Source organism: Prinia subflava, chromosome 8 (genome assembly GCF_021018805.1).
Source record: "Prinia subflava isolate CZ2003 ecotype Zambia chromosome 8, Cam_Psub_1.2, whole genome shotgun sequence".
Lineage (NCBI taxonomy): Eukaryota > Metazoa > Chordata > Aves > Passeriformes > Cisticolidae > Prinia > Prinia subflava.
Genome location: NC_086254.1, coordinates 32,588,769 through 32,869,015, shown reverse-complemented (window position 1 = coordinate 32,869,015; position 280,247 = coordinate 32,588,769). Strand labels below are relative to the sequence as shown.

At 48.2% G+C, this 280,247-nt stretch overlaps 11 protein-coding genes across 18 annotated transcripts; 6 read left to right on the top strand and 5 right to left on the bottom strand.

Annotated features, from left to right (window-relative positions):
• Positions 1–4,479: 4,479 nt before the first annotated feature.
• MYBL2 (MYB proto-oncogene like 2) lies at positions 4,480–17,244 on the bottom strand. Its single transcript, XM_063402254.1, has 13 exons — positions 17,120–17,244; positions 15,957–16,028; positions 15,492–15,584; positions 13,685–13,905; positions 13,353–13,509; positions 12,354–12,623; positions 10,790–11,176; positions 9,210–9,349; positions 8,833–8,932; positions 8,134–8,247; positions 7,506–7,622; positions 7,203–7,355; positions 4,480–5,202 (listed from the first exon to the last, which is right to left on the bottom strand). Exons 2-13 carry the CDS (start codon positions 16,011–16,013, stop codon positions 5,074–5,076), a joined length of 1,938 nt encoding a protein of 645 aa, XP_063258324.1. The 5' UTR covers positions 16,014–16,028; positions 17,120–17,244; the 3' UTR covers positions 4,480–5,073.
• A 1,180-nt stretch (positions 17,245–18,424) lies between these two features.
• Positions 18,425–21,029, top strand: LOC134553029 (uncharacterized). Its single transcript, XM_063402253.1, has one exon. It carries the CDS (start codon positions 20,174–20,176, stop codon positions 20,912–20,914), a length of 741 nt encoding a protein of 246 aa, XP_063258323.1. The 5' UTR covers positions 18,425–20,173; the 3' UTR covers positions 20,915–21,029.
• Positions 21,030–23,847: 2,818 nt separating this feature from the next.
• Positions 23,848–32,557, bottom strand: IFT52 (intraflagellar transport 52). Its single transcript, XM_063404657.1, has 13 exons — positions 32,299–32,557; positions 31,344–31,431; positions 30,946–31,075; positions 30,177–30,252; positions 30,018–30,089; positions 29,560–29,686; positions 28,896–28,982; positions 28,545–28,613; positions 27,670–27,824; positions 26,574–26,661; positions 25,334–25,442; positions 24,711–24,856; positions 23,848–24,162 (listed from the first exon to the last, which is right to left on the bottom strand). The coding sequence occupies exons 1-13, from the start codon at positions 32,415–32,417 to the stop codon at positions 24,115–24,117; spliced, it is 1,314 nt and encodes a 437-aa protein (XP_063260727.1). The 5' UTR covers positions 32,418–32,557; the 3' UTR covers positions 23,848–24,114.
• Positions 32,558–32,686: 129 nt separating this feature from the next.
• On the bottom strand, positions 32,687–52,111 carry SGK2 (serum/glucocorticoid regulated kinase 2). Its single transcript, XM_063404658.1, has 15 exons — positions 51,820–52,111; positions 47,899–48,050; positions 42,617–42,686; positions 41,365–41,422; positions 40,848–40,897; positions 40,212–40,269; positions 39,523–39,606; positions 39,084–39,215; positions 38,149–38,261; positions 37,625–37,661; positions 36,966–37,052; positions 35,589–35,684; positions 35,158–35,313; positions 34,699–34,788; positions 32,687–34,493 (listed from the first exon to the last, which is right to left on the bottom strand). Exons 2-15 carry the CDS (start codon positions 47,948–47,950, stop codon positions 34,338–34,340), a joined length of 1,239 nt encoding a protein of 412 aa, XP_063260728.1. The 5' UTR covers positions 47,951–48,050; positions 51,820–52,111; the 3' UTR covers positions 32,687–34,337.
• A 4,818-nt stretch (positions 52,112–56,929) lies between these two features.
• SLC32A1 (solute carrier family 32 member 1) lies at positions 56,930–59,462 on the bottom strand. Its single transcript, XM_063402251.1, has 2 exons — positions 59,073–59,462; positions 56,930–58,117 (listed from the first exon to the last, which is right to left on the bottom strand). Exons 1-2 carry the CDS (start codon positions 59,442–59,444, stop codon positions 56,930–56,932), a joined length of 1,560 nt encoding a protein of 519 aa, XP_063258321.1. The 5' UTR covers positions 59,445–59,462.
• A 39,226-nt stretch (positions 59,463–98,688) lies between these two features.
• Positions 98,689–136,450, bottom strand: ARHGAP40 (Rho GTPase activating protein 40). 7 transcript variants are annotated; one of them, XM_063404649.1, is made up of 15 exons: positions 136,206–136,450; positions 114,545–114,747; positions 108,856–109,076; positions 108,271–108,346; positions 107,348–107,499; positions 106,583–106,748; positions 106,189–106,280; positions 106,001–106,078; positions 105,615–105,774; positions 104,874–104,956; positions 103,936–104,142; positions 103,534–103,674; positions 102,467–102,627; positions 101,627–101,682; positions 98,689–101,254 (listed from the first exon to the last, which is right to left on the bottom strand). In XM_063404649.1, exons 1-15 carry the CDS (start codon positions 136,433–136,435, stop codon positions 101,148–101,150), a joined length of 2,133 nt encoding a protein of 710 aa, XP_063260719.1. In that variant the 5' UTR covers positions 136,436–136,450; the 3' UTR covers positions 98,689–101,147. The 7 variants fall into 7 exon arrangements, with proteins under 7 accessions (XP_063260719.1, XP_063260720.1, XP_063260724.1 ...); XM_063404650.1 differs by having other exon boundaries at positions 107,348–107,496; XM_063404654.1 differs by having other exon boundaries at positions 136,186–136,323.
• A 6,171-nt stretch (positions 136,451–142,621) lies between these two features.
• On the top strand, positions 142,622–152,282 carry ACTR5 (actin related protein 5). Its single transcript, XM_063404648.1, has 9 exons — positions 142,622–143,048; positions 143,806–144,035; positions 144,860–145,029; positions 146,447–146,664; positions 146,994–147,176; positions 149,110–149,232; positions 149,783–149,922; positions 150,766–150,898; positions 151,370–152,282. Exons 1-9 carry the CDS (start codon positions 142,665–142,667, stop codon positions 151,613–151,615), a joined length of 1,827 nt encoding a protein of 608 aa, XP_063260718.1. The 5' UTR covers positions 142,622–142,664; the 3' UTR covers positions 151,616–152,282.
• A 22,403-nt stretch (positions 152,283–174,685) lies between these two features.
• Positions 174,686–232,471, top strand: PPP1R16B (protein phosphatase 1 regulatory subunit 16B). Its single transcript, XM_063404647.1, has 11 exons — positions 174,686–174,822; positions 191,662–192,052; positions 220,087–220,157; positions 222,069–222,214; positions 223,378–223,481; positions 223,756–223,880; positions 225,576–225,701; positions 226,057–226,132; positions 226,514–226,643; positions 227,342–227,510; positions 228,080–232,471. Exons 2-11 carry the CDS (start codon positions 191,806–191,808, stop codon positions 228,599–228,601), a joined length of 1,716 nt encoding a protein of 571 aa, XP_063260717.1. The 5' UTR covers positions 174,686–174,822; positions 191,662–191,805; the 3' UTR covers positions 228,602–232,471.
• A 2,134-nt stretch (positions 232,472–234,605) lies between these two features.
• Positions 234,606–240,836, top strand: LOC134553027 (protein FAM83D-A-like). The gene is made up of 4 exons (XM_063402250.1): positions 234,606–235,122; positions 237,394–237,561; positions 238,272–238,396; positions 238,740–240,836. The coding sequence occupies exons 1-4, from the start codon at positions 234,676–234,678 to the stop codon at positions 239,692–239,694; spliced, it is 1,695 nt and encodes a 564-aa protein (XP_063258320.1). The 5' UTR covers positions 234,606–234,675; the 3' UTR covers positions 239,695–240,836.
• A 158-nt stretch (positions 240,837–240,994) lies between these two features.
• On the top strand, positions 240,995–246,098 carry LOC134554194 (protein FAM83D-B-like). Its single transcript, XM_063404645.1, has 4 exons — positions 240,995–242,182; positions 243,046–243,213; positions 243,803–243,927; positions 244,175–246,098. Exons 1-4 carry the CDS (start codon positions 241,736–241,738, stop codon positions 244,563–244,565), a joined length of 1,131 nt encoding a protein of 376 aa, XP_063260715.1. The 5' UTR covers positions 240,995–241,735; the 3' UTR covers positions 244,566–246,098.
• Positions 246,099–247,215: 1,117 nt separating this feature from the next.
• DHX35 (DEAH-box helicase 35) lies at positions 247,216–274,776 on the top strand. Of its 2 annotated transcripts, none has more exons than XM_063404644.1 (22): positions 247,216–247,310; positions 248,666–248,799; positions 249,177–249,269; positions 249,427–249,504; positions 251,119–251,223; positions 252,083–252,144; positions 252,794–252,863; positions 253,486–253,545; positions 255,441–255,553; positions 255,692–255,788; positions 256,852–257,010; positions 259,164–259,374; positions 261,558–261,682; positions 262,151–262,205; positions 267,105–267,200; positions 267,543–267,637; positions 268,209–268,286; positions 269,406–269,535; positions 270,224–270,305; positions 270,851–270,922; positions 272,500–272,611; positions 273,008–274,776. In XM_063404644.1, exons 1-22 carry the CDS (start codon positions 247,271–247,273, stop codon positions 273,050–273,052), a joined length of 2,112 nt encoding a protein of 703 aa, XP_063260714.1. In that variant the 5' UTR covers positions 247,216–247,270; the 3' UTR covers positions 273,053–274,776. The 2 variants fall into 2 exon arrangements, with proteins under 2 accessions (XP_063260714.1, XP_063260713.1); XM_063404643.1 differs by having other exon boundaries at positions 272,500–272,638.
• The last annotated feature ends 5,471 nt before the right edge of the window (positions 274,777–280,247 follow it).

The window sequence follows — 280,247 nt, the reverse complement described above, 5'->3', positions numbered from 1 at the left end:
CTTCCCCAGTTTCCATCCTCCATCCCTCATGGATTAACCAGTGCCTCAGCCCACACCAAAGCCACGCGGCTGCAGAGGATGAGTTTGCACCCCTTGTCGGAGATGGGTGTGAAATGGGTGTCACTGCCCTGTGCCACCCAACAGGAGGGTGTTTGCCCTGCCCTGGCCATCCCTGCCTGCCTCTCCCAGCGCTCCGGGAGGGAAAAGCAGCTGCGAGGAGGGAGGGATGCTCTGCTTCAGGCTCACGCAGCCGCTCCACGGCGGGGCAACACTCCCCCTTAGCGGCAGGAGCGGAGAATAATCCTTCAAACCAGAAATAAACTGAATAAAGGACAAAACCATCTCCTGGCTCAGCACGGGGCTGCCGGGCACAGCTGGGTGTTAATCCAGCTGCATTTCCACGGCGCGGCACTTTGAAAAAAAAGATGCCTGACATCTGGAGAGAGGGAAAAAGGTTTTATTCCTTGCAATGGAAGGATGCTGGGTGCTCCCCCGAAGGCAGAGCAGGGTGGGATTTGCAGGAGGGGGCAGGCAGTGTCCTCACACATCCCCTCGGATCACGGGCAGGACAGGAGTCGTGGCAGGAGGGGCTCCAGAGAGCTGCAACAGCAAGGATTATTAGGCAGAAATTAATCTGTAAAGAAAACTTAGCAACAGTTCGAGCAAATATTGATTTTATGTTTGTCTGCTTCTGCAGGGCCTGAGAAATGGCAGATTTAGACATTAACTGGGCTGTTTTGGCTTAATTCAAACCTCGATTTACACTGACCCTGGGAATAGAGCAGTACATCAGCAAAATTGAATCTAAAGTTATTATTTTTTTTTCCTCTTATCTGGTCCTTTTCTGCAGATCTGACAGCAATTTTGGCACCTGTTACCTCCTGTACAATTACAGATAACTCACTTTATTTTCACAGCCAGGCACCGGGCTCTCCCTTCCCCAATGGACTGAATTAAGCACTTTCAGCAGCCCAGTGCCCCTGGATGAATTCAGAATTGGGCACAGCACATTGGCACCAAAACCCCACAAAAAACCCCAGATCCCATCTTTAAAGACATCACTGTTGTACAAGGCGTCCCATTCCCTGGCCTGGCTGCCTTGCTCCAATTGAGTGAGCTTCCCAAAACTGAACAAAATTTGAAAAATTCTAAGGGGGATTAGGAACACATCTATTTATTTTCCTACAGCATCTAGTTAGTATCTTGGGAGAACAAAACCAAACATAATGCATTTACAAACACAAACCTGCTATAAAGTATTAGATTTGCCTTTTGCACACACAGCCCAGGTGATGATTTTGGCCACTGCCAGCCACACTTGTACAGGCCAGAGGCTGCCCATGGCCAGGGGAGGTGAGGCTGTGCTTGTCCCCTGGGTAGTTCTGCTGAGTCTTTTCACAGCAGGGGTTTTAACTACCTGAAATTTCTGATTCCTAACATCTTCCCAGTGGAAACATGCATTTCCTCACCCTGAACCCTTTGGTTTCCACAGCAAAATGTTTGCCTCTGACCTAGTACCATATTTTAATATTTGATTATTCTGTTTAGGCAGAGATGAAGAACTGCAGTTTTCTCACTCCAGAAACAGGAATAGGCAGGATTTTAAATTTCCAAAGCACAGTTATTTTCCTGTCCAACTGCAGCCAGCTCTTAGCACAAGTGGTCTCCACCTCTTGCAAAGCCCAGGAGTTGCTCAGCTAATCCTCAGCATGTGCCTGCCCAGATAAAATCATCCTTTTAATTTCCCAGACCTCTAAACCCACAGGTTAGAGCGTCAAAAAACCCACATGGGAGACTTTACAAGGTTATTGTTGAGCAACTACTCAACAAAAGCCATAAGCAGAGGCAGGAGAAGAAGCACTTTGCTGCTGTCAGTAATCCCCAGGATCAAAGCATTTTTTTTTTGGCAAAGCAGAAACCCTGGACTCCCCACCCCAACCTCAGCATCCCCTGGCACTCATCACAGGGTCCTTCCCTGCACTGAGCAGTGATAAAGCCCGTGGAACATCACTGAGGTGTGACCAGCTAGTGTTGAGCCACTAATGATCCTGTAATGAGAATTTCCTCTACTCTGGGCCATCATATCTGCTGCTGAGGAACTCTCAAAGCTCAGCAGGGCAAGGCTGGGTTGCAGCAGGAATTGCAGCCAGGCCAGCAGCATCTCCTGCCACAGCTGCCACCACTGGGGGAACTCCAAGGTTCTGGAACACAACCATGAATCCTGTGCCCACAAAGCCCTTATACCTCATTCCCTAGCTGAGCCCCAGCATTTGTCTTTTTTTTTGTATTTCCTTCAGATGCAAGAAATGTCCAAAATATGAGGAATTTCTCTGTTCACCACTTGTATTCCTCCACAGTCAGATGTCTCTCCCCCTGGGTGTTAAACCAAAGAGTCCCCTGTGAGCAACCTGCTGTTTGCACAGGCTTCAGCAGAATTAGCTGTGAAAATGAGATAAAAAGGCTGTGAAATCCCTCCAAGCAGCAGGAAGGAGCCCAGCAGCTGAGAGCCCTTGCAGAGACACACAGCAGCTCCCCCACTGCTGACCTTGGAGCTGTGCGAGTTCAGTGCTCCTCAGCCCCATCAGGCTCCATCCAAAGTAAGATAGCCAATAAAAAACATGGATGTCCTTTTTAAATCTCTTTACTCCATTGTTTTTATTCTTCCCAGCTTCTTTAAGGCTTGTCCCAGCTGGAAACCACCTCCTGTTAGCAGTCAGGGTACTGCCACAACCCAGGAGCTCCAGCTATGACATTCCCTTCCCACTCCTGGTAAAAATCAGTCTTTTTTCCATGTCTGGACTCCAGCAGGGAGTCACCTGACCTGTTGTGGAATGCAAACTACCAAAAAACAAACTTTAAAATCAAGCAGCAACATGGAGTTTGTGCAACAAGCTGGGCCATGGGAGGGGATTACTCCCACACAAGGCCGATGCTCCTGGAACACTTTCATCCTGGTCTTTCATTTAAAGCTAAATTAAACATCCAGATTTCCCTTTGTAAATGAAGCTTGTGCTGCCCTGTGTTACTGCAGAAGCCTCCAAGGGAGGGACAGCAGCCAGGGACATAGAGCCTCAGGCTGGGAGGGGTCTCCAGCTCCAGTCCAGTAACTCCACAGCCAGCATGAAGTTCAGCCTCTGAGATTGTTACTGGAAAGAAAGCAGAGCATCCAAACTCACCAGAAAAACAAAGCAAGGGCAACCTTTACCCCACCTGCAGAGCAATGTCTGTTCCTGGGCCCCAGCACAATCCAGCCAGGCTGGCAACCTCCACACTAGAAGCAGCTCCCTTTTCCAATTAAAAGCTAATTCTCTTTTATACTCATCAACTATGCTAGACCTTGGTATTTTTCTGTCCCTTTCCAAAAATGTTCTGCAGTGCAGGACAGCCTGCAGTGTGTGGATTTACAGCCTCAGAGAAGCAGTTAATAGTCTGTCTCATCCTCCTCTAATTTGGGGGCAGCTCTCAAACAGAGGTGCCAGGCTCACACCCTGATTTATCCCTCCAGCTCCCAGCTCATGTCAGCTCCAGGAAGGAATTGCAATTCCAGGCTTGGGTTTGTACAGTCACCCACAGCAGGAACAGCAGAGCCCACCAAAGCCCAAGCAGAGAGGGATGGGTTTTTGACAATTTCTCTTAAAATAACACCAGAATGGGAACAGCTAAAGCCAGGCTTTCAGACAAGTGGTCCCAGCTGTCTTTCCAAAGCAAACACTGCAACACTGAGAAACAGAAATAAAAATTACTTCATGGATTTGCTCTGGCCCTGAGCTTGTAAAAATGAAAAATGAACTGGGTTTCTAAACCTCCCTCATTTCCCAGGATCCAAAGTTTTATTAACAAGTTTGTCAGTAAGGATTTTTTGACTATTTCCAGCGTAAGCCACAACCTGAAATGAGATTTGTACAGCCCAGCTCTGATTTTCCACCGTGGGGTGAATAGATCCTTGCTGTGTGCACACCCCCAGCCAGAGGCAGATGTGCCAGGATGGCTTTGGCCGAGGAAAGCACATCACAGCTCACCCAAAAAGCTCTTCCTGTTCTGCTGAGTCGCTCTTCAGTTTTTCCAACACCTTTCCAATTGCAAAGTTAATATGTTGCTAAGATTACATTCCATCCTTGGCTACCTCAAACCAGGGCAGTGCTACTGTTCCCATACTGCAATAGCTACATGGGTGCAACTTTAGCCTCCGAATGAAGAGCAACAAAAAAGGCTCTGCTACATCCTGCTGCTCTTCCTCCAGCCTCCATCCACCGCTGCAGGGATCCCAACCACCCCGACTCAAACACACTGTGGCCAAACCTTCTGAACAGCTGATGAAAACACTAAGAGTGCGTGGGGGGAACATCCCTTCTCCACCATGCTGAGAAGCCAACAGGAATTCTACAACTTGCCAGGAGAGCAAAGAGCCCACACAAACCCAGCACTTTGCTGCCTTCCCCGAGTGCTGAGAGGCAGAGTCAGAGCCCAAGGGATGTGAGCACCATTATTTATTGGAAGAGGGAGCACAGTCGTGGGGAGAGGCCCCTGCTGGAGCCATGGCAGGACAAGGCAGCCCCACGGGAGCAAGGGGCTGCAGGCACAGGCCACCCCACAGCACCACGACCTTCCTCCTCCTCCAGCCCAGGGAGACGCTCCATCCCCTGGGGAAAGCCTGGAGGGAGACTCAAGGCATGCAGGAAAGTTCACAAAGCCATTCCTGAGGTACCAGAGCAGCAGCAGGAATCCAGGGATGCTGTGAGGACAGTCTCCAGCGCCTGCTGCATGTGCTGCTCCAAGGTGGAACACTGCTGCTGCTTCCACTTTTCCAGAACTCAGTCCTTGCAGAGAGAGGTCTTGCTGTCAGCTCTCCAAGCCTCCCTCGTCTGCCTTTCCATAATGATCCCAAAGCTTGCATTCCACACACTAGCCAGCAGTTAGCCCAATTAATTACATTGTACATCTACCTGGGAACTGAAGGGAAAAGAAAATCCACTCCCACATACTAAGGCATGGCAGAAGATATTTTTTCCTGTGGTTCCCCTTCCACTCATTAAAAAAAGTTTAAAAAATAAAATTAGAAAGCAGAACAATCCTTCATGATAAGATTAAGGTCCTTGATGTGTGACTCTGTTTCAACGTGCCCAAAAACTGTCGAGCTTTCTCCTGCATGAAGAGTTGATCTCGAGTTCCACCACAGGCCACTGCTTTCCAAGCCCTGGTCATCTGCAGAAGGAAAAGAAAGGATTTGTACAACACAGTCAAGGGAGAGGACAAGCATCTCATCGACATCCTGTTCTAAAAGACTGCAAAAATAAACAAAACTAACACAGGAAATAAAACTTCAAAACCCATCTTGCAACCAGGAGGAACCTGGCCCGCCACCAGTTACTCCTCACAGCTGAGGTGGTAATTTCTGGAGTTTAGGTTCAGCAGTTTCCCAGGTGAGTGCTTCATTTCAAGACAATCCACGTGCACTTTCAGGGCTTTTCCTCACTCGCCTCAAGAGAAAAACCCCAAAGCACAAACCTATTAAAACTCACTGCCCTGAAGAATCCTAGAACAATAGAAAGAATTCAAGTACAGCTTTGGAGTTTATTGCCAACCAGTTCAATTCCTACAGGAGCTGCTGGGCCCCAGGTCTGTTTTAATCAAATGCCATCCTTAACAGCAATCTGGTGCTTTCAGTTTCAACAGGGTCCCACAGCACAAAGGAGGAGCCAGAACCCAGGATTTCTTCAGTCTCTGTATGCAAAAAGGGCACCCACGAGGTGTTTCTGCACTCCAGAAAAGCCCCTGAGAACCCTTTGGTAAATGCAGCCAGGAGACAGGCAGTGCCCTGAACTGCAAACCCTGTTCACATGCACTGCAGGGAGCCAGGGCTCCAGAGCTGGCTGCAGCAGGAACGTGCCATGCAGCACCAGAGTGGCTTTGGGCCCACTGAGGCTCAACCCAGAGCTGGATGAGCTTCCTCAAGAAAGAGCTGCCTCTTGAGCTACCAGCAGCACCAGAGCAGCACAATAAATCCCCAGAGCCCAGCAATAGCACAGACAGCCCTGCTGGCTGTGGGCAATGGGATCTCACTGCACACCTGTACTCTGTCACCACAGCAGCTGCCTCCCTGTCACCCCCGGGTCACTCTCCAAGTTTATTTATTCAGAGCTATTAGCTCTCAGAGCAATGTGGCCCTGGCGAGGACAGGAGGAGAAATGGAAGTGTTTAAGAAGGGTTTATTTTGGGAAGGGGAAGGAATTACTCTGGCTGAGGGGTGTCTATTTGTCAGAAGAAAGAGGTTTCACAAGACAGCTCTAATGCAGTGACAAATCCCCCCTCACTGCAGTTTTCTGAGGACAGCACTGCACCATTCTGGGATGGGAAAACTCCATCACAGGAGCCCCCAGCTGCAGTTTAACCCCCCAACAAGGACAGCACATGTTTCCATCCCCACTGACACTACCAGAGACCTCAAGTGACTCTACCCAAGCAAACACCTACAAAATTATGGTGCAAATCCTCCTGTCTAAGCTACCCTGCCCAGCAAATAAGGGATACCCTCCATGAATGCATCCTGCCTGCAACTGAAGATTGTAGAGAGATCTGTTTATGCCCCAGAGGGCATCTGTAGGCTGCTGTGACTCCAGCACAACCCAGTTCCAACTGTGCAGAGCTGAGGAGCAGAGCTGCTCTAACAGCACCAACCTCAGCACCAGGTACAAGGTGCCACCCTGCCAGCTGGAGCTCTGTGCTGCCAAGGGGCAGGACAAAGCCAGCCTGTGCTGCCTAAGGCACACAGCCTTCCCCACAACCCAGAAACATCCTAAAAAACACAGGGGTGGGAAATACCTTCTTGTTTAACCTTTAAGCACAGAGTTGCTCTGCCCTGAAAAGCAAAAAAGATGAGCTTGCTGCTGTCCACTCAAGGAGTGCCCACTGGAAAAAGGAAAGTTTGCTTTACAGCCAGAGCAGTCATCCAAATTCCTTGAGGTAAGAATTCCCATGAGGAAATCCAGGGCCAAACACACCAAGCAGGCCACAGCTGTGGCTTTGAGGAACATAAAATGGCACCCCTGGCTCAGCATCTGCCAGCCTTGGTGTAAAGATAACCCTGACAGTGCAAGGATGCCTGTGCAGCAGCTCAGAGCTCCGTCCCTCACTCCTCAAGGGCCAAGGGCTGCACTGCCAGAGGAACTCCTGCCTGGGAGAGCAGTGTGTGCTGCAGGGCTTACCGGTGCTGGTGGCCTGAAATGGCTTGGCATTTTCCTGTAGGACATTTTCTCTGGCTGCACTTGCACAAAGGCTCTGTTTAGCAAACCGCTGTCATTCTTCCTGCTTGAGGAGGAGAGGTTCAGAGACCTTGACAGGAAATTCACAGGCTGCACCTGGAGAAAAAGTGTAAGGAAAGAAGAAATCCAGCCCTTCATCCACATTCACAAGGACTGTTCAAAGGCAGCTCCAGGCTGCTACTGCTGCTTTGCAGTTTTTTCAGAGCAGAGGCAGCTCTGCCCCTCTCTGAGCACACAACCCCTCACCTGGGCTCTTTTGAAACACACAGTCTTGGGGAGGGCAGGCAGGTTTTGTGTCATGTCTTCATCCACGATATCCAGGGCCAGAGACTTCCGCACCTTCTTGATGGGACTCCTGCGCAACTGGGGGACGCAGGAACAGCAGTGTCAGCATGACCCACCCAGCACAGTGCCATCCTGAGGGTGCACACCAAGGCCCTGTCACCCTAGCTGTGCATGGCATCAGCACCTCAGGAAGAAGATGTGTGCAGCCTTCCCCCACCACAGGGCACAGCAGCTTCCAGTGCCCCCTCCTCACACCTCGAGCCACCAGTTTAGAGGAAGAGCTTTCAGTAGGAAGGGAAGGCCACCAGAAAATTGAGACTTTTCATGCAAGCCCACAGTTTTCTGGGAGCCCAGCTTGCCCCAGGTGCTCCAAGTGTGCCAACAAGCCCTGAGCTCAGCATAAACCAGGACACTCCTGGCAGTATTTTAAGCAGGCCTTAACCTCAGGCACCTCTTGCTGATTAAAAGAGAGCAGCCACAGGGCTAAAAACATTTTGGCATTAATAGGAGGATGAATAAAATCAGCCAAAACACTCCTTAAGAGCACAGGGCAGCTTAGCAGCTGGTCCTGGATGCACAGCCAGCTCACCCCTTGTTTCCTTTTCTGTTTCTCAGGCTTCACATCATCCTCTATGATGAGCTCGATGCCAGCTTCACTTCGGAGCACCTCCTTCAAGTCTTCTTCCAGGTGAGGAGTCTGGGGCTGGGTGAAAAGAAAGAGAGCACAAGGCAGTCAAAATCTGTATGCTGGGCAGGCTCACAAGTGTTTCCCTCAAGGGACAACGGGGTCAGGAGAGCCCACAGTGGGAGGACAAACACAAAAACCTGTTTGCTTCCCAGCTGGAAAAGATATGACAAGTTTTCTGCTGGGCTGATGGATTTACAGGATCTCCAGGCATGAGGGACTTATCAGCTGAACCCCAGTGTGCCATCAAGAGACCAGTGTGCACACACAGGCTGGGAGATCCAGTTCCTCAGGGAGGCCTAGGCCTATAAAGATCATTTCCCTGCTCCTCAAGGTCATCAGCAGCCAAGCACTGCAGCCTGATTCAAGGGCAGCTTTTGGCATTTTTAGCTGGTTTACAGAGGAGCTAAGATTTCCACAATTCCTTACAATAGAATTAGCACTATGACAATGTTCCCTTCACCCCTCCCCTCTCAGCCTGGCACTACCAAACTGCCCTTTGTTCTGGCAGAGATAAGAGCTCCTCTCAGCCCTGCCCCAGCTCCCTCCACCCCGTGTCTCATTTGCATCCATCAGTACCACAAGCCACTGCCCAATAATTACCAGAGGTCTAATTGGTCCGTATTTCTCCAGGGCATTTTTGAAAGGCGTGGGAGTGTGAGGTGTGTTGTCCACCACATATGTCTGGTCTGGTGTGACAAACCTGGAAGGAAAGTGAGAAAGACAAGGGATCAGGCAGGCTGTAATCCACAAAAGGCCACAACACACCCAGCAGCTGAGCACAACAGAGGTCACTTAGCTGTGCTCCCAGTCAGCCTGGACACTGGCTCCCTGCAGCTCAAAGAGCTGTTTTGGGGGGCAAAACACTGATTTAAGGAAATCCCCAGCCTGCCTTGCCTCTCTCTCAGTAATACCATGACAAGTACTGAGAGCTATGTCTGAATTTGACCTGTGTGGAGAAGGGAGGAGGCAGGACTTACGCTAAGTTCTTCTGGAGCAGAGGGGTCTTGTCCCTGTGCAGTGGGGTGGTGACAATCACCTTCTGGCTGCACACAGGCGTGGAGGTCAGCGAGGGGTTCTCCAGTTCTAGTGTATCCTGTTTGGTCCAAAAGTTCAAGAACTGCACAGCACAGGAAAGAAAAATTGAAGACACTCAGGCTCAAGCAGCCCAACATTGCATCACAAGCCATTAGTTTTTCCTAAATATGAGGGAAACCCTGAAGTAGAAACAACCCTCCCAAACCAGGGTGGGTTACAGACTCACAGTTCTGTACACAGACACACACATCAAAGTTGCCAGCAGGTGCCTCACACCTATAAAGATTATTCATTTCCCATAAGGGATGAGTTGATACAACTATCACAGCTACCAACTACAGAGTGGAAGAGAAACCTCTCCTTGCACTGGTAATCCCAGCTCCCCCAGTCTGTTCCAGCCTCAGGCTGGCAAACGTGAGGGAAGCCCATGTAACACAAAGTGTACAAGTCAACAGGTCTTGCAGTGAGCAGTCTTCAGCTTAAATTATGAGAAAACAACAAGCTGTGTTAGCTCTTCTAGGGTTTCACTTCCCAATGGCCAGTAAGTGACAGCTCTGCTCCCATACACTGTTTGCACCCAAGAGCCTTTTGGAAGAGAAAAACTGTGTTTGTGACATTCACTGATGGCTGAAGCTCAGCTTGAGGCAGGGCCTCAAGGCACTTTGCCGTCTCAGACTCACTGCAGACATTCCTGCCTTTTGCACTCTGCAGAGCTGTACATTATGGGTCTTGCTCTGACTTCTTCATGCTGGCCTTTCATTCAAGGTCCACCTGGATCTATGTTTTGGACTCTCTTGTGGTGCCTCTCTCCTATGTTTTCTGCTGCAGAAGTAAAGGCCTGGCAGGCACAGCTGGGGAGGGTCTGGACAAGAGAGCTGCAGTGGGAACTGTGCTGGAGAATGCAGCAGCATTTTTCTGGTTTATAGACACAATTCCACCACTTCCACATGAGACGCTCGTGGGTCTGACCACCACAGCGCTCTAAGGTGACACGTGTTGGAGACCACTTGTGTGGACACTGTGGGAGTCACAGCAAAGGCTGAAAGATCCTGAGTCCCCTTTGCAACACAGATAAGGCCAGGAGCATTTTCATAGGCACAGCAAGATAGATCTGCACAAGATGTTTGCTGCCCAGCCTATCTTTGTGACTGAACTGCAAACAGGGAAAGCAAGTTTTCACTGGTGCCACTCTGCTGCCCACAGCTGGGGCAGCAATGCCCTGGGGACAGCAGCAGTGTGCTCTCCATCACACCCTGCTGTGCAGATGGGGCTCCTTCCTCATGCTGGCCCCTCACACAGGGTAGCTGGGCTTTCTTAAAACTGTGACACTCCCAGATGGAGACACAGGCTGCTGTTCCCACAGGAAGGGCAGTGCTGAAGAGCAGCAGTTCAAAAAACCAGCTCTGAGCCTTCTTTTAGGGCAGCTACACGCTCTGCACACTGGCACAGCCTCATGCAAGGCAGGAGGAGCACAAAACTGGCAGAGCTGATGGGAACACGTGACATTAGGGAGAGAAGATACCTGAGATGGAGAGAAGGGCAGTGTCTTTACAGGGGTGCCCTTGGGTGTCATGCTGTTGCAGGAGTCCAGGAAGGACATGCTGGTGCTGGTGACGTTCTCCGTGACGGGCGAGAGAGAGATCTTCCTCTTCTTCTGCCTCTTGAGCACCGAGGGCGGGGTGCCAAACCTGCCCTCAGCGTGCGGGGAGATGGGGATGAGCTCCCCCTTGCTGCTCCTGCTCAGGTCAGAGATGGTGTGGCCGTCCAGGCGGTACTCGGTGACGCTGGGCAGGGCCGGTGCCGCCTCGCCGGGCGCTGGCCTGGCCGGGCTGGAGCTGCCGCTGCTGCTGCCGGCCGAGGGCTCCTCGGGCAGGTCAAACTGGCTCAGGTCACACCACCCATCCGGGTCCTGCACACAAGGGAAGGCGTCAGCAGCAGCCCAGGGTGGCAGCTGAGCACACAGACTGCTGAACTGAGAGGGGAAATAAGTGGGGGTGTGAGACAACACCGAGCTTTGGAAGGAGCCTGGCCAGGGGCAGCTCAAGCTCTGCTCTCCTCTGCCATAGGCACAGCTGGAGCCAGAGCAGGGATCTGACCCAGCTGAAAGCTGCTGCTTGTGCATGGGGAAGGTTTTTCTATTTATGCAAGGCTGGTTTCCCGATTTGGTTCACAGCACAGCTGCACAAACAGCTGCATCCCCTCAGGGAGGGGACAAGAAAACCAGCTGGGCAGAGGGCTTGGGACAGGGACTGAAGGAAGCAACTTCACCCAAGAGCAACCCACAGTGTTGGGCACACCTGTAAAGTTTGGCATGGGGCTCTGGTGTAACCTGCACAGCTGAAGGCAGATTAAAAGTAACCAGAGCCATTCAGAAATGAGCTGCTTCACAGCTCCACCCCACAGGCAGGCCCCGAGGGCCCACAGGCTGCTGCTCAGCCTCAGGCACGCTGTCTTCCTGTACAGAGGCAAAGTGCCTCAGGCAGGCTGGGGGCTGCAGAGGCAACTTTCCTCTGATGGCAGCAAAGTGCCCTGTCGATTTTAGCCAGCCTCCCACCCTGCTGTGCCTCTGTCACCCAGAGAACCCTCAGCACTGCTTGACTGGCTGAAAATAACTAATTTCAGCGAAGCTACCTCCACTGAAAGCAAATGGTGACAATTATGCCAGTGTGAAGGGCTCTGTCCTGCACAGCACAATGGGCTTGGTTTATTCCCAGTCTGTCCTGCTCTATCCCACCCCATGACAGGGCAGCCTATGGGCCTGAACCATTACAAAAAGGAGAGCCAGGGACACTCTGGCTGCCAAAGAAGGGCTTGAAATCAAGTTTGCCAGCACTTACAGCCTCCCACACAGGCAGAGCCCATGCACAAGGACAACCAGCTAGGATAACCTAAGAGCCCACAGCAACACTGGCACAGCTGGAAAGGTCTAATCCAGCCCTGGAAGAGACAGGGGGAAGCTGCAAGGCAATGACAGACCCAGTCCTCCTCAGGATGATGATCAAGGGGATCCAATAAGTTCACTCAAACAAAAAGGGTGAGGATCAGTTTCCTGACAGTAACTGGAAGAACAAGAGTCTGTTACTTACAGATTCAATCATGTCCAGAGCTTCACTGAAGGCTGGGGCACAACCTGGGTACAAATAATTGGCAGCTTCAACAACCCATTTGTACGGTGACTCGACGAATGAAGTGCCATCCTCGGGCACTGCATCATCTGGGGTCCCCTCCACGTTCTGCTCTGCCACTCCTGCAGCTGGCAGCTCCAGGGGCAACTCCTGCACACCCGTCACTTCCTCATCACTGACATCTTCTTCCTTTATTTCAGAGATATCCACTGGCCAGTTTGGCGGCACGTTCTTGGCACATAAAACAAAGGAAGTCCAGATATCAGCAGAAAGCAAGGGAACAGCGTCAGGTGCTGGGGACAGAGAGCACCTGGACACATTCAGCTTTGCCCACTCTCCTGCCACTGGGTTTTTTTTCACATCCCCATTCTCCCTCACTGCTCTGTCCCATACATTACCTAAGAAGGAGCCCATGCAACATAAAGAGCACACAACTGTTTAATTCAAGGTTTCACTTAAGTGTCCCAAGAGAAAGTTGTATATGCTGAGCATGTAGCACTAGTTCTGTTTCCAATTTACCAGGAGCCTGCCTTCAAAAACTACATGCTTTCTTCATGAAAACAATCACTGTGTGTACTTCCTTTTCTAGAAAAAAGGAACACAGTATCTCTTCACCCTGCTCCCACACACACACTGGCTGGAGCAGCCTCCTTCTTCCACCAGCAACAGCGCAATGAAGCCAAAAGAATATTCAGTGTCCAAGACAGACTTGATACTAGGATTGGCAAAGTAACAGCACTAGCAGACTGCTGTCCTCTGCCTGGATAACACACTCAGGCTCCCATAACACCTCTAGCTCCTGGAAGGAGAGATCTGGGAGGCTGGGGAAGGCACAGGCTCTCTATGCAGACACCAGGCTGTGGAAAAGGCAATGAGAGGCAGGAGAAGGACGGATGAAGAGCTCCAGAATGCATTAGCAGGGCAGGGGACTGACACAGCTGCCTGCTGCAAGGGCAGTACCTGGCTCTCAGCTGTCATCTGACTTGGCCTCTCCTTGTTATCCACCTCCACGAGGAGGTACAGGGACTTGGACTCCTTGGTTTCATTGAGGAAACCTCCCGTGTCCACTTTCCGCTTGATGGTGGAGTTCCAGTGATTCTTCACAGCATTGTCAGTCCTGCAGAGAAAGCAGAAGGGAACAAACCACCACTTACAGCAGCTTTAAAGCACAGCTAGCAGCTCCAACACACTCCCAGCCCCATCCTGAGAGCCTTTTTTCTAGAAAAGGAAGTACACACAGATCTCCACAGGCCACCCAGCAGGGAAGGCAGCAGCGAGCATAGGGGTCCTACCTCCCAGGCAGCAGCTTGGCAATCTCTGCCCATCGATTCCCCAGGACCTTGTGGGCCTCAAATATGATGCGATCCTCCTCCTCTGTCCACGAGGACTTCTTCACCTCAGGGTTCAGGTGGTTATGCCAGCGCTCCCGGCACTGCTTCCCTAACCGCCCCTTCAGGTGCTTGGCTATCAGGGTCCACTGCTTGGTGCCATATTTTTTAACCAGTTCAATTACCTTTGGAGAGAGTGGGAGGGAAACAAGGAAATGGAATAAAGGAGGGGAAGGTCAGTAGTCTTCTTCAGGCTTTGCTCTTCGCCTCTGCTGGGACCTGGTAAAGGCAGACAAAGGAGGGCCCCTTTGGAGGAAAAGCTGAAGGTACCCAGCAGGGCTATCAGGTGTTCCAACCCTCATGAGAGCAATGATTCAGCCAAATTTCGGTAAGAGGCTGTTTCCATGCAGACATTTTGCCACAGGGCACCTGTGAATGCAGATGACCCTCACAGAACACGGGGTGGAGACTGACAGGTGCCCAGATGTAGAAACACATTCCTATTTCTGAGCAAGGACCAAGTCCCACCTGCTACAAGGCTCTTCTGCCCTCCCTGCTTCCAAGGACCTGGCTGTGTGACAGCTGTCTCCATCAGCTCTGCACTGGCCTGCTGCTCCCTTTAACAGTGATACACCCAGACAGGGCTGCAGCTCCATGCCCTGACAGCACCACGACACACAGGGAGAGATCCAAATTCACTTCAGAAGCATCCACTTTGCCTCTTAGTCTCCACCCAGGGCTTTGTCACTTCTTCCAGAGCCCAAATACAAATGCTTCTGGGCACTGAACCCATTCTAGGCTCCTACAATGTCCAGAGCACAGTCAGGATGAAACAATCCTGCAATGTCCAGTCCACCAAAATCGTGGCTGAAGAGTTCTCAAAGAACATTTCTACCCTGGCGAGCTGTGCTGAGCTGAAAGGTGAAGGTAGAAGTGATGCTCACATAACAATTGTCCCTGCTGCAGACTCTTGGCTTTCCAGCACAGTAAAATGGACCAAAGATGCCAGACTGAGGCCAAGGAGCTGGGCCAAAGCAATGAGAAGAGAGCTGCAGCCTAGCCTGGCCAGCATAGCTAGGCTGGCAGAGTCAGAACAACGCAAAGGGAAGAGGAAAGCAGGCAACAACTGTCCTGCTGTAAGAATGGGGAACAACATCAGAAGCTTCCTTAGGGCTATGACAAAACATAATGGGATCAAAAAGGAAAGAAGTTGGGGAGCAGGAGTGTTACAGAGAATCTGCCAAACTAGGATGCCAGAAAACCTTGGTGAAATTTGGATTTCACTCCAACTTTTTTTAAGTACATCAAGATGATGAGTCTGTGTGAGCCAACCCCTCTCAGCTGACTCGGAAACCAGCAGAGAAACAGGCTCACAGAAGTCATGATTCACCCAGCCAGCCTCAGACATCCACTCCAGCCTGCCTACTGTGGCACAGGAAATGTCAGTTTTATTTTCTCTCAGATACAACCTGGCCAGGCCAGGTGGAGACCTGCCAGCAGGCAGATGAATTAATTCCCTTTTCAGCTCTCTCCCTTGGCAGCCTGCTGTGGCAGCACTGTATGAAAGGGAGAAGGTGTTTACCTGGAGAGGCCTAGATCACATCACATCCCGACCGTGGCTGCCTGGGCTGCTCAGAGCAGGGCAGACAGAGCTGCTCTCACAGGGCAACAATTACACACAGTTTACAACACCAGAGGATAGGTCTGACATCTCCATCCTCTCTGCAGACAGAAACAGTCCAACACTCTGATCCTCTCAGCCCTGACTCACCTTTTGATCCTCCTCTTTGGTCCACGGACCCTTCACCAGGTCTGGATTCAGCACTCTCAGCCAGCGGTACTGACACTGCTGGTCACTGCGGTTCTGGAACAGGAATGGGAACAGCCTTGAGTTACACCAGAGGCTCCAGAGGCCCAGAAAGCTCCAAAAGTGATAGCAGTCCCCATATACACAGCCTGTCCCACAGAAAACCTGCAGAAGCACATAGGGAATACAAATGGAGGTTCTGGGCCCAGGGCACTGGACACAGGGACAGGAACTGCAATTTCTCACCCCAGTTCCAAAAGACTCAGCCTGGAAAGTCCTTTGTGCAAGAAGGTCTTCCTGCCCTGAAGCAGCCCCATTTCACAGCTTGGAGCTCTGTCAGAACAGAGTCCCACTGCACAGGGAACCAACCCAAGGAGAAGCAGCACCATGCAAACACTGGGACACCCAGCTGGGCATGGGCTCACTTACAGGAAAGTGGCTGGCCAGGAACTTCCAGTCATTCTGCCCATAATGGCTCACTAACATCTTCAGCTGCTCATCCTGCAAAGGACAAAAACATCCACTTCCAGATACACTGAGGCAACACACACCACAAGGTTGATGACACTAAAAGAACAAGTTAGATATTTTGAACTGTCAAGGTTTTGTTGACACTGTATGTTCAGGGGAGGAGGGCAGCTCACAACAGTGTTTAGCAGCCCTCCAGTACGTGGAGCCCAACTGGAACGGACTGGGTCTGAGCTCTGTGCTAGGACAAGCTCATATATTATAAAACAAGAGCTCAGCTCTGTAACTCTACAGTCTGATTCAAACACTGTGGCCAAGGGCCTGCTTATCCAGCCCCAGAACACTCCTGATTTCCAGACAGTCCATCTCCCAGCTCAGCCACTGTTTTGTGTGGCCAGGAAAGCTGACTGATGTGTATCTGCCTGGTGCTCTTCTGTCCTTCAGTGCTACAGGGCTCTACAGCATCTCTTCTGTGATCCCTGCTATAGCCTGGGCCTGGAAACTCCTATACTTCACAGAAAGCCTGTAAGAGACATCCTTGTCTGTGAGCTCTGGGTAGCTGAAAAATGAAACTATTTCCTGCCCAACATGAGCCCTAGGCTTTGATCCCTTCACAAAGACCACTTAACTTTGTATTCTGACTCCACCTGTAGTTTTTACAACACACAAAACTGATAGTGAAACTGGGAAGAAGGAAGAGAATATCCCAGTTAATTTTAGGCTCCTGGCCACGATGACTAAGCCATGATCCCAAGAGTCAATACTCCCTGCTTTTGCTCCAGAAAAAGCAGTACATTTCCAGTGCACATTTCAGTGCATTGGGGCCTCAGCCATCATCTGGACCCCTCTGTGCTCACCAGAGTGCTGCAGGCAGTGGTGTTTGCTCAGTACTCACAGGTTTAAGCTAAAAATGTTGGAGCTCTTGATCTTCAGGCTATGCTTCAAACTCCCCTGAACCTCTGAGCCTCTTTCAGGCCTGAGCCCAGTACAAAAGACACATAGTAGCGAGACAGGAGGAGATCGTGGGTGGCAGGTGAAGGCTGGAGTGGAGTCACCCCAGCCTGGGTTGCCACGTCAGACACCCCCCCAAGGCACATCTCAGCAAATTCTAGGCTCCCACTCACCTCTTCTGGTGTCCACTTGACTTTGCACCTGCCATCCCGCTGCTCCGGCACATCCAAATCAGTATCCTGGTAATGCTGCTCATCCTGGTCCTCGCTAGAAGTGAATAAAGAAAGATTATAATTTCTACCTCATAAAAATGCAGGAGACAGAGCAACCTCCACCCTACAGAGCAGAGCTCCAGATCTCTCCCTTCCAGCACCGAGCCCCAACCTCACCAACATCCACCCACACACCCAGCCTGAAAGGAGATCCTCAGCTTTAGGCTCCAGCGCCTGCCCGCAAGTTTTATTCCGCCCAGAGCAGGAGAAAGAGCGTTTCTTTCCACTTCTAGCCCTTCTCTCCTTCGGGCTGGACTTTGCATCTGGGCACCGGCACCATTTCCCCGGTACAGCTCAGCAGCTCCCGGATCGCCGGCGCAGAGGGGCGCGGGGAGCGGCCCCCGCTCCGACCCCGCTCCCGAGCGGGCAGAGCCGGGGGATGCCGGAGCGCGGGCACCGCGGGGCCGCCGCCCTGCGTCCCGCACCGCGCTGTCCGGCCGGCGAGCGGGAACGGGGCAGCCGGGAGGAGCCTCCCGCGGCTGGGAGCGGGCACGGGGAGCCCCGGCACGGCGGGGCCGGCACTCACCCGCGGGCGCGGCGAGCCATGGCGGGCCGGGCGGGCTGCGGGCCGGGCGGGCTGAGGGCCGGGCGCGGGTCCGGAGCGGCGGCGCTGGCGGCGCTTTCCTATCTCGCGCCAACGGCGCCCCCCCGCGCGGGGCCGGGCCGCGCATGCGCGCAGCGCCTCCCGCCCGCACAAAGGCGCGCGCGGGAGGGCGCCCGCCCGCCCCGCCCCCGGCACCCTCAGGGAGCCCGGCACCCACTCGGGACACGCACCCGGGACATCCACCCGGGACACCCGCATCCACCCGGGACACCCGCCCGGGACACCCGCATCCACCCGGGACACCCACCCGGGACACCCACCCGGGACACCCACCCGGGACACCCACCCGGGACACCTGCATCCAGCCCTGCACCCACCCGGGACACCCACCTGGGACACCCACCCGGGACACCTGCATCCAGCCCTGCACCCACCCGGGACACCCATCTGGGACACCCATCCTGGACACCCACCCGGGACACCTACATCCACCCGGGACACCCGCATTCAGCTGGGATCACTCACCCTGGGACACCCGCATCCAGCCCTGCACCCACCCTAGGACACCCGTGACACCCACATCCAGACAGGACAACTGTATCCACCCCTGCATCCACCCGGGACACCTGCATCCATCCCTACACCCACCCCAGACTCCTGCATCCATCCCTGCACACCCACATTCAGCCTTACATCCACCTTAGGACACCCACACCCATCGCTACACCCCCCCAGGACACCCGTATCCACCCTGGGACACTGCATCCAGCCCTGCATCAACCCAGGACTGCCGAGACTCCCCACATCCAACACAGCACCTTATTCGAGACCCCCCCACATCCATCCCCACAGTGATCCAAGACCCACCGCCTCCAGCCCTGCATTGATCCGAGTCCCTGCCTTGAACCTCCTCATCCACCCCTACACCGACCTGGGGCCCCTGGTACCCTCCTCATCCAGCCCTGCACTGACCCCGGGATCTCCCAGACCACTGGGATCCACCCCACTGACCCAGAACACTGCTTCACCCACCTGCACTGACCCATAGCTACTCATTCCCATCCTCAGCACCTCTGCATCCACCTCCACATGGACCTGGGACTCTCAGGACCCTCACACCCACCTGAAACTATTCATCCCCTTGACCCAGGACCCCCCATTTCCACCCTCAGGGCTCCCTACATTCACCCCTACACTGGCCTGGGACCCCCCCTAGCTGCAGCAGCCCCTACACAGGGTAGTAACATCACACATGTTACACAATCACAGAATATTCCAGGCTGGAAGGGACCCCCAAAGATCATCAAAGCCCAACTCCTGGCCTTGCCCAGGACAGCCACAACAATGCAGCCCTGTGCCTGAGAGCGCTGCCTAAATATTCCAACATACATCTCTTTATCATCAATGGATGATCTGTACATGTGAATATTCCTAACCAACAGCTCACAAAAAACAAGGCAAGATTTAAAATAAAGTGTCACCTTACTAAGGACTGACACTTCTACACTGACAGGAGAAACAACCCAGACCTTACAGACCAGAGAGTACATCTATCAGTCAACCATGGCCTACTTACTGTGCCCCTGTGCTTAAAAAGAGGCAAGCAGAAGCCCCTCCCTCTCCCAAACTACCTTAATTAGGAAATCAGCCTGTTAATTGATTACCAGAACTATAAAACTGCTGTAAGTAACACTAACAGTAAAGAGTCAAGAATATCAAGGGGTCTTTACAGGAAGGAGCTGAAGGTGAGTAGAAGTATTTATTTTCTTATTCCTTTATTTTTTAATATGCTAAGAGAAGAGGGCTGTAGTCTTTTTAAGGAACACTTCCTTTTTACAGTAATTGTAAATCCAGGAGATATTTATTATTGTTTAACATGCATTTAGAGCAAAGATGGGTTTGGCCCTTCCCTAGCCTACCCTAGTCCCTCAGGAAGGAGTTAATAGTGAGGGTTATCCAATATATGAGGCTAAAAGTAAGGAGAGGTGCCCTTCAACCTCTCCCATCTTAGCTAGAGCCTGGTTTTTGTGCCTCCTTTGCAAAGGAACTCAATTCTAGCTGAGGTTAGAGGCCCTCTGACTTTAGGAGTGAGGATAAAATGCCCTTATCCCCTGTACAAAGCTAAGAGTAGTGATATACAGGCTGAGGTAAAATAAATACAACTTCAGGGAGACTCCATGATGGCCTCTGAGCAACTAACAGGTTGTGGTGGAACTGTTCTACTGTAAAAGACAGGCTGGGTTCCCTCCTATGTGTCCTGGATCCTGCTCAGCCCCTTGCAAGGCTGAGACAGGATTTTCCCAAGAGTGGTCACACTACTGTAAGTCTGTAATCCATTGGTGAACAGGTTTATCCTGACAGGGTTATCCTGGTCTCTCTTTATAAGCCAGGGAGCTGTTGGATTCTGCACCATGATGTCCACCCAGAGGCACAGCACCAGCATTCTGACCAGAAAGGAAATCCTAGAAAAGGGGTTCTTGGCCAGCTCCTCCAGCCATAGCCATTCTTCTCCTGTTGTGAGTTATTACATGGATGCTAGCAGTGCTTCCAGACCTGACACTTGGGAGCTTCCCGTGGACTTGGACAGCACAGCAAGCGGCAGCTCTCTGTGTGTTGTCAAGCAGGCAGAGTCTCTGAGCAGCTGTGTGAAGACTGAGCTGCACAGCCTGACCCAGGGCGTCTCTGACCTCAGTCTTGTCTGCTTCTGCAAGGCCCACCGTGGCCAGGCCACCCTTGAGCTCTCTGGTTTGCCCTGTGAGCACCCTAGCAGAGATGGCTGCCTGGGGAATGTGGCATCACAGAACACCTCGACACCTTGCAAGAAAGACAAGCACTTCAAACTGCTGGAGACCCTGCCCTTCAAGAGCTCTGAGCTCCTAGGAGACAGCTCCGTGTCAGCACCCAGGTGGGACATCTCAGCAATAAAATCCTTTATGGATACCAGCATGTCCCTTGATGTGAGCACTGAGGAGTTCTGCTTACTGGGATGCTCCAAACCAGACACATCATCCCTGGAGACCCCTGTGGTGGTTCCTCTGGCTTGGCCTGGTGCCTTCAAGAAGCACCCCATGCTGATCCACAGGTCTGCCACCCAGGAGGCCCAGCCGAGTGACCCTGATGCTGTCCCTGTGTTTCTGCACCAGGCTCTGTGATGCTGTCCCTGTGTTTCTGCACCAGGCTCTGTGATGCTGTCCCTGTGTTTCTGCACCAGGCTCTGTGATGCTGCTGCCCCAGCTCAGGCTGGAGCTGCTGCGTTCCTGCCCCTCCTGCGAGGAGCAGGGATCCACACTGCAGCACAGAAGATGGAGCCAGTGGCTTGAGTGGTGACGGCAGCAGCTGGTGACAAGTTAATCTGCCCACCTGGGGTGACCCAGGCACTGGTGGGGGGGCTGATGATGGTACCCCCGAGAGCCGCATCTTTGCTGCCTCCTCTCCTATCCTTCTCTTTTGTATTAGCACAATAAAGATATGTCTCTCTGGTGGTGGTCTCTGACTCTCGCTGCCCTCCCGGCCTGATGCTGAGCCCCCTGAACACCCAGGGCCGGCCTCCGGTACCACCTCACAGGGCGCAGCCGCCTCCGGCACGGCCCGCGGCAGGGTCCTCCGAGGTGGCGGTGCCCCGGCGCCCCCCGCCCGCCCCCGTTACCTGGCAGCGGGGCCGGGGCGGGTCCCGGCGTGGAAGGGGTACCGGGACGCGGCTGCAGCCGCGGGGCCATGGCTGCGGGGCCGGCGCTGCCCGCCGGGAGCGCGGGTGGAGGCGCGCCCGGGGCCGCGGATCCCTCTCCTGGCGCAGCGGGAAAGCACAGCCTGGCAGCGGGGAGCGGCACCCGGGCTGGCCCCGTGCGGGGTGTCCCAGCACAGCCTGGCCCCGTGCGGGGTGTCCCGGCACAGCCTGGCCCCGTGCGGGGTGTCCCGGCACAGCCTGGCCCCGTGCGGGGTGTCCCGGCACAGCCTGGCCCCGTGCGGGGTGTCCCGGCACAGCCTGGCAGCAGGGAGCAGCACCCCGGCCTGGCACCGTGCGGGTGTCACTGCTCGGCCCCGCCGCGGGAATCCAGCGCCTGCCACTGCGCAGGGAAGATCTCCTCTGTCACGGCCAGCCCCTGCTCCGAGGGAAGGAAAAGAGCCCAGACCATCGCACCCACCCATTTGATTTTCATGCTCTTCTCTAAGATCTCACCCCACTCACACAATCCTGATTTTCCTCTCCTGTCTGTCTTTACAGCAAAGAAAGGGAGGAGGACATGTTAAAAACACTTTTCAGGACTTTTATGGTTTGCTGAATGACCAATGTACTGTCCCCTTCTTCTTTTAGGGGCAGATTAATGGCTCAGGTTGTGTGAGAGGACACAGACAAAAAGGGAAAGCAGCAAGAGCTGCTTGTAACCAAGTTTTGTGAACCACAGCAGTAATTCATTAATGTATAAACTCCCTCGCTAGCTGTGTGCCTAACCTGGCCCTGGCCTCGACTCCTGAAAGCACTCACCTACTTGTACTCCTTGGAAATTCTGCCAGTCAGCCATACATTTCACATGTATCACACTCCCATGACTAAAGCGTTCCTGGTTACAAAGTAAGTTTAATACTTCCAGAGGGCAAAGGGACAGCTTTGAGAGAGAGATGAGAGCTACATGTATTCTACACTAGTTAAAAAAAAAAAAAAAAAAAAATCCAGTGAAAAAATCTGTTCTTCAGCTGTCAGAGAGGCCTCAGAGACACCCAGAAAACCAGGGAGCTGCTTCTCTCCCCTGGCTTTTTTCTAAACCGTGTTACAACATCAGAACAGGTGACAAAACAACTCCAAAACAGGGCTGGGAAACAGAAAGTTATTTACAGTTTGAAGTATAAACACCCCAGAAGAGTACGAACCACAGCTATAATTAGCAAGAGGATCACTCAGGGGGTTGGTTCAGCTGCAGCCTGTGCTGGCTGACTGATCAGTATTGATACTGCACAGGAGAAGAGATTAAGCTTGTTGTGTAAATCTGTACTGGAATGTACAAAGTGCTCTGGGTGACAAACACAACCATGGCCTTAAAAGAAAAACAGAGGAAGAAATGAAAAATTTCCAACATGCTGCTGTGAAAATGGAAAGGCTGCAGTGGAGGAAGAGATACAACCACTTCTGCTAATGTTATATTGGCACATCTCAACTTGGCAGGATCTTTGCAGGGGCTCTGGGGCATCTCCTTTAGAAAAACTTGTGCCAAGGTGTTATGTTATGCATGAAGAAATGTAAAATAAAAAGATATTGGGGGGGGATAAAAAGATGAACAGATTTTTTACAAAAAGCAGCTTCTGATTTTAAAAACTCCAGCAGAACAAAGTAAAGCACAGAAGTCATGGAAGGCTAGAGTGGAGGAAGAATTTAACAATTTGAGGGTCAGACTGACAGCTGAAAAAGGCTTCATAATGCAATCTCAGCATGTTAATATAAAAACTCAGTCCTTGCAATAGGGGTGTGGTGTTGCTGATGTTGACAGATCTTTTCTTCTCATCACTGATCTCCTTGGCTCTATTTTTGCTGTGCATTGAGCTTCAACATTTCAGAGTCAATGAATTTAACCTGAATTTCCACTTCTGTGCATTACTGAAGTCACTACCTCAGGGAGTGGGCTAGATATCAAATAACTGGAAGTAAAAATATTCCTGAATTTCTGTGTGGTATCACAGTTTCTTATTAATGAACCATTAAATCTTAAGGTTTCATCCATGTGCTGTCCTCTCTTTTTAAAATTTGGTAGTTCCAGCCTGATATGAGGCAGCAATCTGCAACAATGTCTTTACTGCTTAATTTCAAATCCTCCCATCCCTTGGAAGAAATATTTTCTTTCTACAGTAGCAAACTCACCTCTCCTTAGTTCTCTTTGGCAGAGAGACAAAAGGAGGCAGCCTCAGGGTGATAAATTTATTTTCAGCAGCTCCCGTTAAAATTATGGCTCTATTTTTTTGTCCTTAGTTCACAAACCAAAATAACAACGCTTCTCACAGTGCAATTAAGGATTTCATGTACACCAGGAGAACCAACACTAAGACTCAGCTACAAGGAAATAAATGGTGGAGCCAGAAAGAAAGACCCAAAACACATTTTCTTGGTATATTATTTTTTTAATATATTAAAAAAATTACAGTTTCAATAAAGAAGTAGAAAAATAAGAAATTCTTTGGAAAGTGCTTGTGAAATACAAGCAGTTCCCCAGAAGGCATTAATTATCAGATCTACCATACATAAATGAGCCAAGCATCCAGTGAACTACTGAGACAGTCCCAACCAATACACTGAAAAGAGAGGCTTTAAAAATGGAAAAATGTATTTTCCCTACAAGGTCTATCTCAAACCAGGAAAAGCCAGGTCTCAGGTACCATTCTGGAATCCAGCTTCGCTTGGGTCAGTATCGTGTTCCTTAAGTGAGGGAAGAGGAAGAAAAGAAAAGAAAAATGAAGTTTTAACTGTAGTATTTTTGGCTTAACTAGTTCACATGTGAAACAGGCAATTCTTGTTAGCACAAACTGCTGCTCTGCCAACAGGCTCCAAACACACTTTGAAGCATGAAATCTGCTATGAAGAACTCTTTCAGCACAGCTGTACTTCAGTGCAGCTCCTGAGGAACAATGCTGGTGCCACCTCTGCGCTGCAGCACTGGCCAGAGCCATGAACACTCCTGAGGACTCCCTGCTCTCACTCTGCCATCAGTAATGAACTGGATTTAGCTGCAATTACAAACTTGTATGTACTAATCCCCCAATTAAAATAAATGAGAGACTTCATAAATTGAGCACTACATGTTTTATGGAGATTAACAGTCATAAATACTCTTCACTGGTCTCACTTATTGCACAGCTAATGTCTTACCTCACCTCTTGCCTGTGATAAATCCAGCAGCTACAATGACACACCACCCTCACTGCTGCTACTACCAACTACTCACTTGTAATTGTTATTAAAAATACCTGATTCAGTTTCTTAAACTCAACCACTTGGAAGAAGATGTGCTCCAGGATATATTTGGCATCTTGCTTGTCCTTTGGGAGCCCGCTGGTCACCCCCAGGATATCGCCGCATTTCCGCACGTAGAACTCCAGGTCATCGTCAGTGCCTGCAGCAGCAGCCAGGGGAGAAGGCAGGTGAGTCCCACACACACCTGGAGCAGCTGCCCAAAAACCTGCCCTGAATCTCCACTGCCATCCTGGGGGGTTCAGCCCCATAACCAAGCTCAGTGGACTGGCCATGATGTATCCCTGCAGCCAGCACCTGCTCATCTTTAGGTGTTTGGAATAATCTTAACATTCTAACTTCAAAGCATAAAAAAGGTGGGAAATTCACCAGCAAGGCTGCACAAAGATATTTATGCACAATATAGGAAACAGCAGGAAGCATGATAAAATGTCATGTAACAGACAAAATATAATGTCTTGGTACATAAACTCATGCTATCAATTGTCAAAGTTTCTTAGATCAGGGTAAGAGCAGTAGATTTTCCAAATAAGATCCATAATTTAAAATGAAATATAACTATTTTCCTCTAAAAAATTGGACTTTTTATATAAATGTGTAAGCAGTCTGCTCTACTTACATTTGTTTGTGATCTCTGCGAGACGTGCTTTCTCAGAGGAAAAGATTTCATCCAAGTCAAACAGTTCCAGAGCAGGAGGAGGCAATTCTCTGAAAGCAGGTGGAAAAACCTTGAAGAGAAAAAGCAGCATGGTTGATTGCCAAATATTTTTGTCACACTTTACAGATCACTAAGACAACAGTTTTGAACTTATACTGGACTTAAGACAACCTTTAAAAAGTCAAAAGCAATTCCAAAGCCACCAAACAAAGGGGTACCATTTGAAAATTCCATTTTTATGTTGTAAAAATAACTGAATATTCAAAAAGAGTTTAGACACATGTATGCCAGAATTATCACCCACCATCACAACTAGACATTTGTATTTGCAGTTTCAGCTTTGCTCCATGAGACCCAGGTGATGGCTGAGAGCTGAGGAACTAAATTTGCCCTAACAGCTCACCCTGAAAATATACTGAAATCAGTTCTGGTCACAGTAATTTCTGTCTCATGCAGGCATCGTTTATGTCACAAGTTGGCTTGGGTTTGTAAAAGGCAGTGAATGAGACACCACTTTCAGTTGCACTCCTGCAGCTCTAAAGGATCCCAGTAATGCTTTCTCAGGGGCCAGGGTAAAGAAGGATGGAACAATGATGATGAAATTCAGATACTCAGAGATTCCTGCCCTCTGAAATGAGTTTGACACCCCACAGCTTGTGTTGCTGCTGTCAGCCCAAACACAGCTGGTAGAAGTTTGATCAGCTCCTGCTGTAAAAGACCAATGCTCCACTTTCTGCTTCCCCTGAGGATGTGGGAGGTGGAGGCAGAGCAGGACAGACTGGCCCCTCCCTGGCAGCAGCACTTACACCACCACTGCTTTCTGGAACACCACATCCTGCCTCCACAGGGAAAGTGGATCCAGCACCTCGCAGGACTGGGAGCAGCTACTCAATCAAGGCTTATATTTCAAGGATTCTGTTCTGGTACCACAGACTACATTTTGAAGCTCTTTTAATAAATTAGAAGTGTAATCAAGTGCTCTTTCCTAAAAGATGGCCCCCACAGTGTAGTCAACTCCCAAGTGATTAATTATTACTACAGCATTTTTCACTACTTCTTTTACAGAACTATGGAAATGACACACAGAGGTTTGAATTAAATAAGAGACTCATTAAGGTTGGAACAGACATCCAAGATTATCAAGCCCAGCCTTCATGGAGAAGGGTTCTCCCTGTACTGAACAAGCAAGAAAATTACTCACAGCTGGCTGGAGGACAGGTAGTGGAGTCTCAAATTCAGGCTGAATGAGTTGGAGGGGTTCATGTTGCACATTCAGTTCTTCATAAGCTCTGCAGCACAGGAAAATGCAAAGTATGAGGGAAAAAATTATATCACATCTATTTCTACTGGCAGGCTATAGAGACGGATTTTTTGTGAACACACCAGCATCAAAATTTTGCACTGTAATAGAACAAACAAAAAGGGATGTCCATTTTATAAGGACCTCATTGAACTACAGATCAGTAATAAATAACTTCTACAGTGAGAAAATTAAAGTTGTGACAGAGGAAGATAATGATAGGTGGACATACAAGATGATAAAAAAACCCACAGCTTAATTCTACTATCTACTTTTAGCAGGATGAATGTGGATGGAGAAAAAGTGATCCAGCACATCACTAGCAGAACTGGGATTTCAGAGAAGTTTGTAAGGAAGTCAATAACCAAAAGTTATTTTTTAAAAAAACATTTGTTATGGGGTCAGAAGGAAGATCCTCCTGTGAATTCACAACTAGTGAAAATATAAGAAATACAGAGTGAGAAGAAAGAGTGTCCCCAGCAGAGTGGAGTTTCACGGAATCTCCGTAAAGCTGCCACTGTGCAATGTGTTCAGACATGCTCTGGGTAACAGGGGAGGTAGGATGGACAAAGCTGAGAGTGACACAAACTGGTAAAAGTGAGCAGCTGATAAACCTCAAAACACAATCACTGGGAGATGCCAAGGTGACTGAAATGCAGCTTTCAGTAAATGCTAGGTAATTAAAAAATGAGCAGCCCTTAGTTATGACTCCAGAAAGTGCCCAACTTCACTGCAGACAGTTCTCAAAATATCAGATCAATGAATTTCATGTAGTCAGAAAAAAAAAAGAGAAAAGGTAGCCAGAAACTACATCTAAGACAAGCAAGAGAAAACATAATAGCCACACTGTACAAATCTATCTTCTGGTACATCCACTTTCAAAATGCTGCCTACAGTTCAGTCCTTCCTGCTCATAAGGAGACACAGTTAAGAACAAACAGAAAATGCAGAACACCGAATGGAATAAATAAATAATAAGAAAATTACAGCTGCTGACTTGATAACTGAAGGGAGGCCAGATGTGTCCAGCTGATAAAGGGATGTATCAAACAGCTTTGTGAAGTCTCTTGGGTTCTCATCTCCTTCCTGCAGGCAGACTCGCAGCTGCTCGGAGAGCGCGGCCGTGTCTGGGAGCACGGTGTAGTCTGAAATCTGGACACACAGATACACACCCCTGTCACTTGAAATAGCCAACCCATTCCCACAGCCTCTTTCTATTTTATATCTCACCTAAAATCTCACTTAGAAGTAATTATTTCACTCTTTACCAGGTATGGCCCTTTGCAGTGCCTCTCACTAGTCCAGTAACTGTGTCAACTCAGCTGTAAAGCTCCCCAACACACAGATGTTTTGTTTTGATTTCTGTTAATTCTTTAAAATGAAAACAGCCAGCTTACTAATCAACTGTGCAAACTGTTGTTCTTTTATGCACACAGAGTATACAACTTAATCACATAAAGATATTTGCAAATAAAAACAGCATTTATATACAACTAAAACTGACATACAGGTTGATCCCCGCTCACATACAGAAAATCTGCCTTTCCCTCCTGCACATTCCCCTTGTCTGAGGGCTCAGAGTGAAGTGCAAACTCATTACACTGGAGCAGTCCATCTCAGAAACACAGGCAAACTGGAAAGAGACTTTCACCAATTTTATCTGATAATGAATAGCAACCTGAGGCAGAGTGGTACCATTAATTTTTACACCTGAGCCATCTGTCTGCTCAATCCTAGGCCATGAATAAAGGTTCTGCAACAACAGCAGCACACATCTTGCTGTTAAACCCTCTGTGCCAAACACAAGGTGTGCCAAGACCAGTGCTGCCACACCCCACTGCTCTGTACCTCCTTGTGATGGAGCTCTCTTACCTCGGGGTCCTCCATATGCTTCAGGTTTAAGTGGATGTCTGATGTTGTGAGCCACTGGAAAAGCACATCCTGGGGAAGGACAAAGCTCAATTATTTTCAGAAGGATCCAAGTAATCTCATACTATGCTGAAATATTCGTATTAAATAACATAACATGGAAAAGATTAAAAATAAGTTAATAAATCAAAGAATATCTCTTAGTATTGGCTTAGAAGCCTCATACTGAATCAATTTCATAGTTGTCTTGCTCTAAAATGAAGCTGAGCCTGGAGTGCTTTGCAAATGTTGTGAAGATCTAACAGGATGTTTTTAAAGAAAAACAAGGACAACTCACAAAATACTCCAACTTACCATGATCTTACCATTTTCTTCTTTATCTAAATATTGGTCATTGAACATGTGGGAAGATCCCAGTGCTGCCATCTTTCCACCTTTACTCTACCAACAAAGAATACAATATAGCAAAAAATCCTTCCAAATCACAGTTTTAGAGGAAATTGTTATTGCATTGCATTACTTGTCTACATAGTAAAAAACTGTGTTAACTTGTTCACATTCATTTAGAATATCAATCCTGTGCTTGTAACTCTTTACTACTACATTTCTGAATTTATTTTTATAAATTAACAAGGCTGGGTGAGTAAGACAACATATGAACAATCTACTGGTTCCAAGGTGAGAGGTTCATTTTAATTCAATATGCTGTACTTGCAGAGCTAAGGATAATCTTATTTAATAAATTATTACTAAAACAGTGGAAAAACCCCCAAAACTTTAAAGAACTGAAGACATCCACAAGTCAACCAAAAAATATGTAATCTTTGCTGACCATATCATTAATTCTCCTCTGAACTCCATGGAATGAAGTTGACCACAAAGTCAGGAGTCACTGGGCTCATCTGGAGTTTGCAGATGCATCAAAAACTGAGGTGGGTTTGTAAGTATCCCTAAAAGATGCACTCCCAATTCCTGTGTGGGGCAGGGGGAATGCAGGGAGGGCCCAGGCAGCTCATACCTCATGCTGATAGAAAGCCAGGACAGGCCTGTTGAGCGGGAAGCAGACAGAGCCCGTGGACAGAATTGCCACTGCTGGCCTCATCACGTTCAGCGTGGCTCCAAAAGGATAAACAAAGGTGAGAGCTCTGCAGGAAATACAGAAATTCCATAAGCAACTGCGTGCACCAGGCAGGCTGCACAGATTCACAGAACTCAAACTGAAACCCACAGACTAGAGGCAAAAAAGATCTGGTCATGAAAACTCCCTTCCAAACCTATCCCTCCTGCTCCTTCAGCAGTTATCAAGCTTTACTAAACAGATTCTCCTTTGCACATATAACCTAAGAAGCATAAGAACATAAGAAATGCATTAGAAAAGCTCACCATAAGCACAGTGTACTGCTGCTAATCAAAAACCTGCCAATTCTGAGGTGTTCTGCATATTTTCACACCAGCTTCCTCAGAGAAAACACTTACTGAGAGTCATTGCCCCTTCCATCTTCATCTGTTGTCTCAAGCACTGTTTTCTTTGCAGCTTCACTGAATACCCTAGGAGATATTGAAAAACAAACCTTACTGAAAACAATCCAGATTGTGAGAGTTTACTGTGAAGATTCCCATACTCCAAATATTTACCTGTTCAAAACTCCATCAGAGATTAGTGCTTCCTTTGGGTGGTGGTACTTGTAATACACATTTCGTACCACAGCATCTTGAAAAAAGAAAAAAAGCAAAGAAATTTACATCTTAGCTGATCAGTGTGTTAGCTTTAGCAAAGAAAAATTACTTTAGCTCTTGGATTCCCTGGGTGTTTGCTTCTATCACCACAAAGCTGGCATTTGGCTACCACAAGAATTGGAATCAGCCTTCATTATTGTTTCCTTTTGGACAGAATAGATTTAGGATAGGAATATGTTTGCAAATTCAAATAAAAATACAAAAATTTAAGCACATCACCATCTTCTGCAAAGCAAAAGAGACAAAAAGGTGATCCTGTTAAAACAGCCTGTATCAACTTTTACAACTCTATTTTTTAATACATCTTCCAAACATTTGATGAATTGAATCCTATTGATGTAAAAAAAAAGGCATAGGCTAGGAAAGCCACCAAAGACCCCAAATATTTTATATACAATGAGACACACTTGCCTTGGGTTGCAGGGTTTTTTTCCCACATTGGCAGCACAAAACTAATGAAGGATATTTTATTGATCTTCTAAAGAAAAGTGCCACTTCTTATTCAGGGTGTGCATTAAGTGAGTCAATCCTTTAAAATGTGTGGAAAATGTTTTAAATTAAGGGCTTTTTAATCAAGAAATTTCCCTAGAATTTTTTAAGTAAATTCAAACTAACAGCTACAGCAAAGGAATGGAAATGGCTAAGTTGTAGCCGTGAGTCCCATTACCATTATTGAAAATGATCCCATATTCTTCTAACAAAAAGTTAATATTTGTGCCATTCCGGGACTCTCCACCTTCTCTCAGCATCACCAGGATGGCCCCACCATCCTCCAGGAATTTCTTCAGAGCAGAAAACTAGAAATCAACAAAGATCCAGGAAAAAAACAAAACAAAACATACATGAGAAGCTAAACACAAAACTGCATGAAGTTATATTGACATGAGGGGAGAGAAATTATTTTGACTGCTTGCATTTAACTTGATCCTATAAGAAAAAAGTTCAAATTCCAATTTATATGAATTCATTTAAAGCAGCATTACAGCAAAGTCTTCTGTCTTATTCTTTTCTACTTAAGCAAATTTTAAAACATAATTAACTTGAAAACAATTATTGACTTCTTACCTCATCAGCACTGAACTTCTCTCTTGGTCCTGCTGTAATCCACAATTTCACCCCGAAAAGTCTCTCAGATGTGATCTCATCTTTTAAGCTATGAATAGATTAATAAAGACATGCATAATTCTTGGATATAATCCTGAACCACAACTTTTTCCTTTTATTTTTTTTATAAAGGACTGCCAAATGAACACAAAGCAAATCACTTCAGTCACTTCGCATCCTTTTATCTGGGTTTAAAGTTGACAACTTGAGCAAAAATAATCCTTACAAATGTCAACCAGCTAAATAGCAGCACTCCTCTGACAAGGCGCTGTGGCAGACCCAGAACTGCTGCAAGCTGTCACAGCTGCTATTAAACTTTGCACCTGAGGAGCTTCTTATAATTTGTCTTTTCCTTCTTTTTGGTCTGGCCACATTTCATAGAACAAGATGAGTTGGAAGGCACTCACTGGGATCACGGAGCCCAGCACAGACACCCCAAAATCCCACCCTGTTCATCCCTGGCAGCGCTGTCCAAAGGCTCCTGGAGCTCTGGCAGCCTCGGGGCCGTGCCCATTCCCTGGGGAGCCTGGGCAGTGCCAGCACCCTCTGGGGAAGAACCTTGCCCTGATATTCTCTCCCAAACAGCTCCATGCTGTGCCATTTTGCAGCAGTCAGATAAACAGCACCACCTACGAAATCCTTGTTCTTTTTCTGTCCCAAACTCCAAATCGAGACAGACACAAATCTGCACGAGGAGTTTCGTCCTTACACCTCGCACTCCATCCCCTCCACAGGTGAGCTGCAGCTCCGAAGAACCACGCACAGCATCCCACAGCGGCAGCAGATGCAACAGGGCGCAACCAAGGCGAGAGAGCGCCCTCAGCTCATCAGACACATCCCCGAAGGCCTCTCGGGTACCAACGCGGACCACGCAGCCCCGCCGGGGCCTCCCCGCGCCCCGAGAGCCGCCCCTCACCTCTGCACCTTCCAGCTGCCGCGCAGCCTCCTCCGCAGGGCCTTGTAGCCGCCGGCCGGCGTGAAGCTCTCGCCCTTGGAGGCGTTGAACACTATGGCATTGCGCGGGCCGCTCTCCATAGGCTCCCCCGGGGCAGCCGGAGGGCTCTGGGGAGCAGCGGGCAGGGGCCAGCGCCCCGGCCGCCCGCGGGTCCCCGCCGTGTCCCCGCCGTGCCGCCGTCACCACGCGCGCCCTAGCAACGCTCCCACGGACGCATGCGCGGGTGGTGTTCCCCCCCCCCCCCGAGGGCAGAGGTCGCCGCAGTGGTTCGCTCCACGCCCCGCCAAGGAAAGGGGCGGGGCGGTACCACTGCGGAGGGCGGGGGGGGGCGGGGCGAGGCTGCGCGCTGGCGCCCTCACTGAGCCCGGGATCTCGGCCTCCGCCCAGTCCCGCTGTCCTGGAGCCGCTCTTGAGCTTCTGGGCCTTTGAGTTAGTTCGTGTCTAAATTCTCAATCCTGACAGCTGCAGCTTCTTCCCTCTGAGGGTGGGCAGGCCCTGGCACAGGGTGCCCAGAGAAGCTGTGGCTGCCCCTGGATCCCTGGAAGTGTCCAAGGCCAGGTTGGGCAGGGGTTGGAGCAGCCTGGGACAGTGGAAGGTGTCCCTGCCTTTACGATCCTCAACCCTTCCTTGATTCTGTGATCAGCTTATATTGAGGAATTCCTCTTTAAACGCAGCAGTGTTAGTGACTTTCTGTGTTCAGCTCCGTAGTCTCAGGCCCAACACAAAGCAAACACCCTCCTTCCCCTCTTATCCAGGACAACAAGAGAAACACATCAGTGTTTGCAACTTTAATATAAACCACGTCATATTTCCAATAGCTTCAGCATATACAAGATAGAACCTGATTAAAAAAAAAAAAAAAAACCACAAAAATAAAACCAAACAAAAAACCACCAAAACACCCAGTTGTACCAGCACAAGGTTCCCCACAGCATGAGCATCACACAACTTTTAGAAAGCCCCTTCCACATCCCCATGTTGCTCTGAGCCCCCTCTCCTCCCCCCAGCAACAGCACAGAATAGCTTAAAAAAAATGTGGGAAGTGACATTCAATGAATACACCAGCATTTAAATTAAGGCAGAATAAATAACTGTTCCACATCAGGATGGGCATTTTCAGGTGAGTGCTGGAGCCTGGCCCCCACTCACTTTTCACTGCCCTATGCTCATCACAGTAGTGTTGGTGTACCTTGGGTAAGTCAAGCAAATGCTGTGAAAGCACCCCCCAACCCCAACCAGACTTCAGCTATAAAGTTATTTTTATTTTTCCAAGCAAGTCAGCTTCTTTCCCCACTCCCTCTTTGATCTGGGATTTTCCTCCTACACATTTGCTCCTCCATCACAGCCTTGGTGTTGCTTCAGCAGCATCCCAATCCTGGACCAGAAAGGTGATCCACTCACTTTAAGGGGGATCAGACTGCCGTGAAAATCCACAGTGCAGTTCAGCATTTACAGATCTGCAGCTGCCTTTGGAGCAATAACTGATGAAAGTTTTTCACTTGGCCCAGGAGGAGCAGCTTGAGTGACAGAGTTCACTTAAAGGAAGAAAGTCACTGTTCATGGTGATGTGAAGAGTTTCCTTTTCTGTTGAGGGCTTGGGAAAAGACATTAGACATAACTGATCATATCGCCACAGAAGAAAAAAAGAAAAGTGTCCAGTTACTGGGACATGGCTGTTGATGTGAATGATGGCACATACCTCAACCATAAATACAACCACAGAGTGAATACAATTCTGCCAAGTAGCACAAGACACTCAGGGAATATCATAGTCAGCATCCCACTTTCCCTGGCAAGGAAACATTTGTTTAGGGAGAAAATCCACCAAACAGCAAAAATTAAGAGCTCTGTTCCATCCCAGCCAGTTAGTGTGTTAGTGCCAATTTCCTTAAACCATGAGCAAAGGACAGTCCCAATCCTCTCAAAAGGAAAAAAAAAAAAGGAAAATAAACATAAAACCCATTCATTTAAAATATGGCTTCACAAAGCCTTTATAAAACTTAAATGTTCTCTTCAGTTGGTGCATATGAAAATCCTAAAAATGCATCTGAGGCACTGGAGCTGCTGGCTGCTAGGTCAGGCGTGCGGGTGATGGAGGCAGAGATGGCTTCTTGGGTGAACTCAGGGTCAAAGTGCCGCAGATCAGCTGGGCCAGCCTAAGCCAAGGAGCAGAGACACAATCACTGAGTGAGCAGACCCCAACCACACCCTTGTGTTCAGACAGTCCAGTGCAGCTGCTCTTCCAAAAGAAGAATCACCACTGCATCTGCAGGTCCCAACCCACACCTCAGAACCCTCAGTGTCAGCATGAGACACCTGGAGAGGATCCCTGCTGTAAAATAGCCAGAATTACCCACTTACCACATTGGGGTTGAATGGAGGAGTAATCCTCTTGTGATATAAATCATCCCAGTTTATTGGGCTGAAGAATACGTGGTTCTTTATCTCGAGCTGTACAGAAAGCAACAAGGAAAAGTCAGTTTTCTGCCAACCTTCCTTTTCCAGCACCTGGTCTCACAGCTTTAAGTGGTTCAAGGAAACCTTGAAGTTACCACATACTCATATGCATAAATCCTTAATACATAAGGGTCCTGGTCCAGGAATCCCCTGAAGGGAAATGACCTGGCACACACTGATGTCCTTACTTGGTTTGCCACCACCCCTCTCCCTTTGGAAATCCAAGTCACCCCCATGTGTCCCTTGTAGGAGGCTGAAGGGACAGACTGTGTGGGAAGGTTTTTCCAAGGCAGTGCTCTTATGAAAGAAATGCTCAGAATAGAAATCCCATCCATCCTCCCACTCATAGTGAAGGCCACCTACAAAGTCTGTTTTGGCACCCAGCCTCCTCTTCTGGTCCTTGTGGAGAAGTCCCTGAATGATGTCACAAGCTGCCACAGTCTTGGTTCCTTGGATCTGTAGTGGCTTGTGCAGAATGTTGTCATACATCTGAGACACATCCCGGCTGTAAAAAGGAGGCTAATTTGAAAGAGAGGAGAAGCAGCCAGGTAAAACATGAGCTACCAGGAGGAGCCACACATTGCAGGTCAAAATGAGTCCTGCAGTGAGTAGGTGAGGGAGATGTGCCACATCTCTGCTCACAAGGACAGCGGTAGGATTGAACCAGATCATTAATTCAGGATCTAGTTGTCTATCAAGTAAACACCTTGTAAACACCAGACCAACCTCACACCACAGCTTCTGCAAATAAAATTTCCACTGTGTAAAATACACCAGCCCATTTCCAAACTTACCAGTCCAAAGAGCATTTCATAGAGGACAGCTCCTAGGCACCACCAGTCTACTGTCCTGTCGTAGGGCTGCTTCTTTAGCACCTCGGGAGCCAGGTACTGGGAAGGCAGAAGGAAATATTGGAGTCAAATTACAAAGGAAGGGCTTTGCCCTTCTTAGTCCCAAACCTGGCTGCAGCTCAAATTGAGCAAATGCATTTGGAATAGCACAGATACATCCCCTAATATTATCTAATAAACTCTCTACTTGCTTTGGAGCAATGGGATTGAGAGACACCTACCAAAGCCCCCGGTGTGTCCTTGTAGGCTACACAGGTTCTCTTCCTTGAGGGGACTTCTACAAGCCTTTGCCACCTGCCACAATTCAGCCAGCAATCCCGTCCCACTATGACACATCACACCTCTAAAAAGCAACTGCATTTTTGAAAAAGCTGCAATTTTCCACCCCAGTAAGTCTGTCCAAAGCAGCAAAACTACCAACAGCCACCAGTGAGGAGCAACAGGCAAGAATTTGAGCAGTCTGCAGGACAGTTTCCCACAGAATTACCTCTGTGTACTATCAGGCTCTGTCTAGAATAGGAAAACACCAACACACACCAAAACTAGAAAAAGCTCAGACATTCCTGCTTGGTTCGTGCTGTGCTATTGCATAAGTGACACCTCACTGAAAAACGAGGGAAAGCCCTGCTCACTTTTGCTAAGCTTGAACATTGGAAGGTGTTGTGTTTACAGACCCTTTGTCAAGCTGCCTGGGGAAAGCAGCAGGACAGGTATATTACCCAGGCCGAAGCATTACCAGAGTCCCCAGGCTCAGCAAGAAGCAGGCAAAGAAGTCTCCAAGAAGCCAGATTGGAAATAGGTTTTTGCAAAACCCAGTTGCAGTGTATTGGAGGAAAGGCATTTCCTCCCCTTGGAGCAGTGTTCACATTCCAGGGAGGAGCCTGGTCCTCTCCTCTGCTCGGGCATTCTGCAGCTCCTGCGTGCACCAAGGACACACAGGGGAGAGCAGCCAGGTCCTGTGCATGCCAGTACCAGCAGGCTCCTTGTTCTGCCCCTCTGGGGTCTCCAGGCAGGTAAACATCCTGCTCTCCCAGGGACAAGGTTGTCTCCACCTCCACAGCTATTTCCACAAGCCTGGCCATTTCCGAGTGCAGGAACTCCTGCCCCAACAGCTCATTAACACTCCAAAATTGCTGAGTTGTTATGGATAGAGCTGTCTCTGCTGGATAGGGAAGGCCTTATCTGAAGCCCAGCTTCAGGCTGACAACCTCAGAGAACCTATATTTTTTTGAGATGTCACATAAGCCCAAGACCTAAAGCACCAAGTGTCTGAGGGCTTCCAGCACCCAGGTCACAGCAAAACCCCAGCACATGCAGTACCTCGGGAGTGCCACAAAAGGTAGAAGTTGTCTCCTCTTGCTCCATTCCTTCTTTGCAGAGTCCGAAGTCTGTCAATACTATATGTCCCTAAAAAAATGAGAAATTTTAGCCTTTTTTTCCCCTCTCCTCTGGAGAGAAGACAGGATCTCCAAAGATTTGCCTAAGCATTAATTCTCATGTGGGTTTTAGTTCTCCACTGCTCATCTGCCTCCCCTCCCTCCCCTTATGTTCATCCTATAGTACAGGTACTGGAGCCTGTAGAAAAAATAAACTCTAGATTTCTTCTTGTTTTTTATTTGTCTACAGTTAGATAGCCATGAAGAGATCCAACACTGCTGTGATTTTCTGCTGCTTTATCCCAGAGCCAATTTATGTAACAGTCACCACCAGAGTTACAGCAGTGAGGTCACTGCTCTTCACCCCCCTGATCCCTGCCTACAGGTCAGGTCCCAGCTTCTGAGAATGAGCCAAGAGCCCCAAAACCACACAGTTCTTCAAAGACAAGCCCCCTCATCCCTCTAGGATCTGCACAGAAGCACAGAGGGGCAGACAGACAAAATCCATGCCATCATGTCAGCTATAGTCCATCTTGCAGCCCTCTGCTCATGGTCCCAATGTTTTTAAAGCCAGCAGGAAGACAGCCCAGGCTGTGAATGTACCTGGCAATCCAGGAGGATGTTCTCAGGCTTTAAGTCCCTGCAAGACAAAGCGCTGCTTGAGCAGATTTGGCCAGATATTCAGAAAACACGGATCTGAAACTGCATCAGCTAAGAACAGGAGCTAACAAAGCCTAATCCAGATCACCAAGACCTTCCCAAATTGCAGCCTCCCACCAGTATACACACATGCAAATATAAGTAGGCTGCTTTCATACAGGATCAAGTATTAGCTTGCGTTTCCATACATAAATTGTTACTGAGAGATTATTTCTTACTTATTGAGCCAAGTTTATTTAATGTCTTTAAACTTAACACCCTCAGACTGGTACTGGAAGGGGAAAGAATGGTTTATTGCCAGTCAGGTCCTGTGCAGACCCTCTTGCAGGATAAATGCCAGCAGCACAGACTTGTCTGGGGTAGGGCATTCTTCAGCTACTCCAGTGCTGCATTTCACTTCCCCAGTGAATCCCTTTCCCTCCCAACACTGCAGCCCTGCCTGGGCAGGCTCAGTGCCCCTGCCTTACCTGTAGATGATGTTTAGGGAGTGCAGGTACCCAATGGCACTGGCGACTTCTGCAGCGTAGAACCGGGCCCGGGGCTCGCGGAAACAGCGCTCCCTTTGCAAGTGGAAGAAGAGCTATGGGAAGGTGAGAGGGTTGAGCATGTTTCTAAATAAATGAGGGCTAATCTGAAGCAGGGCTGAAAGCCACCTGCATAAGTGAAAAGTGATTTGCAGCAGGTAGCACATGAACAGCATGAAATAAGCCCAAGCCAAGAAAATTTAAGCAATCCAAACACCTTTTTAGAAATTGTTTTATTTCTTCTCATCATCATTCACAAAAATTAATAATTAATTCTTAAACCCTCTATCATCTGCTGACCTGGTTGAGCTCCTGGCTTACTACAACCCTGGCTGATTACAGTGGTAGTATGGCCATGAGAAGTGGTACATGCAGAGAGCTGAACATACAAGTGTCCCCAACATGAACATGATTTGGGCAAGATATCCACCTTAACAATATCTCCCAGCCAGTTTCAGACAGCATAGAAAAACAGCTGAGAAAGGTAAACTTCTACAGGACAGAAGAAGTCTAGAAAACTGCAATGGCATCACTCCTAAGTGCTAGACATGGATCCAGAGCTGGCTCACAGGGCGGTTTCCCTAAAGCTCACCAACACATATATTTACCATATTCTCTATAGGATATTAAAATGCCCCAATACTGCTTCTTTTTTTGTCAATCATCTGACTCAGGTCACAGCCAGCAAGATTTTCACTCAATTTACATGTGAGGATATCTGGTATCCTGCCAGATATTCCTGGCTGCTCGTTGCCAGCAGTCAAAACAACATTATCATCTCAATATCATTATCTTCTGACAAGAAATAGTTTAAAAATAAAGCAGCATGTTTGTGAAGGACCAAAAAGGATTAAAACAAAGCCTGTAAGTGCACTCACCTCTCCTCCATTTACATAGTCAAGCACAAAGTAAAGCTTCTCTGAGGTCTGGAAGGAGTAGTGGAGTCCCACAAGGAAGGGGTGCTTGACATTTTTCAGGAGCACGTTGCGTTCTGCCATGATGTGGTTTTGCTATCAAAAAGCAGATAAGGCATTCAGGTTCCAGGCAAGGATCCAGCCCAGCCTGCCCTAAGGGCTCACTGCTGCTTTCAAAACATGGGGAAGCTGGGAGCCCACAAGGGTAACTTCCAGCGCCCAAAAGAGAAACTCTCCCTCCTATCTGACTTAATCAATCTCTGTTCTTTTGGTCTCATGACACAGGCAAATCCATATTTCACATGTGAACTGCCTACCTGACTGCCAGGTGCCCCAATTGCATTACCCACAGAGCCCATACACCAACCACAATTTCCAGAATAGCCCAGGAGAGCAGACACACCTCCTTTTTCTTGAGGATGGTTTTCTTGTGCAAGACTTTCACTGCATAAAAAGTCCCGTCACACTTGCGTTTGGCCAGGAGAACCTGCAACAGAGAACCTGGTCACAGGTGTCTGTCTCACCTTGGTCAGTGTTTCCCCATGAGCTCAGCATTCTTGTGAGTGATTATACACAGAAAACTACTTCAGAGGGTCAGTACGGAGTTTTAAGGACCAAGCTTCAGCCCTCTCAATTCCCAGCACTTTTTCATTGCCAGAAGAAAAGCACTCAATATCTTCACATATATCAGCTAAACACCCAACAGAAAATAGTTTTTCAGCACTTGGGGTCAGTCCCATTTAATGTGAATCCTGGCTGTCTCTGAGGTTTCTCTGGAGATCTTTTACTGAACAGTTTGAAACTTAAGTTTAAATAAGTTTGAAACTTATTTAAAATCAAGCACTGCTCTTTACCATCACCACCCTGTGCATAAAACCGCCCCCCTCTTCAGTCCTTAGAGAGCTTGAAGGACCTTGAAGTTAGAATGGACTCTGAACAGTATCTTGGGTCTTGTTTAATCTCAGTCCCACTCAGGCCAAACACCTCAGGAGAGGTGCAATCAAAGGACACAGCCAGAAAGTCCTTCAGCAATATGTTTTCCTTCCAAGCTGCCTCCACACAGCTGCAGCCCACCTGCACAAGCCCACTTACTTTTCCAAAGCTTCCTTTGCCAATAACCTTCAGGAAGTCAAAGTCTGTTGGCTTGGCACTGTTGGGCAAGAATGAAACAAGTTAATGTTTCTGGGAGAGAAACACGCAACAGTAACACCACCATCAAAGCAGAGTTCCTGCTTGGAAAAAACGAGTGTTTGTGAAAGGGATTAAAGGGCACTGGCGGTGACCCTGGCTCCAGGCAGCTCAGGATTCACACCGAGTGTGTCAGTGCACCCTGCAGAGCGTGAGCAACCCCTCAGCAACCCACAGGCTGGAGACAGCAGCAGGGACAGCACCTGTAAGGACAAAGTGGTGCCTTTACAGGGGACACAGCTTATCCCTGTTTCTAAGGAAAGGTAGCCAAGAAGCCAGCAGTGATGAGGAAGACCTTCCCTTACTACCTCTCAAAAGAAAAGGGACAAAGAGTGACAGACATGGCCAGGAGAGGATGGTTATAACAAGTACCAGCTACAGCTTAGTTTTGGAAGCTGATGCATTGGTGGTGTTAAAGGCCAAGAAATGTAATTGTCCAGACTCCTGCAGACAGCACCCTGTGACACACAGGGACCATCTGCATCCCCCTGCCAGACCTGTTTGTGCTCCTCATCCTACCTGGCTTTGCAGGGAGCTTACTTGGGGTTAGCAGAAGGTCCGAGGTTGATGTTGTCAGTTGCTGTTGCAGGCTAGAGAAGATAATAAGAGTTTTAGTCACAAGGACTATGCTGTGGATTGGATTTTCCCTTCCTCAATACAGCATCCATCACACAGAGCCATTGATAAATACCCATCAGCAAGAGACACAGTGGATACTTCAACAAACATTTAAGGTCTCTTTAGATGGCCTTATGCACACCCAGCACCACAGAGCTGCAGCCTCCCTCTTCCCAAAGACAGAGGATACATACACACACACACAAGCTCTTCCTCCTCTTCCAGTTCCCTAGGAATCTTACCCTCCCCAGACCCTGGGCACATCATGCCTTGTCCAAAAGGGCCTCTCTGCTGTTTTTCTCCACCCAACATCACTCGCAAGGCAGCAATAAGACTCCCACCAGGCTAACACAGGCTCTCTCCTTGTCTTTCATCTAAAGGCATCAGCTCCTGTTTGTCCCAAAGATGAGGATTTGCTTGTTCAGAGCCACAATCTCACCTGGGCACTTTTGTCTGGGCTCCGAGAACGATCCATTAAAAAAACAACTCGCTCAGCACTTGGGAAAAGAAGAGAAGTCAGTGTTGAATACAAAATCTGAGAAAGAAACAGCTTCACACCATTAACCTGCCAGGGAGTAGTGCAAACCCCAGTGTGTGCACCCCTTCCAGCATAGGAGGGCTCAGTCAAGCTCCCCAGCACTGCAATCCCCAAAGGATGGGGTGTCTGCACTCTGGGGGAGGCAGGGAACAGCATGTGCTGACAGGAATTGAGGAAACAGGAGTCCTGGGTGAACAAGCTTGTCTAATATTAGCCCCCGACTGACAATAGCAGAAACTGCATGAGCATGTGAGGATCAGCACAGCCCCAGCAGCAACACAGCTCTCCAGGCCAGGTGAAGTCACAGCTCTCCGGGCCATGGCCAGACCCCTCTCGAGGCAGATGCAGCCCCCTCCCCACTGCACAGGGACGCTGCAGCCCAGTGAGCATCCCCCCAGGGCAGCCAGGAGAGTCCAGCTGGGTCCAGCCACCACGGTCCATGGGGCTGGCAGCAGCCAGAGGCCACTCCCCAGGCCAGGCCAGCTCAGAGATGCTGACATTGCAGGGAAGAGGAGCTGCCATGGCAGGCTCGGTGAGCAGAGGTGTTAAAGACCTCTTGTCTGCCTGGTACAGCTTTTGCTGGGGCTGAAGAAGCCAGACTTGAACACTTATTGGTTCAGATCCACCCTGCCCGAGCATCACTGGAGATGGGTGAGCCTTACCTCAGGGATTTCTCCCTGTGGTTTTAAGGGTTCCCCTATGCTCTTTGCAAAAGCCAGAATTAAGAAAATACCATTAACAAAACAGCTCTGCTCCTTCTCCCCTGCCCCAGAGAGCTCAGACTCCCCCTCAGCCCCACCGCACTGTCATGCACTGCATCAAGGCTCTGAATCCCCACAGCCACCCTCTGCCCCACCCCTCCCAAAAAGGGGACCCAAAGCCCCCACCAGCCTCCCCACATCTCACCTGTGGGTGCTCCCACCCTCTGCCCCCACACACCACCGGGCACAGACCCCCACCCATCCCTTAGATGGACAGATCCCCTCTGGTGCAGGCTGAGCACGGCTGGAGCCACGGGGCAGCAGCGGATGCTGGCAGCTGTACCAGGGACTGCCCACATGTGCCCGGTGCCAGCCAGCTCCATCCACAGCCCAGCCAGCACAGGGCTGAGCTGTTAAAGGGCTCTCGTCCTGCTGGGAGGGTTGGTACTCACTACGAGCAGAGCCTGGAGCCGGAGGCCTTGATGGTTTGTTCTATCCTCTCCCGCCCGTGCCTGATGAGTTCTGTGAGGAAAGTTGGAGCACCAACGCCGATTAGCTGGCAGCGTGATCACAAGCGCACAGAGGCACATTTGTTCTTCACTGACCTTGCTCTTCTCTCCACAGCCGCCCTCCTCCCCCTTCCACTCATACCAAAATAACCAGGAAATTATAGGAACCAGGACATCTTCCCTCCCAGCCTCACCAGGAGCCCTCAATAGCTCACAGGACAGGGATGAGTGCCACAAAACAGACACCCTCTCTGGTGGCCGAGGGGACTCAGGCTAAAGCACCCCTGTCAATCCTTCCCAGGCCACCCCTGTATCCCCAGGGGGGACAAGGAGAGTGCTTACAAGGACGAGGTTGTACTGGGATACGTCACACTCTTGGCACATCCACTGTCCCTTTCATTCAGGACTCTGTGAGTAATTAGGGACGTGAATGAAACCTTTCAGGCCCTGCAGGAGGTAAGCCAGCACAAACACATCACAGGAGTAACTTGCCCAAGGACACATAGCCAGTGCCAGAAGCTGGGATTCCCACTGTGGAGCATCCCTGCTGCTCAGCTGTGCAGGCAGTTGCCACCACTCACCATCTATCACCTCTCCCTCCACAGAGAGGAAGCCCTGAGCCTGCTCCTGCTGCACAGGCTGAGCCACAGGGAAGCCCAAGCAGTGCAGCCTGTACAGAGGAGCTCCTTCTTCTGCTTAGGTGCAGATAGCAAAATTATTTCAAGACTCAGTTTTACTCCTCGGTTCTGCCTCTGAAGGGAAAGCAAGAATCAAAACATTCAACATGTGTTTCCCTCTCCAGCTAAAAAGAAGGGGCTTTAGAGACTCAAGCAAGCTGTCATCCTGGAATAGCTCTTCTACAGACCAAGGAATGGGCAGCACCAGCTGCCAGAGCCCATCTCCCTGGGCAAGGATTTTGAAGAACAATGAGATTTGAGGCAAACAAGCCTGTAACAGAGCCTTTCCTGCGTGGATCTTTGGATCTGCCAGGCAGAGGGTCCTGTGAGCTCCTGAGAGCCCCTAAATTTCCCCTACCAGCAGATTTGGGGCCAGCTCTGATGAGCAGCCAAAAAGTTAAGCTGGGGGTTTAGAGTTTCTGAATGAATAAGAAAGGCCAAGCAGGAATTTAAAGCAAAGCCCACAAACCATGCAGAGGCAGAACTTCCAACATCAGGCTGGTCTGAGCCCTTGACCTTGTCCATACTTTGCCCTGCAGCAAGTCCAAGATCCTGTCCCAGCTGGCACCCACCAGCAGGGACAGCACACAGGCAGCACCCAGACAGACCAAGCCCCATCTCCTCCCACTGGGCAGAGTCCTTTCCCTGACAGCCTGGCTCTCCCAGGGCTGCTGAAGGTCGTCCAACACCTGCCTCAGGGCTGCATTTGTCTCACAGGCTGCAGGACAGGCATGGCCACGGCAGAAAACATCACTGCTGCTGTCTCTGAGCAGAGAACACTCACTGAAGGACCCAGGCCTGGGAGGAGATGGGCACAGAGGTGTGTGTGGATGAGCCCCAAGCTGCACAAGACAACAGTAGGTAGAGGAGTGAGAGTTCCCACCCCTGCTCAGGAGCCTCTTGCCAGAGCAGCCCAGCCCAACCCCTCACCCCTGCTCACTGCCTGCAGCTCCATCAGGTGATACAGGCCATTTCCTGCAAATCTGAAGCCCCACAAGCTTGGGTCTGACCTCAGGGCCAGCTTGCTGCCACTGTCCTAATCCCAGACCTGGGGGAAATAATTACTCAGGCACAGATGGAGATATCACAGCTTGGGCATCTCAGAGAACACAGGGGCAAGCCCTGGAAACATATCCACGTGCCTTAGAGGTATTAACTAGCAGCAAAGAATGCAGAACAAGTTCCTGACTCACTCCAAGGGGCTTGGACAAGCCTGTTTTAGCAACCTGCAGCTAGGCAGGAGCCCCTTCCAGCCTGGCAGCCCATTTGTGCCTCCCTCCACCAGCCCTGTTCTGCTCCACTGCCTCTTTGCTGGAAGTGAAGCCACTCAACAAGTCCCTGCTGACCAAGGGCAGCCTTTTCATTAAAGGGACTTGCTCTGAGGTTAAAGTCTCCAGCACTGAATACCATACCCATTTTTAGGATGTGTATATCCCCATCCCACATTACTTTCTCTATTCAGGTTCAGAGCCACCTTCCCCAGCCCAAGTCCACCTTCAGAACCAGGTTAGTTTGCGCTTTAAATCTCACAAGCAGTCAAGCAGGCTTTTCCTTATCACTAACAAACCCTACTCCCCCTAAAGCACAAAGATTTCCTGAGCACACACACTGAACAACAGAACCAGAAATAGGTCATGAAGATACGCTGGAATCCTTGGTTATCCATGCCCGGCTGCATCCCTCCTCGTGCTGCTGGTGCAGCACGGATGCTCCAGGCACAGCCAGGGCCACAGAAAGCATTGGCAAGCCAGTCTAGGAGTTCCCCAGCACAACGTGACTATCATGCATCAGGAACACAAACCCCTGCACCCCACTCCCCCCTCCTCAAAGACCATTTCACCCCAACTCCCAGCCACAGGCACTCCCCAGGCGGGAAGTACTCGCTCACAGAACAGAAAGCTGCTCCTTACTAGTTGGAGCAGTCACCACAGCTCAGTCTCCCCCCAGCACACATCCCTCAGTAACATACGTTTGCTTCCCAGCACGGCACGAGCAGCTCCGTGTTCCTCGCACAGTTCTGGCAGTGGTGACCCACATTCCCATGCCAGCCCAGCGTTATTTGCTACAAACACATTACTAATGCAAGGCGTACCTTGCACGGAGACACAACCTCACAGACTCGTCATCTGCGGGCTGCTCCCACCTCCTCCCTGATGTCACCGCTCTCGGCAGCCTCCCCTGCCTAACCTACATCGGAAACCCCCCGGAGCGAGTCCCTCGTCCCCTCCTGCTCTGGGAGGGGCTGGCTGCCAGCAGGGAGAGGCCTGGCAGGGCTCTCACTGGGACACTGGTGATGCTTTGGAGGAAGAACAGAGTTTGGAGGGGCAGGGATGGGAGAGGGGCACCAAGGCAGCCCACGGCTTTCACCCAGCTCAGGGGCTGCTGGCAGATTGAGGGGGGATGCCCCAGTTTCAGCTCAGAGAAGGGGAGGGAGGTGGGAAGGAGGATTCCTGCAAACACGTGCTTTTACTGGGGAGAGGAAAAAAGGCTCAAGTTTTCCCCTGCTACAGATCTAAGAGATAGCTGCAAGCTAGTACTGAACTCCACTTTCATTCCCGTTGAGACACTACAGCAAGTCCAGGAAGAGGTTAGGAAAGACTTTAAAGCACTTCTGTATTTCAGGAAGCTTTCTTAATCACCCTCTGGACAGCTCCTGGCTTGTCCAATTTTCTCCTGCAGATCCTGTTCCCTCCACCCCAGGGATACTGCAAAACAGAGCAGGAACCCAGCCAAGCAGCCCTGGCTCAGGGCAAGGTGGAAACAACTAATCCTCAAAATTTTAGAGAAAAGCTACATGCAGAACTTAAAGAAAACAGCAGGTGGCTAAAGCTTGAAGCACTTGGCAAAAAAATAATTCCATGAAAACAAGTCATCAAACATACCTGGGAGCACATCTCCCAGAGGCTGAACCCTGAAGCACGGGAAGCAGTCCACAACCCCCGAGCACAGAGACCTCTCATTCCTCATGCTTCCCCTCCTTGCACAAGCCCAAAAGGCTTTCCTAAACCCCAGAGGGGAAGAGCTTTGTCTCCTGCAGCAGTTCATTTAGCCCCTAAACACAACCACCCTCAACTCCTCAGAGTGCTCAGGCCACTGCTGGTGCCTCACTGCAGCACTTTAAAGTGAGCAGGAAAAGCTGACCAGCTGCAGAAGATGAAGAAACACCTGCAAGCTGTACCCAAGGGGTGAGAATTTAGGTGGGAGGGCCAGCTTTGGGTGGGGAGGAAGAGGTGCAGGTGGTGGGTCGGAGCAAATTACAGCCTGGCAGGCAGCTCAGATGTTCGGAATAATTTTTTACAAGTCAGCTGGAAATTTGTCCGCTGTGCAGAGGTTTGGAGGAAGGTCAAAACTGGCATTTGGTTCAGGTCAGACCCTGAAGAAGCTGCTTTTTACAGTGTCCATGGGGACCCTGGAGGGTTGCAGGCAGGGCAGCCAGGCTGGTGCTTTGCAGCACTATCAACTGCAAACATAAACTTATGGAGAGCCTGGTGATTTGAGAGACCAGAGACTGAGCTCTGAAGGAGACCTGGGAGAAGGGCTGTCTTCTCTCTCTTTATTTAAAAATAAAGCAGTCAATTTTTGCTTTCACCGTAGTTTCCCATAAAATCTCCCTGGGTGCAGCTGCAGCAGCAGGAAAGCAGCTTCTAGGACAATTTCAGTGGTGGGTGCAAGGGGGTAAAAGCCAGGCTGTGGGCAGCATTCCCTGGGGGCAGCATTCCCTGGGGGCAGCAGAAGGGCTGGCCACTGTGGAATGGGTCCCTCACCCCAGACCACAGCTTCCAGGAGGAGATAATTGGGAACTTTTAATCACCCTCTGATGTGCTTGGTGCCATGTGTAATGAGGGAGGGGGAGCAGCATTTTGCTTGGAATATTACCTTCCCTCAGGTCCAAACCTGATGTTTTTCTCAGCCAATATTCTCAAGCTTTCAGCATTGACATCTTTTAAGAACATCACTTGTTTTTTCTTTTCTCCAGCTTTGCCTCTGCTTGCATTGCAATGGTCAAATTTCAGAATAATTTCATCAGTTAACTTACATTTTCTAGTCAGTGCCTTCTGCTTTTGTTTCTTTAATGAAAATCTCAGTGTTATCAACAAAATCTGCTTGATTTTAATTTCCATGGAAAAATGCATCTTTAATTAAAAACCCACTTTCTGTCTAAAAAAGAGAAAGCAGGAGGATCCTATAAGGAAACTTCTAACAGCTAAAATGCATACAACACCTAATTTGATGACAGATAATGATGAGCAAAGTGATGCTGGGCCAGTTTTGTCCATCCTACCCCCTCTCTGATCACTGGCCCTGCAGGGCTGGGTGTCACTCAGGGCCAGGTAAGGAGGCAAAGCTGTCACCTCCCCTCACACACATGCCCTGTGTGTGTCCCATGGGAACCAGGCTCCCTGCAGCCCTCGCTGGGCAGGCTGAGCCCAGCTGGAGCCCACCAGAAATGCTCAGAAGCTCAGCACTAAAGGGAGGCCTCCACAGGGTCCTTCTCCGTGGCCTCACACCCCCAGGGCTCGGTGACACCGTGCCATCCAGCAGCATTACCCTTTGTCTTGCCCAGGGCAGTGGAGGAGGGCTCCATCCAGGCCACGAACATAAGCCAGCCAAAATAATCTCCTCTGCTTGCAGCTGGGGCAGGAATTCAGCTGCTGGCTGCGGGTGTCCTCGGGAAGCAGAGCACGCAGATGTTCCTCCGTCTGCAAAGGTGAAGGGCACAGGAGTGAGCAGAAGCCATTCCTTGGGGGCAGCACGGGCTGCCTGCCAGCCAGGCACAGCTCTGGGACACAGGGACAGCTCCTGAGCCTTGTTTGGGCAGCACCCACCCAGCATTCAGTCTGGTGGGGATTACTGGGGGGCTCTGCCATCACCCCAGGGACAAAGCACTTTGGGACTGGCAGGCAGAGGGAATGGAAGAGACTTGAGAGGTTTGGCTCCTGTAATACAGAAGAAATTTACCCCAAACCTGTTAAATTCATGTATTTCTGCTGTCAGGAAAGGGTTTGGGATTTGGATGCTTTTGAGGAGCTGAAATCCAGTTCACCCTACCTGTACCCAGGGTGGCTGCCCTGACACCGGTGGCTCCCTGGCACAGGAGAAAACATTCCCTGGAAGCACAGGGACACATGGCCCACCAGTAAACCCCCAGTGTAGGGCAGGTCCTCACTGGAAATTCAACATCAGACACCAGCAGACGTGGGTCAGCTGCCTGTGGAGCCCTGTGACTGTCACTGAGAGGTGACCAAGGGGAGCAGCTGTCACCCTGCTGACATGAGGGGGACAGGCTGGTGTGAGCAGGGTTAGCCCCTGCCCTCCCCATGTGTGAGGTGAGGCTTTGCCCTTGCTCTGCTGTGTGCCACAGGCAGCCACCCCCTGCAGCAGCTCTTGCCCCTCAGCCATTGTGCCCCGTGCCCACGGCAGGACACGTTAGTGCCACGCTGAAGGGACCTCTGAGTGTGGCAGCACACACATCCCACAGGCACGTGTCCCTGCTGGTGCCACCAGGGTGACCATGCCCCCTTGCACCGGCACTGACCTTGGCCCATTCCCCTGCCCAGAACTCACACACTCCTAAGCAAAATTAAACAATTCTGGTGAAGCTGGAGAGCTGCTGATGTCAGGGCTGGGTTTTGCCAGCATTGCTGCTCTTCTGTGCCTGGCTGCTGTTTCCCTGCTCTCCAGAGAACACATCTGTGCCAGAAAAACCTCTGGCTGGACCTGAGCTCAAAGGTGAGGAGCAGCTCTTGGGCAATTTAACCCCTTCTGTGCACGTGTCCTGCCTGGACCCAGCCAGGCCATGGGAGGAACAAGCTCTGGCCACAGAGAGAAATTTTTTTTCAGCTGGACTGGCACAACTCAGAGCCTCCAGACGTTGCCTATACTTGGAAACATCTTCTTTTCCCCAAGGGTGGAGCTGCCTTTCTCTTCCCCAAGCCCTAAAAGGGGTCAAGGGCTGTGTGGCCCCTCTGTGGCTGACTGGGATCCCTCCAGGAGGGACCATCCCAGCAAAGCCACGTTCACAGCTTCACCAGGACAGGACACATCCAGTGGGGACAACAGGTCCAGCCCATTGTCTCTACACACAGAGAAGTACCCTCTCTCTCTCTCTTACAATGTTTTATATGCTATTTTACAGGGAAAGATAATCCTAATCTCCCTGTCTAGCAATATCCATAACCATAATCGTAAAAGTATCACTGAAGTGAAACCACACAGTCCTGAGCAATTGGAATTGCAGGGAAGGTCCAGATAAGGCTAAAACAAATAACTTCTCTAGAGAGCACAAAGGAAGAGGATTTGCAGTGAAAGTTGACCTAAAATATTTGGCTATTCTGTTATCTCTGCTGGGTAAGAGCTAAGATTAGGATAGGATAGGATAGGATAGGATAGGATAGGATAGGATAGGATAGGATAGGATAGGATAGGATAGGATAGGATAGGATAGGATAGGATAGGATAGGATAGGATAGGATAGGATAGGATAGGATAGGATAGGATAGGATAGGATAGGATAGGATAGGATAGGATAGGATAGGATAGGATAGGATAGGATAGGATGTTCTTTAAAAGTTCAGAGGCTATTTTAGGGTTCCTTTTAGGAGGATTCATGAAAGACTAAATAGTTTATTTGTGACCATTGCAGCTCTTTAAAATATTACCTTTTTTTTTTTTTTCCCCTCCTACATTTTTCTTTCAGCTTCCAAAAACCAGGGCTCTGCCTGAGGCTTTGCCTTTGATTTTGCCAAGGAAACCCACATAAATGCTGGGATATTCCCCCGTGTTTTTGAAAAAGGAGACAAGAGGAGACCACTGGGGATCAGGTTTTTATTCCAAAGGACAGCTAAGATGGGTTTGAGCAACTCTTGCAGCTCAACTTTTTGTGCCTCTGTTTCTGTAAATATGAATGTGGCAGAATATTACTGGTCTCTTGTAAAGCCTTTACATTTCTGTGGAATAAATTCCTGAGGTTATTACTGCCATTAAATTAAGTGACTGGGATATTTTTTGCTCCCAAGTGCTTTTGAAATGTAGGCACAGTCTCAGTGAATAAATAACACTCTGTTGGAAGCAGCCTGACTGTACGTGGCCCCTCTTGGCCAGCCTTGTCCTTGTGGAAGGCTCAGCTGTCCTGCTTGCTGTCCCCTCTTCTCCTTGCCAGCAGCACTTCAGGACACATTACAGCCTGTGCTTGAGGGCCTTAAAAAAACAAACAAAACAAAAAACAACCACAAACCCCAAAACCATAAACTTCAAAACCTGTTTTTTGGGGCGAGTACCTCTTTTCCCCTGCAGCACAGGTCAGTGTGACAGGGCCACCACCAGCCCCAGATGTGCCCAGCCCAGGACAAGGGCAGAGAAGCACTTTCCTGGCTGGACTGAGCAGGGCTTAGCAGCTCAGAAGTGGCTCTGAGAGCTGCACTGCCCAGCCCCAGGCCCTTTGCTGCTGGCACAGCACTGACTCAGCAGGAGAAGCTGTGGGTGCAGTATCCCTGGGAATGCCTCCCCTCTGCCTGCTCCATCCCTGAGAGCTGCCAGCTCCAGATCCTCTGCATGGGATTCATGTTTTCCACCCTTTTTATCCATGTGCAAATCCTGGGAAGCAGCTGGCACAGCCAGAGATTGTCTCCAGCACAGTTACTCATACTGGGACCAGTGAGCAGCCCAGTCCGAGCTGGGCTCAAGGCAGTGCCAGGACCTGTGAGCCCCTGTGCAAGAGCAGCAGAGCCATCCTGAAATCCAGAGCCAGTCCAGCTCTGTTCCCCTGCTCTGGAACTGAGCAGGAGCAGCCCTCCCTGTCCTGCCAGAGACAGGTTTGGGAATGCTCTGTTAGGCTGCTGGACACCCCTGAGCTTCACCAGGCCTGGCCTCAGAGACTCTCACTGCCCAAGACACCACAGCCAACACAACCTGAAATTTCTGGTGTAAACTTCACCCTTCTGGGGCTGGCTGCAAATCCCAGTGGAGCCCAAGACTCCTTTCCTTGTGCAGGTGGCCCAGGAACATGGGGACACACAGCTGGTCTCTGCTGACCTGCCAGCTCCTGGAATTATCCAGACCAGGGACACCTATGGGTGCTCCCCACAGAGCTCACCCAGGTGAGCTGATGGGGGCTGCAGGGACAAGCAGGGAAATGGAAGTTCCTTTGATGGAAGTTCCTTTGATGGAAGTTTCTGGGAGAAGCAGAGCAAACACCAGAAATTTTCCCAACTAGTTTGCAGGGACAGCAAGGAGGCTGCTCCTCTCCTCTCTGGACTTCCCCACAGCTGGGAAACAACCCCACTGCAGGAACTCAACCCCCTCCACTTCCAGCTGCTGGCCCTGGGGAGCAGCTCTTCCACAGGCCAGCCAGCTTCCTGACAGCAAGGGACAAGTCCTTCACAAAACCCTCTGCTGCTCCCAAAGGGCTTCAGGAACTCATTCAAAGAAGGGAAAGTCTCAGTCATCCCAGGGAAAGCAAAATGCCATTACCTGCAGACAGGGCTCCTGGGATCCAGCAGTGGGGCTGGAGGGCACTGCCACACTCTCGCTGTGGGAAGCAGCTTGTACTGCTCTCCCTCCCGTTGTTTTTATTTTGGCAATGCAGTCTGAAGGTCGAAGAAAAAGTCCGAAGGAGTGGCTTGTGGCAGGCAGTAAATTATTACCCTGGCCCGAGCTCTGAGGGGACCAAGGCACAGGGAGCTGGGGTGGGAGAGGAAAATCCCTCCTTGGGGGGATTAGAGGGCAGCTCGCTGGCAGGGAAGTGCAAAGGGTCAGAACAAAGTGCTCTGTTTGCCGGAGGCTGCACTGGGTCACATGCTAGGTCCCAGCAGAGGTAATGAGGCATGGGTCACCTCCCAAACTCCAGCCAGACCTCCTGGCTGTGGACATGACCTGTTGCCAATCCCACAGCAACCCACAGACCTTGCCAGACAGGAAGGAGCTGGGTGAGAGAGAGCCTTGCCCTCTGGCAGCATTGAGGGGAAAGAAATCCAGGGACTTTTACATGCTAGATCTGTGCAGGTGTGACAGTCCTACAGTCTCCCTTCTGCCTCCTGTGTGCCCCCCACTCTGTGGATCCTGGGCCACTCATACAGAGAAAGAACCACCTGGGAATCCCAGGAGGACCCAGGCCCATGAGCACGTCAGAACTGAGCTCAGAGGAGCACTCTTAGAGCCAAAATCTACTGCCCCCCATGCCCTCCCCAATTTGCTCTGCTCCTCTCCCTTCCTCTCTGCGGGAGCCCAGGACCAGGGGTCACACATCCCTGTGTGGGGGCCCAAACAAGAGGCTGACAGGTGAGTGTGTTGGTGGAGTCACTGGTGGAGCCTCCAGCTCCTCACCTGAAGCACGAACTCTAAAGATGTACAAAATCAGTTGATGGAGAACATTGGTGCCACCATCAAAATGAGCATTTTCTGAAATAGCCTGGAATGTGTGATATGGAGTATCCAAACTTTGTGAGACTGAGATATCCAGCTGGCAGCACGGGCAAGGTCTGGCTCCATGTGTGAGGAGGAGGCAGAGCCATACCTGCCCTCTGCACAGCGGGCTCAGCCCCGAGCTCACTGCAGCTGCCACCGATGGTCGTGATGGGTGGCACAACTGTGTGCGTGCATGAGGGCAACAGAGATTTGGTATTACCCTCATGTCTCAGGAAACGAGCCCAAATAGAAGTCCCTATTGTGTTTGAGGAACTGTAAAGACACAGAGGGAAATAAATCCGTTCCCTGGTAGTGCAGAGAGGGCCTTTGTTTGTCTGGTTTTCAGAGTGAGAAGGTTTAGAGGATTGTTGCAGCACATGACCAGAAGCTACGAAGCACAGACAAAAGCCATTTGGAACACAGATCAGACTTTGCCATCGAGCTGGCTTTTCAGAAGATTTCTGAGTTCGAGTTAAACCTGCTGCTATTTTGGGGGTTATTTTCCTCACTCAGCTGCATCCCTTGCCGTCAGGGCTGCACATGTCCCACAGCACAGGGCACGCCGAGGCTTCACTGGCACCAGCACAGCACCAAAATATCTGCTGCGACAGGGGCGACAGGGCCGACAGGGCTGCAGGTGCAAGCCCAAGGCACAAGTGTTGCACCAGCAGCCTCGTCCGCTCCGGCCACGGCCAAGTTTAGAGGACAAAGCCTGTGCTTATCGCTCGGCGTGCAGAGCCGGCTGCTTTCGCAAGCTGGTCGCACGTCAGCCGCCAGCGAGCGCCGGCTCCCGGCAGGAGCACGGAGGGGAGCGCCTGAGCAGAGCTGACAGCGACACAAAGCCCGGTGGGCTCGCTGGGAACTCGCTGGAACAGCGGAGAGCCGCGGAGGAGCCCTGCCCGCCATCCCCGGGAGCTGCCGGCTGCTGCCCCACGGGGCACCGGGGCCTGGCACAGCTCCTGCAGTAGGGGCTGCCTCCCTGCAAGCCGGGGGAGATCCGGGAGTGCCCCTGCAGGGGCTCGGGACACTCTCTGGTCAAGCTTCCCTGTTCTTCGCCCTAAGGGAGAGGAGTGAGGATCCCTGACCTTCCCCTCACTGTCACAAAAAGGGCACAGATCTTCTGACAGCCCCAAGTACAGCAGGGGCCACTTCTGTTTACAAGGGGAAGGGGGAAAAATGCTGAATTAGATTTAAAACCTCTGCAAAATTAAAGCTGCATAAAACGGTTTCCATCATCATGTACCCTGAAACAGAGCTTTTGGCCCCTGTAAAGCACAAAGACCAGGACACGTTAGTCTGTGAGCATCCTGTGTCCAGACTCAAGCAGCTGCCCGCAGGAGAGGAGAGCCTGGTGCCATGCTGCTGTGACATGGCATGGCATGGCATGGCATGGCATGGCATGGCATGGCATGGCATGGCATGGCATGGCATGGCATGGCATGGCATGGCATGGCATGGCATGGCATGGCATGGCATGGCATGGCATGGCATGGCATGGGTCCCTCTGCTTCCCTGGTGGGGAGCACAGAGGCAGAAACACCCTGACAGCCCCGTGTGCAGAGCAGTGTATTATTAACCTGCCAGGCCCTCCACTTGTTCCCAGGATCCGAGGGGATATCTCAGCCCTGCTCAGGGCAGGGACATGGGCTGGATCTCCTCCCACGCTGGCCCCTTATCATTGCCCTGGGGAGAAAGCAGAGCTGGAACAGAGAGTTCAGGGCAGAAGCGAGAGCAGCGAGCACCCCTGAAGAGAAGCCCCTCCTCCGGGCTGGCTCCCCTCATCGCGGGCGGGTCCATCCCTTCTCCGGGCTGTGGATGGATGCCGTGGCCCCGGGCCAGGCTCATCCCTTCTCCGGGCTGTGGGTGGATGCCGTGGCCCCGGGTCCATCCCTTCTCCGGGCTGTGGGTGGATGCCGTGGCCCCGGGTCCATCCCTTCTCCGGGCTGTGGGTGGATGCCGTGGCCCCGGGTCCATCCCTTCTCCGGGCTGTGGGTGGATGCCGTGGCCCGGGCCGGGCTCGGGTCGGGCGGGGAGCGCACGGGGCTGGGGCGGGTCGGGCTGTGGTGCCTGCGGCAATCACGGGTCACCCGCACCGGGGCGGGAGCGGGGGTGGTGAGGATGAAAGTGGTGAGCATGGAGGTGGGGGTGAGCATGAAGATGATGGGGATGAGCTTGAGAATGGGGTAGGACGCTGCTGGATATCCCCAGGCAAAGACGCCAGCATGGAGGGAAATGTGGCTAATCCGGGGGCAGGCGCCCCACCGGGATGCCCCCCACACTCACCCACCCCTGTCCCCACACGGCACAGACCGCACAGCTCCTCTGTTCTTTTCTTTCGCAGGCTGCCCAGAAAATCGCCCGAAGTGCGTTTTTCGGCGGGCACGGGCATCCCCCGCTCCCGCCCGCAGCCCCGTTCGCAGCTTGTGCCAACACCCCCGTCCCGCCCCCGGTACCGCATTGCGGAGCTGCCCGCCGGCACCGCACCGGACCGGACCGCACCGGGGAGATGGGGAGACATCCCAGCCCCACCGGAGCTCGACGTGTTTTGGGGGCAACAACAAGAGCCCCACGGGGACCTCAGCCGTGCCTGTGCCTCGGGAGCGCTGCCGGTGGGTTCCCTCATCCTCATCCTCGCTGTATAGCTGCAGCGGATGGACAATTAGTTGTCGTGGCTTTAAAGTGGAGTAGATCGAGGTGTTTTCGGTCACAGGATTGGAGTGTGGGGCTGAGCTCCCCCGCGGTGGCGGCTTTGCTCGCAGCGGGGATCAGCCCGACGCTCCACACCCGTGGGCAGTGTTTGGTGAGTTTGGATCAAGCCAGAGGTACACCCAGCCCTTTATTTCGTTTATCTCTCTCTCTTTGTTTGCGAGGAGATTTTTCCCCCCTCTTTCACAAGAACAAAAACCTCGGGGTGCATCAGCAGACTCCCGTCCCTGGAGTCTGAGCACTACGGGGGAAAGCAAAACTGTGAGGAGGGGGTGAAAGCAGCCCCGTCACCCCCAGCTGTAAGACGACTTTTTCCCAAAAAACGTGTCCTACCCTTTGCAAACAGCTGAATGCCGCCTTCTTTGGAAACCCCGCGCTGCCTCCCCTTAGCCCGAGGATGTGTCGTAGCCCCGACACGGGGAGGATGAACACCCCTCTGCCCCTGCCCTGCTTCTCCGAGCCCCCCACGAACGAGGCCAGCCTCATCATCTATGTTTTCTCTTTATTGTTCGATATATTTATGTACCACATTATATGTTAAAGATAGATTTTTTTTCTGATATACATTTTTCATCTTATTTACCACAATGACACCACACGTACATTGGAAACAGCTCCACGGATCTGGTAGATTGCACAGAATGAATTGTGTCGTAGTTTTGTTCCTGTAATCCTGAACGACATCAAATCCAACCATATATTATTATTTTTTTAAGCTTTTCATAATTTAGAAATAACAATTGTTAAAACGAAACGAAACATAAGTCACCGAGAAGTGGACTCCAGGGCTGCGATTTCAACCAGAGAACCCGAGGAAACACATTTGCATTTGATGGGAAGAGCCATTCCTCGGTGCGGATTCGGATGGAAGAATCGAGCAGTCCTGACATCTACGTGACCACGGTGTAAACATTGCAGCTAAGCGGCATCGCCGGTCGTCAGACGCTGCTGGGGCTCGCTGGGCTGGCCGTACAATCTGGGTCTCATCTACATCCATCTCTCAAAGTGTTAAAACAAAGGTCCCTGCTCCCGGTGCTCAAGGCGGGTTTGCTTCCGTCTGTGAGCGCAGCCACCCAATCCCATGGGCTCCTGTGTTTCAGCTCCTGAAACACCGAATTGCATATCTGTGAGGGGTGCTGGAAACTGCGGCTGTTTCCCAACAGGCCGTTTGTGGGGGGCCAAGCTTCAGGCAACGAGTGAGGAGATAGGGGTGGGGAACCAGATAATTTCCTTCAAAAAAATCTAAATAACAAAAAAAAAAAATAGATTTAAATTTGAGCTTATTTAAAAAGACATCAGGGTGAGCACTTTCATCTCTTCTTATTTTCCTTAGTTTGCAGATTCTATGACATAGAATTTGTTGGATGCACGTAACGAAAATAACAATTCTTTCCATTGAAGGGATGCAGAATTATTTGTCTATGCGGATGTTCGATGCGATTCTCTTCCTGCACCTGACTCTGGCCCCTCCTTAATCTTCAGCATTGGTTCTGAAAGCCTCTATGAGGCCTTCTAAAGAGTGGATGAACCCAGAGATGCTGCAGATACCACCTATAACGAAAATGGCAACATCAAAGAAGACATGATGCCACAAAAGCTTCCTCCACAAGAGTTTGAGGTGGAAGAGACTGGGGAGCAGGAAGCAGAGCCCTGCGCCTGTGAGGCTCCCAGTAAGACCCATCAAGAGGGCAAAATGGGGGACATAAATAGCCATGAGCAGGGTGAAAACTACCAGGGCACATCTGAGGGTGAGTCCCCAGGATTTGAGCCGCCCGTCACCCCCATAGCAGTTGGGGAAGAAAGCCCTGTTTCCATCTTGGAAAAGGGACCGCTCCAGGACCTCTACAGCTGCAAAGAACGGCAAGGGGTACGAGAGCAAGGCTTTGGCCACCAAGAAAATGTTGACTACTGCCCTAATGGTGGATGGCAAGTTGTCTGTAATGACCTCCTTGGTCTCATCAGCCCAGGTCAGGTAGGCGACCAAGGCAAAGAGTCCCTTAAGGATGCAAGCTGCAATGTGAGTCCAGTTCATCATGCAATGAAACTCCTTGGGGTTCTGCATGTTCCCCTCCAAGGAAGGCAGAAAGATCTGGGAGGTGTAGCTGAACACAATGATGCCAATGGAGATGGGAAACTTCTTGACATCAATGTAAAACTTGACTTTGTCCCAGGCCCAGTCGCGCGCCCTGGAGAGGCAGTAGGCGATCACCAGGATGTTGATGACAAAGTGGGCTAATGTGCAGAGCAAGCTGAACTTGGAGACTGCCTTGAGGTTCTTCAGGAACGCACAAGGCAGGAGCACTGCCGTGGCAATGATGGACCACGACTTCTGGGAGACGGGCAGGTTGGGGAAGCTGTTGTACATCAGGTTCCCACTGACCACCACGTAGAGGATGCAGGTCATGACCAGTTCAATGATCTGGGCCACGTTCACGATTCTGCCCCCCAGCGTGGGGAAGCGGGGAGCACAGCACGCGTTCGCGATGTCCACGTAGGAGTCCCTCACCCTGACTATCTCCCCGTCCTCATTCTCTTCGTAAAGACAGGCAATAAGGATTTTCCCAGTGTAGCAACAAACCACTGCAGCGAAAATTATTAAAAAGAGTCCTAGGTATCCACCGTGAAGGATGGCATAGGGCAGGCCCAGAACAAACATCCCCTAGAAAGAGACAAAATGGAAACCGTGTGGTTGGATCTCTGGAGGGGCCCGGGCCCACGCCTGAGCAGACACAGCCGCACCACGCAGGAGACCACGTGTGTGCTCCCTGTCTGCTCACGCCATCACACCCACAACATCATGTCCATGCCATCATGCCCACGCCATCACACCCACGCTGTCACACCCACGCTGTCACACCCACGCTGTCACACCCACGCTGTCACACCCATGCCATCACGCCCATGCCATCACACCCACGCCATCACGCCCACGCCATCACGCCCGCGCGGGCGGTCCCGCAGTCACGCCACGCCGTCGCGTGGTGACGCAGCCCAGGCCCGTGTGACGTGCCACCCCCACAGCCACAGCGCACTGTCACACCTGCACCCCGAGCACCCACAACAGCCCAGCAAGGTGCTGGGGCCCGGGCTTTGCCCCAGTCCCTACCCTCTGTGTCCCCAGCCTGGCTCAGTGCAGCCAGACCTGCACAGCCGGGACATCCAGAGGGGCTGGGCTGGGCCCACTCCAGTGCAGCCCCAGCACCAGCCCAGTCACCCCCAGGGCCCCTGTCCCTCCTTGCAGGCTGTGACCCCTGCTGGGGCAGCCTGATGGGGTCACAAGCTGCACGGTGACAGGGCTGGGGCCTGGGTCCCTCCCTGGCACTGTGCCCTGTTCAGAGGTGGGGGGTGGGGGCAAAGCAGAAAGCAGGTTGGAGGGATTTTAGTTTCCATTTTTTTAAATCGTTTTTTCCTTTTCTTTCCTTTCTCCCTTCCTATTATTCTCCTCTCTCTTTCACCTATTTTTATCTCTTTTCTTCCCCCCTTTTATTCCCTTTCCCCCCTTTTCCCCGAAGCCGGTTTGCAACCAGCCCACGGCTGCTGGCCGAGATGCAGAGCACGTAGCAGGACCGGGATCAGGGAGCGCTGCCCGGTGCCCGCGGCGGCGGCGGCCGTACCTGGATGGCGTTGGTGACGTTCCATCCCGCCTCCCATGCCGTGATCTTGGGCTTGCCCTGCCCGGAGAGCTCGGAGCAGGCCTCCTTGGAGGCGGAGGGCGGCAGGGGCCCTGTGCCGTCCCGCTGGTAGTGGATGTCCCCCTCCAGGGGCGGCTCCCCGCCCTCCTCGCTGCCCTCGGACTTGAGGATGTCCATCTGCAGCCCTTGCCGATGCTCCATGTCCAGGTCGTCGCAGTGGGCGAAGCCCACCGCCTCCTCGTCGGTGGCCGCCTGGAAGCCCATCCTGGCGAACATGCCGCTCATCTTCGCCTGCGATTTGTGCGACACCGAGGTGGCCACGTTGGAGAGCTTGCTGCGGAGCAGGGTGGCCATGGCGGCGGCTCTGGTGGCTCCGCGGCTCGCGGACCCTCAGGGATGCGGAGACCCGACGGGGCGGGCTGGCGGCGCGGCGGCGAACGGGGCTCGGTCGCCCGGCGAGGGGCGGCTGCGGGGAGCTGCTCCGAGCCGCTACCTCCGCGTCCCGGCGCAGTGCGGGCGGCTCCCGGCCGGGATGCCCAGGGGCATGACACCGCTGCGGGGGGAGCGGGCCCGCACGCCCCCCGCCCGCTCCGCGCTGCTCCGCGCCGCTCCGCCGAGCCCCGCGGCGCGATCGGGGGCGAGTCGGGCGGGATGGGGGCTGTCAGCAGCCGGCGGATGTCACCAGACGGGCAGCGCAAGCCCCTGGCAGAGCTCTCCGCGTCTCCATCGCAGTGCGCCCACCTCGCGGAGAGAAGAGGAGAGGGGAGAGAATTGCTGCATTTCTGGGGGAGGTACCAGCCTCCCCGGCCAAGCCCAGCCCCCCGCACTCCCCCCCCCGCCCCCCCCCACGCCCGCCGGGCCCCGCCAGCAGCGCCGCAGCCCGGGACCACCCCCCCGCCCGGCTGCGCATCCCTTGCGCTGCCCGCCCTGCCCCTCACCTGCCCCTCACCTGCCCGCAGGCCCCCGGCCGCCAGCCCCTTCCCCACGGAGAAACAAAGGGCCTCGCTGAAGAGGCGGACAGGCGGCTTTCGACAGGTTCTTAACGGGATTTTCCTCCTCGCACCCCTTTTCTTTTCTTTTCTCTGTCCCCCAAAACGCGCGGCCCTTTCGGAGGCGGGGGCGGCCCCTGCCCGGGGGACACAGCGCTGCGCGGGCACCCGCGCACGGGCAGCGAGGGCTCCGCTCTCTGTAACGAGTCCTGGGCTCTGTGAGCTCCAAACAGGGCGGGACGAGGGGCGCGGGTCTCGTTTGGGGCCCGCAGCCGGCTGGCACCGCACGGGCACCGCGGCGGTACCGCCCGGCCGCGGGGGGCACCGGCACCCGGGGGATGCTCCGTGCGGAGCGCTCGGCCCCGCCGGCTAAAACTGAGGTTCTCCTATCTTTAAACAAAATACCGATGTTTTCGATTTGCTTCCAAGCGCGTATGTTCGTTTGTAAGTTAAAAGCCTTGGGATTTTTAATTTATTTTAATTTTTTCCGAGGTGAGCGGCCAACATCGCCGTCAACGGGAAATCCCGGTCCTGTGCTGTGGCACAGACAAGTGCAGAGTGGCAGGGGGAGCGATGGCATTCGGGGGCGGTGTGTGGGAAAGCACGTCCCCTCTGCGGCGGGAGAGCCTTTGAATCGTTGTTAAAAAAATGTATATATATGTATATGTTCTTTGAAAGGTGGGGGGAGGGAGGAATTTCTGTTTCGTCTGCTGCTTTGGAAGGCAAAAAAGGAACATTATTTTACTGCAATTGGGGGGAAAGCCACCGCTAAATTATTTCCTCGTATCGTTGTTGAGGGAGCAGGGAGGGAGCACCCAGGCTGCGGTTGCAGGTGGGATGCGGTACCAAGCAGCGATGGGGGGTAAAAAACCCTGTTCCTTAGAAAAAAAAATAAATGACCTCTAACCTCCTTAAATAGCATTTTTTTTTCCTTTTTTCCCAGCCACAATCCAGAAGCGTATTTGGCGCAAAGAGGCTGAAGGGCGCAAAAAACCAGAAAAAACCCCTAAAATATGGGCGGTGAGGGCTGGACCCCTAAGGGGTCTCTCGGCCGCTGCTCCCGGTGCGGGGATGGGCGCGCTGCTGCTCCAGCCGGCACCCCAAAAATGGGGATTTTTTGATGGCAGCGGAGGAGGAGGGCGGCTGAGCGCGGCGCATCCTTGGCTTTGCGTGGGAATTATTACATGTCAGTGCACAGCTAGGTCGAGGAAGCCGAGCGGGGCACGGCTGCGCCCCGGGTTTAGCAGCGTCGGGCCGGGCTGGGATTTAACGGGAGAAATTGCGAAGCTCGAGCCGTCCCCGCTGCCCTCGGCTGCCGCAGCCGCCCTTTCGCCTCTTCACTGCCCGGGAAAACCTGTGCTGCGACCGACACCGTGAGCGATTCATTTTCTTTTTATTAAAATTATATATTTTTTTATTCATCCTAAGACGAATTCGTTATGAAAGAACACGTGAAGCAGCTCTGCTTCTGGAGGCTGCAGGGGGCATCAGGGAAGAAGGAACGAAAATGAATCCAAACCTCTGTCTGGTGCGTGATTATTTCCTCAAATAGCCCCGATGCATCCCTGTCCCGGCACCCCCGAACGGCGGGAGACCCGCGATGGTCCCACCGGGCATCAGCCGCGCCCCCGGCCAGCAGCCCTCGGGCCAGGGAGTGGAGGGAGCTCCACCGGGGCCACCCCGCTGACCTTTAAGGTCCCTTCCAACCCGAGCCCTTCTGTGATCACGACAAGTGTGGAGGAAATGGGCTTTTGGCTCTTCGTTGAGCATCCAGATTGTCATGGATGTATCGGGTTCGAGAGACTTCTCTTAGAGAGGGAAAAAAATCCCTAATCACAATAAATGATAATATTTTTAAAAAATCCCCAAAAACCAACAAACAAAAACTGAACAAAAAAAATCTAAACCGACAGAAAACCAACCAAACAAGAAAAAAAAAAAAAAACAAACAAAAAACCCCCACAAACAAACCAACACAAAACAAAACAAACAAAACCAAGAAAAATCCTCCCCAAAACAACCAATCAGACAAAAACAAGGAAAGAAAGAAAGAAAGAAAGAAAGAAAGAAAGAAAGAAAGAAAGAAAGAAAGAAAGAAAGAAAGAAAGAAAGAAAGAAAGAAAGAAAGAAAGAAAGAAAGAAAGAAAGAAAGAAAGAAAGAAAGAAAGAAAGAAAGAAAGAAAGAAAGAAAGAAAGAAAGAAAGAAAGAAAGAAAGAAAGAAAGAAAGAAAGAAAGAAAGAAAGAAAGAAAGAAAGAAAGAAAGAAAGAAAGAAAGAAAGAAAGAAAAAGAGAAAAAAGAAAGAAAGAAAGAAGCCACAGGGAGCTTGAAAAGAAGTCCGGGATCTCGGGGGCGGTGCGGGAGGATGCCCCGGGGCCCGTGGGACTCTCCGCTCTCGGGGGCTCGGGCCGTCCCTCCGGCCGGGTGCCCTGGGCTCGGGGCTCTCCTGTCCCCTGCTGCACGGGGCTGTGCCCCCTCCTCGCCCGCAGAGCACCGGGGGCTGCTGAGCCTCGTCGACCCCCGAGGTCAGACAGAAACTGCGGGGGATGCTGAGGGTGCTGAGGATGCTGGGGATGCTGGCGAGGTCGGGGCTGGGCGCTCCGAGGGCTGCAGGAGGGGGGAGCCCCTGTGCCCCCCGCTTTTAACGCCGGGAGCTGAGCCCGCACCCCCCTCCCCTCTCCCCCTCTCGGCTCGGAGCCGCCCCCGCCACCCCCTGCCCGGCTGGGAACACCCACCGGGGTCCCGCTGCCTCCGGGACGCCCGCTCGCTCCAGCCCCGCTTCCAGGAGAGGGAGAAAAAGATTTTCTGCAGCAGAGGCTGGAAAATTCAAAGACTTTCTCCCCTCTCCCCCCGAACTACTGCCGGCTGCTGAAATGGGGCAGAAAGCACAAAAATAGGAGCGGGGAGGGGGAGGGAAGGACTACGGGACACAGAAAGAGGGAGGCGAAGAGAGGAGAACCCGGAGAGATGGAGAGGAAGGTCGGGGTATTTACCTCTGCTCCTCTCCCCATCGCTGCCCGCAGCGCGCCGGGGAAGGCTGGAGGGGGGGACGGAGGGACGGACGGAGGGACGGATGGACGGATGGAGGCAGCCGCGTCACTCCTGGGCTCTCCCTAACTCCCAATTAACCCAGGCAGGATAATGGTGCCAAACCTTATCCAAAGGTTAGCGGCTCTCGGGGGGGCGTTTGAGCCGCAAATCGTCTCAGCCGAAGCTAAAGGCGAGAGCCAGCCCGCGATCCAGCCGCAGCCTCCCCTCCGGCGGAGCTGAACCAGGGGGCTCCGGCACTCTCTGCTGTCTCTGCAGCCGCTCCCCGGGCGGGCTGAGGGGCTCCTGCAGCCCCCCGAGCAGCCCTAGGGGGAGCAGCTCCTCCAGACCCCACCACCCTCCCCAGACACATCCGAGCCGGGAGAGCAACTCTGCCTTATCTCTGCAGACCAGGCTTGCGAGGGTTGTGGCTGGGTCTTCTGATTATTAAACGGAGGGCAAAGAGCTATTTGTGCTCAAAAATCATTTAAAGCAAGCCAAGAAGGCCAATCCTGGGTGTGTTGTCTTTCTGAATCCCTCACCACCAGCCCAGTCCGGGCTGCTGGGCAGCACAGAGCGGTGCCAGTTGCAGGAAGGTGCAGATATTTGGGCATCACTCCTAGTTCACTGCTCAGTCAGGCTCCCACCCTGCAAAGGATTTGATTCTCGTGGGCTTTGGGGGGCTGTGAGCTGCTGTGAACACACTAGACTGCAAATGGTGACCATATGAAAAAGGGGGTGTGCAAATCCTGAATGTTCACCTTCATCCTGCCCTGTGACACTCAGGAAAAGAAGGGGTGTCCAAATGCAGGTGTGCAACCCCCTGATGCCTCAGACTCCTGGCCTGTGCCACGAAATTTCCCCACACCCCTCTAACCTGCTGCAGGGCACCTCCAGCACAGCTGCCAGCTGCAGAGACAGGAAGGCTGAGGGGCACCTTCTGCCCAAACAGCCTGGAAAATTCCACAGTCACCCCTGCCCGGAGAGCAGAACTCATACAGGCCAGCCCAGGCGCTCCTGCAGCAGCAGCCAGCCCTCTGGACAGGTACCTGTGCACCTGGGGAGGGCATCCCAGGCCATGGGAGCTGTTCCTTCAGCCTTTCTGCCACTCCAAAACACTGAGAGAGGTCCTCTGGAAGGAAGATACACAAACCTGTGCCTGCTGCCTTGCCTTGCTGGCCTTGGCTGAGCTGTCAGGAATATCTCAAAGCAGGATTTGGGGTTTCCCAAATGGCTGCTTTTTTTCCTTCAGCCCTGCCAAAAGCAGCTCCTGGGTTTATGATCAGGGTGATGCCACCCCTGCAGCACCAGCACTGCACGAGCACGAGGGGCTGCACAGCAGTGCCCTTCATCCCAGCCCTGCCTCCTCATCCTCATCGCCCTCGGCCACGGGCAGCTCTGACAGGATAATGAAGAGTTGCAGGATACACTATAAAAAGGCAATTAGATAAACTGCTGGAGTGGGAGCAGCTCCCGTGACCTAGTTAATAGCTCTGGGAATTTCGGGACGGTGGGGAAGGAAAAGGCATCGGTGACAGGACGTGGTGCACGGTGAGTGGGCTTGGGAGGGAGGGGGCTGTGGGCTCTGGAATGTCCCAGGCCTTGGGTTCTCCCTCTTGAGTGTGTTCAGAGCTCACCAGCAGCAAAAAGCACAAAGTGAAAACTCTGGGTGTGGAATCACACCCGCTGCTGCTGGGCTTGTGCTCTGGCTGTTGTGGCTGAATTCACAGCCCAGTGCTCAAGACAAAGACAGCAGCAGCCACACTGACAGATACTCTGCAGTGAAATAACCATAACAGAGTGAAATCCAAAAGCGGAGTCCCCAGGAGAAAGCCTGCAGTGGATGTCCCCTCTTTATTTCATTTTTTTTTTTTATTGAACACAAAATGGCTGCCTAAATGACAGACTCACAAAAAAAAAAGACCACACATATTACGGATTGGGAATATCATAATTTTAGATTAATGTGTATTATGATAATTTTACCATATGTAAAAAAAAAAAAAAAGAAAAAAAAAGAAAAAAAAAGAGATTTCTCAATTTAACCTCATTATTTGAAAAATAAATAACTTCGGATCAGTAATTTGGGTTAAAGTTTGTACATGAATTACTGTGATTTCCATTTCCCAAAGGGAAGAGCCTTGATAAACCATTATCACCTATAAACTAAAAATTAATTTGCAATTTGAGCACAACACATTCCCAAAACCACTTTCAATAGGTCAGAATTAAATTTAACTCATTGTTTGTCTTTATGCTTTACATCAAAATTAAGCAGTAGCCACTGGGTACCAAATTCCCAACTCACTACTCTGTAGTAGTGTTCCCACGAGCCTAGCAGCATTTTCATTGACTTAATACATACAGCTTCATCACTGTCAAATGAAATATTCACATATGTATGTTGTATTTCACAGGAAATGACAAAGGACTAGGAAAGGAGGATGCACACTTCATAGATGCCAAGCTTTTTAATATCAACTTCCAAATAAAAAGCTCTTCTGCTCAAAATGTAGAGGCTGTAACAAACAGTCTGTAAAGGGAATTTCTCCCGTGGTCAGATGATGCCCTAGTCCTGGAGAGTTTTTATGTAATCTGTATTTTTTCTTATTTTTTAATGCTGTTTTTTCTTAATTGTGTTTAATCTGTGCCTGCTGTGGGAGGGGCCTCTCAGGGCAGAGGGCCAGCAGCCAGCTTGCCTTGGGGTGTTTCTTGTCAGGAAGGCTCCATCTCAGCCAGCTCCATCCCCCATCTGTCCATTTGCCTTCTCTTTTTGTGTCCATTTCTGATAAAAGCAGGTCAGCAACACACAGTCACTCACATCTCCTGCAGACATCTCCCAGCTCTGCCCAAAAGCCAAGAGGAGCCATTTGGGAAACCCCAAATCCTTCTTTGAGATATTCCTGACAGCTCAGCCAAGGCCAGCAAGGCAAGGCAGGCACAGGTTTGTGTATCTTCCTTTCACAGGACCTCTCTCAGTGTTTGGAGTGGCAGAAACCAGATTCACCTAAACCAGGGACTGGAGCTACTGGCAAAATTGCAGTTGGGTCTGAACCCCCGCACCAGTTTGTGGATCCTCAGAGGTGGAAGGTGCTGTTTCTAGCAGCAGGATTTGGATGTGCAGCCTCTGTGTGCAGATATCATCAATTAGTCTGGGTTTTTTTTTTTTTCTAGAGACCAAAAATAAACTCCGTGCAAAGGATACAGTCAAAACCTGAGGCCAGAAAAGCACCAGGTGAAGCTGCTGCTGCGTCCTAAGGAAAGCCAAAGGGCAAAGTGAGATCCATCACAGCTTGATCCAAGGGGAAGGAGAGATCAGCTACAGCAACACTTCCCGTGCTGCTGGAGAGGAGGAGACACAAAACCTCCCCTGGTGCTGCTGAGTCCCCTCCATACCCCCTGCCAGTGAGGGGATGCTGGTGCTTGTGGGCCAGGACTGGCTGCTGCACTCACCTTGGCTCCCTCTGCTCTGCAGTGCAGGCAGAGCCCTGCTTTGAGCAAAGAAAGCCCAAAAAAGAAAAAGAAAAAGAATAAATAAATAAAAATAATTTTATATAAATCCCTCTTTTTGCAGGAAGGCTCCACACACCCCATTCCCTTTCATCCCACAGTGCCAGTGTGAGCAGTGCAATGCACAGTGCTGGGAAAAGTCTCTGTAGCCTGAAATATCCACCCTGCAGTCCCCCAAAGTTTCTATGCTAGCTCAGATTCTAGAGGGCTTTGGAGGAATATTTCAGGGACAAGGCAAAAGATTCCAAAGGAGGCTCTAAGCCCCAGATGTTGTCCAAGACCTTTATTCTCACTGGTTTCCAGGGGGCAAAGAGAATGAAGGAGGAAGAACAGGGCCTTATCTAGACTCCTGCTAAGGAGAGATAGCTGGACTCAGGCAATAGGGTCAGAAAGGGGAGGAAGGGTTAAACTACATGGTTACAGACTCCAGGGGTCTCTGGGGAGGGACAAACCATTCCCCAGAGAAATACAGCAGTAGCCCAGGGAGGGTGAGTGCCCAGCCCTCTGCAGCCAGAGGGGGACTTGGCACAGGGCAGAGCCCTCCTGGTCCTGCACTCACAGGGTGCAAGGAAAAGGAACTACCTGTGCCCAACACAAGCAAGAGAGAACCTGCCTGTTTCCTACAGGGCTCAGGGACATCAGCTCATCCCAGTGTCTTTGTCTGCTAATAAAGTGCCCATAATAACCCTGGATACCTCACAGTGCTGACCCCAGAGCCAGTCAGGGGACAGCACCCAGGAACTGCAGCCTAAATAAAGCGTTTCTATAGAGTTTCCCAAATACTCAGACCTGAAAAGCTTTCCTGTCAGCACTTCAGGTTAGCAGAGCTGGGACAGGGTAATGTTTATTGTCCTCATGAGCAAGCAAGCAGCAAGTGTCTTGTCCAGGAGCACCAGGGGTGTCCAGCCAGCCCTGAGGGTCTCAGCATCAACCCTACAGGCAGAAAACCAGACAGGTCTTTCCTCCTTCATCTAGGATGATGTACAGAAAGAGAACAGCTACTAGGGCAGGACTGAAATTATCCCTGGCCAGGAGACAATAAGGAGGGAACAGACCATGAGCTGGAAATCACAGCTGCAGCAGAGGATGCATTTTTGGTGATGCAGCAGCACAGTGCACAGCTGTCACACTGACACACAGCAAAGATTTCAGCAAAATAGGAATTTCACCTGTTACCACTGCAGCAAACCTCCCGTGGGGGTTTTGGTCACTTCCTGGTGGGATGCTCTGCTCCAAAAGAGGCAGGAATGGGCCCAGGACTAGGCAAGGTGCAGGCAGGGTGGTTCTTACCCAGGGTCTGCTCTGCAGCTGCCAGGACCCCGAGGGTCTCTGCTTCAGGGGTATTACAGGGACAGCTTCTCTGCCTTCCCATGAATTCAGCTTAAGCCTCTGAATTAAAAGAGGAAGGAAAAACAAGATTAAGAAATATTTGCAAATAAATATTCTGGGTACTAAAGCAGCATTCCTGCCCACTGCCTCCATCCCTGCAGTGAGCTGAGGGCAGCAGCACAGAGTGGCTGCAGCAGCAGCACCCCTGCCCTGAGCACTGCAGGGGCCCAGCCCCGTGTGGAGCATCCCTCTGGGACACTGCAGGTGGTGGAGCAGCTTCACCCTCCCCTCTGCTGCTGCTTTTCCAGCAGGAAGGAAACTCAAACCCTGGGGAGCCCTGCAGTGCTGGTTGGCTGTTCCCCCACACCACTCTCCTACTGGGACAGATCCTAACAAAAGGGACAAGCTGTTGATGAAGTGCAGCACTGCATGCCATGAAAGGGTCCATGAATGCACCAGCTGGGCTCACTCCTTGTGCCTCAGGAGCTTCCCAAAGCCACCAGGACCACCAAGACTTCAGGCACCTCTACAGCTTTGTGTGGGGATCCAAGGATCTTCAGCAAATAAAATAACCAACATTTTAACCACATTTATGCCTTTTCATCCATTTGTACCACGTTGTAGGCCCCTGTAAATGAATACCACAATGTTTATTTCACAGAGGAGTGTTAAGCAGTCTTTAAACTTTGAAACTCTGAACTTACCAGCCTGCAATCCCAAAGCATTACTATTAAGAACACGGTTCTCATAATAAACTTTTGGCATTACAACACTATTTGCTTTTAATAGAACAGTACTTCTTAAGCAATTTAGTTAATTTGATTTATGACAAAAAGAAATTTGAAGAGTATAAAACCTCAGGAAGAGAACAGCAGGGAAGGCAGCTCTGTGATTACCTCCCCCTGCACACATGTAAACTGCAGATGAGGTAAATCAAGAATGAGACTCAAAGTTACTGCTTCTCCACTTTGGAAAGCTGAGTGAGAGGAGACTGCAAGGCTGGGAAAGGAGAGGGCTGTGCTGTCCCACAGCAGGGCTGTGACTCAGGGACTGAAACACCTCACCTTAGGACTAGCCATTAAATAAACATTTGGTGGTTGCATCAGGTAGAAGATCCTCCAGATTTGTTTCCTAAGTCTTGCAAATGTTATTGAACTCACCAAACTGGGCACAGCAGCCCCTCAGTGTTCCCAGGAGGAGCTGACATCCTTCCTGCCACATCAAAGGCCTTTGGCTGTTGAAGCTGGACACTTGGTTTTGCCAAAACCTTCTTTACTCAGTACAAACCCCTGATGGGGAAAGGGCAGCCTGGGATTCCAAATGTCCAACTTGTGCAGCAAAGCAGAGTTTAAACTTCCTTGTTCCATTTCAGTCACTGTAGCTCTGTCACTGTAGATAAATCACTGGAGCCTGGTTCAGCTCACATCCCAGCTGATAACAGGACAGAAGTGCCCAGAGGGAAAGTTAACTGGAGGGTCTCACATTCCTTGGTCTCTCAAGGTTTGATCTGTTCTACAAACCAGGATTCCTTTCTGGCACCTGATGCCAAATTTCTCCCTGACATTCCCTCTATCACCTCGCTGGCTGTCACTGCAGCAGAGCCCTGCACAGGGACCCCTCCTCACCCCATGGCTCAACCACGAGCCATGCTGGAGGCTCCTGCACAACCCAATTCGTGCTCCTCCCTCCCACTGCCCCCTCTTCCCTGCCCCAGGAAGTGTCAGTCCTGCTGTCCCCTCTCCCACCCCTGCCAGGTGACCTGGGTGACACAGCTCAACTGGAGGGGCCAGAGGTAACATTGATTTACTCTCATTAACAGACAATTACCGAGGGCTCTGAAGCTGTCAGATCTGATAAAAGGACATTAAAATAGTCCTTATCTTCCTTCACTTTTGCAGTTTCCCTCAGAACAGAGCACTGGGCACTGAGTCCTGTCTGGGAGGACTGAGGGTGACCTTACAAGGCCCTGTCTCCAGAGAAGCTGCTAAAAGCAGCACATCCTCCTGCTGAGTCAAACCCTCTATCTGTTCACATCACCACCCATGGCTTCTCAGTTTGTTTGTACCCATCAGTCAAATCTTTCCAAGGAATTTCAACCTTTAGAATGATTTTCCCATTAACCTTCACCACAGAAAGCCACCAGAAAGAGAAAGTCACTCTCAAAACCAGCTCACAGCAACCAAACAGCTGCTGGCTGGAAACTCTCTGGGGCAATCTGACATGCTACACCAGCCCAAACAGGACCATTAACCAAAGAAACAGCAGCCAAAAAGGCACTATTACCCAAATAAACTTCTTGAAAGCTCAGTTCTGAAGTAGAAGGGGGTCAGAGCAGATAATCCCATGTCTCCAGGGGCTCAGGTGGTGCCCAGGGTGTCTGCAGAACCATCCTCGGAGCTGAAAGCAGGGAAATAAGTCAATAATTGTGTAATCAGTAGCATCTTACTTTTTTTAATGAACCTGTGGGATGAGGGTTTTTCCCCAGCACCTTCCCTCTCCTCTTTTTCCCAGAGCTCATCTTTCACTTTGTCATGCAATTCCCAGCTGGCCAGCTGCAGCCTGCCTCCATCCCTTTTCCATTACACACTCGGCTGAGCCGAGGATGAAAGGGCCCCCGGATTCCAGCGAGAAGGTAATTAATTGACTTTCTGCTCTCGTTGCTATGCGGCAAAGGTGGAAGGCGCAGCAGCCACAGTTCATTTTTAATCCTGGAAGATTCCTCACAAACGGCATCATTACCGAGGTGATCACCGGCTCAGGGAAGGGGTGTTCCCGGGAAGAGGAGGGCTGTGAGGAGGAGACCTGAGACACCCACCCCACTCCCTGTTAACCCATCAGCCAGGGGTTAATTTTGGAGTTTATTTCCTGAGTAGTCTTTTCCTTTCTCTCTGGAACCTGCCCTAACTCCAGGCTGGGCAGAGAGCAGAGCCACCACTGCTGTGCTGGCTGGTGTCAGCCCCCCAGGCACAGGCTCCAGGTAGGAGCAAAAAAATCACAGTTTGAAGCTGAAAATAAGTGCCTGGTTGGATATGCTGTCCTTGGCAGTGTCCAAGGCTGGGTTTGATGGGGCTTGGAGCAGCTTGGGATAGTGGAAGGTCCAGTGGAATGAGATGGACCCCAAGGTCCTTCCCAACCTAAACCACTCTGTGATTCTGTGACTGAGCCTTGTGCCCAGCTCAGGTGAGCACCTTTCCCTGGTGTGACAGCAGTGCTGTGCCCTTGAAGGCACAGGCATCACCAAAATTATCTTCTTAGTATGATGGAATGGAAAATTCTACCAAAATTTTTTAGAAGATCATTTTTCAGTTCAAAATATTAAAAACTGTTCTCTAGCTGAGGTGACAGAACCAATTACATGCAGAAAATTGTAGATAAGCTGAAAATATATTTGAATTTCAACTTCAGACAAACACTGGAAATTAATTCTTCTTTCCTCAGCAGCAAAAAGTAATGACAAAAATATATCTCTTATTTGGGCACATTCATCAATATATCTGTTATTTGGGCACATTCATCCAGGTAAGGGCTTCTCACTCCTCTGGAATTTGACTCCCCTGAGTAATCAGCTGGTTCTCCACTGCCCACTCTGGCTTTTGGTGATTTCTCACTTCCCAGCAGCACGATGCCTCCAGCCCCACAGGGCCTCGTGTGCTATTTGCCTGAGAAGGTCAGCAGCAGAACAAATATTTGCCCTGCCTGTGTCTCATTTAGGGCTTTATAAGAATTAAAGTTTTATTTTATGATCAGACTCTGTATCTCTCTCTGGTTTTTTTCCAGGTTTCTTGTCACTCTGGGATTGTTTCCTTTGATTTTCAGCTAGCACCAATGCCGTTTTGCCAGGACACACAGAGAACCTTGCCAGGATCTGAGTCTTGGTGATAGCACAGAAAATATGGTTTTCATAAAATCACAGAATGGTTTGAGTGTGAAGGAACCTGAAAATATCTCATTCTAAACCCTGACATGGGACACCTTTCACTATCCCAGGGTGCTCCAAGCCCCATCCAGCCTGGCCTTGGCCACTTCTGGGAGTGGAAGTTCTGCAGGAATGCCCTGAAGTGGGGCCAGACTAAACACACCTATAACCACAGAAGGGATTTTTCTGCTTGTGTGCCTTGTCCTCCACTCAGCAGTGGAAGTTCAGCCTTTTCCACCCCCTTGTGGCCCAGGACAGGCTCACCCGGGGCCTGGGGCTTGGTTTTGGTGGAGGCACTGCATGAGGAGCACACAGGGACGAGCTGAGGATGGGAGGAGGTTACTGCCCACCAAGGGAAACCTGGCACTGGTAACAAGGCAGGGATCCTCTCCCCGCTTCTGGCCAGGGCCATCATCAAATTTATAACACCTGTAAAAGCACAAGGCTCCCTCCCCTGCCTGCAATCCCAGCAGAGCTGTCTCACTTTGCTGTTCTCCCTCATGGACCTGAGTGCAGACATCACCCACAGGGAGGGGTGCAGGGCCTCAGCTGCAGCAGCACCAGGAGCAAAAGCACATTGTTAAAGGTGTCACTTTATAGCACAGGGCTGGGGCGAGGCAGAGATTCATTTTCACCTATCTGAAACTGTTGCAAAGCCTGAAAGTGGTTTTCTTTCACGATTCTCTGAGTTGTGAACTGCCCCCTTCACCCGTGCGAGGTGTGTGCTCTGAAACGCGATGGAGGTGCCCCGTGTTCCTGTGTTGCCTGCAAACAGTGTCCTCCTGTGATCCTCACAGCCCCTGTGGCTGGGCGAGCCGTGCACAGCAGCAGCAGCATCCCAAGGAGCTGATTCCAGAGGTTCCCATCCCTCCTTCCCATCGCTGCATCCCGGGGATTTCTGCTGCCGTCACCGGTGGCATTCCAGCCCTCACCTGCACGGGAGCCGCGCTTCCCCCTCCTGCCCAGCCTCTGCTCTCAGGAGCTGGGACACACCTCTGAGCTGCTTTTCCGAAGAAAACAAAGAGCTAAAATGTGTTTTACTGTTTGAACACTTAACACGTCACGCAGATTCCGTCAGCTCGGCGTTTACAGCCCGCTGTGCTTCCCCCGTGCCTCTGAGCTGTGCTTTGAGCAGAGAGCATTTCCCTGTGCCCACGGTGGGGCTGCAGAGCTGCTGCACGACGCCTCTGACGTGGGATTTGCATCAGCAAAAAAACAACGCCTGGGCTTGTAAAGAGGAATTTCTGAATGGGCACACCGCCTCAGCAGAGTGCTGCCTTTGAAAGAAGCAAGGTTATTTCCTGAGACGTAATGAAATTGATTGTTTTCAAACGTGGAGGTGGAGAAATGTACGCATATGCCCTGTATGTAAAATCAAGAATCTCCTGAGCTAAAAGGGGCCCACGAGGATGGAATCCAAGTCCTGACCCTGCACAGGGCACTCCCAATGTCCCACTCTGTGCCTGAGAGCAGTGTCCAAGCACTGCCTGAACCCTGGCAGCCTTGGCCCTGACACAGATTCATTATATATAGAATACTGTGGCTACAGGAGATAATTTTTTCCCCCATGGAGTTACAGCAAAGTGTGATTTGGGTCAGGATTTATGTGCTCAGATTCTCTCTAGGGCAGTCTCTGTAGGTTTCTGGGCAGATACTGGAGGTACAGCTGCTCACCAACACCCATCCATCCATTCATCCCTCCCTCCCCCCCTCCATCCATCCATCCATCCATCCATCCATCCATCCATCCATCCATCCATCCATCCATCCATCCATCCATCCATCCATCCTTCCTGATTCCAGCTGCCCCCTTGCTCAGGGAATCCCTTTGCTCTTTGGGGCCCCTCACAGAGGAGCAGGCAGCACTGCCTCCCACCTCTCAGCAGGGTGGAGCCAGGTGTGAAGGCAGCACACAAAACCATAACACGAGGCAGGAGGGCTGCAGTGCAGAGCTGCTCCCCCAAAAGAGGACGAGCCTGTTTATTTCTTTCATTTTTACACATTTGTGGGTCTGGTTGTGGATTGGCTCCTGGGGTTACTACCCCTTCACCCCACTGGCCAGAGCAGCTGTCAACCAAAATTATTTTCAGGCTAGAAATATGTAAACAAAGACAGTGAACAAAAACAAGAAAGTTTGTTTTTGTTCCAAAGCGTCAGAACCTAAAAAAAATGCTCCTAATATTGTGCAGAATCTAAAGACTGAATCCATCTTATGAACAAGTAGAAGGCTTTAGAAAAACTCAGAAAAGCCAGGGTGACAGCCAGGCAGATGCAGAGCTCAGAATGCTGGACATTTTGCTGTGCTGCTGATATGCTGGGTGGGCGTTGTTGGACCGAGCTCCAAATGCTCACTACACAGAGCGAGGGGCTGTGATTGTGTAGATAGGAGGCCTGAAACTGTCTGAGGCAACAGGGATTTATTCCTTGCCTTATCTCCCCTGCTCAGTGCACGTCATCACCCCTGATCTCACGGGTCCCAGAGGACGTGGCTGCCAGTGCTGCTCACTTGATAAGGGAAGCTCCATCACGTGTGTTTGTACAGTTCCTTTCCTTATATATTTTGCATAGCCACAACTCTTGTTCTGCATTTCTTATACAAGAAGATATGTGGAAGACAGCACATGCAATGAACTCTGATTAAAATGCATGTACAGGCTGCTGCTGTCACAGTATTCATAGAGGGGACCAGGCCTGGAGGCCTGATATAACAGCAGAAGATGCAAATTGGTATTTGATGGGAAGCAGTATGATAATTGCTCCAGCAAAAAATTGTCTGCACAAGAAGATGTGGTCAACACTCACCTCTGGGTCTCTCCCTTCCCCACATTTAGCAGCAGAGGTGAGCCTCAGTGGGTGTTTGAAATACTGCACAGAGAGCAGCCCATCCTCAAGGGCACCATTTCCCTTCACATCCTGTGTGAGCTGGAGCCTCTGCTTTCCTCCTCTGGCTGCATTACACTGCAAATAAACAGCAGAGCATTTTAAGGTACTGTAACCTCTTCTTCTGCACATTCCCATGCCAAGGTGATCTCCACTGCCACTGACTCAGACAATGAAACCAAGAAAAGCAAGTTAAGAAAAGGGAGGAAATTTCCATGAGGAAAGTTATCCTCTACACATCCTGCATGGGAATATCTGTATTGTTACCCAGGGATATTTCCTACCTACAGCCACCCAAACAGGGACCTGCTGTGCCCCACGCAGGGACACACTCAGCCACTGCAAACTGTGCCTGTGGCCAGCAGAGGCTCAGCTGGGTTCTGCAATTCCCTGCTGCACAGCCCCTGTCCAGCATTCAGCTCTAGACTGTCCAGGGGAGGAAGGGTCAGCCTGTGAGGGCTCCTCAGCTGCAAAAGAGGGAGGCTGGCTGAGAAGTGTCCATCACTCATTCAGTGGCCAGGGTCTGATTCTCAAGTGTGGCTCTTTTGAGGCTGAAGCCCCAGCCAGCAAACACTGTGTGTATCATGTCTGCAGCACCAGGTGACATCCCTCAGCTTTTGTGCTCTTAGCCAAGGTGAAAACACCACGATGTTCAGGGAAGCTGGAGGTCCAGGTCTCATTTAAACAAGAGCTGATGTCTGGGAAAATGCACACCATGGAAGAAAGGGATATTTTCTGCCTTTCAGAACTTCTCTCTTTGTTGGAAAGAGGCTAAAGGCAACTTGTAGACAAGAAATTAGGGAAGGAGATGCTCTGGGCAAGTGCTTATTTATTCATAGATAGAACAGGTTTTATTTATCCACTTTTAAAAACATGGCAAAATACCCCATATCTTTTTCTATGTCTCAGCATGCCTGTTCAAAAACTGGCAATCCTAAACCTACTTTTGTTCACAGCTTTTGGGGAAGTTAAATATTTTGATCTCCACCTTTAGATCCCTGGGCCCTTGCTATTTCTTTCCAGGCACCCTACTCTGATCCCACTGCCAGAGGTGGAGGAAATCCTATTGCTTTCATGGGCAGATGGATCAGGCTGATTGGGAATTTCAGGCCTTGTCTTTTTGTTGTGTTTTATGCTCATGTGTTTAAGAATTGGCTCATTGTCCAGCCTGCTAATGTTTTCAATTATGTGGAGCCCAATTCAATATCCCTACCTGACGGGGAGGCAGCAGGAGTTGGCTTTTTGTGTTCTCTGACCTAGAGCTGACTCCATTTGCTGCCTATCTGACTAACTAGTGAAGCAGAAAATGCTCACAATACAGCACAATTAATGACAGACTGAAAAACACACCAGATCCCAGCGGAGAGGAAGAAATTAGGCTCTTGCACAGTGAAGGAGTTTGTTGATGATGTTTTTCTATTTATAACATTTTAAAGGGCAGGCATGAGTTAGGCTTACTGGAAAATCCTGACTGCTTATTTTTTTCCTATAATTGGCTTAAATTCTTTTTTTAAATTGGAGACAATAATATTAAAATTCACTCCAGTTGTGTGACCATGTGCAGTGACAAGGGAGGGAGAGGGTTTTTCTGGCCTTTGACAATCTATCTCCCTTGGCAAATATGGGAATGTGTTTAAAGCTATATAAACTGAGAAATACCCTTTAAAAATAATTGTCAGTGCTGATATACTACCATCAAACAGAATTTTACAGCAAATAGACATATGAAAAGAGACATCTGGAGTGCTGAGTCCAGTTCTGGGCTCCTCAGAACAAGGAATAGCTACTGGAGGGGTCCAGTGGAGGTCACAAAGTTCATTTGGGGTCTGGAGCATCTCCCTTGTGAGGGGAGACTGCAGGAGCTGGGGCTGTTCAGCCTGGAGAAGACTGAGAGGAGATCCCATCAATCCACATAAACATCTCCAAGGGATGTCAGAGGGTGGTGCCAGACTTTTTAATGGTGCCCAGTGAGGATGAGGAGCAATGGCCAAAATACAAGAAATTTCCCCTCAACGTGAGGAAGAACTTTACACTGAGAGGGGAGAGCACTGGAACAGATTCTGCCTCAGGCTGTGAACCCCTCAGTTTGTAGGGAAACACCAATCACTAATTTCATGAACTTCACCAAGGGGATGGGTTGTAGGCTCCTGGTGTTTAGCTCTGGTGTGTGAGGTGCCTTTGGACACTGTAAAAAAACCTGCAGGAGCAGCATAAGCTCATTAGTGTGGTGATAACAGAGGAAACAGGACCCAAGGCATCCCAGTGAGGTGTAACAAGGGGAAAATACAGACACATGGAGCTATCTGAAGGCATGACTCTGTAAATCAGGAATATATTGACTTATTTATGGAGCCCTCCTATTAGGAGGAGCAAACGCTGCTTGGGCAGATGGTCTTGACTAATATTTTTGAAACACTTCCTGCCACATTCAAATAGCCAATCTAAATTTTTACTTCATTTCATGTCTCTGCCCTGGAAAGCTTCCCCATGCCCTGTACTCCCCCATGGCAAGGTTTGCAGCCAGCACAGGTCCTGCTCCACATCCCTCATGGGAAGGACTCTGCTCCAGCAGGGAGTGAGGAGCAGCAGCACCACCCATTCCTGCTGCTCACTCTGAGGCCACGAGCTCCATTCATTGCACAGAGGCAGGCAGTGCTCTCTGTGGTGAGTTCGTGTTTCCCCACAGGCCATTTTTCACGGCCAATAGAGCAGCCAGGTTTTTCAAGCACTCATAAATACAACTGCCCAAGGATTCAGGAGGACACGGCAGCACCAGACCCAGCTCACCTTTGCAGCACAGTGCTTGGCTCTGTAGTCAGCTTGAAACACACAGGATGTCCTGGTTTTCCAAAGGTCTTTAATATTCTCCCACCTCTGGTATCTTCAAAATCCAAACCACTTGGCTTTAATTGCAGACTGGAGGAGCTGGACTGCTTAAAAATCAGGTGTCAGAGTATCAGGTTGCAAAATGCTAATGTAGATCTACCTTCACTCTTTAGTGAACAGTGTTTGAAAAGCAAATATTCTTTAGCTTGAGAACATTAATTTTAATGCCAGTATCTTTCATTAACCCTCTCTGCAGGCACTGAGCACTGTGCCAGGCCAAGGCTATGATAAGCAGGAGTATGGCATTTGGCATATTTGAACTTTGCATCATTTGCACATTTTGACAATGAGTTTTTAATTCTCCCCTGTTTACAAGAGTTTGTGCTGGTGGTTTGTTTGGTTTGGGGATTTTTTTTTTGTTTTGGTTATTGGTTTTTGGGTTTTATGTGGGGTTTTTTGGGGGGTTGGTTTTTTGTTGTTGTTTTGTGCTTTTTTGGTTTTTTTTTAATAGTAATTTAGCATCTGAACATATATTTTCATTTCTTTAAAAGGGAAATGTTTCAGAAATTCCAGTTCCCCAACTACCTTTCCACATTTTCCTGTATTTTATTAGGGAGACACAACCCTGCATCCAAGTGGTAACACAGGACCTTGAGAAAGCCTTTAAATGGATTCTAAATTGATGTTTAAAAGCCTTTTATTTTTTCCTAGATGGGAGAGACTAATGAGTTTTAATTTGTTGAAAAGCCACCTACTGCCAAAAAAAAAAAAAAAAAAAAAAAAAAAAAAAAAAAAAAAAAAAAAAAGATATTTTTCTATTACCAGCAAATCATCTGCTTTGGAGACTGGTTTACTTATTTATGTAAGACCTGACCAAAAAAGCATTTGATTAAGGCTGTGTTCGGTCTTCCAATAAATTCTAAAGGGTGCTGCTGAAACAGGTTGTGCTTTGTAAGCATTCACAAGGAAGCAGAGGTGGAATGGAATGGACATATTAGCCAAAGGGGAAAATCTGAGCATTGCTGCCAGCACCCTGGTCTGTACATGATTTCCATGTGCTGAGAGCACTGAAACAGAGAGCTTTAGACCCTGCAAGAACAGCAGCAGCTGGATCACACTCGGTACTAGAATAACATTTCAGATCTTAATTCACAATTTGGGCTCTTCGCCTGAGGATTGTCTGCCCACAGCAGGAGAAATCCTTCCAGTTTTAAGAACAGAAAAGACAACACCTCTACCCTTGCCATCCTCATTGGGAGAGAACCTGGAGTTCCAGATAAATGGGGAGGAGGTGAAAAAGCTGCTGTCTCTTGAAAAGCAAGGTGTTGAGGAGCACTGGGGTACAGTTTGGAGGCCTGGACAGCTTCCAGCTGCTGGTGGGGCAGAGGAGAGCCATGAAAAGCACTGTGAGAGGGGGACTGAAGCCCTTGGTGACACAGCAGCAGGAAAAGGGATGGAGTTGAGGGAAGGACAACAGCCTGTGCTGGAGCCCATGGACCCCTGAGCGCCCCCAGCAGGATTCCAGGATTCCCTGTGCACAGACAGGGCAGGAGCTCCCGGTGCCATCCCCTTCCCTGCAGCACCCAGGAGAAAACCAAACCTGGCAGCCGCAGGAGGGAGATTTATTGCTGGGTTAATGACATCCTTCCCTTCCCAATGATCCCAGCCAAGGAGAAAAGGCTGAGTGGCTTTATCTTTATTCAGTGCCGCGGTCCTTGTGGGACACTTGAAGGTGATTGCATCACTTTCGGTGTCAGCCCTGATAAGATGCTGATTGTGTTTCCCGGTTTTCCCGTGGCAGAGAACCCCCCAGCAGCCTGGATGGTTAATGGGAGCTGACTGGCTCTCCAGTTTGCCAGAGCCCATCCCTTTGGCTTCCTGCTGCAGCACATTAGCACAACAAATTAACATCGTAATTGCATTTTCACTATTTATCACCGTGGAAAAGGGAAAAAAATCTAGAAAAGGGAAGATCACAGGCAAGGGCCCAAGAGACAGGTTAGGAAGGCAAGTCTCTGTCTGCACCTCCCTTCATTTCTATTTATAGCCAGCCATTAAATTATGCTAATAAACAGCCAGCCACGGGCTATGGCAAATCCCCTGCTCAGACACAGGAAAAGCTGAGTTAAATTTATTCAGCTTACTCAACTCACAGCACCCGTGTGACTGCTACCAAACCTAAAACCACAGGGATGCAAGGGCAGCTCCAGCATCTCTCACTGACACCCATCCCTGCAGCACAGCCATGGCAAGGCACACACATTTGGCATTTATATACATACATTTGGCATTTATACTCATACATATGTAAATCAAGCACAGGATAAAGACAACATGGAAATTCCAACAAAATGCCCCCTATCAATGGCTCTGACTTAATCAATTATTCTGGCAAAGGCCAATTCACTGCAGTTCATAAACTGATTCATCTGGGAGAAAACAGCCCTTTTAAGCAAATAGCAGTGTGATGCAGCTGCCACCAATTTCTCCAGAGCAATTGCATCAAAAATAGCATTTATTGTAGCTCTCCTTCACATGCAATTGGTTGTTATTTTATTTCTGTCTATATGCAGCACTTCCTAAAGGGGATAGCATCAGGTCCTCACATAACCTATATATTTAATCAGATTATCCAATTAAATAATACAGCCTTAAATGAAAAGTCTGCTATTCCCTCAAGCAGTTCTGGGAATGCTTTCATTGCTCGTTCTTGTGCTTAAAATGTACTAACAGCACTGCCTTCTGCAGCTATTTTTGGGTATCCAGACATTTGTAGAGCACCCATCACTAATTTTTAGATGCCAATACCTTGCTTTCCTCCTCAAATTACAGCAGTCAGAAATGTCACATTCATCTATAAAGTCACAGAGCACATAAAAATAACAAGTGCCTTCATCTTTTCTGAATGAGCAAACACAGGATGAAGAAGTGATTGTGGTGATGGGGTTTTTGTCGAGGAAAGAGGGGAATCCCAGCAGGGTGATGTGATTGCTGCCTGTGCTGAGCTGCACCCCTGGGATGTTGCCAGTGTGTACCAGGCAGAGGAGCAGCCAGGGGGGCTGGATAACCCCTGGGATTCCCTCTGACTGTCCCAGCAGGCAGCACAGGCAGGTGCTGTGTGACTGATCCGGCTCCTGGGGTGCCTCAGTGCTGCTGTATTCCCATACTGCCCCATCCTGGCTGCCCCATCCTGGCTGCAGCAGCTCTGGTGCTCTGAGGCTCTCTCTGCCCTTCCAAGCAAGGCTGTACAGGCAGGGAAAGGTTCCTACCGACTCTGAGCAGAAAGGGTTGGGGTTTGCAATGCCCAGAGGAGGATTTCACAGGAGGAAAGTCCTCATAACACTTTGCTGCAGGGAATGCCTCTTCCTGCAGGAAACCCTGTGAGGATCACAGCGCCCGTGGTTGTTTTCCCCCCAGCCCCAGCCTGGTAAGACACATTGCTTTACTACTGATTTACAGGTTAATCCAGTGTCTCCACATTATTTCTTCACTGGGTCACAAAGTGCTGCCAGCAGAGGCAGGGAGGTGTTGGTCACAGTGGTCCCAGGGGGTGGAGGAAGCCCTGCAGGGGCTCAGCAGTGAGGAGAAGTGAACACAAACACCAAGTGTTGTAACACTGTCTGTTCCCACGGGAAAATCTGGGGGAAAGGGACAGATTCAGCCTAGGATGAGCAGACTCTGCTGGCCACTGCAGCACTGGGCTCTCTGAAACCAGCCAGAAGGTCCAGGGGTGCCAGTGGGACTCCACCAGGAGGGGCTGACTGGGTGCTCAGGAGTTTCTGCCAGTCTGGCTCTCCCAGAGTGCCCAGGCTTGGGCAGATTTGGAGATCTGGTCAGAGCCCAAAACACGTTCTGTGTTCAGGTCTCAGTTACACTGCAGCTGTATGTGCAGAACCATGAGCCTGTGCATGCCACCTCCAACTCAAACAAATGATTCCCAGCACATTTTCTTCACCCACAACACCACAAGGCAATAAAATAATTAAAAAATAGTTAATTAAAGAATCTGTTCTATTTCTTTACTCCTCCCTACCACCTGAGCAAAGCAGGTAAGAGGCATCAACTCTTGGACATTCCCTGACTTCCCAGCCCTCCCTTTTCCTCCAGAGAGCAATTGGGTGGAAAGGGGGATCTTTTGCAGTCATTAAAATTTCATTTTGTTTTTAGGCAGACACGCTGCCATTTAAAAAGCTCCCTGGTGAGCAGGGGATGGGCAGTCTGGGGAAGGGAGAGCAGAGGCAGCAGGGACTGGGGAGGAGGCAGGAGGTGCCAATGCAGCAGTTGCAGGAGCAGCAGAGATGCTGCCAGCTCAGGGAAGGTTTGGCTTCTTGCCAGCCTGCTCTGTGCTCTGAAAAATAGCAAAGCTAATAACCTCAATTACCGCCCAGCCTCTCTGGGGGCTGCTGAGGATGCCTTTGTTTATCTGAGTCCCAACGTGAAAGCAGAGATTGTTTTTTGTCTGCAGGGGCATGTGTCATAGAGAGACTGGAGAAATAAACAGCCCATGTCAGGGAAAGAAAGGTCAGGGAATCACAGGCTGGTTGGGGTTGGAAAGGATCTTTAAAAACCATCTTGATCCAACCCCTCAGACATGGGCAGGGACAACTTCCACCAGAGCAGTTTGCTCAAAGTGCCATGCAGCCTTTCATTGACACCAGTATAGATCAGCTACACTTTCTTTCAAAACCCACTTCAGACACTGACAGCTTTAATGCCTTGAATTCTGACTCTTTTGGGCTTGTAGAGATTTTAATTTGGCACCCAGGATGCAGCAAATCACCCAGAAGGTCCCTGCCAATGTCTCAGTCTCAGCTGAAATGGGGATGGGCTTTCCCCCTGACCTGTTGTGGCTGTACCACATTTCCACTGCAACACTCATAACACATTTCCACTGATAAAAATGGGTCTGATGACTTTTTAAAGAGGCTTGGAGCTTCTGTAAAAGCAGTTGGGAGCTGATTACCAAAACACTGATTTTATATCAATTAGAGAGGAATGCCTAGAAGAGCTAGGCAGAATGAAAATCACCCAGTGTCTGTTGAATACTCGAGACTGATGGAACAATGCTGGACTTCTTGCAATCTTTCCTGCTTGGCTCTACATTCAGGAAATCTGGAGGGATGGGCTAAAGAAACCACTACCTTCACCATGAGATGAGGGACCTGAAAATGGAGCATGGCAACGTCTGTGTTGGGTCAAGAGAAATCCAGCCTTTGGTAGAGGAGAGCTCTGCCTTCCTCACCGGGAAGAATTAACTACATCAGATTTCACAGAAATGACTGTCACTGTAAAACCCTCCTTGTGTTGAAGGGCTGCTCCTGCTGATGAAATGAGCAGTGCTTTTGTTCATGCATGGCTTCCCCCTGTGTGTCACAGGACCCCGAGCCTGCAGGCTCAGCCATTCTGGTGTCTCTGCCAGATGGACGGGCCCCCACTGCAGCTGCAGTGCAGTTTGCTGTGCTGCAGCTTCATTTTCTGTGTAAGAAAAGCCACACAAAGCCTTGTCAGGACCAGCAAAATCCGATATTGTCAGGTTGCAGGTTCCCCCTCAGCAGCCCCAAGAACCTCAGGTGCTGGCAGTAACACACCTCCAGACTGTGTTTGTATAAATTCCAGTGAGGGTGGGCTTAGGTAATGGGAGTTAAATTTTCTCAATTCCCTGACAAAGCAGAGGCAATCAGCCAGCACTACAGCCATGCCATGAGTCAACTGTATGCCCTGTGTACAAACACAAGAAACACAAGCCTTGTTCATCTGCTGCAGCATAAAGCTGAAAATACATCCAATAATCCTCAGTCTCACTCCCCAGGTACTGGATGCAGAGAAACAAAACCTTTCTCCCTGGCACGAGGCAATAAAAGGGCAATGCCTGGCAGTTCAGCAGCCTGCAGCTGGGTGAGCTCTGGGTAACAGGTTAGCAGGGGTGTTAGACCAGGTTTACACAGACTGACTAAAACCCAGCACCCCTCACAGCCAGCAGGGATGGTGGGGCTGTGCTGTGGAGATGTTTTGGCTATGAAAAAGCAGAATCTAACAAGCAATGTAACAGCTCAGGTTAGATTGCACTGCCTCAGGCTAGGAGTCAAACCTCTCCTTGGCTAAGAGAGTCTGACAATTTAACCTTTGCCTGATCTCACACATGGCTGGCTCTTAAAAATTACTGTAGAAGGATTGTGAAAGGGGGAGGGGGAGTTATTTTATCTCTGACCTTGTTTGCTCACATTAAATAACCAGACAAGGCAGGGTCTGACACAGCCAGGCTGAACCTCTCTGTGGACACACACTGGCTTTTCCATTAGCCACAGGGAGCTGTTGGGAAATGCACATGAACCTGTCACACAAGACCCACAGAGCAAGGCAGGAGTCCCTGCCTTGTCCTCACCACACAGCTGAACATCTCCCAAGCCACACTGGACCAGTGGTGGGAGCCTTTCCACCCTGGAACCACCAGATGCAGCTTCCTCTTCACACCCCATTTCCTCCTTTAAAGACAGCAAAGATTGCACAGAACTTAGAGCTGGAGATTCACCTTGCACACACTGTGTGATTTTTCAGTAAAATCACAGGAACATCAAACACATGTTTAAGTTTGTCAGCCAAACCCTCTCTAGGTGCCTCCAGTCCTCAGGGCCTCGAGTCCTCTCCTGCCTCCACACTCCTGCAGAAATATTTGCTATTAACTTGTTATTCCTGCCATGTTTGGGCACACTGGTGACAACTGGGATATTAATGTCCCAGGCAAAGGCAGCCAGAGCAGCAGGAGAAATAGGAGTGGTGACAGGAATACTGAAAGAAAAAGTTTTGTTTGTGTGAGATTTTTTTACAAAATAATCCAAGAAACACCAAGGTCAGAGAACTGGTCAACTCCAGTTCAGGGTACCTGTGTGGGAGATGGACCAAATCCCAGTCTGGCCTGTGCTCCTGCAGAGGATGTAAATCTCACTGGAGCATTTTTCCCCTTGTCCTCTGCTGAGGAGCTGCATTTTGTCACATGAGCCCCTTGGCACTGCAGTGGTGCTGACTGGGTTCTGTGGGTCACCCAAAAAACCCCTTGGCATTTACAGAGAGAGTGACCCAGAGGTGACACCAACCACTGGAGTTCCAAGAAAACAAGATTTGCAGCAGGTCCCCAAAACCAGGGCTACACCACCCAGCACCACAGTGCAAACACTGGTGCTGCTGGTGCCACAGGGAGACCTGACCTTAGTGTCAAAAACGGGGTGGGCAACATAAAATTCCAAATTCAAATTGCTCTGTTCTTCAAATTAGGGTTCAGCTAAATGTAGATGCAGCAACTCAATAAGCGTAATTAATTGTGATCAAATTTTTAAGCTTAGGAGATTGCAGACAGCCAAGGATGCTCCCCCCTCCAATAAGAAGGGAATAAGGGAGAGGGAGCAGTGCAGATGCTGTTGATGTTTTAGGGAGATCTGTGTGCTCGAGGTTGATTAGCAGTTGTCAGGGTCCTTTCTGTGCCAGGAGCAGATAAGCCAGGAGCAGAACACTGCAGGCAGCTGATAGCAGCAATTCCCAGATCAAGGCTTGTGGGGGCTGAGGATGTGGAGCAGGAAAGATTTCCTGGAGAAAACAACTTGTGATGCTGAATGGTTCTGAAGTTTGTGAAAAGTGCCTTGAGCTTACTAAATACAAACACGTCACTGAAATCTTCCTCCCATCCTAGAGGACAGTTTTGTTTTAAACAGAAAACAGTATCTCTCAAGTTCAAGCCCAAATTCATTTCAAATATAATTGGGTTTGCCAAATACAAATCTTCAACCGTTGCTTAGAACATCAGCCACTTAAAAACATGCAAGTTTATTCTGGAAAACGTCACAAATCTTGTGCTGTCACTCCATATATCACCCTCATCAATAAAGGACATCAACTTCATTAAAACAAACAAGAAAAATCCTCAGTTTTAAAACAAAGCAGTCCCTCTGGAGGTTTTATGGGAATGTAGGTGACTGGAAGGACCTATCCATCTTTAATTTCTTAAGCCTCTTAAAAAGCTTCAAAACTGTTATGCAAAGAACTACAAACCCTTAGTTGCCAAGGGAAAAAGAAATGCAGAATTTCCAAGCCTCAAGCAGAACGAGTGCCCCCAGCCACCTGGGCTGTGGAGGGGCTCTGCCTTTCAGACAGAGCATCAAACTCATTTCTGGGTAATAGCCCTATAATTTAGATATCAAACCCAGGCCAATGAGGGCCCAGCAGCCACAATCACCACGTTTTTACCCATCCAACCTAGCACAGAAACCCTCCCGTAGTCCCCTTTCCCAGCACATTATCTTTAATCACAGGCATAATAGAGACTCAATTTAAGCCTTCAGCTGCATTTTCTTCCTTGTAATTCACAGTGCTGTATTTTCCTCAGCAATAAGCAATTTTCCCCCATTTCATTTTGCATTGATCTGCCTCAAAGGGTTTTTTTTAAAGGTTTTTAACGGGTCTATATAGAAGCCTCTGGTCAGTAATGAAGACAGAAACTCAGGGTTTTACCCAGAAAGGCAAATTGCACAAAGGAACTGCCAAGAGAGCACCCACTTCTGTTGTTCCCCTGCAGAAAACATCCCTGAAGGTTTGACAGTTATTTGCCAACATTCAAGAGCCCAAATCCCACCACCAAGAGCTGCCCCAGCCCAGGCAGGGGCTGTTCAATCTGATGCTGTCTCAGGGTGCAGTGACCACCCAAATGCTTTGTTACCAGAGGTCTGGGCTTCACCTCCTTGCTCTGGAACCTCCTCCAGCCCTTGCTCAACAAGGAGCCTCTTTGAACAGCATCAGGAGCCTCGACTGTTTAAAAAGAAAGTTGCCAAAACACGAAATGAATCCAGGCTGTGTAAATACACAGCTTCCCCTAATTGACTCTTTAGATGCACCTATGTCAATGCAGGCACCCAGAGATGGATCAGCATGCAGGGCTGAAAGGTCTGCTCCTCCCCAGAGGCAGCTGGGCTAACATTGCAGAAATTACAATCATGTTTTCCTTTTCTGTTAATATTTTCATTCCAAAGGTCATTCACCACACACACACACACTCTCTCACCAAGCAGGGGAAGGTGGAGGCAGCTGCTGGAATCCCAGGCACAGGAGTCAGTCACTCCTTCAATGAAGCAAATCTACAATCTTACTACAAAGATATTTCTATCCATGCTTGACTGGAAAAAGCTTCCTGGAGTGGCTCAGCCTGTGTCTAACACCCAGGCTCAGGGAGCAAGTGCAGGACACCTCTCTGCACTTCCCTTGGGCTGCTGAAGGTGCCAGGTCTTCATCAGGGCTTGGAGCAACCTGCCCCAGGGGAAGGTGTCCCTGGCCAGGGCAGGAGTTGGACAGAGCTGAGCTTTTGGGGTCCCTTCCCACCCAAACCATCCTGGGATCTCCTCTGAAGCTCAGTGCTTCAGAGGGCACCCTCATCCACACCAGGGCAGCCAGGCTTCAGCCACCAGGAGCTGCTGCAGCCAGCCTTGCTCAGCAAGGTCTCACAGGGGATGAGAGACATCCTCCTTCTCTTTCCTCCTGGAAGGCAAAAAGGGTCAGGACCCACAGCAGCCACGGATCAACAGCAAAAGAGGGACCCCAAAAGTGATGGCAGTGCTGAGCCTGAACTGGGGTCTCTCACAAGGGGTGCCTGATCCCAGGAGCCCTGGGCAGTGTGTGGGTGCAGAGAATGTGGTTTATGCACACAGATCTGAGAGCCTCCCATGGTTAATAACCTTCCTGAAATTTCTAAGGAACACAATATTTTCTCTGACTATTATCATATTAGCCTGAGAAGGCTTGTGTGCCCCATCCTAGAGGGTGTCAGGAGCTTAATATTAATTAAATAGCAGATTTAAGGTTATTTCTCATAATCACAGCTGAGATTTGAATTATTGCTTGATGATATTCTACTTTGGCCCGCTCGCTGCTTTTGATTAATTATTTGCATTTGCTGGTTTATAACATCCATGCATTGCTTCAGACAGAGGCATCTTTTTTGATTTTAACTGCATTATATTCTCTGGTCAGATGATGGATTGGAGTTCCCAGCACACCATAAACAGCAGCCCATCCTGGCCAGCATGATATGTATCTATGTCCCATATTCACTCCTCAGAATATCCTGTATTCAATCATCCTCATATTCATTTCTCCTGATATTGTTATTATTATTGGCCTTAGGGAACTTGTTTTATAGGCTATTTAGTTTGAATTAAGCATGTATGCCAGTCACTTCTTGTTTCCAGAAGAACACAGATGATAAATGGGAGGATTTACGCCTGGGCTTTGCTTAGGACTAGTTCCCATCTTTATTTATATTTAAGTGTTATTACTATTAGGGAAACAACATTGTCAGGAGCTTCCATGCACGCTTTTCACAAGCTTGTTAGTGGGTTCATGAGGCACTACAATGTAAATTACATTTTCTTTCTACCAACTTTCTGACTTAATCAAATATGCTCTCAAAACACCGAGGACTTTTGCCATCTTCCCCTCATACAGCTCACTGCTACTTCCCAAAACTAAATTCTTTGATTGATCAAGAGATTGATTATATTTCAACCAAATTTCATCTTCATATTAAACTGTCTACACCTTGAGACTTATTGAGATTTTCATTATTTTTTAATTGACCACTCTTGGTTATTTAGGAACAATTGAATGCCTAGACTCTTAGTCGGGACAAAGGTTTGACCATCCTTTCTCTCAGCTCTGACAAGACCAAATCAGATAAGCACACACAGTCAAATGGCCACGTGTGCAAGTGATGATGGAATATTCAGCCATATAATCCAAATTCCCCCACACTCAATGCAGCCACGTCAGATTTTAGTGCTTTATGCCCTTCCCACAAGCAGAGCACACTTCAGATGACACAATGCTCAAACTGCTCCCTGTTATCCCTCCACTTTCTCATCCCACAAGTGACTCACAGGAATTTCCCTGGGGATTTGGGGCGTTGCCAGTATCCCTCGTGACAGGGGGAGCTCTGCTGCCTGCTCTGCACCCCTCTGGGGCAGGAGTGAGTCACCATTCCCTGCGTTTGGCCTGGAGCCCACCTTTCCCTTTCCACTGCTGCAATGGGCCAGGCTGCAGCTGGGAAACACCAGGGATGTCCTGGGCAGCACCAGGGATGTCCTGGGCAGCACCAGGGATGTCAGGGACTGTAAGAGATGTCCCAGTGAGAGCAGTCAGAGAGAGATGCAGGACTCCAGGCAGCTCTGTTCCAAAATGCTGTTTATTGCAGAGGGGGTGTCACAGCAGTCCTGGATCATGGGTGGTACAGAGCCCAGCCTAAAAGCTGCCAGCTACAGCTTATAGGCGTTCCTGGGAGACCCTTAAGTTCTGGTTACAATACATTCTATCTTTTTCTGTGTTGAATATGCTAATTTACAACATCCAACCAGTAAAAGACACAAATCCTATAGAACCTACATACAGCCTATTAGAAGTCCTACATTACCATACTGTGTTGCATTTTTAACCCTAAAAGCTCCTTTCTAGACCCCTTCTCTCTTCCCTGCATGTCAGCAGAGACTCCCCAACCTTTGGACCCTTGGCATCCCTTAATTTGCCATTTGTATTGTTCAATCAACAGGGATTCCCCTTCAGCTGGCTGAACCATTGTTTTCTGGTTGTTCAGTAGCAGCTTGGCATCCTACATCTCAAAGCTCGCCTTCATTTCTGTTGTGCTTATAGGTTTCATATGCTCAAAATCTTTTGCCAAGCAATCATATTTATAAGGTTTTCTTGTTTCATCTTTCCCAACAATGAGCAGCACCAAGGATGTCCTGGGCAGCACCAGGGATGTCACTGCCCTGCCCTGCCCCTGGTGACTGCACACACACAGTGACTTCTCCTCCTGAGAGTCACAATTCAGGGTTCTCTCCACACATTTGTGTGATGCTTTTGCTTCGAGTTTCCAACTGATACTAAAAAATCCCTGCATTTCCCCCCTTTGTGGAGGCATTTGCTGCACTGTGACAGCCTTTGGCACAGCAGTGTCACACACCATCAGCCAGAGCTATGCATTAGTCAGCCCTGCTCTCCCAAAATAGAAGTGAGCAGCCTGATGCACGCAAGCGGATTATGAAACTATTTTGTCACATCTGCACTGGGAGATTAAAAGCTGACAAATTATTATCATCATGGAAATGGGTTCTCCAGCAAGGTGAAGATTGGAAACAGCTGGGATGCCACCACCAGAGCTGAAGATTGTCAAGACTGGCAGATTATCTCCTGTCTCCATAATTTTTATATACAATTCCGGCTACCTGACCAGAGATTAGCGCAGGGAAGCCTAAAATAAGGCATGACTCTATTTTTCAGACAGAATTTTTCCTTCAGTGTGCAGCTGACAGGATATTTGGGGAGGAAAATCAAACAAAGAAATCATATCCCTCCAAACCCAGGGAGACAGCAAATCCTCTGTGAGTCAAAACACAAAAAGACAAGAAAAAAAAGCGCACCCATGATCAAAGGCTTTGCCTGGAAATATTACTAGGAATTAAGATGATAATTCTTGCTCTATACAAATCTTACAAATGTAAGTAGCACATCTCAGCAAAATGAATGCCCAGATGCTGCAGAATGACTTTAAATCAAGGGAATGCAGAAGCAGCCATGCAGCAGGGAGCAATGCAGGCTCTGGTCACCCGATGCAGCAGCAGACATCCCTCCTCCTCACACTGAGACTCACCCTGGCAGCCCCTGGTCACTGCCCTGCAGCCAGAGCAGCAGGGGATGACTCAGGAATGGCTCTGAGAGCAGAGACACCCTTGAGGACAGGACTGCAGGAGGATGAGGCATAACACATTCTTCCCACTTAATCCTTGCCAGTGTAAGCACATTTCCTATGAAAGCTTTAAAAATAAAGTCCTTGAAGCAGCAGAGAAGGGAAGTGTGTGCCTGTGTACCACTCTGCATCCTGCTGCAGGTGCTGCCACGTGCTCAGGCCCGAGGCAGGGTGAGGGCAGGAGCAGAGGAGGGAAGGAGAGCTCAGGATCCATCACATTTCTGTCTCATCACCCTGCCAGCTGCAGCAGGGAAGAGATCCTTGCCCAGAGTCCTGATTCATGGGGCAGAGGGATCATGGCCTTCAGGACAGGAGGGAGGGTGGAGATGTTTTCATTCCTGACCTTCCTTAGATGGTCAGGAGCTGGGGTTTATTTTTGAAGATGCATCTTGGGCTCAGACACAGCCTCACTGAAGTGCTGCAGTGCTGAGAGAGAGTTCCATGCTGAGCAGGCTCCTGGCAGGACCTGTGGCCCCTGGAGAGAGGAGCCCATGCTGGGGGTGATGCTGGGGGGTCCAGGCTGGAGCAGCCTGTTCTGAAGGGCTGCACCCCTGGGAGACCCACCCTGGAGCAGTTCGTGGAGAGCTGCAGCCTGTGGGAAAGCCCAGAGCTGGACAAGCTCAGGGAGAGCTGTGTGCCATGGGAGGGACCTGTGATGGAGCAGGGGAGGATTGTGAGGAGTGTCCCCTGAGAAGGGAGGAGCAGCAGAGTCAGGCTGTGATGAACTGACCACAGCCCCACTCCCTGTCCCACCGTGGGGAGGAGGGAAAGAATTCAGGAGTGAAGTTGAGCTCAGGAAAAAGAGCAGGTGTAGGGAAGGGATTTTTAGGATTTGTTTGTGTTTTCCATTACTCCACTCTGATTTTGTTGGTAATAAATTAAACCAATTTCCCCAAGTCAAGCCTGTTTTGCCTGCAGTGGTAAAGGTGAGAGATCTCTCCCTGGCCTGATCTCAACCCACGAGCCTTTTGCTAGATCTTCTCTCTGCTGTCCAGGAGGCGAAGAGTGATGGAGCAGCTTGAGGGAACACCTGGCACCAGCCAGGCTCAACCCACCCCAGCTCCCACATTACTGACACAGCCCCTGGGGACAGCATCACCTGCAGCTCCAGTGTCAGCCTGACCACCACTGAAGCCCATTTCAAATACGAAATTCCACATGTAAGTCCATCACAGGCAAAAGACCCAAGATTTTGGTGCAGCTCTTCCTGCCAAGCTGGAGAAGGGGAAGGTTCATGTGGGAAGCCTGTTCAGAAGCAGTTCATCTACCCAGGCCCTGCAGCCTGCACTTGTGAGAGTTATTTAAAGTACCCAGATACAGAAAATATCTCATGAATTCCTAGGGGCTCACAGTGTGAGCTTCTAATAAGTGAGCACTCAGGAACATTAAGGGAAAAGTTACGACTTTTAAATAAGCACTCAGGCTGAGCACCTGATTTATAAATATTCTGTTTAACCAAAACAAAAGCAGAAGTAGCTCAGCTCCCTGGCCAGCCACAGCCCAAGTTCCAGCTGGGTTGGAATGGTAGGGATAATCTCCCTGCTCAATTACTCACAGAATTTATCCAACAGAGATGTCTGTTGAATTAGTAACACTTTAATCAAACTCAATATTTTGATAACCCAGGAAAAATCCACAGCACTTCATGCCTCACATAGAGAAGGGAGTATCTTTCTGCCAGGAGCAATCTGAAAGGGAATGTGACCACCAGAAATCAATTTTCCAATCCCTGTATACTAACAACAATCAGAGTATTCCAGCTTTTTGAGGCTTATTTACATCTTGAACCTGCTGCCCTGAACATGGGATATGCAGAAGAAAACCCTTCCTGAGCTGGAGAGCCCAAAGTTCATGTGAGCAGGGCAGGACACAACACAGAGCAACTCAGCTCAGTTCTTCTGCATGTTCTGTGCTTCAAAGGGAGATAATAAAACCTAGACCCACCAAAATCTCTGCCTGAATACCCCCAGAGGGGAGCAGGAGAGAGGTGAATGTTGCTACACATTGTGCTTGACCTGCTCAGGGTCCCACGTGGTTTGTGAAAGGTGTTCCCAGCAAATACTATTAACTCACTTTGTTTCCTACAAGGTACTGATTTCCAATATTTTAACAAGTCATTTGAAACACTCTGTGATGTTTGTATTTATTGCTTGAGTAGATTGGAGGTCTCAGGTGCAAAAGCCTGCCTGGGGCTATGTGTCTCCTTCCACCAGGGACTTGATTAAAGGGAAAATCCAGACCAATACGTAGAAGAATGATTTTACTGTTACAAGGAAACTGTTTGGATGAGAGAGGATCAGAATTTTCTCCCTTTTGCCATATATAGCTTGAAAATTTCACTTGCTCTCAAGAGTTCGGTGAGGAAATATTGATTATAAGAATTACTTGCTCTTCAAATGAGCCTTTAATTTGTCAGACTCAAGAGCCGTGCTGTTCTCTGCTCCTGCCTGAATGTGCCCTTTTCCTTTTAGCTCCCTTCCACATAAAATCTGCCACCCTGCCTTATTTATTATTGACCCGTCACAGTTTGGAAACACAGTTTAAAATAAATGAGAGCCTGAATGCCATGGCCGTGGAGTTATTAAACTGCCTGGCATTGAGGAAATTGCTTTTCATAAACATCCTGAGCTCCTATGGCTTTTTTTTTTTTTTCCTAAAGTGTTTAATACAATGAGAGCCCAAGTTAATCTGAATCAGTCTTCAAACTGAATTGTTAATATGAAGGGAAGATATATTATTGTTCAATATTGGAAGGCTGAAGTCAGAGGACAGAGCAGAGAGTTTCCCATGGACAAATAATATTCTTCATACTTGCTGTCACTTGGTGCACAAGCTGATCAGTGGCAGAAAATTCCTCCACATTCTCAGCAGTGAGGCCACACAAAGAATGTTCCTTTCACTTCTCCTCCCTCACACATCCCAATGCCAGCACTCTCCTGCTGCTACCTGCTCACCCTGGCAAAATACAGACAGTAACAGGTGAACAAACAACAAAACTGTGATTTCCACTGTGTGCTGTATGTGTACAGAGGCACAATAAATATCCTGGAGTTGTTAATTCCCTAATTATCTTACAGTTGGGAGCACCCAGGCATGTCCTGTCTGTTCCAGGCACCAGAGAGGGCAAATCCACAGAGGTTTTTGGAAAGCCAGACACATCATCCAGAGGGATGGCACATGGAGCATGTGAATGAATCTCTCTACCAAAATCTAAACAAACTCATAAGGGACACTCTCATGATGTCTGGGCACCCCAGTTTCTCTTTCAGGGCAGACTGACTCAGCCCCACTGCTCTTACTGCCCAACACACACCAAAGCTGAAGTTTAAAAAAGCTCTTTGAGCTCTTCTGTGTGAAACAGCCAGAGCTGCAGCAGGACAGGGACACCACAGGATGCCCTGCCCTACCTGCACACTTGGCAGTCCCACTCAGAGCTGGTATTTCTTTCTCACTTGCACCATATAATCATGGTGCCCTTCAAAACAGGCCTGGGCAGTCTCTGTTTGCCTCAGCCTCAACATCTCAGGGTGCAGAGAAAAGCAGATTGATGGATCTCTTCCCTATCCTTACATCCAGTGCTCCTTACGGCCTCACAGGGATTGCAGGTTTGTAGTTCCTCTGAGGTCTGACCCGTTCTCAGCCTGGCAAGGAGGTGCAGAGCAGAGCCCTGCCCTTTCTGCACTTTGCTCTCTGAACAGGGCTCAGAGGGAAGGGGACCATCATCACCCTGTCACCTGTAGTGACCAAAGTGGTTCCAGGAAGGGCTCCCTGGAGATGCCTTTACATCAGGACTGAAAGCAGCAATGAAATTTCCAGCCCTCATCCCACTTCAAGCCCTAGCAGGACACAGGGATGGAAACCAGCCCATGAAAACCCAACCAAACCCTGGATTGTCCGGGGTTCATTTACCCCGTGAGTGTGCACCCACACCGTGCTAAAACACGGCCAACGCTAGCTGCCATCCCTTCAAGAGATGTTAAACCTAAGCAATGACTCCCTGTTCGAAATGCCTCTAAATTGAGGAAGATGAGTGTTTGTTTCTCGTTGGGAGCAGCAGCGGAGCCGCTCGGGGTTGCCACGCAACCGCTGCTGCCGGGCCGATAACACCGCCGGCATCATCCCCGCGCCTGGCAGTGCCTCCGAACAAAGCCCCTAATGGAGCTTGCAGAGGCTCCTGGCCCGGCCTGTGATGGCTCAACACAGCTTTTCCCTGCTCTGTGTGACCGTCACAGCAGCGACACGCTGTCCCTTCCTGCCAGGGGTGCTCCGGAGCGGGATGGGGATGGAGAGCCATGGGCAGCACTGGGGAGAGCTGAGCAGCCCCAAAATGAGAGCAGCCCCTAAATGAGAGCAGCCCCTAAATGAGAGCAGCCCCTAAATGAGAGCAGCCCCTAAATGAGAGCAGCCCTGCCTGCCACAGAGCCAGGCAGTGACGAGCAGCCCTCTGAAATGCTGAGCCATCAGTGCCACAGCTCAAGGCAGACACTCTCTGCTTCCCATTTCTCATCTCCCCTGACACCCTCACCACACCTCAGTGCTGCCTGCAGGTGCAGGGACAGTGAGGGTGAACTTCCTCTGGCCTGTGCAAAAAGGAAGGCAGCTCTCCGGGTTAAGCAGTTCAGTCCCTTGAAGCACTTACAGATTACTATTTTTAACAATCTGTTGACATGAATGTGACTGTGCTGGTGTCACACAGCACGTGTTGGCAAGCCCAGGTGAGGTGGTGCAGCAAGGACAACCACAGCTGGCAGGAGCCCCAGCTCCATGATCCTGAAACACCCGAGGCTGGCACAAAATGGGTCCATTCTGTAGTGCTGCCTCCACACAGCTCATGAGCACTGCCAGGGATGGTGATTCCATCAGCCAGGCAGCCTGTTCCATTCTTTCTGTGAATAAATTTTTCCTATTTTCTAATTTAAGCTTCCTCTGGCACAACTCGAGGCCATTTCCTCTCATTTTGTCACTTGTTACCTGGGAGAACAGACCAACCCCCTCCTGCCTGTATCCTACCCAGTAGCTGAAAAGAGGAATAAGGTCCCCCCTGAACCTCCTTTCCTCCAGGCTGAGCACCCCCAGCTCCCTCAGCTGCTCCCCGTATTGTGCTGCAGACCTTTCCCCAGATGTAGCAGATCTATCCTTTACCAGCTCCTCCCCCAGGAGGGCAGAACACAGTGAAACAGCATTTCCTTGGCCTCCAGCATCTCATCTCCTGATGGGATCACCCTCAGGACATGTGTGGGTGTGACACAGTCCTGGCAGGCAGGATGGTGACAGCACATGCAGTGTCAGCTTTCCAAAGCGCACAGACACACCACAACAGCTTCAGGAGGAACAAATTCCTGTTGCCAAGTGCTTCTTGGACAGCACACGGCTCTGGAAGAAGAGCTGGGGACAAGTTTCCCACACCAGAGAGCTGGGAGGGCTCCTGGAGCTAAAAGCACAGAGACCCTCAGACACCAACGTGAAGAGCAGCAAGCAGAGAGCTGGAGCAGGAGACATCAGCTAAAGACAACCTAAGGAAACAAGCTTACTCTCTAAGGCATAAATTCTGCAAACAACCTGGTAAGAGCACAGCTCCCAGGGAATCCAGCCCAGCCCTGCTCCAGGGGGAGGTTTGAACCAAGCCACCCACCTGGCTGCTCACCCGCTGACTCTGCCTCGCTGAGAAAGTGCAGCGTGGGTGCTTTTTTTTGAGACAAGATTGCCTAACAAGAGACAATTATGTGACATTACCATTAAAAGCAGTGTGTGACAAAAAAGCTCCGAGGCTGTGTATCCTGAGGTCTGCAAACCCCTTTCTCTGCTTTTGTGCTAAATAGGTCTCATTTAGCCCATTTGTTCTGTCCCAGCCAGGCAAAGCGAGAGTAGGGTTGATCGATTTGTTAATTACAGTAATTTTATCTTAAATAGAGACAGCTGAGTGTTCATCAAGTCACAACTCCGCCTGTTACCGTGAGCCCTACCCCCTGCTCAATAATTAGGAATAATGAGTGGCTCATAATAAATGCAACCCACAACAGCATGCTCTGAGAGGGTGATGCAGAATCAGGAGGACTGTTAGGGAACCCCCAGGTCTACTTCTCATTTTGAAGAAAACAGTGTAAGATCTTTAATCATTTCTCTTGAAACCCTGAGACAGTTTTGCTAGTTTGTTATAAGTAAAAGGCAATTATTGCACTTTGTGGCTGTGCTTGTGTCCAGAGAAGGCTTAACCAGAGCCATCAGGGCGGGTAAGGATGGGTCTTCCCTCCTGCACTGACTGGGCACATTCAGAAAGATGAGATGGGAGGGAAGTTCTGGATAATCACAGTCCTTGGGAGTTTTAAAACTCTGGGTAAGGCTTAAAAGATCAAGTTTCAGTACCAGGCACAAGCAGTCTGTGCTCAGCTTGGAGCTTCCATCCACACACATGGACAAACAAGAGGTATTTTCACTACTGAGGGCTCACCTCACCCTCCCAGCACAGAAAGAATGTGCTGGCAAAAGCTGAAAGCAAGGGAAAGCCAACCTTCCATCCCCATCCTGCACAGGATAGGGAATTCCTGAAGCAGGTTTCTACTACAGCCTGCCAAGAGCAAGGTTTGGGATGAGTGAGGGGAGGGCAGCAGAACTCGTGTGCCTCTGTGTCTCTTCCAAACCCTGAAAACCAAAATGACACACAGCCCACAGAGATTCACCCACTGCCTCCATTGCCATTTGGTTTCCTCTTTTTTTCCTGCTTTATACCCTGGGTGATTACCCCTGCAGCTTCACCTGCTGGAAAAGTGCAGATGGCCCAGATGGTCATGGATACGAAAATATCACCACCTCCAAGGACTAAGGAGAAAAGGAACACCTTCCTCCACTCCCATTCTTTGGGTCAGCCCCTGGCCAGAGCAGGAGACAAAGCTCAGTGTGGAGGGAAAGGCTTCAGCCCCTTGGGCTCAGAGGATGCTGCCAGGTCCATGTCTGGGGAAGGGCTTTGGCAGGGCAGGTCACCATTCCTCACTGTCCTGGGAAGGGACAACCAACCCAGAGCTGCTGTGGCAAAGGGTGTCTGCCACCACAAACAGCACACAGACCCAGACAAACCCCAGTCTGGAGGGACTAGAGGCTGCCCAGGCCTTTACCCAGCTGGTAAGTCAGTGCAGCTGCACATTTTCTTTTCCAGTGACTTAAAATGTTGAACTTCAGCCTCTATTTCCCCCCACAAGGTGAAGACGCAGCCCTCATGTGCAAACAGGATTTGGAGAGAGCTTGGAGGTTCCATCCTCTCAGCATGCAAAGCCACAGATGTCATGTCTTGTTTTCAGCACTGGGGAGTGCATGGGGGTAAAGAACCAGATTTAATCAAACACAGTTGTATTTTCTTTACAACAATAGTTGCTGTCACTTGCTCTGCTCCAGGAAATGCATTTACTTGTGGCATTTCCCTCCAAGAGCTGAAGCTTCACTTTGTTCCTCTGAAGACTCAATATTTTTGCAAATACTTTTTCCTAAGGCAAGCTACTTTTTAAAAATTATTATTATTTTGATATTTCAACTTCATCCACAACTACATTTAACCAGAATTTGCAAGATTCTTTTATGCTCTGTCCCTTATCTCAGCACAACATACAGTTGCATTCAGAATAAATCCTGGGCTCCTGTTCTGAGCCAGGGAGAGCTGTGTAATGATCAATCACAAAAGCCCTTGGGGATGGGAGAGATTAGCACTTTGATACTACTGAAGATGAATGGGTGGAATGAGTTTGATAAACTGGTGTTTTCCTCAGATAATTGCTCTGGAAGCTTTTTGAAGCTGCTTGGATCCTTCTCCCCCTTTCTTTTTGTGTCTGGGTAGGGGAGCAAGCCCTGCTTTTCCACCAGCACTGCTGGACAGGCTGCTGCACTGTTTTTAAACAGCTCACAGTGGATTTATGCCACATTTCATCACTATTGAACACTATTAGTTGTGATTTAATCAAAGACCCAGGCTGGATTCCTGTTATTCTTGGTCCAGCACCCAAGTCCTGAGCCCAGCTCAGGTGAGCAGGACTGGGAAGGGGATTCCTCATGGGATATGGACACATTTCCTCAAGCTGAAATCTTGAGCAACTGCTCCTCTTCCTTCACTAATCATTGGTGCTCACCTTCAGCTCCCATCCACCTTTCTCTGAGCTTTTTACACACAACACCAACCTCCTCTTCCTCCTCCTGGCCCATCCTTCCCAGCAATTCCCCAGGATCAGCTAGAGAGGAGCTCCTGAAGCTGTAACACCAAACTCAGCCCAGGTCCATCCTCCTTCAGGCACGGGGCAAACCCTGCTGCAGTCACAGGTCTGCTGCCATTTAACTCCTTCTCCAGCACTAATGAAAAGAGAGCCAAGAGATTTCACTGTATTTTTATTGTTTCGCCAAATAAATGAAATTTAAATACAGAATTAAAAATCCGTAAAAAATAAAACGTATTAAAAGCCGTCCATCAGGAGTGGGCTGCACATCACTGACTGAAAAATTTACACTTAATTTTTGATACAAAGATAGGAAAAAATTTAAAAAGCATTCCCATCATCGGGAAAGAGCTGTTTCATTTTGTTCTGGTTTTTTTTCTGTTTTGTTTTGTTTTGGTTTTTTTACATTTTCTTTCATATTTAAACCTGATATTTGTCTCATGAGACTCTCCCATTAACCTTTTCACAGCCCTGGTTCACATTGTCTGGTGCTCAAAAAACCCCACTCATTTGTAGCTCACAGCAGCAGTGATGCAGTCTTGACCCCTCCATACATATGGACAGAATATTTAATAAACCAGCATGTGAGGGGTGGAAAAATGCAGCACTGTGTGATTTGCAGAGTGCAGTGCAGCTTGCAAAGGATCTTTGAGCTCACACTGATACCTTTATGAGTTGAGGATTTCTCAGGGTATCCTATCTCTGGTATTTACTCTTTGCAATCTTTACTCCATCACTGCCACAAAGAATTCCAGAAGGGATTCTGAATAGGTACCTTTGGTTTTTAAAGTCCCAGTTTAAAGCAGCTTGATCTTTCCAGAGACATGAATCACCCATCCTCAAGGAAAAGAATCAGGCTCTTTCAGGCACAATTTAAGCCCTATAAAAGAGGCACCTCAAGAATTGTTGACACCTAGGTCAGGGTTGGGAGGTTCTATTTCAGGTTCTTAAGATGACATCTGTGAAGGTGACCCAACCACTCAATGCATCTGCATCATCTCAACAACAAAAACAATAGACAGACTCTCTAATATATGAATAATTTTAAGATATCTGCACCACTCACACAGAATACACAAAAAGCTGGAAAGAATATGGCCTGTGTCTCACCTGCTCCTCAAGGACCTTAACCACCGAGAGGATTTAACCACACAGACAGAATAATCAGTGAAGATCTTTATAACAAAATCTAGGAGTTTGAGATAATGAATAAGGAAAGCTACACTTCATACTGGGAAAAATAATAAAGAAGAGGAGGGAAAATTTAGATTGCAATGGAAACAAACTTCTCTAACAAAAGAAATAATACTAGAGATTGTCACTAGTGCAGCTGGGATTTGGCAAATGAAATACTTTGAGTATACACTTGCAGGGCAGCCCTGCTTCTGCCACATGAATAAATATCCAACCGTGTTTAAAAACAGTATTTAGTGAAAGACACTCAGATTTCCAGACAAGGTGAGTGTGTCACCCCTCACACTGCACAGTGGGGCCCCTCACATGAGGTATTTCAGCATCAGCACAAAGGAAAGCAACACTTGAGCACTTTCTTCACAGGCAGGGCCTCTCGGAGCCGAGGTTGGGTGATGATGATGATGGAGATGAAGATGCAGCAGCAAGGTGTGAGTGCTCTACCCTCCCCTGCCCAGCCCAAGTGAGCACGCTGTGCTGAGGGTGATGGGAATGTGCAGCCAGAGCAGGGAGGGCTCAGCTCAGTTCAGCCCCTCTCATCTCAGGGGAGGTTTGCTGACATCTCAACAAACACATCCACACAGAATCTTCCACAGAGCAGTCCAGTTCACGTGGCCAGGTCAGATTACCAAGCTCACATAAACTTCAGGACATTTCCTGCCTTGTCTGTTGATATATAGGTTGTCCATCAAAATAAATGCATGCTTTACCCTCATCAGTGGCAATCTGGGTTTGCGTTACCAGCAGAGCTGTGTGGGACAGGAATCTCTCCTGCCACACTGCACATCTGAAAGGCTGCTGTATTTCCCATGCCTTTCTTCAAGGAAAGTTATTTTCTTGTGTTGCACATATGTTTTTAACTGCAGTCATGAAGCACATGATGTGCTGGTGTCACATCCCACCTGGCCTTTTTGGAAACATCCTTTTTCATTCTTCAAAGGACACAAGAGGAGTGTGTTAATAGTGGATCATAAACTCTCCTGGTGAATGCCACAGGATGGGCCTTGCCAAAGGGATGTCCTTAGTACCACAGCAGCATTTGACTGCCTCTCCTCCAAGAGAAAGAGCAAATCCAGAATACACAAATGCCTCCCACCATGTACAAGACAATCTTTTTCTTCTTCTGTTCCATCTTTGCTGTACAACCACTGCAGCTTTGCCTTCAGGGTTTGTTTGGGGGATGTTTTGTTTAGGAGCAGTCATTCCCCCGCAAGCTCTGCTACACAATGAGAATTGCTGCTTGTTTCCAACACCCCTGTTGGCACAGAGGCTGCTGTGCTCTCACTGCCAAGGAAGGAGTTAATAAAGGTGCTTTTCCTTCCAAAAAATAAGCAGTGTCTGCTCTGACACTACGACAGGAAAGGTCTCTGTTTCCACACCTTCCAAAAACTACAACCAAGTGCTTTGTGTGCTCCTGTTCTCCTTAGAACATCCGAGGATAAGATGGGTTTTGCTTAATTATCCACTCAGCATGGGGGTTGATGTGGTACAAGTCCAAGAGGTAAGTGTCAGGGTCCAGGCAATGTTCACCTGTTAAAACAAGACATTCAGAAAAAAACCCATATTTTTAAATATCCTTAGTCCTTTAGCTGTTAGATCTGGTTTTGTTTGCTTTTGCCCCCACCTAAAACTAGGGTTTGTTCACATTAATTGTAATTGTAATTAAGTGTAGTTGTAATTTTAGTATTACAACCTTTCAGAAGCATTTCCACAAATCTGAGGTAATGGCTTTGAGAGGAAAGAGGATAGATGTACATTAGATATTAGGAAAAGTTCTTCATTCTTGGGGTGGTGAGGCAATGGCACAGTTGCCCAGAGAAGTTTTTAAACTACCTCCTAAAACAAGCTGAGCATAAAAACTGGATATGAGAGTCCTTCTTTTCAGCTGCCATTTGTACTTACCAATATTGCCTCCCACTTCATACAGGAGCAAGTTTGTGCACTCCGTGGAGTTGTTACTGCAGAAAGAAAAACACACTGAAAGTTAAATCTCTGCAAAGACAATTTAGGTAGTTTAGTAATAAGAATTGTTTGTGGTTCAGAGGCCAGCAATGATCAAAGAGGTCATTTTACAGAGACCTCCTGCATGGTGCAGGACACACAAAACTGGAAAAAAGCAAACAAGGCAAGCTGTGGGTGAGAGAGCAGCTGACCCATACCCAGAACTTCCCCTGCAGCCTCCTTGTCTGGACAGCTCCTGGGACACAGGAGGGGCACTGCCACCTCCCCCACTAAATACAGTCTGCAGGGGCTGTGACAGAGGGGGCAGGGACTCTTCTGCTCCTTTTTTGGGTTAGTTCAGCAATTCACCACAGCAGCACAGGAGGGAATTGTAGAGTTTATTTTAGGAAATCCCCACATTAACATAAGCACGCTGGAATTACCACTCCAGGCTAATGACTCAGGTGATGCTTTCTGCAGGAGAGCTGGAAGGGGTTTGATTGTCAGGTCACTGTTAGTGCCTTTTCCCTTCCCTTCAGCAAGGATTCTGGAGTTCACTGGGTGTCCAGCAGCCCAGAGGGGACCACTGACCTCCTGACAGCCTGAGCACTGGGTGGAAGCACTCAGTGAGCTGAGCTTTGCCTTCCCCCTCCAGCACCATTTCCCAGGCTTAGAACAGAGGAGCAATCTCTCACTGTGCCTCCACCTCGCCTCTACCTCAAGACAGAAAACAGCAGCTGGACCACTTAGTGCGTTTTCTTTTCCTTTCTTTATTTTTTAAGCAGAGAAAAAACCATTTACCACTTGAGGAGGTTGACTGTGTTAACAATATTCCAGCCGTTCTGGCACAGGTTCTTCTGAAACTGCCTCAAGACATCAGCAACCCTGGTTGCATTGTTCAAGTGCACCTCCAGAGAGTCCTTCAGGAGGAGGGATGCGTGCACCTTCACAATCTTGGAAGGCTGAACAAGGCAGGCAAAAGGAAAAAAAGTGCTCAGAGAACAACTCTTATCAGTCAAAACATTAATTTTCTAAACAGATTGGAGAGTGTGAGGAATTAAACCTGTCCAGACAGTTGTTCAGAGAATTTAGGCTTGTTTCTTACACACACAGTACAGGTTGAAAGCTTATGGAAGCAGCAGGGTGAGCATTATGAATAAATCCTGAGTGTTCCAGTGCTGAGGCCACGAGAGGAGCTCAGTGCTCTCCATCAGCGTGTGCTGGTGCTCTCTGCTGTTCAAACACAGCACTGACACAAATAGGTGAAAATAGGGTTTGTCAAAGAAATTCTGACAAACTGCTCTGCACAAGTGACTAAATGACTCCTCTGAAATTCATGGAAATTACTCAGAAAGGAATTTTGAGATCTGGGTTACAGGCTACTGAATTCCAGAGAGGTTCTTCCACAGAAAGGAAGCACCAAGTGATGTGCCCTCTTAACAGATGCCTGTTATGGAGCAAAAAGAAAATAAGGCAACAGCCTGAATTTATACTTTAAAAAATGAAAATAAATCTGCCTTTATCACAGCAGACGTGTCTGCACCAACACATGGGACACTCAGAGCCATAAGAATTCTCTCTTCACACAGGGAAAAACAAAATTTCTGCTCCTGATTTCTTCCCTGCTTTTAACCAAGTGTTTTGTAGCCTGAAATGTTTTTGGTGCTCTTGCTGTTGAGATCAGTTTTTGCCACAACCTGACCAAAGGCGTCTGGGAAACTGTTCCTCATTATTTTGCCTTTTTTTTTTTTTTTGTCCCTCTTACTCTTTCCAAGGGAATCACCCCTTTCATCTTTCTGAATCCTCAGGAAAACATTTGACACTGCCACAAAGGGGTTTGTTGTTTTTTTTCCCAAGCCCTAACTCACCTCTCCCTGGTTCTTTTCCACCTTGTCTTTATCAGCGTGAATCTTCCGCAGCAAATTTTTAATTCTCTTGTCACAGAACTGGTACCTTTTGTTGTTGCTCTCATTCATCTTTCTCACTTGAGCTACCAGAAAAGAGGAGACCTGGGCAGGGGAGAAGGGTGAAAACAAGAATTAAATCAAGACGAGATAAGGATGTAATTTAGGAATCTGATCATCACTTTAGCTCCTTAAATAGACAAAAATATCTGTCTACCTTGAGGACAGGTAGCCTTGGGATTCAGCCAGAGCTGAATTCAGCTCTTTAATTCCTCTGAAATTTCCAAGGCTCTCCCTTCCCCATCCCAATTCCAACAAGACCAGGGACACTGGCACAGCCCACCACACAATTCCTGTGGGACTCACTGTCCAGAGCAGGTCCTGGTAGTGGATCATCATCCGCACCACGTCAGCCGCCCCCTCCGCCAGCTGCTTCTCCTTCCCCTCGGGGATCTTGTTGGGCAGCCCCTTGTGCATGAAGAGGTTTGGGGCCATGACTGTGGAAACGTTCCACAGGTTCATTTTGTTGTTGTTCTCCCTGGCAACCACCTTGCTGAGAAACTCAAGAAGGGCCTGAGAAGAGGGAAAGAGACATAAGCCATCCCTTACCAGTAATGCTCAAAAAACCACCATGGCAATTGCTGGAGAGGTCATTAATTAGCACTTTTTCTTGATATAGACCAACAAATCCCATTTCTCCAGTCAGGAAGTAGAGTGACCAATTTCTAGTACTAGGATAGCAACAAATAACCACACCAAGAGAGGTTTATCCAGTAGTTATGAAGCAGGAAAAACAGTCTGTGTGTGAACAACTGAGTTTTACTTTTTGGCAGGAGTCTAGCTGTAAAAAGTTTATGAACCTAAAGATGAATCCCCTCTTTCCTTCAGTGTTCCCTCAAAGCCATTCCCAGATGTTGAACAATAAACCCTTTTGGATTATCCCTTTCACCTCACACCTCCAGCAGAGCTATGACAGATCATCTTTGACTAAATTATATATTTCAGTGATCTAAATTAGGTGTTCAGGGTGCTAAGTCAGCCTTACCTTTAATACCTAAGAGCTGAACTACTCAGGAGGAATAAAAAAAAAGGCAGCAACCACCACAGCTCTTATAAAGCACAAAAAGGCAGAGGTGGTGTTTATTTAAAAGCCATGTAGCTGTGGCACTTGGGGATATGGCTTAGTGGTGGCCTTGGAAGTGCTGCAGGAATGGTTGGACTCAATGATTTTAAGGTTTTTTTCTTCAATTTAAACAATTCTGTGGTTCTGTGTTTTACCAGCTAAATCCAAAGCAAGCAGTTACCTTCAGAGTGTTCCTGTTGGACTCTGGCAGAATCAGGATCAGGAGGTTTAGAGCTTGCAATCTTTGCTTCAGGTCTGGAATATCTAGAAGGAGGACAGAGGATTCAGGTTTCTGACCCTTCTTTTTGGGCACAGGAATCCTCCAAGGAATGAGATAATTACTTATTGAATGGCTGGTCATCTAGAATTTGAGACCTTGTTTCACAGAAGTAAATCAAACTCATACTGTCCTTAAGAAAGGAGCTACTAAAGTTTTAGGAGACTGACCCATTTCCTTTGAGTACACAATCAACCAGCAGCCCTGATGCCCTTGGGGGGCAGCAAAAGAACCCACAATTCCCCTTTTTTTAAACAAAGAACCTGTGCAGTCAAACACTTAGCTGAACACATCCAAACTACCTGCTGAGGCACCAACCTCAAAGAAATGTGTTTGCAGATCAGCACATTACCTGCAGGCTGTGTGCCCTGTTTCCACAGCTCAGTCTGTGTGTCATTATTGACCAATCTGTCCTAGCTGATGGCAGCCTTGTGACACAGAACCCACCTTGCAGGCTCCAGTGACACAGAACAGGAGTCCCAGGACAGTGCTGCTGCAGAAGGGCGAGTTCAGCCATGCTCCAGTGACTCCAACCCTCGGCTGTGCTGTGCTCCCACCCCATGCACAGACCCCCAACACAGCTGACAGGAGAGCCCAGAGGAGCTTTGACAGAGCAAACGGGTGCTAGGCAGAGCAGGCACTCACTCTGAACAGCAGCAAAGGCAGGCAGGTACTCTGCTGTCAGCAGCGGGGCCGGCAGCTCTCGGATGAATCTCTTCAGCAGCCCCGACACGTCGTTCTGGTGAACCTCATCCCAGCAGAACAGGCCACTGTAGAAGTCCCTTTCCAGCTTCTGTTCCAGGCTCTGTGAAAAAAATGGAATTTAGCACATGCTTCAACAAGCAAATGTAGGAGAAGGTTTATAGCTGAGCACTGGGAGGGCAAGACATCACACTCCAGTATTTCCCAGCAATGGATGTTTCTGGCTGTACTGGGAAGGGCATGAGACAATTCAGGTCATTCAAACACTGCTCCAGCAAATGCTTCCTGATCCCCCCTGACACTTCCAAACAATGCCAAAGGGCTCATACCTTTATTCTGGTCTGGGATCCAGAAACCCTCAGGATGCCCTCTGTTTCAAGTCCTCTCTTCTCCAGGCAGGACAGCAGCTGATAAAGGGGGAAACAAAAGCTCTTAGGCACAGAGGATGAGGAGTCAGCCTGTCCTTATCACAGACTCTCAGGACCAGAGGTGTGAATAAAACCAGCAGAGAACTTACTGCCTGGAGTAGCAGGGGGACCTTGGTGTTGGGCAGCAGCTTTTGGTCATTTTCCAACAGGGTGTTGAGTGGAACTCCAAAGAGTCTTTTCTCTGCAACAGAAACAACATTTCCAACACTGATAGAGGTGTAAGGGATACATCCCCCACTAAGGTGGTACTTTTGTAAACACAGATACTGGAGAAAGAGAGGAACAGCACAATTGCAGCCAGACATAAATGTGGTAGTAGGTCTTCATGATCCACTAACTTCCAGGAGAAATCCAAGGAAAACACACCTGTCACAAGGTTTCTTGTCAAAGACCCTCTGTTCTAATACTTGAAACACAACTGATGAGTGTATGATGAGAAGATGAGTGCAAAAAAAAAATCCCACAAAAAGGAGTACAACTAACCTGTTGTTTTCAGTTTTGCTGCTTTGTTTCTCTTCAGCTCAAAGCCCAGGATATCACAGAGAGCTGTAAGTTCGATGAGGGCCAGTGTGGGGATCTTCTTCATGTCTTGAGCTGACAGATCTCCAATCCTGGTCACTCCTAGTCTGCCCTTCGGGATTTTAAATCTCTAAGGGAAACACACACAAAAGATTCAGCTCAAGTTATCACTATTATTCTCACTAGTGAACAACTTTTGCTGTAGTTTTATTATTTTTTATCAAAACCAGGCATCTGTTCTCCCTGCTGTGTTCAAGACCAGACATATGCCCAAACTACTCCTACTCAACCACCAGCTGAATAAATATTTTCCCTTTTCAATATTGCTCTTTAATCACACTGGAGATGCCAGTTTTTCTAAGTTAAAGGCAGCCTGATTCCCACCCTGATCTATTTGAACTTTGGAAGCAGCCCAGTTCATTTGCAGAGAGGAGAAAACTTTGGAATTATGACTAAGAAAGTGCAGTTAGTTACTCTCCTCTTTTCAGAGGAAACATTAGGGATGTGGATGTGTGTCAAAATAAGGAGTTTCAGATAAAAGTCTTATTTCTTTTGATCCTCCACTACACAATATCTATCCTTGGCCAACACTGCAAAGGTAACAGCACAACACCCCCAAAAATACCACCAAGCACAGACCCATTGCAACACTACCCACAGGTAAGAACTGATTTTGGTGTCTTGTGCCACCTTGACAAGCCAAGACTGAAAAATTCCTCCAGTACTTACAGTTAGGGCATTTCCATCCTTTGACTTCCTGGATTCAGACAGGAACGAGCCCTTGAGCAGGACAGCTGCTTGCTCTGAGTAGGCAATGTCCATGTTGAACACCTCCTCCTTGCCAGGGTTTCGAACTGTGCAGGAATAATCCTGAGTTTCTGCTGCAGAGGAGAAATCATCTTGAATTTCTGCAAGCCAGGAGGGGGAAGCTTAGAGAGCAAATGTGCTAAAAATGCACTTTGTGAGAAAGGTTTGGTGTCATTGCTTTTAAAAATCCTGCAGTAACACATGAAAAGAGTGTCCCCACAGCAGAGTGATTGGTAGGGTAAGAGTTTTCACTGCAAGGGTGGCCAAGCATTGGGACACTGGAACAGGCTGCAAGGGCAGTGGTGGAGCCAGCACCCCTGGAAGTGCTCAAAAATCGTGCAGATGCAGCACAGGGAACACAGGTTAGTGGTGAACACACTGGTGCTGAGATAGTGGTTGGACTTGTGATTTTAGAGAGCTTTTCCAAGCTTTATGATTCCATGGTCAGTGTGAAGTCACACCATTGTGGCTAAAATTATCAGGTCACTGGTAAGACAAGACACAGCCTTAAAGGACACACCTATGGCTAAACATCTCCTTACACAACTGCTCATGACACTTACAAGGTTTCACTGTGTGATCTTTACTAGACTGATTTTATTTTCATCTTCCAGTTGCTTTACAAGAACTCACAATGATCAGCTTGAGTGACAATTCTGACAACACTGGAGCCTGGAAAAGTTTATTAACCCACAGGTGTGAATAATAATGTAAAGAAACCCACACCCCAACACAAACAAGGTCAGTGTTTCTGAACCTGTATATGCTTAAATATGTGTGTGGCTTTCCTTCCAGCCCCAGCCCTACTTCAGACCCTACTCTGCATTTAAAAATGTTCCTCTTACTTCTCTGGGTGTTTGAAGTCCGTAGATTGTGCCACAGTGGATCTGGGCTGGACTCCTCTTTCTCTGCTGCTGTGTCCTGAAAAATAAGAAAGAAGTTGTTTTAGCCACAACCAAAGGAGCAGAACCGCAGGAAAACAGCTGAGAAGAAGATGGTTATGAATTCTATATCAAGAAAAAAGATAAATCTATATAAACCAACAAACCCTCCCCCTCCCAAAAAGGGCAGTGTTAGTCGTTCTCCAGGATTTCCACTTCTACAAGGTCAGCTTATCAGAACTGAATTTGGGAAGTCCTCTTGCTTTGTTTAATGGTGACTGAACATGAACAAAGGAAACACAAGAGGGCTCCAAACGATGCCAGTGCCCCACGAGGCTGCCATGCTGTCTGCACTACACACATTCCAGCAGGAACCCCATCCCAGTCTGGGAAGGCCACAGACCTGCAGGTTTTCTGTCAACTCCTCAACACCACAGCCAGGATTCCTCCAGCCTGACCCTCCTTTCAGTTCGAGAGCTGCAGATACAACAGGAGCCCCAGAAAGCCCCGTCAGCTCCCACGGAGCTCTCTCAAGAGCTCCCCACAAACCTGCGTGCCGGCCACCCCGAAGATGTCGCGGACGTGGCGCACGGGCTGCTTGTTCCTCCTGCGGCGGGAGCGAGTGTAGGTGTCCAGCCGGCGCTGCACGGCCGCCGCCTGCGTCCGCGTCAGCGTGGACAGCAGCACCAGGTTGTCCTTGTCAGAGGCAGGGTCCCCCAGGAGCTCGGACAGCCCCGCGTCCTGCAGCCACTCGGCTTCGGCGTCCCCCTCTGCCGAGAGGAGAGCAGGGTGTGAGCAGGGGGGGAGCAGAGGGGGAGCAGGGTGAGTGAGCAGGGTGTGAGCAGGGCGAGCAGAGAGGGCGAGCAGAGAGGGCGAGCAGAGAGGGCGAGCAGAGAGGGCGAGCAGAGAGGGCGAGCAGAGAGGGCGAGCAGAGAGGGGGCAGAGAGAGTGGGCAGAGAGAGTGGGCAGAGAGAGTGAGCAGAGAGTGGGCAGAGAGTGGGCAGGGTGCGAGCAAAGAGTGAACAGAGGGAGAGCAGAGATCAGGGTGCTTGCAACAATCCAGAGGCACCAAGCAGGAGCCCGGGCTGTTCCCTGTCTGGGCTGGCAGTGGGACATCCCTGGGAGGAGGCCACAGCTTTGTTCTGAAGCCATTCCCAGGATGTCAGCCCTAATCCTAAGTGCCCAGCTGGTATGGGGGGACACCAGAGAACACACAGCTCTTTGGGCAGGTGTAGTTGCTCACACAGCTCTTATTGCTCATTCCAGGGGAGGAAAAGGGAGAAGAAAGGATTGTGGAGGTAGAGATGCTCCCAGGAGCACAGGCTCCCAGAGAGCCTGGGCAGGAGAGGGCACAAGTGTGACTCTGAGTGGTATTTAGGCAAGGACTGTGGCAGGATATGGAGTGAAGTCAGGGGGACTTGATAAATCTGCCTTTCCACGGGCTGCCTGTGCAAAGGGCAGCAGCACACAGCCATGCCAGAAGGAATGGCAGGGCTCCCCTGGATCCCACCTGATCTTTCAACAGCTTTGAGAATGGACAAAAGGTCTGTGAGAAGCCACAGCACACAACACTGCATATTTGGCTTTTGCACTTTTCCAGATGACTTGGTTGCTTCTTTTACTTTTTATTTTTTAATCTATATGCATGCCTAGGTATCAACTTTTTTTTTTTTTTTTTTTTTTTTTTTTTTTTTTAATATCTAGATCCTGATCTGGTAGGTTCAAACATATTTTACTTAATATACTTGCTGACCAATTTGTGTGCATCATCCCTACTCTTTAATTTTTTAAGTGGATTGGTATCCATACACTCAACTCAAGCAAAAATGTTATTTTTACTCTGTGCATTCGGTTTATGCCCAGGCCTATTCAAAATATCACTAAAATTAAAGACCATTCCAGTTCCAGAAGGAAGTGTGAGAAGCCTGGAGACAGTACAGCAGCATTACTCAAACAAGCTCAATTCCACTTCATTTTTCAATACATATAAAGTTGCACTTCAAACACAGAAGACTTTTTTTTTTCTTATGGGATACACTCATGAGGAAGTGCAAGTGAGAAAGTGCCCTGAGCAAGGCAACTACTTGAAATTCAAAGGTGAAAGAAACAATTTAGCAGGTGACTTCAACTTTTACACAGCAAACACCACAAAGCCTTTATCTTCCCAATTCCATCTACCACATTCATTCACTGCAGGCAGTTCCAGCACAGCAATACCAAAGGTTAACTGGGAAAAAGAAAATTCCCAACTGAACTGATTGGCACATTCAGTGCACCTCATTCCCACTCTTCCTGTCCTATGCAAAATTCCACCTCCTCGGTTGTCACAGCTGCTCAGGACAAGTTTTATTATTGCTGCACCAATAAAAGCAGCCATGCAGCTCTCCTTGAGAGATTAAATAATTTAATTTTTCTGGAGAGACCTCATGTTCACACAGCTTGAAGACACAATTAAAATGTTGTGACACAATTAAACCTCAGTCTTCAGAGCATGGTCCAAGTATCATAATGAAACGGAACTTTTTTCATCATCACACCACAATAAATAGAGCTGAACTTGAAGTCAAGTATTTCCCTAAGTGGATCTTCTAGCAAATTGTCTGGTTTCCCTGCACATCCCTAGGCTTTGGTCTTTCCCCATGTCTGGTTCACAGAAGTTTGCAGGTAACAGCATCCTCTGAGCACACCAGTCATGGTCCCACTCCTCACCAAACACCCTCTTGTCCCACATCCATGGTTTCACAGCAGAACAACACACAAAAAGCCTCTGGTTTATTTTGCCTTTGGGAGCTAGAGGAAGTGAAGTGTATTGCTTGCAAATTTTGAAAATAGCCAATTGCAGTCATAACAGGAAAGTGATCTCGTACACAATAGCACACAGCAGCCCCCCATCGGACATCCGTGTGAGCCTGCTGCCCCAGCTGATGCCAAAGCACCACACTGGAATTCCTCTTTTACTATTTTGGCCCAGTTATGTTTGCCAGTAACACAAAAGGAAACCGGCAAAATGGGTTATTTCTGGGGAAAAGGGAAATATTGGAGGGAAAAAGGTCAGAACAGAGAGATCCACAGAAGATGAGCTGCAGGTTTAAGCCTGGAGAGCTGCTGAGGTTTGCCTTGTGGGTTCCAGGCAAGCAGCACTTCAGGAGGGCACAATTAGGAATGATTTTGCAAAACTAAAGAACACCAGTTCCACAAATTTACTTGAAACACAACCTAGGCAAAAATAGCATTCATAATAAAATATTCACTTTCCAAATATTTAAAGGACAGCTACAGCATCCTACATTTTCAGACTAAACATTGAGCACAACTTCCTATCTTGTTTTTGAGGGTGAAGAGTCACCCTTTGCAGACAGTTCTCAGCCAGGGTTATGTTCTGCAAGGTCACAAACAGGGGTTTTGGTGGCAGTGCCTGTGTCCCCAGCTGGCTGTGCTGCCAGGCCCTGGACAGAGCTGGGCCAACAGTGACAGCAGGGACAGCACACCACTGCAAATCAGGAAAAAGCTCCTTCCTGCTCCCACCAGCTGTTAGCAAGGCCACAGGTGCCCTCAGCGCCTTCCAGCTGTCCCAGATGTGCAGTTTTGTCAGAGTCCAGGACATCCCTGTGGCCACCCTGGAGGGTTTGGAGACCGGACAGGGGGTCTGGGATCTGTCCAAGGGGCTCAGCCAGCCTCACACAGAGCCCAGGAGGACACTGCCTCTGATCCCTGGCCATGGGAGTGAATGCCCACATTGTATGAAGAATCACAAGCCAAAAGAATTCAAAATAATTAGTAGTTAGTTAATCACAGAGTTTAAATGTAGAATTTAGGATTTTTAGTATATGGGCTTGAAGAGGCGAGATGGAGGAATTGAGGAGTGGTCCTGTCCTCCTTGTTCTTGTTCTTTTCTCCCATTTTCTGCTCATTTGGATCTCAAGGATTGGTTTAGAGTAGAAATGACATGTTAGCATAGGTAGGAAGTATTGGGAAAATTTTGTAAATAAAAAGTTCATTGTGGACAGTGGTTGGGTCAGGGAAATGATACAAAGGGTCTGGGACCCTCTGATCCAGCCAGTCCTGCCGCGTGTCCTGCTCTGCTGGGGATGCCTGGCAGAGCTGAGAAAGAACTGAGAGATAATGAAAGAATAAACAACCTTGGAAACACAGACTGGCAGACTCAGCTTGCCTTCTCTGACTCTGGCATGGAACCTTTCAGGCAAGAGAAGCTTGAAACCTTATTACCTCAGGGAACAGCAACCCTGAGACAGGCACACCTCCCACTGCACCAGGCCACCAGCAGCTTTCCAGATCACCAGCCCTCACCCAGGGCTTGCCCAGGAGCGCAGCGTTCCCAGCTGGGAGCAGTTCTGCAGTGCCTTATCTCCTCACAGCCTCCCCTGTGCCCTGGTTATCACCAGCCATCTGGCTGTCTCCAGACAGAACTGCCCAATTCTCAGTTTCCCAGATTTATGCAAAAAGTGAGATGCCTCCAGCTCTGAGGAGCCCCACGGCCTCCATGCTCCAAGCAGGAGCTGCAGAGTTGTGAAATGCAAACCCTGCAGACCATCCCAGGCTCCCCCACTCCCTGCACAAGGTTCATTTGCCTAAGCTCCTTCAGAGAAGGCACCAGGAGCCCCAGCCTGCCCCACCTCCTTCCCCAGGCTGCTGGGAAGGCTTCACTACCTGGAGCATCATTTCAAGCCTGTCTGGTTTCAATGGCCAATTAAGCACTCAGCTCCTGCCTGCTAGATTAAGCTACAGCATTAAAAGATACTTTTCCTCCTATCCCTGCTTATACACAGTAATCAAATTGCCTCCAGCATATCAGTCTTTAGGATATCCCAGACAGTCTTTCATCTCATGGGATGGTCTCTTTTCCAGTCTCCTTCCTGGTGCACTCATTTTCTGAATCACTTTGCATCTCTTCCAGTTCTAAAAATCAAACCTGTGTCCTTTATAAAGGGGCATTAGCAGCAGACCTTCATGTTTCCCTTGTGCTGCCCACGATGGCAGACAGGGACAATGACATTCCCACCCTGCCCTCCAGAGCCTCTCTATGCCCCCACGAGAGCTGCTGGCCCTCCCAAGCTCAGCAGCACACTGGGACTGCCACACAGACATTTTCTCAGGACACAGATCATTCTCAATAGCAGCTGTGCAGGCTGCAAACCTGTGCAAGGGGCTGTACAGCCAACCACCTCCATTTCTTCAAAAGGGACCCAGGAAAGGTGTGATTGCTCCATCTGTGGGATCACCAGGGGTTTATCAGCACTTCTCACCCCTCCAGCACCCCGGGGTGTTTTACTGCCCATGTCTAAAGGGACTGCTCCTCAGGAATTGCAGGGACAGGACAAGGAGCAGTGGGTTCACACTGAAAGAGGGGAAACTGTGTTAGATATCAGGAAGGAATCCTTTCCTGTGAGGGTGGGCAGGCCCTGGCACAGGGTGCACAGAGCAGCTGTGGCTGCCCCTGGATCCCTGGCAGTGCCCAAGGCCAGGCTGGACAGGGCTTGGAGCCACCTGGGCTAGTGGAAGGTGTCCCTGCCATGGCAGGGGGATGAGCTTTAAAGTCCCTTCCAACCCAAACCATTGTGTGATTCTATGATTCTACAACGGGAAAATATATTCCAAAAGTTTTGGAATAACTGGCCCAGGTTCCAATTATTCCAAAACACTGGATAACATCAGTGCTGCAGAAAGTGCATCAGAAACACCCCATACACGTTTCTTCCAAAGAAAGAAAAAAAGGACATGGAGGAAAAACCTTGAGTAGAACTCCTGGGTTTATGAAAGTTCATTGTGGTTTCTTGAATGGGGAATTAGAGAGGGAACTTCTGCTTTCCAGAGAAGCAGCTCCCATAAAAGCCACAATGATGAATCTCAGAACCATGCATACAAACAAGGCTTCCCAAACAGCCCCAGCTCTCACAGGGTGTTTGCCACACACCCCTGAACTGGCACTGAGAGCCCCCACCCTTGGTGGGGCTGCTTGAAAAACCTGGAGCCTTCAACACTCCTGGGACTGACCTTTGGAGTCAGCTTTGCTTCAGAAGCCGAAACCAGGCCAGGCCAACCCTCCCCTTCTGCAGGGCATTATCCACCACCCAATTAAAACCTTATCTCCATCCCTGATTGACTGATAATATTCTAACCATACTCCAACATACTTCTGAGTCGTTCAGGTGCATAAGCAAATCTTCTGTTTCAGATGTTCACATTCCTCTCCTCACTCCCAACATTTTTGGCAACCTACCCTCCTGTGTTTTGACATCTGCAAGGCTGCATTCCTCCTGCTCGGCCTCAGCGCTCTGTTTAATGTTCTCCACCTCCAGCCAAAAACTGTCCATTGACAAGCTGTCCAAAGCCTCTCCCCTGGAATTCGTGCTCTCTGACACCGGGGATGCCACAGGGCTCTTTGGAGGAAGCTGGTTCATTTTCCAAGGGCAATGTCTGGTGCTGAGAGAGGAAGAGATAAGGAAAGAGAGATTAAGCTCCACGCATTGCATACGGCATCGTGTCCAGCCTCCTCTGATTAATGACTGCAGCAAAGCCAAACAGAGGTAAGTGCTGGACTTCCTTTGCTCAGTGTTTAGCAATACAAGGCTGGGACTAAATCCTCTGGAGAATGGGGAAAACTGCTGTCCAAACATGTGAGAGGACACAGGATCAACAGAGTCTTTTCAGTGCTGTCCCTCCAGTGACCTCCAGCACAACACCTACCGCCCCACGCTCATTCCCTGCAAGTCTGCACAGGCACCCTCTGCATTCCCAGCACTCAGGATGTTCCAAGCTCAGTGCTCCAGGACCTGGCACAGAGAGGAGCCTGGCAGCTCCCACCACAGCAGCACAAACCCAGCAGGTTTGTGCTCCCTGTGCAAAAACCAGCACAGCTCCATCCCCTGCACTTCAGCTCATGCAACAAATAACTCACAGGGCTGAGGCCCTCTTTTCCTGCCCAGACCAGATTTTTCAGCTGTGAAACAACACGAGGTGTCCTGGGAAACCCAAGCATATGGAATTTTCTTGCCACCCTGCTGATTCATTCATGCACAGCTGAAGTCCCAGACTGGCCTCATTCAGTTTTCAGCCCCTGTGCTGTGAGCTTCTCATCACTTCATAAAACAGTGCCTCTCCTAAAATGAGCTATAATTGTCTTCAAAGAGTGCCAAGCCATTTAAGCCCTGCTATACATATTTTTCAAAGACTTACAAAGAAACAGGGTAAGTGGAACATACTTATGAGAACACCTCAATGGTTCCACTGATGAATACAAAAATTAAAGAGATGGAGCACCACTCCAACTGTGGGTGGTTTGAGAAACACCCATGAACAGCCATGACCACCAAACACAGGCCAAAATTCCTTTCTAGTTTCATCAAATAAAAAAAAAAAAAAAAAAAAAAAAAAAGAGATCAAGTCTAAGTCTTACACCTTGAAAACCATGACAACAAAACACCCATTAAATGCTATTTAACCTCTTAGCTCTAGGAGCCAAAAGTCATAGATGGCAAAACATCTGGAAAGTTTTAGCCCCTTTCATTCCAGAAAGTCATTATTAGCAGTTCTGGCACTAACTTGCTTCAATTGAGGAGCACTTCAAATTTTAAAAAGCTAATTTGAAGATCTAATGAATAAGATATGAATGTCATAGGCCATCCTGCACTTGTATTTACACACGTGCATGCACATCATGCTCACGCCTTGCTCTAACACACACACAGCCCCTCTCTCCTGGAGGTCAGACCCACAGCAATAACCATCACTGCAGGAACATCTGCACACAGCCACAGTGTTTAGAATTAAAGGGGTTTGTTTGTTTTCCAGGAAGACAAAAGTGAAAGACTGACTTGAGCTGTTCTGCCACCCGGTAGGCAGGAACAGAGGTGATCTGCTGTCCTCTTTCTGGATCTCCAAATAACACTCAAGATACTCATTTATAGCCTGGTGGAGCACTTAAGTAGTCAACCTAAGATTTTTTTTTTTACTTGCACAGTTCATGTCCAACCATCTCAGTTCCACTGCAGCTACTAACTCAATTTATTTTTTCTCTTTTTAACTTTCTACTTCCACCTTTACCCATTAAGAGTTAAAAAGTTAGATTTCATTCCTCACCTTATCTCCTCATCTTCAGTACTCCTCTCCATTTTCTCACATTTGCTGACAATCATCTTGTAAGACTAGATTTAAACAAAGATACCTCACTAGCATCAAAAACACTGCTCAACACCTTGCTAGGATTCTATTATGAACCAGTCAACAGAACTCATCACTTGCAACATGAAATGAAGTGGAAGGAGGAATTCAGATTATTTTGAGGGAGTTGGTTTTGTTGTTTGCAGAACACTGGAAGACAAAGGTGCACTGAAGAAGTCTCCCGTGCACAACACTCAGAGACCATTTAGAATCTCTCCTAATTGCTCCACTGCAGGCTTTCAGCAGGCACAAAACAGCTCTTCTTGCCTTAAATTACTGCCCTGTATTCCTGTGGGATCTAGGTTATACAGATTAAAGCAGCTCTGAAATACACCTTTCCTTTGTGCTCAGCTGGGTTTGGAGCTGGCTCATAACCCCAGAAATCTCCAGGGATCAACACCAGAATTTAGGCTTGCAGCTCCAGCAGCACCTGGCGCAGACCTGAGCAGCAGCCTGCATCGAGCAGTGCTCTCTGTGTCACACACACACCAAAAGCACACAGTCACACTGTGAACCTCCTCCAGCAAAGCCACAGCTGAGCTACCCCTGTGTCAACAAAGGCATCCTAAATTTTCCCCTCAGCTGGCCCAATTCCTGATGCACTAAACTCAGTCTCAGAGTTCCGGATGCCGATATCACCCAGCAGCTCTCCAGAGGGGCAGCAGGATCCAAAGCCCAGCTCTGCCAGTGTTAAACTAGAGCTGTTGTTCTGTCTCACAGCACAGCATAAAAATCAGACCTCCACATTTAGAAAAGGTTTTATTTTCTGCTCTAAGTTGTTGTTTTTTTTTTTTTCTGGAACTCAGTGCACGGCTCTTTGCAGACCCAGCTGCCCAGGTGGAAGGCTAATTTTAGATTCAGTGCACCTCAAAGATTGTTCTTCCTCATTGCATACCCGAGTCAAGTGGAGGGCAGCCTGTGACGTGAAGCACAGCAACAGCTGAGATTGAGAGCAGAGATTGTTGGCTTAAAACGTTAATGGCTCAGTGCAACTGGGCAAAGAGTAGGTGGAATAATCGAGTTCACTCCACTGCACTGTCAACGTAACAAAAAGCAGCAGATTATGAAGCTTTAAAAATTAACCCAACAAAAAGGAGACTGGCAAGACTGAAAGATCTTGTTAAGGACAGCCATATAATATAGGAAGGGCTCTGTGGAAGGACTGAGCATCTTAATCCAGCCTTCTCCTCTTGTTTAAGAGCACAGCCAGTTTTAACAAGGCTCGAGATTCACCCGGCACCTTCAGTCTAAGCCTGGCTTCACAGCATTCATAACACAGCGATGAGGAATTGGGCTGGCACAGACCTTACAGAGCTCATTTTCCTCTTGCTCCTTCCCTGTGTCCCCTGCAGGACCCCTGGAAGCCCTGCAGGCCTGGCTCTGCTGGGGGCTCACTGATCCGGGGCTGCAAAACGCAGCCTCAGAGCAGTTTTTGATCTGTTCCTAGATACTGTCAACACATTGCAAATATGTTGCAAACACTCATGTAATTCTTCACCCTCCTGAATACCAAAATACAATAAACACTGTTGCTATGTTCATTCCAGGCTTGAATCACTCCCATGAGAGAGCTTCTCAAAGGACCTGGAGCTGCTTGGGCTTCTTTTCTGCTTGCTCAACATCCCTCCCTCATTGAAATACCTCTCTAGCAGATGAATAAATAAAAAGGTTCCTTCTCAGGCATTTCAAGCAGACCAGGAGGCAACAAGTGCAAGCCAAGCAAATGGAATTCCTTTAAGACTGCTTCCAGAAAACTAAGATGAGAAAAAGGCACCAGGAACAGAAGAATTCAGGCAGACAAGGCAGTCCTGCCACACAAGGAGCACCCAGCCTTAAAAGATATTTCCAAAGATCTGGAGCAAGCACAAAGACACACAGGGAACACAGAAACAGACAGAAAGTCTGAATGAGCCTCAAGAGCAGGTTTGGAGTAGCACAGCAAGTCCCAGCATCATTCATAACAACCCAGACCTTGAGCATGGAACACAAGCATCTTACAAGAAAAAAATATAGATTAGTCTACCAACTGGTTGCAGTGTTTTGACAGATAAAGACCCTTAGTCAGAGAACAAAACTACATTAAAGGCACACCACGCACATCTTACCTGCTTACAATTTACTTCAAGGTCAAAACCAACTCATAAGTGTAAAAGCAAAAAATTGCAAGAAACAACCAAAAAGTCCATGCAGGCTTTCCTCACATTGCTTCCAGGATCTCACCCTAAGGAAGCAGTTTAAAACTAAATGATGAAATGTGTAGTTCATTCTGAAGAGAAAAAAAGTCACCTAAAGATCAACACATCACACGAGCACATCGTAACATACTCGGTTTTCTTGTTTATCATGTAGTGGCATAAAGGCATCCAGGAAAAACAGACAGGAGTATTTGAAAAACTGAGAAAATCCTGAGGTGGTAACTCACTTATACACTTCTTTTTTAAACATAGATATAGCTGTAGCTATTTTGTTTACTGGAGGTTAAACCTCAGTCTATCAAAATTATCAATGCAAATATAAAAACAGGTTCCTGCATGGAAGAAGTCAATCTGCTCATTATCAAAACCTGACATGAAACACACATGATCACTATTTCATCCAGACACACAGAACTACACAAAACCCTGTTCCTACCACAGAGGGCAAAGTTATACAGGAGATGCCTCATGAACAAAAATTCCATAACTTTTCTACCAAAGGTCTAAACCCTACTGGAAATCTTTAATTCCTGGCTTACCCCAAATTACCCCAAATTTTGTACATGAGCACCACTACCAATTCCTCCCTTCTCCCCACACCAATATATTCAGAAAAGAACTGTAAGTTCTATATAGTTTAATAAGGCTTACTCTTAGGAGGAAATGGAAAGCACATGGCTGGTTCAAATTCCTCAGACCAGGCCATAAAAACAGAGAGAGGCTAATTATCAAATTACTGCGGTGGCAATGAACAGTAACTTACCCAACAGACTCTTACCATGCTTTCCTTTCCCTGGCTTAACTCAACCAGAGCAGCTAAAAAGCCAGAATTAAAGCAATTTTAGCAGTAGTCTGCCACTGCTGATGTGCATCTGCATATCTCTGACCAGAGACTTGCTCACATATTTAGTAGTTTCACCAAAAGTATCCCCTGTGAGAAGTCACAGTGCCTTTAGCCCAGGCTGTTTTACCCAGCACTGATGCCAACTCCCACTCATGCCCCTTTTAAGGCATTTTATCAAGGACTTTGCACATGTGGGATGGCACAGTTGAAGGTCTCTCTCTACAGCACCAGTGAGAATAGCTAAGATGTCCCTGCCACAATTTGCTAATAAGATTACAGCTTGTTTTCAGTAACACAGCAATCAGCTCATCAAGATCTTCCATTATGCAAGCAGCTCAGGGAGCAGCGTCATTTCAGGTTGTTTTGAAGAAGCCTGTTCTGCAAGTGATAACAAGGACATGCCACATCGTGCCGTGTGTGTGCAGCAATTCCCATCAGCTGCAGCTTTCTCCCAGTGAAACAGTGAGAAAACTCAACCTCCCCTCCTGTCCTGGCACTCCCAGAGACACCAGAAAAGGCAAACAGCAATCCTTTGCCCAGGGCTGTGTGGAGTGGAAGATGTCAGTCCTGAGGTTTGTGTGTATCCCACTGCTTCAGCCTAGCATCTCCAGGATTTTCTGTGCTGGACAAACTCCAGAGGGTGATGGAGCACTGGCACTGGGTGCCCAGAGAAGCTGTGGCTGTCCCATCCCTGGAAAGTGTTTAAGGCCAAGTTAGATGGGGCTTGGATCAATCTGACCTGATCATGGGCATCCCTTCCCATGGATCAGTTGGGAGCTTTATGATCTTTAAGGTCCCTTCCAACCCAAACCATTCTATGATTCTGCTACCTCCACCACAGCTTTGGATCTCAACTAAAGTATAGGTTGTAACTTTCCTGACAATTAGTGTCTCTATCAAAGTATTTAACAGCAAAGAAACTCCATCTCTATTTCCTTGTCTCAGGCCTTCATCTGGAATAGATTTGCCTCTACTCCATCTAGTAAGGGGCTAAATAAACAAGCTAAGGAATAGGGAAAGTTGCCTTTAATTAGAGATCTGCCTAGAGGCATCTCTGACCGAAACTCGGAGCAGAGCAAAACCAGGATTGATAACCCCATGCAGATATAGCCAAATTAAAAATATTCAAAGCCGTGTTTAGGTTATTCTATTAGCTGGGTGTCTGTCCCATCACACCAGGGTTTGTTTTGGCCTCAGAAGGCACAAGCCATCCTCTCTGAGCATGGGTTTGTGTTTGACTGTAAGGTCACTGTGGACGAGCCTGTTGTTCACTTTCCCCGCTTTAGCAGGGCAAGCCAAACAGGAAAGAGCTTTCATCCAAAAGGAAATCCTGCTGGGAGAAAGGGGTACCTGGCCAAAACAAACCTTTAGTACTACTGGGATCTTTAACGTGATTGTGAATTGATAAAGCTGAGCTACGGGATAAGATGGCAATCATTAATTAAAAGGTGGCATTCCTAACCCCATTTCCATCTCCATTGAATCCATTTAAACACATCAGCAGCTCTATCCACCTAATTCTCACAAGGATCTGGTCTGCCATTCCAATTCCACCTATCAGTATGGCACCAGGATCCCAAACCCCTCAGCCCAGCTGCCGTAGGGCTGCAAACCCCACACCTTGTAGCCCCCACACCTTGTCCTCACGCACTCCCCTCTCCTCCACACAGCACTGCCCCAGGCTGAGCCTGAGCACAGGAGGAGAGCAGAGGCAGGGAATCCCTGCCCTGTGGTGACTCTGCTGTCACAGCCCCGAGCACACACTGGCAGGGATTTTGCTGAGCAAATGAGTCAATACCTCGCAGTCACTGAGCACATCCTCAAAACACGGCACCGTTAGAGCAGCTGAGGCACCTCTGCTTTGCTGCCATCACTGCTGGGACCTCAGGCCAGATGCTCAGCCCGTGCACACCTCAGACACTCAGCTGAGGGACCCAGGGCTGAGGGACCACCTGGCTTCCAGAGGAAAGGCTGCCAGTGTGTTTGAATCCACCATAAAAAGGTTGTGAACTTATTTCTTGTGTGATCATTCATTAACGCAAAGGCATTTTACTGAAGCAGGTTCACACATACTAAACATTTGTCCTACAGCTTCTTAAATGTTGAACTTGGAGTAAATTGGGATGATGGAACTCATCCTTATTTCTTCTTGTAGCCCATTCTACCAGCTGTACCTGCATTAGAGCACAGAATGAGTAACTGCAGGTTGTTGCTCAGCTGCATGAGAGCAGCACAGAGATGTTGGAGAGGTCACAAGAGTGACGTGCTGGCCAGCACAAGGGAAGGAGGGGTGGAGAGGTGTGCTGGAATCCAGCTATGCTTCACTCATGAGAACTTCAGGGATGCAGGAAGACAGGGAGGAGTCGTAAACTCCTGGCATGGATTTCTCAGGGCAGAGTTATTACACACAGCACAGGGTGCTTGGCTGTTACCCTGCCATGAAAAGCCCTTGGCTGGGATTCATAACCAATTCTGTAACTGGAGTGTCACCAGCCAGCCCAGGGCCACCAGCCCTGTCCGTGAGCCTCACAACACCGAGAGGAGGAGGAGGAGGGGGCAGGTCTGGCTCAGCAGTGGCTTTTGCTCAGTGTTGTTTTGAAGCCCTGACAGCACCACCAGCCCCATGCCAGCCAGAAGGAATCTCACTGGGAGCTCAACAAGCATGTCAGAGCTGCTGGTCAAAAATAAACACTGATTACGGTTAACTAATTAGAAAAGCAGGCTGGCACATCCCTGCCCTGTTGAACAGGTAGGTTTTAGGTCAATCCTAGGAAAGAGGCTTAGTTACACAGACACCTCACACCTGTGGTGAGCCCTGGCTGAGCTTGTGGGAAATGTCACTTGGCTGCAGTTCAGTGTTTTGGGTGAAGCTGGTGAGCAAGTTCGAGGTTCCTGCTGTAGCAGCTCTTCAGAGCTGACCACAGAGATATTCTGGCAGTAGCACAGACATCAGAACTCAACGAACTCGTTTGGCAAAAGCCTTAAGTTGTTAGCAAATATTTTGATTTTTATCAAAGAAAGGCTGCAATACTGAAGGTTTTAATCTCATTCTCTTACATGTGGCTAATTTTAAAGTAATTTACCATATCATGCCTATGTCAGTCCCCCTACGATTTTTTTTTTTTTTTTTTTCACAGCTCAGATTTTGCCTGAGGTCTTCTAAAGATTTCCTGTTTCACTCTGAATGCACAGTCTCATCAAACTGGACCACATGAGAAGTCAAACAGACACATGAAAATGTGAGCTGTGATTGGATGTTAAATTCCTGTCAGCACATTCACCCAAAATCAACAGATTCTGACCAGTGCAGCAAGGAAACATTCTAAAACTCAATGCAAACTTCTCAACTGATGCAAATACACCTTAGATTAATTCTTAACTCATATAATATCCAGTAAGAACACAAGCAGAATGATGTTTGTCAAGCAAAGCTGTTCAAGCTTCAGTTCTATCCTCACTACTTGCATGCCAAATGAGCAGTTCCTACATTCACATAGATCCCCAAAGCCCTGAAGGGCGCTGGGACCCCAGGGCAGGGTACCACTGCATCACAAGGAAGCATCCCAGCCCCCCAGGCCCCACTTCCCCGGCTTGCTGCACTCAGCCCAGAGTGAGCACAGAGAAAAGAACGGGGATTTTCATAGGCTTAGGATGAGGAAAAAGAAAGGGAATTTCCACAGGTTTCATTTCAGGATCAAGGCACTCGAAGCACTATTTTAAGAGCGTCCAACAGCCTGCTCACCTCTGGAAATTCACCTTGCTTCCCCCTGCCCTGCTTTAGGGAGCAGAGCAGCGGGGACCCCCCGTGCCCCCGTACCTGCTGAGCAGCTGGGCACAGCTGGCTGCCCGGGCAGGAGCCAGCAGCCCCCGGGGCCTGCCCACGCCTCCTCTGCCCATCCTGGAGCCGCGCTTGTCCATGTCCAGCCGGGAGGAGGGCGACACTCTGTCCATCCGTGCCGTGCTCACGCTGCTGCCAGCGGGGAGCTGCTCCTTGTCACTCACAGGGTGCCCGCAGCAGGAGCATCCTCGGGTCCCGCTGTGTCCCCCGGCCCGGCAGCAGCGACAAATCCAGAGCCCAGGGACAGCGGGCACGGGACACGGGGCACGGGCAGCACCCAGAGCAGAAATCAGCACTCAGCTCTTCCAAAGGCTGGGCACGGGCAGCACCCAGAGCAGAAATCAGCACTCAGCTCCTGCCGAGGCTGGGCACGGGCAGCACCCAGAGCAGAAATCAACACCCAGATCTTCCAAAGGCTGGGCTGCACGGGGCACGGGCAGTACCGAGAGCAGAAAACAGCACTCAGCTCCTCCCGAGGCTGGGCACGGGCAGCACCGAGAGCTCCGAGAGCAGAAATCAGCACCCAGCTCTTGCAAAGGCTGGGCTGCACGGGGCACGGGCAGCACCCAGAGCAGAAACCAGCACACAGCTCCTCCTGAGGCTGGGCACGGGGCACAGGCAGCACACAGCTCCTGCCGAGGCTGGGCTGCCGCTCGGGCTTGCTAAACATTAACGCGATCCGCAGCCCACGTGAAAAAGCAGCTCCCAAAGCGGCCGTGGGAGGAGGAGTCAAGCAGCCCATTCGCTCCTTGACGTCGTGCTCCGAGAGAACATCAAGAAAAGAACAAAGTATCTGCCCGGGGACGTGGGGAGGGCAGGACAAAAACCTCGTGTGCCTATTAAAATAGCAATTCAGCGTTTCTTGCCATAGCTGAGCAGTGAGTAAACCCCAGCTGGCTGTAAAGACATTGGTGTCGAAAGAGCAGTGTAAACTTGTAACACCCAGAGAGAATATTTTGCAAGATCCAGATTATTCTTTAAAAATCTCATCAACAAGCAATGCACAAGTGAGCAAAGGGTTAAAGCAATCGGGTTCCCTGCAGCCGTTCCTGACAGGTTTTGTTCTTACCTTGTTATTCTCTCTACGGCGTTTCAGCAACTCTGCTTTCTTCTGACATTTTTTATTCATAATCCCGAAGTTAAAGGGATGAGTAATTAATTAAGGTTTTTAGAGAAGACATACAAAGTTCATCCAGCACAAGTAATAATCCCACTCTGTTTCCCATATTCCCATTAAGGCTGGGTCTACAGCTCAGCCTGCTTTGCCTCCAACACCTTAAAGGGCAGCAGCAGCAATTTTAGAGACAATCCCTTGTCATAAAAGAGCCCATCTTGGTTTTGCTCCTATTAACACAGCTATTTTCCCAACCACTGCTGGAGCCCACCCTGCTGCTGAAGAACGCTGCCCCACTCCCCAGCTTCAGCCAGGCTGGCACTGGAAGCTGCTTGGTGTGGGACATTTACAACTCCCCACACTGATTATGTAAAATATTCATGGGGATTTCCTCTCTTTTCCTCCTTACCCACAGTTCCTGTAAAACTGATTCCTCCACCCATAATTCAAAACTCAGGTTTATCCACGTAGCTCCTCCTCCATCAGCCCCAAACAAAGGTCAGCTAAAGAAAGTGCCAGCTTGTGGAGCTCAGTGATAACCAAACCCCACAGAGCATAGGTTTCACAGCAGCACAGAATTACACACAGGCAGTGTATCACAGAATGGATTGGGAAGGACCTTAAGGACCACCCAGTGCCACCCCTGCCATGGACAGGGACACCTTCCAGTGTCCCAGGCTGCTCCAAGCCCTGTCCAACCTGGCCTTGGGCACTGCCAGGGATCCAGGGGCAGCCACAGCTGCTCTGGGCACCCTGTGCCAGGGCCTCCCCACCCTCACCCTTCCACCAGGGAAAGATTTCTTCCTACCATTCATCATAAAAAATCACCCACTAATGAAGAGAGTAGGAACACACAGAAAGCAAATTAAAGATTTTTCATCCTTTTGTGCAGCTACACAGACTGCAGCTGGTGCAGAAGTGTCACCATCATGTGTGACCACACATGCTGCCCAGGATGTGACACACGGGAGGGGAGAGCAAGGAGGGACAACAATAAAAACATCTGTGAGAGAAGATGTGGCTGCTCTTTGCTTTCTGTTTTTACAAACTTTGAAAAGCATTTTTTTCTCCTCAGTGAGCACTCAGCCTTTCCAAACCACTCCCCACCGAGCACACCTTGTCCTGAAACAAGGGGTTTGGTTTCAGGTCATTCCTTCTCCTGGACATAAAATCACCTCTAACCCGCCAGCACTGCAAGCAAATGGGCACCACAGCCCATAAATATATTTCTTTTGTCCCTCAGTGGTGTTCCTTGTCATTAAATTTCTTTTAATAACTTCAGCAGCCAGCTGATCCTCCTTTTTAATGGTTCCATTTACAGACAGAGGCTGCCAGACACTCATACCAGGCAGTTTCATCCTCAGGTTTCTCATGCAGCAGTAATAACTCAGCCAGGCTTGTTGCACAACTGAGGCAAATTTAAAGCATCCAGATGAAGACAGAATTCTCTAAGAGTACATTCAGCTTTGATTACTCACACAAAGAGTACACAAGCACTGCTGAAAGTTTCTGATCTCTGTGGATAATAACAGCTGCACTACAGCCTTCCACGTCTTCACTCCTGTCTGGCCTTCAGCTATTCATGGTATGTGAGAGGAGTAATCAGTAAGTTTATCTCCTATATTGTGCTTGTGAGGAAAAAGGTGGAGGAATAGAGGCCAACTGAGTCTGCTTTTTCAGAGCGAATCAGGATAAATATTCCAGCTCTGGTTTCGAGCTCTCCAGCATGCTTCATGCTCCAGGACAGTCTCCCTGGCATCATTAGGGATGAGACAAGCTCACTAGGATGAGATAGCTGGATCACAGGAGCTGAATCTTACTCAAATATGGAGACAAAGAGACACATGATGCTCTCAGCAGCCAATTAGTTCAAATGAATCACAGGAACAGACCCAGCGCTGTTACCGTCACCACTTTAGTGCACAAGTTATTTCTGAAGGTATCCACACATCCTGCCAAACTGACAGGACTTGGCCCAACTTCTTCAGGATCAAAAGGAGCTGGAAAAACATCCGACACGCTTTTGGACAGTCAGGAATTTCAGCAGACCTAAAGACTGCAGGAACTCTCTGCAGTTTGGGAGAGCTGCCTGTGCATGGTGCCCGGCAGAGCTGGGCATCAGAGCCCCCAGGTCAGCTGGAGTAAAACATCCATGGGCAAGACCTTATGGCAGCATTATGTTTTTCAGGCATCCCAAAATTAATTTGTTACCCTGAAAAATGAATGTGATACACTGCAATGTGGAGTGGGAAAACCTGGATGTAATCCAAACCCATAAAATGCAATTCTTTTTTCTCAGGTTTGTTTTGAGGGTACATAGCATAAGGAAAACCTGAAAATCATTTATCTCCCCTCAGTCCCACCACATAAGAAAATCCTCAAGTGGTGCTGCCTATCCATCACACAGATTCACTGAGATTAGGAGATTATTGCAGTTTCTGGAGTCACTAAATCAGTGAGATTATCCAAGGCCCAGCTGCTCTCAGCCTGGCAGGGAGCAGCAGAGTGAGCTGCAGTCAGCTCTGGGTAAGGCAGCAGCTGGGGCAGCCACACTTCTGCTTTTGCCCTGAGCAGGGAGAGAAAAACCAGCACCTCACAGGAAAAGAGCTGCCAGAAACAGCCCCAGCAACCCTCAGGCCCTGCTGTGGGTTTCCTCTCGTGACTTTACTGCATTAGACAGGAACTGATCTCTCATCCTGCTGGGAGGATGCCCAGGGAGCTGCAGTATCAATAAATATCAGTATCTTCAGCTGCCCACCTCGTCTGAAAATGCCCTGCCTTGGGAGAAAGAAGGAGATGGGGTAGGGGGAAAATTGTACTCTCATTAGACACAGATGTATATTCAGATAACTCGACTGCAAAGTTGCTTAAACCTGATTACTACTGTAAATGTAATTTAAATCACCCGAAACATTTCCACTGCTCAAGGAAGAGCTGTAACAATAGGAGGAAGCACTAGGATAGTAGCTATTCTTAACACTCCAAAACACTTATTCTGATGAATAACCAAGATTTCTTATTAATGTAAATTGAATATGCCTCTGCCTCCTGGGCACTGAAGGCTGTGTAAAATTAGAAGCCTTAGCGGGTTTCAGAGGATGACCTCATTTACCTCCCTGCTCAAACATGTGCCTGGGATCTACAGAGGGCTGTGCGTCACAAAAAATCTCTCTCTTGCTGGACACTGAAAGCAGAAAGGAGTCACAGGCACAGAGCAGTGCCCAGCAGGCTGCTTGTTCACTTCCTCCAAGCACAGGGACCTGTGACCCCTGCAGCCAGGGGACAGAGTGCCACACACAGCTCTGGAGGAGGGGCAGGTGGCACCAGTGACCAGCACCTGGTGCCAGCCCAGCTGCTCCAGCTGTGAGCACACACAGGATTTCTCCAGACTCCACTCTGCACAGCCCATCCCCAGCACCACCATCATGGAGCACTTTGAACATCCTTGATTTTCACAGAAGGAAAATATGCAAAAGCTGCAGTTCCCAAGCTCACGCCCCAGCTGATTTCACAAACCTCATTTTGGCTTTTGCACCTTGGGTTTTCTGTTCCCTCCTGGGAAAGGGATGGGGCAATGGAGCAACAAATAGACAGAGTGCCAGAAATGGACTTTCCTACTGGAGTGCCCCAGTTCTCAGCCCAAAGATGTGATAGATTAAGTTGTCATCTTGTTTATTTCCTGCAGCATAACCCAGCAGCGGGATGGGCTGAACTGGCCATGAGTCAGTCTGTTTGTGGGCATCCCACAGGAGCTGCTGCCCAAAGAATGCCAAACATCCACTCCTGGGAGGTGTCATGCCCATGGCACGGCCCCACAACCAGTGCAGCTACCAAGGTGATGACACAGCTCAACAATAGCTACTGATAAGATGGAGTTCTGGCAAGGAGGGTAAGACAAGGGGAGGAGGAAAGTAGGAGTGACCTGATCATAGCTACACGACTGAGTTATTTGTTAAGATTAAAAGTGAAACACCTGAACATGCACTAAGTACAAATAGAGTTTTCAAAGCAATGTTTCATTTAAGAAAGGAAACATTTCATTTAGGTTTTCTTGTTTGTTTGTTTTAATAGATTTTAGTATATTATGGGATTTAACATCTCCTCTTAAGTTTTTATATTGGGTCAGACTAGCTTCTGAAAATATTTCAGAAATTAGGATAGACATTCCTCCTCTCTCTTCCCCTTATTGAAGCTTGTCTTGTTGAATGATTACATTAAAACCTAAATACTCCAAGATTCAGAGGAAAACAATTACCAAATAGGTCCCCACACACATTGTTATGGGAGTTCACCTGGGAATGAAATGTCACTGTCCCTATTTGTGGGTAGACCCACCAGACTCTGAGCAGGGGAACAGAAGGACACCCCCCTCTCTAGGAGAGCTGCATTTTCACAGATCCCAATTGCTCAATCAGTTATTTCCAAAATAAAAAGAAGATTTAATACAGTCAAGTAGCAGAAGCTCTTATTTAGCAGCCAGGCAATTGTAAGTGCCAATTATTCCACTCACAAGCAACAGTTTTGTTGTACTCCAAAGTGCCATCACTTATCCTAACAGGCTTCTGTTCCACTTTGTCATCTCTTCAGCTGTAACAGGTCTGTCAGGAAGAATCCAAACTTCTCTGAGTGGAGAGCGATTACAAGTGGCCTGTAATTTATATTTATGGGCATTCTCCTCATTTGTCCTCGAGAGGAGAGCTGGACTGCTGTTTAAAGGCTCAGAATGAAAAAAAATATCATCATCCCCTATTTTTGCTCTGCTGGCGCCGGGCTCTGAAGTCACCACACAGAGCTTGTCTGTACTGGTTTCGTCTATAAACGATGCAACAGCTGGAACAAGACTGGCTGAGATGCTGGCCCTGATTGCACAACACAGCTCACAGCTCTTACAGAGCTATTTGCAGTCAAGAGCCTGTTAACTCATTAGAACAGGGCTTGTTTTTCCCAAATTTTAATGGGGAGGTTTAATTACACGAGTCTTCGTGAAAAGCAGGACTGGAAGATGTCAGACATGAGCTAGCTGGGGGGCCAGTGAGGGGATGGAGGAGCTTGCTACAGACATTCCCAGACAGCTTTGGAGTGCAGGATTTACTGGAGGAACTCAGGGCAGGTGAGGCTGGTGGTGTAAGATCATCTCAAAGGTCAGTCAGGGATTAGAGCAGTGTCTATAAATCCCCACGTGCTATTTGCTGGATAAAACCCTCTGCCCTGAGTGCAGGGCCAGAGAGGAGACGGGACACAAAGTCTCAGGCACCAGTGTCAAGTGATGCAAGGCAGATTTTTATCATTCAGTTTACACCTGGTGCACAGGGTCAGACTGATGCAGTGCTGGTGGCAAGGCCAAAAGAAGATATTACACAGATCAGCCACTGAAAATACAAGTGAAAGAAGCAGAAATTCAACCTGGACCCACAGGTGAATTAAAAACTATGAAGGTTTCATATAAATAAACCTAAAAAAACACACAAAAGAGGAACTAAAGTGATTGTCTTTTACCTTGCAGCTCTAGTAATTTTGATGAATAAACACTTTAATCCAACTAATGTTCAGAAACACTCATTTTAACCCTGCTGTGAGCAACCAAATGTTGTACAATGGCCATTTTCTGACACAAGCATCACCTGGCTGTGGTTGCTGACCTGACTCCTACTCATGTTTTAGCCCCAAAAATGCTGATACAGCTCAACCTGATCTATGCTGGGAGCAGCCACTGGGCTAAAACAAGAGCTACACATATGGCAGACAAAGGAGAGGAGGTGAGGAGAACTGCTGTGCTTGCACCTCTGCAAAGGCAGCCCCTAGGCAGTTCCTGATATGACAAACTCCTCAGAAGAGCCCGCAGGAATGGTAGAGACCAAGCTCCCATGGTGGAAGATGTAAATATAATATATCACCTTACCCAAAATGCTTCCAAGCTGACCCCACAGCAGCTGCACTACTGAGGCTCCCAGGCTGCCCACTGTGATACTAGCACCATGCTGGAGGAGGAGGGAGGAGCACTCTCACCATCAGATGGGAAACAGGCTTCCTCATAAGCATGGGAGTTAGGGAATTTGTCAATTAACCAATTAATTAGAGAATTAACAAGCTACCATCCCACTGAGAGGGGACTGAGCCCTTGTTTGATTTTTTTACCTGATGAGCTCACAGAATAAAGCTGGCTTCACAGTGCACATCCTCCAGGAACTGTGAGAGATCCAAATGAACTGTGATTCCTGACTCAGTGTCAGAAAAAGAACTTTTATGGGGTGAAATGATACTCACAGACCTCCAGCTCGCAGCTTCTTGACCCTTACAAAGACTGTTTTTCCTTTGCCATCTGCTTTGTTAACAATGAGGTGACGCTAATCCTTTACAAAACTGCACAGACCACACTAGCAGAATTCACAGGGGCTCCTAAAGCAGCAATTCCTTGATCTCTTTTATCAGTTGTGTTCCCCAGTCAGGTTTCCTTCCATCTAACACACTACTACAGCTAGAACGAGCCTTGTGAGAAGCCTTTCCCTGGAAGAGCTTTTTACAGGGTGAGTGCTGATATTCCATCAAGGTTCTCCCAAGGGTGCTGGCAGCTCTGTGCTTGCTCCAAACCCTTCCTGGCCTGCAAACATCGGCAGCCCCAAGGCAGGCAAACCCCTGGAGGGGGCTGTGGCTCCAAGGGCTGCCCCAGGAGGGATCCTTCCCCTCCCGTCAGCCTGAGGAAACACTGCAGCTAAATGCAGCTGTCACCTTTATCTAGTTTTACCCTGCTTGTGCACGGGCTGGAGGGAGGCCAGCGCTGAGGAATGTTTGCCCCAAACACGGGGCTGGGATGTATCCATGGCCCTGCACGCCTTCCCTTCCGCTGGGAGACTCACAGGGATTTCCTTCCACTGTGTCAGCCCCGCTGCCTTCAAACAGGAACATTGTCCCAGCTTTACCTTGACCGAGAAAAACAACTTTCATCAGCAAAGCTGCATTTGTTTGCTGCCTAAAGAGGATATCCTTCCAGTTCCATTATACATTGGCCACCTGCTATGGGCTTTGCAAGAGGTCCAGGCTCCTGTTTGCTCAAGGGCTTACACACAAGAAATTCCACCTTCATTTCCAGTGATCATTGCTTGAAATCTAACTCAGGAATGAGAACCTTCAGAGAGAAAAGTGCAGAGGCAAGGGAGTGAAGAGTACTCCAGATTTGTGCCTTTCCAATGTTTCTTCAGTTACAATGATGCATCTTCCACGCTTCCCTAGGTGACCCAAGCAGAAATAATTGAGGAATACAGAATAATTCTTGGCCAGCAGCCTCCTGTCAGTGTTTCTTCCATGCCCAGGCTGCCCAGTTTGCTACTGTTGAACCACCAGTGTGTAATGGCCAAGCAGGCTCCTGTCACTTCCTGAGCTCAGGCTCCACCACATGATGGGATGTGTATGTTCATGAGGACATCTCAGAGCAGAAGCCACCACTTTCCATTCCAGTTACCACAAATGGCCAAAATTCCATATTACATAAGAACTAAACACCTTTCAGAGAACTAGTGAATTCATAAGGGGCTTGCCAGATGTAATCCAGGAAGATTCAAGGGCCCTGAAACTTTTCCCTCTAAAAATTGAAAAGTATGGGAAAGAAATACCAGAATGCTGCTTGTTCTCAAAGGTCCCCAGCAAGGGTTGCCCTGTTATTTTTCTGTACGACCAGAGCAAAGTTCTCTTTGCACACAGCTGGCACAGAATATATTTAGTGAGAAAGATCCTCGTTCTTACAAGAGACACAGATTTTAATAGCTCAGCACTCCAGGCACTGGCAGCCCTGGGGGCTGATGGAATAAGCCATGCAGATGGAAACAATTATTTAGAAAGGGAAGGACTCCTGCATGCACAGAGCAACATCTCACTAAAACTGAAGCCTCCCACCAACACATTCCAGTCTCTTGGAGTAATCTGCTTTGGGGAGTACGCTTTAAGCTACATCAGCTTTTGTATTTCTGTCTCCAATCTTAATTGCAATCACAAAACATACTCCCCTGCAAACTGACCCAACGGTCTGACCAAACAGCAACAAATACCAGGAAATATTACAAACATCTGAATCTCAAACTGATTTAGAGACACAACTCTTCAAGCAACAAGTTCTGATTTCAGACAAGCTTTTCACTACACAACACACCTGGAAGGACTTACTCAACAACTCTGTAATGGATGACCTACACCTAAAGTCTGTGGAATAAATAATGAATAAATCACACAGGCTGTACTTCTTTATATGTAGTTTATCAAACTGAAGTGCTTTACATAAATCCTAATCATGAGTCTTGGAAAGGAACAGAATTTCCAAAAGCATTAATTGATTAGAAATATCAAATTAAGGGTAGCCCTTTCAAGCCAGCTGCATAAAGAATATTTCATATAACATGTTGCAGGAGAAAAGTAACTCCAGCAGGTTTCAATTAAGCCTCGTTGCCATATGGATTTTGCATCCGCAGCAGGAAGGCTCAAACATCATGTCACAACTAAGATATTTTTATGTCTCCAACTGAAAGCCATTTAAACTGCTTGGAATAGGAGCATATGGGCCATAACATTCCCAATTAAGAAAATATTTTGCTGAACTGGGAGCCAAAGAGGCATATGAAACTAAAATACACGATACTGTCGGTCAGGTATGGTAGTTTCTAACTTTTAAAGGATATAAAAAGCTAAGAGTATGTATGTCCTAGTGACCTCCTTACCCAAAAGAGAAGATCCCAGTGCAGGTCACACAGTGATTTTTGGGAGGCCCTGAAGGGGTGGAGGCCCCTTGGCTCTGCAGACAGGGCAGGGCACTGCTCCTGGAGCAGTTTCCACCATCACAAGCTCATGTGAGGGGCTCCTCAGGTCACCACCTCAGCCAACCCCCTGCTTCAGGCAGGGTCAAACACAAGCCAGAGCAGGGTTCTGAAAGCTTTGGCCAGTTGGGTCTTGTAAAGAACAGGGGTGCCAGCACCTCTTTGGGCTCCCATTTCAGCCTCCAGTGAGTGATATTTTCCTTAAGGCAGGCTGGACACTGGCCCATTTCAGTCTATAAAGCTTTGACAAGTCACACAACTCTATCCAACTAACCAAAGGTGCTGTGAAGTGGGGAACAACGGTTATGATTTTTCCTTTCCATATTAAAAAATGACTTCAAAAATGTGTCTTGATTAACCCAAGAGCTTGGCTGCTGCTGCTGCTGGGCCCTCTTGGGATCTTGAGCCAAAACTTCAGTGTTTTCTTCCTACAGCTTGGACCCAAGAACCCCAATTCCTCCTTACTGGAAACAGATGTCCACCAAGTTAAATCATCCCATGACTCCTGCAGGAGGATGTAAACAGCCACAGCTCACCCAGCTGTTACTCAGAGAGGTCCTGCTGACAAGCCAGGGATCCCCACATGCTGCAAGACCTTCAGCATGCTTTGACACAGTGATCTGAGACATGTTTATCACTTAAATCCACCAAAACACGTCAGGTCACTTCAGTTTACACAAGATTAGAGTTTGGGTATTTTTAACAAATAGAGTTTTGAGCTCAGAGGAGAAAGAAATTGTTATCTATGTTTTTATACATACAATGCTGCCCAACAGAGTCTTAATGTTTAACAGACCCCACCCCTGCAAAGTAAAGGCTTTACAAACAAGAAGAGGGGGAAAAAAGAGAGATTAAGTGATGTACAAAAGGTCATAAAAGGTGTGCAGCACAGTTTGGCACACAGAAATGCATCCTCCACCTCCCAGGAGGCTTAACTTCAGCCAAAAGGAACTACCAAATTACAGCTCTCACTAATGCTATGCTCAAAAGTGTTCAATCCAGGTTTTGCTATCTTTTCAGCTGAGAAAAAGACCTGCTTGCTGCAGCATGGAAGAGCTCTGGGACAGAGGCTGCTGGATGCACATGAGAAATGATGCCCCAGGTGAATTAAATCCAAAAGTATTCATGGTCAGTGTAAATAACTACACTGGCAGAAGCTCCACTACAGCATCCAAGGCTGCAAACTCTCTTCCTGATGCCCAGGAAGCAGCTTCTGCACACAACAGCAAAAGGAAATTAAAACACAAAGTCATGGATGCTATTGAAGCACTTGCAGACTACAAGGTAGCTGCAAGGTCATGCTGCATTCCTGCTGGGAGCTCCAAATGCCCAGGAAAGACAGACACAAGGGCAGGCAGATTCAGGGAAAGGAAATATTTTAACAATTGTGGATCACAATACAAAGTCTACGGGGTTCCAACTGAGACCCCTCATCTGTAGGTCTGTGTGCATTCTCCAGGCCAGGTTCACACACCACCAACCTCTTATAAGAGGCACTGACCCACAGCAGAACCAAAATGCCCTTTCTATACTACTTTTAGCCAAATTCACACACAAAAGTCCTATTCTTAGCAGCCAAATATTTATTTGTGCATTATTACTCATAGCTCAAAGACAGGAAAACCAAGTTTAAACCACTAGTGCCATCAGCATAGCTGTGGTACTGGGGAATCCTGCAGGAGTCCTCAAAGTAACTTTCTCGAGCAGGTTTTTGCAAGCTGGCACCAACCTCCCCTCTGTTACAGTGACACTGCCAGGGACAGCCAGCCCAGCCAAGCTTAAGCTATTCTGAGTGTATTTACACAGGCTAAAAACTACACAAGGCATACACTTTGGTAACATCAGGCTTTAGAACATCACCATGCAGTACAAGAAGCAATATTCTCCCAGACCTTTAGATTGTTTATTTACCCACCTCAGTTCATCTACTTCTTCGCAGCGATGGTCCCAGTATAACATTTTTAATTTAAATTGTGGCATTCTGGCAACTACCTCAAGATAGCAGGGTTTCCTTCTGAACTGAGATTAACAGAGTCTAAAAGACACAAGTAGTCTAAACAAATGAAATCCCATAGGACAGGAGGTATCATCCTCAGGGCTTCAGCTGCAGTATTAGAGGCATTAGAGGCATCCCCAACAATGCAGCTGCATTGTAAAAGATGAAGCCTTTCTTGTCAACACGTTTTAAGTGCACGTAGTGGAAAAGGTGAAGAGAAAAACCTTGACACTACCAGCAAACGTCCTTCTCGCTGGCTCAGGGCAGACAGCTTTGAGATGTCAGTACAGCCAAGACAATACCCCCAATCCCCAACGGGGCAGAAGCCAAATCCAGCGGGAAAAGAGACAATTCAGCACTGCACGACTGCGGCATCAGAGCCCTGGAGCTGCGGGGCACGGCCGGAGCCTCCCAGCAGCGCCGAGCATCGGCTGCCCTGGAGGGGCCAGAGAGCACCTGGAGCGGCCAGAGAGCACCTGGAGAGATCAGTGCCCACCTGGAGAGATCAGTGCCCACCTGGAGCGGCCAGAGCCCACCTGGAGTGCTCAGTGCCCTCCTGGAGGGGTCAGTACCCACCTAGAGCGGTCAGTGCCCTCCTGGAGGGATCAGTGCCCTCCTGGAGGGATCAGTGGCTCCCTGGAGGGGTCAGTGCCCACCTGGAGGGGTCAGTGCCCACCTGGAGGGGTCAGTACCCACCTGGAGGGGTCAGTGCCCACCTGGAGGGGTCAGTGCCCTCCTGGAGGGGTCAGTACCCACCTAGAGGGGTCAGTGCCCACCTGGAGGGGTCAGTACCCACCTGGAGGGGTCAGTGCCCACCTGGAGGGGTCAGTGCCCTCCTGGAGGGGTCAGTACCCACCTAGAGGGGTCAGTGCCCACCTGGAGGGGTCAGTACCCACCTGCAGCGGTCAGTGCCCACCTGGAGCGGTCAGTGCCCACCTGGAGCGGCCAGCGCTGCACACCACGGCCGGAGAGCAGGAGGAGGAGCAGGGAGCGGGGTTCTCCCGAGCCCGGAGCTCAGCACCCGCTGGCCGGAGCCGCCCAGGGCCGGGCGCGGAGCTCGGCGGAGGCGAGAGCAGCAGCGGAGCCCCTTCTTCCCCCCGCCCCCGTCCCGCCCTCCGGGGCTCGCCCCGCTCCCCGCCCGCTCCCTCCGCATCTGCCCGGAGCATCCAGCCCTTGCCGTCCGCCGCTGAAACGGGGGAAGGAACGGGGGATCCCCGCCGGAGAGGACTCCCGGAGCTCCCTCCCGGGAGAAGGGGCTGTCCTCGGCAAACAGCGCTCCTTTTTCTTTTGTGTTTCCTTTCTAAAGAAAGGAGCCGCGAAAGTAAAGGTGCGGGCAAACAAGTTTTATTTAAGAGCACGCACACATATTTGGCCACGGGGGGCTCAGGGGGTGGGGAGGGAAAGGCAAACACAACAAGCAGGGCGGGTTTCGTGGTTATCGCGGGCTGGGCTGCACTGGGTGCCCGTGTGAGCTCCGGAGAGACACGCACGGCACACGGGCAGCACAGACAGTGATTTCCCCAAGCGGCAGCGTGCTCACTGAATCACTTCGCAATTCAGCTCCTCTTGAAAACAAAGGAGTGTGTTGAACGTGTGCATCAACACCAGAGCACACAGCTGCTCTGTTCAAAACCCAGCACCTCGATAAGCCCTTAGGCTACAGAACCATGGCTCATCCCCGCTCCTCACCCTCCTCGTGGTTCCAATAACTGGTTAAACTGGTCTGCTGGAGTGCCTCTCCAGGCTGTGATCTCCAGCAGCTGCCAGCTGTGCTGGAAGGCAAAGCCTGAGCGGAAATCAGGGACATGCGTGCTCAGCATCTGCTGAGGGCTTAATTATTTCTTGTTAATTGGAGGTAGGCCTGCTTCATTTCTTAGACCTGAGTGTTGAAAAGTCATTTCCTACTTTGAGAACAGACAAGTTGCAGATGAGAAAAGTGTTAATTGGACTCTGATTATAATAATCCTATGGCTGTATTGCATTTAAAATCCAGTAGGAGCTACTACAGAGAGAGATTGCCTTGATCTTATTTGTTTGAAATCTGTTGGTGAGCAGAAACCATCACTGGTGCTGTTGGAGTGCTTGGTCCTCACAAAAAAAAAAAAAAAAAAAAAAAAAAAAAAAAAAAAAAAAAAAAGCTTATCCCTCTGAGGTGGGAGGAGGCAGAGAGGACAAGAAATTGGCTGCTGTCATCCATTTCACATTTAGGCAGTCAACACTCTGAAAGCAGCTGTGGTGAGCTGAGTAGGTGCTGACTTAGTCTTGAGTGGGTTTCTTTTTCAGAGAATTCCCCTCCCTCTGCCATGCTGCAGTAGCTGTCACCAATGCTGACCTGGGCTGCCGTGGGACTCCCTGCTTTAGTTTCACCCTGAGGCTGTTCTCTGAGCTTGGCTCAGCTGCAGTTTCCTCCCCAGGACTGAAAGCAGCAGTCCTCTGCTCTCCAGCCTCAGGGAGCCCAGGATTTTCCCAGCTGTTTCACCCAGAGAAGCAAACAGCTGAGCCATGTAGGTAACCAGATAGGATGGCAGCAGCAGAGTCCTCAGGATGTCAAAGGTCTGGAGCAACAGGCAGACAAAATTGCGAGTGAGAGAAGAAAGCAAGGCACACAACAGCTGGGGAAGAAAAGGAAGATCAGAATTGTCACGGCTAGCATGTCTTTGAAAGAGGTTCCATTTTCAGTGAGAGTTAACAGGATTTTGAAAACCACCAGTGCTTGTTCCCACACCCACCCAACACAACCAACAAATGTTATGTCCTACAAAAGACAAGTTCAAGCTGCTGTGTTGAAGCCAACAGTTGTACATATGAGGAATTCTAGGAGAACCAAATGGCACCCTAGCAAGACCAAGCTCATTGTTAGCATTGTTAGCTTTTGAAAAACTGCAAAATTAATGAATGTTAAATAAATTGTTACTACACTGATTTGGTACTGCCTTGGTGGTGTTAATGATCTTAAAAATGCTTTCAACTGAGGTATTGCTGATGCCATGCTAAAGCTCAGCTTCAGGGTGTGCTAGTCAAATACCTGCAGCAGTTTAGGATGATTCCAATCCTTGGCTAGTCCAGCCTAACCAAGGCTAGCACTGCAGCAGAACTGGTGGAAGGAAATGTGAGTACCTCAGTTGCTGCAATTCAAAAATCCCAGCAGTAACTGAGCAGACAGGACTGGGAATAGTGACAGAGGAGGCACAGAGCAGCTTTCCTTTGTGAGCCCCTTCTGCAAAGGAACAGGCAGTCAAGGCACAGGGAAAGAGAAGACACACAAGACATGAAGCTCTTCTACTGCTTCAAATTTATCTTTTGGGATTTGTGTAAAGCCTAAAAGGATTAGGGCTGCTGTGTTTGCAAAGAGACTTCTGGCCTCAGTTGTCACTGAGCAAGTGAAATACATCTTATTTTCAGTCACATGCTCCACTGTAAGAAATCTGAAGCAACTTTTAGAAGTATGTAATATCAGCCATAAATACCAGGAGAGTTTCTACACACAGTTCAGTTAAACTTCTTATCTTAGAGGAATAAGTAGCAATTTTTGCCATTTTAAATGCAGTTCTCAAGGACTTTTAAAATATGCATTAGTACCTTTAAATATATACACACACATATATTCACGATAGTCATTCTGCACAATTTTGTGTTACCTTTACCTGGTATAAAACAGGAGTCACCACAAATAGGGAAGGCTGAAAATAAACCTGCTGTTAGTTATTAACCCAGCAGAAACCACTCTTGGAGCTTTGTGTTGCCCAAGTGGCCTCTGAGTCATGCAGAGGTGAAAGAAGTGAGAGCCGAGGCACAAAAGCTGTAGCTATGCAAGGAGGCAGCCTGCTCCCACTACTCACCATCAGGATGTTATAGAAAATGCTCTTTTCAGCATGGGAATATCTTATCTTCTGCCTCTGGGACCAGCTGTTTGAGGTCACAGCAAGGAGATTTTGCTTTTGGCTTTTTGGATTTGAGCTCAGATAAGCAGGCTTGGGCCTCAGCCTCCCCCCAGTTCCACTGGATTGTGACTCCTCTTGCACCTCTGTACCGGATGCATCACTCTGGTTTTCCTCCTCTGCTGGTTCATCTTCAGAGTCAGAATCAGGCTCAGCAGGAGATTCTTCCTTAATCGTTTCTGTGGTTGGCATCTGTGCTGGAAGGAAGTTTAAAAAGAACATGTAAAACCCCTGTATGTGACATTTTTTCCATCACTGCGAGACTTGCACATCCCATCTAGGAGCTGGACAAGGTTCCTCTGAACTCTGAAATGAAGGATTTTCAAACCAAACTAGACAATAAATGGGCTTTACAAGCATTTATTTTTAACTAATTAGCTCTTAATCAGCAATTATACTAAAGGAGGAGCCGAAACACTTCCTTTTTACTTGTGTTTGCTGTAAACTAGCCTGAAAGAAGTGGATATGACTGAATTGGGTAGGAAGTTATTAAAAAGAACCCTTTTATTTTTATCTCTTAGTAACTGAGAAAAGCTTTAATGTTCTTATTCTGTAAATATGCTGGTATGTAAAAATTTAGTAATATGTCTGGTCTTACTGGTTAAAATGTAATTTAGAGCATTTGTGGAAACAGAGGCCTGTGCTAACAGCAATCACTACAGGGCTGGAAATTGTGAAAGTAAATGTAGCAAGAATAACCTGAAAATCTGCTTCAAAAAATCAAGAGAATGACTTTGTCCAGGCAAAAGCCTGAGCACTCAACTGCAGTGTAAGGGTGTGGCACAGATGAGTAAAATAGATATTTTGTCACTGATTTTGAACTTCCTCAGCTGGGATTAGATATTTTTCTCCAGCATTAGAGCACAGTAGCAAGGCTTTATCCTCACGAGTGCAACAACAAGCTTATTATTAGTCTAAACCAAAGCCTGTTTTTGGTTGCTGACATATTAGAAGAAAGGATCAGGGATGGATTGGAAAAACAAACTGGCAAAATACACAAATAAATGAAAATGAATGTCTTGCTCCCTTCAAGACTTTCTATCAGCCTCAGCATAAAAGAATTCCTTATCAGCTCCCCCAATAAAACCCTCCATGCCCTCCCAAAAAGGAGAGGTGCAAGAGAGCTATGAGGCCAGAATTTAAAGTGTACAGAATTAGAGGATTAGCCTTGCTTTCTGGGGGATTTTTGAAATAGAAACCTATAAAAATTACTTGTCCTTTGTCCTTCTTAAATCAAATTACCACTGAGAAAGAGGGAGAGTGTAAGAAGGGTAAGTAGCAGCTTGGTTGTCTAATAAGCCTTTTTAACAGAAAAGCATAATAATTTGTTTGTTTTTTCTATATGCTACCACCAGTACTAACAAACCTTCAGCTTCCTTGTAGTAGAAGTGGCATTAACCTAAAACCAGCAGAATGCTTTAAAGAGGAAGTTAACTTTATGCAGCAGCAATTTTTACCCGATCAGCTGCCAAACTTACCTTCGTTGAGCAGCAGCTGGAGCCAGATAATGGCGATGATGAGCAGCATCACAAAGGGCAAACAGAACCAGAAGAAAAGCAGAGGAAAGGTCAGCTCGTTCACCAGAGGAACCAGCGGGTACCTCATGGCTTGCTTCAGGTTACACCAAGTTTAGAACAGCCCGAGTGCTCCCCTTTCTCACCAGCTCTCAATAATTCTCATTGCAGCGCTGTGGTCACAAGGAGAGCAGTGGTAAATCAGCAAAGGGGACAGCCCCGTGCTGGGGAGGGAGCAGAGGGATTAACAGGGGATAAGAACAACGGAGAAAGGCCAATCAAGTCAGAGGTTTTCTTCAGCTGCTATTTAAAGGATAAATACAGGTTAGGAAGCTTTCGAGGCTTATGTTAAAACTGCAGATAGAGTTCTTGTTTTTGGATTTAGGGGAGCTAACCAAGTGCTTTGGTCACTTTGAGACTGAGTAGCTGAGGTTGCTCTTGAGAATAAAACAGATTCAACCACCCAGAGAGGTGCAGAGGATGAGCAGCTACAAGATACTTCTCCTGGGCTCTTATTCAATGTAGAGCACAAATATATCCCATATAGACTCTATTTTTAGCCTACTCTGTATATCCTCATCTATTAGTTAATCCTTTTGGGAAATAAACCTTCATATTTTAATTGCCCTTCTGTCTCTCTTCCCTCCAAGAAAGGCAACTAGCACCTTTCATGGGATGTATGTGGATAAAAGTATTGCTTCAGAGTAAAGGAGTTCAGTAGTGATCAAAGAAGGAACCAGATATGTGACTTGATAACTTGATATTCATCATGCTGTGTGTTTCTCCTTCAATAAAATAAAGCCATAATCTATTGCTTACCTCACAGGGGGTTGTTTGGCTAGATTAATTGTTTGTGCAGCTCTCAGGAGAAGAGAGCAGTGATGTAAATGCACGTTACAAATGATTGCCTGCATTTAATGTTCTTGCTCGTGAGCGTGTGCTTGTTTTTATGTAGTAACAGCCCCTTGAAACGAGCCTTTTAATCCCAAGATCTAAATGAACTCTGCAAATTCTTATTAGTTCACATTAATAACACCTCTGCATGATAAAAGAAAGCTATTATCCCTGCTTTGTGCATTGGGTAAACAAGTGAGGAAAGGCATTAATGCCTTGAGCTTCAAGGATGCTCAATATTTGAGTCCTCCTTTCACACAGTGGGGGTGGCAGGTTGGGGGCACCTCTGGAAATCAGGCTGTTGATAGTTTGTCTACAGAGACAGTGCTGAGAGGGATGGAAAGGAGCTGAAGCTGTGATCTGTTTAATTTTAATGATGAATTGTCTCTCAGTTGTATCACTGGAAGCCCTTGGAGTCCACGCTGGCTCTCACTGGGCTGGACCAGCGTGGGATGTCCTTGTTGCCATGGTAGAATGGATCCCACGCTGGAACCCCATCTCCCAGGGAATGGGAGCTGAAATAAGGGGAAAGGCCTTCCCCATTCCCTGCATCTCCAGAGGGCTGGTGGCACAGGAGTGGCACATGCCTGGGCTGTGTCAGTGACCTCCTGGGCAAGTGGCACAGCCCAGGGCAGTGGGGTTTCACCTCCACACAAGGCACAGCCATTGGGGAGGTTCCACAGCCCAGATTTAAAAGGCAGGGGCCCTGTGTGAAGGGTGGCAGGGGTACAGCCCAGCCCCAGGCTGATTGTGATACCCACAAAATTGGATTTGTTACCTGGTGTGCAACAAGACGGTAACGACACACTCGAGAGAGATGTTTATTGTTTATTTCAGAGCTGCCCAGCCTGGGTGCTCAGCGGTATTGCACAAATCCAGCACAGCCCCACGGACTTTCCCTGCCGTTATTTATCCACAGAAGATCTCACATTACGGAACACACTCATTTAAAATAATCTCGATTCTTTTACCACCCCTCAGCGGCGGCGCCCCGGAACCCCCGTGCGGGCCCGAGTTCCCGGCCGGACGGCGGCGGGAGCGCGCCCGCCATGGCGGCGCCCACGCGGGTGTTCGCGTTCCGGGACGCGCGCTGGGCCCCGGACCCGGTGCTGGCTCCGAGCGCGGCCGTGCGGAGCCCGCAGCCCGCGCCGCTGGTCATCGACAACGGCTCCTTCCAGACACGGGCGGGATGGGCCTGCCCCGACCCCGCCGTCCCCGCCGAGCCGCTGCTGCGGTTCCGCTCGCTGGCGGCGCGGAGCCGCGGGGCCCGCGGCGGGGCCGGCGCGGAGACGCAGGTGGGGAACGACCTGGGCAGCCCCGAGCCGCTGCGGTGGCTGCTGCGCTCGCCCTTCGACCGCAACGTGCCCGTGCAGCTGGAGCTGCAGGAGCTGCTCCTCGACCACGTCTTCCAGCGCCTCGGCGTCTCCTCGCAGGTACCGCGGGAGCCGCCGGGGCCTCCCGGCGCGGTTCGGGTTCGGGTTCGGGTTCGGGTTCGGGTTCGGGTTCGGGTTCGGGTTCGGGTTCGGGTTCGGGTTCGGGTTCGGGTTTGGGTTGGAAGGGAGCTCGGGGAGAGCCTCTCTCCACCCCTGCTATGGCCATGGACAGCTGGCACTGGACCCATTGCTCGGATTTCCGTGCGGCCTGGGATACTCCACAGCTTCTCTAGGCAACCTGTGCCACTGTCTCACCACCCTCACACGGAGAATCTTTTCTTAATGTCTAATCTGAACGTAATCCCTTAAACTTTCTGTAGGGTAATGCTCTTATTGGTGGTGTTTACTGACTGCCTGCACACCCAGCTGCGTTGAGGTTTCTTCTCAGACCATGGAGCCCTTTGCCTGCTTGACAATACCAGTTTGAAAGCTCTACCTAGAGTGGATCTAAACTTCCACTGGTTTTCACTCACCTCCTCATTGCATCGATTTTGTTACTTAGACTTTTAATAATTTATATATGCCTTTAAAAGCCCATTGTCCTCCACCATAATTAGTTTGTTCTTTGGTTGAATTAACATGAACATCTTTTTTACCCCCTTAAACACTAGATATAATTTAACTTTCATTATTAGTACCCTGCACATAAAGTGCTTTCTCATGCCCATTTTAGAGGAGCTTTTGCTCAAAAGAAGAAGCAGACATAACTAACCCTGGATTTCCCCTTGTTACTGTTCTTTTCCCTTGACTCTCCCAGGGTTGTGTGGATCACCCAATTGTTCTGACAGAAGCAGTTTGCAATCCTCTCTACTCAAGGCAAATGATGTCTGAGCTCCTCTTCGAGTGCTACCAAGTGCCAAAGGTGTCCTATGGCGTGGACAGCCTGTACAGTTTCTATCACAACAGAAGGCAGAACTGGCCCTGCAGTGGTTTGGTGATATCCTCAGGCTACCAGTGCACACACATTTTGCCAGTCTTAGAAGGCAGGTGAGTTCGGGGTGTCTTAAGACCTGTGCAGCCACTGGCTTTTCAAATGATGCAAATACCTGTTCGTCCAGCCCTGCATTATTAGCTCTTGTATTAATTATACTGATAAGTTAAAACCAGCTCTGCAGATTTTGCTGTGTTCTGTTGAGTTTTGAACTGAAGAAGCAGTGCAGCTCTAGTAAATGTTGTGTTTTAGTTGTTTATTCTGCCTTGATGTGTACTTTCAAAAGGAGAAGGGGATATGTGCCCAAGTGAAACTGGGCATTAAAAAAATACTTTAGATTTTAAAGTAGCTTTGGGACAAAGTGAAATGCTCTGTGTGTGAGACTTCTGCAGTGCTTGAGGCTTTTATCATTCTGGTTATTCTGCTACATTGCTCTATTTTCTCTTTTTACTTTTTCTCTCTTTTTAAATCCTTACTGCAGAAGATGGCTTTATTGTATCTGGTAACTGCTTCAAATTTTCAAGGTTTACACTTGTCCAACCACAAAGTGTTACAAAGATTAAAAAACTACTTTTAGCACCACTACCCATCACTTCTCTTATTAGAACAGAACATCTCCTTGCTGTAGCCAAAATTACTTAGTATTTGGGGATTTTTTAAAAAGCAGAATAGAGCCTTTCAGAATAAAACAGTAAACACAGCAGTGACTGTGCTGCTGCCTGAGAAAAGCAGGTGTGTTAGAGTCTCTGCTAACTAAACCTCGAAATACTTACCTGTGAATATTCATCTCCAGAAATGAAATAACTGTGGGGAAAGCAGGAGCTGTGTTTGCTTTCCTGCGAGCTGCCCCAGCCTGAGCTGTGTGTGTTTGCATTTTGAGGCTGGATGCCAAGAACTGCAAGCGCATTAACCTGGGGGGCTGCCAGGCCGCCGTGTACCTGCAGCGCCTGCTGCAGCTCAAGTACCCCGGGCACTTTGCTGCCATCACGCTGAGCCGCATGGAGGAGATCCTGCACGAGCACAGCTACATCGCCCACGACTACACGGAAGGTAAATCCACCTCTGACCCACCACACACACACTCGGGCTGTCCTCTCTAGCCCTTGTTTCGAGGTTGGCTCGAATTCCTCCAGAAATACTCTGCTTCTGTTGTGCGTTCGTTGTGGTAACCTGCCTCGTGCTTAACAGTGGCTTAATATTTAAAATTAAGACAGAATTAAAATTTAACTACAACTACTACTACTACAAAAAAAGAAAATCTGTATTTGTTCAGTGTGGAGGCCTGGGGTGGTCCATAGCTACTCCCAAGGTAGCTGTGCCTCAACCCTGGGGGACCGAGGCAAATGGGGAAAGGTGCTCTTTTAGGTCGTGGTGAGGAAAACCTCCCTCCCATGGGCCTTTGCAGCCACATGTTAGTGTTTCTTAGGTTTCACTGTTCTATTGGTTTGTTAAGTTTATGCCACCCTGTTACCATGTATGCACCCATGCTAGAATGTTCTTCCTTCCCCTGAACCCCAGTGGGTTAATTTTGCCACAGTGTTACACTCCTGTAACCCCATTAGTTCCTCTAGTTTATATTTACCCCTTTGCACCTCTTTTTCCTGTTCCTACTGGTCCCTGATATCAGACCTGCCCCAGTTGTCTCGGTTATAACCCTTGGCCCCCTCTTTGCACTTGTCCCTGGATTTTATTCAAGGCTGTTGCATCCCTAAACCTCTGTCCTGTGTCCCTGCACCCCTTCATTATTCCTGCCTGTGTTCCTGAATAAACAGCTTGGGGATATTCCAAGGAGAAGCCCATCCCTTCCCTTAGTCATTGGATATATTGTAGCAGCACACCTGGGGCTCAGACACCCCCGTGGCTCTCTGGGACCCAGGTATCACTCTCAGGTTGCTACAGTTCAAATTTCTCTGCAAATAAAAATTGTGATAGTTTCAGCGGAAAAGAATTTAATATGAGCTTATTGTTTCCTTTATATGTAAACAAAACCTCTAAGTTGGTTGCTTTAAGGTTTCCAAAGTTGCACAGGACATTTCTCTCATGGCTGTGAGAGAAATAAGTTTAAAATAAGTTTTAAAATTTCCATGGCAAATGTCATCTGAAGTAGTGCCTGAAGAAAGGTGTTTTGTTTGTTTTTTTATATTCATCACTTGTGAATGAGTCTTGCTTAGAAATGTGTGAGAGTTCCTCTCCCTCCCTTCGGTGTGCACTTGCACTTTGTAGTACTTGGTGTTTCCTGGAGGTCAGAGCGCTCAGAGCTGCCTGCACTGGGTGTGTGACCTGGAGGCAGTGCTCAGAGGGGACAGCCAAGCTTGGGAACAGCTGCCAAGAGGTGACAAAATTCTGTGCTTGCACTATTTTTGCCTTCTTTCCTCACCTTCCATCCCCCACGTGGGGTGCAGACAGCATACGAATCATCGTTTTGGTCTGCCAGAACAAAAAGTTGCTTTGCTTTCCAAATGCCCAGAGCTGCAGAAGTGGCGGTGCCCAGAGTACTACGAGAACAACGTGCACAAGATGCAGCTGCCCTTCTCCAACAAGCTGCTGGGCAGCACCGTGGCATCCGAGGAGAAGCAGGAGAAGAGGCAGCAGCAGCTGCGGCGGCTGCAGGAGCTGAACGCGCGGCGCCGGGAGGAGAAGCTGCAGCTGGACCAGGAGAGGCTGGACAGGCTGCTGTATGTGCAGGTAATGAAGGCAGAGTTTCACTGTGGGATCTTGAGGGAGGGCAGGCTGCCCTCAGAGCTTTAGCAGAAGGTCACACATCGTGGTGAAGAAGCTGTGAGTGCCGTGGGTGTTCTCTGATAGGAGCTTGCCAAGGTTACTTGTGTGATAACAGAGAGAGATTCTTGGTGCAGGGGGTGTTTTCAGTTTCTGAACAGCACTTCCTTTGGGAAATACTTCAAATGCTGTCAAAATGTGCACATCACAGTCTCTATCCATGCAAGCAGAGTGTCTGTACACCACTGCTGACTGCCCTGTCTTGTTCATCACAGCTAACTCTGATCTGTCCACAGGAACTTTTAGAAGATGGTCAGATGGATCAGTTCCATAAAGCTTTGGTGGAGCTGAATATGGACTCTGCAGAAGAACTTCAGTCTTACATCAACAAATTGAGTCTGTCTATTGAACAAACAAAGCAGAAAATCCTACAGTCAGAAGTCAATATTGAAGTAGATGTTGTGGACAGCAAGCCAGAGGTAGGATGTTTTCACCAAGTTAATCCTCATTTTATTGCTGAGAGGAATTAAATTTCTGTGCTTGAAAATGTGTCCCTTCAGACTTCCATTGATGAACTTTTTCTTTAACACACTGCAAGTCATTATTAAGTTGGCAACTGCTTCTCTCTTTTCAGAGAGAATGTCCTGAGACAATCATCCATAATTTTCAGTAGCCTTCTATTAAAGATACAGAGGAACCCATATATCTTTTTATTAAAAATAGTATTTGTTTTCCTTTCTGTTCTTCCCCTTCAGGTGCAGAGAACTTTATGGTAAACACCCAACCCTGCCTTCATTGTAGCTGTCTATTTTTGGTGCATTTAAGCAGCATGTTCTGTTTTGGTTCCTTAATGAAACATTAATTACTACACTTGGTTGTTGGAGTTGTCTTGAGGATGAGAAGCTCCTTGTCTGCTTTGCCAGGCTAACACAGGCCCAGCACACAGCAGCTGCTGCCGAGAGGTGCTCTAAGGCTGCTTGTGCATGTGCTTTTAATTGCCTTTCAATCACATAAGACACAGCTTTCTTAGCTTTATCAGCCTCTGCAGGGAAAAGGTAGAGAGAAGAAAATGGAAGCATAGAGGAGAGATACTTGTTTAGCTTGCCCAGAGAAGCTGTGGCTAGCCCTGGAATTGTTCAAGGCCAGCTTGGAGCAGCCTGGTCTGGTGGAAGGTGTCCCTGCCCATGGCAGTGGGTGGAACTGGATGAGCTTTTGAGGTCCTTTCCAACCCAAACCATTCTATGATTATCAGTGCATGAATCAGAATGATTGTGCTTCAGCAAAATTCTGGGAATGATGGGCTTATCATTGTGGTGAAGAATCTTTCTGCCTTCTGTCACAAGAAGATATTCTAGAAAAAGAGAATTGGAAGATTAGCAGTTACCTGTGATTTTTCTCAGTGACTGTGCCCAAATTCCAATATCTCCCTCACCCCTGCTCTTTGCTAGATGCAACCTCAGACCTCAGAATGAATCAACAAGCTTTGTTATTTGGTCTGTGCCTTGAGAGAGCACTTAGAATTATCACAGAATCCCTTTGGAAGAGTAAGTGTTCAGCTGAGTTCTGTGTATCTTTATGGTTTTATCTTTTTTTTATAAGATATAAAGAAATGCATTTAACAGGACTTAATGAGTACATTTTTTTGCTGTAACAGTGAACACTTCTAAACTTCAGTTTAAGTATTTGAATGTGGTAAGCAGATATAAAATAGTTAAGAATGTTTGAAGTACATAATTTTAGCTCATCCTGGCATTGCAACAAATGTTCCGAGTTGAAAATAACCAAAACAAATATTTAGCACCAAAATCCCAGAGGTAACAATGTACCCCACAAAATAAAGAAGATAATTCAAAAGCTGCTCCTACCTCACAACAGGAGTCTTGTAGGATTTTGAGTGATGCTTTTCATTAGGAAAAAGCTTCATGTCTGTATAACAGAAAGAGGGGTTTGGTGCATCCTGTGAGCAAATAGTAGGCAGTTGAAACTCAGAAATTGTGTGGTGGCTTTGTAGCTAGCAAATATTTGTTTTCCAGTCCCACACAAGCAAAATAGGGAATTTAATGGTAGTTACAGAGCAGTTAGAGGTGCTGGGAGCGTACCAGGTTTTATAAATATAAAAACCTATTTTACTAAGTTTTAATATGCTGTTATGCTTAGGACATGGCTGCCTGGGATCCTGGCAGCCAGCCTGGTGACTGAGGCCTGGATTTCTGAGCTGGCATTTGGATAAATTTATTGGAAGTGTTTGATTTTTTTGGTGCTTTGCTTGAATGTCTGTATTTCTGTTTCCTGGGCATATTTGCTTTCAGGCATGTTGAAGAGCTGAGATTTGAGGAAACTGAGTTTTCCAGTCATGTCACCAGAATTGAAATCACACCTGAGCTAACTTACCATGACATACTTTGTTTCCAGACTCCTGACTTGGATACACTGGGCAGTGAACAGTCCCTGGAGGATGTGGAAAGTATTAATGAGTTTGAACCTTTATTTGCTGAGGAGCAGCCTGAAGTTGAGAAGCCTGTTGCTGCAGTGCAGGTTTGGTTTCTGTATTTACACCTCATGCCAGGGGTTTGCATCCCAGTTGTCCAGCCAGTCTGCTGACATTTCTCCTCATGCAAACATTGTTTGCCCGCTTTTGGAAGAGATGCTTAAACTACCTGAACAGGACCTTTAGAGAGTTTCTTAAAACTTGAAACTTCTTAAAAGAGATCCTGGCTGGTGGTTTAGGAGGACAATCCCCTCTTGGCTCACTCTGCAGGCAGTGCTTGGTGTTGCAGTGCTGTGTTATTAAGGGGGAAAAGTTCTGCTCAAGTGTTTTTGTCTATGATCCATAGCCTGACATCCCAGTGGACACAGCTTTCAACTTGTGAGGTTGTGAGAATTCAGCGGCTCCAAGCAGAATAAATGATAGGAAAAGTCCAGCTTCCCTGACCTTTTGGAACCTTTAGCATGGTGACATTTCTCTGAGGGAGCATTACCATTGGGGTTTTTGTACAGAATTGTTGCTTATTCTAGAGTATTACATGTGGTATAAATAATGATGTTCTTTAACATCACTCCCCACTACTTCTCAATGTTTTTAAAGCCCGTGTTTAACCTGGCAGAGTACCACCAGCTTTTCCTTGGCACTGAAAGGATCAGGGCTCCAGAGATTGTCTTCCAGCCCTCCCTGATAGGAGAGGACCAGGCTGGGATAGCAGAAACCATGCAATACGTCCTCGAGAGGTGAGTTTACAGAACTGCTTACTTCAGACAAGCTAATCTTCATTTGATACCATCTTTTGAAATGCTGGGGGTTTAGCAATAATTGGAGAAAATATGTTGAATAGTTCCTTTTGGTGGGGTCAAGCATTGCAGGTTAGACATGTCTTCCTGAAAGCCACATGTAATTCTGCTTGTTTTAAGTCAGTGAGTCTACAAAGTTTTTTTATCAATAACCCCATCAATGAAAGATTTTTGAACACACACCTCCAATGTATTTGTAAATTACAGCTACTACTAAACTAATGTATTATGAACATTTTAAAACACACACAGAAATAGAAAGTAAAAAAGAATGAGAAAAAGGTGAAATAAGCACTATTTAAATGTATCTTCCTGCACCCCACTGGATTGTTTTGCACAGACCTCACTTTAGAGGTCCCTGGTCCAACTTGTTATTGGGGGAAACAACAAAGTTTGCAACAGTGAGCTGGCAGTCTCTGGTTTTGGGAGACCAAAATGAGAGGTAACATTTTAAAGTTAAGATACAGGCACACCTGCTGGACATTTCCAGACAAATTAGGATTGATGAAACGTCGCCCCTGAACTGTATGAACATAGGTGATCACCTTTTCTGAAAGGTAAGAATTCCAGCCCTAGAAAGAAATCCAGTTGTTGATCTATGGGGTGCTGATTTCTTTCAGGATTTTTTTCTGCCATTCCCTTAATTTCCAGAAAACAAAGTTTTTCATGCTAGGGAAGTGAAATTTCTAAAGTGAATCCTGGGACAAGGTATCAGTATTCCCCAGAGCTGTTCATAGGGCAGATGTCCTTGAGGAAGGCTGAAGCTGTTGTTGTTCTTCACAGGTATTCAAAGGAACAACAGGCTATCCTTGTCCAGAATGTTTTCCTCACTGGTGGAAATACGATGTACCCTGGCCTGAAAGCCAGAATCCAGAAGGAACTCCTGGAAATGAGGCCGTTCCAGTCATCCTTTGAGGTGTGTGGATTGCCATGATGTTTGTGTGAACAGCCTGTTATTCTTTGTTCAGATGTAACTGGGTGAGGTGCAGAGCAGGGGTACTTAGAGCATGGCCATGGAGAGGGTTTTAAGGCAAGACTGCAAACAGCTTTTTGTCCTGACAAGGTGCAAGCTAAACAAAGATGCAGTTGCTCTTTGTGAGGACAGCATAGTGAATAGGGAAAAGGAAATGGTGAAAACTGCTTCTGCTAAAGGACCATGCACACAAAAGCATGTTTGACTGGAAATTTGCAAATTGATTGTTTAGGAATTGATAACAAGATGAAAACACACTTGAACTCCCTCCTAACACTCCTCTTTCTGAGACACACAGAGTAATCAGCTCAAATTTCTGAACTCAGTTGTTTGTGTCATATACCATTGTGACCAGGGTAAAAGGCTTCCCTTTCCTGTGCTGTGCTGACATTGTTCTGTTTTCCTTCCATCCAGGTCTGCCTTGCTTCCAGCCCCGTCCTGGATGCCTGGTACGGGGCCAGGGACTGGGCAGTGGAGCACATGAACCGCGAGGAGGGCTGGATAAGCAGGAAGGACTACGAGGAGAAAGGGGGGGAGTACCTCAAGGAGCACTGTGCTTCCAACGTCTATGTGCCCATCCGCCTCCCCAAGCAGGCCCCGCGGGCAGCAGAGGCTCCCGGCAGAGCCCCGGGCGCAGGGAACGCCAGCGAGCAGCCATAGCCCTGTCCCTGCAGGGGGAGCTCCTGCTGGGCAGCAGGGAGAGCCTGGCTGCCTGCCCAGATCCCATCCAGCTCCTCGGCCACACTGACACGGCCACAGCTGCTCACACAGCAGCTCACGGAGGGGAAAACTCCCTCGTAGAGACTGGCACAGTAAGTCTCAGGGGTTTTGGAGAGTGTGTGTTTTACAGCTTTTTAAGTGTAATAAAACGCGCTGGTTTTCCGTGGTTTTTCTTGCAGCTGGGCTGTAGCAAGGCAGGCAGCCCAGCAGGTGTCCCCCTTGCCCGTCTCACAGTCGTCTGTCGGGACATGTTGGGCAGGTCGTGCTGCAGGACACCAGGGGTGCTGAACTCAGCCCTGCCTCCCCAGGCCTCGTGTTCCATCTCCTGTCATGTAAAATCGTGGAGACTTGGTCCATCTGTGCTCAGTGCAGCACAGATAACCAGTGGGTGCTTCTTGCCTCCATCATGTCAGAGACAGCGATGTTGTGGTTGAACTGGAGAGCTGGGCACAGAAAGACACAACCCTGCATAAAGCACAGTGCAGAGGCACTGCCAAGCCTTGTCTGCCCGTGAGTGGTTCTGCAGGCTGAGCAGGGCAGCTCTGATGGGACTTTCTGATCAAAAGTCGTTGTAGCAATAAAGCAAAGCTTTTTGCTTTACCACTAACTTGTGTGTTTTAGTGATTTCACCTCTTCAGAGCTCTGAGGATGGATTTGATTTGTTGTACCTTGCTTAAAAACACAGGTTTGCAGCCAGGCCCCTGTCCTGCTGTACAACATGTTCCAGTTTAAATTTGCCTGGGGATTCAGCTGTCACACTGAACAACTTGTTGCTTTCCCAAAAGAATAATCCATACTGAATGCTGAACCCAAACCTAGGGAGACTCCATCACTTTGGCAACAGCTGGAAAAGGCAAGATAAAGTGGAAATATCCAGACTGATGTAACTGATATAAAGAAGGTGTAGAGGTGGGGATTTGGTATCCCCAAGGGCTGCAGAGCATCAGGGTAAGTTGTCATCTGGCAGATTCAAAGCAAAGAACATGAGGAACTTGCTTGTGCTGAAGTTGGTTGCCACAGGATGAGATTTTTGGGTTCAAAAATAATACCAAGATTTACAATTTTTTAAAAAAGAGAAATTTGTGGGCAAATACTGAGGTCTCACCTGTGCACTGAGTGTTCTCCAGAGAGCCTGTGAGGGAAGGGTTGTTGCAGAGCTGCTATCACACAGTTCTGTGGCTCCCAGCACTGGCCAGTCCCATACTGGTCTTGGTGGCCTCTGCGTGCTCCTCGCAGGCTGTGGGCAGGGCAGGGGAAGGGAGGTGGCTGCCTCCAGGTGACCTCAGTTTGGGTTATTGATCCTACCCCTGGCTGCCTGGAGGCAGTTTTTAGGACAATTAAGGGAATTCTATGGGTGGTAAAGAATGTGGAAAAACATGCTGTGCTGAGAACATGAAGTTACACTCCAACATGTCTTTTCTAATCTCAGTGACCTGGAGTAGTAAATGATGTCCCATTGCTATTTGACCCCCCTCTGACCCATCTTTAGCTACTTTAGGCAGAGGGGTTACCCAAGGTATGGAAATAGTTCTGACACTTGGTGTTGCCTGCTAAATAATCAGTGTGTTGTGCATAAAACTGTTCCAGAATGAGGGCCTGAAAGGGCATCTATAATGCATGATTATGTGACTTCTAAATCTTTGGCCAAATTTTGCCAGCCACTTCTCTTGCATTAATTCAAAGCAGAGCTGTCTAATTCTGCAAAGAGGTGCCAGAGCAGCTGCTTAAACAGCTTTAATGAAGCATAATTTTATAATCTCCTGAATATTAGCTGTTAATTTGTTACTTTGTGCCACAGTAGCCAGAGCAACTGATGAACTTGGACAAGGTGATCACTGTCACAGACTGCTCTGGGTGTGCTGGTGTCCATTCAGGTGCTTGGAGCAGCACTATGAGAAGCATGGACATTGCAGAATGGATGAATTTTACTCAGTTCAGTTCCCTGGGAATGATTTGCTGTGCTGCTGCCTGAGCACTGGTGCTGGCAAGAGAGAAATGGAAGGAGCGTGTGGTGCTGAGGACAGGAGGACACAGCGGTGTCACTTTGGACAGTGGTGTTGGAGTCCTTGTGGAGCTTCACCATTGGGACACTTGTGGCAAGGCTTTCTCAGCCCTGTGTGCAGAAGAATTTGGTTGTTTTCCATGTAAGTGGCACAGGGCTCTCCAAGCCCAGAAGGGCCTTGGGCTGTCTCCTGTCATTGGTTTATGCACCCTGAGAGGGGAACAAGCCAAAAGACACCTGCTGGGCCTAATTTGGATGGGACTTCTGGTTGTGTGAGGAGCACTAGGAGGAAAAATAATCCTGCTGTGGACAGGAATGTCAAAGTGCTGCAGTGAGGGCCTTTGGCAAGTGCTGGCAGGGCTGTGTCAGGTGAGCTGCTGTGCCAGCAGCCTCACAGTCATTGCTGTGTTTATCCTGGCAGTGTTCTCCAAGCTGACCCAGGGCATTGCCAGGTCTGAGGTGGTCAAGTGGTCCCCATTTGGTCCTTGGTAAATTAAGTTCAAAGCAACATGTAACCTGGTTATACAATTCAGTTACACCCTAATTCAGGTCAAAGAATAGGAAAGTACAATTTCACAGCAGTGCTGAGTTTGGTCTATTTAAAAGAGAGCTCAAACTGGGTCCCACCTTTCACAGGGTCCCTAAGATCTGCTCTGGGTGGAAACACCACGTCAGTGAGCAGCCCTGGAGACTGAACATCCATCACGTGTCCCCTGGCCCAGATTTCCTTTGGAGCTGCCGACAAGCCTCGCTCTGGGGCTTCAAGGCTTCTTATGCTTCCTGTGCCACAGCAACTTCAAACATGTTCTTTGCTAAATCTCTGCTAGGACACCAAGATTAGAACTCTCTGCTCCAGTTACTAATCTCTGGAATACTTAATGTGCTGTGTAAGACAGCATCTCGGAAGAAAGAGAAGATGCCCGTGAACTGTCACTTAAAATTTAGGATTATCCCTCCAGAGACAGCCCACAGTGATCCGCTGGCAGTCAGTCATAAACCACAAGTTTTGAAGCTTGTGTGGGATGAGCAGAGGAGAGGAGAATGCTGTAAAGGATTTACCATTATCCCCAAAGTCATATGGAGGGATTTCCACCCGATGGCTGGGCACGCCAGGCACAGAGCAGCTGTGCTGGTCCCACTGCTCACTCCCACTGCTCTGTGCAGGGAGAGAGCTGCTCCCTGAGCATCAGCTGCAGCAGAACTCGGTTTCAAATGATTCAGACCCTGAGCATGGTTTGCCAGGAGTTCTTCAGGCTCCTTTCATTCATTTTCAGGCACTCAGGTTCCTGTAGGTAGTTGACAAACACCTTTTCCCCCTCCTTGTTCACATGATCTCAGCCCTCATGTTAGCAAAGTGTCATAATTTCAAGGCATTTTTTGGTTGTTTATTTTTGATTTATATTGCTTTTTTTTACACCCTTAGGGATCTTTTCTTTCTCTTTTTGAGCACTGGACTTGGTTCCCATTTTCTAATGCAGCAGAAGCCATGATGAAGGAACCATTTTCATGGATCCAACTCACAGCAGTGTTTGCTCGTGACAATTCACAGCTGTTCTGCCCTCAGTTCTGTGTCTCAGCAGAGCCAGCCTGAGAGTGGTGCTGGCTGAGGCTTTCACAGAGAGCACAGCTCCTCTGGGGAAGGAGGGAGGTCAAGTAAAATCACAGAGACTTGGTCCATCTGTGCTCAGTGCACAGTGTGCCAAGTGGAAAAACCTTAATTCATTTCCTGAAGCCAGCAGAAGTCTCAAGTATGGGGAGAATCACTCTGTGCAGGTATGCTTTTATTTTTAAGCAATTGCTGTTCCCCACTATCAGAGTATGAAGCAAGCTGGGTTTATGGTCTGACTGAGAAACTTGTGCTCTTAAAACTCCTGGGTTTAGTCAGGACAGTATTTTTTTAGCTTTTAAATTATTTCAGAACTGAGGGGAAGTATGAAACAGCTTCTCGCTTCATCTGACAGGAGGTAAATATGCAGTGCTGATGGGGAAAGCATTTTTGTGTTGTCAGTGATGTTCTGTGAAGGCATCCAAGTTCCTGCACCTCCAGTAGTCAGGCTGTTACATCAGGAGGAAGCTCATCCCCAGGGAAACTTGTGGCAGGTCTGGCTGGACAAATGAGCATCATAACACAGAAGGGAAAAGTGTGGCTTTGTTTAAACTTATGTCAAGTGAATTCCAGAGGAGACCTTTGGAAAGCTCATCTTGTTTGAGCTTTTTGGGAATATAGTGGGTGATAGAGTATTGTATAGCAGGGAGACCATGGTGCATTGGGTGCCTTCCTTACTTAGGTGAAGGGCAAGGATGTGTGGTGGGCCTCTGCGTGGGAGAAGGTTTGAGGGATGATGGCAACCTGCAGCCCCCAAAGCCTCCAAGCTGCTGTGGTGACACTTTCCTGAGTGCCCTGATGCCCAGCAGGGTTGGGAGGCTGTTGACTGCAGCAGAGGCTGATTTTCCTCCTCTCTAAATGATCACCCTGTTTCTGCAGCTCTTCCTGGGGTGTACTCTGTGCTCCTGAATGGCTCCTTATGCCAAGTGCAAAAGAATGTCCTGTACAAGTCTTGGGAAGCTGGGGACTCACTGCTTTGTCTGAGCTTGCTTGGTAGCGAGTTCCAGTCTCTGCAAACAGTTTTTGGATGTTCTTATCTTTCCACTGAACATTTTGATGTGGAGGTTTTGTTCTTCGGGGTGTTTTCATATCCTTCAAGGGAGAATAGTAATGGGTGAAACTCCTGCCTCACTGACACTTCTTTCTGCACTGAGCAGCAGCCCCACTGCATCCAGGTGAGGAACAGCCCTGTTGGTCTGATCTTCCTGCTCTGCTCTGAGGGCTTCACAGGGCTTCCCCACAAAAGTTTAGAATTAGCTCAGTCCCTGCTAGAATGCCCAGAGGTCCCCTGTGGTACACAGAACTCTCTGTCACCCCCTCACCTTGAGCACCAGCTGCCTTTGGCATTTTGTCTGCTGCACTTAGATAAATCCACCTGATCTAGAAGCCATCAAGTGATAAACTCTCAGTGCTCCAGAGGCAAAGTGCCTTAAGAGGGTCCCAAAGTGCTTTCTTGAGCACATCCACAATGACATGTCACTCTTAAAGTCACTTTTTTGTTCCTTGTGCATTATCACGCTTCTCCTGGCTGACATTGCTTCTCAGCTCTGGGAAATACATTTCATATCCTCATCCTTAGATCAGTTTATTTTTCCCACTCTACAACTTGGTTAAAATATACCCCACTCCTCCTCTCACCCCAGATTCCTGCCACATACCTGGCATTCTTTCATCCCTAATGAGATGAAGGAGTGGGGGATTTCACCTTCCTGGAATTTTAGAGGAATACTAAGTGGATTTCTCATAAAAAAACCCATTTAGGATATGAAAGATCCCTGAAAGATAGCCCATGACAACAAACCTTGCTTTTCCTGGTAATGTTGAGCAGAGTTTTTATTTCCCTATTCCATAACTTTCTGCTTGGTTGTTACCTGTACTGTCATTGATGGAAATCCTGTTGGAGCAAGTTCCCAGTGGATGAAGCAGAGATTTACATCCTTGCAAAGGTAGATGGGGAGACCAGCGGAACTCAGGCTGCAATGTGGCCAAACTCTCCATAAAGGCATGGTAAAGGTGGTTAAATCAAAATAGTTCCTCCAGACCCCATCATTAACTTCCCTTAATTAACAAAGGTTTGTTGGATCAAAGGTTCCTCCAGCCTGATCCTGGAAGTGACCTCCAGGAAATATTGAGGGGGAAGTACAGGAATAGGAGCAGTGTGATGTGTGTGTAAAACAGGGAGAGGATGGTAAATCATCCCCGCTGGCCCATGCTGCACAGCCAGGGACACGGGGACACAGGGACAGGGGGACACAGGGATACAGGGACACAGGGACACAGGGACACAGGGACACGGGGATACAGGGACAAGGGGACAGGAGAAAGAACCACAATGACAGAGCTCAGCGAGGATGAGGAGTTTGGAGCAGCAGCACCACGCTGGACTGAGCATCACGTTGGAGTGTTGGGCTGGGGATGTTCCTGAGCCTGCAGCAAAGCAGCCGTGCCAGCCCCGGGCCGGAGGGGACATGGCCAGCCCGGCTGTGCCCTGCTCTGCTCTGCCCTAGGGGACACGGCCAGCCCGGCTGTGCCCTGCCCTACCCTGCCCGAGGGGACACAGGGGACACGGCCAGCCCGGCTGTGCCCTGCCCTGCCCTGCCCGAGGGGACACAGGGGACACTGCCAGCCCGGCTGTGCCCTGCCCTGCTCTGCCGGGGGTCTCGGTGAGGGCAGGGGCGCACAGGAGCCGCCCGGGTCCCCTCTCTCCGGGTCCCTTTCATGCAGAGCTGCTGTGGCAGAGCGCCACGGGCTGTGGTGGCCGCCGAGGGGACAATGGAGAGGAAGGCTTTGATTCCTGCAGTAGTGGACACCCTCCTGCTCCAGGGCGGTGCCGATGGAAGGAACTGGGGGCTCGCTTATTTGCTTTTATCCTTTGTTAACCGCTGGTAACTTCTTGTTGTGGGAACTGCTGTGACTCCTCCGGAGGGTTTATTTATGCTTTTTGGCTGACGTGGTTCGCAGGAGACCTTTGATATTGAGCCCCGGAGTGTCCCTGGGCTGGGAACGGGAAGAGCTGAGGCGGGCTGGGCTTGGGCACAGCCAGCCCGGGCCAGGAGCTGCTGTGCCCTGCCCTGGAGGGAGCACAGAGCACCCACGGCATGAGTGCTGTCCCCAGCCTGGCCATCTGTGCCCTCCTGTGCCTCTGGCAGCAGCGGAGGTGGCCGAGGGCAGCTAGTGGAGCTGCAGAGCCAGCAGGGGAGAAGGTGCAATGGGCACTGACGGAATTTGCAGTTTTCCTAGAGAACAGCCAGGAGGATGCCGAGCTTTTTGCACTGGGGTGATACTTCAGGTTCATGCCCGGGGGAGGTGGGGGACACCAAATGTGTGACCCAGGAGAGCTCTGCTCAGGCCTCCTTCCACAGGGGTGCAGTGACATCCCACTGCAAGGGGTGATTCCCAGCTCCTGGGGCTTGCCTTGCCCCTGTGCTGCAAACCTGACACATCCACGCCTTTTAGCACAGTTCCCGTTCACAGGAGGCTGTTTCTGCCCCCTTGCTGCCCAGAGCCATTTGTCTGGGTACTGAGTGAAAACAGCTTTTATAATGATGCAAAAATGGAGGGAATAACTCATATTTACACTCCCCCTGAGCCCAGTCGCTTGAATGCATGATAGAAATCTCAGTGAATACTGTTTTTCACCACATAACAGATTCCCCAGGCAGCAGAGATGACAATTCCCAGGAACCATAAACCCCTTGAGTGTGTTTACCCAACCCAAAGTGCACTTTATATCATTATATCACCTTCAACCCACTCTGCAATTTTACATGCTGGCATTTGAAATAGGTACAAGCACTGGTTGTGCTCTGTGTCTTACAGAGAGCTTGGGAATGTGTTTTAATTGTGAATTTAAGAGCTGTGGGAGGGAGTTTTACAAGCAGTGTCACTTCAGTCACAGGAGCCAGCAGCTACCAACAATTGGTTTTATCAGGTATCAAAGTGCACCCTTACCCTCTGGGAAGCAGGGCTCAGAGAGGGATTTTATCTCAAGATCTGGGCTTTATGGGGAGGGGTTAAGTAGATGGTCACTGTTTCAAGGGGAACTTTAATTTCCAAGTGCTCTCCAGCACCCCCTGCACAGTCGGGCAGCAAGGACTGAGCTACAGAAGTGTGAAGTGGAGCTGGTTCACATGGGAATGTCCCTGCTCTGGAAGATGTAGATATTAAGAAAACAGCAACAAAAAATCCCCCCTCCAAACACCACTGTTGTGAATTTGAATCCAAAATAGCTGTTTGGTGTTTCCCATAGAAGGAACCCTCCGTGCCTCGCTCTGAGCAGCCCCAGTGACCATTTCCTATTTTTCTTCCTTGCAGGCGGCTGTTGGAGCAGCTCCGGCCCCTGAATTGAAGGAAGTGTTTTCCTGAAATGCAGACAGAAATGCTCCTGGGTTTTCTGGCTCAGGAAATCACTCCTCAAATCTGAGGCTGACTTTGGAGCCACAGGCACCAGCAGTCCTCACCAGGCTGGTAGAGACCCGATGAGTCCAGCCCTGCCAGGAGTGACAAATTCCAGTTCTCCTGCTTTGCAGACTTCATATCCTTGACATATTTTTGTTAATTGGGCTTTGTCAGAAGATGCCCAACCAGGCTGCCCCTTCCTTTCAGAAGAAGGCACCATAGCTTAAATTTAAGCAAAAAACCCAGGTATTTTATATTATTATAAATATATATGTATTATTTCAGGTCTTCCTTGAAAAGTATGTTTCTTTCCAAAGTATTTTGAACCTTCATGTTTCTGCTTGAAAATAAAAAGGTTATCCCTCTCTCAATGTGGCATCAGTTTCTTCTGAGATGTATAATTCAAACATTTTGAAGTTAAGTGCAAGCCTTTAATGCCACAATTTTTTAGCACCACTGCCATAACTGTTTAGACATAAAAGCCATTTGATTACAGCTTTATGTTAAATGAGGAACCATAATTAATATGATCATGTTTAATTTCTTCCTTACCGAGCAGAAGGATGGAATAATTTCTCCAGAGAAAAGAGAATTTCCTCAAGTGAGTAAACTACAAGAATTTAAAAATAATTTAGCTATTGGAAAGAGAAGTTTAAGGCATTAGATAGGATCAATGCAGGATATAAAATGTAGAGTGCCCTGCTTGAGAATCCCAGGGAGCCTCATTTCATGCCCACAGCGTCCTCCCTCCCTGGTGCTGTGGTTTAATTCCAACCAACATCTCACCCCCAAGGAACCACTTGTTCACTGCCCCAGTGTGAGGGGTGAGAGAAAAGTGAGAAAACTCATGGAATGAGATAAAGGCAGTTTAATTTGGGAAGCAAAACTCACGCATGCCAGCAAAACAACACGAGGAATTCATTCCCCACTCCCCATGGGCAGCAGGTGTTCAGCCCTCCTCAGCTCCATCACGAGTGCCTGGGGAGGACAAACACTCTGAGTGTTCCCCTTTCCCTCTTCTCCTCCCAGCCCTGTGTGCTGAGCAGGAGGCCCCATGGGCTGTGTCTCCCCGGGATCAGCTGTCCCACCTGTGTCCCCACATCCTCAGCACCCCCAGGCTCCTCGCTGGTGGCACGAAGCAAGCCCTGTTCAGCAGGAACTGAAACATCCCTGTGTTGTCAACACTGCTCAGCACAAACCCCAAACAGGCCCGTACCAGCTACTGGGAAGAAAATTAACTCTATCCCAGCCCAAACAAGTCCACGCAGGTGCAGGTGGAGCAGTGGGATTTTCCAGAGTTGTCCCTTTTCCTCTCAGCCCCGTTCCATGGAAAACAGAATGAAAAGCCTTTGGTTGTCAGAGCTTCACAAGGCATGCTCTGTTTTCCACTACTCTCTCCAATTTTTGTCAAAACTACTTTCCCTGGCCATTTTGGGAAGCAGAACATGTAGAGAAGCAGCAATGACCCTGCTGTCATGCCCAACCCTCCAGTGACTCTTTCCAGAGAGGCTCATAAAGGTTTGTAAACCTGTGAGCCTGTGCACACAGAGACATTTTATACTGAAAGAGGGTAGAGTTGGACTAAATATAAGGAATAAACTCCTCCCTGTGAGGGTGCTGAGGCCCTGGCACAGGGTGCTCAGAGAAGCTGTGGCTGCCCCATCCCTGGCCAGGCTGGATGGGGCTTGGAGCAACCTGGGGTAGTGGAAGGTGTCCCTGCCCATGGCAGGGGATGGGACTGGGTGGTCTCTAAGCTCCCTTTCAACCCAACCCATTCCATGACTGGATGATTTTCATTCAGCTCCAAGTTCCTGCACATCAGTGTTGAGCACACTGGTGTGGGGGACGCTCTGGAAAGGTGCCCTGGTGTACCTCTGTAATTTGCTCTGGTACTCCAGGCTGTGGTGGCTCCATGCCTGCCCTGCCATGAGTGAAGCAGCACCTGCAGCTGGCCCTGCTGGCTGTCCCTGCAACGCCCTGGTGCATCCCACAGGGATCACAGTCCCTGCACTGACACCTCATCCCTTTATCTCTGTTCAGCACCTTCTTGCATCAAGTCCCTGAGCCTGGGAGCATTTATCTTCTCGTGGTGGAAACCCAGCACTAATGCCTTCAGCAGGAGCAGAAGGATGCAGCTGGAATATGTTTTATCCATGCCCTGGTGCAATGTGCCACAGCCTTGTTTGCACATCACTGTTCACCTCTGAGCACCAGCCCACGTTTTTCGTGCCGTGTAAATAGATTTGTGCTTTTTCCTTCCACATGGCTGCCTGCTGACACCCACATGCCCAAGGCCACTATTACCCTTGTGTTTCAGGAATACAGCTGGGTGTCACTGGGAGGGTGTTGGAACACCCTTGTGCTCGAGAAGATGACCTTCAAATTATTTGCTTAAACTTCTGGATGCAGAGGGAGGAGAGTGTACGTCAAGATCTCTGTCACTGCAGGGCTGAAAGAAGAAATAAGTGCTTATTTCTGCCTGCAGTTGCTCCCTGAGCTGTTCCCCAGGAGTATTTTGGTATCAAATATCCCTCCCAGATTCCTGGTGACATTAGTAGCCATAATGGTCAATTAGGTGCACAGGAAAGAGCGGAAGGGAGATCAACTGAGATGCCAATTTTAACACTAGCAGCACAGAAGAGAATTAATATTAGCTGACCAGAAAGATTAAGATCCCAACAGGGAAGAGAAAACTGGAAGCCTTCAAAGAAAGAACTACAGAAAATATTTAACACTGCTTTTTCAGGTTTGCAGAACAAGACAAATACATTTTCACCTGCTGGCTCAGATTTGACTCTTGATTCACAATTATATAATGTGTTTTGAAGTACACATTTTAAGCAGGGCCTGAAGGTAAAAGGATCCAGGGGCCATTGTATTGTCAGGGAGAGGAATGTGGTTTTGTGATGGAGGTGGGAATTTGCAGCAGGTCAGGTCTGGGCTGTTCAGGGATTAGGTCAGTATCAGCTCTCAGCACTGCCTTAAGGCAAATTGAATTTTTCACAGAAGAGTGGAAGATTAAGAAAGAAAGTAAGAAAAAAACCCCAACCCTGTAACTTAACTAATCACCTGCCACTAAATAAGGTACCACGAGCTATTCACCACCTCCACTCTGCTTCATACATTACTGCAATAATTACACGGCACATTTGGTTGGAGCATTTCTAATCCTTGCAGAATAAAAGGGATCCTGCCCAGCTGTGCCTGGGCTGTGTTGGTGGGTGCCTTTGAGTGCCTGTGGTGGGCTCAGGCAGTGGGTGAGGTGTGGGCAGGCAGGAGATGAGCTCAGAGGGATGGGGATAATGAGTGTGGAAGTTGTCCAGCTGGGAATCAGCTCTATCTCACTGGGGTTTGATTCTCAGCTGAGTGATTTCAGAAATTTTGGGTCTGTTGGTTTGCGTTGATGGCTGCTGCTGTTAGAGGGGAGGCAAACAGGTCTCTGTGACTTGTTGCTTTTCTTTCTGTAGTGGAGTAACCCCAGTGATATCCCAGCTTAGGTGTTCCCAAGGAGTCCTGTGACTCCTGTGAGACCCCTGGCTCAACTCCCTGCTTGGCTGGAGCTTTGTGGGGTGGGTGGGTGCTGAGGAAGGGATGGGGATGGGGTTTCTGCAGGACAGGTCTCAGCCTCTGTCTCCTGGTGAGCAGAACTCTGCAGAAGCCCTGCAGTGCTCACAGTTCCCTTTTGCTTTGCTTAAAGGAGGTTTACTCGAGGTAGAAGAGACCAGTTTTCCCACAGTAGATAGGGAAGAAAGCTGTAGATGTATCTGAGATAATGTTCTCCTTACTCTTGAATTTAGAAAAGGCTGAATGATGGCTCTGAGAGTGTTTCCTACTGCAGCTGCTCAGAGAGGCATCTCACCAGGGATCACCAGCATCAGGACTGCTTCCCCATCTCTCTGCTGGCTGAAAATAATCTGTAGCATGGACTATGCTTTGCTTCTCCTGGGGCTGGGAGTCTCTCTTTCCCAGACCCCCTCCCACATTTCTGCCATGCCTGTGCATGGCCAGGCTGGGCACTGGGGGTGATTGGGGCGGGAAGGTGGAAGGGAAAAAGCCAATTGTCACTCTGGACAGCAGCCTGGTGGCCCTGCAGGGATGCAAAATCTATTGCAACACCTTTGGCAGCAGTGCTGAAAGCAGAGCCTGTTTCTCACAGGCTCAGAGCCAGGAGCCAGGGCCTGTCTCCAGTGGTGCTGTGGCTATGCCCGGGCTGAAATGAAGGGTTCAGGCTGAACAAGCCCAGCCAGGTGTGCCAGCAGCACTCTGTGGTCCTGCCAGCTTTGCTGGGTGCCCTCTGAGCTGCAGCCTGGCAGGGCTGTGCCACTGCTGAAGGGCTGGGACTGTCACCTGTGTGCTGAAAGGGGGATGCAGTAGAGGGCACAAATTAACCACGTGAGTTCTTCTGCTTGTGGTCTCTGTTGGTGTGTCTGATCCCAAGAGGTGACACTCCTGTTTGTGGCTGCCTTGGTACACTGTGGGTGGGCTTTGAGGGGAAATGGGTGATTCCCCCAGGGCAGAGCAGGCGGAGGGTGTTGGCTGACTTTGTGTGAGGGTCATGGTGCTGGGGGTTCATCCTGCTGTGTGCAGTGCTAGAGCCCTGGGACCTGGAATAGGACTCTGAATAGGACCCTGAACAGGACCCTGAATATCCCTGAACAGGAGTGCTTTGGGCTATGTTTAAATCCACAGCAAATGGAGGTGTCCAGTAGCTCTGGGTGAGGAGGCCAGAGGACAAACAAGGCTGGACCTGGGGCAGCCAGGCACACATCTCCAGCCTGCCTCCTCCTGGGGTTTTTGGCTGTCCCTGCAGCCCCTCTGGGCAGGGGAAGGGCTCATGTCTGTCCAGAGGTAATTTAAGAGTTCTTGGTGATCTCTAAATTGGATGTCCCCCAGGCCATGTGAGAGCCCTAGGAAACCACAAGGACCTTTTCCTTGCAATGCTGCTGTGCCTGTGCTGGGCAGAGGCAGTGAAAGCATCAGGAATTTATAGCAATAAGGAATTTATAGCAACCCATTAACTCCGTTAATTCTTGTCTTAAGAAATGAAAGGAGCTGCCTGCATGAATCAGTAAAAGGAAGCAGGAGAGGATTTTTCTCTCTCCCTCCCACACGTTTGATTGGGAGGGGTGCTCAGCCCTGCTGTCCCTGTGCTCCCAGGGGAGCACTGCAGCATCTCCCACCTTCAGCTGGGCTCTGCCAGGTAGCTCCCAGGGCTTTTCCATGGTCTAGCCTCCAAAGTGAGCCTCAGCATCTCTGTGTTCACAACAGCTGCAATCTGACTTTTATTTTTAAATAAGTTGAGACCAGAAACTTCAGTTACATTCCATGGGGATATGTATTTTATTTAGGTATACACACCTGAGGGAGGATTTACAGCCTCACCACCTTACCACCCAGAGGGAAAAAGATTTTGTCCATTGCTCAGCAGAATTTGTATTTCAGGCATTATGAGGTGATTTGTAAGTGTTCAGCCTGATAACAAGACACAGTCTCTGTTGATATCTTGGGAGCAGATTAAACCAATATTCATTGCTTTTGGAAACCTTTCTTTTTCCTACTGTATTTCAGATTTAGATGATTTTTTTTTTACCCTCACTGTTTCATGGTCAGGGATGGGAATATCTCCTTGACACAAGGTAGTGATATTTTAACACCAGGCTGCTCTAGTCCAGGTATTAAAATTATTTGTTAGAGTGTGATTTAAGGCACAGCCAAAAAATTAATTATACTGTGAATACTCACTGCAGCTGTGAGACTTAAGATATAAATCTGTGTTTCTGGTGACTTCACTGATGCCTCACCCCCCCCATATACCTCTAAAACTTTATTACCAAGGAAATTTCAGACCTTACCAAAGCAGCTTGGCAGCATTCTGTGTTACATGTTATTTAGTGTTCTGAGGTGCTGAGCAGGGGCTTCTGAGGAGGGGCTGGGTACTTTAATCCCACACCTGAAGGCTGTGGTGGCTGTCTTGAGAGGGCTTCACCCCAGCTGGATGCAGTCTCTCGGCACCAGGCAGACCAGAGGTCTCCCACTTTAACCACTGCCCCTGGGAATAATTTAGCATGGGTGCCAAAGCATCTTCTCAAACCAAGGAGCAGCTTGTCCATCTCCAGCCTGTCGTAAGCCAGCCATGGAAACAGCCATCCCTAACTCTCCCCATGCTCTAATCTGCACCTGGATTTCTCTATGAGCATAAAAATGCTGTAACTCCTTAAGAAATTAAGACTACTCAGATTAACCATAACAATTCCTCCCTTCTTGCCTTCTCCTCCAGATTAATCCTTCTCAAAAACCCTTAGGAAATGAGTGGGGTTATGCTTGCAGAGCACTGGGAGTCAGGTACTGCTGTGAGCTGGCCCTGTCCCTTTGGGGTCTGCTTGGTGCCACCAGTCCTCAGTTCAAGTTCTGCTGGGAACCAGCACTGAGTCATTGCAGCATTAATTCTGCTGAGCCTTCAAAAGTGCTCATTTCAAACATCAGGGCTTTATTCCTTCACTTGTGGGTGGAATTAAAAAAAAAATTTAATGCTAAGCAGTTATCAACATTTAGCAGTGTCTTGAGTGCTTTGGAATAGCTTTATGCAGGGTCCTCTTACATTTCTACAATGCCATCTTCCTGCCTGCACTTGTGTTTTCCTGGGAGCTTGAGCAGTGTGCTAGCTCTGTGCTTGTCCTCACCACTAAGCCAACACCTATAATGCTTTCAGACTGAAATTAGTGTTGTTTATGTAGTTAAGTGGCCAAGAGTCCTTTTTGATAACTTCATCCCCAATGCTGTGAGTTTTTATCCACCCAGTCACCTTTAGAACAGCTGAATACCTGCATGGTTAAACGTGGTTATTCTTAAACAAGCAGCTGAAGAGGGGATCTTGGTCATAGATAAGAATTTGAGATTAAGCCCTCTGCACTCTGCCTGGTGAGACACAAAATTTTCTAATGGGAACTAGAAATTAACAGTTTTATGTCTCATAAAATGGAGAAGTATGTGAGCAGAACTCATCTGTGAAACAACCATCATCTTGCTCTTTGTTCCTTTTTTTTCTTCAGTATTTCTTTTTCCTGGAAGTTCATCTTTGTGTCAAAAAAATATCAGACAAACTCTGTGGGACAGTAGTGTCCATGATCAGACTAGGTGGTACAACTGTGAACCAGACTTTTAACAAGCACTCAACAGGAAACTTCCAATTAATATTGATTAGAATCAATTTTCCCCCTCATTTTAAATACTGTAGGACAGTGTATGTTGTCATCCTCACTTTCCCTGTTACAATTATCATATTGATTTATTCCTACTCATTAGGATCTCAATGAAAAAATGGTCTTTCACTTGCTCTGTAACACGACCAGGGCTAGTTAACTGGAATACATGTGAAAGCAATTAGGAGCATCTTGACCTGCAATAGATGCAGAGCCATGCCCAAATGAACTGCTGAATGCACTGAGAAAGGAAAAAATCATGCACCTGCTTTGCTAAGAGGTCGATAAAAGGGGGAAAATCTGAGGGGTTGCAAAATAAAACCCAAGTTTGGGGCAGGAGTGACTTATGTGTTCCCATAACCAGGGAATGGCGTTTGCTCTGTGTGTTCTGCTCTGTTAGGTTGTCTTGATACATCATTAAACCAGGTTTCAATAGCCTCAGGGGGGAAAAAAGAATCCTGATGTTGCTTTTACTGCTGTGTGTGTTGTGTAATACTGAATATTCAATTAAAGCTGGATACCTTAACCTTGAGTCTGTATTTCTAATGTCAAGGAACTTTGATAAAGGGCTGAGTTTCCGCAGTCTCCTGATGTGCCTTTTGGTGTTGCTTTGTTCTCATTCTCACAGTTCTTAAATGCTGATTATTTAAATGTGAATTCCTGGATTTAAAAAGCAAATGCATTATGTTCCCTTTTGGAAACAGTGGGCATGAGTGACAGGGGAACTCTGAAAACATGACCCAGGTTATTTGAATGCTGCTGCTGCAGAGTCTTGTGTTTGCACAGCATCTTCACTGTCAGGGCAGCTGACCACTAAAGCCATCCTTCTTACAGAGCAGAAAGTCCTAAGCATGGAATATCTGTGTTCAAATCCCTATAAACCAGTCCCTGACCCTCACAGCTCTAAGCCCAAGCTGCAGCTTTCCTTCCTCAGGCCCTGCTAAAACTAACAGGGGGACTTTCATCAGCTGTAGAAACTGGATCTGGCTCTGAAAGATGGACAAAGGCTCCTGACACTCCTGCTGAGGCTTTTATGCCTTCAGCTATCGAATGTGTCCTGTGCAGAGCGCATCATTAAAGATGCATGGGCTGTCAGGATCGTTTCCCAGCAGGGCAGGGCTGCCAGGCTGGCAGCAGCAGCTCCAGCAGTCTCAGCCTCCCCGTGCTCCTCTACTCACAGATGGTGAAGCCCTGCAGGACCCGGCCCCTCTGGAGCTGGGGCAGCTGTCTGGGGTGAGGCAGTGCCAGCCTGTCCAGGCTATCTCTGGGTGCTGCTCCAGGGGACAGAGTGTGGGGTCACTCCTGGGAGAGGAGCAGGACACGAGTGAGGGCTCCAGAGCCATGGGAATGGCTGGAGAGGAATTCCTGTGAATAAAGCCACCTGCAAAGGGGAAGATGAAGCTCCTCAGCCAGCAGAACCAGGGGGCTGAGCAGGCTGCAAGGCACAGCATGGCTGGTTCATCTCAAGGGTTAAGTGCCAGAACAAGCCAAGGGCTTGAGGTTATGATTCCAGAAACGTGTTTGCAGTCTTTCTGTTCCAGAGGGTTCTGAGGCCAAGTTTCTCCCTGAGCTTGGATTAAAAAATACATTGCACAGTTGTATATCTAAACAGAAATGCCAGGCACACCCTTAAACCCTCCAGCTTGTCAAATACCTGAATGCCACAGGGTATTTTGTGGCTAAATGTTCTGTGCACTTACTGCAGACCAGATTATTGGACAATATTTGCTTTAACTGGGGAGAAAGCTCACAGATAATGACAAAGCACTGATGAGTTTCAAGTCCAGTGCACAGGAGATATTTTAATTAATTCCAATCAATGGCCGCCTAATAGAAGGTGGAAGGCCCTTTAATGGGACCAGTGAGTGAGAGCTGTGTAGAAAATGTCATGGTTTTCCTCTGGTTGTGCCCTGACCTCCCCTCTAAACCACAGCCCTCTGCAAAAGTGACATTTGCTTTCAAAACCAGTGCTGCTCCTTGTATTTGCCATTACACTTAATCCTGCTGTGTTCCTGTGATCAAGGGCTATATTCTCAGCTCAGGGCTTTTTTTTTTTACAGATTAAAGAAACCAGAAGTTTGAGAAATGAGCGTTGCTGCAGGTGTGTGGGGGTGGTGCAGACCCATTCTGCAGGTGTACCAGACCTGCTAGCACAGCTCTGCTCTGGGTGTCTCTGCTTTCCCTGGGCACAGTTCCCAGGCTGGAGAACAGGAGCATGGCAATTATTTTGCAAATTTCCATCAGCTTTGTGAACTACAGGTGAAGGCCCACGATGTTCCACAAGTGAATTATGGGCTGGGTGATTTCCTCAAGGCCAGAAATAAAAACATTCAAGGATGCTATCAGGAGTGATAGCTGCAGATAAAATAGCATTGTCTCATCTAAATGCTAAAGCATCTTTCAGTAGCCCAGCACTGAGATGTTTTAGGAGCATCCTGCTTTGCCTGATGTGATATTTTCTTCCTAAAAGCCTTCATCACTGACAGCAGAACTAGGCAGAAAGGCCTGATTTCAGGTAGCCAGAGGGTCTTAGGGTCTTGCTCCTGATTCACTCTTTTTGGAGACTGTATTTTGAGGTTCCCCTCTTCATGAGTAGCTGTGACCTTTAAACTGCCTGATATGCATCTATTGCCAATGTGTCAGAGCAGTGAGCCTGTGCAGCACCAGCAGAGTGTTGTGTTTTCATGTTTTAGTCTGTAATAAACATAAACCAGCTTACTGCTGACCTTCAAAGTTTCCAGCCAGACACAAAGTTTGCACCTTGAGACAACCTTTGTGATTAATCTCTCCAAACTGCTGGGAAGGTAACAGGTATTAAAGTGCCACATGAGGGTGACAGGAAGGAAAATAAACTACAGTAGCATAAAAGGTTTTCATCTGCCAAACTATGGACAGAGAGAAATGCTTCGAGCTGTGTGGTCTTCCCCAGAAACTTCTGGAGGTGGCACTCACCCCACATGTTGCTCTGCTGCAGCAGGAGGGAGGCCCCAGCAGGGATGTGAGGCTCCAGAAAAGAGGTGGGAGCTGTCTGTGAGATTGAAGCTGTGCTGCTGCAGGTCTGCTGCTGCTCTGGGGGCTGTGCTGTGCTGCAGTGCAATCCCTGCTCCTCAGCTCCTGCTCCTCAGCTCCTGCTTGGCAATTCCTGTTGGTCAATTCCTGTTCCTCAATTCCTGCTTGACAATCCCTGCCTATCAATTCCTGCTCATCAATTCCTGCTCCTCAACTCCTGCTTGGCAATTCCTGCTTGACAATTCCTGTTCCTCAATTCCTGTTCCTCAATTCCTGCTCATCAATTCCTGTTCCTCAATTCTTGTTCCTCAATTCCTGCTTGACAATCCCTGCCTATCAATTCCTGCTCATCAATTCCTGCTCATCAACTCCTGCTTGGCAATTCCTGCTTGACAATTCCTGTTCCTCAACTCCTGCCTGTCACTGCAGTGCCTGTGTGGAGTGCGGGGAGGAAACCACCTCCAGAGCAAATCCCCTGGAAGCAAACCCCCCAGGATTTCATGCCAGGCACTCGAGTGACCCCTCAGGTGGGCTCACCTGGCACCAGGGCCTGGCTCTGGCTCCAGGTGTCCCTGACAAGGTGGGGCAGGCAGTGCCTGCTCCTTCAGCCACAGGATGAGGAGGAGCAGGCTGCAATAATAACCTGGAGACAGTCCCACCCTGGGCAAGCAGGCAGCTCCTAACCACAGGGATTTTGACTCCTGACCTTGCAAGCCGTGCATCTTTGCCCACCAGCCTGTAATGTTTCTTTCCTGTCAAGGCTTGCAATCCTTCATATGTCAGCCTGGTCCTGGCTCTTGGTGGGTTTGGAGAGGTTTTTCTCCCCACGCCTGCTCCTGGTTTTTGTGTCTGCAGGTGGCCCTGCTGGGGAAGCCCTGGCTGTTCCACTGCAGCTCTCACTGCGTGTTCTGCCTGTAGGGAGTTGGCCTTTGTGCCTGCAGAGGAGGAGGAGTGAGTGGCAGCCTGTGATAAGGGTGTGTTGTACAAATATTGGGGATTGATCAATTAATCTTTTTTCTTCTTTTGGTCTGTTTACAAGGTACAAACTGCCACTGGCACCGTCTCACGTCCTAATTTTTCTGTAGTGGTGATACATCTGGAGATCTTGCTGGTCTGTTGGGAATTCATTGTGCCAGTTCACTGCCCAGTTTGGTGTGGACTTTCCTGAGTGATGTCCTCAAGGTCACAGCCCCTCCCACCAGCCTTTGCAAAGTTTTTTTACTGCTCTGAAGCTGGCGCATGAAATACCAGTTACTTTTTACTTTTCTTCCTACAGAACTTTTTAATTCAGCTGTACCAGGTGTCTGTACCTTGGATTTGCATCCTGGTTTATCCTTCAGCTCAGCTCTGATATCCTCTCCTGACCTTCTACTGAAATCAGCATGAATATTCCAGATCTGTTCCTCTGTCCCGTTCAGTCCCTCAGTTCTGCTGCTACTTTCACCTTTCCCTTGGTGTCCTCCTGTGTCCTCTCTTCTCTCACTGATTTCCTTCATCTTATTTTCCTTTATAAGTCAGACTCTGGTTATTTCACGTATAGGACATTTGAGAGCCTTCCCATGACATCAGTACTTTTCAAGCCCTTGAATCTGTTGTTTCTTTGTTTGGTTGACAGAGAATGATCAATGTCAGGATTCTTATTCTTGAATCATTCTCTAAGATATTGTTTCACCGCGTGGTCTGAACATCATTTCCTCTTCTTGTCCCTTGCTGTTGCCTTCTAGAGAACCCACACCCACAGCTGGATCCCTCCTCCCACTGCCCCGCAGTTCCCCTTGTGCTGCACCACTGATTTCCTCCCACTATCTCTGCTCAAAACCTGCTCTCACCTGCAAGTTTGCCCATTTCCTTGTTTCCCCATCTCTGTTTCACCCACCTTCCCCTCCCAGCACCCTCCCAGTGCTTCCTGTGCCTGCCTTGCCCAGCTGGCTTCACCTCCTGCTCTGGGTGAGCCCCAGCCCGCGTCCACCAGCTGTGACCAACCTCTGTCTTCATTTCTTGTCTCATGACTTGCTTCTCCTCCCCAGCCCTCACCGTGCTGCCAGGCTGCCCATGGGCATTCCCAGAGGCGTTTGGATGTGCAGGCAGGGGGAGGACGTGTTCCTCTGCTCTGCAGAGCCTCTGGCTCCTTTGCAGCAGGTTTAAGTAAGGACATGGTCTGCTCCTCGCCATCAGGCAGCAGCTCTGGGCTGGAGTCACACAAATACACCAGGAGACCTTGAAGAACCATGGAAAGAGAACTTGGCCAGGGTACTAAAACTGCAGAGGATTGGTGAGGGGAGAGGAAAACACAGCAGCACCTTCAGCCCTGTGTGGGTGCCCTCAGCTGTGAGTTTGACAGGCTGACAGCAGCACTGCACGGGGAGCAGAGACCATGGCCACACATGTCCTGCCTGCCTGCAGAGCAGGGCAGGGGTTCTGCTGCCTCATTTCTTCACTAAACTCCCAGCACAGCCCACGGCAGCTCCTTCTGTGCATCCAAGGCACGGGGACTGCTCAGTGTCCTTCAGCCACTGCAGCTCTGCACCTGTTTGTTTAATCCAGGAGGCTCATCTGACTGCTGAGCAATTCACGGATTATAAAAGCACAAGAGAAAAATCCTTCCTAGTTCTGAGTGAAATCATTCCAGCAAATTGTGGGCTCCCTGAAGAAAGGAAATTGAGCGACCAAAACTACCTATGAAATTGGATTGAATGCTGGATGAGGAAGAGGAATCTAGGAACTGGGTCTCTGAAACTGCTGGATGCTTTAGTGGTGCTTTTTCATGCAAGTTCACCCTTGAAATGTCTTTTTTTTTTTTTTTTTTTCCTTAACTTAGGTCTCTGCAAAATTTTATTTGTATTGGAAAAAAAAAAGAAAACTTGATGCAGTGTATTTTAACTGTATTAGTGAACAAACATTTTATTTCTCTTCTAGCTCCAAATCTTTTCATTGGCAACTAAAGCAAGGGCTTTGATTTGCCAGCAAAAGCGAGGACGATGCAGATGCCTGCGGGCTCTCAGATGAGCTCAGCCCTCCCTCTGCCCTGAAGGTCTCCACCTTCCCCAGTCCCAGGCCCTGGGCACTGCAGGATCCTGCTGAGGCTGTAGCTGTCCTTATCTTCCCAATCACAATGCTGGTACCCAAATTTGAACAGAAAAGGGGGGGGGGGGGGGCTGGGGGAGCATTTTTGGGGATATTTTAGGGTTTTTTAATCTTGTGGCTGTTATGCTGCATTTCAGCTCTTTATGCTGACTCACTGGTATGGCACAAAGCCAGGGTATTTATGAGACTCCCCTTCATTTCCATACGTGCCTCAGAAAGCAGCTGTGCTTACAACACAATTTCAATAAACAGACAACTGAATTATGGACTTCAGAGAGTGATGTAAAGTTGCTGAGCTCTCCAGTGCCCTGGGCTAAGGCTCCTGCTGCCAGACTCGGCTTTGGAAAGCCGCCTCCACCCTGCGCAGCCCAGGGCTGCCAAGGTCCTGGCTGCTGATCTAAGCCTAGTCCCAGAGCTGTAATTAACCTCTAACGTGGCTAAAGCTTTTCCCATTCCATCCATCCTGCACTGTGGATGCAGTGAGGAGGAGAACACAGATGTGCTTTTTTCTTACCAGCTGTGTTTTCAGATCTTTGCACATACAGGGGCAGCAATAAGACAAGGTTTAAGTTAAGCCGTGTCTCCGTGGGTCACTTGCTGACTCTTGTACCGTGGTTCTGCCATGTTGCAGTAGTTATAAGTGAATTCTGGACAGCGCCCTCAATCACATGTCAGAGTAAGCTCCCACTCGGGTCAGACCTTCACCCTGTGGATGGTCTCACACTCCTGTAGAACTGCAATGATTCAGGTTTATTACCTGTGAACACTTTCCTTGTCCTCTTTCGAGGAGTGACTCACATTTTGAACCTAAAGGCCTCTCTTGAGCTGGAAGGGTTTCAGTGAAACCCCACAGCTCGGTGTCAGAGCTGCTGCCTGTGGATCTGCTCGGCCTGGGAGGAGGCTCTTTCCCAAGGAGAAAGACAGTCCATGGTGATTAATCCTTCAAACCTTCTGAAACCCATTTCACCCTGGAAAAGGCAAAAGATCCCAGACACAATAGCTGACAGCAGCATGAGGAATCTGCTCTGCCCCCAGTGGGTGAGTGTGGGCTCCCAGTGCCACTCCTTGGCCCAGGAGGCTTTTTGGTTTTTCTCCAGCTCCAATGACTGCTTTGACTCCTGACAAGGGCTCTTATCTGCCTATAAAATTGGCATAAGGCACACTTCAGGAATGGCATTTAGTTTTGGTATCTGACACTGTGTTTTAAAGCCTGATGTGATGTTACACTGCGTTGGGAGGGATTTTGGTTCCTCCTAAAAGATTCTCTGGGACCCCATCCCTCACACCAAATGACTCTGTGGCAAATAGGGACTGCTGCCAGGCTCACATATTTATCCCCAAACCCCTGGCAAAGCAGTTTCTAAACCACATATCCACCTTCCAGCCTCACTGGGGGCAACAGCATCTCTCACTTTGTGCCTAGCCAGAAGTCGGGGTAAATCCTATCCACGGGCAGCTGGGCAGGCAGGCAGGCAGGGGTGCGACCTGTCACAGAAATTCAACGAGGGTTTCTTTCTTTTTAAAAAATATTTATGTAATTAGATTTATTGCCCCTGCCGGCCACAGAAGCAGCCCCGCCCGGCCCGTGCGGCCGAGCCCCGCCGCCCGGAGCCCGCAGCGCCGCTCCCGCAGCATCCCCGGGGATGCTCCGCGCCTTCACCTGCGGGGCGGGCGCCGCTCCCCGCCCGCCCCCGGCCCCGGCCCCTCCTCGGGGCGGAGCTGCGGCCGCTGGCGGGGCCGGAGGCGGGCGGGGACCGGCTCTGCGCGGCGCCGCTGCCTCGCTGCGCTGCCTGCGCTGCCTCCGCCGCTGCCGGGGCGCGGGGCCGGGCCCGCTGCGCGGGGCTGTGCGGTGAGTGCGGGGCTGGGCCGGGCGGGGGGCGAACAGAGGGCGCGGGGCTGGCCCGGCTCGGTCCGGCCCGGCCCGGGGATGCTGCCGGCGTGCCGCGGTCCCGGTGCCGCCGCAGTCACCGCGGAGTTCGGGGGACTCCAGCCCCGGACCCTCCCCGGGGCACAGGGATGGGGACGGGTCCCCTCTCGGGCGGTTCTTCGCTCGCTCCTGTGCACCGTGCGCTGTGGATGTTCGGGCTGCTCGTGGGTGGGTTGTGCTCAGGGCATGCAGAATTCCTCTCCCTTCTGGCACGAAAGGGATGTGGAAGAAATTTACTCGAGGCAGCGCAAATACAGGCAGCCGTAATTCCTGGAGTGGGGTTGCCGGTGCCGGTGTCTGTGTGAGCGGAGGGGACAGTGTCCTCCAGACCCGGGGAACTTCAGTCCCAACTTCAGTCCCTTCTCCAGCTGCGGGGCCTGGGGTGTCACTGATGGCAGAGATGCTTTTGGTTGACTGACAAGGCACCAAATTCCGGTTTATCTCTCTGCTTGCTTATCGTGAAAAGATCTTTTCTGCACGGTGGAAACCGCTTGAGGAGGGGGAAGATGCTTCAAGCTGCAGTAGAGTAGAAGCAGGAAAAGTGGCTTTTCACACATTGTCGGGGAAAGGAGAGGGTTCAGAAACCTGGAAATGAAACCCCCAAACGCATCTCTGAGCCCTCCTGTTCCCTAACAAATCCTCAGGGACCCTCGGGAGCAGCCTGGGCTGCCCTAGCTCTCACCTTGACCCGCTGTCCTGAGCCCTGCCATTATTGTTAAGTGTTTTTTCACAGATGGAAGGGCCAAGTGCTGTTATGGCAGAAAGCAGAAGGGATTTTTCTGGCTGGAACAGAACTTAGTCCTGAGGTGGATTGTGTTTGTTGTGAAAGATGGAATGTATTAAATCCTGAAAGTGAAGAATACTTTTTCATTCATGGTTTTTCCTTCCTTTCCTTCTCAGTGCTACGGGTTGGATCAAAAACTGTGGATGATATTAAAATTCTCTTGTTATAGTATTTTTATGGGTTTTGCTTCATCTCTTGAGAGCTCTCATGAGGTTAGAATTAAAAAAAAAAAAAGCTAATTTTCCCTCTGACTGGATAACATAAGTGACTATTTCATAAGAAAAATAAGGTTTAAAGTGTTGAATTGCTGATATGTGTGATGGATGTGATGAAATGCTGAGATATCACATCTTCTTTTTGCCATCAAGACCACGTGTCCAGGATGTGCATTTCTAACAATGTCTTGTTGTTGAGTTGGTTGTTGCAGGAAAAATGACTCTGTGTAAATGTGCTGGTACCAATTGTACCAGCTCCTCGGTGCTTCTGCATGGCTTCTGCAGTCACTTTGTTGGAACCTTATTTTCCCTCGGTTTAATAATTTATAAAATGCCTGTTGCCTCTAGGCGCATTTCATCCAGCAAGAAGAAAAACATCAACCAGTGTTTACTGGTTACAGAGCCTGAGGTTGACAAATAATGAAGCTTTTGTGGATGAGGGGGTGTCTCATTTTTATCTTGTATAAACTCACAAAAATGCAGGATTTGTGCTGAAACTCTTGGTTATTACTCTGTTCTTTTCTCCATCCTCTAAAAGGTCTCTAGCCCACTGGTGACAAAGTGGGTTTTAACTGTGACCTTCCTTACCCTGATTTTAGATGTCTTCTCCTTTTTTCCTTTTACCTGTGTCTGATTTAAGTTTAGCAGCTCTTGAGTATTTAACAACTGTCAAGAAAGATGGCAGAATCAGATCCTACATCTTCACCAGCTGAGCTGCTTTGTCTGAAAGAGATCAGCCTCTTTTTGGGCAATAAATTGCTCTCTCAAATCCTCTGCCAGATACTTATGAGCCACTATCATTAACTGCATTTTGAATCACTCATTGAGCTGGAGGGGGGAAATTGGCCTGCAGTTCATCTCATCTCCTTTGAAACTGCTAAATGATGATTCAGTGACCTCAGTGGGCAAATTGTATCAGCAGCTAATTGGCCTAAGAAGAAAAACTTGCCTGATGTCAAATAAACTGGCTGCTGCTGTTCATTATCCTGAAGAAGATGCTCCAGGTGAAAGCTCCAGTTTCAAACGGTGACAGGGTTTTATTGTGGCACTGGCCAGGGGACACAGCGAGCTCCTTCTTTTGGCCATACCTGGGTGTGGTGTCCACTCCACCTCCAGCAGCTTTCGAAGGTGTTGTCCTTTGAAGGATAAAAGTCTTAGCACTCCCAGCTTGCCTTCCCCTGTGGATAGCCCTCTTCTCTCCCTCCTCAGAGGGTAAAACTGCTCACTGGGGTGTGGAGGACTTGGCACTGGGGGGATCCCAGCAGAGCGGAATTTAGGAAGGAAGGGAAAGCGTTATGCAGGGGCCCTGCTCATCATCCTGTCATGCCCATCCTTGCTTTGGCAAAGCCCCTTCCAGGAGCCGTGTGCCACTTCCCAAAGGTGCCTGGCAGCTTTGTGGCCCGACCCTGGGGACACAGGCCAGGGTTAGCCCCTCATGGGCAGTGAAACGGGCTGGGAGAGCAGCTGGGCAGAGCAGGGCAGCAGGCTCTGCCCGTGCTGCGGTCAGCCTGACCTCACTGCTTGTCCAAAACAGTTCAGGGCCAGTGCCTTCTCTGCAAGGAGAGCTGGAATTGCAGGTAAGTGCCAGGGTAGAAGCATCCAGGTGTGCCCTGTTCAGCTTTCCTTGCTTAAGGAGCTGCAGGCGTGAGCTGGGATGTGTGAAAGGGGTCAGCTGGTGGCTTTTTGCAAGGCTGTTAGTCGACTTACACCACCTCCCAGGATGGTCTTGCCAGCTGGCTCATCCTTTAGGGAAGTTTCAAGAGGCTTATCACAATCTTACTAGAAATCTGTCGTCTTCTATTAATCTGCTTGTCTCTGCTTGTCTCCTTCCCGAGCGCTGCCCTGCACACGCATCTGCACAGCCCCGCTCTGCTGCTGGCCCCACCAGCTCTGCTGCTTGCCAGAGCCTTCTGGAGGGCATGCACAGCACTGGACTGACACTTTTTACTGTCCAACGTGGTTTTTTTTCTTTCTATTTAGAGAGATTCTACGTTTTTCAAGGGGTTTTTTGAAGGTGACACTTGTGAAAGGACAGGGTGCTTTGCTGGCTGGGTGGAGGTGCAGGGTGGTATCAGCTGAGCCCAGCTCTGATTAAGGCCAGGCCCATTCCTAGGTCAGGTCCTACCTGGCTGCAGGCTCAGTGAGGAGCACGGGGTGCTTGGCCATGGCAGCAGCACCAGGGACAGGTGGTGGTGGTGGGAATCACCCACACCTGAAATCCAGGCAGCTCCTGCTTTGCTGGCCAGTGCTGGACTTGGCATGAGCAAAGAGCAGCAGAAAAGCTGGCAGACTTTGGGAGGTGACAGGAATGAGTGCAACACCCCGGGTCTCATGGCAAGGTGGGAAAGGGTTTGTCAGTGAAGGTGCAGACACGGGGCTGAGTCAGGACTTGGCATTGCTGCCTGGGACAGATGACACCTGCAGAGTGATGTGCCTCTTCCTGACAGAGCTTTTCCTTGCAGCTCTCAGAGGCATGTCAGCACTGGGGTTAACAGCCACGTAGGCACTGAGGAAAAAGCATGAATAGCTTGAGGAAGGCTAAGCCTTAATACCCAAACAAAGCAAAAAAAATGGTGTATCGTTTGACAGGGATTAAGTGAGCTGTGGGATCTCTGGCTCTAGAGGCCCAGCTAGGAAATACACAGCCTTTGACAAAGGTGGCTTGGTTGTCCCTGCTCCCAGAGACAGCATCCATGTGCTGATGCAGGTGCTGGAGCCGCCCTCTGCCTCTCCCCTTGACTTTCACAGGGATGCTCTTTCTCCTGCACAACACATTGTTTGCTCTCCTTGAATGTTGCTAGCTGGCAGGGAAAGAGATCAGTCTGTTTTTTTCCAGAATAGTCAGCTGATTTCATCCCTTGGGAAGAGGTTGAAAAGCATGAGACAGGTGGGTTGGCATTCCTGCTTTGTAGCCCTCCATAATCCCAGCAGGAGAAGGATAAACGGGAGAAGTGCAGTTGCTGGGTACATTTCCGTGTTTGCATTTGAAAGAGCTTGATAGGCTGTGATTAACGGGGCTAAAGGGAACCTTGATAAATGGCAAGTTCAAAGGAACCTCAAACAAAATTGCTTTCCAAGGAAGCCTTGGTGTGTGTGTGTGTGTAAATGGCAGGCTGTGGGTCCGGTGCAGTGCTGCTTGGTTATGGTGGGCAGAGAGCACTGCAGGGTCTGTCCCCTGTCCCTGTGTGTCCCCTGCTGGGGGACAGCCCTGTGGCTGTGCACACACTCCTGCAGGAAGTTGTTTCTCTCCTGGTTTGAGTTAATGTGATGTTCCCAAATTGAGACTCCCACATCTGCATCCCTGAGCCCCCCGTGTCCCCGTGGCCAGGCTCCAATTAAGGATGCTCTAAAAGCAGCAGGCCAGCTACCATGGCCTTGCAGATGAGAACCATTGGCCTAATCTATTTTTGCAGTGGATTAAACTAGAAAAAGGTATTGCCACTCTAGAATAAGAAGCCACCTGGGGAGTTAACCCAGAATAGTCGTTCTGCTTTGAATTTGCGCCCTATCTCGCTTCAAAATAACTTTCCTTCCATATATGCGGGCCCTGTAAATGCAAAATACAGGGCATGGCTTGAGCAGGATCCCCAACAGAGCCAGGAAAACACCTTCTTTTTCCTGAGTTCTTCTCTGCATCCACACACACTCCTTGACACGGGCATCCTTCCCTGTCATGAACCTGCCCTGTTTCATGCTCCATCCCCTGCAGAGATCTGTGCTCCTTTCCCAGCCCAGCTCTGTGCTGTGCTCCAGCACCCTGACTGCCAGCTCCCACAGCCACCTCTGCTGTCCTCCCCTGTCCCCATCCAGCTCCTGAGCAGGTCTCAGGCAGTGAAATGAGCATCCCAAGTGCTCAGTCCAAGTCAGGATTGCACACAGCTTTTCTCAGGCTGCCTGGAGCCTCACCTCCTTTTTCAGTGAGTCAGTGTGAGCACAAGCTGAGAGGCAGCATCAGGTGGTTTTTTGGAGGTGAGGCTGATAGCGTGGGCTGGGCAGGGGCGGCAGGTGTAAATTGTTTGCAGTGGCCAAAGGCTCTGCTCTGGTGCTGCTCTGGTGTCTGCTGGGAGGAGCACTGGGGATGCTGGCTTGGTGGTTTGAGTTGTGCTGAGGCATTGCTCCTCTGGATTTGTCAAGCTCAAGTTAAATGTATGTAATTTTAACATCTGATTCTTCGGGGGCTGACTCATGCTTTCCTGGCCTGAGTGATTCATAGCTCTTGAACTCCATTGCTAAATTCATTATGCAACAATTACAGGGTTGGAAATGCCACCCTGAGTGCACACAAACAAGCTGGCAGCAATTCCCCCCTCCTTTTCTCTCACCCTGAGTTGCCAAGAGACCTTCTGTGTGAGTTTGCTCTTGCCCCTGCTTTGTAGGTGAGGGTCTGCTCTGCCTTGCTGCTCTGCCCTTGAGCTGGCAGGGGCAGGAGTTGCAGGTTGGGTATTTCTGGAACAGAGGAGAGGGGGCAGCCTAGGAGGGAAGGATGGAGATGCACAGCTTCACTCATCAGCACCAGCTGCCCTAATCTTGTCCCAACTGCTCCCTGTGATGTTCTGGCACAGCCATGGCATCCTTAGTGACCCACAGGGGAAAACCCCAGGTCTGAGGCATTGCTCCTCCGTGGCTCCATGTGGTGATGGTGGAGTTTGGCAGCATTTCATGGGCACAGATTCTGCTTGATGACTGGCACAGCAGCTCAAAGGTCAAATACCCATCCAAGGAGAAAGACCAAGGAAGGCAGGAGAGCCCATGCTGGCAGCGAGGTGTCCAGGATACCTTCATTTTCGCTCCCTGGTGGTGCTGAGATTTAGGGATTTGTGTAGGACGTGGCTTTTTATTAAGTCTGGAACAAGAGTTCATCTGGTACATGAAGTTAAGTGGGTTTTGTACTGGGTGGGTTTTCTTTGCTGCCCTGCTTAACCCCCCAAAGCAGAGGGTGGGAGCAGTGCTGTAGGGCTGTCAGTGGGATGCAGAGGAGCCATCCCCACCATCTGCTGGATCAGATCAGCTTTCAGGCTTTAAGGTGTCCCTGCTACCTGAATTTGACTTCTACACTGTTTTTTCTTCCATCCAAATAACACTTCTTCTCAGAACAAACATTCAGCTGAGGGTCCTACCGAATGGCAGGGTTGGCATCTCTGCCCAGGCAGCCCTCCAGGAAGTCTTCCTTAAGAGCAGCCATTCTTCCCAGCTGAGTTCTGGCCATTAAATCTTGATATCTTTGGGAAGAGTCTCTCCTGGACAGGTCTGACTGTTTGCACATCGGGACAGCAGAGAAGAATGGCTGAACTTTGGGCTCGTGAGTGGCTGAGGTTTTCCAGGGTTTTCCGTGGACCTCCTTGGCCTGTGGCAGCAGAGCCCTTGTGCTGGTAATCCCAGAACTGGCAGAAGCAAAGGAGGAACTGGACTGGTGAGGAGGAGAGCTGTACCAGCAATTCTGGTTCCATGCTCATAAGTCAGGTTGATCTAAAGCATCCAAAATCCTATTTTCAAGCTAGTAAGTGTAAATATTTGATTAAACTGGATGTCAGAGCAATTGTATTGTCAGAGCAGCAAGTCAAGCCAACAGCCACCCCGACTGTGGCCAAGAGGAGATGCAGAACACACAGAAAGTAGGGCATGTATGGTGACGTGCGGGTTGATAGCTGCGCCTAAAAATAAGGTTCTTCAGAAACAGAAAATCTGCCTCGCAAGCAAGGCAGTGGCAAGCTGCTCCCAGAGCCTGATTTCAGACTGAAACTGGCGATGTTGGCGGCACAGAGAGCTGTGCTAAGGTTTTGTTAGCATTCTGCTAGCAAAACATTTCGTTTCAATCTCATGGCTCGCATCTGAGATAAGGCGAGTTCCTCTGGAGCGGGGCACAGGCAGAGGTGGGAGAGGCAGTGCTGCTTTTCCCTTCCCGTGCAGCCTTTCTGCTCATCTGCATCTCAAGGAGCCTTTGTCCTCTTCGAGTACTGTGGGTCCACTTTCTAGAAGATGCTCTTGTAATATTCCTGCAGGCTTCCAGGGAAAACAGCCCAGATTGCCCTGATGTGGGCGTGCTGATGGTGGCTGCCGCTGTGAATGGCTGGCCCTGGTACCCTATAGGTACCCTATAGATACCCTACAGGTGCTGCAGGAGGCCTGACTCCATCTGTAAGTGTGGCATCAGCAGCCTCAGGGCCCCCTTCTTGCATGCTGGTGGCTAACCTTGACCTGCAGAACCTGGGGGAACTGGAGGATGATTTTTTTGGTGACGTGTGCGTGGTTTAGCAGGTCAATAAGTCATCATGGAGCTCACCAAGGTATAAGGGCTAAACCCTAGACAACAAATCCAGATGTCTGAGCTGTCTAGAACAAAGCATCGCACACTGTTGCATGGATAATTAATTTTTCCCAAAGTCTCACCTCTTTACTCTCCCAGCAGAGGCTGTGGGCAGCCTGCTGGTCCCTGCCCAGCAGAGACAGGGGGGTAACACTATCCTGAGTAGCTGCACGGGCTCCCTGATGGATGCAGGATGGGTCAGAGGGTGTCTTTTTATGTTATTTTGTTAAGACCTTTTGAGGATTATTGGAATTGTTATAGATGCGCTCAATAACGTCCATAAGCTTTAGAGCTGAAAGCATTTTGTTAGCAGTAATTAAATGCAACCGCTGTTTAAAATGGATGGATCAGATGGTTGGGAAGAGAATCCTCTCATAAATCTCCCACAAAATCAATATTCCTCCTGTCAGGTGTGTAGCAAACGCTTTTAAATTCTGCCAATCACTGGCTTTGTCACATAAAGCTGACAGAATCACACCTTTGCCTTGGAAAGAGACCAGCAAGGCAGGACTCTCTCTTGGTGCCAAAAACCCCAGAAAAATCAGTAAAAATTGAGGAATGTAGTCCTGCTGGATGGTAACTCCCTGGGAGAAGGCACAGCCCTGGGGGTGCACATCTGCGTGGGGCAGGTGGGATGCTCCGTGTGGATATTCCCAGGGAAAGGCACATCCCTGTCCATAGCTGGGAGCCTGCGAGAGCCCTGCCGCTGGCACATCCCACGCTGGCACGGCCTCAGGTGCCGAGGAGCTGCAGATGGAAAATCCAGGCACTTATCTAGCTTGTTGCTGTGCCAGAATAGGGCTGTTCCCAGGATTATTTTTTTTTTTCCCTGGGCCAAAATATGTGTAAATGGCTTTAAACAATGGAAGGATTTCTGTTAAAAGGAGTGGGGTGCGTGTGCGAGTAGGGCTTTAATTTATATCTTGAGGGAAGGGTGTGGGCTCTTCCAGTGGTGTTTTTAAGATTCTGGTGGAAATTAGCTTGGGGTTTGCTTTTTTTAAATTCCATTTATTTTTTCCCCGTGTCTTATTTTAAAGCCTGTTTTGAGGGAAAACTGTTTTCCAAAAATTGTTTTCCAAATTGCAGATCTCTCCATGTGTAGCTGAAAATGTCAGGAAGAGGGATGCAGTTTTGGAAGCCTGCACACATCTGTCTGTGGCAGGGTTGATAACAAATGGAAGCTCTAACCAGAAAAACAAATAAAAAGAGGTAATATCACTGTCACAGATGGGTCGGGCTGCTTTCCCTGCAGGTGTCTGCATTTGCAACCCCCCCTCCCATATAATGTGCTGTGGAAAAAATAAATGGAGAGCCCAATCGGAGACTTATGCCCTCAATTAATTTTTGTTCCACATAATCGGAGCTGTTGCATGCCTTTCCTTCAATATTTAACTGCCTGGCTCAGAGGATGGGGCTGCTCTCCTGCGAGGGAAGTTGGGATTCACTTCGTGTTTGCACAGAAATCCCATTCTGATCCTTCTCTCTTTGCCTAAGGGCTGGGATCCTGCTGCTCCTCTGATAAATTTTGTTAGCAGACACTTTTCTGCTAAGGGGAGCAAAGGGGAGAGGGGAGTGGTGTGTGCTGGATTCTTGAAGGAATAAAATTTCCTTGTCTTCAAGCATCATCTTCCCCGGAGCCGCCTGTGCTGGGACACAGGCAGAGGGGAGCAGGGGAGAGCTCTGCTCCTGGTTACAGCTCAGGGAAAAGGGAATAAGGACAATTAGTGAGTGCTGTCTGCAGCTTTACACGCTGTTAAATGGGGTTTCTCTGTGGCACTGGGTTAAAGGAGAATGCCTTGTTCTGGTGTAGTTTGAAATTGAGCCCTGAATGTACTTTCTGATTTTTAACTCGAAATCGCTGTTAAGATTTTCAAGTCCAAGCTTGCAGAAATGCCCCTCTCCCTTCTCCTTGTGGGAGCTCATGGCCAAGAGCCCAGGGTGGCTGTTTTTACTGATTCACTGATCAACCTGAAGGCAGAGGGGAACCCAAGGTGTCCCCCTTGGGAGGTACAAGGGGGCTGAGCAGTTTTTACAGCTCCAGCACATCCTCTGAGTTGTTCCCAGTGCCTGGTCGAGAGCTACACCTCAAACTGGGGCTGGAACAGCCCAGTCTGCCCATGGATGTGGAGGAAGAGCCAGTGAGAGTGGAGCCTGGCTGGTGAGGAAGATGATGGTGAATAAAAACAGAGAGGAGAGAAGAAACCCCCAAGTATCAGTGAGTGGGAGAACCACATGGAAGTTCTAGCTCTGAAAATCTCCCCAGGCAGGGGCAGTTTAATGCAGAGAGGTGGCAGCTCTGCAGTGCTGTGTTGGAGCAGAAGCAGAAAGGTGCATTTGCTCCACAGAGCTTTTAGAGGAAGGTTTTTAAAACGCCCTCAGGTCCTGCTGCCTTGTGCTGGGAACGGCGCTCCCGGAGCAGCTTTGCACAGGAGCCACGTGGAGGGAGACCTGAGCTGGTTTATTGAGCTTTAATGCTCTGGCTTGCTCCTAAATCGTGTGTGAACTGTGCTCAAAGCCCTTCCCTGCTGTGTCTGCTGAACCCAGACTGAGCTCCCCAGCCCTCTGTGTCTGGGGACCACCACCAGGTTTGTGTTGCTCCTCGCTGCACGCTGCTGTGGGGGAGGACTGCTTAGCACAGAAGGGGTGTTTAATTTATTTTTTATTTTTTTAAGGAAGCCCACGTTGATAGGAAAAAGAATGTATGTTGTGGTGTGTTGGGTGTTTACAGGAAATATATAGTGAAAATACTGAGGGGCTTTCCAGAAACAACTGTCAGCATTGTTAGGAGTGGAACAGTTGGGAGGAGAAAAGAAAGAGGCACTTAGAATTTTCTATTGGCTCCAAAGAGATTTTTTTGACTTTATTCTTTGCTTTTTTTCTTGCTTGTATTTTATTCCTTCTGCTGGGAAGGAGCTCATTGAAGACAGAGAGATTATGTGGAATTAGAGATAAAGCAGACAAACCAAAATGTTTTTAATTCTCTGGAGAAGAATTTAGCTTGCAATTTTGAGCTTTCCATCAAGCTAGAAAAACAATTTACAGTGATGCACCTTCACCACCTGTGCAGCAGGCAGCAATGAAAGTTCCTTTGCTGCAGATGGTAAAACAGTATCTTCACCTTAAGAAGGTAATTGGGGCACAGATTAAGTTACTTACTTTGCATACAAGAAACCTGTGGGAAAGCCAAGAATCTCTCCTGAAACTCCCAATTTCTGACGAGATCTCTCACCCAGAATATTTCTGTACCTGTTTTTCCCCACCAGCACTCCAGGGCAGATGTAGGAGTTGTGTTCCCTGAGGGGTCCTGGCTGAAATATACATATATATATACATACACACACACATATATATATACATATATATATATGTAGCTATAAATATATATATATATATTTCTTTTTTTAAGTGATGTTTCCTGCCACTTTCCCTGTCATTCCTTCAGGAGGAACCATTCTTCTGGTAGTGCTGAGCATCTGCTGCTTCAAGTGTAGGTGAAGCCCTGAGTGAGGAAAGGAGCTTTTTACTTCTAAGATACCAGTGAAATTGAATCAGGCAGCAACAATTTCATCATTTTCACTCCTCTGTGTGGTTAACCTGTGGGTGCAGTGGGGCTCAGAGCACAACACAGAGAGAATCACACAGTGTGTGAAAGAATTTGCCACCAGAAGCAACAGCCAGAGCTCTCAGAATAGCACTGAGGGACCAGGAGGTTCCATCAGCACCTTTGTGGCAGGAGCACAGGACTAGAAATCACAGTCCTGAGGTGGTGGTGTGGCTCTTGCAGTGACCTTGGTCTGTGTTCATGTGCTCTTGAGCTCTGGAGAAGGGTTTGTTGCAGATGTTGTGAGGGCACTGGCTGTGGTGTTGTTTGATGTGCTGCCTTGGGCTGTGTTCAGGTTTCTGCCTCCTTTTCACCAGCCCTGGTGGCCAGAGGAGATGGTGTTCAGTGCTCACCCGTGTCACAGTCCATGCACAGACACAAGGGAGATGGTACAGCCTGTCTGGCAGGGCAGTATTGGAGAAATAAAAATTTAGCTTCAGAAAAAAAGGAAACCCTCCAGGAGGCTGGAAATGGTGCTCTGTAGGAAACAGGACAGTGTCCTGTGGCACTGCAGGTGAAAATGAGTGTTTTGGGGCTGTGATTCTGTGGAGGAATAGCTCTTGGGATTTGAAATCCCCTTCCCAGTTTGCCATGTGGTCACTGTTGGTAGCCACCCCTCTGTGTCTGTTTGATAACGCGGTGGGCAGGTCCCCTGTTGCAGGTGAGGGAGGCTGTGACAGGTGGGGCTGGGTGCAGTGTCCTCACTGATGGTGCTCTCATGAAATGTTTTCCCAAAAGGCAGGAAGTGACAGGGGCAGTTTTATAAAAAAACAGCTTTAGGCTGTGGTGGTCTAAGCATGAAGGACCCTCTTGATTTGATGCACTCTCTACTAATGAAACAAATAAACCACAGAAACCCCAAAGCTCCTCTGCAGCACAGGGCTGTTCCCCCAGTGGGACAGGAGAGGGGTTTGTTTCCCATCTTGCTGGAGGTGCTGCAGGTGAGAGCAGCTCTCGTGTCAGTGGTGGGGTGGGGATTGCCTTGGCAGAGCTGCTGCTGCTCTGGAGGGACAGGGCTTAGGAAATGCCTTGGAGCATGTTCCTCTGGGAAGGGTGGGAGGGGGATGCTGCTGCCCTTCCCACCCGGGCTGGGCTGCAGGAGGGAGGGAAAGGACCTCTGCTCCTTGTGTGGGGTCAGCCCCAGGGCACATCCCCCGAGCCCCACACCTTGTCCTCCCCTGGGGAAGGTTGGACTCCTGTGCCTGCCCTTCCTTGCAGTTCCTGCCTGGCCCTGGGGCTGTCACCTGCTCCTCTCAGTGCCTTTGTGACTGGCTGTGGATGGTGTTTGGCTTTTGGGCTCAAGTGAGCTCTTACCTCGTTGGGGACCAAGTGATGGAGAGCTGCTCTGCTGCTTCCTGCAGAGCCTGGGAGGATCCTGGCCAGCAGCAGGAGCACCCGTGCAGAGCACACATCTTTGGCTGGCCTGCATCCCTGAACAGGGACAGTGCTGAAGGTGATGCCCAAAGGAGAAGCCTGTGGATTCTTCCTTGGTGCCTGTTGCCAGAGGATGGGTTCAGCAGGAGGGCTGGTCACCCTGCACTTCATGGCACAGCAACACAGACTGGCCTTGGCCCTGGCAGGGAGCAGAAGAGGTGAATTTGGCAACTCCTCACCTTGCCATGGTGCAGGATTTGAAGTTAATGAAATGAATCAATCAGGCACCAGCTCCTCTGCTGACTGCTTATGCACTCAGATCCCTGCTGCAGGCTTTCGTGCTTGGTTTCCAATTCCAGTGGAGAGATTAGCTTGGCGTGGGGAGGAGAGGGCTATTTCTGTCTGTTCATGCCACTGACTGGACTTTGTGCTGCTCACACCTCGCCTAATCACCCGGGCCCAGTCCTGCAGGTGTCTCACCACGAGCAGTCCAGTGGCTGGAAAAAATCTCCTTAACTTCAGAAGTGGCTGCTCTGGGCCCTCCTGTTTTCTCTTTGCTTGAAAGCTTTAAGAAATCTCCAGTCTTTCACGTAGAGATGTCCCACTCAAGGGTTGCTCTTCCGTGGTTTGTGTTTGTTTGGGTTATTTTTAAGTGGAATAAAACTGAAATCAGTTGATGACACTTAAGTGAAGGACTTCTGTGAGTGTTTGTGTTCTGCATCAGTGTCATGCTGTGCCTTAACTGCTGCCTTGGGAAGATGTGACTGGGGATTTGCAGGTCTCAGCTCCAGCTTCATCATCAGATGGGGAGAAGGAGACTCCAGCCTCCCTCAGCAGCATGGCTGCTTTAACAGGCCCAGCTCCAGCTTCAGCAGTGCTATGGCAAGCTGTCTGCAAGCTGAGTGCTTTGGAGGGAGGTCAGGGGGCAGCTCTGAGTGTGTGCTGGTGGAGGAAAATGAGTACCTTTGGTTTTCAGCTTTGAGGGATACAGGTGCCAACCTCCAGGTGTGAAATGGGAAGGAGTGTGTGTGTGGGAGATGCCTTCAGACACGGCTGGTGGCACAAGCTGTAACCCCTCACTTCGGGGAACTGCTGTCTCTTCTGGTGTTGTCAGTGAGTAACCTTGCCTGGAAAGTCCTTCTGGGCTTAGTCAGGTGGGACAAAATAGACAGGAAATGCAAATTCACAGAAAAGCCCCACGATGGTGCTGGCCAACACTTGTGAGCCCCTCACAGGAACAGTCTTTGACCCAGTCAGAGTGAGCCTTTCCCCGCTGCAGCACCAGGAGCACGGGCATGGCACGGGTGCCTGGAACATCCTCATTGTCCCTGGGGCTGTGTGTGTGTGGCAGGATGTGCTCAGCGTGGTGGCACCGCATCTGCTGAGCTCATGGAAACTGCTCAGCTCGGTCCAACACGAGGAAGGGTGCTTTTATTCCTGCCCCCTCTTCTTCTTTAAATAAAACGGAAACCAAAATGCGATGCCTTGCAAGCCACAGACACCCACACAGCCACTTCTGTGTCACTTTGCAGGTAAACAAATGCTGGGGCCTCAACCTGTGCTATAGTTAGCCTGATCTGTTTGTGTCAGAAGTCAATGTGTCATTTCTTTAGGTACAGGGAAGGAACCAGGTCACTGCAAAACAGGCAGAGCCAAAGTCTGTCCTGGGGCTCTGGGGTCTGTGGGAATGATAGGGAGTTATGTCTGGGAGAAGTTGAGCTGTGTCCACTTCAGGAGGAGCTCTCAGGGTGACCTTTTAGCTCCTTTAGAGGTTGATTTTCTGGTTGGATTGAGGACGTGCTGGTGTTTGGTACTTCCAGAGATGAATGGATGCCCGTGATCTCCCCTCTCCATTTCACTCCCCTTTGCAGACCACCCAAATCTCCCATTCCTTCTGCTGTGAGAGCAGAGGAGCTGCTGGAGGATGAGGGGCATGCAGGAAAGCTGAAAATTGGGAAAGCCCAGCCACGCTTGTCCTCTACTTACAAATCAATGTCCTGTTGCTTTTTCCAAGCTGCAGTCTTAAATCTACAAGGAAACTTCCAGCCTATCTTGTGAAACGCTGAAATAAAGTTTCCTGCTTTAATAATCCTGCAGAATTAGGTCCTTATTTCTACTCCAGGTGTGTTTTGGAAAATATTTGTTCATCTTTGAGCGAACAATGGCAGAAGTGGCCTGGAAAAGGAGTAAGGTGGGAGTGCCTGTGCGGTATTCCGAGAGGCATTTCCTGCCCTTATCTCCCCTCCTTCGAGGTATTGTAACTGGGGCTTCAGATCTGCAGGCCGTGCTGCTGCAGAGAGGCTGAGATTGCCAACAGAGATACTTCCCAGGAATGCTTGCCAGGGGCAGAGCTGAGTTCACGGGAGGTGCTGAAGAGCTTCCAGCCCAGAGCCTGCGCTCGGGAAACGCGTCTGTCCCAAGAGAGGAGCTTTTTGGGAGGTGCATTCATGCATTTTCTGCGGGGTTTCTGGGGACTGTGGTGAGTCCCAGCCCGTGGGGGCTCTGGGCAGGGGTCGGGGGGAGCTGTGAGTGGCTCTTGTGCTGTGGAGGAGCCGTGGCACTCTGCCCTTGCTTCCCAATACTGTGCTAAAGCCACAAGCTGGTATTTTCCATCTCAAGCAAGTGAATTGAGTTTGGAGTTAGGAGCTCTCTTATAAAAATCTTTGCAAGGATTTGGGTTTGCTCCTGTGTGGAACTAAAGCGCTTTTTTTTGGCAGTGTTAGATTCTTATGGGATTAAACAAGTTGGGTTTTGTTTGGGGTTTTTTGGGGTTTTTTTTTTCTGTTCAGGTTTATCCTGCAGTCCTCAAAATAAATAAGCTTTGCAGGTGCTGCTGAAGCTGTCCTTGGCCCTTTGCTGGATAAAGCAGCTTCCTGGACTTGCCTGTGTGCTCTGGCTGAGTTTGTTTGTTTTCAATTATCTGTTGGAGGAAATGGCCAGTCTCGCTCTCAGTCTGCCCAGATATTTATAGGTAAGGTCAAAGCCCTGTGGAAGGTCTGCAGCAGTGTTTAACAGGCGTGGATGCCTCAGCCTTGTGGGATTCCCTGGGATGTGGTGGATGTGCTGTGTGTGGATGTGCTCAGACTCTCCCTGACGGGCTGCTTCACCTCCAGAGGGATGAGCTGTGGCTCTTCTGCCTCACCTGGCTGGGGTGAGGTTTGGTGTCCTCACCACAGCTCTCAGCTGGGTCAGAGGGTCACAGCTCTCCTCTGCTCCTTTTCCCACGGATTCTCTGCATCCAGTGCTTACAAGGCTGTTGTTTCCCCTCTTTTGCAGCAGCACAGTTGAGCTTCAGCTGTCTTATTGAGGCTTTCTCAGGTGCTTGTGAATACTTCAGTTCTTCAGTCATCCTTTCCCATCACCACTTTCTTTTTCCTTTTTCTCTGTCCCCCCCAAGCTGGCTGAACCACACGAGCTCTCATCTCAACCTGGTTATTTGGTGCTTATGTGGATTTTGCCTGAGCCATTCAATGTGCTTTGCGCAGGTCTGTTTGGAGAGGATTAATTCAATTTTCTCGTGATGTTGGCTTTATTTCAAACGCACCTGTTGGACATCCCCTTCAGTCTGGGGTGTGTTTCCTCCTGCCCTACAGCAGGTGACTGGGCAGCTCTGGTCCCTCTGTGGCAGCCCTGCTCTGAGGTTTCTCTGGTGGTCACCCCCAGGGTCAGGAGCTGTGAACTGACTGCTCTCACTCCTGTGCTGGAACAGCAAAACCAAAGTGAGTTACTGTGTGGTGAAGAGGAAACTGAAGGAAGAGAGAAATGCACACAACCCCATGTTTTTAGGAGCTGAGGTGGTTTAAGTGTTATTAATACCTGGGAGCCAGGTCTGTCCATCTGTGCCCAGCTGGGCTGGATGGATGAGGCAGAGCAGCACAGATGATGCTCCTGGTGGGCAGAGTTCCTCTGGGAAAACCTGCCTGGCCTCGAGGCACAGACAGGGAGCCCCAGACATCTCCAGCCTCTGGTTTCTGGGTTAATTGTGCTGGAATGGCCTCTCTGGTGTCCATGGCTGCGCTGGGCACTGCAGCCTTGGTCCCCTGAGCTTTGCTGCTCACACTGAAATGCTTCAGGAGGTGGCTGCAGGGCTGGGGTGGGGACACCTGGAGCGAGGGCAGGTGGAGAGGACCAGCCCAGGGAAGGATGGAGGTCTCAGTACTCAAACTGCTCCCAAGTTGTCTGACAAATGTTATCAAACATGAGGAAGATCTTTGCTCGTTAAGACTTTATTCTGCTCTTGGGAGAGGGTTAATGTGAGCAATAGAGCAAAGAGTTGCACAGTGCAACTTCTGCTTAATCAAGAGGGTTTTGCTGGGATGTTTGGAGTGGAGGAAGGGGGAAATAACCAAACAATTAAAGCAATTAAAGCACAGTTAACTCCGCTGCCTTTGGAGGTGGTAGATGTTGCCCGTTGTGTTCTCCAGCAGGCTGAACTCATGTGCTTGATGATACCTGATGTCCCCTGCCTTTCTCCTCATTTCAGGTTGCCACCACACCCTCGTCCCCTGCCATGGGCCCCCCCCAGCCCGGCCTGGGGATGCTGGCATAGCAGCAGTGCCTGCATCCAGAGGAGCCGTGCTGGGACCCCCTTCCCACCGGGACACCCTCCCCTCTCCGGGCACAAGCCATGGATGCCCACGTGGACCTGCTGACCGAGCTGCAGCTGCTGGACAAGGTGCCCACGCTGGAGAGGCTGCGGGCAGCCCAGAAACGGAGAGCCCAGCAGCTGAAGAAATGGGCCCAGTACGAGAAGGAGATGCAGCACAAGAAGAGGAAGCACGAGAAGAAGAGAAATGCTGTGAGCAGAAAGAAAGTGTCTTTTGAAGCCAGCGTTGCTCTGCTGGAGGCTTCTCTGAGGAATGACGTGGAGGAAGGTATGGCACTGGTGCCTGGCAGGTTTTGTCTGTGAGCCCCATGTGGTGTGAAGCCCTCTGTGATGTGCAGAGGCATCTGTGCTGCCATCCGTGGCCTGCCCTTGCTGTGCTGTTGGGCTTTAAGGCGTTGCCATCTCTGATGCAGCTCTGAGGTCCCTGAGGCCCCGTGTGACACCAGCGTTACCTCAGCTGGCATCAGGAGTGGGTGCATGAGTGCCAGGAGAGGGCAGGAACTGTGAGGTTTGGGTGAAGGAAGGCAGCTTTCATCCCTTTCCTTCTCACACTTCCTACTTACAGGAGGTGTGAAACACTTCCTTGCCTTCTGGGTGTGCCTCTCAGTGGTTTTATAGGAGTCTGTCGCAGGGATTTACATGTCTGTGTAAATCTCTTCAGCTTTCCTGCTTGAGGGAATGGATTCAGAGCTACGTGAATGCATAAATTTTTTCCCAAAATACTGGGAAGCATGGCTTTGCTTAGTGTCTCCTGAAGAACAGAACTGCAAATCGTTCCGAAATTGGTTTAATTGCACAGTTTCAAAGTGGATGAAAGTGCTTTGCTTCTGCTACAAAATCTGAAGGGAGGAGGGAAAAAAAAATGTCTAAAAGTCAATAACCATTAGCCTCAGCACAGCACGGGGGGAAACCTGGGAGCTCTGGGGAGCTGGAGAGTGCTTCTCTGCAGAGGAGTAAAAATATCTCTTGCAGGAGAGCTGGAGCAGCCTTTGGGCTTGGTGCTCTGCAAGGTGGTGAATTGGTGTGATCTTCCTGATCCCTTGGCATGGCAGAGGAGGGTGCTCAGGAAACCTGGCCAGTGGAGCATCTCTGCCAGAGAATGTTGCTCCGGTTTCCAGCACCCTCTACAAGAGGCAGTGTGTCCTTGCCTGGTGCATGGGTGCAAGGCAAGGACCTCGTCTTGTCTCATGAAGAATCTCCCCAAAGTCATGTCCCTGCTTCTGAGCAAGCCTTTTCTGCACTGTGCCTTGTCCTTGTGTGTGTGTTTTGCTCCTGTTTGGAAACAGAGCATGGACAGTGGTGACCCTGCCTGGCACTGTCACTGCATTTGCCAAGCGCTGCCATGGCTCTGGTTCTTTGTGCATTTGTGGCCTCCCTGGGACAGCAGACCTGTGATAACACCCTGGAACTGCAGGATTTTATTTGTTCCTTCCTTGCTTTAGAGGTTCCATAGCTCTTCCCAGCTCTCTGCTGCAGTGGCCCCGTGTTTCTCCCTGTGGTGTCCTAGGAGGGCTCTGACAGTGAAGCCAGCTGTGAGGTTGTGACTGCTGGCATGGCCTGAGTGGACAGGTTTGTGACTTGTGTCACCTCTGCCTGTGCTGGCAGGTGTGGGCAGGTTGTGGTTTGGGTTTCACACCCAGCTGCTCAGCTGCCAGTGACAGTCCCGGCCTTGGGACAGAGGTGAGAGGTTGTGTGGCTCTGGTGCCTCTGCTCAGTGCTGTGCCTGGCGCGTGTGATGGGTCTGCAGGAGGTCCAGCCTTGTAGTCTTGCTTTCAGCTCTTCGTGCTTTGTGATCTGGGCCATTTAGAAAGAGGAAAGCTCCTGACTGTCTGTGCTACAGATGCTCTCTCATTTTGTGGGGGTGCAGGAGTGGTGGAGGTGTTTGTGATCAGGGCCCTGGTGCAGGATGGCTGGGTGTGTGTTCAGGCAGGGCTGGGTGTGTTCAGGCAGGGCTGGGTGTGTGTTCATTGTTCTGGTGGCAGGGTCCTTCCACAGTGGTCTTGCACCATGTGTGGACATGGATACCTGACTGCTGAAGCTGCAGAGTTGAGCTCCCAGCTTCACTTTTTTCCTCCTGTGAGGGAAAATCCATGGCTGCAGGTCTCTTTTGGCACCATAATCCTCTTGACCTCTTTCCTTGGGTGAGCCCAGGTTGTGGGCTTGAACCAGCAGCTGCTCTTTCCAATGTGATTCTGGTGATAAAACCCAAATGTTACAAAGCCACTTCCCTGCTGACAGAAAATCAATCTCCCCACCCTCTGGAGAGGACAAGGGGCAGTATTCCCAGGGCACAGGTCCTTCCCAAGTAGCTGGATTTTTCAGGTGCCTCAAGTTTTTACAGTGAATTTGTTCTGTGCTCAATTAATTTAAGTCCTAAAAGCAGTGTGTGGGCAGGTTCTGTGCCCCCTCTGTGGTGTGGGACAGGATGAAGGGAGGAGGGGACAGAGTCAAACCCAGGTGCCAAACTGGCAGAATTCCTTATCGAGGATGTGCAGGAACTCGTGGGCTTTCAGAGGTCCCAGGTGATTATTTTGATACGTGAATCATCTTTTGTTTCCATGTGGGATGTGGAGGGGGAGGTGAAATAGAAATGATTAAGAAGTTGGTAAGTCAGTGTGAGGAAGGCTGGAGCTGGGGGCGCAGCTGGCACGTGTCACCTCCAGGCTGCCTCTGGGTGGCTGTGCCATCGCCATTCCTTGTGACTTTGCTGTTTATTTTTGTCTTCTCACCCAGAAAGTGGGAGAGGGGATGGTGGTAGGGTGCTGTGCAGTGAAATCAGAGAGGAGAAAGTGGAGTTGGGTGCTCAGCTGGCTCTTTGTCCAGGTGATGTCTGAGGCTGTGGTGTGTGTCACCACCTCCTGAGGTGGCAGCTGAGTGCTGTAGGATGGAGCTGGTGGGTGCAGAACCCAGCCCTGCTCCTCAGGGGTCCTGAGATCCTGGACATGCTGCTTTCACTGTCCTTTGCCTGCCTCCTGCCCAGGTGTCATGGAGAGAGCTGCTGTGTGCCAGGTGACATGAAAGGCAAGAGGAAATGGCCTCTGGTTGCACCCCAGGGTAGGTTTAGATTGGTTATTAAGAAACATTTCTTCACCAAAAGGGTTGTCTGACCCTGGCACAGGCTGCCCAGTGCAGTGGTTGAGTAACCACCCCTGGAGGGATTTAAAAGATGCATCCATGTGGCACCTGGGGACATGGTTTAGTGGTGGCCTTGGCAGTGCTGGGAGAGTGGCTGGACCCGATGGTCCTGCAGGGCTTTTCCAAGCTAAATCTGTGATTCCATGGCCTCAGGGTGGTGTGGTGGCCAAGCAGGACTGCAGGCAGGGGCTCCTGGAGGCCATCAGCCCCCGCAGGAGGTGCAAAGGGGTGATGGCTCCTGTCTGCTTGCTCCTCACATCTTCTGCAACAGACCTGTCAGAACATCCCAGGTCTTACAAACAAGCTGCTATTAAAAGCTCCTGTGGATCTCTGCTGACAGAGCCGGGGTGGGGAGCACACTGCAGACACTCTGGTGGCAGATGTGAGGGGACAGCTGCTGGGGACAGCGAGGGGACAGGCAGTGACCCCTGGGCTGCAGGGCTGGGACAGCTCCAGACAGGTCCTGGGTGAGCTCTGAGCTGGGAGAGCAGAGCACTCCCAGCTGCCACACTGGACCTGCTCCCTGCTCCTCTGGGAATGCTGGGGAGGGCAGCACACACCAGCACCATTTTAATGCTCAATATGCTCAATTCCTCACCCAGCTCTGGGCTCAATCCCAGCTGATTTCAAAGGGATGGTGCAAAAGGGAGGGCTCTCAGCCCACACAGAGCTTGCAGGGACTGTGGTGCTGGGTGCAGCCTCTGGCTGCTCCGATGGCTGCGAAGGAGTTGCTTTGTAATGCAATAAAGAAATGCTTTATAAGCTACTCGAGTGATTGCAAAGGATCTCAGAAGATAAGAAATTGCTGGGGGATGTGGCCCTTTGAGGCTGTTCTGTGAGGTGATGGACTGAAACCATGGAGAGGAGGCTGGTCCTGCCACTCCCAGGGCAGCACCTCGTCCCCAAAAGCAGCCAGGGCTGTCATGTCCAGGTCTTTCTACATCACTGAGCTTTTCTAAAAGTAGCCCCAGAGCAGGGGGAGATGAGCTTCTGTTCTGTAAACTGAAAAACAGATCCCAGAGGTGGGTAGAGTGGCTGCTTGTATAGACGTGTGGCATTTGCTGTCTGGAACTCCCTTTGCACACCTGGGCTGTTTGCAGCTCCTGCCTGAATGACACAAACTGCAGGTGCTGGCATTGGCTTCAGGGTGAGCTGGGCTCCTTGGGGGAGCCAGCAGAGACCCCAAGGATTGATTCACCTTCCAGCAGCAGCAGAGCTGCCCTGGTTTCCCCTGCTCTCGGATGAGAGCTGCCTCCCACAGGCACCCCCGGCGATGCCATCGCTGCAGAGTCCTTCAGCTCCCACCTCCTGGCACTTCATCCTGCAAAACTTTAGCAGAGACAGAGTGCTGCATAAAGCAGCACTTCTGCAGGAATTTAACCATCCAGATCTTGTGGGTGGTGAGCCTGGAAGTGAAGGAAAACTCAGGTTTGGTGACCTTGGACTTGGCATTTGGCAGACAGTTCCCAGTGACAGAGCAGAGGGCTTGGAGCTCCCTGTGTGTGGAGGATTTCGCTGGGAAGAAAGTAACTTATTCCTGTAAACACATGTCCCTGCTTCCCTTTGTGCCGTGCCTCAAAGCTCCTGTCCTGTGCCATGATGCCCAGCGAGGTTCCTGCACCCTCCCAGGAGCATCCCCGGGCAGCTCCGACCACGCTCCCTCTGCACCTCTCTGGAATAAACCCAACCTTGTCATTTGCAAAGGCACTTTTAAAAGAGGCCCTAATTAGTGTCTATAAATGGCTTTCTTTAACCTTTCCAAGCTGATGTGATCTGTTCCCTTGTTACTTCAAACCCTTTATGAGGTGCCTTAATTTTCCACCCACATTATTAATCTCCTGAAGCTTTTTTTTTTTTCATGGGGTTCCTGTGTCCAGGTCTGTGAGGAAGTGCATTTATCTGTCTGAGAAGATTTTTCCTCTGGGTTTTGTGCCTTTGAAGGCCTCTGAAAAGAAAAGATCTCTTATCACCATCAGTCTGAGTTTATATCTGAGTATTTGGGAATAGTTTGAGTCAGAAATTAAAAGTTTCTTTTCCATAACAAAGGCATTTCTCGAGTTTTAAACTCACTGGGTGTAGAAATGAGAGCTGTCCTCTTTAGGAAGCTGCATGTGGGAGCCCTTGGCAGTGATGAATTTTGTTAATTTTGTTAATGGGGGTTGGTGTGTCTTCCAAAAGCAGATTCACGTATTTGGCCACATTTTAACTTGGCTTTTTCATGCAATTTGGATGTGATGCCAACGTGGGGTGATTTGCATATGGCAGCTAACTAGAGGCATCTGGGAGCATGAGCAATATTGAATCAGCAACTTTCTCTGTTGTCATAACAAGTAAATATTTTTTAATTTTTTCCCCCTACTCTCTGGTGATCAAGTGGGGAAATTATATCCATAAGAGTTTCAAATGCCAACTTTCCTGTCTCAAAATTAACACTGAAAGTCCACCTAAGGTTTTCCTGGGACAAGGCCCTCTCCCTCCCCAAATCTGGAGTCAGCTTCAACAATTCATTTGACAATTTTTCTTTAAACAACGAATTTGATCAGAAATACTGCTATTTCTCAAAAGTTGGTCATTTCCACATCATTTCATTTTCTGGCTTTTACACGTGTGCTGCCTCCCACCATTTCTGATACTGCTGAAAATATTTCTGGTGTGTTTTGTAATAGGATTAGGGGGTAATGAATAAACATTGGATTCCAACTGTTTGTCCTGCCACTAAGAATGGTCTGTTTGGATTTAAGGTGTTTTTAATCAAACAGGGATTGGCCATTCACTGTTGTTAAGATTTTGTTTCTTACAAGAGGTAGCTTAAATCACTTAATCATCTTCCAGCATTTGGCTACAGTGTGTTTTGGAGGAGAAACTCAGTGTCTCCTTGGTTGCATGTGCACCTAAATACAAATTCCTTGGTTTATTGGTGTTGTTAACGGAGTTAATGTGCCCGTGTGTGAGGAGTGTTCCTGCCTCCAAAGGAGATCTGGGCAATAGGGAGGAGAGGCTGGAACTCCTCAGGTTGTGCCTGCAAGGTGCAGCAGGTAGGATATGTAAGGTCACCATCTGCTCTCAAACCCTGCCCGGCCAAATCACGGCAGGGAGGGCTCAGGCTGCAGCAGCCACCCTTGCCAGGAACGTCAGACTTGAGTGAGCCCAGGGCAGATTATCAATGGGGCTTTAATTCAGCCAGGTGCCTGGAGATGTCCCTGCCTAGAGGAGCTGAATCAGTGGCATTTAACCTTTCCCTTCCCTGTCCTGGCTGCTCTGCTTCCTGTGACGTGGAGGCAGCCTCGCATGCCTGCTTGTTTCCTGGTGTCTGCAGAGCTGCCAAATGTCCAAGTGTGCTGGTTTGAGAGCAAAACCAGTGAGAGACTCCAAGTCAGAAATACAATTTAACAGGAGAGAAAAAAAAAAACTAAAATAAAAGCAATAGTACAAAGGGCCACTGACAGGGTCAGAACACAACCTGACACCCTGTTAGTGAGGGTGGTGGTAACAGTCCAGATGAAGCGCTCTTGTTGAAGCAGTGATCCTGCAGAAAGCTCTGGTAGCTCTTGTCCTCTGGGAATCCAGTGGGTGAGGGCCCTGTGCTGTCCCAAATCCCAGATTATATCCAGGTGGGAATGCCTGGCTCCTCCCCTGGGCAGAGCATCCCACAATGGGCTGATCTCATTCCCTGAGTCCTGCAGGGGTCCTTGATTGCCCATTGAACAGAGAGAGCTCCAGAGGAGTTACCTGTGAGCCAGGGCAAGGCCTTGGTGGCCCATGAACAGGAGATATCCAGAGGGAGGGCAAGGGAAGCACTGCCCCAGCTGGTTCCAACAGCTCCTGAAGGTGGGGACAGAACACAGACTGTGGGCACATCTTACACTGGAACCTAGGACACCAAGCCAGGACTCCTAAGTCTGGTGCTACTTGCTGATATGGCAGTGGCTCATTCCAGCCTGTCACCTCCCAGCTTGGCTGTCCTTGTGTTTCCTCCTGAGGGCACCACTGCCTGCCTTGTGCACGAGGGGGCCGAGGCAGGGCTGGGATGGAGCACTGGGAGCACGCCTGGCTCCTGCTCAGTGAGATAGGGGTGGAAGGGCTGGTGCTACAGCCCAGCCAGAGCCTTGCCCTAGGAGCTGGGACATGGGGTTGTTTCTTGCAGGCAGAGTGTTCCTTCCCTCCCAGGTGAGTGTTGTTGCCTGCACTCTGATTCATGTGTGGTTTGTGTCACTCCAGTAGAGAAATCGGAGAGTGTAAACAGCAGCTCCACAGGGGACCTCTGGTGTCTTCTGTGTAATGAACAGCACAACCCAGAGTGAAATTTGGTCTGCTTTCCCTCCTTGGTGTGAGCTGTGAGAGCCACGGCTGTGTCCTGCTGCAGGGCTGTGCTGTGGGGTCTAATCCAGCTCTGCCAAGGGATGCAGGGCATGGGCCCATTGCTCCCGGGAGCTCGCTGGCTTTCTGCACCATCATTCTGTTTTCAAGTGTGTTTTGTTAAACAGCCCCCTGCAAAACAACTCACAACCAGAAACACAGGTCTGCAGCCGTGTATCTGATTGTTCTTTGCAAATGAATGCTTTTGGGGGTGAATCCTTCTTGCAGGGTGAAACCCGATGTTGCTGCTTTACCCTTGCTACAGTTGAAAATGCGTTTCCAGCCAGGAAGAACTTACCTGTAAGCTGTGGTTGCAGGCTCTGCTTCCTGCCCCTTTCTCCTGGTCAAGGAGAACTTGAAAAGTGGATTAAATCTATTTTTTTTCCAGATTTAAATTCCTGCCTTTTTGGAGTGAGGCCAGCTCAGCTCAGCTGGTGTAGATTTCTCCCTCCTAGAATCATGGAAAATAGAGGTTGAGAGGGCCTCAGGAGGTCATGTAATCCACCTCCTGCCCCAAGGCAGGATCAACTGTATCTAAAATGCTTGCTAATGAGGGTGGAGTTAGGTATCTTAGTGTATTTATAGGCATCTCCACAACACCAGAGCACATCTACCTGTGCAAGTAGCCCTGCTTCTCATTCAGTTGTGCATATTTTTCCTCCTTGCTTATATTTATCCTCCTTTTTCTTTTGCTTTGCATCTCCTCCTTACACTTACTGGCTGGGAGTTTTCCTACTTCCGTGAAGAATGCTCTAATTCTTTCTGTAATAGCAGTTGCTATGGCAGCTGGTTCAGGCAGTGCCTTATAGCCTAGTGCTGAGCTGCTTCTACAGACACTTCCACTGCTTGTTTTTTCCTCTGGAGCTTGGCCAGAGCTTTGTGAAACGTTATCATTTGCTGCAAATGTCTTGAGAAAAAAAAAAAAATTAAAAAAAATCAGATGCTGGTGTATAAAAACATCCCCTAAGCCTTGCCCACCCTCTAACCCAGCACTAAAGGATGCTAAATAGGCCAGGAAGCTAACTGTTTAATTCTGGCTGCTGGTGCATTTGTAATCAAGAGCCAAGATGCAATCAGGCACCTTGCACTCCCTTTTAATTCAGGGAACAAGAGCCCATGTGCAGCTCTGAGCAAGTGGATGCAGTTTCCACTGAGGTCCCTGCAAATTGCAACTGTTTGCTGCTGGATTTGGCCTCTGGATTCCCTGGATAGCATGAGGTGTGCAAATGCCACTCATGTGGGAAAAGGGCTTTAGTTCCTCTGGGGTGTTTCTCCTGCTCTGAATAGCTTGCAGCATTTCTCAGTTTGGCCAAGGTTTTCAAGCTAGAACTTTATTCACATTTCCCTGGTGGTCTTGTCTGCTGTGCTGGGCTTTGCTTTCAAAGTGGAAAAAAGGTCCCTGCCTTGAGTGTAAGAGCATCAAGCTCTGAAATGCAGTGGGAAACTTCCAAAGTCTCATCTATCTTTGTCTGCCTTTGTCTGGGCTGACAAGAGAAATCCCATTAGTTAAAAAACCCACAATTCTCCTCCATAATAAAACCCCAAGCAACCCATCCACCAAACAAAACAACGCTCATTTTTTTTTTTTTTGTCATAAGGGCTACTGCTATAGAGTTCAATTCTAAAAAAAGGGAGACTAGAGCAGAAATTAACCTCCAAGTCACTGTCACACCATTCTCCTTGCTTGCACCAGCCCTGTTTTATCCTGGTGGGCAGCTGATGGTGTCCAAGGCAGAGGTACCTGCACACAGCTTCTGTCCTGTCCTGTGTTACACCTGCATCTGTCTGGACACATCCATGTTTCCAGTGGGTGGGGAAGATTGTGGCACCTTCCCAGAATTTCCATTTGGAGCAGCAAGAGTTGGAGGTGAGGTGCTGACACTTCCCTGGTTCTGGGGGCAGTGATAAGGACTGAGACACGATGGCTTGGTGTGTTCATGGCTTTTTAGATTATCTGATTTGAAGGATTGTCTGTGTCAAACCCATCCTTGTCAATAACAGCGATTTTTTACCCTGATAAACAATGTAGAATGAAAAGTAGAAAGTCCTTGGACAGGAAGGGAGCAGCTCTGCTGCACCAAGGTTTTGTTGCAGCAGGGTGTTTGTGGTTTACTCAATGACCAGGTCAATGATGGGGCTCCTGAGAGGCATTTTAAAGACTTTTATCCCATTTTCAGTCTCATATGAAGGGTGAGACAGTACAGATGTTACAATTCATGCCATCACAATCAGAAACCAAACTATTTCCTAATTAGAATACATTGTAAGAGTGTTTTGGCCCATCAGCTTTTGCCACACAATGCTGCTAATGCTTCTAAGCCAGTAATCTAAAATTACCCCTCGTGGGTCCTGCTACAGTACATCTTTCATAGTTGCATCATTTCTCCAAAGTATCCAGTCTATTTGCAAGGCCATAATTTGAAACTTGTTTCCAGTTCCATTTCTCTCTCAGCAGTGTCTGTGCTATCTCATGGCCTTTCTAAGTCAGCACACTTTATCTCAGAGTTTGCACACAAATGCACAAAACAGTGTGAGCCTTCTGTCAGGCTTTGAGAATTCTCTACACATCCATCTCCCACCACAAGGAATTCACCTGGAAATCCATGCCAGCTCTCAGCCTGTGGGGCTGGGAAGGAGCAGTGACCCTGCAGTGAAGAGCAGCCACTCCACTTGTGTTAGGGACGTGGAGAGAACTTCCTCTATCTGCCTGCCAACCTTGGGTTCAGATCTCATGTGCTGTCAGAGAAGAGGTGAGGTCTGCCCTGGGGTGCTGTGATGAACCCTCTGGAGAACCCCACAGAGACCAGGACCTGCTGTGGGAGCCTGGGGCTGGACAGCACACAGTGCTCCCACAGAGGGCAAGTCTCAACCTACTTAGAGCTCAGACTCGTCCTGTGCCTCTCCAACTTTTCAGACCTGGTTTATTTTATCATTTCAGATCCTGTCAGTTTGTCTTTAATTAGCAAGGCTAGAGCAGGGCTCCGTGGGAGCTTAAATGGGCCTCTTGTTTTAATTAAAATTTTGGTGTATCAGCCTGAAATAGCAGGTGTTAGAAAGAGCCAGAGCTCCAGTGAAGGAGGGCAGTCCCCGTGGACCTGCAGTGACATCCTCCTGCCTGCCAGGCACTTACCACAGGGGTTTCTCTCCTCCTAAAGCTGATGCTGTCACAGCAGTGATGCAAGGCCTGAATGTGATATGAAGTTCCAGTCTAGGCTGTAACCAACCTGCTGCTGGATGCCGTGCCAAAACCACAGCATGAGTGGTTTGGGAGGTGACAGTGGGTCATGGGGAGGTGCTGGGAGTCCATTTTGCTTTTGTTAGAAGGGCAAATGAGTTTAAAATTTCATCTGAGAGGGCAGATAAGCAGAGTTCCATGTGCTTTCATAGGAAATTTATTTCTTATAGCTTCAATCATGCAGTTGTGAAATAGCTATGAAAAAGCTGCTGCTCTGTCCCCTGACCCAAATTGCTCTCATTTGTGGCAATTTTCTATCACTCTTCAGAGCCAGGAAAACTTTCATGTGAGTACAGGTCAGCACTGCATCTGGAGCATTAATTCAGGACTTGGGTCACCACTGCACTGTCTCAGTGCTCCAGGATTTGCCATGTGTTCAGTCATGGGAATGTTTGCAGCACTGATGTGGCAGTTTCCCTGTGGGGAACAAGTGAACAGGAAATATTTCTTGCTTTGCTTCCATCCAGAGGCTTGTCTTGCAGCTCAAGGGCAGTACTTGTTGACTGATTTTTCTCCTGTGAGGTGGGATTGGCAGCTTGGATTGCAGGTGGAGGTGGAAGGAGCCATGCCCAGAGCAGGGCAAGGGTGCTGAGCCAGAGGTGTGCCCTTCTGCCTTTGCTTCATCCTCGTGGGGTTCTCGTGGGGTTTAAAGCTTCCACAAACAAGATGCTCACTCGGCTATCCTGGGCCAAGCTCTGACAAGAGCACCTTCAGCTACCACTGACTGAGGGCTTCCTGTGGATCCCTGAGCATTTTGGCACAGACCTCCAGAGATATTTGGGTATTCTGCCTTTATTGCAGTCAGTTTGGTTTGGTCACCTAAAGCACTGTGCTCCACAGGACACAGAGTCCACATGGAGAGCACTCAGCTCCTTCCTGCAGGATGCTGCTGTGCAGACCCCCCATTCATTACTGCCCCATGGAGTTAAAATACATTGACATGGCATTTTGAGTCCCTCAGGGATCACCCTGATCAGAACCAGGAGCTCCCAGCAGCAGTGGAAACATTTTGTGTGTTCCCTGGGACAGCCAGTTCCCAGTTCTGGAAGCTGACCCCAGTGCTGTGGGCTCCCCACCCTCCTTCTCTTCCTGCAGGAAGGGCCTGTGGGTTTTCCAGCCATGGAACAGGAAAGAAGTGGGGATCCTGTTTACCTTCCCACTGCTCACCTCTGGTTAAAGCCCCTCCTTGTCCCATGCTGCCCACGGCTGTGGCCTCTTTGCCAGCTGTCCTGTCTGTGCTGTGCCCTCTGCTGAGAGCTCCTGGTGGAGCTTCTCATGGTGTGGGGAGCTCCTGAGATGCCAGAGAACCCCCCAGGCTGAGTCGTGAGCCCAGCTCTGGTCCCTGTGTGACTGGGACATGACAACAGCAGCTTGGCCACCCAGGGACCCTGGCACTGCAGGGCAAGAAGGACGATCACTGGCGCTGCAGTGGGCAAAGCTGGTTTTGCCCTGTCCCAAAAGAACTTCTGTGTTAGCTCCTAATAACATCCAAGGCAATATCAGCTCGCTGGGAGGTGTCAGCTGGTGTCTGACACATGCAGGAACGTGCAGGCTTGGTGGGACTCATGCAAAGTCTCTGCCGTGTTTATCTCTCACTAAAATAGGAGGAGACTTTGGGCTCTTTTATTCTGGACATCCCTGTGCTCCTGTTGGGATGTCTGATTCTCCCCAGCTGGGGTAGAAGCCAGGAGGATTGGACATGGGGCTGTGACAGGGTTTGCTGGTGGAAATGCTGATGGAGTGGGTGAAGGGGAGGGCTGGAGGTGTCACTGCCAGGGCAGGGTGAGAGGTGCAGCCTGCCCTGCCTCTGGGACAGCCTCCCCAGCCACAAAACCTCTCCAGATTGGTACAATTTGTGGTGTAGAGTGATGGTGTCAAATGCTGCCTTGTTGGGGTTTCACCTGAGCAGAAGTGTCACAGGCTTGGGAGTGTGTTTGCCTTGGGAAAAAGCCGTGTACCTGTGCTTGGGCATCCCCTGGGACACTCACAGCTCTGCAAAGCAGCAGGGCTGCCAAGAGCATGCAGGGACACAGCCAGGGTGGCCTTCTCGAGCCTGCTGGTGGCAGGGAGCTCTTGTGCTGTCATTATCTCTGGGCAGTGAGTGTTCCGTGGGGTTTGGGGACAGCAGGAGTGACCTCACAGAGCTTTCCACCCTGGCAGCAGGGTGGGCATTGCTGCAAAGGCTCTTGCCCTGGGCTGAGGAGGAGGCTGTGGCTGTGCTGGGCATGGCACAGCGTGCTGGGGGTGGCTGATGAGGGGCCCAGAAAGTCACTGAGCAGCTGCATTCAGCTGAAATGAGCCCCTGGACAGGGCAGCAGTGCTGGCAGCTCCGTGTGGCACTGGGCTCATCTCAGCAGCACAGGGTTTGCTGAGGAGCTGAGGCTGCTGCAGGGACCAGGGTCTGTGTCAGCCTTGCCTTGGGAGGGCAGGCACATCCTGGGGGGTGTTTATTCCTGCACTGTTCAGTGCTGCAGTGTCCCTACAGCAGCCCTGTGCCCTGCCTGCTGTCAGGGAGCAGAGCCACGCTGGCCTGTATCCCCAGGATGCTCAGAGAGCTGTGCAGGGCCACAGCCAGTGCTGGCAGCAGCTCTGGAGCTGTGTGAGATGGGCTGTGCCAAAATCCAGGCTCTGGCAAGGCACCCCTGCCCTGCTGCAAGCAGGACAAGGTGCCCCGAGCAGGGAGGATGGCACTGCCAGCAGGCTCTGACTGTCACCTACTCTATTTAATTGAATTTGGGAGGCCTTTTTTAATGGCCTATTTTAATTCTTTTTTTTTTTTTTTTTTGGACAGTTGCTTAACTGGGAAAGTAAACTGGAGAAGAGAAGCTGTCCTTGTTTCAGAGGGTCTACCCTTAGCCCATAAATCTGGGCCAGATCTACTGGTACATGCTGATGCTTTCTGGAGCCCTGGAAAGGAAAACAGGCATAAATATCACTTTATAGCTGTTCTGCTTTGCTCCATGAATCTGGATCAGTGTCTCTCTCCCTCCTAATCGGGTTAGTTTTCTTTTGATCTACCTCTGTTAAGGAAATCTAAACTGATTTAGCTATTCCCATCCATTTTCCATTTGCCTGATGGCTCTTTCCAGGAGGCTGTCTCAGCTCTACCCTAATTACTGTTGAGTTGTCTGATGCTGTAGCAGGTGACACTGCTGTAGAACTTTGTAAATCTTAACCAATATTCACTGGGAATTTTTTTGGCAGATGTTTTGTTTCATTTTTGGGCAGATCAGTTTTAAATTGGCAAATGCACTAAGCTTGAGGAGAAGACAATTGCTACTAGCTGCCAAAAAGAAAACACTAATTATCAATCATGTTTTATTGAGCCTCTGTTGAACTGATTTGCTGTAGAAAACATAATTTTCTTGTACTCTAGCTTCAGGACATCTGATTTTTGAGAGTTCCGCTCTCTTGATAGCGGTGATATATGATACAGAGTAGAAGAGAGGAAAAAATTAGCTCAGGATTAAAATCTGCGACATCTTAGGATTTTAATCACCTGCTTTTAGGGACATAAAACCATTTTCTACGCTGATGTGCCATAAAAGCATTGCAGACACATCTTCCTTGTCACTTCTGCATGAGGAGCCTGTCCCTGCACGTGATGCACAGCAGAGCTCAGTGAATGCCATGGCTTGTTTGTTTGCCCTCAATAGGGCCCAGTTTTCAATTCTGTGAGACAAGATAAGAGCAGCTGGGGGAAATCTCAGTGTTCCAGCCCTGCTGTGGGGCTTGGCTGCCCTTGCTGTGGCTGGGAGCAGCAGCACAGCCCCGGCTGCCTCTGGAATCGCCCACGTTGTGCAAAGCTGCTGCCACAGCCATTCAGTCAATCAGGTGTTTAGTGAGTTGTTATCCACTGTGCTCACATGTCATGGTTAAACCTCTCTCACCGTGCTCCTGCTGTCTGTAACACGCTGAAATTGCCACTGGCAAAGGCAGGGTGAGGGAGCATCTTCCCAGCTGCCTCATGTGGCCCCTTCCCAGCTGCAGACTGGGCTGGTTTTTCTCTTGGGGTAAGTGCAACAGAGCAGCTTTTCTCCAGCTATTTTTCTTGTGAGAGGGCAGTGTCACCTGTGAGGGGAGGTTCTGTGTCACTGGGAGGTGGCCCAGGAGTGTGGGCTGGTCAGTGGGTCAGCACAGCCCTGTCCATCACCGCTGGGACTGCGCTTCATCAACAGCACACTTCTCCTTCTTTCCAGCAAGACTGTAGGAAAGGAAGGGATTTCCAGCCAAGGAGCTGGGAAACCTTGTCATTCAAATCTAGTCCACTCTCTGAAGAAACTCCTTGTTTTAAATACGCTGCGTGGGGAAGGAGGGATCAGATGGCTGCAAAGCATCTCAAAACTGCTGATGGTGTAAGGACCTCCTTATGAGAGCTCCTGTTCCTTTCACAGTCCTTTGAAAAACCTCCTTTTAATGCTTTCTGGACTTTTACTGCAGAACAGAAACCCAAGGGAAGGCTTGTGCATCTTGCTGAGCTGCTCTGGGGCTCAGGTCTGTCCAAATTCCCGTCTGACCCGGGCTGTCCTGGCTGGGGTGGAGGAGGAGATGGCTTTGCCCTGCCTCTTGTCCCCTTCCCAGGGTGACTCTGCAGTTCCCAGCTGCTGTGATTTGCCTGTGTGTGCTGAGCTTTCATCTCTGCTTTTATGGGTGCCTTATTTGTTAGACTCTCTGGTGCAATATATTCTCCTTCTTAATGTCTTTGATGCTGCCGTGCATCACAGGCACAGAACACCTCAAACCAATCTGGTTTAGGGAAAGATCCCTCCTGAGGAGCTGGGCTTGCACTGGAGAGCAAAGCTCCAGCAGCACAGAGCTTAAAGCTGTCTGTCCCCAAACCCTCTGTGTCACCTGGTTGTCACCTTGGTCCTCTGAGCCCACACAGCTGTTCTGTGCCCAGAGCAGGCTGCTTGCTCCACGGGGGATGTGTATGGATTAGGGGAATGGCCCCTTGCCCCAGGGCTGCTGGTGCCCTGTTTTGGTGGTCCTTTGTGTGTCCTTCAACCCAGAAGTGGGTGGTGATGTGTGGAGAGCTTGGCCACCAAAACACATCCATTCCTGAGTTGCAGGTGGCACAGATGACATGAAAAGAACCACACGAGGACACGCTGGTGAGCAAAGCAGAAAAAGGAAAATAGAATTTGTTTATTTGCAAAACTAAGTTTTATACATTTCTTATGGGGCCTGTGGATTGGAGGATGGAATTCCACCTCTCAAACCACACTGGTCAAGCCGACTGTCAATCAACTTTCTCCTCTCACCTAAAAATATGTAAACAATGAAAGACAGTTAGCAAAACATGGCCAGTGTTTATAGTACAAACTGTGAGAAAGTAAAAATTCTGACTCCAATATGAAGAACATTACAGAAGGCTTAGAAAAGTCTTCAAACCCAAGGTGACAGCAGGTGGCACAGATGATGCAATTGATGCCACCAGGGCCCATTTGAACTCACCTTTTGCTGGTGGTCCTCCTCCTGCCAGCTCTGCTGGATGGAGGAGAGGTCACAGTCCTGTTGGGGTGTGGAGCAGGATTACAGCTGTGGGAGGTGGCAGCAGCCAGGGCAGAAGAGGTGTGCAGCCTTCACGTGCTCACTGCTCCAAGGGGAACAACGAAAATTTGGTTCAGGGTTTGTGGGTCAGGTTTCCATTACACAACTGTACTGGTTGCAGCTGCTCGTGTGAGATCCAGACCGTGTTGGATGCTCCTGGTACAGAGGGCTCCTTTCCCTGGAATGCTGCTTGGTGATCAGATGGACAGAGAGTAACAGGATTTCTCTGTTGTAGCACTGATTGGGTACTGGTGGAGGTTGGAGTGGGATTGCCTCAGCCTGTGAAACGTGGGAAACATATCAAAAGCATTTTTTACAAATAACTGACTGGAAAAATAATAATTTTCTGTAAGCCTGTTTTTTTCTCAGATAAAGGTGAACCAAAAGCAGCTGGGGAGGGATCTTGTGCCTAATCACAGATCTAGCAATGAGGATCAGCTCTCCTGCATCTCCCAAAACAGACACAGGTGCTCTTGGCACAAGTCACACTGGGCATGTGGGGTCACTGCCTGTGCCTTCAGGACAGGACTTCTTGTGTGAGGGAGAGCACACCCCTCCCACTTCATTTCACAGGAGATTAATGGCCCATGGTGTCTCCAGGAACCAGAACTCTTGGACTGCTGTCCTTGTAGGGTCTGTAAGGGCCCTGGCACCTTGGCTAGCCAGCCCTGCTCCTGTTAATGAAGGGCTGGCTCTCAGCAGGGTGTTCAGGAGGATGCTCCAGCTCTCTTCTGCTGAGTGTTGGAGCGCAGAAAAGCAGCAGAAGCTGCTGGAGTTGCTCGGTCACACTCTGTGCTGGAGATGCTGAGGGTTGGGGTGAGGAGCAGGAGGAGCCAGGGGAGTGCTGGCTCCAGCCCCGGGGATGGCACAGGGCTGCCCATCTCTGTGCATTCCCAGCCAGCTCCTGCTCCCCTTTGCTGTCCCTGGATCCACCTCTGCAGGCTGTAATTAGTGCTGTCAGCAGAGCAGTGTAAGCAGCCACTTCAGCATTAATTACTTTAATGAACTTACCAAGGTGGGTTGAGCTGCTAAAGCATCTTGTTGTTCCTCTAAATGTTTAAGTCAAAATACTAGACTGTGGAATTGATGGGGGATGATGCAAAGCTGGAGCCTGGCTTTCCTCTTGTCTTAATGTTCAAAATCGGGGTTATTTTATATATTATTAATATATATTATTAATATATATTATTAATATATTATTATATATGCTATAATTATTTTATATAAAATTATTATATATCAATATTAAAATATATTTATTTAATTTGATCCTGTAGTATGTTCTCCTCAAGCAGCATGGCAGGAGAGAGTAGGGAGGCTCTCTCCTCCTTTACTCCTCGGTGTAAGGGGTGCAGTGAGTACATGGCAGCCTGCTGTTCAAGCCCAGAAGATGGATGTCACCATTCCTGCACTGTGACAGCTCAAAGGTGGTCCATGGCACTCATTCTCTTGTAGTGTTAAATATGTAATGAAAAACTCCCTGATAAGAGGGATCTGCTGGTGAGGGAGCTTTCAGAAATAAACAGGGTGGGATAAAATGGCTCATTAACACCACTGGGTTTACTACAGAAATAAGCAGAGTTTCCACTGCTGCTGGGAGGAGCCAATGGTCCTGCTGTTGCTAGTGGCAAAACTTAATGGGGAATTTTAATGGCTGTTAATTATTTTGCAAACTGCCATTTTATTGGGAAATGCGATATACTCTGGCAAACTGAAGCTGTTCTCCACTGGTGCAGAAAGGAAAATAGAACTCCTCTGAGCTGCCTCTTGCTGCAGAGGCTGGGGGAGGCATTTCACTGGCAGTTCTGACGTGGAGACTTGGTGCTTCATCCCAGGATAAGACTCCTCTCGCAGGGATGAAGGGAGAGGAGTCAACAGATGGTTGGACTTGATGATCTTAAAAGTCTTTTCCAACCTTAGCAGTTCTATGATCCTAAGAGGGATGTATTGTGCTCTCTCTGCTCCCTGCTGTTGCCTGTACCTCCTTGTTCCCAGCATCAAGGAGCTGTGGCTTCAATGTTCAGGGATGCTGCTCTGCTAAGTGGGGTGCTTCAGACCTATGGAAGAGCTGCAGGGATGACATATTTTTTAATTTGGTGGTTTGAACTATGTATTTTTATGTATTAACTATGTTAATATGTATTACAGTAATATATTCATATTATTGTAATATATACTAGCATACACAATACATGTAATTATAATAAGTTCAGCGTGTAAACACAAAGCAATGAATTAAATAAATCAGTGTATGCATAGAGACTGAAGTGCATGTCTCACATCACTGACCTGGCCTGAAGCACTAAGGCAAAGCCCTTTCTGGAGGAGCCTTTCAGTTCTTTTTCTCTTTATGTTAAGTAAAAGGCTCTCAGGCTGCCCCAGAGGCTGGTGGAGTCCTGAGCTCAGAGCTCCAGTCTGAGCTGCTGTGGGTTTGGACCCTAAACCTCTCCTTCCTCAGGGGAGCATCCTTGTTGCCCTGCCAGGAAATTGAGAGCTTTTCTCTCTCTGCCCATCACTGATCTGTAGGGGATTGCTGAGTTCAGGCTGTATTGTGCAGATGAAAAACTGAAGCTGATGGAAATGACTTTTGAAAGTGAGGTGAAAAAGGAAAAATGCTGCCAGCCCTGTGCTCAGTTCCTTTCTTTTCTGCATCAAAGTGCTGGAAGCTCAGCAGAGGAGAGCTGGCAGCAAAAGCTGTCCTGAGTTCACATGAGGCTGCACTTTGGTGTCTGTGCTCAGGGCAGGGATGGGTGAGGACAGCCAGTTGGGCTTTTTTTTGCCTTTCTAAGGTCTAAATGACCTGTCAGGCTCTGGGGCTGCCTCCCCGTGGGCCTCCCAGCAGTGACAGAGCTGCATTGCCTCACCCTGCCTGGGAACACTCATCTTCTGCTTCTTGAGGTGCTGGCAGGCAGAAATCATGTGGAGCTTGTGGCAGAAGTTTTCAATTTGGTGTGATGGAACAGATGAGGTAATTATCAAAGCAAGGTGATCTGTGTGCACAGCACCCACAGGCAGGTTACAGACCAAGCCAGGCTGTGTGACTGTGTGCCTGCTTGTTTGGACCAAATTTGAAGGTCTTTTTGCAGTGTCTGTCTCATTTATTGTAAGCACCACTGTAGCTGTGAAAAACCTGCATTTCTGCCAAGCTCAGCTGCTTTTGATCCCTCTCACATGCATGAGCTGGTTCTGATGTTCACAGATATTGACTTCTCTGACAAGAGTTTGTTGGTAACCAAGGGAGTTTGGGGGTTGCTTTGAGATGGGAGGTGTTTGACCTGGAGAGCAAATTTGAATGCACTGCTCTGTTAATATGAAGAATAAATTGTGGGCTGTGTGATTTGTGTGTGTGACAGGTGCTGAAGTGAATGTTGAAAGAGCAATGGTTGGAAAGTCTGGGGGAATAGTAAGGTTTGATCAGCCCTTAAAAATTGCAAACTTCAGGGACTTGGGCATGTTGGAGTAGGGATAAAAAATTGATACTAGCATTGAGGCTTCAGCTGCTTTCTCCAATTGCTCTTGATTGAACAACAGAAAGAATGGGAGAAAGTAAAGTTTTCTTGTGCTTAAAGGGCAGAGTTGGGACCTGGGCTCAAGGGCAGTGTCACAGCTGTGCCATGGACTGTCACTGTGACCTTGGCAAAGAAAGGTCCCTGAGCCTCCAGAGCCTTGGTCTAACTTGGGCTGGGATGTCACAGCTGTGAAAGGAGGCAAAAACTGATTGGAAAATCCCAGGAGACAGCCTGGAGCTCACTCCACCAACTGCAGCTGCACTGTGGGACATCTCTGGATGGAAGGTGCTGTTGAAATTCAAATCTCTGAAATGTGTAAAATTTCCTGCTGAATAATTACAGGTTGCAAAAGCAAAAGGTTTGCTAGGGATTGCCGGTGCTTCTCTGGCAAAGTTCAGGTTGCTGCTAAACTTGCATGGAAGTTTTTTTCTTTAAAACTGAAATGAAACTATATTCTGTTCTTATCTGATATTAAAAAGGAGGTGTGGGGGGTGATTTTCTGCTTTTATAGACGTTTCCCTTCCTGCACTGCAGCACGGTGTTGGCAGTCAGACACCAAGGAGCAGGGGGTGAGGTTTTGGCAGGTGACTCTGTAACTGCTGGCACGTCCCTTGTGGTGTGCCAGGGGGGTGATGGTGTGAGACCCACGGGGCTGGCACAGCTCCTGCTGTGGCAGTGTCCCACGGGGCTGGGCTGCTCTGCCCTGCCAGGGACTCCTGGCACCCTGGGCCAGCAGGGCAGGCAGCTGTAGGGGCAGGCAGAAGGGCCTGACCTGCATCTGGAGCTCTGCAAGATCTCCATCCCCAGTGTAGTCACCCTGAACCAAAAAAGAGAGAAATTTGGAGGTGGGGAGGAAAAAAACCACCAAAAACCCAGTAAGCAGCATTGATTGAGGTCAGAGTGGAGAAGGTACTGGAACAGATGGAGAGAACAGAGCAGGGCTCTCTGAAGACCAGGGTGTGGTTGGAGAAGCAGGACACAGAACAAGAGGCTCTGAAGTGGGGCAGGGGAGGGGAACCCACGACTCCTGGGCTGTGGTCAGCAGGCTGTCACTGCAGGGAATTGTTCAATATGAACTCAGGGCAGCTTGAAAAGCAGATCTGCATTTCCCCACCCTCCACCACGAGCTCTTTTCCGTTACTCTAAGTAGAAAGTTTCCTGTTTTATAATTGAAACTCTTAAAAACGTTCATGTGGTTCAGCTCACCATACAGCTGCTTAGCTGAGGCCATGGGATGCCTGAAACACGAGCTGGGGCAGAGGCTGTTGGCTCTGGAACCTAAGAGCACTTTCAAATGGCAGTAAGAACTATTTCCTGCTCCACAGAGCACATCAGAGTATCCTCTTGCAAATCCTGCCAGTCTGGCTCTGTGTGGAGGCTGGAGGAGGCTTTGCAATTCTGCTCCTCTGATCACCTGTTAGGTTATTGTGTTAATGTGGCTGGGGAAGCTCTTCAGACTCAGACAGCTGCAGAAGTTTCCCCCCTGACACCATTGCTCCCTTTTATCTGAACACTTCTCAGGCTGTCATTTCTATTAAAGCCAATTAATTTTTATGATGCATTTCCTTTTTGGTACCCTGAAAGACTTAATTTCTAATAAGCTTAATACAGACAGGTGCTGAGTGCTCCATGTCTCAGTAGATGGATTTTGGTCCAGCACATCAAAAGTTGTTTCTGAACACAGATACAAGTGAGATCCTCTGCGCTGCTCAGATAAAAGCACATGTTGTGTTGATTTTCTGTTGTCTGAATGGATTTGCATGTGCTGTCATGACTTCTAAGACATGATTTTTGTAGGAAGAAAGCTGGAAGTAGCCAGAGGAGCAGGAGAACAGGAGGTCGTGGTTTAGTTACTGATTCTGTAGGTGCCCTCTGTCTCACTCTGCCTGAAAGAAAAATGGGATGTGTTGTTCTGGGCCCACCTGCTTGGGCCCACCGACCCCAAAATTTCAGGTGTGAGCTCAGGAGATGGGGGATGCAGGTGGCCCTGGAGCTGCTGCTGGAGAATGTGGCTGTCCCTCCTCCCTTGTTTTGTGATGTTGTTCCCTGCTCAGGCCACAGCAGGACCATTCCCTTTGTGAACTCACACCCCAAAAGCCAACACTGCCCTGCTGGTGCCAAGCTCCTGAGTCATCCCTGGGAAACTTGGCCTTGGGTTGCTTGGTCCATGCCTCCCAAAGTCTGAGATAATATATATTTTTTTAGTACTCTTTAAAGCAGGATCATTCAAATAACTACTCTGAAATGCCTGGTAAAGAGAGGAGAGGCTCTGTGGCAGCCCAGGTGTTTCTGTCCCAGTGATATTGGGGAATCTGCTTTGCTGGCTCCCTGCTCACAGCAATCCTGCTGAAGGCAGCTGAGCCCAGAGGTTATATAAAACACTCATCCCTTTCAAATCCCATCATCTGGTTAAAAACCATCCCGAAATGATTTATTTATTCTTCCAATACCAGAGGACAAATGGGAAACCAGGGAAGTAATCTTTGACTTTAATTTTGCTTTATGTATTTAACATTTCCAGCGTAGAACAATTTCACTGTTAGTCTGAGGTGAGAAGAGGATCAGGATACTTTTAAACATGACACTCCATCCTTAGAAAGGCATGTCAGAAGGCAGCATCCTCTAATTTTTCTTTTAGCAATTGAAATAAATTTGGCTTTGTTTCTGTTTTGCACTGTGGCTGCAGATGGGTAACTCGCACATTTCCTCATCCCAGTCACCCAGGTGGATAGCAGCCACTAAAGAAAGATGCTTTATCATCACTAGCACTAAGTGGATTATCACAGCTTGAAGTCCTGCACAGAACAAGAAAAATGTGGGATGCAGAGGGGTGTGGGGGCCAGGCTGTGATCCATCCGAGAAGCAGCTGTAGGAGGTGATCCCTTTGTAGCATTGCTCTTGTTGCTGTGGTGCTGCAGTGATGGATAAAAGTCAAAGCATGGAGCAAAAATGGACTGAAATATGCACAAACAGAGGGAGAAAGAATTGGACTCCATGCATTAAATAAATGTATGACTTGTCGACTTGCTGTGGTCAGAATAAAACTTGTGTAAGCCAGGCCCCCAACCCTGCAGGAGGAGCCTACTGTGAAAAACCTGCTCCTCAGGGCTGAGGAGGGCTGTGCCCTCTTAAGGAAGAAGCATCAAAGTCAGAAATAGATTTTCCTTGAGAGAAGCAGCACCTGGCTGAGTGTGGCTGCGTGCAGTGTCCCTGCCCTGTGAATGTGGCACGGAGCAGATGGGGCTCTGCTGGCCTCTCTCCAGACTTCCCAGATTTGGTGGGTATATTAGGAGCAGTGTGAGTGCCTGGCTGTAAACTGGGTGGGAAGTGTTTAACAGGCTTTGAACCTTCCTGAGAAAGCTCAGTGATCAATCAGGACGGGCTGTCTCGGTCTCTGCCTCAGCAGGCAAACTGGGCCATATTTATTTTTAGGTGTACTATGTGTTTGAAGCTGTCTGAGTGCAGCATTTCACTTTCTGTGGGCTTTTTCTGTGTTTCAAAAAGCTTTAGGGAGCTGTGGAGTTTATCAATGGACCAGCATGGGCTATCAGTTGTGCCTTGCAGGGAGTGGAGGATAAGGCTGAGTGAGTTCATCCTGTTATTGCTCAGAGTTTAGATATGCTGTAAAATGTGAACATCATTGTGTGCTGGGCTAGGAAGCTGGCAGAGAGCTCACAGCTTCAGTGCTGTTTTCCTGGCATTGTTTCTCGTGTGTAATAAATATCCCTGTAAAACCACAGCAGTAAACATGCAGCTTTGAAGTAGCTGAGCCCATCCAGTCCCATGCCTGGCAGGCTGGGATCAGCCTTTGCAGACATTTGCCACCACCCCTGCATGTGTGTCACTGCAAATAATGCTGGAAGGAGCTTCTTCTGCTACACTGGGCCTCTGACTAAAGCTGCATTTGGGTGAAAGGGACTTGGAGCAGTGTCTAAAAATGGTTTTTTTAACCCAAGTGAAACTTCATTTTATGCAGTGAATTATATGTGTGAACATACAGAAATTATTGTACTGTCAGAGACCCCACCTTTTAAAGGTGGCCTGAAAGTGCCTAGTTCACCAAAAGGTGAACTTGAAGAGTTTGGATGATTTCAAAGAGAAATTGTTGAGTAAAAGAGATTGAGACACACCTGGATTATTAAAAAGTAATGGCCTGTGTGTGTGTGTACACTTGGAGCACTCAGGTAAGCCTGCTTGCCAGTAGAGGCAGTTTGCCATGATGTATTTTTGGGAGGAATCAGGACCTCCTGTTAGGAAGGTGTCTGTTGGGGTTTTTTTATCCCTCCATGGTATCCATATCAGTTCCAGTTGGCTTTTTCTCTTACGAGTTTTTAATGCTTGAAGTATGCAAGTGCTTGCTATAGATGGGAGTGTAACAGTATCCAGGATTTTATGGTGTAGCTTATTGACTCAGGGGAAACTGCACTAACAAAGGGATTTTTTTTTTCTTCATCTGGTGTAGAAGCTTTTCTGGAAAAGCTGCTTATAGTGTAAACTCAGTGGGAAGTAACACCAATCAAAAATGATAGCACTGCAACATCTCTTCAGGCAGGAGAGTCGATTGCCCCGTGTTGAATTTTCCTTAGGACCTTTGCAGTGTTGCTTTTGCCTTCCCCCTGCTTTTTGCTTTTTGGAGAGAATAAGTGAGGCTGGGAGGACAAGGAGCTCCTGAGAAGTGGTTTGCTATGTCTGGGGAGGAGAATCTTCCTTAGGCTGCCCCAGGATATCTGATGGAGGGCAGCTTAAAACCGAGGCTGTATTTTCACAGCTGTTGTGGGAGCTTTTTCTGTTTAACACAGCACAGATGTGAATGATAAAATAGAAATTGAAGATTAATGTACACCATCTTGGTGTGTGAGAGGCTCAATTATAGGCAGAGCGAGGAGAATAATGGAAAATACATTTGAGTGATCGCTCACTTAATATAATTCGCAATGAATTATTCACAACAATTTGTTCTGCTGCTCTCATTGTGATCGCTTTCATTCCTTCATTTGCTGTGCATTTGGAACTGCTTCCCACAACTCTTGCCCCACACGTGATGAAGAATCCCCACGCCCCCAGCCCTGCTCCCCACCCGCCTCTGCCCCGTGAGCGCACACACTGCACAGAGCTCTGCGTTTTTGGCACTGGGCTCTCTGAGAAGGTGACAGTGGTGCTAGTGTGGAGCCTGAGCTGCTGGACACGCTGGTGTGACCCCAAAGAGCCCCTCCTGTGGGCTCAGGGCCGTGCAGGGGGCTCCTTTCCTCGCTGCCCCACGAGCACAGGCGGGAGTGTCCTTCCAGCAGCGCGGCAGAAGGCGATCAGCCGGCGCTGTGATTGATCCCTGTCCTTGGGAGCTGAGGGGTTTGCTTCCTACCTGTGCAGCCTCAGCCAGGCCTGGAGCTGGGGGAGAAGGTGTTGGGCTCTGCAGAGGAGTGTGTGACACCAGCAGGGCTTGAAGAGAGAAGCATTTTGCACGCTCAGGTCCCTGTAACTTATGTTGTGTGTGAGGCACCGCCTCAGGTGAGGCTCCAGCTTCCAGCACTGCAAAGCCACAGATGTGCTCCCCTTTCCTACTCTTAGGGCAGTGGATAACCCATAAATCACATTTTCTCCTGGAGTTTATCAGAAAGGAGGACTTGTTCTTCCTGGCTGTTTGGGAAGGGCTGCTCCTGGGTGGTGGGCATGGAGAAGGTGTCCACGTCCTCCCTCCACCTGCCTCTGCAGCTCACAGGGAGAGAGGGTCACGAAGCTGCTCTGTGCCACCCCATGCCCTGCTGGTGTTCAGGAATGGGGCTGTGTTCTGCTGTGAATTTGGGCTGGTGGCAGGAATGGGGCTGTGTTCTGTTGTGAATTTGGGCTGGTGGGCAGGAATGGGGCTGTGTTCTGTGAATTTGGGCTGGTGGGCAGGAATGGAGCTGTGTTCTGTGAATTTGGCTGGTGGCAGGAATGGAGCTGTGTGCTGTGAATTTGGGCTGGTGGGCAGGAATGGGGCTGTGTTCTGCTGTGAATTTGGGCTGGTGGGCAGGAATGGGGCTGTGTTCTGTGAATTTGGGCTGGTGGCAGGAATGGGGCTGTGTTCTGCTGTGAATTTGGGCTGGTGGGCAGGAATGGAGCTGTGTGCTGTGAATTTGGGCTGGTGGGCAGGAATGGGGCTGTGTTCTGTGAATTTGGGCTGGTGGCAGGAATGGAGCTGTGTGCTGTGAACTTGGGCTGGTGGCAGGAATGAGGGCTCGTTGCTGTCTGACCCTGTGCTCCCCTGTCGAGCCCCAAAATGCAATCTCCAGTTTAGGACAGGACAGAAAGCAGTCTGATCTCTTCTTCGTGCCTTGTTTGCCTGGACTCAGTGGTACCACATGCACACCCAGCTTCATTATCTGACTTTTCTGGGCCCTTTTCTGGTGTGTTGTGGCTGTCAGTCTGCAGTGTGCTGGGAGATACTGGGAGCTAAGGTGAGCTTGTCCCGAGGGCAGAAGGGAGCCAGGGGGAGGTGCACTGGGAACAGAAGGGCTGCTGCTGCTGGGGTTAGCGAAGAATTCAAAGCTTCTTTAGGGTAAGATTAAAACTTCTCTGAATCTTAACCCTTCAGGGCCTCTTACAAGCTCTGTCAAGCTGTGGTCACAGTGCCTTTGACACAAAACCCTGTAACAAGCTGGGATTTATGCTGCTGCTTCTTCCCACGGAGAGACAGCACTTACAAGGTTAATTTGCCAGCATCTACTTGCCCAAATCTCCATAATCAGGCAAAACATGATTATGGAGCTGCGTGTCATTAGTACACAATGGCACTTAACTGACTGGGATTGAATTAAAACCCTAATGGCAGAGCATCCAACGTAAATAAGAGACAAGCAGACCCACTGGTGAATTACTGTCTCTCAGCTTGGATTAGGAGAGCAAGGGCTCAGGGCTGGCCAGAAACAGTAGAAGCAGAGTCATTAAATTGGATATACTGGCTGAGGTTCAGTGCTCTTATTACTGTTAAGCATGCAAGTGTTGGGGCTGTGAGTCCAGTGTAGGCGTGGGCTTCCTGCACTGGCCTTTGAGCTGGAAAAAACACAGAGCTTTGGATTTACTGTGATGGTGGATGAGTTTTGGTTTTGCTGTATTCTGCTTTTTTGCAGAGTAGGTGTCAATGCCTTGAAATTATTTCCAGCAAAAGTAAATCCAGGCATTCATTTTGAGTGGGGTGAAACAACTCTGTGATGTGTTTTATTTCACTTCTGTCTGGTTTTGCCTTCCTTTGTGATAACTCTGTCAGAGCAGAGGTTTCCAATCAAAATTTCACTTTGCTTTCGATTTGCCTTTCTTGCAAGTGCCTTTTCCAGATCTTTTAAACAAAGCCTCATAAATCATCGCTGATGTCATGGTGGGTGTGTTTTCCATGTTCTGTTTTGCGTGCCAGAAGTGCTGTGTCCCCAGGGACAGCCCTGCAGATGGTTTTCCCTGTGGATGCGCTGGGGGAAGAGCTCCCTCTGACAGCAGGACAGGGATCAGAGGCTGCAGGATGCTCTGGAGTGAGCAGCCTTGCAGTGGTTTTGATTGCTATTGCCCTTTCAGCTCTGTCAGTGTTCCTTGTTGTGCAGCTCTGGTTTCACTCAGTGCTGGTGTGCCTGCCATCAAATAAGATGTGACGTGAATATCTGGTGCTGCTCTGGCCCTGGGGAGATGATTACGAACCTCTGGCTTGTGCTTGTGCTGTCAGTGACATTTGAGGTAGGAAAAGCATTAGGTAGTGAAATCTCTGGAGAAAAAACAGGGAATGAGCAAGAAAACAACAGAAAATGGGCATGGATCATCAAGATCTGCCAGCAGTGTTGAATTTGAAGAGTTTCTGGTGTTGCTATTAATTTATGCCCTCTGCCAACCTTGTTGCTATTGCCCTGTGCAAGTCTTTCAACTAGGGCCTAATGACTTTCCATGTGTTTCAGAAATTTGCATTTTAATGGAATAAATATGACCCTTTCCCCCCAAAGCAGTGATTAAAAGCTAAAGCCTCTGGGAAGCTTTCTCCAAACACCCAGAAGCTCAAGTGAAGTGTCCAGAGCAACCCTGGTGTATTTAGCTGTGGCAGGGCCCTGAATGTATTTGGTTTCTGATCACAGGTAGGTTAATTCTTGAGGCAGGGCCTCATCCCTCTCATGGTGGGAGGGATCTCTCTCGTGGTTGTAACTCAGGACCCCAAAATCCCCTTTGGGCTCTCCTGGGCCACAGAGTGCAGAGGTTGCACCCAGGCATTGTGAAGCACACGGCAAAAATGGAGACAGTTCTAGCACAACTGAATGAAAATTTGAACTGTGTTAAGTCTCCTTTGGAAGGAAGTTGGGGGAATATTGTGTGCTGGTGCTCTCTGCTGGATAAACCCAGGAAGGCTCTGCTCTCACTGCGGTGACAAGGCAGCGCTGGGCTTGAGGCTCCCCAGCTCTGCCTGCACCGATGGTGGGAATTGCTTTGCCCTGAGCTGTCCAGGGCTGGCTGAGAGCACGGGCTGTGGCAGGGGGGCTGCTCTGACTCTCCTGTGTCCTTGCCTTGCAGTGTGTTACCTGCTGAAGAGCAACATCAGCCCCGACCTGTGCAATGAGGATGGATTAACTGCGCTGCACCAGGTGAGGCTGGGCTCACACCTCTGGGTGCTCCTGCTGCCTGCCGAGTGACCTGTCCAGCCTAAACAGCGACACCTCTTAGAATTCTCTTTTTTTCCCTCAGTTAGAGCAGTGAAACTTCTCCATGTTGTGCTGGCAATCTGATTTCTGGGGGGGCAAACCGAGATCAATTCCTTTTCTTGCTGTATCCCAGACTTTATTCAGTGATAAAAAGAGATCAGGAGTCAGGGCAGGACTTCACATGTGAACAGCATTTTCCTCATCCTTTAATTTTTGTACGACTGGGCTCTAAATTCTTATAGCAGATTAACTCAAATTTAGAGACCTTGGCAATTCACGAGTTTTGAAAGTGATTTAAACAAATTATGCACAAGATACCTGAAGAATCCGCTGCCACTCCTTGTAGGCTCAGGACCTTCCAAAGTCTGTGTGAGATGGGAGTAGCTGATCACAGTGAAATACAGACTGGATTTAGTGGTGTGTAGGTCTGTGGCCTTCCCTGGAGCCTCTGTGCTGTTTCCACAAGGGTTTTTCTATTCTTTCCCAGCACGTGGGACTGGCCGTGCCTGGCAGCTGCCGCCCCCGCCGCCTCAAACAACAGTGCTGTGGTTGTCACACGAGCACTCAGGGTTTTCTGGCCATAACTCCCTGCTCTGAATGCTCCCATTGACTTGGGATTTTGGATTCTTTTGCCAGTCGCCTGCTCTCTTCAAAGCTGGATGAATGTTTGTTTAAAAATGCAAACTGGCTCCTGGAAGGACAAAAGGTGCCCACCAGCATCACCTCTCCCAAGAGATGTTATCCTGCACTCAGAGAAGCACTGACAACCTCCTTGCTTTCCCAGCCAGGCTCTAAAGCCTGGAGAATCCCACCTTGCCCACTAGAGGTTTGTAAAGGTGCATTTGGGAGTTCTGGTGGGAGCTTTGTATCCACTGGAATTAACTGAATCCCTGAGCACAGAGAAGCCCCTCAGTGGGCACATTAGCATTCCCTCCAGTGAATGTGACTTCCTCCCACTTCTGTGATAACTTGGCTGTGTGACAGGCATGACTTTAACTCCACTTCCATGTACAAACAGTGAACAAAATAGAAATACCTGAAAGGTCCCTGTCACTCAGCTGCTGAAATGTTGTGTGTTTGAATTCAGCCCCATTAACAGCTCATGGTGTGTGCTGGGCTATGTGGGTCTGCAGCAATGCATGGACCACAAACAGCTTCTTGCACAAGAATAAATCTTATTTTAATGTCTTTATCACATGCACATTCATGTCTAGAGGTGAACAAGAGGTGGATCAAAGAGTAAATTCCACCTTCACCAAAGGAGAGAGGCTGCTGGGCTGTACTCTAAATGCAGGAGGGAAGCTGGTATTTTTCAGGAGGTGACAAGTGCCCTGCAAAGTACCTCATAATTCTGGGATTCCAATTTGTGCCTCTCCAGATAACCGTGGTAGGTATCGTGAGCTCCTGAAAAGGCTTTTGCTCATCACATGCCAGTGTGTGGGATTTTCCCTAGGAAAAGGGAATGTCAGCTTGTCAGCTCATCCCTTGGTATGTGGTTATACTGGTTACATTGAATTTCTGCTATGTTTGCTCTTGAATATGGAAGACCCAGTGGAACAGAAGCTGTGAGCGTGTTTGCTGTTATTCCCTGCTGCTTCTGTCCCCACACCACAAGGCCCTGGAAAACCCCAGTGATCCTTTGGTCTGTCCAGTGTAGGTGCTCTGCCTTTTTGACCTGGTGCTGCTCAATTTGATGTTAAACTCTGCTGCAGATGCTCCTTGGCAAGCAGCTCAGTATAAAGTAGATCTCCATGTCCGGGTGCCCTTTATTATTTTACAGGTGAGCAGGTATGAACCCTCATTTTCCCAAAGTTTAAAAAAACCCCCAATCTGTCTGCATTTCCTTTTCCCCAGTGCTGCATAGACAACTATGAGGACATAGTGAAGCTCCTCCTCAGCCACGGGGCCAATGTCAACGCCAAGGACAACGAGCTGTGGACCCCTCTGCACGCAGCAGCCACGTGTGGCCACATCAACCTGGTGAAGATCCTCATCCAGCAGTAGGTGCCTTTTTGTGTCTGTTCCTTTCTGCGGGTCTGATTCTCCCCACAGCTTCTGTGGATGGAAGCTGAGAGTGCTTAGCCCCTTGGGAGGTGGCAGCAGTGGTGGTTATGCCCTGCGTTCAGGCTGCTCGTGGGGCTCCTTCCTGCTTGGGGGAGAAGGGGGTGAAGGAGGAAGAGCAGGAAGGCTGAGGAGACAATAAAACCCTAAATGACTAGGCTCAGTTTTGTGAAGCTTCTGGAATCTGGGCCAAAATTTGCCCCCTTTTGCCTGTATTCTGGTGTGTCTGTGTGTGCCTGTGGAACTGTGGTCACTGAGGGGGTAGAAACAGGAGCAGCCTGCAGGATCCACCCTGAAGCTCCTAAATACGACTTCAGATCTTCCAGCCCCAGTCAAGCAGAAGGGCAGCAGTGCGTTTGTGTAACTCAGACACCTGGGTGAACTTTGGGACCTGTCTCACTGGGTCTTAATTAGTGATCAGCAAACTTCCTGCAATGTTTGTTCCCCGGTGGTGACACAGGGTGCTTGACCGAGTCCCTAAAGCTCAAGTCTTTCTAGACTTGCCAGCAAGGAGGAGGAAACCAGCTGTGTTTTGAGCTGTTTCATGGGTGAATCCTGCCTGGAGCAGATAGTTGTGCCTGTGTGTGGAGCCCTCTCCTCCCTCTCCCAGGGTGCTGGTGCTTTGGGAGTGTTAACCTGCTGCCTTGCACAGCCGTGCCTGCTGCTGCTTCCTCAGGGAGGGAGACTGCTCCCTGTGCTGCTCTCATCTGGGAGATGAGCATGGAAAACTTGGCTCTTCTTTCTCTGTATAATGAAGGAGAGAAGAGGATGCAGTCAAGCATCCCTTGGAGGATGTTCCCACTTGGTTTGGGAAATTTTTGGATGAGGATTATAAAAAATGGAGGGGATGTGGGACACGGCATTACTGACTCAGGAAGGAGGCACAGTGTGCTGCCTTCCTTCCACTTCTGGAGTTAATCTTCTCCATTCATAGCTCCACAGCTTTGCTTCAAGTCTTTCTTATCTCATACGTACCTTGGTGGCATTTTGGCAACTGTCAAACCTCAGTTAGTTTTTCCTAAGCATTTATCCCAGTGTTTGGCACTGTCTGCTCTAGGATGACCAAGCTCCTTCCTGGTGTAACTCAGTTTTCCCCTTGCAGTGGAGCAGACCTGTTGGCAGTCAATGCAGATGGCAACATGCCATATGACCTCTGTGAAGATGAGCCAACCCTGGATGTCATTGAGACTTGCATGGCCTACCAAGGTAAGGAGATTGAGTTTATGTAAAATACAGAAATGGGTCAATGTGGTACTAAAAATTACCCTGTTTCTCTTGATTTGCCTCTGGAGAAAAGCAGAGAGCTCCTGGCATAATTTCTTGGGACCTGACTCTGTCTGGTTATCCTGATTCCTAAAGATCATGAGGGTGAAGGATGTGGGGTCATATCAACCAGGACCATAAGATTTATTTTATTCAACCAATGGAGAGTTTTACTCAACCTTTCCAACTGTCCTCTTTCCAACTGGCATTTGAACAGGGATTACCCAGGAAAGGATCAATGAGATGCGAGCTGCCCCGGAGCAGGTCATGATCTGTGACATTCATGACATACTTGCAACTGGACAGGACCTGAACAGGACTGATGCCCAAGGTGCTACGCTGGTGAGTGAAACTGCAGCCGCTTCAGTTTTGCTTTCCTTCAGCCCAGGGGTTATGAAACCTGCCCTGGAGCAGGAGTTACACAAAATGAACAGGTGCAAGTCACCGAGAGGAGAAATCCCACAGAACACAACACATCTGCTGACCTGCAGGGAATTGGGCCTGGAAGACCTCCCAGTAACCTCCTGCTTCTTGGTTGGAGTCCTGTGGAGGAGAAGTGAGAGCTCTCTGGTTTTCACAGGAGCAGGATGCAGTGCTGAGAGCCCTGGGGACTCCCTGCCTCCCTCTGCTCTGTGTGGGATGTGGCTCACTCAGAGTCAGTGGCTGCTGTGTTTTTCACTGGGTGGCACCTGCTCCCGGGCTGGCATCTGCTTTGTCTGGACAGGGGCTGAGAAGGCTGAACAATCCTAGTTCTTTTTACCCCACAAATGTGTCTCCTAAATCGTGTCTTACAGCAGTCCCAGTTTAGGGAATGTTCAGTAATGAGGTCATACGTGCTGGGAATTTCATACAGCCATGGTCATTTAATGCTTGGTTCAGACATGACTGATACACAGGCATGTGGTTCATGGCTTTGAGTGCCACGCCATGGCAGTGCAATCCAGTTTCTTAATCTAAATGTCACCTTTAGCATATGCCAGAAGTGTAAGGGGAGGGCAGGCTCCCTCCAAGGTAAGCTTGGGTGATGGAAGTTTTTATTGTAGCTTATTTTTTAGCACATTTTTTCCCTTTAACAAGGATTATATGCATACATTTAAGCAGACCTCTTGGCTCCCCCTGTTGTATCACCCCCAACTGATTCCTTATTAAGTCATGTGGCCTCTAGAAAGTGGCATAAAATTTATGCAGAAATTAATTGAGCTGCCAGAAAGCATCAGAATTTATTTCTAGATGAAGATTTAACTCAGTGTGGTAGCATCCTCGTGAAAATTTTTTTGAAAAGAAGCTTTGATTCTCCCCTTTAGCACAACTGCAGTAGGAGGAGCTCTGAGTGGAGTTAGGTGCATGGGTCAATATTTGGCTCAGAGATGCAACAGCAGACTGCAGTTATGAAAATCTTCAGAGACATGAAGCTGGGGGACTAAAAGAGACCATTATTGATTGTCATCAAAGTGGTGGCTGTAGTTGGAAGCCAATATCTGAAAAATCATATTCCCTTAAGTTAAAGTAGCCAAGGTTTAAAACGTTTTTGACTTTCAAATGGTGAAAATAATTACAGTGTGATTGAAGTGCAATTGCATGGAGAGAGTCCTGACTAAAGCAGGCTGTAAATTTGATTCAAAAAATCACATCCACAGCACTTTAGTGGGGAGGAGGAGATGTTCTTCTGGCATGAGGAATGCAGAACTTACAGTGGATGATGTTCTGCATTGCAGGCTCATGTTTTGATGGTGCTTTCCCTGCAGATTGGGAAGCACTTAGAAGCCCGTGATTTAAAATGTGAATACATTATTTTTCTCATCCATATATCTAAGTTATTCTAAGAAGTGTTAAGCAGTTTCCTCTCCAAACAGAATTACTTGCAGGCAATACTGAGCTTCAGTAACAGGAACAACCTGGTGCCATCTGCCCAGTGTGAAATGTGCTGCCTGTCCAGCTCTAGGCTCAAACATTAGCCAAGAAACTCCTTTGAAACTCAGTGTATGAAACCACTGGTGGTCCTTGCAGGAGCCTCATGCTCTGATCCTTGTCTCCTAGCTGCATATAGCTGCAGCCAATGGTTATCTGCATGCAGCTGAAGTGCTTCTTGACCAGGGGGCAAGCCTGGATGTGAAGGACTGGGATGGCTGGGAACCTCTGCACGCTGCTGCTTTCTGGGGACAGGTAAGGATTTCACTGTAAGTGCCATCTGTGAGGGTGGCTTTTCTTTCTGCTTGGACAAACTGTGGAGTACTCTGCAAATGCAATAAATCTGTACTGGGTCTGGGCTCTCTGCACAGCACCAGAGAAGATCCCATGGGCTCCAAAAAGAGCTGGCTGCTGAGAAATTTCAGGCAGAGCATGCCTGTGCAGGTGGATGGTGGGGACAGTGTTTAACATCCCTCACACACCAGAGTTATTTGAGGCAAGTTGAACCTGTGTGCCATTGCCTCTCAGTCCAGCCTTTCAGCTTTAGAGGGAGGAAAGCCTAAATTGCCTAAAATACCTCTATCAACTTGGCTTTCTTTCCATTCTTTAGATGCAGATGGCTGAATTGCTCGTGTCCCATGGAGCCAGTTTGAGTGCCAGGACATCTTTGGATGAGATGCCAATAGGTGAGTTTATGAAGCTTAAAGAAAGAAATGGCTAAAAAATGGCTGGAGTCCTCACTTGGTGCTTTCAGAAGCATTAACAGAATTTTTTAGGTATCTTTAGAATCAAAGTTGATTCTAAAGTTTAAGAAACTGGGACTGAAGTTTTGTAGCACCTACTTTACTACAGAAAATGCTTCTTCCTGCTCATAAAAAGAAGGAAGAAGGCATTTCCCAAGCACCAAGTCTTCTGCTGTGTGTTTCCTATGTTATCCCTTGTGCCTGGGAGCCTCCCTGCTGTTGTATGCAGCCCTGAGACCCGGCTGTCTAACTAGCAAGGCACAATTAGTAAGATGGTGTTAATTAGGACTGTCTGACAAAGGGCTTGCTCTGTGTGTGCCATAGATCTGTGTGAAGAGGAGGAATTCAAAGTGCTGCTTCTGGAGCTGAAACACAAACACGATGTGATCATGAAGTCTCAGATGAGGCATAAATCGTCCCTGAGCCGCAGGACGTCCAGCACGGGCAGCCGGGGGTGAGTTGTGCTGTTCCTGCAGGTCACTCCTGGCCTGGCCACCCCGCTGTGGCTGCAGAGCACCCTGAGGTCGGTGAGAACAACCCCTCTGTCCTTTTTGAATGAACTGGTGAAAGCAGAGCTCCTTTGAAGAGTGGCTTTGTCACTAGGAAGAGGTGCTAATTATTGGGGGAAAAATGGTTTTGTGCTGGTGTGGTTTAAAAACTGCCCTGAGCACAGGACCAAATGGTGAGAATTCACCTGTTAAAGCACTGAAAGTGGTGTTGGAAAATCAATACTTCAAGTGGATTAACTTGATCTTTTCAGTAGTATGTCACATGGCCAAGATGCAGTGCTGAGACACAGTTTGCAGATGTTTTACAAAATGTTTACCAGACACCAAAGCAGTCCTGCACACCACAGAGCTCCCTAAACAGCCCGTGGGCTATTTCCCTTCCTGATTGCAGAATAGGTCCATAAGGTGACCTGCATGAGCTCTAACACAGATTTGCAGTGCCAGTTTAGTGCTACTTAAAATTCCTCCCACCTTCAATATCCACGCCAGTGCCTTCACTTTGCGTGGGTGCCGGGAAGCTGAATCCACTCCAGAGGGAGAGGCTGTCAAGTGTGAGGAGGAGGAGGAGGTGGGAAGAGCTGCAGGCTAAAGGAAATGTCCTGTCCTGCTCACAGCTCTGATGGCCCTTGTCCCTGTCCCACAGGAAGGTGGTGAGGAGGGCCAGCCTCTCGGACCGGACAAACCTCTACAGGAAGGAGTGCGAGAAGGAGGCCATGGTGTGGCAGCAGCTGGGGGCAGCAGAGGAAGGAAGAAACTCAGGTCTCGTTGGAGAAATTGGGGAGACTCGGTCTGACCAGGAGAATACAGACCCTGTAAGGGATCTCTTCTCTTTCCTGGGAGTCACTGAGGAGGGCTGGTGGTGCGGGTTCAGGAGCAGTGGGTGGAAATTTGTAAACCTCGTCCACCAGGTGTAAGCAAAAGACTAAATTCTTGTTTGGTATAAAATGGGATGTCCCGCTCAAGTAGAAAGCCTGTTTTGGATTTACAGCTGCCTACATGGTTTTGAGATAAAAATGAACCAGGATGCTCCAAAAAAATAGTGTGTGCCTTTCATTCTAAAGCTCACAAACTGGTAAGCACAAAAGAATTATAAACTTGCTTTGCAATTACTTGTTTTTAGTTAAGTTATTGTCACGTTATATAGATAAGCATATAATTTTTGTGTGTGTGTGTGTGAGGCCTTCTGAGTTAAGGAAGAGAACTGTTTGGGGAACAGTTCCTGTCTGGGGCTCACAGCATTAGTGGGAGAATTCAGTGTCTGTGCTGCAGCACCTGTCTGGTAGAAAGGCTGAGTGTGAGCAGACTGAGGAGGTTGTCCCAGGGATGTGAACCCTGCTGTGGGGAATGGGGGAAAATGCTCCTTCACGCCTTGTTGTTACAGAACTCAGTGCTGGAGAACTCCTCCCTGCTGCCGGAGCTGGCCAACAAGAGCACGCAGTGTGACACGGAGATGCCTGTGCAGAACGGACTGATGGCCTCTGCCAGCCCCTACCAGTACAGCTTTCCCAACGGGGACGTCTGGAGCGTGCACGCCGAGCCCGCCGGCAGCCCCGGGCACGCGCTGCCCTACGGCGGCCCCGGCCTGCCCGAGGCCCCGCACTTCTGGGCTGCCTACAAGGAGCACAACCACCAGACGCTGTCGGAGCTGAAGCGGCAGCGAGCCGCGGCCAAACTGCTGCAGCACCCCTTCCTCAGCACCCACTTCAGCGCCGGCGTGGCGGGGGTCGCCGAGAGCGTGGGCGAGGCCAAGGCGCACTTAATGGAGTCCAGGACTTCCCCCTACAGCTCCAATGGGACCTCGGTGTATTACACAGTGTCCAGTGGTGACCCTCCCCTCTTGAAATTCAAAGCTCCCATGGAGGAGATGGAAGAGAAGGTGCACGGGTGCTGCAGGATTTCCTAGCCTGGGCTGTGTCTCATCCCAGAGGCAGTGAGGCGTGGGTGGGCTGGTTGGATCTATCTCAGTGGGCAGGTTGTTTGCATTCCAAAGGGAGGATTTGGTTCTGGACATCCTGACTGTGGCAGCCTTGTTCATCTCGAATTGTACTTTACCCTGCCAATTACTTCCATTGCAGCTGGATGAGGAATGCAGGTGGAGCAAGGCTCTTAGGAGAGGAAGGGATGCACATCAATACGGTGTCAAGAGTCTCCTTAGTCTTGCTCCCTGGGGAAGAAGGTATGGTGTGCTGCCTCCCCATCCTTGGGAAGCCATGAGATGCCTTGGAACAAAGAAAGGATCTGAATTCAAACCTTTGTGTCTGAGCTTCTTGCTGTATGTCACCGAGCAGCTGGAAGGTGACAGTTCAGACCTGTTTTCACTCCTGGGTGATGCACATATCCTGGAGGGGAGGTCAGCCCTCATGTGAGGTTTGCAAGAGTGGACAGAGCTGTTTTCCACACAGCTGGATCCAGCACTTCCTGGGCCAGAGCAACAAGCAAGCACAGATGCTGCACTTAGGAAGTTTGCAAGGTGTTACCTCCTTGCAGTGACAGCTCACCATCACAAACTGTGCACTGGCTGGGTCTTGTTCTGCTCGTGTCAGCTCGTCACTGCAGACTGCCATCAGGTTTGAAGCAGAACTTTTCCTGGGACAGGCTTCACTCAATAGGCTTTAAAACTGATGTTGCAATAAAGGGGCCCTGGCAATAGAATTTTACTGCAATAAAATACTGACAAAGGTCTATATTGGGATAAGTAATTTAAAAGAACTTATTTGTACTATTTAGACTCTTAATTTGTTAAAACTGAAAAGACTTTTGTTGATCTCACTTTCCTATTGATTCTGTTTGTTTACTCTGTACACTCAACACAGATACTAGGGGCAATATGCTTTGAGTTCTGATTTTTTCTGTATTTCCAGAACCACAGGGCTCAGGAAGGATGGGAAGAAAAGGCTTGCCAATAACCTGGGAACACCATGAAAGCATTTCTAATCCCTTAGATGTGACGACACTTGCATTAGCCTGCAGTCTTTGGCTGAGGAATAACTTTAACCATTGCTGTGGTAGCTGAACCAGTTGTCCTGCTGCAGCAGGACAGGAGATGTTTCCTTTTGTTTTCCAGCTCCCTTGCTGAAGCTGTCAGCAGTGGGCAGCAGGTGGCAGAGGAAGGTTTAGGTGCCCCAGTGTCTGTGGGGGTTGCCTGACACCATCAGTACCTAACAAAGCCTCTCTGCTGTGGAGCAGCTGCAGTGCCAGCACTGTGCTGTTCAGGTGAGCTCTGACAGCCCACCTGGCAGACACTGGCACGGGGTAAGCTGGGGCTTTGGCACTGGCTTTGCAGCAACTTCAGGCTTTGTGTCCCTGGGGGAGGTGAGAGTGTGGGACAGCTCTGAGGAACTGGCCACACTTCTGTTGTATCTAAGAAGCAACTGTAAATCTTTAACTCCTCTGTCACACACGTAACTGTTTGCCTGCATGAATTTGTGTCTTCTTGGGCAGCTTAAATTCCAAACTCTGAAGACATAAACCTGTTTGGGTCTCTGTAAGCCATCAATGGGTTAAATCCAGCTCATGTAGTTGTGCTTCAGCCAAGCAACAGCAAATGCAGCTTCCATCCATCTTCCTTTTATCTGGAGCCTGTTGGACATCAATATTCCCCTTCACATGTGCTCTCCCTCTGTGGGGATCCTCACAGCCTTAACTTTTTTCTAGGCTATAACAAGTTCTGAGGCTGCCAGTGACTGTTAAATGCTACCCTGTGCCCCCCGTGGAATCCACCCATTGCTGGGGCTGGATGCATTCCCCTGCAGGGCTCTGGGCTCCTCGAGGCACCAGAGGTGGCTGTGTCACCACCCCTGCCACACTGTGCTGGACCTGTGAGGTACCAGGCTGACAATTTAATGGTTTGAATTACCCGAAGATAGAATTCTCTTTTCTCACCAGTTTTAGGTGCAAACTAGAAAGGGGTAGCAGTTGATGTGGTTCACTTAAAACTGTGGTTCTGCTAAAGGCAGAGTTTGAAGCATTCAGAGAAGTTGGGCTCCCTCCGTTGTTGAAACATGCTAATTATAGCACTAGAAAATACTCCTTGTGCTTGACCTTAAGGGATTTTTAAAGTCATTCTCTAGCAGTAAGAGGATGATTTGGTAACTGGAAAGACTTTACTGCATCTGTGTGTGGTTAACAGTGGATTTTCTGATTACCTTGAGTACATTATTCTGGGATAACACCAAGTGTGGCCTGGCTATTACAGAACAGGGGAGATGAACCTTCAGGTGCCTCTCTTTTCCTGTGGTGGTGAGGTTTGTCTCTCCACGTCCACCCTGATGAGATTTCTGAACTCACTCTAACAAATTTTGGTGCCGCTATCTGCTAGGTTTTATATGGTGCAAAATTTGGGCCCAGATGTTGCCTTCCCTCCCAGCACAGGAGGAGTAGGGCCCTTTTCCTTCTCAGAACAACTTTGTGCTAGCAAGTGTATCGAACCCTGCCTAATTCCAAGGAAATGAAAAGATCACTGAGTGCAATATTGTAAAGTAGTTTGAGGCCTGCTTTCACTGAGAGCTGTTAATATATTAAAACTGCAGGAAACCAGTCCATTTTAGACAAACAGCTTTTTGGCTTCCATTGGTATTTCACATAAGTGAAACTCTGGGAACTCATCATCCTAGCTGTGAAGTCTAGTGGTGTCTGATCGATGTAATCCATTCTTAATCAGACAGGAGAGTTATTAATGGGAAGAGGAGAAATGGATAAATCTTGCAGGATGTTTCACAGCCCTACCATGCATTTACCTACCACAGGCTTTGGGCTGAAGTTGCACCAGGGCTGGAAGGCTGTTGAAGAATGGCCTGGAATGGATTCCTGCTGCTGTGTGGTGACATTTGGGATATAATGGTCACTGCCTGTGGAGCACTGGCAGAGCTGTTGGTTGTAGGTCTGGGATGAGGGATTCTGTAAGGTGGATAATAAACCTGCCTCTGGTGAGCTATTTTGTGGCTTTTGGAGGAATAAAAAACATATATATTCTCTTACATGGACATCGTAGCAGCCTGCCTCTAGGAATAACACCTTTCACTGTAAAATTTAGCAGTGTTACAACAGAGGGGTTTTGATATCTGTGTGTTTTAAAGGCTATCCAGAGAAAAGCTCTGAGGTACAGAGCAGAGGGCACTTAGCTGTTTCATGGGATCTTAATATGGCTAAAAAGCTGTAGAACCTAGAAATCATGTTGTGAAGGGCATATCTTAGTTTATTAGAGGAGCATTTAAGGTTTTTATGATATACTGAGTGGTTTAGAGATCAATAAATATCTAATTACAGATTCAAGGCCAGATTAGAGTCCCAATTCAGTTACCAGTGAGCCAAGTGAGGTTGTAGTTGTTCATAGAGACTGTGCAAAGATCTGAGAATGTGAATGTACTGACAGGTCTATTGCAGGCAGAGCTGCACAAGAATAACCCTTCCTCTCTTCACAGCATTTTCCTGTGTGCTGAATTTGTACTGTTTCTAGCAAACTAAGTGGTTGATGAGAACAACTTTACATTCCACGTTGAAAGAAATTTGTTAGATGGAGAAAAAGGTGTCTTTCAAAACAATGTCTGTACTTTAGTGAGCTCAGCTGAGGAAGCCCCAGCACTGAAATGTTAGATAAGGGCTTAAGTCCCATTGCTGGGATCTGTTTGAAATCAGACCTGGATCTGTGCTTCACATAGCACATGATGTCATTTCAGCCCACCTAATTTCACTTCTTTGGTGCTCCTGAATCTTAAAACCCTCCCAATTTTGGGAAGAACTGACTCCAGCTGATGTGATTCTGTGCCATCTTGGAGGTGTGTCCTCCCCTGAATGAGGAACTCCTGGTAGGGAAGGGGAAGAGCATGGCAGGGCAATAGCAATAATGACTCAGTGCAATACTCAGTGGAGGCATTGGATTCTCGAGTTTATTGAGCAGGGTCTTACTTCATGGGGTTGAAATCCCTGAAAAGCTCCCAAATGGCATTACAACTTCTGTCTAGTGTCCTTTTTTCCTCAGTCTAGGAGCTCTGATTACCCACATCATCCCTGCTGAAACGAAATCAGTTACCATGGAAAAGGGAATATCCTGAGAAAGAATAGCACTGGTCTCCAGTGAGCCATGGATGAACTGTTGTCTGTCTGCTGGAAGGTTTCTCCCTACACCTGGGTAATTTCTGTGCCTTATACTTGCTAAAGGTAACTCGTCTCTGGAAGGTTTGTGGTGACTGTACAGTTCTTGCTGATCTTTAACTTGGAGACTCTTGCGAGGGGATAACAGTTCAGAGCATGCCAGATTTTGACATTATTACTTGCTCCTTTGATTCCTCTCAATTGCCAGTTCTCTCTTCCTAAATACACAGAAAGGAAATGTTCAGGGGCTTCATTGCATTTTAACAAATCACACTGACTACTTTGGTGTGTCAGTTCTCTACAGGCAGAATCCAGAACACTCTTGCAGCAACAAGGTCTCACCTCTTACACCAGAACACATTTACATTTTTGGTTTTGTTTTGCCCGTGGCTGTGTGACAGAACAGTTCTCCCTGGTTGTTCTCCACCTTTATTCTGTTTTCATGTTGGCCAAACTGGTAATGGACTTCTCAGTTCCCTCACACAATCCGAGGACCACTGGGCTCTCTGGGCAACAATTCTGACCTAGAATATTTTGCTGTATTTCAGCCATGGAAGCTGTAGCAGAGGAGACTCTGCTGGAGATACCTGTTCCCAAAGCTACACCAATGCAATGATCTCCACCCGCAGCTGCAGGGGAGATACGGGTTTTTAACCAGTGCAGATGCAGCCTTAGTATTGCCACCTCTATGTCTTCAGCCTTCAGATTGCAGGGTGAGGTTGCAGGAGTGTGGATAACCCTGGAACAGGCGGGACTGCTGTGTACAGGACAGTAAGGGATGATGGCAAGCCTTCTGCAATAACTCCTAATTCCATTGATCAGTAGTAAATGATGTACAAATAAAACTTGATGAAATGTATTTTATGTGAAGAAAAAAAATAATGTAAGAACTGTATATTGTATTAGCAGCTTTGTGTATAAAATGGCATTTTGGCAATCAGAGTCTAATATATTTAAAACTTTTTTTAAAAAAAGGATATTTGATATTGTATGGAATTGACTTTATTGCTACTGTAAGTATGAAGATGGTTTCTTAACATGTTGAAGCAATGCATAAAAATCTTAAACTTTATGTAAAACTCATGCCAAAAGCGTGTTTGACAGTATTAGCACCTGACTCAGTGTCTTTAATAGAGAGATTGAATTTTTTAATTTAAAAATTATATTAAATTTCTTTTAATAATACAAAAATGCCACTGATTTTTTTTTTTAAATTGGTTTAAGTTTTGGCACTCTGTTAAATATCTCTGCCTCAGATATCTACATCCAGGGGATGTCTAGAAGAGGAAATCTAGGCAGTGGGTGGGTGTAATTTTTGTTCCAAATGCAGAGCTCAGTAAGCGTTTGGACGATGCTCTCAGCGCCATTGGTGGGAGTCTTGGTGCTGCCCCGTGCATGGTCAGAAATTGCACTTTGATGATGCTTGGGGATCCCTTCCAGCACAGGATATTCCGTGATTCTGTGAAGCGGCGACAGCTGGAGGTGGAGACGAGCTGGAAAAGCCAAAGCTGTGTCTGCCTGCCGTGGTCAAGGCTTCACCTCCAGCCTTACGAGCGCCCTTCTCAGAGGGGTTTGATTCTGTTCAGGGCAAAAACTCCGCGATCCCTGCCCGAGCCAGGCAGCGGGCCTGTCCCAGCCGGGGCGCTCCGCTGAAGGGCAGAAGGACTCTGGCAGGGCTGTCCCAGCCGGGGAGCTCCGCTGAAGGGCAGAAGGACTCTGGCAGGGCTGTCCCAGCCGGGAGCCCCGTCCCGGTCCCGCCCGGCGGAGGCGGTGCCGCCCTGCCAGGGCCAACCGCGGCGCGGGGCGGGGGAGCGGCAGCGGCGGCCGCGCTGTTTGGATTCAAACTCGCCACAAAGCGCTCACCCAGCTCGGTGCGGCGCTCCGGCCATGGCCAACGCGTCGCAGTGTCTGGAGGAGGGCTCGGGGCGCTGGCCGCCGCCGCCCGGGCCGTACAGCGAGGCGCAGCGCCTGGCGCTGGAGGAGCTGGTGGCGGGCGGCCCCGAGGCGCTGCGGGCGTTCCTGCGGCGGGAGCAGCTGCCGCCCTTCCTGTCGGAGCCCGAGGTGCAGGACATCGCTCGGGCCGCGCTGCCGCCCGCCGCGGGCCCGGAGCCGGCGGCAGAGGCGGCCGGCGCCTCGCTGGACGCCTCGTCGCTCACCTACTTCCCCGAGCGCTCGGACCTGGAGCCGCCGGCGCTGGAGCTGGGCTGGCCGGGCTTCGCCAGCGGCGCCTTCCGCGGGCTGACGCGGGTGGAGGCGCATTTCCAGCCGGGCTGCGGGGACAGCATCTACGGCTGCAAGGAGGCGGTGCGGCGGCAGATCCGCTCCGCCCGACAGGTGAGTGCCGGGGGAGCGCCCCGCTCCCTGCCCTGGCCCGTCCGGGGCTCCTCTCCCCTGGGTCTGCGAGCACATCAAAAATCTGCACCGGCGCCGCTAAGGGCCGCCATGGGACATCGAGCAAAGCCAAGTGGCTTTAAAACCCTTGTTGAGCAGACAGTGTCTCATTAAGGAGGACAAGCTCGAAAATACAGAATTGGCACTCTGTTTGCCCCATCTGCGAGCCCTCCCTTTCCCGGGTGCTCTGGGGGTGATGTGCCAAGAGCTCCCCGTGCCGCAGCGCTGCTGCCGTGGCCAGCACAGCCGCTGTATCCAGCTGATCCTGCCTGCACTCCGAGCAGAAGGTCTCCTATTCAAGGTTCCCCTCTGATGTGCTCTGCCGGACAGGTTCGCTTGCAGAAACGTCCTACCGTCCTTTAAAGCGTGTGACACAGAAAAAGCCTCTCCTATAAAAGAAGGGTACCTATAGATATAATATCATGGTTGTATTTCCCTTCCTTAGCTCACTAATTGCCCCCAAGTGACGCACAGAACTGCTTTTGGCAGGATTTTTCTCCTACAGGAGTGGACGCTTTTGTTCTGGTGCACAGTATGGCTTGAAAACCACGTGCCGTAGTAACTTCTAACTGTTCTCTGTAACTCCTTGCATTCCCGGAGTTTATAGCCTCCAATTGCAATCCCCAGCTGGGAACCACCCTTCTCCTTAGCAGCCATTCCATTGGCTCTGCTAGAATTTAAATGTGTAGCTTCCTTTTTGGGTGGCCAGATGAAGCAACCCCTGTGTCTTTGTGTAACGTGCGTGGCACACCCTGAATCAGCAACCCGGCTTAGTCCCGACTCCCTTCCGAGGGCAGAAGCTTAGGGAGTGTGTGAGGATGACACGAACGACGGGCTCCTTGCCAGAAACGGTCACAGAGGAAACTCAGTTCTCAAAAAATCCCTGCAGGTACATGAGAGCAGTCTGATAACTCGAGTAAACACCATTGAGACATTTATTCTCCCCAAAAGCTGTACTTGTTTGTAATATTGTTCCTTGCAGCATCCTGACAAACCCCTTCCCTCGCACTGAGCAAGGCAAGCTGCTCCTGCCCCGTTTATGGCTGTGCCTGATCCAGGGAGGGTTTTTATGGACATAAATGGACGGTTTTGACACCCTAAAATTTACTGAATGTCAGCTTCTGTGTGATACTTCTCAATCATTTCTGAGTTCCTCAAGATAATGTGATGCTTCAGGTAATTTCTTCTCTAACTGATGCACTGGAATGCAGTTAGTTAAGTGACTGCTGTGATCTTATCCTTGCTATCCTGAATGGATGAGTAGAGAAAAGGTTTTTTCACTCTTTCCTCTAAACATTTTGGGCAAAACTGTGTTTCTTTTTCAGCTACTAATTCTGGGACTGGAACTCTAACGTGCTGTGAATTGAGCTGTCATATGAAGGCATCAGTGTTCCCAAGGATTTAGTGTGAATTGTTTTGCTTTCAGGGGTGGTTTTCTCACTTGTCTGGTCTTGTTCAAAGCATCTTACTGTTTTTTTTTAAATCTTCTTCAACAATTAGACAACTGATTGGGTGGCAAAAAGCTCAGGACACATGCAAGAAGCACCAACATAAAGTAACTTTATCTAGAAACACCCATGTGCTTGTGCATGTTATATATCAGAACTCAGCCAAACAGAACCAGTTCCTTAGGGAGCGGGACAGAGGTGGGAATGCAAAGCTCAGCCTGTTCCTGTGGGAAATGTTTCCTGTGAGTACAGGCCATGCCACACACAGAGCAGCTGTGTTGCATGCTTAAGCACCTTGGGTGTGCTGCAGCAGCCTCCACCTGATAAGGGCAGGTGCCAGGTACCCACAGTGGTTGTATTATCATTGTTCTTTATGCTGGTTTAATAGAAAAGTGGAAAATTCAGTCATAAAGTTCAGTCCTTTATGCCTTTGTGTCCCTAGACAGAAGTGGTTTTGAAGGGTGAGAACTCTAGCACCAAATCAGTGTCTGAAGTGGCTCTGAATTAGCTGGAGAGATGGTTCATAAATGTGATGGTTCATAAATGTGATAGTCCCATCTTTGCATGCTGGGGCACAATGAATTTACAGGAGTATTGTGAGAATATAGAAATCTTTTAGAACTTTTAGAACTTGCCAGGGCCTGTGCAACAGGACAAGGAAATGTGCATGAGGCCCTGATGATAGCAGCAGGAGAAAATGGCTGGGGCAGGCAGTGGCCTTGAGTAAAATAAATCCCTTGAGCAAGTGTTGTGACTTTCCTTGCAGGTGATTGCCCTTGTGATGGATTCCTTCACAGACATTGAGATCTTCAGTGACCTTCAGGATGCCTATAAGAACCGCCAGGTCCCTGTCTACATCCTTCTTGACCAGGACTTTGTACCCCATTTCTTGGAAATGTGCAACAATTTGGGAGTTTGTCCTGAGGAGGAAAGTGTAAGTACTAAATTGGGGTCAGTGTAGTTTGTTTTTATTTTTGTGATACAGTTTATGCATATCAAAGAAACCTTTCTGTAAAGCATCAGACTGCCTTGAGAGGATAAAGCAACCTGTCTGTTGCCCATATGTAGGAGCTACAATGATGATGTGCACCAGCCCTAAGTGCAATGTGCACAGGGATCTCTGTCCTGAGGAGGCAGCAATTCTCAGGGATTTAATTTTGCAATATTTAAATGGCTTTATTCTTTGGCTCAAGGAACTGCTTGCTAAGGAAAACAGAAATGTGGGAAGCTAAAGGGTGGCACAGCTCTGGTATCATCTGCTTTCTTTCCTAATACTTTCTTTTAAAAGGGTTTGGATGATGTGAGCCAGGTGATTTGCTCAGCTGCTGTGAATATAAATGGACATGGCTGTGTTATGGCTTGGCTTGGACAGCCTTATGTTCACTGCAGTAAAAGGAGAGGGAAAACCTCTCCTGCTTTCCTGGGCAGTAATTAATGGAACGGACTGTTCCCACCTAATCTAACAGCAATTATTTAGCACTGTGTGACTAAAAACACTCATATGCAGACAGTGTATATAAAAAAGTTCATTTCATTGCTATCTTCCATAGTGCGTGTAGCTGCTTTTAAGTAGAATTGCTGATCAAACGTTTTTGGAAGTTAATTTAAATTTGATGTTATTTTTCCCTTTCTTTTCTGAACCAGATGATGAGAGTTCGAACTCTCACAGGGAGCACGTACTACATGAGGTCAGGTGCCAAAATTGTTGGGAAAGCCAAGGAGAAGTTCATGTTAATTGATGGCATTAGAGTGGCAACAGGCTCCTACAGGCAAGTATTGGGGTCTGCTGGTGCCCAGTGAAGCTGGAGAAATGGGGATTTGCTGCAAAAGGAACTATTAACTTTGCTGTTTGCCTGCTGCTAATGAGTGCCAATGGCACATGGACTAGCGGAGTCAAAATGGAGCTGACACAAATCTGAAAACACTTTTGGAAAGCTGGTTTACACAGTTGCTAGCAGAGGGCTTGACCATGGGAAGACCAGAGTTCTTCCTGCAGAAATGAATAGTCTGTTGACTTCTTTACCTTCATTTTTAAGCTGAGTCTTGCTATCTGTAGCTGTATTGTTGAAATGCACTGGAGATTAACTGTGAGTCTTGGTTTGTTTTCAACAGTTTCACATGGTCTGATGGGAAGCTGAACAGCAGCAACTTGCTGGTGTTGTCAGGTCAAGTGGTTGAAAACTTTGACCTCCAGTTCAGGATTCTTTATGCCCAGTCACTGCCCATCAGCCCAAAGCGACCATCCAGCTGCAGGAACAGTGGCATGTTTGATCACCTGCTGACCAGAACAGAATCCTCTAAAGAATATACTGTGGAAGGCAACTTGAGAGCAGAATTTGCCAGGCTGTCTAGCACTCCAAAGAGATTGCTGGAAAAAACAGATCAGACTGAATATACTCCTGCAGGAAAGCTTTGTAACCTAGGGCGTTCTTTTCTGTGTGAAGAGGAGTTATTCAGCCGTCAAGTGGCCGCAGTGGAACAGAAAAGTGTCTCAACTCAAACTGGCCCATGGGAAGAGATGGCAGCTGTGACCAGATGTAATGCAGCCACTCAGGCCAGCGCTGCCACAGCAGACACCAGCACTCAGGCTTCTGTCACGGCCAGAGTGACAGGCACTCAGACATCAATTTTGCTGAAGACTGCAGTGACACAGACAAAGGAAGAGGAGGGCACAGAAACACCTCTCCTTCCCAGAAAGTTGTCAAAAGAAGAGTATTTTCTGTCTGGAAAGGCTGTATCCAGTTCTAGTCTGCAATCGTTGTCTTCATCATCCTCTCAGTGCTCTCTTGCAAGCTCTGCAGGCTCAATATCCTCTCTCCGGTCTTTTGAATATTCCAGCAGTCACAGGGCCCAGTACTTCCAGAAACTGCACAAAGAGAGGCAGTTCCACTACTCCACCATCAGGTCGAAGCTGAGCCACATGGTGGATCTGCTGTCGCGGCGGGGCCGTGTCCCTGCCAGCTACATGGCCCAGTACCCTGGCAGGTGCAGCCTGAAGCAGAGGCGGGACATCAGCGCCAGCCTGCGCAGCCTCCGCGACGCCTCGCTCTTTTCCCTCAATAAATGATCCCTGCCCTGACCACACCACACACAAACCCCAGTCTCAAGTTGCTGTCACTTTGTACCTAAAGATTCTTCCACTTCCGTCCAGCACTTTCACTTTTTTAATACGCGTGGACACCACCCTCCAGCACTTTGTTTTATACTATGCAATGTAAGAGATGAAAAAAAGGTATTGTGTAGTAACTACTTACAGGCTCCTCTTGTATGCATGAGTGGTGAAGATCATTTTACTTCTGGGTATTTAACCTCAAAACTTAATTTGTTACTGCTTTCCAGGCTTGCTAATGCTCTAGTTTTAATTTATGTAAACTTGGAAAAATCTGAGTCACACTGGACTTGCTCAGAGTGGCTTTGGAGATCTATCTTATATCAAGGAATTCTCAATCTTTTTTTCCAGTATTGCCTTTTAATTCTACTTTATCTTTGACGGGAGAGGAATCATCTTTAACAAAGAGCCATAAAGCTGATTTTATTCTACCTTCTGTGATATATATGTTACTTTTCCACTAAAGCTGCAAAGAGTCTGTTGAAACAGTTGCAGTTATCTTCAGCTGTATTCTTTTTTCGTTGTTTAAGCCTTCTGAGACAGAATGAGCTAACTAGCCCATTAGTTTGATCATGCTCTTTATATATCTTTCTTTAGATATATATGTGTGTGTATGTGTGTGTGTCCTTCTGTGCAGTGAACTCCAAGGCGAGACAATCACTGAAGGCGTGTGACAAAGCCCCTGTTTAAAACTAAACTGACAAATGCACTACAGAATGTTATGGGTTATGTTGGGTAGTGTTAATTTACAGGTAACTGTAGGAGTTAAATAAGCCTTTTTCTCTTTTTAACTGTACTGTCTGAAATACTCTTTCCTGCTCTATCATTTTTCCACTACTAACTTGATTTGGAGAGCTGAAGTGCCACTCTAGTTTTTCAAGATACCTCCAATATTCAGTGGACCTGAGGTTTGATTGCTTTGCAAAGCCTTTATCTGACTGTTTGCAGATTTCTGTGCATGTCTGTGCCTGCTGCTCTCTTACCTGAGCAGTGTGTGCAGTCTCTGCCTGAGATTTGGCCTGTACTTTCTTTAGACCTGCATCTCAGTACTTCAGTGACCAACTACACTGAATTCTGCCAAATCAAATCAGTGCGGTTTTTGTTTTTGTTTTTTTTTTTTGGTTTTGTTTTTTTTTTTTTTTTTTGTTTTTGTTTTGTTTTGTTTTGTTTTGTTTTTTTTTGTTTTTTTTTTTTAGAGGCATGTGTGTCCAGTAGATGGCACATTTCAGCTGTTGGCTTGAATACTGAATGAATTAATAAAAATATCAAAAACGCTGCAAGTATTGAGAGCAACTAATTTTGGCATTTCTGTCTGAAATCTCTATGGATAAAGAGGCTTAGTTACTGTTATTACTTGGATCTCAAAGCAGCCACTCCTTCACTAAAGCTGGAGGTATGGAAAAAAGTTCTGTCTGCACTTGTTCAAAATGATAAGGTACATTATTGCTTGATTCGTGTATCTGGAACACTGGCAGCAAACCAAGTTGCAGGGAAGGAGCCAAGATTGCACCTTCGAAGCCAATATCGAATTATATTTTTAAGAGCTCAAGTCCTGCAGTTCTGGAATGTATGTAAAATTAACTTGTTTGTTCTATGTGCTTTTTAACTTTATTATACCGAGCAGCTGTTAAGGTACTCTAACAGGAACAAGAAACAGTTTACAAATAAACTCCTTTTTGCCATGGGGTTTTCACCTCATCGCTGAGCTTTGTTTTCTGTTTACTTGGCATTTGAAATCGGGGTGACTAAGTCACTTCGTCGGTGCTTTCCTGCTGGGGCCATTTGCCCTCTCCAACCTTAGGAACCTTTTGATCCGGGCTGGGCAGCAGGTCCAGGGCTGGGCTGATCCTTCCTTTTTAGAGACTGGCGCTTTTGCGAGCGCTTCCCTGGGCGTGGGGAAGGCTGCGGGCTGTGCCACCCGTGCGTGTCCCGTGGGCGAGGGCCGGGAGGAGCCGGCGGAGCGCTATAAAGAGCCGGGGCTCGGTGCGGCGCTCCGGCCATGGCCAACGCGTCGCAGTGTCTGGAGGAGGGCTCGGGGCGCTGGCCGCCGCCGCCCGGGCCGTACAGCGAGGCGCAGCGCCTGGCGCTGGAGGAGCTGGTGGCGGGCGGCCCCGAGGCGCTGCGGGCGTTCCTGCGGCGGGAGCAGCTGCCGCCCTTCCTGTCGGAGCCCGAGGTGCAGGACATCGCTCGGGCCGCGCTGCCGCCCGCCGCGGGCCCGGAGCCGGCGGCAGAGGCGGCCGGCGCCTCGCTGGACGCCTCGTCGCTCACCTACTTCCCCGAGCGCTCGGACCTGGAGCCGCCGGCGCTGGAGCTGGGCTGGCCGGGCTTCGCCAGCGGCGCCTTCCGCGGGCTGACGCGGGTGGAGGCGCATTTCCAGCCGGGCTGCGGGGACAGCATCTACGGCTGCAAGGAGGCGGTGCGGCGGCAGATCCGCTCCGCCCGACAGGTGAGTGCGCGGGCAGCGCCCCGCTCCTGCCCTGTCCCGTCCGGGGCAACCTCGTCCTTCCCCGCTTCGCTAACTCTTACACAACCTTCCGTTTTTAATTATTCTGCTGTTTTTGTATTGCTTTATGCCTTTCCCACCATGTTTTGTAGTTATTTTTTGAACACGTTCATTATTTGCCAGCTTTTTGCCCCTCTGTACTGCTGAAAGCCGAGCCCGGGCTCTCTGGGTGCCGCTGAGTTCCCTCAGGGAGTTGGCACCGTGAGCGATGCATCCCGAGCGTGCCCATTCCCGGCTCTCTGAAATCGCCGTTCCTTCCCCATCCTGCGGAGGATCCACGGCAAACCCTGGGTTCAGCCTATGAGGAAGATCAGCGGGGGTAGGAGCTGGCTCTCAAGGAATGATTTACTCAGATCTTCACTTGAAATATGAGAATCTGAATAAGGTGAAGACGAACCTGGCTTTTATCTTAAACAGAGAGCTCAGATGTATGGAGCAGTCAGACACTGGTGGTTTTGGGTTTTCTTACTGTTTCTTTTCATATTTGAAAGTTGAAACACTGGAGAAGTGTAGCATTGGAAGTAAGCTCACCTGTTTCTTCTGGCAATGCTTTTGAGGAAAAGGCATCTGTTTTCAAGAAAAAAAAAAACCCTCTTGCTTAGGAAGAGATCAAATTTGCCTAACATAGGACAAAAACAGGGGTCTAGTTTTATCTCAGGGTGAGGAAGAATACTGTACCACGTTCCATAACCCCCTGAAAAAAAGGCAGGGGGGGATATTTAATTTGAAAGTCAGATTTCTCATGTGCTATCGTCCATGCGATGCTGTGGAAACAGGCTAATGGTTTCTTCTGAAACTTGTTGCAGATGATTGCCCTGGTCATGGATTCCTTCACAGATACTGATATCTTCACAGACCTCTTGGAAGCCTGTAGCCAACGGCAAGTTAAAGTGTATATCCTTCTAGATCAGTCTTCATTTTCCCACTTTCTAAAAATGTGCAAGGATCTGGGAGTTGACCTTGAGCAGGAAAAGGTGAGCCTTGTCGTATTTATAGGGGTAGGGAACTGATCCTCTTATGACTGTCTTTGAGCTGTCAAAAGAAGAAATTCTTACACTTGCTGCACTTAAAATGGGTGTTAAGTACTCCAGCTCTGTGTTGGAAGATTTAACTATTCTTACATAAGACAGCAATTAATAGAAAATGTGAAACCTTTGTAATTGCCTGTTACAGCTGCTTTCTGAGCACAAATACTAATTGAGTGTTCAAGGAAATGTAGGAGGATGTCCAGTTCCTAAAGCATGACTGGAGTTGCTTGGGCTCGCCAAGACTTTGAAGGCTGAGGGAGAAGCAGGTTCTCAGGAGTCTGAGTGAAATTTAGATCCTGATGATGAGGTGACAGGAATTTTCACAGTCACATTCTGCACAGTCAGTTTATGGGTTTGCCCCTTGATGTCACCTCCTTGCCTACAAAAACAAGACAAAATCCTCTCTTGGTTCCTCGTGGGTGACTGCTGTGCCAGTGTGCAGTTAGGGATGGTTATTGCTGTGTTACTCCTTTAAATCCTAATCTTTAATCCTTTAAACTTTGTGGTTCCTTCAATCTTCCTGTGTCTTTGACAGCTGATGAGGGTTCGGATTATCACGGGGAGCACGTACTGCACCAGGTCGGGCGCCAAAATCATTGGAAAAGTCCGTGAAAAGTTCATGTTAATCGATGGCATTAGAGTCACAACAGGCTCCTACAGGCAAGTGCCAGTTTCTTTCTCATGCTTTACATGATTTCCCTCCATGGAAAATAAAAGCAGCAATGCTGCAGAATTGCTTTCCTTATCGAATTTTATGACGAACGTTTATCCTTAAAAGAGCCCACTGCTCATCAGGTGGGTTGTAAGAACAACATAACTAAATGTGATAAAGGAGAATTTTCGGTGAGTACTTTCTTTACTGATTATTTTGAATTAACTCATGATTTTCTCACTCTTCCTTTGCTAGTTTTACGTGGACAGATGGGAAGCTGAACAGCAGTAACATTTTGATCCTGTCAGGCCCTGCAGTTGCGCACTTTGACCTGGAATTTCGGATTCTTCATTCACGATCAACGCCCGTCAACCTCAAAGAGTTTTCCAGCTGCAAGAAGAACAGGGTGTGGGACCAGCTGTTCAGGATAACAGTGGCTTCCAGAGACGTGACCAGGGAACACTTCCTGAGAATGGAATTCTTGTATCTGAGAGCATTTGTAGGAGACCTGAAGAGGAAGAGGAGCTGGCTGCACGCCTCCAGGGAGGCCGTGTACACCCCAAAGAACACGCTGCACACCTCTCCCCCGCTGACTAAGAGGAATGGCTCCCTGGTTATGAGGCCACACTGGATCATAGAGAGATGACCTGCACGTCCCTGCAGAGCCAGGAGCAGAAGCTCAGGAACCACGTCAGTCCAGCACAGGGTGTTTGTGAGGGCAGCTGGCAAAGAAACCTCAGACTGAGGGAAAGTGAAACAGAATTGTGGCTTTGTTTGAAGAATACTGTAAAGCCATTCTTGACTTCTACTAATCTGTTAAATTTTCATTTCTCTACTTGTTCATGCATGTTTTACGCTGATGGGTTGGCAGTGTCATAGCTCAGTAGCTCAACCTTTTTCTTTTTAAAAAATCTAGGTATTGAAATGAATATTGCTTGAAAGTTTGTTCCAAGAAGAAAGCAGGCTCTGAAATCAGTCTTGGTCTTGTGTTGTACAAACTCTCCACCCAGTGGTTCATGACACAGGACAGGAGTAACCCTAATCTAGAAACCAGTAGGTCAGTACCACACTACTACTCCTCAAATGTTACATTTTCTTCATATAAAGCTATGCTGGGCTGGCAGGCAGAGCAAGCTAATGTGTCAGCAAACAAGGCTTTAACAGTGACTGAATTTCAAATGGCCTTCATGTTAGACTGTTTGGATTGCTGGACATCATGCAATAAATGTGTGCAAGTGATAATATTATAAAGGACCCACTGTGTTTGTAGGAGAGCCAAATGAGATCAATTCTCTGGCATTACCAGAGTTTTTGTTTTCTTTGTGGCTGCTGCTGTCTGATCTTGTGGGAAAAGCTGAGTAGATCTGAAATTCGTGAAGCTGTTGCCCTTTCACAAAAGTCCTAATTCCACCAGAAATGAAATGACACAGATGCCAGCAACAAAACCATTTTTAAGGTCTCTCGGAAGTTCAATTTATTATTATTATTTTTTAATCCATTAATTTCTGCAGGGAAAAAAAACCACCCTCAAATGAATAAGCTGGCCTCCCTAACAGCTGCAGATTGAGGTACTGAAGTTCCAGCAGCCTGCCAATGCAGATACTCATTAATCAAAACAAAGGTTTACCATTTCTCAGTTCTTGTGGCTCTTCTACTGCAAAATACTGGGGCATGTGCTTTTGTGAGTGTCTTGTGGGTTCTGGGCTTCAGAGGGGAAGGTTAAAACTTGGCAGGGGAATTTCACATGGGTTTCAGCAGCAAGGTAACATTAAACTGGACAGATGGATCTTACAAAAATGGACATTGCAAAAATGTACGGATTAGTATGCAACTTATCTGGGCCTTCTTTCTTCTGCACTTAGAATCATGGAAATGTAATCATTCTGGCTCTCCTAATCTGTAAATATCCAATAGTTTATAGCTTTGTACTATTAACTTCCATCCAGATGTAAAGAAGTTTGAAATATGTGTTTTTATTCTTAGCTATATTTTCCATAAAGTCAAACTCCATACCGTGTTGCACTCTGTGCAAAACTGTTTGTACAATCTTATTTTCATAATAACTGTCTGTATATATTTTCTCAAGTATAACTTTTCCACTTTGGTATTCATCTCATTACTTTAATAGGCAGCTCTTTCTGTGTGGATTTTTTCTCAACAATTACTAATATATTGATGATACAAAATATTGTGAGTAGTGTTTATTTTTGAAAGTGTGGACTTAATATCAAAAGTACATTGAAGCATATACTTAGAACTTTAAGAGCCTCATAATTATAACTTAATAACCTCTTTTACATGTGGTTACTCAGCATAACAAGTGACCATGAGGCAGAGTGTTGTGAGGTGCAGTTTGTGTTAATCACCATAACTGCACTGCTAGCGTGGGGAGTTACAAGAATATAAGATGTGATTAGATTTTTATTTTCCCATAAGCATAAATATATGAGAGTATTACTAAACTTACTAGAAGCAGTTAAGGCTTTCTCTTTTTTATATTTCCTTTAGTTTCTACTTAATTAACTCCAAGCCGACATTAGGTTTGATTCAATAGTAACTTCCATGGGCTTTCACGGGTCTGTTTGCAGTTTAAACAGGCTGCAAGTAGCTTGTGCTGGGGCACAAATGCATCTCTTCACTATTACTGTGATAATTTTCCTTCTTGTCCTTCAGCTGCCTGGTGTAAAGTGCAGCAGCTGTGGTGTGGGTAGTGTGGAGGCATCCTTCACTGGAGAAGGAATCAGCTCTACTTAATTAATGAGAAGGAATCAGCTCGAATTAATTAATGAGCAGGGACTTTTGGACAGTGACCTTTTGACCCCATTAAATCCTGTGTGCACCCCCAGGTGACCACAGGATGGGTTGGGTTGGAAAAGACCTTAAAGCCCATCTCATCCCTGCCATGGGCAGGGACACCTCCCACTGTCCCAGGCTGCTCCAAACCCTGTCCAACCTGGCCTTGGACACTGCCAGGGATCCAGAGGCAGCCACAGGCCGTCACCTGATCCCAATTTGTACCTTATCCCCTTACAATCCACGGACATGGATTCTCTTATTCCCTTACGTTCCTCGCACAACCACTGCAGCGCTGCCAACCCAGGCACTCGCAGGGCAGTTCGGAGACATCAGGCGCTAGCGGGTGACGATGACAGGAGCTCGGGTGGCGATGACAGGAGCTCGGTTGTCCCCCGTTGCGAAGCTCGGGCCCTGCGGGCTGTGAGGGAAGAGGGGCGGGTTTGTTTTTGGCGGGAAACGCCTGGCACCGCCTCGCGGGGGGCTCGGTCTCCATGGCAACGCGGGCCGCGTCACGTGGGCGCCGCTCGCCGCTTCCGGCCGCCCTCTCACCCCAAGATGGCGGCGCCCGTGGGGCCGGTGAAGTTTTGGAAGCCGGGTGAGGGATGTGGGGACGCGGGGTGTGGGGGATGGAGCCTTGCCGCGGGCTGGCCGCGATGAGCGCTGCGGGGAATGGAGCCCTGCTGGCCGTGGTGAGGGGTATGGGGGACAGAGCTCCGAGCTGCGTGGCCGTGGTGAGGGGTGCGGCGAAAGCCGGTGGCGTGCCCCCCTCGGCTCTTTCGGGTCGCCGGAGCATTTACAGTGAAGGGCAACAGGGCTCTGAAAGGATTCGAGAACATGTGTTCTGAGCAGCGGCGGGGGGAGCTGGGGCTGTTAGTCTCCAGAAGAGGAGGCTTAGGGGTGACCTCATCGCTCCCTACAACTCCTGCCGGGAGGCTGTGCTGAGGTGGGAGCCGGTCTGTGCTGCCGTGAGAGAACCTGGGGAAATGGCCTTAAACTGGCACACGGGAGCTTCCGATCAGCTATTGTGATTTTCGATTACACTCTTCGGGTGGACAGGCATTGGAATAATTTGCCCGGGGAGGTGGCAAAGTCCCCATCCCCGAGGGTTTTCAAGAGGCGGCTGAATCTGGTGCTGGGTGATGTGGTTTGGGGATTACGGTGGTGGTGCAGGGTGGATGGCTGGGCTGGATGATCATGGTCTTTTCCAAACTTGATGATTCAATGGGGACAGTGGGGAAATGGCTGTCCCCTCACTGCTAAAGCCCAGGGGGTGTCTGTGGCTCCAGCTGGGTGTTTGTGCCCAGTGTGGGGTGGCAGGGGAGGGGATGGACTGGGTGGTTTGTGGGGTCGGTGTGTTGCCCTTTGTGGGGTCTCGAGGGGATCTGAAATGTGCAGGGGAATCCCAAGGAGTTCCGAGGGAGGAGCAGAATCCTGGCTATGAGTGGGAATAACTATGGTTAACATCAGGGAGAGCAGCTCGGTGGAGCACTTTGGAAACAATCACAGTAATTGTTGATTTGTGGTAGTTGGCAGTTCTGAAAAGGACTTAACCTTTTAACACTGGGAGAAGTGCAAGCAAGGGGAGTCCTCCTCTTTGCCCTCAGGCTTTCCCAGTTGAATCTGCAGCTGGAGATCTGTCACTGAGAGCAGTTTTTGTTTCTAGTTCACTTGCATGATTCCACAGTTTCAGTTGTCAGTAGCTTTGTGATAATTTGCAGCAGGAATAAATCAAGTTTCAGTTCCTGAGGTAAGTTCAGAGCTGAAGCGAGGGGCATATCCCTTGTTTATTGTTAGGTAATATTTCAGTTGCTTTCACAGGAAACTTGTTTGTTTTTTTTTAATATGCTGCCGCCTATGATTCCTCTTTGTATGAAACATTTATTTTGGCTGTACTGTGACACAGCAGGCAGAAGTGCATTGTTCCAGCTAAAATTCAGTGCTTTTGTGTAGGCTCAGAGGGTCCTGGTGTCAGTGTCTCGGAGGAGAGGCAGAGCCCTGCTGAGAGCAGCGCTGTGACTGTCATCTACAACCCTTATGCTTCCCTCTCCATTGAACAGCAAAGGCAGAAGCTGCCTGTTTTTAAGGTACAGAAGTTCTTTTTGATGTATTAAATGTCTTGTATGATGTCTGGTTCTTGTGTCTTTTTACTTTTATTTTTTTTTGAAAGAGCAGTATAAAATCACTTTGCAACATAAATAATGATTTTGTGACTTTGCTCTCTATTGGAATTTATTGTCCTGTTTGACAACTGTAACTGACAGTTCTAAGGGCTTTGTTGATGTATGTTATTTACTATATGCTGTACATGTCATTTAATTATTTAAAGGACTGTTTAGCTTTTGGCAGTGAACTCCATGTAACGAGAAGTTACTGTGTCTGCCAGATATGTAAAGATTGTAATTTTGTTTTCTTATTTTTGTACAATCTCCTTTTTATGTTTAAATGTCATCTCCTCTTTCAGCTAAGAAATCACATCCTTTACCTGGTGGAGAACTACCAGACTCTGGTGATTATTGGGGAAACAGGATGTGGGAAATCAACACAGATTCCACAGGTAAGTGTCTGTTTAGGCTGGTGAAATCAGGTAATCCCTCAGGGGATTTTACATGAAATATTGAGCAGAACCAGGTAAAAACACAAAGTGTGAGAAGCTTACAGCTTGGTGTAAGCACAGCATGACCAGTGTCTCTGTTATCCCCTGTTGTTTGCAGTACCTGGCAGAAGCTGGCTGGACAGCCGAAGGAAGAGTTGTTGGGGTGACACAGCCTCGCCGGGTCGCTGCTGTTTCAGTGAGTGTCCCCATCTTCCCAGTCTGTTGGCATTATATCCTCCAGTTTATCAGCAGGTTTTGCTGAATAGCAGGAATCTGCACGAGCTCCTGAATGAATAGATGTTTCTGCTTATCTTTCTCTAAGAGCTGCTGGTGTTACACACTGAATTCAACCTGATTAGTGGCTCTGGCCAAACGTTCCAGCATTGCAGATGTAGAAGCTTTGAAGTAAAATTGACTGATGTCAGCAGAACTGTGTATGGAAGTTAGGGCTGAGCTGTGATTGACTCAGGACTAGAACTGTGCTTGTGTGACCCTCAACTTCTTTCACAAGGTGAAACAGTGATGTAAATCTGCATACAGTTATGCAGCCAGTGGAAGAAATGAGAGGCTGTGTACCTCTCTCTAGCAATTCATAATTAGGTTTTTAATTTTTTTTTCTGTGTTTTTTTTTTTTTTTTTTTTTTTTTTTTTTTTTTTTTTTTTTTTTTTTGTTGTTGTTATGGGATGTGGGATTTTGGTTTCCCCTTGTAAAAATGTCAGGCAGAAGAAGAAACAATTTTATTGTAAGAAATTTTTGAATATACATATTACGTCTTGGAGAGCATAACGTCATCTGGATGTGCTGTAAGGGGGAAAAGGAGATACTGAGGACAACAACTTCTCCCCTCTGGTAGCAGTGTGCACAGAAAGCATCCAGTACTTCTTTGTCTTCACAGCTGCTGCCAGGCACTGACTTGGGTGAAGTTTCTGCTGCAGCATTCTGTTTATACAGAGAGCTGAGGTGCCATTTTTAACCCTCATTTTGCCTGTTCTCTATAATATAGTAAATGGTATCAACATAGCAGCATCTACCTGGATAAAACTGTAGAATTCAGTATTCTTTGAGCAGACCCAGTTTGGTTAAGGGAACAGTCTCTAGCAGTGCTCTGCATCTTGTGCTTTGGGCAGTCTGCCTGCAGTGTCCTCCCTTTTCTCCTTCATAGGGCATCCAGCTGACAGAGCACAAGTTCTACAGGAGATGTTGTGAGTGCTGCAATGATTTCTCACAGCAAACCCACTTCTCTTGTCTCTTTCATGTCTTAATGCGTCATTTTTAAGCCTAAAATAGAAAGATTATTTCATTCAGGCTTAGCACATGGACACAGCAGGGTTTTTCTTTGAGACTTTTATTGCAGACTGCTGCCTGGACTGCGGCTGTTACAGGAGATGAGAAATATAACTGATGATTTATTGCTTTGTCTTGAACTGAAAATGGTACTTTATTTTAATAGATGACTTATCTGCTCTCCCATCTAGAGCATGGGGGTTATTAGAAATAAAGATAGGTAGTTGCAAAGATATAAGGCGTAGTTTAGAAATTCCTGAACTTCTGCTTGCATTACCCAGACTGACAATTATCCTGAATTCTTGTGTTGAAAGTGAGGTGGTCAGATTCCAACTGAAATTATGAATTCCCAGCCTGTAGGTGTGGGTTAGAGTGTCACTCAAATGACTGACAATAACTTGTTGGAATTCTACAGGGATTAGGTTATGTATTGTGGAGTTTTATTGTGTCTTTAGGTGTCTTTGTGATGAGACAAGGCTGAGGTGTGCTGGGCTGTTTGGTGCTTATGAGGCTCTCTTTGCTCAGGTTGCAGGCAGAGTTGCTGACGAGAGAGGCGCAGTGCTGGGACATGAGGTTGGATACTGTATCCGCTTTGACGACTGCACAGACCCACAGGCCACCAGAATTAAGGTGAAACACCAACAGGCTGTGGTTACTCTGAAGGGATCAGTTAAAACTCTAAGTATTTTTGCAAAATTAATGAGAACCTTGGGATGCCCAGTCAAGAGAATAGGTAACATTTCAGTTTCCCAAGTGGGTACCCCAAAATTGTGCTTGAAATGGCTTTGGCAGTCTAAACCTTAATAAAATGAGTACCTGTTCTATTCTGATAATCTGACAAGCACCATTTTAAATCTAGAGGGCAATTTCAAGGTATGGCCAGCTGTTGGTACAGCACTGGTATGACCTGGGTGTCACTCAGAGTCATAGGGAAAGGCTGCAGTGAATCACAGATTAAAAGTATCCTCCCCTAAAAATAGATTTTGATTAAAAACACAGATAAAACCCAAGATGAGTAGGCTGAGAGATAATTTGGTGGATTAAATAGCAACTTTGCAGCTGTTTTCAGTGCTGTTAGCAATGTTAGTGTTGCTTGTGTTCCTGCAGAAGAGGATTTGCTTTAGTTCTGGAATAGCAGTGATGATGAATGAGAAAATTTACTTTGTGATTTTTTTTCCAGAGGCTAGTGTTCATTTTACAGTGAAAGAAATGGATATATTTGTTCATTAAATAAAGCTGAATTTAATATTTTTTTAAGCATGATGATTATTCATTTAGAGTTGGAAATTTGGAGGGTTTTACCATCAATTCTTGCTTAGTCCAAGACCACAGTTGTAGTCACAGTCTAATTTGATAGATCATTAGAAAATTAAAGGAAAGGAAACATTCAGGCAAAAGCCTAGAAAATCATCTTTAAAAATCACAGTTAGTTGAGACTATATGATAAGGATTTTTTTTACTTTATTATTTTTTTTATATTTACTTGTAGTTTCTGACTGATGGTATGCTGGTGAGGGAAATGATGGCTGATCCTTTATTAACAAGATACAGGTAAGAAAACATGGAATGAGTGCTTGCTGAAGTTCAATTTGGTAAAAAAATGGGGTTTTTTCAAGCTATTATGGTAGCAATTTTATGAATTATTAGTGGCTATGATAAATTAAATACCAAAGAAGTGAAAATTATTGTAGAAATCTACTTCTTTATGTTGTAGAAACAACACTGTTTTTAACAACAACATTTTGTTGTTAGTTGATCATTGCAATACCAAATCCAACAGGATTTGATGCTGTAATTTTGAGACAAAAGCTAAGGGGGCCTTATGAAGTCTGAATTGTTTCATTTCCTAATTTTAGATTATTTTTTCTTCCTTATACTAATTCAAAAAATCATCAACAAACAGGCTTTTCTGATATCCAGGAAACCTGTGCAATGCAGTAAACATAGACTTGTTTTCTTCTACCCCTTTCCAAAAACTGGCCTTAATAGAGAACAGTGTGTTTGTCCCATGTGATATCAGGTGCATTTTTCTCCCTGCTCCATTGCTACAAGTTTTTTTAACTTCCCCAGTTCTGTAAGTGTCTGTGAACAGTAATAGTCCAGCAGCAGATTTCAAATAATGGTGTTTCTAGAAGACAGGGACACTGTTTCCAGTGTCAGTCAGGTAATTTCTGAAACCTTACCTTTCTGCTTTTTTCAGTGTCCTCATGCTGGATGAAGCTCATGAAAGGACTCTTTATACAGACATTGCCATTGGCTTGCTAAAAAAGGTAATTCTTTTTTAATTCACTGCAATTCTGTGATTTTAATTTGGTATTTTTAATACAGTTCTCTGTAAGTGTTTTAATTTCCATCCTTTTCATTCAACCTCTGATCCTGATGGCTGGTAATTGAGGGATGTGATTGCTGCTTCCTCATTTAGGGAGTGTGATTGCTGCTTCCTCATTTATCCTGCAGCCTGTTGTACATACCCAGCTATTTACTTTGGTCATCTGACATTCAGGATCCTCTGATTCTTCCCCTTCTGCTGAAATCTCTCCTTAGCTGATAGTACCAAAAATACACTGTTGATTCTGCTGCTGCTGATCATGTGAAGTGATCTGATAGGTGCTTGTTGCTGACTTTCAACCTGCTAAAGATCTGACTCCCACTAGAAATTAAGAATAGATTAAAATAACTGACTAAATGTCCTTAAAATAAATACACAAAACTCCAAACAGTAATCGGGTGCTTAGCATCAGGGTGATATGGCTGCCTCCTTCATCATCTGTTTTGTAGTTGAAAGGAGTTTTACAGAGAGCTTTCTGGTAATCTGGAGTCTCTAAATCTTGGTTCTAGTCTTGTATTTCAGAAAGCAGTTCTAACTCTGGGTGCTGTTGCTCTCTCTCCCAGGTTCAGAAGAAGCGTGGGGATCTTCGCCTGATTGTGGCTTCAGCCACCTTGGATGCAGAGGTAGAGCTCAGGGATTTGGGTTGGAGTGCAGTGACATTAGGGGGCAGCTCCACTGCCATTTATGTACAGCTTATCCTCTCTGCTGCTTGGGAGGCATTGCTGCTGCTTCAGTGGTGGCAGGAAAAACTCTGCTGTGGTTCATTGCTCTGTTTGGTTTTCATGTTCTATTAGCAAACTCTTTTGGATGTGAATTTAAATGTGAATTTACTTTTAAGGTATTGATATCTTTTTTCTCCTTATTTGTATTCTTCATGAAAATATGTCCTCTTGGCCTAGTTTATTAAGAGGCATTGATTTAGCTCAATTTTGCTGATAGAAATAATGAGGCAACTACAGACAAGTAAAAATAAGTGATAAATGAATAGATTTAATTTCAGTGAGATCTTACTAGATCTCTGATTGACTGTGGACACTTATGTAAACTTAGTAAGAACATCATTAATTTAATTTTGAGTAGGAACAAAAGAGGAACTCCTTTAAAGCCAGGCAGTGTTTCATGCAGCCCTGTGTTCTGCTTGCAGCAGCAGCAACAGGAGATGCTGTTTAGGGAGAGCACCTGCTGTGGGTCTGTTCTCTCTGAGCTGCCTCAGCATCTGCAGTAGTTGTAGTACAGACATTAGTCAGCATCTTCCTGCTGTTTCCCTCTACTGTGTGTTTGTGGACCTGCTGTTTGTTAATTTGTCTTTAAATCTGCAAGTCTCCAGGACACCATGAGTAATTTTCAGGAGTTTGCCACCTGCTATGTAATGAAGTACTTGGTCTAATTCTTTCAAACCTGTTAGTTTCATCAGAGATCTCTCAGTTCCTGCACTGGGGATTTGTGTTTTAAGAAAAACAAACCCCAAAACCAGTTTTACATTTATGTTGTCACCTTTGCTTCTGTAAACCTCACGTGTGTCTTCTCAACCTTGTGCTCCCCTAGCACAGCCTTTTCAGCCTCTCCTCATATGGCAGCTATTCTATCTCCTATATCACGTTCATTCCTCTTCTCCCTTCTCCTAACTGCTCTGCCCTTAATAAGATGTGGTGGTGAGAGCTTGCACGTGGCACTGAAGATGTGGGCACACGGATTTCCTTTAGTGACAAGTGTGCCATGAATGTTGGTAGTGTGCTGTGCTTTGGTAGTGTTTGCACTGCTGTATATTCTGCACAATACAGTGCAAAATTTTAACTGCCAGAAACCACATTTCAAATAGATGACAGTTAATCTAAAATGAGTTAATATCAGCAAAATGATTGGTGTGACTGTATAAACAGTTTTTTAATACTAAGAGTTGATGGTTATCTTTACAATGCTCATAAAAGTTGAGATGAATGATGTGGGTTCTTACGTTCTGTCTTTTGCTGTTATTTATTGAAAATACTTCATGACAATAAATCTGAATTTATGAAGGTGTCTCACGATGCATAAATCAAAAACTCTCATAAATCATGCCTAACTCTGCTTTTACAAAGTGAGATCTTGGTGTTCAGTAAAGGCTTTACAATTTACTCACTCATCCAAAAATGGATGAGAATATGCAGTCCCTACGCAAACCTTTTTACACCAATTATTTCTAAGTTCTTCTTAGCTTTGACTTTGCTGATGTGGTAGATCTAGCTAAAAGTTTCTTTATCTTTTTTCCAAATGTATCAGCTGATATAATTAATTTTATTTCCCTTTCCAATTTTTACTTTTCAAAGTAATAAACATGCAACACTGTTTGTGCTAAATGCCTGACCCCCAGGCAGAATAGAAGGCAACGAAATCAAACTTTCACATTTTTTAATTGGCACTGTCAAATTGAGGAAGTAAACATCCAAGTAGTAGTAATTTAACTTCTTTGTATCTTTAAGTTTTTCTCTCCATACCTTGAAATGTCAAGCTGAAAGTGTTTGTTTTTATTTTAATGTAGAAATTCAGGGATTTCTTTAATCAAAACGATACCGGTGACCCCAGCAAAGACACCAGTGTGATCCTTACTGTGGAGGGGAGGACATTTCCAGTGGACATCTTTTACCTGCAGAGGTGTGTTCCTGTCTGCCCTGTGCAGCTGTGCTGTCATTTTGTCTGTGTTAGAGCTCTGGTGTCCCAAAGCTGCTCTGTTTGTCCCTGCTGGAGGGGACGAGTCTGTACCTATTTTTCTGCTGTTTTCTCTCCTCATAGCCCTGTTCCTGACTATATAAAATCAACTGTGGAAACTACCATGAAAATTCACCAGATGGAGAATGATGGTGATATATTGGCATTTTTAACTGGCCAGGTAAGACATAAGATTTTTTTTTTTTTTGCTTTACAATGCTGTATTATGAGCTTTGCAAAGCTGCCTCAGTCTCCTGAGGCTTTCCCTAGTTGTGCTTACTTTAGTCTCAATAAAGATGACAAATATTTCTGTATTGATGCGAGCAAAATTAGGCCAGCCCCAAAGATGTGAAGACGATATATGGCCTAAATTTATCAAAGCTAGTGGTGGATGATAGTTTTTGTCATTTAATACTGTATTTTCTCAGCCTTGTTAGTGAAAGGAATACTCTGTGGTTTACTGGTGCAAGTCACACATATCCAGCTGTTAAATTGACAGTGAATAATCATTAATAGTTAAGACAGATGGAATTTCTATTTGTTAGGCCTAACATCTGAAGTGTTTGACAGAAAAACAAATTGCTATGAGATCAAAATGTACTGTTCTCTTCTGCTCTATTGATGCTTGTCAGCTAACTTTGCAGCTGGGAAGAGTAAATGGGAGGCAACTCATTTCTCCAGTGAGGAGTTACCTTGAAGAGCTTCAATGACATCTTGAATATTTTAAAAATCAATTTCTCCTCCCCTTTATTGATTTAACTTTGGAATAATGAATTTGGTATTTCATGAGGCAGTGTTTGAATGTTTTGTTTTCTATCTTTAAGAGTGAGATACCACAGCTGAGATTAAACATGAAGTTGAACAAGAGGTGTCAGTGCTGTTCCTGTGCCATTCCTGATCCAGGCCCACAGCATTCTGCACTGCCAAAATATTTTGGCCTCCCATTTTGCTCTCACCAGTTGAGATAGACAGGAAAATTAACCTGCTTCCTCCTGAGCTTGGTTCACTCCTTCCCTGTGATTTTGCTCATGTGTTTGTGATATGACATTGACTCAAACACATATATAAAGCTTTATTTATTATTACTAGCAATTTATCTTAAAAATATTACAGCATTGAGTGAGCTAGTCAGAGTCCTGGAGTTTGGACAATTACAGTGGTATGATTTGGTGCAGTTTTTGTATGTAGGTGGCAGGAATGTGCTGTTAAAGTGCAGCCTCTCTCCCTGTGTGCTCTGGCTGCAGGAGGAAGTGGAGACTGTTGTTTCCATGCTCATAGAGCAGGCTCGGGCCCTCGCTCGCACCGGGATGAAGAAGCACCTCCGTGTCCTCCCTATGTACGCTGGGCTACCTTCCCCTGAGCAGCTGAAAGTGTTTGAGAGAGTCCCTCACACTGTCAGGAAGGTGAGCTCTTGTGTCTGTCTCACTCTCCACCACCCAGAAGGTGTCTGCAGCACACAGGCTGCATTTATCAGGTTCACAGCATGGGACTGCAGCAAATGCTGCTTTGAGGGAGGCTTTCTGCATCTCCCATCAGTGCCTGCCAGCTTTCAAACCAGGAACCAAGAACATGTTCCCTGGCTTCCCTTTCCATCTTTGATGACTCCTAGGCATGTCTGTTCCAGCTCTCCTGGCTGCCTCATCAACTCTGCACTTTATAAATACCTGCATACAACTTTGTTTTTGTCTTCATTCGGTTGCAGCTTCTTACACTCTGAACTCCTCTGCTTTTACCTTTTCCTTTCTTTTTGTGATCCAAATGTCCATGGCCGTTTTCCACCAATAGTGGAAAATTAGTGACAGAGTGGGTAAGCGCTGTATTTTCATCTAAGGAGCAAATCCAAACTTACTTGATTTTAGTGGAAAAAAAAGCTTTGTTTTGATTTCTGCAAGACTTGTTTGGACATTTAATGTCACAGAAGTATATAATTGGATGTGATTAGTGCTTTCTGCTTGTGCAGAGCCTTTGTTGGGCTGAAATAAGCTGACAAAACTACACCAAGGTGATTTGTAATTCTTGTGTAAGTCCTACACAAAGACTTGTGTTATTCTTGTTCTACTGGAGTTTGACAAGTGAAATTGTTCATCTGGCTTTGAAGAACATTTAGTATAAATACTTTTCTCTGGGATATGACATTAGTCAATTAACTTCCAAAATTTACTTTTAATTTAAGGTGAAATAAGCATTATATTTCCCCCTATTGTCTGGGAACAATTATTTTTTAATGTTTTAGGGCATACATATATAAGTGAATCCTTGCAGGAATGCTGAATGTGGAACTGTTAATCAGCTCTGTTCCCCTCTGATCCCCAACCTCCTTCCAGTGTACAAAGAACAGTTCAGTCTAACTGAGAAGCAGAAAGAAAATATTCTTTGTTTGCTACATAAGAACACTTGATTTACAGCCAGTTAATCTTTTTCTCTGCAAACACTGCCAATGATTTTCTCTGCAAACACTGCCAAGCTCTTCTTTTATGAAGAGAGAATAAATTTGAATAAGAAAGTGATTGTGAAGCTGTGAGAACTGCTGTGCAAACTGAGCTTATTCCAAGCTGACAGCTCCTTCTGCTGCTCGTACTGTATCTTTTTGTGCTCCTGAGTGTGTCCTGGGCCTGTCATGGCTGAGATGTCTCACTGGCTGGTTGTGGGAAACAGAAAAAGCAAAAAACTCTCAGAGCTGTGTGGATGCAGGCCTAGAGATAGAAAGATGCAGGAACAAGGACATGCAATAATGAAACTGTGTTTCTATGCTGTGTAGAGGTAGGCAAGCAGAAAGATGCGTCAAGCAAGATAATAGAAAAGTTTAATAATGAGGCTCTGTGCTTTGTTTCTAGAAGAGTACAAAAAGTTTCTGAATAGCAAGAAATATGAAACAAGCACCTATTGTTAGATATAAGGGAAACGTGTAGTTTTAATGATTGGTTTATGCAGATGTCTGTAGGCTCTTAACAATTTGCTATTGGTTAGAAAACTTCTAAAAGGCCTTGTAACAAAGAGAACTTTGGCTGCTGTTGGCAAGAGGTGAGCTGTTGCCATCTTTTAATTCACCCTGTGATGAGGCTGATGTTGCAGTAAAAGCTCAAGGAACGTCTCCCAGCAGTCCCATCCTGTTCTTGGAAATATGTTTCATTACAATTTGGGATGGGAGGAATAATGATACAAAACTCCAATCTTCTTCAGAGGGCATATAGTGGAGGTTTATTAGAAACACACTGTTTTTATACAGCACTTTGGTACAATGAATATGATTGGTCATTTAGAGCCTACACCTTTTTGTAAACATCTTTGCCAGTACACAAGTTGGAAAAACACCAGGTGTCAGAAGTGGGATATATCTACAAGGATTGTTTGGATTCCTTCTTACGATTTCCCAGGCCAGAGTGGGAAAGTTGTGTACTTGGCTTTCCCACAGGCTCAAACTGGTGCCTGAAGCCTGAAAATCTATTTTCTGACTGCTGTCAGTTCCCACATGTATCTACCCAACAGCTGGTGTTAGGCTGATGGGGTCACTGAGGCTGGGCAGCTCACGGGATCCTCTCTGTGCCTGTGCCTCCAGGTGATCGTTGCCACCAACATTGCTGAGACCTCCATCACGGTGCACGGCATCTCGTTTGTCATCGACTGTGGCTTTGTGAAGCTGAGGGCCTACAACCCCAAGACAGCCATCGAGTGCCTGGTGGTGGTGCCCGTGTCCAAGGCCTCGGCCAACCAGCGGGCAGGGCGCGCCGGCCGCAACCGCTCCGGGAAGTGCTACCGCCTCTACACAGGTCAGCTGCTGCTCCCACCTCCTGCCTCTGCACGGGGCTCTTGTCCTGTGCTGGTTTGAGAGCAAAAGCAGTGAGAGACTCCAAGCCAGGAATACAGTTCAATAGGAGAGAGAAAAAAAAGTAAAATGAAATAAAAGCAATAGTACAAAAGGCCACTGACAGGGTCAGAACACAACCTGACACCCTGTTAGTGAGGGTGGTGGTGGCAGTCCAGATGAAGCGCTCTTGTTGAAGCAGTGATCCTGTAGAAAGCTCTGGTAGCTCTTGTCCTCTGGGAATCCAGTGGGTGAGGGCCCTGTGCTGTCCCAAATCCCAGATTATATCCAGGTGGGAATGCCTGGCTCCTCCCCTGGGCAGAGCATCCCACAATGGGCTGATCTCACTCCCTGAGTCCTGCAGGGGGTCCTTGATTGCCCATTGAACAGAGAGAGCTCCAGAGGAGTTACCTGTGAGCCAGGGCAAGGCCTTGGTGGCCCATGAACAGGAGATATCCAGAGGGAGGGCAAGGGAAACACTGCCCCAGCTGGTTCCAACAGCTCCTGAAGGTGGGGATAGAACACAGACTGTGGGCACATCTTACACTGGAACCTAGGACATGTCTGTAGAGTGAGATTAAGGAGAAAAAACTGTGTTTCTTCATGTCTCAAAAGAAGAAAATTTCCTTTTGTTGTTCCTCGGGTTTGTTTAGAAATGCCGTGTTCTTATGTGCTAGGTGTTAGAAATGGAATCTTCTTGTGAGTCAGAAGCACAAATGCAGCAGAGTCAGCAGCTGCAAACATGAAATGTTACTGCAGCTCTTAAAGTGGTGTGCTATTAAGAAGTTTGTTCTTTAAGGATTTTGGTGTTGAGGAGTTTCAGTTGGTCATACTTACCAGTGGTGCTCTCTTCTCTGACTGAAGTCTTCAGAGACCTTGCATTTAACAAAAGGGCTCTGGAAATCCTTGAGGTAACTCAGAGAAAACTTTGTGTCTCTTTTTTTCCTAGGAATAGCTGCCAAGCCCAAATTCTTCCCTTGAATCAATGACCCTGGCAGTGCACAAAAATTGCTGTTATAAATCTGTTGGCCACCTCATCCTGTCCAGAGAGCTGCAATCAAAGTGTCTGTTCTCAGCTGCTTAATGAGAAGAGGCTTTGCAGCTGAACACTCCCATTGATGATGGGCTTCAGGTCCCCTCTAGTTTTACTGGAGCTCTGAGACACTGGAGATGAAGCATTTTCCTTTAAAATGTGTGTGTGCTTGCCAGCAGTTGCCATGTTCAACCAGGCCATGATTTATGGTCTAAATTTATATGTATCCACTAAGAATCAGGAGACAATATGTGCTACACAATATCCCAAGCTTACATAGCTGTGTGAGTGTTTTACTGCAGAAACCATGACTACACTGAAGATATTTTTGTGTGCTCAGGAGCTGGTCTAGGGAGTGCTTTAAGAAGTGTTTTAAAGGAGGAAAAAATATAAAAGAAAAGAAGAAAGTGCACAGAGTAAACAACAGCACCTAGGAAAGGTTTGAGATAGAAAGGGGTTCTGTAGAAATGAAAATAGTTTGGGTGAAAATAATGTAGAATGTGCCTTTTTTACTGCAGAACTAACGGCTGGTTAGCGGAAGGTTACAAAGGTTTTATCCTTACACAGGGTATTTTTCCAGACTTGGACTTTATAGTGAACATGGTTTTGAAAAGGCATTGTTAAATAAATTGTTTTTCCATCCTTAATCTTTATTTAAAATATATATTTTAAACCTCCATTTGTTTGAGTAGTTACAAAAATAGTGTTCTTGTATGGAAAGCATGCTGCTTTGGAACTTCTCCATATCTTTTTAGAAAAATGCCTTTTTTGTAGTATTGTACCCTGCCTTTTATTATCTGACAAAAGCATTAAACAGAAGAGAAACAAAACATTTCCAGATTTCTGTGAAGAATTTATAACATTTCAGATTGAAATGTGGGTGAGTGAACTACAGAATAAACACTGTAGCCAAAACCATTCAATTTCTATTTAAATAGAAGTAATGTAAAATACAGTAATTGAAGAAAGATCATCTTTGGGTCAGAGATCATCTTTTAACACCTGTTAAGTATCCATATGTGATAATTTAAACTCAAAATGGGTATGATTCTGTTGTGATGACAGCACAGAATGGGAGTTAAAGCTCAGTCCCTGTTGTTTTTTTCTCCCCACAGAGGAGGACTTTGAGAAGCTGCCCAAGTCCACGGTGCCGGAGATGCAGCGCAGTAACCTGGCCCCTGTCATCCTGCAGCTCAAGGCTTTGGGCATCGACAACGTGCTCAGGTTCCCCTTCCTCTCGGTGAGTTCTGAAGGCTCTCACCTGTCCTGGGGCTCAGGAGAGAGCAGGAGATGGGTTGGTGGTAGCCCACACAACATTCACCGTGGCCCTGCTGATCTGGAAAGCTTTGTCCCCTGTCAGGCAGCAAAGCTTGTTCCTGGGAACCAATGGTGCAAATAATGTGTGTGACCACTTAAAACAACCATGTATATTCCAGAGTTTGATGTTAAAATTGTTGAGGAGTCAGGAAAGTTTTAAAAAGACAAACTGTGAGGTTCTGTAGAATTGTAACTGCAGTCCTTTGCACTGAATTTATGAAGAGGGAAGGGTGTGAGAGCTCTTTCTTCATATTGCAGCAGAGAGTAGGTAGTTAAGGATTTTGCAAAAGAGGAAGATCTCTGAACTCATGTTCTATGCTGAACTCATGTTCTATGCTGAACTCATGTTCTCTGCTAATAACTTCAATCAATGCACATTTTCTCTTCACAGCCACCCCCTGCACAGTCAATGGTGCAAGCTTTAGAGCTGCTGTATGCTTTAGGAGGTGAGATTTTAATGCTTTACTTTATTTGTAGCTATATTACAGGAGTTGTGAAAGAAAACTGTAATTTGTATTTGGTGACTGGACGGACATTAATAAAATTTTTAATTGAGAGCTGTGCTCTGAGAAAGAAAGAGAAACACAGCTGTGACTGGTGGAAACTTTTTGTTGGTGGGTTTTTGGAGTGTACCTCAGTCTTTTCTGGATTTACTTTATTTTCTTTCGGTTATTTCAGACAGATAAGGAAGCAAACTGCAGGAATAGGGTTTAAACTAGAATGTAAATGAGTATTTTAGCTATCTTATCTGTATTTCCTTGCAGTTTCATGGGAGGAAACCAGCTATTTGTCCTTGCTAGGAACAGTGCTCTGAGCTGATGAGGATGTTTGTTTCCTGGCAGATCCTCTGTGTTCCTTCAATCCTTAGAGTGGTATGAAGATAAAAATGGAGTTTGGACACTAATTAGACCAGTGGAGGAGTTGACACTAAATTTGCCTACATACAGTTAGATAAGTTGTTACATATCTAAGACTTGGTGGGGTGGTCTTTTATTTCATGTTACTGTGCCAACAATGGAAACATGTAACACTTGCAGATATAAACAAAAAAAGTTGTAAGCAAAGGTTTGACTGTAATAACCCATAATTTATCAAGGCTGATAAGTTGCTGATAGCAGTGTTGTTGTTTTAAAAAGCATAGTGTGTCTATTGTAAAATTTCCTGTTAACACATTGCAGTCATTATGTGATCTTGCTGTGTGTGTGCTGGAACTCTGCCTAACCATTGTGAGTCAAATGTGATGCCTGAAATTGGGAGAGCTCAGTCCCTGGAGTCTGTGTATGAAACCCCACAGAGTGTGTGATAGTTTTCAAACTGCCTCCTTGCTGTGATTTTGAAGGTTTGACTGACAAAAGTTATTAAGAGCTAATTTAGTTACAATTTTTAAAATGAATTCATTTAAAATGAATTCTCTGCTCTGGGTGCAGGATGGGCTGTGCTGAAAGGCTACACCTGCTATAGTGTAGTGCTCTTCATGTTAGTGCTGTTGGTCCTGAGCTGAGGCAAAGTTCAAACTCACAGAAAGTCAAACTGTTCTGATTCTATTAGCTGTGATTACAGGATACAACCACTAATAAACCCCCCTGATCATCCCTAAAACCAGCACATTTTCTCCTGGATGAACTGGAGCTCAGATTTTCAAGGCAGTGTGTGTGATTCAGTGCACAGCTTGCTGGCTTTTCATGCTTTTAAATGTATGCTGCTTGCAAAGACACTGCTCTAGTTTTAGTATTGAACTTGCCAGTTATGGACAAGTCAACAGATACACAAAAACTTGTAATGAAAAGAAAAGATTAGTCTGACAGATCTTGAGAGCATAATTCAAAGTACTTTCCTACTATTTAGCTACTTAAAAGAGTATATTTTTTAAAATTCTGTTCTCTGTGTTACTAATCACAGCATGTTCTCCAATTCATTGTGCAGTCTGAACAAACACTGTTGGCATATGGTTTAGTTTTAGGTGGTTCTGTGAGGAGCAGGGACTTGGACTTGAGCCTTGTGGGTGGGTCCCTTTCAACTTGAGATAGTCTGATTCTAAGTGTGTTCATTCTGGTTTTATTCATTGTGCTGCTGTTGGATACTTTTAACACTCAGATCACACTGTAATAATATGTTTTTATACACAGTTTTCAATTCCTTTTTGTGTGGTGAGTGGGATGCCTGCTGCCTAATTTTGTTTATAGGAAGAACTGGTTTTTTGACAGCTATTTAATCTTTTTGAATGCAACAAACTAAACAAAACAGAAACTTGATGTGAGGCCAAGCAATCAAAACTAAGCTCTGTTTGACTTTAGCTCCTTGTTTGTAGCTAATTCACAGTTGACAGTATTTGCTCCATAACGTAAACATGAGGCAGCATAAGGGAGATTGTGTGAGTTTTGGAAGCTTCCAGAGGTTTGTGGCTGTTTTCAGGCCACTCACAGATGCTGTACTGTAACTAGGGGCAGTCTGCTCCCTTTTTATTCTCATGGAGCTGTAACTGTGCTTGGCCAGGATTTTGCCCTGTGCTGGTTCGGTTCCATCTCGCAAAGGAGGGTTTCACTTAAGGCACTTGGTTCTTGGCAACCTCTGCAAGCTTAGAACAAGGACCTTCACAGTGGCTCAGGAACGTGTTGCAAGGATGAATTCACAGCCAAAACCACCTTAGGGAAATGGAGAGGAAAGTTCAATAAACTCACTGATTAGCTGGGTGATGTTTTGGCAGAAGTGTTCTGCTCATGTAGCTTCAAAGAGCTCTTGTTCTCTTTGCTGCACAGCTTTGTAGCAGAACAGAAGTGCTGATCTTGGTGTTTCAGATGGAAAGAAGTGTGTGTGCATGTGTGTGATACATGGATGCACTCTTCAGTTTTTGCTGAAGTTTAGGGTGGAGTTAAGTTTTAGGTGGTTTATTACAAAGATTTTATATAAGGTGCAGAGGTGAAGCTGCCCAAGCATTTGCAGGTGCAGTGAGGATTAAATTTCTCTTACACAATTAGGAACATCAATTTCATCACTGGCATTGCAGCCACACACAAAAAGGCAGTTTGGGGTCAGGCCCCTGTTGTGCCAGCGTGGTGCCATCTCCAGATGCTCCTAAGGCTGAGATAGCTGTGTTGGATAAACACATCACTGTTTGTAGAGGGATTATTTTTAACGTGGTGCAAACTGATTACATCAGGAGTATCTCTCCTCAGCCTTATCCTTTGATGCCCTTTTGAGAGTCTGAGTTGTCAGTTGGAGTTTATTTGTTTTAAGCATAATTGAAGAGGTAAATAAGCAGGCAAAAAGTGGCTTTCTTTTTAGCATTATTTCAGGTCTTTTTTGAAGATTGGCTTATGAGTTGTCACCTATCAGAAACAACCACTCTACCTAAGTTTAAAAAGGATAGTTTTAATCCCTCAGCTTGTCACACACTGGTGGTTGTTACTTGAAACATTTTAGTGCCATGGTACTTGAATAATCTCTTCTGAGCATGTTTAATTAAAATCTTCGTAATATCTTTTTCTAAGATCTTTAATTTTCTTTATTTATGGGGATTCAGTGATTGGTTCTAGCATTCTTTGAAGGAAGCTTTCACCTATTCCAAACTGGTATCCATTGCAGGCTATGCAAGCTTATTGCTACAAATAGATTGGTGCACCAGACATATATAGATCATGCAAAATTTTACTGACATTTGTAGGATGCAGCAGAAGCCAAAAGATTTTGGCTTGATGCACGTGTAGAAAGTGGTGCATGAACATGTGGAAATGTCTCCTTTTCCCTACTTAGGAATGCAGTTGTCTTTCTGTAGATGAAAACCTATCTAAGCTGTTCGTTGTGGTAGAATTTAAACTTGTCATGTGGCACTAGTCAAATGAAAGCTATCATACCTTAATTTTTGCAGGTGCTGTGACTTTGTGTTTAAATATATTAGTTCACCATTGCACCACAGCTGCCTTTGGTACCTGTTTCTGAGGAAAACACTGTGACATTATGTGAAAAGCCTGGTAGGTTTTGTTGGACAGTGTAGGGGTGTGTGAGTGAATTACTACATTGTCATGAGTTGATAGCATATCAAATAATAAAATAAACACTGGCTGGAGGGATCTGTGGGTTCAGACATGCTGACATGACTTACAGGAGATCTCATTCCTTGACCTGATTTGTGGTTTTGCTTTTCTCTGTGAAGCAGAGCTGCAGTGCAGCTGTGGCTTTGTCACCATCACACAGTCTGACAAATAATGTGTTTATGTAATGTGGGAGCCACAGCTGTTTCCTCAGGTCACTTTGCTGTGGTTGGTTATGCAACCTGCAGTGCCCCAAAGTCCTGTTATTGGGCTCTCACTCACCCCTCCTTGTGTAGCCTTTCTCTTGTGCTTTACCTCTTTGTCATACCTCATACAACTTGAAGTTTTCTCCTTCAATTTCTCTTTCTCTTGAAGTTTTCTCTTTTGATTTTTACTCTCTGCTGCCTTTCTTAGCAAACTTTTTTCCTTATTATTGTTCCCTGTGTGTTGTATTTTTTAATTCTGTGTCCTCTTGCAAAGGAAAGGCTTTTCCATTTCAATCTTTCCCTGAAATCTCAGTATAAAGCTCAGAGTTAGACTGTGACCTGGTGCTTTGCGTGGGTCACCCTTGCTGTGGGGATTTGACTGAAGGGAGCCAAGCCTCTAAAATGGGAAATGTGCAGGGTTACTCAGGAAGAACTGGGCATCACAGATCAGGCTGTCCCTCCTGTGCATCTCCAGGGAAAAGGCTACAGCTGGAACATGACTGGAGTTGGGTGGGTGATACACGAGGCTGACTAAAATGTAGAAAACCTTCATCAGCTGTGCATCTCTTGTTTAGGTAGTAATAAATTCTTTTTCTCCATCACCTAAGTAGATGTGCCTAGAAAAGTGATACCCTGCTGTCAGCAGTGCTTCCTGTTTCTGCAGTAATGCAATAGTGTTCCATATTTATCCTCATTTTCATTCTCATCTGCTTTACATCCCCATGAACAAAGATTGTTCCCTGTTACATGTTTAGATGTTACTAAATATTCTAAAAAGTGATCAGAGGTCTAACAACTGACATCCTCTCTGGCCATGGCATTGACTTGGACTGCAGGCTTTTAATTATGACAGTAACAGTAAAAACTTGGTCAGAATTAAAAAACCTGTGCGTTCAAGTATTTTTGGAAAAAAAAAATTTCTGGTGACCTGCGGGAGAGTAAATGGGTATCATGAATTGCCTTCAAGCTTAGTGTAATATACACTCAGCAACTTAAGGAACATTTGTATATTTTAGCTTGTACTTCTGCTCTTTAGCACAGTTTAAGTCTCAAAGAAGCCTTGCTGTGCTGTTTTGCCTGTGTCCCAGCTACATTTCTTGATGTGCTGCAGGTTTGGATATGCACTGCCGACTAACAGAGCCTCTTGGAATGAGAATAGCAGAGTTCCCTTTGAATCCCATGTTTGCAAAGATGCTTCTGGAATCAGGTAGGAGAAAAAAAGATCAGTTTCTTCACAGTCATGTAATTGTAATGTATTGCTAGGCATTTGCCAAACTCAAGCTATCATCTTGGTGTGGTCTGCAGTGAAAAGAATTGCTTAAAATATCTGTTAAGTAATTAGTCTAAGACATTTCAGTCTATTAAGTCTAACATTTGCCTCTTAAGTTTTCCACTGAAAACATTCACTCATACTTAAAAAATCCATGATTTTATGTATTTTTGTTTTAAATACTATAAAAACATATTCTACTTCTTTCTCATTTTATTCTCTGTGGGAGTAAGTTAAATGGTAGATTTCCTTTACTGAATTTCTCCATTTACTCTTCAGGAAACTTTGGCTGCTCCCAAGAAATTTTGACAATTGCTGCCATGATGCAGATTCAAAACATCTTTGTGATCCCTCCAAATCAAAAAAACCAGGCTGTAAGTTCAGTTGTCTCCTTTTCTGTTTGTTGGTTCCACATTTCTGGGCTTCTGGCAGGTATTTTACTGGTGCCTATTACAGACAGCAACTTTGTGTGAAAATAAAACAAGGTCTGGAATTGTATCTGTGTGTTGCAGGTAAAAGAAGAATCCAAATAACAGGGGAACCTTAGAGTGCTAAAAAACTCCTTCTGAGGGCCAGAAACATGAAAGGTTATAAACCAGTATTGGTCAGTGTAAGGGTTTGCAAAAAAATCCTAAAAATCTTGCCACAGAGCACCTCCTTTTGAGATTAACAAAACAGGAAAGATGTAGCAAATTCTTAATAGGTACCAGGAGCTTAATTTTAATGAATGGACATTCTTTATCTTCATTTTTCTAATTTCAGTTTTAGAAGTATTCCTGAGTGTAGGGGGGCTAGTAAAGTATTGCTGCTGCCCAGAGGAGCTGCCCTAGATGGTAAGAATTTTAAGAGGCCCCAGGAAATACAGAGCTGAAGGGAACTGGGCATGTCAGAGATGATTTCAGCAAAAATCAATCCGCCTATAAAATGATATTTCTTGTTCTGCAGGCCAGGCAACACAGGAAGTTTGCTGTTGAGGAAGGTGATCATCTGACCATGCTGAATGTTTATGAAGCCTTTGTCAAAGTAAGTCAGTTCAAGTGGATGTGGATTTGCAGGAATGGGAGGAATTTGAGTTTCTTACTTCTGAATCTGGAAGTTCTGGGTACAAAAAGTCCTCAAAGCTGAGGACTTACCAAGCCTGTCAAGTGATAATTCTACATTAAAAGACTCTCTGGTCACCATTTGCCACAGACCTTCCACAGTTCCTCTGAACAGGGAGTCAAAGAAAATTTTGTTGGGGTAGAGCATGGAAATGTTATGGGTAGAGAGCTGTTTTTCAAGGATACAGGGATTTAGGCTTGGGAAAAAAATGTCCAAATTTCCAAAGATATTATTATTTTCTCATGTTTTACTGATGATAATCTGCATTTAAATCTGCCAATCTTTTTTTCTGGTGTTAATTTAAACTCATTGATGATCATACCATGTTTTTCATTGACCTTATGTTTTTATCCTGAGGTCTAACACCAACTTTAGTACTGCTCTGTAAGCTGAAGTTTATTTAATAGCTTTGACGTTGCCACACCTATTTGGGAGAAGTGTATTTTGCTGGTATAAAGCAGTTCAGTAGTAAAACACTTGCAGCAGTGCTGAGTTGAACCACCCAAGTGTTTAAAGATGACTTTTTTTCCCCATCCACAAAGCAGCCAGGCAGGCACCAACTGAAATGTTTCCCTTCACATTTTGTATCTGTGTAATTTTCTTAGAAACAGTCAGATGCAAAAACTCCTGGAGGGAGTGCTGGTTTCTGGAGAAGCAGCTCTTGGCAGAGAGACCAGTGAGAACAGCACTGAAAAGATTGTTTATATTTTGAGGTTGAAAACAGATGAGTTTATGATCTGAGAGAATTAAATGGAATGACTGATGCTCTTCTCTTGCCCCACATACAAAGAAATGAGGCACATCTCTTTGAAAATATCCCATAGCATTTGATCTGCTATTTACAAGTTTGAGACTTTTTTTTAGTTATTAGTGCTACATCCCCTTGTTAGTTGCTCTGTAAATGTGTAATTTTCAAGGAAAACCACAATAAATGTGTTGTAAGAGGCCAGAATTAAAACAGAGCAAGTCTATCCAAAAAAGATTGGGTTTGCTTTGCTGATGGTATCTCACTGAGGTTTTTTTTCTCTTCTCCCTGTACAGCACAGCAAGAGCTCCCAGTGGTGCCAGGAACACTTTCTGAACTACAAAGGGCTTGTGAGAGCTTCTGTTGTAAGAGAGCAGCTGAAAAAACTTCTCGTCCGCTTTAAAGTGCCAAAGAAGTCCAGTGAAGGTGATTTTTTTTAAGCCCCTGTCCAATACATAGTGAAGATAGTTTCCAAACTGTCAGTCTGCTCCCTGCTTTTCTTGTAACCTTTGGAGTATTTTTATCCTGGCCTCAAAATAACATTAATTTAGACCAGATTTTTTTTCCTAAAAATGGCTGCAGAAGAGCACTTTAGCCTATTTGTACAATTAAATTTTAGTCCAGTCTTCATTAGTTGAGATTTCCAGCAAAAGTTACAGCCACTGATGATCTATTTAATGGACAGATTTTCCAAAAGACTTATAAATAGGTCATCCTGTTCCCTCCTTGTCTTTTCAAAAAGGCCATTTTTGTTCAAAGTGCTGTTCCATCTTTGGGATGTGATTTCCAGCTGTGCTGTGTGTGCCAGCACTGGTTCTTAGCACTTGTCTCTGCCTGCTCTGAAAAATCAACTTTCAGTGCTCAGCTGTCACACTGGGCTGCTTTAGGGACTGCAACTCTGCATGGAGACACAGTGGCAACATTCATTTTTTAGGCAGCAATTTTTGCTTTGCTGTGAAATTGAAGTCAAAAGGAATTGCAGGGTTCATCTGCTCTCCTGCCTTTGCTATCAAAGCCTGATGCACTCTGAAAAGTTGTTTGAGATGATTAAGTGGTATTTTAGGGATTTTTGCCATTCCATTGACTCATCTTACAGAAAAATTCTTCTTTCCAGGTGATCCAGATCCTGTTTTGAGGTGCATAGTTTCTGGATTCTTTGCTAACGCAGCAAAATTCCACTCCACAGGAGCTTACAGGTGACTATATACAGATTCACTACAACTGGTGCTTGCTTGGAAAGCTCCTCTGATTAATAAATCTAAGTTTAATCAACAAGCAGATGTTTCTCCTAATTTGCAATTAGGAACATGTGGCAATGGATACAGTAAATATTTGGAGTGCTGTATTTGCAGACTGCCTCAGTGCTTATCTCTTCTCTTTGGCAAATATAACTAAAAATATTGATAGTGGGAAGCTGCTACCAGTAGTCATTAGATTGCTTAAAGTTAAGCAAGTACAGTTGTAGTGCAGTAGTGTTGTAGCACTCCCAGAGCACTGAATAAAAGCCTGAAATGCTACTTTTCATTTAATGGAGATAAAACTCTTTTAGGACATCAATTTATCCAGTGTTCCTTTGGCAAGCATTTAAGCCTGGTTTCATCTGTTCATTAAATGTAAATGTTGTTAATTTACTCCAGCCCTTTCATTCTTGCTGTTATTAAACATTCGTGCTGGGGCAGAAAGGAACCAAATGTTAAGCAATAAAGAGAGGCACAGTCTGAAATAGTATTTTGCTTTCAAGGACTATCCGTGATGACCATGAGCTTCATATCCACCCCAGCTCAGTGCTGTATGCAGAGAAACCCCCACGCTGGTAAGTTAGAGCTGCTTTCTCTTCTTTGGAGATTTTTTTAAGGGATTTGCAGCATCCAACTTGAATTGCTTCTCTCCATTAGTGGGGGAATAGATGTAGAAGGTCATAGTTCCCACAGGGAGAATCCAAATGGCCACATTTTTAGGGAGTGTCTGAATAAATGAGGGAAATAGGGTGATGTTTGACTGTCAAAGAAACCTGCAGAGGCTGCAGAGCAGAGCCAGGTGATCCTGTTCAGTGGGCACCACATCTTGCACTGCATATTGTTCTCCAAGTAGTCTCTGTACCTAAACAGAGCTAAGGTTAATTTACTTTTATTAAGCTCATTAAGGAAATATCCTGTCAATCAGGTGCTGCAGAAAAGGCAAATGGATTGCAAGGAAAGGGCTTACACATAAAATGCATGATGTGAAAAATGATGGCTGTCCAGCAGATTGAGGAAAGAACTGGCTGTGCTTCCCATTAGCTGGGATATGATCATTCCATTTGCAGGTCAAAGGTCCTCAGATAACAAACAGAAATGTGTGTTGAACTCTCAGGTCAGCATGGTCAACTTGAAGTGTTTGGAGTTTCTTCCTTCACTGCCTGCTGCTGAGACTTGGAAGGATAAGCTTGGCCTGGTGTCATGGCATCCTGTCACACAGGAGTTTTAACTTATTCAGCAATCTAAATTTCAGTGCTACTGCAGCCTGGGCAACCATCCTCTGCTGAGGGCCTCAGTTCTGTCTCTGCTACAGGTGTATAGGAAATTTTCATTCTGGTTTGTTTTCCTCTGATTCATTTTTAGTTGTGTTAGTCAGGACACATTTGGCAAAGAGAATTTTGGACTCTTTGCTTTTGAGAGCTAAATTCCAATTCATGAGAAACTACAAACCTCAGGTGTTTGCAGCTCTGCTGTGTGTAGAAGGCAAATAGTGACTTAAGGATTTGGTAGCTGCCCCTTCAGTGCAAGGGTTTGCACTTTCTTGGGAAAATGCCCTTACCTACTGAAGGTGACCTCAGAAACAGATTGCCCATGCTGGCAGCCTGACTGTGCTGGCAGTGGGGATGAGCCCACATGGTTGGATGTTCCTGAGTCTCTTCCCAGGAGATGTTCTGGCAGGAGTTAAAGCTGATTTCTTCCTCTGATGCTTGTCTCACTTGTGTGCAGACTGGCGCCAGGGATGGTCATGCTGGGGTTTGTGCCCTCCTTGTTGTGGGCGCAGGGTTTTGGTGCTTTGGACATCTTCCCTTATGATATCACAGAGTAATTCATGTTCTGTCTTCCAAAGCATCAGCTGTGAGTCCCCCTTGACCCTATTATAAGAAACATTCTTTCATGTATACCTTGTATCCATATGGTCTGGTAGTATGTGAGATTGTTTTCATGGCAATCTAAAGATTTTCTTAATGTGGAGAACTCTGACCAACCAGAGAGAAGGATCCAAGAGGCTGAATTACAGCTCAAAGACTCTCTTGTCACTCTGTAAGTGCCACTTCTGGCAGCATGTATGCAAAACTGTCTGAATATGCTGTTAATCAGCTCTCCCTCATTGCCTGACAGCAAACACTCTTCATTTTTGTCTCCTTTCTCCCAGGGTAGTCTACAATGAAGTCATACAGACTGCTAAATACTACATGAGAGATGTGACAGCTGTTGAATCCTCCTGGCTCTTGGAGCTGGCACCTCACTTTTACCAGCAAGGAACGGTACGGAATCGGCATAAAGGCCAAACGGTACCATTGCTGCAGCAGCAGCTCTTGTGTCTGAACTTTCTAAGGGTTTATGTTTTACTGTGGTCTAATGGGACAGAAATCAAGTTGGCTCTGCTCATTGTAGTGGTTTTAATAAAAGGAGGGGGTACAGTACAGAAATAGAAGTTGTTTTATTACAAGCTGTAATGTCACTTTGGGGTACATGTGGGCTTTTATTGAATGGGTTTATTTCAGTTGTGTCAGTAACAAGCAGAGCTTGGATGGGTGTGGATATTTGTGTTAGAATTTATTTAAATTGTGATTAGGGAGAGGAAGCATTGTAGTTGATTTTTTTTTCTAATTTTATTATATTTGCTAAGCAGATTTTTTGGTTCTTTTGTTTTCTTGCAGCATCTTTCCTTGAAAGCAAAAAGGGCTAAAGTAGATGACCACTGACATGACTACATTTGCTGTGACATCAGAAACAGAACCTACCAGTGATTTCAAGCTGGCTACAGTCCATTCAGCAGTCAGTTCATTAGCAACTTGATCTTCCATCAACCTAAATGTTTAAATGCCTGCCAGGATCTGTAGGGGTTTATGCATGACCAGTACATTGTAAACATAGAGCTTGCATTGTGGACATTTTAATCTTTGCCTACTTGACCTCTGTTAATCTGGGCATGTTGCTCCTTTTAAATAGGTAATAAAACAACTTAAAAAGTAAGAGGACATACAGGACCACAAAAAAACCCTGAAACCTTCAAGAAAGAAGCAGATTTCCTGGAGTGGTACTGCCTTACGAGCGTGGGGAATAGGGTACCCTGCCTCTTGTCACCCAGAGCACTGTGACTTACACCGGCCAAACTGAGCCTGGCTCCTGCCACAGGAGCTCAGGGCAATCAACTACCCCTTCAAATGCAAGGTGCTGCCATGGAAACATTGATTTCCTGTTGGACCATCCCAAACTGGTGCAGCTTGTGCTCCCAAGCAGTGAAAGTGTCCTGGCCGAGGCTGAGCTGGCCCAGCTCACTGTGCTGAGCAGCCCCTGGGTGTGAAATCTGTGGGTTCTGCACATGGGAGTTGCTGTTTGGGGAGGGGGAGAAAGAGCAGCTCAGTATTTTTAAGAGGGATTAATTTTCTGCTCAATCAGGGGACTAAAGATGTATGTTCACAATCAATGGAGTTCACAGATGGAGCTTCACTTTTCTTTTTTATCCTATGAGAGAAAAAATGCTAACCTTCCACTGGTTGGAAATTCCACTAAATTTCATCTGGGGAATATCATGGAATTCTCTTTTTTAGCCTCTGTTCATCAGCAAAGAAGGAAATGTTCTATACTTTCCTATAAGTAACACAGTCCTTTATATTTCTTTTATTACAAATCTGTTCTTCACTGCTTGGGACTCGTTTTCCTCTGTTACAGAGGAGAAGGATGCTCTGAACAGTTGCTGTTTTAATTGGATTCCATGGCTATGTTTCAGTAAGGAATTATGCTTGTTTGTGTTTTAACAAGATAGCTTGGATACATGTATCTATTTATTTCCATTTTCCATTTTTACCTATTGATATTTATTTTTGACATCACTTGAAAATTTTATTTTTGTAATTCAGCTGATTTGATGAATGTGTTTTTTGGCATATTAACTGTTTTATTTTCTTCTTAAAAAAAAAATACAGGATGTAAATAGGCAAAAATTTCTACACAGAATAAATGCCTTCCTCATCACAGGACTGCCTTGAAAACTTCCTTGAGAGCTTCTTTCCCTTGTCCCTCACAAATACCTGCAGAGAGAACACGCTGTGCCCTTGCACTGCGTGGTCTCCTCAGTGTGTCTGTCCTGACTGCCAGCACAAACACTTGTACCAGTCTCCAGGAATGGCACCAGCAGAGTGAAAACTGTGTCACCTTCCTCCCTGTTGTCCCTGTGCCCCTCACCTCTGTGTTCCTCTCTTAGACTGGAAGCTCCTCGGGGCAGGGACTGTCTCCTAGCCTGAGCTGAGAGCAGTGTTGGAACTCACTAAAAAGATTCAATTTGCAGGGTGTTTTTTTCTCTTAAAGGATGGGAGAAAGAACTGAATATGAAGGCTTGTCAATTGTCTGTGTTTCTCTGTCCTCTGGAAGTATTCTTAAGAAAAATAAAACTGTTGAATTGAGGAAGCTTGGGACTGCATCACTTGGGCCTGAGCAGGGGCTGATTTCCCGGGGTGCTGGGTGGGTGTGTTGGGCTGGGCTGGCAGTGGGTGGCCACTGCCTTTGCCAGCTCTGAGAATTTTGGCTGGCTCTGGAGGCCTGTCTTCTCCAGATGTTCTTTTACCTGGCTGCACAGCTGCAAAATTCCCTCTAGGAATGATGGTGATTCCTGCTGAGGTCAGAGCCCTGGGATGTGCAAGCTTTGTCACACGCTGCAAACCATCGTGGTTATGTAAGAATGAGTGCAGTAGGTCTTTATAAACAAAAAAAGAAGAGAATTTGAGGCTTGTCTTTTTAGCAGTTTTATAAACTATTGAGGTATCACCACACCTAGAGCAGGCAGACCTTACTCTAGAGATGCAGGCTAACAATAAATGTTCTTAGGATCCAAACTAAGGTCACCTTTAGAGAGAAAACACTGCTCACACCAGAGGTGTGGGCCCTTGGAAGGTGTTGGAAGACAGAAAACATAAAAAAACCCCTGAAAATCTCTTAATTTTGTAAAGCTTTGGCCTCCAGCTCCCTGCTGGATTAGTACAGAGCATTCTGCTTTAAATAGCTTTGTGTAAGGAGGTGGCTCAGTGCCTTGGGGGTGGCTCTTTGCTGCATTACCAGGCTGTGTGGGGGAGGTTGGAGTCATTTGAAGATGGTTGTCAGGAGTTTAGGGAGCATTTAAGGATTTGAACCCTGGCTTTTAGGGAATGAGGTTAAAATATCAACCAGTTGAATCAAAATACTGCTTGGGATAGAAGTCATTCCACTGCTGGCAAGGAGAGATTGTTTTAAAAGGTGAATTTACTACCCATTGACTTGAAATGACTGGAGTAAAAAAAAGGTGCACTCCTCAAGCCCCTCAGAAACTGGTGCCAGTATTGTCAGCTCTAGAAGAAAATGAAGTTAAACTGGAATAATGATTCAGCCAAGCAAATATTAATTGAAATATATTTCCTATCTTGTGGATTAAAAGTAATTCTGATAAACTAACAGGAAAACAATCACAACCCTTTCTGATTAATCTGAAGAAAGAGACAGCAATTAAAATCTGTGAGCCTTGGTTGTAGGGAAGGAGGGAGAGAAGAGAGCAGGGAAGCAGAGAACCTTTCAGAATCCCTTTTTTAGGAGCATCAGTGTCATGGATAACTGTGCTCATCCCAGGGTTCTGGTAATTATCACCGGGCTCAGGCAATTTTACTGAAAGCAGCTTGGAAACAGGATTAATACTCTAATTTCGTAATGTTAATCTTTATCAAGTGATCATACCATCAACAATTGGCAAAGAAAATCGACACCACAACTCAGCATTTAGAGTAAGTGACTCTGCTGGGGCTTGGAATAAACAAGTTGCAAGATGAATTTAAGTTGCTTGTGGAAAAACTGTTTCTATATCCAGTTTTTGGCTTCAAACTGGCTGCATTTTGAGAAAAGTGCCAGTAGATGGCAGGCACCGGTTTCAAGAACTATCTTGGGGAAAAATTAATTGGTCAATTCTTCAAAAGTTTCCCCTATTCTTCAGTTTTAACGTTTAATTAGTTTAATGGTAAGTGGGATGAGAAAGGGTAAAGGAAAAAGCTGTTGGTGGCTGTGGGATAAAGGCAGCACTTGAGGTGCAGAGATTAGTGAAAAACCAGAAGGCTGAATGTCCTGCTGGTTTAAAAGCAAACAAACAAAATGCCCTAAAAACCCCCCAAAATTCCCAACCAGGACATTCTGTAGTGGTTCTTTTGCTTACACCCTGAGTCATAAAAAATGGCAGTTCGTCCACACTTCATATTGACTACAAAGGAATCTTTGAGCTGTGTTGGATTCTAGCCACTATTGTAATAAACAAAATTAACAGTTCAGTGCAAATAAAAAACAAAAACAACAACAACAACAACAACAACAACAACAACAACAACAACAAAAACAAACAAACAACAACAACAAAAACCAACCAAACAAAACCACAAAAAAACCCCAAAAAACCTCACCAAACCCCAAACCAAACAAGAAAATCCTCGTGTTCTGTTTGTGGCAGAATGGCAGATATGATTTGTTTCTGCCCCATTCAAAACTGGCTTCTTCAGGGCTGTGGAGGTACAAGGCTGTGAGATGCAGGGGTTGTGTTGCCAATTATGAACAATCAAAAATTGTCTGGGAAAAATATCCCTCTTTTCTCCTTTCTAGAATAGTAGATAGAGTTTAAAATAACCAAATGCATTTAAGTTGTCTTTCAGATTTGCTTGAGCTCTCCCTTACAGTTCCTGGAGTGCACAGAGCATCAGGAGCACCACTCCGGGCCATCCCTGGGGATGTGTGGGATCAGGAGATGGCTGCAGCTGCACATCCCACCCTTGCTGCCTCCTGGCTGTCCCAGGCCCAAGGTTGCTCCCTGTGCTCTCCTCCCAGGCCGGGTGCTGCAGGCAGAGGCAGAAGAGGAGAAGAGCTGAGGCGGAAGCAGAGGAGGATTTCTGTCCTAGGGGTGTTTGAGATCCTCCCACAGGTGCCTGGAGGAGGGTGGGTGTCCCTGCAGTGAGTCCTGCTTTGCTCGTGCAGCCTCTGCCTGCAAGGCTCCCTTCAAGGTCTCCCACCTGAGCAGGATCTCCCACCAGACCCTGGCAGAATTTCCATCCTGGACTGCTTTGCTAGGAAAAGTCAAAACTTACAGGAGAGAGCAGGACAGGGAGCAACAAATCTCAACATCTCCTTGGTTCCCTTCAGCCGAGAAATAGATTGTTTATTGCCTGCTGGCAGAGAGAGGATCCTGTCAGACAGGGAATGTTTTGATGTGAGGAAATATCTTCCATGGGCCAGGTTTATGGGACTCCTGCTGCTTCTCCCCTTGGTGTCTGGGGGGATACCAGGCTTTCATAAGCTGTGCAAAGATCCTGCTGCAGCCAGGGCAGGGATGGGACTCCCTGGGCTGTGCTGGGACCTGGAAAAACCAAGATCCTGCTCAGTTCTGCCCCAGTGAGCAGGATGTGCCTGGCCCTGCTGCTGTGCTGGCACAGGCTGGGGCAGTGCTGGAGGGAGGCATCCATCACAGAGGCAGCTCTGGATGTAAATACCGGCTGGGACAGTGTGAAATAGTGATGGCCATTAGGAGCTGTCAGAGCAGCCAGGACACCAGGAAGGCTCTCTGCAGCTCCCTGGGGATGCTGGGCAGCCTGGCACATGGAGGGGATTGTGCCAGAACTGCAGCAGTGTTGAACAAGTCTTATCTTACTCAAAATCTGTGTTTTTGGAAATTGCATCTGCCGCTGACTTAACCCTTTTCACCACACAGGTGGGAAAGCAGCATGCTACAGTGGTGAGGGATCAGAGAGGGCTTTAAGGCTCTTGGTTTAACCAGAGAGGCAGAAGGTGATTCCTGCTGCAGCTGTGTGCAGGGGACCTGCTGCACTGGAGCATTTCCAGAGGAGGTCATCCCTGCCTCTGTCACAAACCCTGCCCTCAGAGCTTGCCTGTCTGAGCACCACCATGGCAGGGAGTCAGGGCAGGGTTTGGACACCTGATCTGCCTTGCAGGGCTCACCATGGGGAGAAGGAGACAGTTCTGGTGGACTGTGTGTGTGCTTTTGCTGGCAGCAGGGCACATCTGTCTTGCTGTGCTGAGGGGAGCCAGGCTGTCACTGCCCCTTGGTCTGGCCAGGGGTCCCCCATGATGATGCTTGCAAGGTGTTCACATTCCCTAGCACCGATTTTCCAAGCAGCTGTCAAGACTCATGTTATGCTCTGTTTCTCATTCAGTCCCCAAAATACATATGGAAAAGGTTAATTTTAAGTGAATTCTGTAGCTGGCAAAGGGCACCATTCAAACCTCACAAACCTGGGCTCAGGATGTCCCACTGGTCCATTGTGTGGGCAGGGTTTGCAGCAGGTGAGCAGAGTGTGACCCACTGTGTGCAGTCACTCTGTGGGGGTTTGTGCCTCAGTGGGACTCCTCACTGCACCTCTCAACCTCAGCACCCTTTGGAGGCCTCCTGAGGATGTGCTGCAGCACAAGGAAGGCTTGTGAGGATGGGTGAGGAGATCCAGGAGGGGAGCACTCATCATTAAACAGGCAGTGAGGGCAGCAGGGGTTGGTACATGTTGGTAAGAGCAGCTGCTGCTCTGGACCTGCCCAATGTCCTCCTGTTTCTATCCATCCAAAAGCTTTTCCCTTTTCCCAGACACCCTCTAACTCTTGTCCCTTTGTCACAAAGTCCTCTTGAGTCTGTTTAAGGGTTGTCTTGTGGGTGTGAGGAGTGGAATACAGAGGGAAGATATATTGTAGAAGGAGAACTCAGGGTCTGGAGAGGCTGAAATATGTGGGAACCTGCTCCTCAGTCATCTGAGTGAAGTTCCCATTAGGGTTTGGAAACTTTCCAGGAGCCCTTGTACCTAAGGAAGCAATAACTTCTGGCAAGACAGGAGCTTTAGGCTTTGCCAGAATTCCTGCATCAGGTGCAGTGAGAGGAGAGAGGAGCTGAGGCTGACAGAGCTTTGCCCAGGGCACAGCCACGGAGGCAGCACAGTGCCTGTCCCCACCACAGCCCTCCCCAGGGTGGGTTCTCCAGGGAAAAGCACCTTCAAGGACTCCAGAGGCACCACTTTGGAGCAGGCTGCTTTGTGTGTTTTTACACAAAGTTAGTAGATAAACACTGAATATTCACCTCCTCCCTCCAGAATGTTGTTCTGGAATGACTTTTTGTTGGAAACAAGGAACTGGAACATGTGAATTTTGCTGTTGATTTTGTCTCTCTCTGTAAATCCACTTGTAGTTCATTTTACTGAAGTGTAAATACGGGTGAAATTTTATCTCCTACAGCAGTAGGAGACTGCAGTGTCTGTCAGATTTATTGACACCCACAAACACGGTGCATTCTGGAAGGCAAAAATGGTTTTGGCAAGTGGGTTTGCATGTTTGGAATTTTGTCACCAAAACTGGCTGAGACAGTTTGAGAGAAAACTCTTCTTTCTAAAACTGGAAGGAGCAGATTGCTGACATCTGATATTTCTCAGTGCTGACTGATCTTTAGATGCTGTGCTTGATTTCAGTTGCACTTTTTTTCCTCACTTCACTCTCTCTGGCTGAGGGGCAGAAAGTATTTTGCCACATCCCCCTCCTCGCTGTGCTTTTCCACTGCAGAAAGATGCAGACCTGCAAGGGAAGCTGGTTTTCCCTTCCTTTCTGTTCAAAAAACTGAGAAAGAAGCAAGGTGAAAGTGCAAAACATGGATAAAGGGTTAGAACCTTCCTTTGGAAAAAAGATCAAAAACGTTTTTAATGAAAGTTTTCAGTGAAAAAGCCTCAAATTAGGGTTTATGGCACTGTCTGCCAGTGCCCAGCTGTTGAGGTGTGTTTCTCCAAGCTGTGCTTTGCACACACACCCACCCACAAGAGTCCAACTCACTGAGCCTCTGCAGTGAAATGAAAATGTCCTTCTAGACACTTCCAGCATCTCTCATTCCCTCCTGCAGGCTGGTGTTGTTTTGGC

What these genes read in the sequence shown, in the direction of transcription:
- MYBL2 (XM_063402254.1), bottom strand. Translation starts at nt 16,013, where the DNA reads ATGTTAGTGAGCCATTATGGGCAGAATGACTGGAAGTTCCTGGCCAGC. An exon ending in GCCAAGCTGCTGCCTGGGAG is followed by an intron (nt 13,510 to 13,684) that starts GTAGGACCCCTA and finishes CTTTCTCTGCAG; the next exon opens with GACTGACAATGCTGTGAAGA. An exon ending in AGATGACAGCTGAGAGCCAG is followed by an intron (nt 12,624 to 13,352) that starts GTACTGCCCTTG and finishes TTATGTGCCAAG; the next exon opens with AACGTGCCGCCAAACTGGCC.
- LOC134553029 (XM_063402253.1), top strand. Translation starts at nt 20,174, where the DNA reads ATGATGTCCACCCAGAGGCACAGCACCAGCATTCTGACCAGAAAGGAA.
- IFT52 (XM_063404657.1), bottom strand. Translation starts at nt 32,417, where the DNA reads ATGGAGAGCGGCCCGCGCAATGCCATAGTGTTCAACGCCTCCAAGGGC. An exon ending in GGAAGGGGCAATGACTCTCA is followed by an intron (nt 29,687 to 30,017) that starts GTAAGTGTTTTC and finishes TATTTCCTGCAG; the next exon opens with AGCTCTCACCTTTGTTTATC. An exon ending in AAGAAAATGGTAAGATCATG is followed by an intron (nt 28,614 to 28,895) that starts GTAAGTTGGAGT and finishes GTCCTTCCCCAG; the next exon opens with GATGTGCTTTTCCAGTGGCT.
- SGK2 (XM_063404658.1), bottom strand. Translation starts at nt 47,950, where the DNA reads ATGTTCGTGGCCTGGATGGAGCCCTCCTCCACTGCCCTGGGCAAGACA. An exon ending in GCAAAGGAAGCTTTGGAAAA is followed by an intron (nt 39,607 to 40,211) that starts GTAAGTGGGCTT and finishes TCTCTGTTGCAG; the next exon opens with GTTCTCCTGGCCAAACGCAA. An exon ending in CCTTTTGTGGCACTCCCGAG is followed by an intron (nt 35,685 to 36,965) that starts GTACTGCATGTG and finishes CTGCCTTCCCAG; the next exon opens with TACCTGGCTCCCGAGGTGCT.
- SLC32A1 (XM_063402251.1), bottom strand. Translation starts at nt 59,444, where the DNA reads ATGGCCACCCTGCTCCGCAGCAAGCTCTCCAACGTGGCCACCTCGGTG. An exon ending in ACGTCACCAACGCCATCCAG is followed by an intron (nt 58,118 to 59,072) that starts GTACGGCCGCCG and finishes GTCTCTTTCTAG; the next exon opens with GGGATGTTTGTTCTGGGCCT.
- ARHGAP40 (XM_063404649.1), bottom strand. Translation starts at nt 136,435, where the DNA reads ATGCTCCGGGCAGATGCGGAGGGAGCGGGCGGGGAGCGGGGCGAGCCC. An exon ending in AGATGTCAAAACACAGGAGG is followed by an intron (nt 109,077 to 114,544) that starts GTAGGTTGCCAA and finishes TCCTCTCGGCAG; the next exon opens with AGGGGGACGCCGAAGCCGAG. An exon ending in TGCCTTTGCTGCTGTTCAGA is followed by an intron (nt 104,957 to 105,614) that starts GTGAGTGCCTGC and finishes TCCTCCTTCTAG; the next exon opens with ATATTCCAGACCTGAAGCAA.
- ACTR5 (XM_063404648.1), top strand. Translation starts at nt 142,665, where the DNA reads ATGGCGGCGCCCACGCGGGTGTTCGCGTTCCGGGACGCGCGCTGGGCC. An exon ending in ACAGGCTGCTGTATGTGCAG is followed by an intron (nt 146,665 to 146,993) that starts GTAATGAAGGCA and finishes ATCTGTCCACAG; the next exon opens with GAACTTTTAGAAGATGGTCA. An exon ending in CGTTCCAGTCATCCTTTGAG is followed by an intron (nt 150,899 to 151,369) that starts GTGTGTGGATTG and finishes CCTTCCATCCAG; the next exon opens with GTCTGCCTTGCTTCCAGCCC.
- PPP1R16B (XM_063404647.1), top strand. Translation starts at nt 191,806, where the DNA reads ATGGATGCCCACGTGGACCTGCTGACCGAGCTGCAGCTGCTGGACAAG. An exon ending in GACTTGCATGGCCTACCAAG is followed by an intron (nt 223,482 to 223,755) that starts GTAAGGAGATTG and finishes GCATTTGAACAG; the next exon opens with GGATTACCCAGGAAAGGATC. An exon ending in ATGCCCAAGGTGCTACGCTG is followed by an intron (nt 223,881 to 225,575) that starts GTGAGTGAAACT and finishes CTTGTCTCCTAG; the next exon opens with CTGCATATAGCTGCAGCCAA.
- LOC134553027 (XM_063402250.1), top strand. Translation starts at nt 234,676, where the DNA reads ATGGCCAACGCGTCGCAGTGTCTGGAGGAGGGCTCGGGGCGCTGGCCG. An exon ending in TTTGTCCTGAGGAGGAAAGT is followed by an intron (nt 237,562 to 238,271) that starts GTAAGTACTAAA and finishes TTTCTGAACCAG; the next exon opens with ATGATGAGAGTTCGAACTCT. An exon ending in GTGGCAACAGGCTCCTACAG is followed by an intron (nt 238,397 to 238,739) that starts GCAAGTATTGGG and finishes TGTTTTCAACAG; the next exon opens with TTTCACATGGTCTGATGGGA.
- LOC134554194 (XM_063404645.1), top strand. Translation starts at nt 241,736, where the DNA reads ATGGCCAACGCGTCGCAGTGTCTGGAGGAGGGCTCGGGGCGCTGGCCG. An exon ending in AGATCCGCTCCGCCCGACAG is followed by an intron (nt 242,183 to 243,045) that starts GTGAGTGCGCGG and finishes AACTTGTTGCAG; the next exon opens with ATGATTGCCCTGGTCATGGA. An exon ending in TTGACCTTGAGCAGGAAAAG is followed by an intron (nt 243,214 to 243,802) that starts GTGAGCCTTGTC and finishes TGTCTTTGACAG; the next exon opens with CTGATGAGGGTTCGGATTAT.
- DHX35 (XM_063404643.1), top strand. Translation starts at nt 247,271, where the DNA reads ATGGCGGCGCCCGTGGGGCCGGTGAAGTTTTGGAAGCCGG. An exon ending in CCTTTATTAACAAGATACAG is followed by an intron (nt 252,145 to 252,793) that starts GTAAGAAAACAT and finishes TGCTTTTTTCAG; the next exon opens with TGTCCTCATGCTGGATGAAG. An exon ending in CAGCCACCTTGGATGCAGAG is followed by an intron (nt 253,546 to 255,440) that starts GTAGAGCTCAGG and finishes ATTTTAATGTAG; the next exon opens with AAATTCAGGGATTTCTTTAA.